Raw genomic sequence first — 243,793 nt, 5'->3', positions numbered from 1 at the left:
GAGCACCGACGATGCCCGGGAGCCCTGCCCTCTCCCCAGCCCCGTGCCGGGGCCAAATGCCCCGCTCCGCTCCCCGCCTGGCGCGGGTCGAGGTCGGCCAAGCCCCCCGCAGGGCCGGCGGCTGCCCGCTCGCGCCTCCGCGGTGGGCGGCCCCGCTTCCCCGCCCGTCACCCCCGGCGGGGCGGGTCTTGCCGGGGGCGGGCCGTCGGGCTTGAGGCTGTGCCGCGGCGTGGGAAAGCGGTTCAGAGAGGGTTTGCTCTGCTGGCGGTGTGGAGGTTTGCTGTGTCCTGCCGCACCGGAGCCCCCCCGGATTTATTTATCACTGCCCCCACCCCGGTTATAAACTGTGCCGCATCCTGTGCCCACGATGAAGCGACCGTGCGAGGAAACTACCTCAGACAGTGACATGGACGAGACTATAGATGTGGGGAGCGAGAACAACTACTCAGGGTAAGTGGAACGCACACACACCGTACCTCCGGGGCCGCCGTCTCCGCCTGGACCGGGGTAGAGCGTAGGGGAAACCTGGCCGCCCCGGCGGGGAAGCGAAAGGGGGGGGGGGGGGGGCGGTAGTGTCTTCCTTCAGGTCAACCAACAGTTTATTGATAAGATTCTTGATAACCAGGAGTTTGCCCCGCGATATAGCTGCCCGAGCCTCGAAATAATCCGGAGCACTCAAGTAGCTTGAGAGCCATCAGGCTGCAGTTCATTAGCTCCGCTTAACTTGCCGTTTTCAATCAGATCTTTTCCAAAATAGCTCTCCTGAGCAGGCCGTACAACCTAAGGGAATGTGCGCCAGTGGGCAGTGAGGTCTGGAAAGTAATCAGGGAGCCACGGCAGCTGAATGGTAACTTCAGCAAGCCGAGGGTGAGCCGTGGTATTCGCGAAAGGGGGATGGCTGAGAGCTCGGCGAGACCCTGCTGGCCTTCACAGCTGGTCATGCCAACTTAGGGGCACATGCTCTGGAGCCTTGCCTCGTCCAGATCAGTATTAAAAGCTACCGGATTTTTTTTGCTTACACATGATGAAATAAAAGCCTTGTCGTGCTCGTGGGTTGTGTAGGTTTAAAAGTGGATTTTGAATTCTGCTCCTGATGTGGGACAATGCAGCATATTGAGGTGAGCAACTGACTTGAGCATCTACTGACTCGAGTAGCCATGAGCAGGACGCCAAAACCTAGCAGGTCAGGTAGAGGTTGTGGTGTCGGGTACCTGTACTTACCACCACCGTTAGCGTATAGAAGTGGTTCACGTGGGTTTGCACTTGATTCTTCAGCCTGTGTTTAGTAGGCAGGTATGCAATGAAAACGAAATCTGCTGCGCAGGAGAGTGACCTGTCTCCAGAAAGGGACTTTATTACTGACAGGGTGTTCTGTCCATTCAAAATATATGCTGGGGCTGTCAAAAATTAAATGCCTTTCTTTAAAAGTACTGTGCAGTGCAAAGCACATCTTCTAAGCGCTGAAAACGGCAGGTGAAGGACTATGCGTAACTAATACAGTGACCTAAGGTGTCTTCAAAGATCAGTGCCAAGTTGTGCAACACCTGACATACTTTTATTGTTTCACAGGCAAAGTAATAGTTCTGTCATTCGATCAAATTCCCCAACAACAACATCTCAGATTATGGCCAGAAAGAAAAGAAGAGGGGTACGTTGTGTTTAATTATTTTCCCTTGTGACAATTTGCATGTGTGCTTTGATTTTGCTCTTTGACATTTTTTCTACACTTAACATGTTTTGGTTTTCTTTGGGAATAGATTATAGAGAAAAGGCGCCGTGATCGTATAAATAACAGTTTATCAGAGCTGAGGCGGCTTGTGCCAACTGCTTTTGAAAAACAAGTAAGCCCTTTTTTTTCCTGTTTTTAAATTCTGTATCTCATCTGGCAATGTTAGTTCTCTTGTAAAAGTCATTAAAATAATACTGTATGTGTCCTGATCTGGCACAAAGCAGGCATTTCAATAAAATGCTTTGTTGTGGCGAAACTATTAGAAACATAATTCATTATAAGGCTGAAAAACATTTCCATTCTTTGGCTTGTTTTTCCCTTAAGGGTAACTGTGTTTGTGTTGCCTCTGTTCTTTCGACGAATTCCAGTAGTGGTTTGTTAAAAATGTGCTTTATTCCATATTAAAAAAAAAACCAAAACCCAACAAACAAAAAACCAACAAACCCAACACAATTCCCCCAAACCTGAGTGTCAGTTTGCCTTCTGTCTAAACCTTTAAATATAATCTGCTTCACACGTACTTTAAGAATCCTTTATTTTTTAAGCTATCATTTCAGTTGCAAACTAATCAACCCGGTTTCCTGAAAAGGGAGCAAGCAACCTGCATTACTCATGTTTTAGAGTGACTGTAGAAACAGCGCATTAGGAAGGGGAATAGGACCATGAAGTCAGTGATACGTTCAAAGACATTCTATCAGAAAGTATTCAGTGCAAAGGCTGTAAGGATCCAGCTAGCTTTGGTTCAGCTCCTTGGTCAGGCTGAAAGCTTAGAATACAATTTGTCCTTTAAAAAAAGAGCATTTTGTTTCTGCCATTCAAATTTGTTTGTTTACTTTCCCACACCTTGATTTTTATTTGTTTTAGGGTTTTGGTTCAATATGTAGTTTTATTCCTGTTTTGTCGGATGTATCTGAAGATTTATGGATATGTGCAGTTGACACTACATTGCAATAAAAAAAACCCAACTGAAAATAAAGAACCTGACTTCCTTGTAATTGTAAAATAAAACAACAGAAAGTAGAATTTGAGAGCAGGATTGTGAGGCGCTGAATGTCAAGTGGTAATTATGTGGCAAGTAACTGCACCATATTAGGCCTATTACATCCTTGGTCTGAATGAAACCTGGTTATAGAGAAATTTGAAGTATTGTAATTGAATGACAGCATCACCTGCAATACGTTTTTGTAACTAGTAGTTGTAACCATGCCCTGGTGGAGGTTCTGGCAAAACAGTGACAGAGGTATCTTCAGCTGGATAAACAGGGTCAAGAGACAACGGTTGTTTGTCCCATTTTATTGTTTACTTCTTGAAAACCACAAACATTATAAAGCAAGTCCTACAGAGCCTTTGGAAATTACCCAGCACCATGCAGTTTTTAGCTATTAGTCACTCTTACTGAGACAGCTTGTACTGTGTCTATGGAAAAGATGAAGTCTGAGAAAACTACGGGATGTAGCTGCATGTAAAATGGGGAATTCTGACCAAAAATTCACACTCACACCAACCTTTGCATGAGGAAAGCGCCAAAAGCAATAAGCCGATCGAAAAGAATTTATCAGTGTAAAAATGAGTGCATGCTGTATTTTGCTCAGAAAGCCCCACCATTTTTCTGCAATATGCCAAGGGCAAAGTCATCAGCCCTTTTCCAGCTCCTTGACATTCAGCTCACTGGAGTTTCCAAGTTGGAGGTTTAGTTTCGCTTCTGCCTCGCTCTCTCCCTCCCTCCTTCCCCAAATCAAATCACAGCTCTGCACTCCAGAATCCCTTTTGGAGATTAGAAAGCCTTGATGAAGTGGGGTTGCAGAGAGGGAGGGTATAAGCCTTACCTAACCTGCACGTGTGAGACTGCAGGGTAGATAAATAAGAGAAAAATTTGGCTTGTGGGATGTGATCCGCTGGTGACTGCAGCTTTTGCAGCTCTGGTGTTGGCTGATGCCAAGGGACAGTCTCTTGCACTGCAATAACGTTTGCATGGTAAACTCGGTCATCTGGGTGTTCTCCAGATACTGAAGGGAATGCTACCATTCAAAATGGTTTTATTTATAGATTAATATGTTAATACTGCCTTTCAAGTTGTATTTGATAATTTTCCAGCACCTATTGTAGCTCCGTGAGCCACCCTCACTAACAGAAAAGATTTTTACTGGCAGAGGAGCTGAACTCTTTCTTTTTCACAGTATTTAGCTTCATGTCACAGAAAACTAGGCCTTTCACTAACTTAAAATACTGTGGGGTTGTTTTTTCGGTCGAGAATGAGTATAGAATAGTCAGCAGCCAAATGACATGTCGAAAATTAACAAGCAATTAAGGAAGAGGGATACTTTTGGGTGTATGTGTCCACAGGGACACCTACTGGTAAAAGCACAAAAAAGTATATTGCTCTAGGGTCTTCATCTATAACTGTGCAGACCTGTCCTGCCAGCCCTCCGTTTCTGTCTGTTGTTAAAGAGAAAGCCCAGGAAGTTATCTATTTATCTCATTTCATGAAGATGTCATCTCTACACTATCTTCAAGGCCAGAGCTACCCTGAGCTATAGCCTTAATAAAGCAAAATCGTGCTGCTGCTTGTATAGCTAAAGAGGAGACAGCATTAGTCCTTAGACAAGATCTGGGAGGCAGATGCTCACGAAAGAATTAAGCTGAGAATGTCCTAATGATAAGGGAAATTGAAACCATAAGGCTGAGCTCAGTGGAAAGTATATCAAATTAAAGTTTCTAGTACTTGTAAGCCTTTATTTATACGAGTCTCTTTATCTCAAAGGGATCTGCCAAATTAGAAAAAGCGGAAATACTGCAAATGACAGTGGATCATCTGAAGATGCTGCAGGCGACTGGAGGTAAAGGTAAGGAGCCCTTGGTTTCTTTTCTAATATTCAGGGAAATCTCAGCAAAAAAAGTGCTTTGATGAGCTGCATTTCCAGATTAAAGGAGTGGAAATCAATGCTAATGGCAGGATTGAACTCGTGGGAAAGAACTACTGGGACAAAAGAAGCACTTGACCCTGGGCTTGTGTTTGCTTTCATAACACTGTGGGAGTAAAGGCTTCATTCACAGGCAGCCCAGTCAGAGATTTGTTTGGGGTTTCCAAAGAGCACTGAAATCTGCACAGAGAGACAAAACAAATACACAAACACCAAACATAAACAGGAGGTTTGTGGCAACAATTGTGTAGCACAAAACCAATGCTAAACCTCATTATCCAGCAGCTATACCGGAGGAAGTGGATGGAGAGGAACTTTCGTTATTCATGTATTTTCTTTGTTCTGGAAAGACTTTTAAATGCCAGGTTAGACTGTCTTGTTCCCCAGAACAAAACCCAGACTTGGTCTCTGCAGCTCCAGGTATCTGATAAAGCAGACTGAGCTCACATTTGTATGGTGCATTTGTGTGTCAGAGGTCTGGGCAGCTCCCTGGGCGCTGGCATGACGCAGGGGCTGCACTGGCTGACCCGCTGGATCAGCCGACTGCTGGGAGCCGAGCGCACCTCGCTTGTGCAAGCTGACAGTCCTGAGGCTGGAGGCCAAGTGATTTCAGCCACCCACGAGGTATTCTGTGTAGTCATGGGTTTGGAACTTATTTGGACTGAAAAACTTGCCGGCCTCCTGTAAGCACAGTCCCATGTCCTGTGCCATCGACTGTGATTATGGTTCAAATTGCTGTAATGGAAACCAGCCGATTTTTCATGAACCCACTGTCTATATAGGTAAAGGCTAGAAAAGAAGCTGCTCTTGCTCTCTCTCTTCCTTTTCTGATTAAAGTTTTTAGTCCGTGATTGAATTACTGCTCCTCTCTGTACCTTGCAGTGATTATAGAACTCAAGATCAGCGCATGCTTAGCAACAGATGGTTATGGGAAAGCATGTTGAAGGCTGGTATTCTGTTGTTTGTGAAAATTGACACCAGGCTGACATACCTATTTCCTAGGTGTTAAGAGGCTTTTGTTGGGAGTCCATTTAAGCTTAAAATTCATAGGTAACTTGTTCTATAAGCTGTGAAAGGAAGTTTCTTGCCTTTCATATAACAGACATGTCTCTTGACTCCTCAGAAATGTGCAAAATTAAAAGAAGTTCATATTTATATCTTAAAAGTGTCTTTTAAAAAGCACTATTTAGTAGGTAAAGCTACACTCTTAAAAGTTATGCAACACTGGAATTGATTGTGCTTGTGCAATTTGAATTCAGATCCTCTCTGTGTGTGTGCGCCATCTTCAATTACATGCTGGCTTTCCACAAGCTATGTCACCTGGTGCACAGAGTGAACAGTATTCGGCTGCTGGGGGAACCGGTGGTTGTTCTGCTTTGTCCTCCCCATGCAATGTGCAGCTCAGCTAACTCACCCAACCTGACCCTGCTTTGCGCTCCTCCGAAAAGCTGAAGCAGCTCCCACCCCTCCAATGTCTGCGCTGACAGTGGGAGGCCAGGAGGTGAACCCGATCAGGGGCTTAATTTAGTATGAACCCCTCTTTACCTGCCTCCCTACCCCCCAAAAACTTGTAGGGGATTATTTTATAATTGAGTCAGGTTAGGTGGCCCAGCCAGTGGGGCAGGGAATAAAGTGCCTGGGATGGGAGCTGCTGGGTGGAAAGTGGTGTGAGCAGAGCCCCGGCATCCGACTGCGGCAGGACAAGCTGGATTTTGTGAGCAGTCCCAGGTCAATGAGGTCTCTTACTTGGTCTGCCACCACAGCCATGCCTCTCCCTGCCCTGGCTAACACCAGCGTGCCTGTGGCTACTGGAGGCCAGAGTGGGGAAGGATGACGCATTGAGGTGCTGGGAGAGGTGATTCTGGCTTATACCCAGAGCTGCCTTCCATCCATCCCATGGTCCATAGTGGGTGGCACATCCATATAACACTCAGTCACTTCACAAATACTACAGCTTTATCTTCTCCTTCTGACCCAGAGATAAGAGTAATCTCTCACTGCGTGGATTTGGAAACTTTAAGAAAAAGAGGTTTGCCAGTTAGCACTGAACAAAGTTTAAGCCTGCATTTCCTGCTTGCTTAATGTTTTACTTTGCAGCCTAAGTAACAGCTTTAAATATAATTTCTTAGGGTGTTTTTAAGGCAGAAGTTTGTTTTATTTGCAAGTGTAGTTATTTCTACTTTGTAACTCATCTTCTGAGCCAGAAACATTTTTGGATCAGGAAAAAAATGAGTTCCAGTAGTTTTCCTATGGACAAAAGCTGTTACTGGAGCCGGGGGAAATGTGTCCTGATGCCCTCATGGTCCCTTGCATTGAGGAACTGGGGAAAGCTCTTCCTCCTCATTCAGAAATGGAGGACACCCACGATGGGGAATGCCTGGGGCTAGGCAAGCTGGGCTGACTGAGTCAGCCATTGCTCAGCACGCTGAGCCTGAGGTGGGCTTGGCAGAAGAAAACCCAACGTGGCTCCTGTCCCTGCTCTGCTTTGCAGAGCTCTCCAGGCAGGCATGCTGCTGCCTTTGAGGTCCTGCATGGATCCATGTTTCTGCTGCCTTAATGCAGGTGTGGGCAATGGTCTCCTGCTCATGTTGAGTTATGTTTTGGCCTGGGGCCAGGGATTTTCGCTGACCCTGCAAGCAAGTGCAGGGGAGGAGTAATTTGTCAACAGTGAGTTGCTTGCCTGGGACCTTGGTGTGGTTTTATTGCAGCTTCACTGCAAATTTAGTTTGGGTGACTGACACCTGAGTCAGCAACGTGGGTTAATATAGCTGGAACGACTCAGCCTGTGTCCTGTGTGCAGAGCAGGTAGGTTACCAGGATAGCGCAAGTAAAGCTGGCGTACCCCGTTCACTACATAATGCTGGCATGTCAACGTTGTGGGTGGTGGTGGAGGATGTTCTTGGATTTTGGAAACAAACAAGAAAAAATATTTTTCAGTCTCTCCGAGAAGAGGGAAGCCAGCAAAGGGGAAACCTGGAAAAGATAACCATCAAAATCAAAACATAATGGAGCCTGGGAGTCCCAGCTCTCATCTGCCCTCTGTTTTCATGTCTCAGCCACCATCGGAGACTGAGAGGAAGCCAGGATCACCAGGGCTTTGGGGCGGCTCGTCACAGAGCCAGCAGCTCAGACTCCAGAGAAGCTGGTGGCAACCACATCCCCCACGTCTCCTCCGGTCTGGAGGGAGGCTGGGAAGCCCCGGCTTGAGCCACGGCTCTCAGGACTCCCAGGCTGGCTGACTTGTGGCCAGAGCTGGGGAGGCGGGTTTGGCTGCATGTCAGCCCCTCTGAAGCTGCCGGAGGTCCTGGAGCTTCCTGCATGGAGTCAGTCCCCACACCAGGCTGGCTGGCACCCGAGCAGGTACCCTGCTAGCTTGCCACCGCTGCCCTGCCTGGCGTTTGTTTCTCAGGAGTGCACTCAGCCATGGTGTTGCCACAGATCCCTTGGTCACAGTGGACTTAGCAGGAAAAAAGCTGGGAGGAATCGGTGCTTGCTGACACAAGACCTCAGGCCCTCATGCTCACTGATCACCGATCTGGTGGCCAAGCTGGTGCTTCTCCTAGGTTTCGTACAGCCTGAGCTGAGCAAGGTGGATGGCAGCGAAAGTGCTGCCGAAAATTGCCAAGAAGGGGTGTACAGTGAGCAGGGAATTTGGAGGGACATCTATAAATGTGTCCAGGTTAATTCTATAATGCAGGCGTGCAGTGACGGAAACGCTCCTTTCTAGCTTGAAAGTTGATACCAGTGGGAAAAAAAAACATCTAGGGTGCTAGCATTTTTCAGAAAGAGAGATGATTCATGCCAGAGAGTACAAAGCCTAATGCAGGTATTGCTGCCACTTTACTCCGTAGTAAGGGCACTCAATCTTCATATTCTAGCACACATCATAGTCATGCATACCTAAAAATTTTCACTGACAGAAAGAGCGGAAAAAAACCCATGCCAGCTTGGGAATGGAATGGACATTATTTCCCCAAGGAGAGTACTTTTAAACTGAAGTAGGAAAATTCCGAGAACTGGAATAGGTTTTTGTGGTTGAAGAGCTGCAGCTTGCAGACTAGATTTGATGCTAGACCCTTTTAGAAAGAGAATATCTTTTCATGTGCATTTAATAAGGCTTTTTTTTTTTTTTTTTTTTTTTTCCAAAAGCTTTTTTGTCCCAAGCCCATGGAGCTCCAGTTGCTGTTAGTTGGAATACCTCATGGGCCATATGACTGTCAGTCTTCCATCTCCAAATTAGCAATGGCATTACATAAAACGTTTTCTCAGTAAAGCTTTTTATTGTGTGTGTGCAGAGTCATGACAAGATGTTTTTAGTTTGCAGTTAAGTAACACCGTATGTCATATTGTCTTAATGACTCTGTGAAGTAGATGGGACCTCAGCAGCAGTTACAACAACTATCTCACCATGTCGAGAAATAGTTTGAGAGCGTTAGGATGAATGCCAGCGTAGGGAAGAAAAGGCAGGGTAGTACATGCAGGCTCTCTGATCCTCAGCCTGTTTCTTTGTGTGAATAAACGTCTCTTTCACGCACATGTGCAGAATCAATATAGCACCGCAGCAGCTTGCTGAGGAATTTCAGGAGAGGCATCATGTATCTTTTTAAGTATCATGAGTACTCATGGACTTAATTCTTTTCATTTGTATATTGTTTGCAAAAACAACTGCAACCTATTGCATTACAGGGATGGCCACACAAATCATTTACAGATCAGAGAACAAACTTTTTGTGTTGCAAATCTTAACCCGTAAGTGGGAGACCCGGCAGCTGCGCAAGGACCAGGTTAGCCATGTCACCCAGTGTCAGCCAGGAAGCTGCCTCAACATTCAATGCATCTTTTGCCCTCCTCCTCTCACAGGTTATTTTGACGCCCATTCCCTTGCCATGGATTTCATGAGCATTGGCTTCCGGGAGTGCTTGACAGAAGTCGCGAGGTACCTGAGTTCGGTGGAAGGCCTCGACACGTCCGACCCACTGCGTGTTCGACTTGTGTCTCACCTGAGCACCTGTGCCTCTCAGAGGGAAGCCGCAGCCATGACCTCCTCCATGGCCCACCACCACCACCCCTTGCACCCTCACCACTGGGCAGCCGCCTTCCACCACCTCCCTGCCGCTTTGCTGCAGCCCAACGGACTCCACGCCTCCGACGCCGCCCCATGCAGACTCTCTTCGGACGTGCCCCCCCATGGCTCTGCCCTGCTCACGGCCACCTTTGCCCACGCCGACGCTGCACTCCGAGTCCCCTCCGCTGCCAGCATTGCGCCCTGCGTCCCTCCTCTCTCTACCTCCCTCTTATCCCTCTCGGCCACCGTTCATGCTGCAGCAGCGGCAGCTACAGCTGCTGCCCAGAGCTTCCCCCTCTCCTTCACCGGCACCTTCCCCATGCTCCCCCCCAGCGCAGCTGCCGCCGCTGTGGCTGCAGCAACAGCCATCACCCCCCCGTTGGCTGTATCAGCCACCACCAGCCCTCAGCAGGCTGGCAGCGGAGGCAACACCAAACCGTACCGACCCTGGGGGACTGAAGTTGGAGCCTTTTAAGTGCCCCGTCTCCCTTCACAGTCCAGCTCCCTCCTCTCCATCAGCACACGTGCACACACAGCCCCATGTGCCCACACGCTCCCAGATGCGAGCCTTCAGGACTCAGCGTGTCCTTCCTGCTCACCCAAAGGGCCTGGGAGGTGCTGGTGAGCCTGCCAAGGAATGGCACAGCTATCCTCATTTCAGGCACCGGAGAGGACACGGAGTGATACCACCTTCTTCTCATTCTGGTTTGCTGGAGCCATCTTGAGGGAGCAGCAGAGGCTTTCATAACAGTGTGAGCATGTTGGCTTGTAGAGGTTTCCTGGGAAATACATAGAAATATGTAGACATTAGAACTAATAATTCTCCAGCTATGCATCCTTCTTTGGCAGAGCGGTGAGGGATTGCACCTACCAGGCTTCCCCAGGCTAGAAAAAGAGTTTGACTTTAATAAGTGCCTCACGTTGAAAAAAATAATAAATAAAAATATATATATATATGTGTGTTCTGCTAAAACAAGTAACGTTGCACAGATATGGAAATGGTATGGGAGAGAGGTGAAATTCTGCATTCGGCTTCAGAACTGGGACACCTTTCAAGGGAAGAGCGTGCTTTTGGAGGGGAGAGGGGTTTTTAGCCAAAAGATTACTGAGGAAGAATGTTCAATTTGACAGGCCTAGTTCTCACTTCCTTAGTTCACTTTCTTTGTACAGACTTGCCAGATTGTGACATCTAGCATAGCACTGGTAAAGGCAATTATCTTATCAGTGCTGGGATTAATGAACGTTTCAGCACTGCCTGTGAGCCTTGAGGCACCCTTTTTTATGGCTTAAATATGGTGCTAGCTCCTATCTGCACAGTGAATTTGTCATGCACCCAGAAGTAAACACCTATTTAAATTGTGCACACTTGGATACAGTTGATTCATGCCAATACAAGAGGCTCGGTGTTTTAAGAGTTCAAATTCACTTACTTAGCTGTATTTGGGCATTTAGCTGATTCTGTGCAAGATTCCTCTTCACTATCAACTTCTGGGAGAACGATCGCTCTGGGTATGAATGAAGTTATGGTAGGGACAGTTTTAAAATTGGCTATTAACACGCCAACATTGTAACATGGGTTTGATTCCAAACCAAAATGAATGTATTAAGGGGGGTGTGAGTAAATTATTTTGTCAATACCCAGACAACTAGTGCTGCATAAAATGGTTTGCTTTCATTTTTTATTACAGTGACTTAAAATAACCTAAGTATTTTAATACATCCAGTCAAGAACTAGAGATTTTATGTAAAAAAATTAAAAAATAATAAAAATAAAACACAGCATGTATTATTATGCACTTGATTTCTCTGCTGTGTGGAGAAAGCAATAAGCATTGAGAATGTTAAACATTATGCAAAATATACTTTAAAATATTTGTTTTAAAAATACTGTACCTAGTTGGTCTTTTATGCATTACTTTGTTAACCTTTTTCTATGCAAAAGCCTTTACATATCACTAATTAAACGAAGTCCTTTTTGACTGCGTTTTATGGATGATTTGTTGCAGTTTTTGTTTGCTCTTGAGGAATACTCGTGCACTCAGAGTTAGTTTCTGGCACTGGTAACAAGCTTGTCGGCTGCTTGGTCCTCTGCTGCTCCCCCTGCTCAGGCATGAAGCCTGTCTTATACAGTGTGCTCTGAAATAGGCAGAAAAAAAGCAGTTGGTGAAGCAACGTTGGTTTTCAGGCTTGTAAACTGGTTCTGCATTGACAATATGCTTAATGATGCAAACCCATCTGCACATCCTGAGGAGCCCCAAAAATGGTAGGAGTTTCTAGGTTCAGCTTTCTTTCAGATCCTGACTGTGAGCCTGTGTTTAGAAGGGGAAGAGTGTAAGCCAATGACATCATTAAATATCTGGATTGAGAGAGGGTAGTTTTTACTTCCAGTTCTGGTCTTCTACTTTACCGGTTCTCACTGAGGCAAGGGTTTGTTATTGTTGCATCTGAATCTGCAAAGCCCATCTGTAGAAGGCCTATAAAGCTCTGTTCTTGAGGATAAGCACAAAGTCTTACATGCCCCGAAGACAGTAAAAGATTGTTATGCCCAAGGAGCAGCTGACAAGACTGAGCCGCAGAAACAGGGTGATCATCCTACAGCCAGCCAGAGACTTCATCTGTCATCAATATGCAGCCTCAGCTCAGTGGCTCACACCCCATCATTCTTTTCTCCCGAATGTTAAACATGTAATCCATCCCCACCTGCACCAACTGGTCTCCAGCACCCAGGTGAGGAGGGATAGTGATTTGCTTGAACAGTAGGCGGTCCCATGGAGAAAATGGACGAAGGAGGGGGAAGAAGGCTTGCTAGCTATGCACTGTAAATCATCATTGATATTCTTTGAAGTTTTGTTGTTTGAGGAGAATTTGATGTTTTCTGACTCAGGACACAAATGCTGTTTTGCTGTCCAGGCGTGTTTAGCAGCATTCAGTTCAGGTGCCATTCACTTTCCGCAGTTTCAAGAATAAAAAATGACGTTAGTGAACTTGCAAGTAGATAAAAAGTGGGCTTTATTTACATGAAAAAGAGCAGGATGCAGCCCTACTTGACTTTAGGCTGTTAACTATTAACCTGCCCTCTAAAAGCCTGGTAGGAGGTTTCACAGGCATCTCACTGTGTTAAAAATGGGCAGTCACTAACTTGGTTTCACCTAAGGGATTCACTGTAATTGATGTGCCCCCAAACATAACCATTTGTTGCTGCAAATGCAACATTTTGCCTTGTTCTAAAAATAAAAGGTTTAAAAAAAGAGAGACCTCTCAGAGTTTCTGAGAGACCAATTAGACAAAAGTATAGTTATTTTAGTATCCTGGAACAATACCATGGATGGATTTGTGCATCCAGTGTGTTTGGGCTTATCCCATTTTCACTGTCATAAAAATAGGCCATATTCATGGACACTGGTTTGCAGATGTCTCCCTTATTTCTTGTTTTTTTGTCTTTTGGATTGTTTTGTCTTTTAATCTGAGTCACCTAAAGGGACCAGGAGATGAGATGGGAGTTCAGTCTTTATGCCTCTTTATCCCTAGCTTCTGTTGGGAATGTTACCTCCCTAGAGTGGATGAAGATTTCCTAAGGGAGAAACTAGTAGAGAAGCAGCCTATTTCACATGTACTGTTGGAAAGATATCAGAGAGTAATAGCCTCTAATGGCTTTGGCCATAGCTATAGGAGTCTATGCAATGTTTAGAACAGAGCAAGGGTAAGCTATTTCCTTGGCATAAGCAAGATCCAAAAGGCAGGACTTGCGGCTGTGCACAGGCAACCTTTCTTCAGCCCTTTTCTACCTTTATTCTGCATTCAATGATGAATGGACCTGGAGGAAGAAGAAAGTCTGTGATTTATATAATTTAGGAGTAGATCATAGCACATAGCACAAGAAGACAAACCAGGCTGCTTGCTGCATAGTAAGCAGTTGGCTTTAACTAACTTTTCAATGGGTGGGTTTGCAACCTTAAATTCCAGTTATCAAGAGGATCAAAGAAGGTTATGCAATTTCCTAGAATGTTTTTCTTAAAAGGAAAAACCTAAAAATCAATTCTGTCACTCAGCATTAGCAGGCTCGAAACCTTAGCCCTCAGCAGTGCAAATAAGAAGCACTTAGGCTGCTGAGAGAAGATTATTACCCTAGAGAGGAGATGGGCAACTGGAGGAAATCCGGCACTAGGTATTGCCCCAGAAGAAAAACCAGCTACTGCGGCTGAGGGCTGAATGCATATATTCAAAACAGAATAGTCTGGCAGTTGTTCAGGCGGATGTAGTCACAGCCCGAAGGTGCCAGTTCATGCTGCTGCCTCCCTACTGTGAGCCTTTAAAATGTTTGTTTGCAGCCATTCTGAAAAATTATACTTCAATCAGGATGCCATGAGATAGGTAAAGGACATTTACGGAGGCCTGGGACGTGAATATTAGCAAGTTCTTAGAGCTATTGTAAAGGAGTTGTTTGTTCTTAATAGGAAAGGTCACAAGCGCCTTTTCATCAGGAGATACGACTTCAAAAAATACTACTGAAGAGTGAAGTGGACTGTTAGCGGCTCTTTAGTCACCAGCCTCATTAGTCATCTGCTTTTATAGGCACAGATAGCCTTGAGATCACACAAATGAGGACCTGAGTCATTTAATAGTCATGGATAGTTTTATTCGATTTCGAAAAAAGATAAAGGAATTGGCATGGCTTTGTTTGCAAGCTTCGTGTGCTCAGCCTCATTTGTGTGAAGCTATTGCCTGAAACTGAATATTATTTTACTCAACCCTGGAATTTTTATTTGTGCTCTGTTCCTCTGCTTCAGCATTTTGCACAGCACAGACTTGTGTTTTGGAAGCTGGTGCATAAAGGTCTCAAATAGATGACCACAAGCAATACATCTGACCATGACCAGAAATTATAAGCAAGGAAGCATCAGGCAGGTGGTAGAAATGCTGGGATCTCAACTTGAGGGTGAACCTGATCTTTCCTGATTTGCAAATAGAACAAAACTTTGACAGATAATTATCTGCAAAAAGATGGTTTGGTTTTGGTGGGGTTTCTTTTGATTCGTTGGTTGCTCAAGCTCCAGTAATTGCTACTGCTGGAAGATGTAAAATGCTATTAATAAGTAAGTACAATCACTTAATCAGTATTCAGATGCCTAAATATTTGCAATGTCCTAAGCTGGGCTCCAACTATCACTCTGGAAGGTGCAGGTCTCCCTTTGCGTCCTGTGTCACCTCTGCCAACTCTATGCAAACGCCTGGGAAACTCAAGGTTGCTTAAGTGGCACTTAAATGTATATGGTCAGGCAACTGAATTTCTCCTTCTCCATCCTGGATAGGATTTGAAGCTTAATAATATTTTCATACTTGATCTAATATTTTCAAAGAATCAGCTTCCTTCTCACCTGAAAAAACAACAGAACAGCATCAAAATTATTTGATGATAATGTGTTGTTATAATCTCTCAAGCTTGTAAAACTACGACCGGTCAACACCTCATTCAACACTAACTTCAGAGTTTCTTTTAATGGTCTGGCTGCAGCAGTGGCAGTGATTATAAGATGATGTCAATATAATTTCTTTTTAAAGGGATGTTTTTCTGCATTCATGGTGCTAGTGCAAGCTGAGACGTGTGAATTAGTGTTATACCCTAGAAATTAAAAACTCAGAAGCAAAAGTAAATGAATGTGGGAAGTAAAAGGAAGTGTGTGGTCCAGAGAGGCAAACTCCTTTTTTACTACAGCTACAACTGCTGATACTGAATTCAAGCAAAGGTAAATGTTTTAGACAATGTTTATCTGAACGGTGCTATTACTTGTTCTACAGGAAAGTCCTGAGGTGTTGACTTAATTTTGCTTTTTGCACAGTCCATATTCAGCATTTTTCCCTTCTACAAACGAAAGTCTTCAGGATGAAAAAAAAATTACCTTGACGTAACAATGAAGTTGTGATTGCAGTCGCCTAGCAGCTGGCAAACTTCTAACTTTGCCCACATCTTCATAGAAGTTATGCTTCAAGACCTCCTTCTATGGAATCAACTCACCGCTCCAGAAAACAGTGTCTTACTGAAAGATGTAAAGAAAAGTGGTTTACCTGTAAAGAATATGCATGGATAGTATTCTGTATTATTGTGTGCTAGAAGAAAATCTAATTGAATGACTAAAAGGCTATCCATAAATCTAAGCAGACAAAATTACGATTACCTAAAGGCCTACACTTGTTTTTCCGCCCTCTTAGTTTTGATTTAACTCTGAGTGCTGCATTTATTTATTTATTTTTCATATATGAGAGAGACAAGTAACTTTATTTTTCTTTAGGAGAAGGACTCTCCCTCAAGGAGTTTAAAACAAAATATTAATGCATTCAAGGTACACTTTTGCACTTAGTTTAACAAGATGAGGTCTGCTGTGTGTGGATAGCACAAATACATTATAATGACATTTCCCAGCACAAACCTTAGCTTTAATATGCAAGCTTTAAGATAATGTTGTTTCTCCCCCCACCCCTTCTCCCTCTGTTGCTTTCTAAATGTATTTTGGTGGAGGAAAAGGGAGTTTATTTTGCTTGGGTTTTCTTCGGTTTGTTTTTCTGGAGAGGACTGAGGTAGCAATGAGGAGCCTTGGCAGGGTACGCTGACTCCTTCGGTGCAAGGAGCATCTCCTTCCCTCTGGGTAGGCAAAGCCATTTTCTTGCCTTTTCCCTCCCCTGCCCTCTTTTTGGGCAGCCATCACAGCAGGCAATCCTCTCACTCCTTCCCTGAGAGAAAGGGGATGCAACCATAGCAAAAGGTCCCTGCCAGGCAGCTGCCTCAGCAGGGGCTGGTGGCAAGGACCAGCTGCCAGCCTGTGGTTTCATCAGACTGTCACGGTCTCTCTCAACGCACTCTTTATTTCATTGATCATAAAGGCCAAAGTGTGTGGGTTTTGATCTCAGATCTTCAGCAACAATCTGCCAATCAGTGCTGTCTGCTTCCTTTCCTTCTTATGTCATCATCATGAGTCAAATACCTGCCCAGCTACAATGACTTTGCCCCTTCAATTTATTTTTGCAGTTAGTGGATAAAAATCCTACAAACAAGATCCTCAAAACAAATAAAAACGTTTCTTGATACTGCTGAAAACTGACCTTCATGTGCCGCTCTGTCTTCCTCCAAGGCCTGCTAAACCCACAAGAAAGATTCCCATTAGTAAATCACTATTGGATCATTAAACCTTTGTAAGGCAGTATGTGCCTCACCAAGAGAATGAGGATTACGACACAGCAGTGGCTGCTGCCCACTGACAATCATGGGAACCGACCTCAGTAATAAATCCATTAATTATCTGGCTCACTTTGACCGGTTCTCACGCCAGAGCAGCTCCTTTGATGTGACCGTCAAAACCCAAGGATTCCCAGTAGTAGTAGCCACCAACAAAACAATAGACAAGTAATAATTCAGTATAAATATGTAAAATCTGCCTGCCTATATGCCCAGCTTTTGCAGTGGGGCATTTCTGTGCCTGTGGTGGAAATTTGAGACAAAAAGGGAAATAAAGCCTTTTTTTTCTTGTATATAACTTTTTGGGAGGAGAAAAGTGTTGGAGAGATATTCTTCAGCTATCATTGATGTGCATGACATTTTTAGCTAAGGGGGGATTCCCTGTTGCTTTTCAAAATCAATCCAACAGTTCACCACCAACATGCACTTAAGGACTTATCCTTCAGAGTGACTAAAGAAGTCTCTCTGAGGGACACAGAGGAACTATTCTTCCTCAGTGGGACTATTAATATAAATAGTTACTAATGGTTTTAAGCCCCTACAGGACCAAAACTTTGGAGGATTGATTCTTACTTATCTGTTTTGTAAAAATATGTAGATGTCAAGCTCTTTTTGAGTGTTTAAATACATCAGAAATACAACTGTTAGTCTGCTTCTTGGCTGTCCACCTGTAAAGTGGGAATACTGCTACTAAGTTCTTGTCCTTGATCTTGTCTAGTTAGACCTCAAACTCCAGGAAAGAGATTGTCTCCAAACTAATGATCATCTTGTGAGCACCCTTAACTAGAGTTTCTGGCACTTACCATAAGCCTCCAGTTAATAGAAGATAGTAACTGTCCTGGAATCCAATTGATAGTGAGGCAAATTTCTGATGGCATAAGGGATCACATCTGGCAGAGGGAAGGGAAAAATCCCCTTTAAATTGTACGATCAAAGGAGAAGCAGAATTTATTCAATTACATTTAACTATTCATTTTTTTACTCTTAAAGCAGGATCAGCAAACAGTAATAAACGCTAGGTACAAAAGAACTTAAGATACCCAGTTTTCAAAAGCACTGAAGCACCTGCAAGTATAGCAACATGATGGGGATGAATAAGCAGAGGATACTACTTCTGGGTATTCCTGTGCTGAGCTGTCATGGCGGAATTGCCCCCATGCTTAGGTGAGGTGAATCAGGCCTGCCTGCTCCTGCTGCCCTGAGTTGACCACTCCAAACTGCCCAGCAATGATGGGGGGTGATGGGCACCCCTTCTAAACTTCTGTATTCTTGAAGAAACATGGCAGCACGGCATGCGGCAGTGAGCTGTTGCATATTGCCTGCATTTACAGGCAGGGCCACCGGCAACTCACATCACTCCTTTCTCCCCAGACATGGACCTGGGGAGGTCATGATGGGCAGCCCAAAGGTGAGCACTGTAGAATGGGGTTTGGCATGCATACAAGGCATCTTTGTGAGCCTCACAGCCGGTAGGGAAGTCACAGTGATAGGAGCTCACTTGCTTTTCACACTCAGCTTCAGACTTCTTTCTTAAGGTGAGATGGGTACAGCATGGTTGGAGGGATGAAAGCCACCCAGCAAGCTACAGCAAGATGCTCCATTTTGATTAACCCATGGCCACAGTCCAAACAGATCTGAAGTTGAAACTTTGTACCCAGCTTGGGGTAGAGAATGAACAAACTAAAGATTATACACTGCAAAACTTCATCCTGATAGGATTATACAGGCAGTCTCTTATCTGAACAGAGGGAAAGATCATTCCTGTTTCTTTCATTCATTCTGCTGGATCTCTTGTGCAGAACTGCAGCTTACACAATACCAATTAAGCCATTTAAGGAATACAGAGGTGTCATTTATGCCAAAAAATCCCTTGCAAAGGATGCAGGGTCAGTTTGGGTACATAGCTGCTTGGCGGCAGAGCAGCAGAAGGCACCCTGCTGTGGCCACACGCTATCAGCCACCTCGGCCTTGCCTGGGTCACTGCTATTCTCTGTTACACACAGCAGGCAGCAACACCAGCCAGAGCATGTGTTGTAATATCAATTTATAGTCAGTTATTATTTTCCCTGCTTCTGGGGGAAACTGGCACCTCCCAGCTCCTTTTTCCTGACAGCAAGACAAAGATTAGGCACAGCATAATAACATTGTCAATATAGTTTACTAAAATGTGATTAATCAAAAGAGCACATGGGAAACAAAGCATGGAAAAGCAGAAGGTAATGATTGACTGTAGCCACAAGACAGTAATGAAAGGGGTCTAGAAAGAAGATTTTAAGCGTGTAAGTGAAAAGGTTCAGGCTTTTAAAAGGATCAGAGCTTTCATAATTTCATGATCAGAGCACTTCTTAATAGGATACGACAACTGCTCCTGTAAAAGGACTTTCTGGAAAATGGTCCTCGGATAGTATTACCTAGCAATATGTGTGGTAATTAATTCTGCATTGGACTTTCATTACCATCACCTTAAATAAAATGCCTTGGTTTGAATAAAATAGTATGTCTTAAAGCATGATTCAGAGTACATTTTCCAACTGTAGTTCTGAAGGGACAGTCCTGGCAGGATTTGAAATGAGACTGTTATATTTTTTCAGTTTATCTTACCGTCCAGGAGGTGTTCCATATTGGATCTCTACTTAGGAAAGAGATTTATAGTTATGTTTTAAGATAGCAATATTTTACAGTAACAATTTTGGGGAGAGATAATAGGAGGCAGGGGGAAAAAATACCTGGAGAAGGGATTGTGTGTCTGAAAGAATCTTCATTTATTTATTTATTTTATTTCCATCTCCACCAATTTAATAAACACTTTGCCATGTTTGTGCCCTTTGTGTCCTATGACACTAACACCATAACACAGACTGTTCCCATGGTTCACCAGCCTTGTGCATGTACGTGCAGGAGGCAACATAATCACACTCATCTTGTCTCCTTGGGCAGCTGAATCCCTTGGATCCTGACCCAAGATGCAGAAATTCTGGTTCCCTCCTTTGCCTTAGCACAGACTTTCTGCATGCTCTTCAACATTTACACATGAAAAGCAGAGATGCTGCTGGCCAGTGACAGGCCACTGATGGCCATGTGATGGTTCATCTATCTGGTAATAGCATATGTCATCAATATATAAATGCCACAGACAGACTGAGGTGTTAAAGAATCCGTTGTAACTTATCTTTTTTAAATGCTACGTTAAGACTGTTTAAAAGATTGTAAAGCTTACATGTACAGCTTTAGACTCAAGGAAACACGTTGCACATAATTTGGCTTAATAGCAGCTTAATACAAAGCGTTCATTACTCTATAGGTCACGGGAATTAAATGGGTGCAATATTAACCTATGGAATTAAGTCTGAAATCGTCAGAGCAATTACCATTCTGGGAGGCGAGGGTGAGTGGCCGCAGATACGGGACCGGGGTGCCATCTCGTGGCATGTTCAAATGATGCTTATATTAGTAAGAAGAGGCTCGTCCTATAAAAGATGGGATGAAATTGTATACAATGTCCTGGGAACAGAATAAATCCAATAACTGCATGCCTGTATGTGCTCCAGATAGAAGTGAAATAAGAGGGCATGTAGAAAATATCCCTGTAAGGAAAAAAAAAAAACAAAACCAAAACCAAAAGGAGCTTTCATTTTCGTTTTCTAAAAAGTCCACTGGTGGTGAAAATAATGCAAAATTTTATGTTCACTCCCAAGCAAGGTATTTCATGTAAGACTGTAAACAACTTAAGTGGAATTAGTGTATAACTTAAAGGAGGCAACCAGAAATAAAAGTAAATGCCAGAAATAAAAGATCAAGATGGGATATGAGAGCTTCTGTTCACAAATTTTTCAATAAAGTATAAAAAGAGCTAACAGTTAAGAGCTAACAGAAACTCAGTTGCTGGTATAAATTGATCTGTAGTTAAGGTATTGTCTTCCTTACCTTCCTTATTCCTACCGCAGTGCATTCCCACCAGCTGTTGCTGTGAGATGGAAGGGAACTGGTCAAGCTCTTGAGAAAGAGCAGAAATTAATGTAAAAATATTTGTGATACAGTATCTCAGAATATACCACAGTTAGAAGCAAATTCAGCTACATTTTGAGAATGTGGTGGTGATGATGATGATGGTGATAATAGAAACATATTGATCTTATATTTGATTGAAGTACCTCTGTTCTAACCTGTGCAGCCATGTGCCGTGTCATTTTTGTAATGTGCTTTTGACTGTACTGTCAGTCCTCTGAAAAATAGCCTGTTTTTTTTCTGGGGCTTCAGCATGGCAGTGTCACAAGTTATGTATTATTTTAAACAAAAATATCAACAAAGACTTTAGGAAAGAGGCTTCTTCCACCTGTTAAAAAACAAACACATACACCGTTCTTTCCCTCCATCACACTAAACTTAAGGCCCAGGAAACAGGGAGTCAGAAAGTGCCATAACTGTTCAAGCTGTGCTGAAGGTGAGGACTGATCCTGGCATCTTTTCACCCCAAACCAGGACACTTTTAATCACAGCGCGACCTGAAGAGGACAAATTCCCTCTCTTTGCGGGGTGGATATTTGTTCTCTGTGCGAGGGTCAGTTTCAGGTCTGGCATCAGACTGAAAAGGGATTGGGAAGGCCATTAGGTACTCTCTTCAGGGACTATGATTCCATTCCCAGCAAAATACTGGAAACTGTGCTCTTCCTTTGTGTGCACGAGCTATTATGGTGATATTTTTCCCCAGGTTTCTAAAATCTTACATATGATTACCCTTTCTTAAATGACTCTAATGCTGGACTCATGGTGCTAACAGCATCTGAACATACTACTATTTAAAAACAAAAACAAACAAAACCCAAAGGAAATGCTTCTTTTGTCCCTATTCTGTAAAACCATATCTATACCTTTCCTGAGAAACACCTGAAATTCACTTTGGCTGCTTCTAAACTGACCTATCATTTTCTGAGGTAGAAAAGCAGCAACTACTTCCACCAAGTTGGTAATGCATTTCACCATAAATACACTGCAAAGAGCCAGTCTGTCTGTTCCTCGGGTGAGTAAACACCATGGAGAATTGCAGCCCTGCTCCTGCCAGAACAGAGATGCTGGGAGCAAATCCTTCCCATCTTCTCTGAGAGAAACAGCACTCAGCCAGAGGGACACACGTGTACCATGACAGCTAAGGGGGTCCCCCCTCCCATTGCTCAAGGACTCATGACAGCACCAAGTGACCATTCATTTGTGGGGCAGAAGGTGTGGCAACACCCTTACCTATCAGAGCAGCCAAAAATAAAGGATGATGTGGTATTTCTAAGTGTTACCTGTGCCTCTCTAGGCAGACACTGATCAGCAGCCCTAGAAACCCTTTGGATGGGCATGGAGTTCTGTGAAGGTAACAATTCCAGGCAGACGCTGCATCTGGATGGGCTTCTCCTGCCTGCACCTGCATGGGGCTCTAAGACTTTGCGTACTCCCTTCATGCACGAGTCCTCCAAGCTGCCAAATGTGTCCTAAAGCTTGCTGCTGGGCAGCAACGCAGACATCTCGGGCTTGCACAGCAGCCGGCCGGATGCTCCGTAAAACACAACAGCAGGAGAAGGTCGAAAACAATCTTGAAAAGTGAAAGAATTGGGACAACCGTGGAGTAAGAAAACAGCTTCCCTGACCGGGAATCGAACCCGGGCCGCGGCGGTGAGAGCGCCGAATCCTAACCACTAGACCACCAGGGATCCTTAGTGAGGCTTTCTACAAGCCTTCTCAAGAATTAATTCACATACCCGCCCCCTCCCCCCCAAAAAAACCCTCGTGATTTCTCCTCTTTGTGCTCCCCTCTTTTGGGCAGTACCAAGTTCCGGAGGCAGCTGTACGTAGTGAGGGACGTTCCATTCCATCCCACGGAAGTGGGGTGAGGAGAGAGGGAGCATCCCAGTCGGGGCGAGATATGGGATGGCGGTGGGAGGCCGGCTGCGACATAGCCCAGGCCCTGAGGTCAGCCTGGCGCTGCAGGAGAGGGGGCAGCTATGCCCCGCACAATGCGGTGGCCAGCGCTGCGCAGCTGGCGCAGAGGGCGGGTGGGTTGGAGGAAGGAGCCGAGCGCGGCCCGGAGCGAGTCCTCCTCCTCCCACCGCCCTCTCTGTTACCGCGCGGGGCTCTGGGCGGTCCCTGCCTGGAGCAGCGCTGTACGGAGTGGCTGCTCCTCGTTTCGTGTTGCCTGTTCGCGCCGTCCCTCACAAGACAATCTCACTAGAGGATGCTGCTGCAGCTGCTTGTGCGCTGCGAATCCCGGCCGGCGGCTCCCGGGAGCGGGAAGCGAGCATGCCGGTGGGGCTGTCCTCTGCTCGCCTGGCTTGCTCTGCAGGCGGCTGTGGAGACAAAAGCCCACAGCTTCACCGGTTTTCGGTGTTTGCTCTGCAGGGGAGAGCCGATCAAAGGCCTGCCTCAAGCGGAAGCCCGTGTCTCCACAGGGGAAACGAGACTAGTGGGGTTCGCCTGCCTTGCGCTGCCAGGGCCCTCTTACACAACTGATGTGAATCTGTGACTTCGAGTTTTATTGGTAAGGTTTCTAAGAGAGGAGTGAAAGCTCTGCCATCAATGCAAGTGTCATCTGCGTTAAGTGCTTTTTCCTCTGGTGTGTTGATTTCATGAGCAAAGCGGATCTGAGAGCTGTACTAGCAGAAGTGATCTTTTCCTATTATAAGTAGTGGCCATAATGTAAGAGGGTTTACTCTACACAAGCAAATTTCTCTAGTTCTTGCATACACCACCCACACCTCACCCCACCCCGCCTCTGAAATGCACTATAAAAGTAACCTTTTTCATATGAAGATAGATAAACTTCAGCCTATATATTTGTGGACTCTGCAAATAAGCATTAGCTTATCTTTAAAAGCTTTAGAGTCTGAAAACAAACTTAGGGAGACCACTTTCCTCAGGGATGTACTCGAGAGGTCTGGGTGTTTGGTTTCCCTCTCACTTGAGTCCCTGTTCAGCCAAAGGTTCATTTCATCCCAAAGCCTTCATAGGAGCAGGCTTGAGCAAAATGTCTTGATTGCAATGGATCTTTCTTTTGTCCAAACTGAGCAAAATTACTGTGCAGTGAAGTAGATAACTTACAGAATGTGAGGTTACAATCAGGCCCAATTAGACACACATAGTCTTACATACTGCAGGAACTGCATTTCATGTGTCTATCTACAGCTCCTGCTTTGTTAAGGTCTTAGAGGAGACAAGGCTGTGGAGCCCTGAAGGCAGAGCACAGCTCAGATTGAGGCGCCACCGCAGCCTAAGGCCACTGCAGAAAGGGGGATGTGGTTAGGTGAAAGAGGTTGCCTGGTCCCAGCAGGTAATCTATGCCCTGTCTTGAGAAGAAAGGCAAAGTTTCTGGTTTCCTACAAACTCAGAAGAAAGGCAAAGGGATCTGGTTTCCTGCAACTCAGAACCTGCAAGGGACACTAACCAAATATTACGGTGGTGCTATACCGCAGAAACTGAGCTAGCTTTAAAGGAGTTTGTATACTCCTCACCACAGAGTCGTGGTTAAAAGCACATGTTTCCCTGCCCTGGGTGCTTCTCAGGTGGGTTTTGGAAGGTACCGATTTCTATGCTTCCATGGCTGTGATGCTAGCAGCATTTGAGACAGCCGGGTTAAAAGTAGGGTAGGTCCATATCAGCTGCATTGAAGATGTGTTAGAGAAGGGTCGTTGCCACTGCTTGTTCTTAAGAGCACCTCTGTTGTGCAACACCTCAGAGGAAGGCAGGAGTGACCCCCGTCCCCCGACTTTTAAGTTGCCTGTGTGACAGAGGCAAAATAATACCCTGCCAATTTCAGAAAAGTAGCTTAGCCTATGAAAGGTGGGATCTCATGCCTAATGGCAGGGCAGGAGAATGTGTTTTGTGTATGCCTTAGGAAACTGTTAAGATGTAGAAACAAATACTTCTCACTCTCTTATGCTTGACAATTAACAAGTTATTTTCGAGATGTGCAATATATCATACTGAATTTCTCTTGAGCAGTGAAAGGGTTGTTGGTTACGCCTGTAAGAGTGGTGAAAACTCTGTATGTATGTACTAGAGAAAATTTACTGAAATAAGAATTCTCCCCCAGGCTGTGGGAGGCAGGAGTCTGACCACTAGACCACCAGAGAAGTAGCACTCAGAATAATATGTGCTCTAGTTATTATTAGAAGTAGCTTTATTTTCTGTACAAGTCATGTGCACTGACAAAAAATTACACCTCTTCTCTGATTTCCTATACCGGATAGAGAAATGCATCAGTGAAACTGTCAGCAATTCAGCCTCCTGCCAGCACAGAAGCAGCCAGTGCCTGTGCCTGCCTCCCTGTGATGCTAGCTGGAGAAGAACGATCTTCCCAAAAGCACCAGGGAAGGAATGTTGGAGGCCAGTGTTTCTTCCCACTTAACAGAACAGTGGTGTGTTGGTAAACCAAGAGAGTAATACCCAGTGTTCGAGGTACTGTATCCCAGCTCTCAGAGTTCGGTGTGCAAAGCTTAAATAAATTTGCAATCTGATAAATAAGAGCAATTACTTTAAATGCAAGCTGTAAAGCAGTGTGCAATTAACTTGGCTGTTCCATATGAATATATTGTATATTATTATTATTACTTTAATTTGCCATGTGCGTTATGTGTGACAGTAGGCTTACTATATAAACATAAGTAAGAATAGCATCAAAGTAAGAATAGCATCAAAGTAAGAATAGCATCAAAATAAAAACATCAAATCGCTAATTTACTGCGAGTATATTATTTGAGTACGCTTCCGCTATATAATCACAAAATCAGAGAATCATTAGGGTTGGAAGGGACCTCTGGAGATCCTCTAGTCCACGCCACTGCCAAGGCAGGGCCATGTAATGTTAAGTGCAAATTGTCTTGAGTACCTGGAGTACATGCTTTATCAGCAATGAAAATCCTTATTCGTACAAAAGCTGTATATGGTAGTTACAACTATATGTAATGTGTGTATTTATCGCTCCTCTCTTTCCTCAAGTGAACATTTGATATGGAAAGTCTTGACATCAGTTTTTCTTCTTTAAGTTAGCCTGATTTAAAATGTACATCATCCCAGTTTTAGGGAAGCAAAGTTAAAAATTATGCCCACTTTTTTGCGGTTTTATGTTTAATTTCCACATGTGGTCAGAATGGTTACTTAACTATTAGATTATAATGATTTTCTGGGTGAAAATACTATTGTAGTTTACATTCGTGATATCTGTTTTATCCATAATTGCATTTTATGTAAATAATCTAAGGAAAATCTCAAAAGGCGTTGTCCAAATATTACAGCGGTTCTGGTACTCCTAGCTCCAAGAATCATCTTCCAAGCTGTACCGTGACTTGCTGTAGCTTCTTGTAGTTTAACTAAACTAAGGCTAGGGGGCAGCATGTGAGAATTTGCAGTGTCATGTCTTAACGCTCTGCAGACTGGTCACCGAGTAGTTACAGCAAATATTTTAAAGATCCTGAAGAAAAAATGGTGGAGTAACTCACCAACAATATTTTTATAAATACTTTTACAAGTTCTTGTATTGTTTTCCTTGATCTTTCGTTCTTCCCCTGACACTAGATTTGATCCAGGAAAACCTGTGTCAGCTTTTTTCCTCTTACCCTGTGGTAAAATGCACATGATTCTGGGGTTCAAGGATAACTATGGCAAAGGGGTGCTTCATCCAGTGTCACTGAGGTCAACAAAATACCTCAGTTGGAACAAATATGATTTTTTTAAATCATCATCTCACATATCTCAGCAAATTCCTTTTCTTTTACAGTCTTTTGTCTGCAGAACATTTTGGAAGCAACTTCTGTTTTGCCCTGCTAAACAGCAGAAATGGATGCACAGAGGAGAACTTCTGATTAAGTTTCAAGTTTTGGCCTCTTTCTCTTTCATTTTTGTGAAACTTGCAGAAATTTTCAATACCTCTGTCAAATAGAGTTACATCTAGACAGTCAATTCGAAGTTACAGGGTTAGTTGGGGACAGTCAGAAAATTCATCATTACATAAACCAAAGAAACCAGGATAAAAATAGCCATGTATTGTTACAGAAGTCAACCCCCAGTGCATGGTAGGATCAAGCAGAGCCTCAATTATGTATGCATAAGAGTCTGCCTGTATGAGACCTATTTTGTGACTACTTCATGGTGAGCAATTGTCAGAATAATCGAGAAACCCAGGATGACTGCTAAGGGGGGAAAAACTGGTGTCACCTTTATTTTTATTCCTTTTGGAAACTTCCTTTTGAAAACAGTAGGACTGTTGCAGTGTTCAAGCTCAGCAGTGTAATTCTTTATGGCAGGTTGTCTTCATTAAATAAACAAGCTTTAACCTAACAGTTGCAGATGTTAAAAAAAATAAATTACATGAATCACACCTTATAAAAATAGTACAATGAGTGAAAAACAAGTTTGCCAAATCCTGAAATGAATGAGTGACATGAATTTAAGATTCTAAGCATTGATGCCACAAAGACAATGAATTAAAATGATGTTAGGTAATTTGTACTCAAATAAATCGCAATGGAACATATTGCCTGGGTAAAGAGCGAACCATTCAGACCATCTTCTACCCTCTGTGCTGAATAGAGACCCAAACTAAATTACAGTGCTGTAATCAGGACTTGTACAATGATTCTGTTCTAGTCCCAGCCTGCTTACTCTGCTAGTCTGACAGGAGTTTGAGTGATTTCTTCACCATGCCAGTAGGCTAGAATATGTATGTGAAATGCTTGGGGCAGTGTAAATACCAGAGTAACTTAGTTTCTTTGCCTGCTATATGGACTCTATGCACTGTCCTCATAGAGCTTTCTACACAGTACAGCAGGGCTGACCGTGCTTAGAATGATGATGGGCAGTGAACTGGTACATAAGAACAGAGACAACTTTTCTTAGAGCTAAAATAAGGTCTTGGTCACTGTCCTTGTTGTGCAAGTTCAGCTGAGAGGTAAGTAGGGTTTCCACCACTGTGATGGATAGGGCTGCATACCTTCTGCAACTTGGCAAGAGAAGTCGGGTAAATGGTATTGGTTTCGGTCTGCAGTTTTCTGCCTTTTTTTCCCCAATTCTGTAATCTAAGTGGTGCTGGAGGAGTAACTGAGAGCAGGGCCCCATTCTTTTGTGCTGTACTAGAGAATCCTTGTGCCAGTGAGGTCGGAGATTTTAACCAATGTAACTTTGGATTTGCCTAACTTTTGCCTGGGTAGTAATATAGATAAAAGATGTTGTAACTGCAGTATGCTATCAAAACATAACCTCTAAGCAGGAAGACTGTGTTTTAAAGGAATCTATGTCTTGCAAAATAAACTGTTTTGGGGATAAAAAAGAGTAGATGTAAACTTCAATTTTAGCTGGAAGTACAGCAGCAAATTTAGTGGAGGAATTGAGACAGTTACTGTCCCAGTACTGACACTGAATGGTAGAAAGCACATGCTATGAGTAGGGTGATGGTAGTGCTGGTAGGAGGTGGCTGCGTGTCCATACTGGAGTTGTATTTGGCCCTGAAAACAATATGTATGGTTTTGAAGAAGTAGACCCTTTAAGCAGCCATTAGATTGAAAACCAGGCCTCTGACAAATACCTCTCTTACTTAAAATTAAAAATTGTTGGATTTATAACTACTAAAAAATTCTTACCTTGAGACGCTGCTGGCACACTATCTTAGACTCTGTATGCATATACATACAATTTGTGCTACTTTTTTATTTATGCAAGTTTCTGCCTATCTTTATGGTTTTGTCTTGCAGAATTTGAGATTTAATGATGCTACAAAACATTTGTAAGCCTTTCCTTAGGCTTTCCAGTCTTTCAGAGCTGGTTACTGGCCAAAGGACGAAAAAGAAATTTAGACATTGTTCAGGCTAGCTGCCAACACCCAGAACAACCTGGAGTTGTCTGGGATAAGGGAATGGAGTTTTTGGTAACTGTATCAGGTTTTGGTTTTGGGGTTGGGTGAAGCCTGCACGCTGACAGCGTGGGAACAGCAGATAAAGTTTGCAGGCTTTTCAGTTTCCCATGGATCTAAAGTCTTTGGTTAACCTCAATTCCCCAGATCTGTTGTTTTGTTTTAGTACTGCCCTTGAGAAAACTCCTCTCCAGAGGCATAGCCCGGCGCTTGGCCTGTGTGAAGCAATACGCCACGCTCGGATTACTCTAGCCACAAAGACAGATAAACCCCTTGCCCCAGAACGGGGTTCGCCGGCGGCGGGCGGGACTGGGGCCTGGGGCGGCTTGGGGTAAAGCGCGCTCATGTCCTCCAGCCCTCCGCTCCGCGGCGGGCCGCTCCCGCAGCGACAAGCCCATCCAGAACCCGCTGAGCCCCGGCCCCCCGGGGGCCGGGCGGGGCTGGGAGGGAGGCGGGATCGGCAGGGCGGAGCGGATCGGAGCGCAGCGGCGGGGTTGGAGCTGGCGCTGCCCTGGCCGAGCGGGGAGGGCAGTAGCTGCCGCTCTCGCAGCGATTTTTCGCCGCCGCCCGGCAGGGGGGCCCGTGCGCCGCGGGGCCGCCATGCCGCTCGCCCCCCGCCCTGCAGGTGCGCCCCGCGGGCAGGCCGCGTCCTTTTCCTGTTTACTCCGTGCCGGGGAGTGAGGGGGGGGCAGGCAAGGGGCGGGCGGGACTGGCCGGACACTGCCTGGGGGTCGGCGGGGCTGGGCCGGGCGCGGAGCCCCGGTGGGCGGCGGGCTGAGGCTAGCGCCGTCGGTACTGCGGTGCGGGAGGGGCAGCTTGCCTGCCCATTTGTTTACCGAGTCGGCCCGGCGGGGCATCGCGGGAGGTGAGGGGCGGCGGTGACGGGGGGGGGTTGCAGTGACCGGGGGGGTTGCGACGACCAGCCCGGTCGTGGTGCCTGCGGTGCAGCTCCGGGTTTCGCCTTTGCTGCCGCCTTTAACCAGCCGGTACAGCCGAGGGGGTTGCTTTGTTGGCTTTCACGGCTCCAAACCTTATTTATTTCCTCCCTCCCCAGATCTTGGATGATTCACTGGAATGTTCCAGGCTCGCTATATCTTAATTTATAGTCTCAGGTTGTCATGATTAAGAAGTGCTGCCGGGTGCCAAAGGTGTGTTGGTAACTGATCTTTTATTTTTGTCTTTTTAATCTGTGCAACTGACTTTGTGTACCTCATCGTACCCTGCTTCGGAGTTGTTTTTTGGCTGGAGTGGCTTACCTGTGTGGTGTTGATATGCGTGCAATGTGATGGTGCTAAAGGATGCAGTAACTGCTTGTCCTCTAGGTGATGAAATAAGGTGATGAACACTTGGACTCAGTAACAGGCTTTTACCATCTGTTTACTTTATGTGCCACAATTATTGTTCTCCCACTAAGTAGTCATGCATTTCTTGTATTAATGCATACTGATGGACTTCTAAGATGGGTAGGTGCCCATTAGTCGATTATGGTTTGCGTCAAATGCTGTGACCCAGAATAAGGGCCTGTGTTTGGATGATACTTAAAATGCATATTGATGAACTCTCCTAGCATATTGTATCAGCAAGTGTTTATATACCACGGAAGTCACATTTTGCTTGTAGTGGTCTTCTGGATATGTATATATGCACATGCAGACTTCAGAAAATTGATGGAGTAGTTGATAGAAAATGCTAAGAGAAGTATACATGTGTACTTTCTGAATGAAAATTACTTTATCAGGAATATAGGTCTTTATATGTAACTCATGGTTAAAAAATTATAAGGCCTGGTGCATTTTGTGCTGCTTTCTATTTTACGCTTTTACCTGAAAATGTTCATAAACATACATGAAATATCTTAAGGCTCTAAACAGGCAAGTAATGCTGGTTCTGAGAAGAGTTGTATTGAAACTGATAGGTCTGCATGTAGACAAAATCCTGTCTGATGGCTTTCCGTGGTTTTTTCCTTTGGTTTTTTTTTTTTTCATAATGGATCAAGATCTTGGGTCTCGAAGGGAATTCTGTGCTTCAGTTAAATTCAATAGAATTTTTTCTTGTTGCGGGTTATGCTTTGAAGAAAGAAATGCTTCTAGAAAACCTGATTCAGACAAAATCAGTTTTGAGGCCCAGTCTCTGCATCTTGATACTCACATTTGCCCAGTGTCCTTTTCTCACGACACGGGTGGCCACACTCCCATTTGGTCACATGGCAAAATGATAAGTGATTCCGTTTGGAGTTGAGGTGACTTAGAATTGATTGGAACAGGCCTTGTCTGGTTGTGTAAGAATATGGCTTTGTTGCTTTGTGTATCCATGGTTCTGGAAGAAAAGATTAAAATCAGCTGGGGGTTGGCATTAGTAAATACATGACTAGCTTATGGTCCTGATTTAAGTGGGCAACTCGCAAATCTCTTGCAGGGTTAGGAAATAAGTCCCTCTATTCAAATAGAGGTGAATTCATTGGAATGTGGTTTGGGTTGGAGAACACCGTTTCTTCAGGAAGGTTGTTAATGAAACTGTGAGAGTCCTATGGATGGATACTGCAGCCAGAGTGGCTCCCTGCAGTACCCCAGCTGGGTGCATGTTTCAGAGGTGGAAAGTTTGTGTCAGATTATGCTGCAGAAGCTTGCACAAGAAGTTGCTCCTCTAGGCAGCTGGCGATGTTCACAAATTATAATTATGATGGAAATGAGGGACAAAGGGACTTAATTTCCCTTTGCTTTCCAGTAGGCATTGAAAAAAAGCTGTAACATAACCAATGTTGAGAAAAATTCCTGTCTGGCACTTGGCTTGTGCCCTCTTGTGTCTCAGCAGGTGCCCTATACAGCACCACAGTTGTAGTCTTCAGCTCTGCTGGTGGGGTGAATCTAGTGTTATCACCCAAGAACCAGCAGATTGACAAATCTCTTCCTCCTCAGTAAGTGATCAATAAACCAAAAAGGTCTAAAGCTTTATGGGAGCAGCTCTTGTTTTAGTGAGGTGTCTGCTCGGTAGTGTAGATATTGACAGTGAGGATGGCCACCTGCCATGGAGTTGGTGGTTTCTTACTCCCTGCTGTGAAGGAGCTGGACCTTGAGATTTGTGCCCTTGTGGAGGAAAATGGCCAAGTCACGCTGCTGCTGTGAGTTTGTCCTGCAGGTTAAGATTGCTTTCCCAAAAAGAGGAAACACAATGCTGCAGTTGAGGAGGGAAGTCAGCATTAAAAGCACTTGCTTTGATCAGGAAGAAAAGCAGCGTAGGAGATACAAGTTTTCAGATTTATTTTTTTATTTATTTTAAATGTGTTTGGTGTTCTTATTACCATGTTATTTTTCCCTTGCTGGCGTGCTGGACTCATGAAACAGGGAGGTAGTGACAAAATTCACAGCAAGATAGAGGGATTATATTCCCATCACAAACAGTGTTTCTAATTGCTACATTAAACACATATACAGGAGTATTTTTCTTCTTCCTTTTCTTTGCAAACCCTTTTGATTGTAGGTGGAAAGCTGTCCTTTGTTCCTGATCAAAATGTCAGGTGGGTGTGAGTGGTTCTGCTGCTGCTTGAAGGTGTTTGGTATGAGCTGTTTGTTCAGTTTTGGGGTAGGCAGCATGTTGCAGCAGGGCAGGGGACTGTGGTTCTCTTCTCTGCTTGCCTACAAGGACAGGGTGCAGGCAGGCTTTGTGGGGTCTGCTGGTATTTCCCAGTGGGTAGCAATGCAGGAGGGTGAGTTACTCCAGGTGCATCTGTGCTGCTCCCAGACAATCTTGGAGAAATAGTACCAGTATTTCAGCTTGGTACCCTATCACATCTTAATGACTTACTGTACTTACTTGAGACTTAGTGACTTGTCATGGTATCACCGTTTATCCTTTAGGGAGACTTCTGACTTGGATGTGAAGGTCTCAATGGATAGAGTACTCATCATAATCTTAACAAGCCTTTCTCATTGTTGTTCATCTTGTTTTCAAAATGCGAGCTGTGCTTTTAGTTGCACGGCTCAAATGCCATGTGTAATGTGGCCTTGTCAGCTAGAGGAATCTCTTCCCTGCTTACTTGGTCCCCTGTAGAACTCATTTGTTATAATTAAGCAGTAGGCCTCCTCTTTGGTATGCTACCTGTAGATCCCACTGAAGTGTCACTTTTTTCCTTTGTTGCGTTTGTTGTGGTTACTCTGTATGTTTTACAGGTTTGGGTTTTTTTCAACATCCTTTTTGAAATGCAGGTTCTATGACTACCCTTCATATTTAAGTAATGGTGATATCAACCTGGATTACAGAAACAGAAAGCATCCAAGCTGAGCAGGGAAGTTATACCTGCTTATACAGGCAAGATCTGCATTTACTTTTTTGTTACAGTGTCAAATTAAGATTGTTTGTTTCAGTCTGTGTTTAGTTAGCAGCATTTAAAAGCCTTTTATTAATAGCTACCAATTTCTAGAAAGGAAATTTTCTTACAGGAGTCTGACCCATTAGTGGCTGATTTTGGGGTATTCTCATAGTTCTTCTGTAGATATGAGAGCTATTTTCTCAAAACCTAAGACTCCCCGGGCAGACAAAAAGTTGTCCCATTGCACCAGTTAGAGGAAATCACAGCTTTTGTTTTACACAAGTCACCGTGAGAGCTACTGCTTTCTTGAACTCATTCCCTGACTCATTTTCCAAGTAAATTTAACCTTTTCTAACAGTGATCTCTCTTATCTGCTGCTACTCCTGTCTTTGTTTTTCTGCTTTCTGTCCCACATGCCACCTGTCTTACTTTCTGTCTTTTTTCTTTTTAAATACTCTAAGCTAATAGAGCACATAGAAAAGAAGTATGAATGTTTATGAAATGTCACTGCCACCTTTCATTCTAAGAGGAAGAGGTGTGGATGACTTCCTGCCAGGTCAGGTGATGCTGTGATTGCAGAAACTAATTGGGATCTGCTTAGATTGCTGCTTCGAGGGGATGCTAAAAGGAACAACTCAGTATCACCAGTGGCTCAGCAGTGCTTGCATACTGTGTCAGTAGTCACTGTGCACAAATAACACAATAGTAGGTAGCAGTACTCTGTTGCTGTAGTTAACTGTCCTGTGATTGGGTAATGCCCCATTCTGGTGACAAGGGCTTTATTTTACTGTCAGCTTAAGAAATAGTATTTCTAGCATGCTTTTTAAGTAGCTGTAATGATGTCAAAGACCAGGGCATTTCTGATAAAGCTGGATATAAGACTCTATGCAGGTTCTGTTAGCTGTAACAAGCTCAGCAAAGCTATGTAGGCCAGAGAATGGTTTGAGTTTTTCCTTCATACTTTCTCACAAAGGTTCAAATAATTCAGAGAAGCATTAAAGAGTATAATAATTTTGCACATCGAGATTATTTATATGATATTTAGAATAAGTATTAAACCCAAAATTTTCACTTGTAATATATAAGCAGCGCTTGACTTCTGTACTCCTTTTTTTTTTTTCTTTGTTTTTTTTTTCCCCATCCTGGTTGTCTATCACACGTTTTGCAGTGAAGTTACTGAAGACTGATGGCTAAAGGTCAGAGGTGCGATAGCCCATGACATAAAATGCAGTTAGTTACATCTGTCCCAAAAGCTTCTGAAATACGGGTGTTGTCCAGTAGATGAGTGGTACAAGAGATGACATCCTGGTGACAATGAGTGGAGAACCAAGGAGATAAAACTTTGACTCTTGCTTGCTTAGGGCACAGTATGCTGAAACGTCCAGGTATGTGGTGGAAGATTGACTTTGGCTGCTGTAAGCTAGTCGCTCCTGCAGATATGGCCAAAATGATTAACAGCTATGTGACAGCTGTTGAGTATGATAGTTCTCTTGCCACCCAGATATGTGGGGTCAAGTAGCAAGCAGTCCAAGTAGTCATCAGAGCAGTTAGGACATGAAATGAGAACTACAAAGGAATGACAGGGGTGGCTTTCAGCCAGTGTGGTGAGTTGTTCTCCAGTCCTCATGCTTAAGTATCAGCTGAGGAAACTTAATTTGATTTTCAACTAATTTGTTTCATGGTTTGGGGTTGTTCTGTAGTTTGTGTTTGGTTTGGTTTTTTTTTTTCAGTGTGTGCTGCTGAGCTGTGTTGGGTAGGTATGCCTTGTTAGTTGTGAGTAGATGGTGGGAGATGGCTGGCAACAGCACATCACTGGACAGAGGCTAGGCAGACGCTTGTCATGACAACAACTATATCTGTGTCCTGCTACAGTCATTCTTACAGGATGGCAGGTAAAATCTCCTGTGTTGGGCTAGTGCCATGTGGTTACTCACTAGTGCAGACTGGTTTTCTTATATATGGGAATTCTGAATTTCTTAAAATTGAGCCCTGCTGCTAACTGATCACTCAGTGGATACATTTTTAGGTGGGTTATTTGTTTTGAAAATTGGATTTCCCTTTGTAATGCGTAATTTCTGTTAGTACAAGTAACACGCTGGTTGTCATGAAAAGAGATTAAGGAGCTGGAGATTAGTTTTTCTTTTCTCCTCCTCTGTTGACACTGTACACTTGATCCTATTGTGTGAGTAGTAAATTTCAGTGTTTTGTCAACTTGTTGTGTCCTTTTCTGAGCCCTGCTCTGGTAGTTCCCAGTCCCAGGCTGAGCCTGGCAGGTAACAGGCTGGTTTTATGGTACTAGAGACTGATCTTGAGACCAAAATGGTACAGCAAGTATGAGAAGTCTAGAATCTTCTAAAGGAAGGGTAGGAAGGGCAACTAACGTGAACTCCAGGAAACAGCCAGACCTTATGCAGTGTTGTGTGTTGGAGAACCTGGACTCTACGGATGGCAAGCTGTGGAAAAAACACTGCACCCAGAAGAGTGGTTCCCAACCCTTCTGGTCAAATGAATGTGCTTCATATTAAGCTTGTGAGAAAAGCAAGGAAGGTGCGTTCCCTGCCTTGTTTTCCTTCTGGGAAGGAAATGCAGACTCAGGCCTGGTAGAGCATGGGCACACTGTTCCTTTTGGAATGGGGCCCCACTCTGCTAGGAGTGGGCCATGACTGAAGAATGCCATGGGCAGGCTGTGCAGATGCGAGCAGAAAGCTGAGGAGGTTTGCAAAAGAAGAGCTGAAGAGGCCACTCCAAACCTATTTTAGGTGCTTTTAAAGAAATGTGCATTTCTTTGTACTTGGTAACTCTAATGTGTTCATTTTGCCAGATGGGCCAGTGTAGGATTTGGGATGTAGGGGCTTCAAGTTATAAAATGTATTTCTTGGGCAAAATTATTGTCATCTCTCAGGAACTGATAACAGGTCTTTAAAAGCCTCTCTTTTGGCTGTATTTTTTGTTTGGTTGGTTGTTTTGTTCTTTTAGTATCTAGAAACTTCATAAGCAATCAAACTTCTGTGAACGTCACTGAAATCAGGACTTCAGTACTGAGTACAGTTTTAAACTCTTAACTGCTTTCCTGTCAGCGTTATATTGCCTTTAAAATAAAAGTTTTACCTTGTACTGTGTTTTGTAACTGTTTTAAGTTTTGATTTCTTCTTCATACCGCATACTGTTTCTTGTGAATTCTGTGACGAAAAAGCTGTGGATGATTATTTTCTCACTGAAAGGCTCTAGGATGACAGCGTACTCTGTTATAAACTGGTCTTTACTTTATCTGGCCTTGGAACATATCTTTCTTCCTGCTTCTCTTCCCTTTTTATATTTTTTTTCTCTACCAAGTCCATCAAGCAGATAGCTCAGAAAAGCACCTTTGACCTGTGGAAGCTAGCGCCAGGTATTGCCTGTTAAATTAGGTTAGCCCAGCCACGTGTTTGAGATTGAAAGTGTGTATTTTAACCTACATCTTGTAATATGCTTTCCACAGGTAATGCATCAGTCCTTTTAAACTACAAATCACTAATGCACCCAGATGGGGTAGGTGTAAACTGCTTTTCCTGTTTCCTTAAAGCTGTAGGTCTCTACTCAGTTTGGACAGATTTTCAGGGCAACTGTGAAGAGGTCTGAATTGCTTTCTGCCAAATTTTAACACCAAAACTGGAAGCACTACAGCCCCTCAAAAAAAAAAAAAAGGAAACTTTAACATGGACTAGAAAAAAACCCAAAACTTGGCTGGCTTCAAGTTGAGGAAGCGCAAAGCAATTACTGTGATGTAGCTGTAAACAAGTGAAGACATGGTTTTGTTTGAAACATGTTGGGTGATCTGAAAATGCTTGCCATTACCAGTGATGACAGGCGTAACTTGTGGTGAATGGAGAGTTAGCAGCTTTCATCTTTGGACCCCAGTTCTGCCAATGTGTGCTTAGGTGTTACAAGCATAACAAGTGTAAGTGCATCGTCCCTCTGAATGTACTTGGTACATGAGTAGAGAGCTCAGTGATGTTGTAGTACCTGGCGATGTGGCTGGGATGGCTTCCATTGAGAATGCAGCACTGGAGGAATATAAGCTATTTGTAAAATTAGGTCAACTTTTGTGAGGGTTTTTTTGTTGTTGTTGTGTTTTTTGCTGTTTTTTGCTTGTTTCTTGGGGTTGCTCCCTTCCTCCCTCCCCCCCGGAAAAAAGAAGAATCTACCTTCGGAAATGCTGAGTTACTGTGTCAGTACTGTCAAGTGTAAGACGTCTGAATTTCAGCTTCAAGATCTGCCTATTTTGTTCAACAAGAGTGCTTCGGTTCAGTAATAATGTTTAAAATACTTGTGTAATCTGAAAATAAAATATACACTGCTCTTGTTTTACCAGAAAATTTCTACACTTTTTTTTTATGCAACAGCACTGACCCTTAATTCAAGCATCTATATTTATTTTTGTTCTTTTTTTTTTTGAAACCAAGTTAAGAAAATGAAGTTCAGATCAAATATGCTGCAAAAAGGAGAGCATATAGCTGTTTTGTATGAATCATTCCGTCATTCTGTCTTTTCTGCATACACAGAAATAGATTGCTGACTTTATTTACCTGAAATAACTTGGAGCAGACACTTAGCTGTGCGCAAATGGTTAGAACACAGAAAATTAGAGAAAACTTATTTTTCTGTTTCTGGAAAGAAGCAAGCAGCTATTCAGAGAGACTAATTAGGTAGGTAAATGTGACTGTGATATGGTATATAGCAAAGGGAATTCTGTTTGAGAGGGGAGGTTTTGATTTGTATATAGTGCAAGGTAACTCAGTACAAGGGCACAAACTTCATGTACAGCAATCTGGAGATGGAGGAAGAGAAAACAGTAAGATAATAAAGATTTTGGTGATGTTTTAGGGAGCAAGTGAACTAAATCATTCTCAGTTACCCAATACCTAAAGGAATTTTGCAAGGAAGAAGGAAATAATTAGAAACATTGCTTCTCTTGCATAGTCTGAAGCCTGTTTAGTGGGTAGAGGGTACAACTTACTTTCAGTCGTTGTAATTTTAATGCCACAAATGCTGCCAGCATCTGAGCACCTTTGAAGCTGCCTGTGCTGGTATAATACAAGGTGACACTTAACAGACTGTAATGCAATAAATGTTGCAGGTTAAGGAATTGAAAAACAAACAGTGGACGTTTCCAGCATTGATTTTGTACATTACAAACTTACAGTATTTTCTGTTACAATTAAACTGTTCGGTATGTTACCTAATGTACAGTGTATGCAATGTGACACAGTGACGGTTGCTATGGTAACCTGGCATTTTGGGTCTGTTAACAGTATTACAGCTAGGAAAACATTTGCATTGCATTACTGTGAGACTCCTTTCTACCCAAAGTCCTTGGCTGCTTTGCTTCTCAGTTCGGAAGTAGGTGACGGAGAAAATGGCCTGGAATTTGCATGAGTCAGAGTCGATCGAAAAGGGGATGTTGAGCTGAAACTCAAAAATTATAATTTTACCTTCAAGAAGCTCTTGAGTTGCTTTGTGAAGTGAGGAAGTATTTAAATGTTAATGTTTCACAGTGTAGTGCCAGTGAGTTGTTAATTTGAGGGGCTCTTTGAAAAAAACTAAGAACGATGGGTACATGCTACAGAAAAATTTCCAGTAATTTTCACAGCATGGTTATGAATATTGTTGGAAATGTCCTTGACCTAAAAACCAGTGACCAGTTCTAGAACTTCCTATTAGATTTATGGTATTATTTATATTTTATCACTTTCTTGTTGCCTAGCCTTATTCTGTAAAGCATTGAGAACATGTTAACCAAGTCTCACTAAGTACAGTGGGGATGTTTACAAATATAAACCTAACTTTATGATGAAACATTTTGAGACCTAAACTAATTGTAAGTAGAAGGTGATTTACGATACCTGTGATTTATGGTACAGGTATTTTTGCCAAGCATTCAAGCTGTGTCTTTGTGATTTAAGTGACTTCAAATATCTAACTCTTTCTGCTCTACCTCTGTTTACCATTGGTATTAATGCCTTTATTGGGTTGGTGAGAAAAGAGCTGAGAAGTGAGAGAGCAAGTTTGCTGGGAAGCTGAGAACATGCATTTGTGTTTTGTGGTCTGTTTCTCATCTCATGAACAGTGGCTGTAGGTCTCAGCAGTGCTCATGTTTCAAAGTGTGTGGTTGCTGAGGCCCACTGAATGAAGTTGCTGCTCAAGGAGTTGAATCAGTGGTTGTCTGCCCAAGCCTTCTGCTGCAGGTCTGCCTTCGGGGGTGGAGTAAGGTGTGCTTGAAGTTTAGCTGTGTGCAGCAAAGCCTGCTGGAAGTGGATTTGAGCTGGCGTGGCAGCATATAAACTGAACCACAGATACAGAACAGTTTCTGCTGACTCTCATGCAGGTAATTTGTGTCGTAATTTTGGGTTCAGGAGTGGTAGCAAACTGCTGAAGCAGGTGAAAGGGAGAAAGGCAAAAGGCAGCTTACAACTGGCAGCTGCTTGTTGCAGGGACTTACTTTAACAGCCTGAGATTGGTGAGCAAAAGCCCAGTTTCTTTGGCTTTGCACTTTGGCTGGCCAAAGGATGTTTGATCACCAAAGGACATTGCTGTGCATCTGTCTGAAGTGGTGCTGCTGTTTCACCAGTGCACATCCTGCTTGAGCCCTGTGTAAGCTAATTCATAGAAGTAACTCTGATGCATAGCCAGGCCTGGGATATGTGACACTGGATCCAATGGCCCATAACATCATGTTGCATATAGAACATAGGACAGTTCTTCTGGTTGCTCACCTGGCATGGAGGTGGCATGAGGCAATAAGCTAATTTTGTTGGTTACCTGACTTGCGCTTATAATCCATTGCTGTGTAGGAGTGGTGAGGATAGAGTGACCTTTAATTCAATGCTTCTGTCCCTTTGATTGGTTCAGTAGAGGGGAACCCAAGGAGGTCTTGGTCATGTCCTTTAGAAACCTGGGAGAGAGCCTGTATCTCATTGGCTCTGGGAGTGATGTGTTTATCTGTATGCATATGTTTTGACCTTGTCAAAACAGATGTGCAGGCTTTCTTTGAAATGTTTCTAAACAGGTCATGAAACTAGCAGTTAATGAGCAAGAGACATGCTGGTGCTAACTGCCAAATCATCAAGGTAGTGCAAAGGGGATTGTCTAAATGCTAGTTGATGTGTTGAATGTTCATCAGTTTTTATTTTTAGAAAAACGGCATGTATTTGGTGTTTTAGTTGAACACTGTTAAGCACCTATACAAAAGTCCTTTGTGTATGTGCCTGCGTGCTCCAGTGAGAGGTAAGAGAACAGTGACATCTATCTTATCCTTTTTGGATATGGTAAGGTGCATCCTTGTCTTGTTCTGTGGTGGTGGAACTGTGGTGCTGTACATTAATTTAGGATCTGGCTCAGAAATGCAACGTAAACTGTGATAGAAATGCCTTAGTATGTGGTGTAAGCACAGACTTGATTTTATTCACCAGGTGTCCCAGGAAAGAAAGACACAAAGGGTAAGCCATTTACCTTGCAGTTGCAAGATCTGTGGTATTGTGATAACTTTGCAAAATGACCACAAGGTCCTTCTGGATCTGAGTCTCTCACCTGTAAGATGAAAACAATGCACTTGATGGGGAATATTTGAAAGGCTTAGTTTTTTTAAATAAAAGTAGCTAAAATTTACTGGAATCATATAATCATAAAATAGTTAGAGTTGGAAAAGACCTTAAGATCATCTAGTTCCAACGCCCCTGCCATGGGCAGAGACACCTCACACTAGACCATGTTGCCCAAGGATCTGTCCAGCCTGGCCTTGAACACTGCCAAGAATGCAGCATTTACCACTTTTTTGTGCAACCCATTCCAGTGCCTTACCACCCTCACAGTAAAGAACTTCTTCCTTATACCTAGCCTGAACTACACCTGTTGAAGTTTGAACCCATTACCCCTTGTCCTGTCACTACAGTCCCTGATGAAGAGTCCCTCCCCAGCATCCTTGTAGGCCCCCTTCAGATACTGGAAGGCTGCTATGGGGTCTTCACGCAGCCTTCTCTTCCCCAGGCTGAACAGCCCCAACTTTATCAGCCTGTCTTCATATGGGAAGTGCTCCAGCCCCATTGTCATCCTCTTGGCCCTCTCTGGACTTGCTTCAACAGCTCCATGCCCTTTTCATGTTGAGGACACCAGAACTGCACACAGTATTTCAAGTGGGATCTCACGAAAATACCAAGGAACTGGAAGCAGTACCCTGCAAATTCTTAGGTGTTCCTCTTATTTACATGTATGAGGTTTTCATATTTCAGTGGCTACAAAATAATTCTGTTTATCTAAATGCTGATGTTTTTCTGCTATCTTGTACCTAGTGTTACAGTATTTGGTAGGCAAAGGCCAGTGTTTCCTGTCAGGAGTCCATGAAGGTGCAGGGTTTGGTATTCAAACTCTTCATGTTATGCACAATGTGAGCATTGAAAGTCTGTGGGGTTTGGAAGTCTTGGGCTTGAAGCTTAGTTGAACTAGGGTGCATTGAAGCAGGGATACAAGAAAATTAAGGTATTAATCGCTTTAAAGCTTATGCAGCAGTGTTCTCATTGACTTAAAAAATAAAATCTTCCCGAGTGGCCTGATTTCAAACAGCACTGCACTTTTACATTTGGTGTGGCATAGCTCCCTGTTAATATGCACACTGTGTTCTGAAACCAGTGTCTGTCTAGCAACTGCAGCTGAGTTACACAGTAAAATACATTGTTCCTTATGGAAAAAGCATCTGGTGACGTTTAGCTGCCAGTGAGGGAAGTTTAAATCTGGATGTTTTTTCTCTCGACAACCCCCACTGGTGGGGTGGGATTTCTGGTAACTTTGTTGCTTCCAATTAGGCTGTGTGAAACATGGCAGCCTGTGTTAGTGGGTAAAAGTCTTCTCCAAAGAAAGGTAGAAATAGTTTGGGGAGTCCACTGGAGTTGAATCAAGTTTTGTTATTGTTGTTCTGTTTCGGAATCGGGAATGTTTCTGTTACATTGATACCCATTTATTTTATTTAAACTTTGTTCTTGTTAACAGGCTGTTGCAGATGCAGTTGGTGAGTGGAAGGTGATCTAAGATTGGCCTGTTCTTACTGTATTAGCGGGGAACAAAAATGCTTGGACCATTAGCTTACTTCACCTCTGCAGTGGCAATGATAACCTAAAGATTGTATCCACTTCCTCAAGAGCAGGGGTGTTTGTTTCCTTTGCCTATCTTACCTCTAGATCTTATCTTCACTGCCCTTGAGAGTCCACAGGGTGCAGTAGCCACATCGAATGTCTCCTTTCCATTTGGAGATAGAGAAATTGTGATACTGTTCTGTGCTTAATCTGAACAAATACAAATTTATTTTCAGTCTCTTAATTCTTGCATTTAATTAATTGGGGATTTTAAGAGTGTGTCCTTGTTACAGGAAACACAACAGGCTTAATACTTTAAAGGTCAGTGGACTTGTGTGCATAAATAAGGGGTCATTTACCTAAGCAAGGCTTGAGTCATCAGCCTCAACTTCACCAAGACGGAGAAGCTCTCCTAGGTTAGTTTGGCACCCGTCAGTTATGTATAATGGACTGGAACTTTTTTATAGAGCTTCTTAGAGTTTTAGTATTAACATTACACTTTATATGCTCATTGTAACGTAATTATGTGATTGTATAAAAATAATTCCATACTTGTCTGAAGATAGCTTTAGAATAAACAGGTTTTTTGTCCATTCTAATTAATCTAACAATGTAAGTAGTCTATGCTGTGTTTTATTGGCTTGTGCTAGTGCTTTCCTGAAAGCTTCCAGTGTCACTTTCAGCTAGGTCACTCTGTCTGAAGAAAAGACTAAAACTGTTGTAACTTAATCTCCTCTTTGCTGGATGTGCATTTCTGTTGCCTTTCATCTTGAGATGCTGTAGTGTTTATTCTGAAACTTATCTTTACTATTACACTGTATGGAATATACTAACAATATAAAATCCGTAAAACTCAGCCTAGTGAGTGCCTCAGTCAGTGAGGCACTAATGAAATGCCACAAAGTTTAGCATTTCTCCTGAGGTGTTTATGTGCTTTGCTCTTCCTGTTTTTAAAAATGGTGTGTCTGTTGAAATGAATGCTAGAGTTGATATTAGTGTTTTGGCTTGTGAAGCTTAATCATATGCATTTGTATGCCCCAGTAGCAAATTATAACACGTCTCCTCTTACGTGTTAACCTGTTTCTCTTGCCTTGTGCTTAAAGCCGTTGTGTGTGACCTCATGCTGCAACTTATTATCTACTTGCATCTCTACGGTGCCCTGGAAACTGCTTTGGGCTCACCAGAGGCACAGACAGCAACCCTCAAGGGTTCAGTTTCAGATCTAATACACTGAAAATGCTTCCCCTCTATCTGTGATTTATTCTACAATTTTATTCTGCCAGCTTGACATTTTTAGTATTGCTTGTGAAGTACTACGTACATATATTTCATTTTTTGGTCCTAATATTGACTTGGTGTAATCCTTGTCATCTCTCATTGTGCATTCTTTTTAGGGTTCAGAATTGGCACATATACCCAGAAGGCTTTTTATTTATAGGAAAACACTGTTGCAGAGTTGCAGATTTAAGTAGAATCATTAGTAATGCTTCATGTCTGAAAATGACCAGTAGCAACATTTAAATGTTCCTATTACAGCAGGTGATAGTAAGGAAGCATGCAGTACTATGATGCATGCAGCGTTTGACTGTAATCTCCAGGGCAGAGGTAAAAGAGAGAGGCAAAAATAAAAATCCTAATGTATGTGATACTGCACCAGAGAGCAAGAGAGCTACGTGGTGTGTCTGAGCAGCATCCTGTTCCCTCAGCGCAGTAGGGTGTCCCTGTTACATCCTTAGCGTGACCGTGTCCGCTTGGTTGTCTCACTGGGAGTCTTCTGCCTTAATCTGCTCTGTCTTCCTAACTGTGGAAGATTTGTGCTTAGGCCTCTCTTGCCTTCCTTAACTGTTTTTTGCAGTGTGATTGGTGCCACCTTTGCTTTCCTTGTAGGTCCCCTGCTAAGGTACAGGATGCTTACTCTTGACTTGGTTTGCCTAAAGTCAGTTCATTGCTTTTTTATGTACTTGCTGAAGGAGTTGAGAGAGCCATTTAAACCTAGACCCTCAGAGGAGTTAGGCTTTTTATTACCTTTTGTGGCTCTGAGCTTTAATTTTTATGCATATGCCTGCAAAGCCAGACAGAGGTGAGATTGTGGTCCCGAAAGTTTCAGTTTGAATTTTACACAGAAAACAGTCAAAAGTTTCTTCTTTTGTTCTCATTGCTGCTGAGATTAAAGCTAGTGGGAGGACACTTTCACATGTTGCTCGTCTGCTCTCATTTGAGTGTGTGGGGATACCTCATATAGTTCAGTTGCAGGGTGTTACAGCATTTTCCTACCTCATGAAAGGTTGAGAGATACTGACTCTACAGGACTGTGAAAATACATTAGAGAATTGCATGATCTTGGTTTTTTGGGTTTTCTTATTTCTGTGTATCTTTTCAGGACTTTCAGTGGGCACAGATGGCCAGAGACAAGCTATCGAGTCCACTGAATGTTCTAAAAATAATCAGATACTTCATTGGCTTCTGTGTTGCTGGTGCTGTTGTTCATGTGCACGGTTTTGGAAAGTAATGCTCACAATTGGAGGATTGATAGTTGATGCTTTATTTTGCTGGGTGCTTAGCCCTAAGCGTGGCAAGCAGGTCCTTTTGTTGTCTCCTGAAAATGTAAATTGCCTTGTTGCTTGCAGTTAAAGTATATTATTCTTCATGCCTGAGAAGGGAGGAAAAAGAGAGAAAGTATAATAAAAAAAATACGATAAGTTTATCAAAGTCTTCAGAGGACTTAGATTGTTCTGTTCACATATTTATTTTTAATGTTGCCCTTAAAGTACAGTTCCCTTCCCCTTTGTTTATGCTCACACTTAGAGCATCTTCCTCTTCTGCTGCTTTGAATGTACCATGACAGGAGGCTGCTGTCCTGCAGTGTTGGCTGAAAGCAGCATTTCTGGAGGTCTTGGGAGGGTGGTGGGACTTGCAGTGCACTTGCCATAGTAAGGAGTTCAGTCTGTTCCTTTTTTTCCTTGTTCATTACAAATTCCCAGTAACATCCCCAAAACTCCCTGGCAGCTAAACCTAACCAGACAAAGCAGGTATCCAAAAATATGCTAGTATAAATGAAAAAATCCAGAGCAGGAGGACTAACAACAAAAAGCACACTGTATTTTTATGTATTTTGTTCTTCATAAAATTTTGGGTGCCGACATAGGCTAAATTTGGAGAGTGGCAAATATTTAACAGGATCCTTAAATGCCTGGTTTGTCTATCAGGAATATCTTTCCTCTTGAAATTGCTGAATAAAAGAATTAGCACTCCTGTTGACACATATTTTAAACTTTTCACTGTCTGTTTCTGTTTTGGGGTAGAAAGGGTAAAACTGAGCCTGAAAATCAGCTTTGTCTAAACCATGACATCATCATTTGAGTTTGGACTATACTCATATGAGTAAGATGTCTGTCTCTCAGCATATAAATATCCCCCAAATATGTGCATTTTAATAGTCTGTCTGATTCAGTCTTTGTCTCTACCAGAAAGGATCTACCAGGAAACCAAGATTCATTTTAAGAAGTTAATAAAGGACACCTGTGATTTCTTTCTTGGGAGATATCAAAGAACAGGTGGGGGGAAGCTGTGGAGTAGGTTTGATTTTTTTTGATGTAACTTTAAAACATCAGTCACAACCTGTAAAGTAAATGTGGGGTTTGTACTGCTACTTGTTACAGGTTAAAAGAACTAAAAATTGACAGCGACCTTTTGGAAACACTAGGTTTCGGTAGCAGTTGCTGCATGTTATGCTGTGATCCTCCTAGCTCTCAGGCTTTATTTTTGGTTTTCCTCCTCAAAGCCAACTAGTACATGAAAAATGCCCAACAACAGAAGTGAGCTCAGAGGTTATAAAGTCAGCACTCCTAATCAGTTTGCTTTTTCTAGTACTGTATTTTCAAAGTATGATTTTCAGACTTAAATAAGGCTTCCAAGAGTGCCGCCTTTGTTTCTTCTATGAAGGGGAGCTAAATAAGTTTTAAGTCAGCAGAGCGGGACCTGATGTTAAATTATTTTATTATGAAAATTTTCATTAATCGGTGACTGGCTATGAGATCCCTGTGCTTTTTTTATGAGCAAAAGTTAAAAAAAACAAACCACCTGAATGTCTTCGTTACTCCTGATCCATGGATACCATTCCAATTTTCTGAATGCCCATCTGTTCTGAATATAATTTTTTTCTTTTCTTTAGAGTTCTTGATTTATTCCCTCTCACCATGTGAAAGGACTTGGAATGACATTTAGTTGGTGTAGGAAGAGCAGGCTCCATACCCCACATTGTCATTGCTAGCTTTGTTTATTGCTGATGAAAGCAAACAGAAAACCAGAGTAGTGCCCTCCTGGTTTGGTGCTGGCACCTCCTGCAGCATCTGTGGTTGGGTCTAGGGTTAAGCCCTGTCTCCTCTCTCTTCATGCCCCTCTTTGCAGAACCAGGGAGCAGCTGCTCTGGCACTGGGCAAGACAGGGCTATGGGCAGGCATGTTTTTGTCCTCCTGGCTCCCTGCTAATAGTACTCTCTTTATCTGCCCCCTCCATGCTGGAGCAGTGGAGCAGGGATGTTATTTCCCTGGGTGGGATTGATAGATCATGGGAGAGGAAGAGTATGAATGGAAGAACTATTCTGCTGACTCTTGCATGGGGTGAGGCCTTGAGGACAGATCTCACTTCCCTCCATCCTAGCTAGCTGATTGCGTTTCAGTGAAGTGAGAGGGGCTCTCCCCACTTCCCTCTTCTTGTTCCCATAGGTCCTGCTGTTCTGGTGATCATGGGTTTAATACTATCTTGATGCTCTGTGGTTATTTAATAGTTCTTAGAGTCAATGTGAGGCGCAACTCTGGCCTGTTCGTGCCTGTGTACACACACCAGCAAGTGGCATGAAGGCAAAGGGGAAAGACTGGTTCCTCTTTTACTGAACCTTTTGTACTTTGCTGTAGAAGTTTTAGTTGTCTGCTTTGAAGGATTTCTTGTAATTCTAAATCCAGTGCTCACAAAGCCACTAGTTTTGATTCTCTGAAGATCTAAGGACATGCCCCAGCAGGGAAGATAAGAATGCACTGAAATTGTCAGGAAATATGCGATATCTTCATGCAGACCAGCCATCTGGGCAGGACAGTTCATTTTGATGTTGCTTTTATGCTGCCGTTACGTAAGTTTTTGTGTCCGGCTGAGGACTGCCACATGCGTTAGCTTGAAGAGATAAAACAGTGTTCCCTTTATAAAGCCAAAGATGTCATAGGCAAATTTGCCATTTAAAGTGACCATTACGATGAGACTCTACCTGATGCCTAAAGATCAGAGAGATTAGATTCTTTTTGATGTGCTGGATCTATTAAAAATTAATGAGTTATAAAAAGTGTATTTTGAAGCAATGGACTTTAAGTGCTGTGGACCAGTGCTTTGTAAGTATGGAGAGAAAATTATGGCAGGTATTTCTTATAGAATCTTGGTAATTGTATTCTTGGGCTTTTCAAATAGAGAAGTCTGATTTTGCTACGTTATCTCTTTTGTTGACATCTAGCAGTTTGTAGCTTACAGTCTTTTAATGCGAGGGAAAATAATGGGAACTGATTAGGTCCCAGAGGAATTTTTCTTTTTTTGCTATGAATCATAATTTATGTGGCTTCTATTTCTTTGTTATACAGCCCATTAAGCTGAAATGTTTAGTAGTAACTTTGATTTGATCTTTAATCTGAAATACTGATAAAGAATTCCTAAGAAGTTAACTTATTTTGTGCATGTGCACAAGCTGTCAGGGTAGCTTGAATGTGTGTTGGAGAAGGGGAAAAGGATAAAACAGCTTGGCAGGAATTTCGGACAGCAGCTGATGTGACATATCATTAATTGCTGTAATTACCAAGCAGTTGTGAAATTCCCAACTCTTGGTTTCTAGGTGCCTGGGTATGGCATTCTGCAAAGAGGTGGTGATTTCCATGTGAAAAGCCAGTGGTATCAGTCTCCTTTTTAATTTTTTATTAAAAAAAAACCCCACAACCTTCTCAGAAGACCTTCCCTAGTTGTGCTTATCTCAAGGTGACTGCAGTTCATATTGAGAGCAGGAGGTCCATGGTGTTTCTCCCTGTATACTTGTTTATATGTTCACAACATACAAACTTGTGTATATGTTCACAACAATCCAACCTGTGTAAAGAACGTAAATTACTCTTTTTTTGTCTACGTTGTTTTAAAACTTCCTTCTTCCTCACATTTTTACAGAATTTTTGTAAAGTGAACATTATGTGTCTTTCTGGTTATACTGTTTGTACTGGATATTTCCAAAGCTTCTCTTCATCTTCCTGTTTCTAAAACATATGACAGTAGGAAGATGTTTTGGTATAAACTACTTAACAGCTTGCAAAATACTTTAATCTTCCCAGGCAGCTTGCTGCTGCCTTTTGGGTTACCTGCTTTGCTGTCTCTCTCTTCCTCTGTTGGAGAAACTGGCCTAAGTGAATTTATTGGGGTTTATCTCTTTGTATACTAAGTGGATATCACGTGGCAAGCACTGACTGGTTAAAGTTTTACTTTGCTTTGTCACCGTGTCAGTTGCATTTCTACAACCCTGTTGTTTTTTGTAGGTGGTGTTGACATGTTGATTTATGAACTTCCTGTTTTTGAATGTTATATGTAGAGGACTCTGCCTGGATATGAGGTACTGAGAGGAAAAAGAGCATCACGCTTGGCTGCTCACCTTGCCCATTTGACTGTACATAATGGAGACCAAGGAAGAGAAGAAGGAACGAAGACAAGGCTATTTTGCTCGGTAAGGTTACAGGGTTTATTTCAGTCTTGTTTAAAATATGGAACTCCTCATTCTGCCTTTTTCAGAAGGCTTTATAATTTTTTAAGTATGTAAAAAATTAAACACATGCTTCATTATGTATCCAGAAAGTTCTTTCCTTGCTCCTTCCTTATTTGGAGTGTTTTTTTTTTTGTTTTTTTTTTTTTTTTTCCCTTTTGGGTAGTGGAGATAAACTCGAATTTTTTGTTGTTAGTTGTAACACGAAACTGTTCTTGGGTACATAACTGCAGATAACACTGCATTTGAGCTTACTGCAGTTCTGAAGACTGTTTATAAAAACAAGCACATCTAAAACATAAATATGTCTAAACCTAAAGTTTGTCTGATTTCAAATAAACTGCATGCTAAATAATATCATCTCATAGGATAAGATCAGCTAAAAAAGGGTAAGCTCCCTGAATCTATCATCTTTATAAATAAAAGCAATGAAAGCAATGTTTTTCAGTCAATCATTTTTATCATTTGGAATACATGATTAGTGTATTTTTAAGAAATAAGTGATGTTGATTTCCTAATAACTTGTCTTTGTTAATTTATCAAATCTGTAATCATCTCTGAGCTCTGATGAAGAACCAAAGCTTGCTTACTCTCAGAAGGGTAGGAGGGGGAGGAAATCAGTGTAAAAAAGCATCTTTTGACTCAAAGATACATTCTGCATCATTGAGGAGGAAAAGCATATGCTCTCTCCACTCTGTACTAAGTAACTATTACTGAAACTGCACTGAAACACTAGCCTTAGGGCATTACAAACATACCTGTTGCAGCACCAAAGTGTGAGGAAAAGTTGCAGCACTTCTTTATTTTTGCTCAGGTGGTATGTAGTGGTGGCTAAAGACCTGAGGAAGTTTCTTGGTGAAGGACACCTGTTAGCCAGGTAACTTGCTTTCTTTTTGGAGAAATGCAAGTATGTTGATGATGACAGAAAAGGAATGTTGCAGTTTTGGATTTTGAGAAGGAAGTAAAAACGATGGCACCTATAGCAGAGAAGGCATCAAGAAGAAGAAAGCAGAAGTAGCTAAAGAGATTGTGCTAAGGAACAAGTAATTTCTTGTTAAAGAAGACTGAGGCTTTGTGAGACATACCCGTGTAAGATGCTTCAGTTTTGAAAACTGCTTTGAGTCCTTTCTAAATGCTGTCTGCTAAACAGATAGCCTCAAGAGGCTTTCAGCAAAGTCCTTGATGTTCATTTAATTTGTTTTGCAGCTTTTCTTGTCCCCTATGGCTGTTCCCTTTCAAAAATTCACAGGGGCAGTGTGTGGTAGTGTATGGGTGTAGGAAAAAGGCAAGGGTCAGAACGACCTGAAATAAATTCTTAGTTCCAGCACTGTGTAACTTTGGGGAAGACATCTATCTCTTTCCCTGCTGGCTTGCAGCTTTTTTCTTCAGGTAGGTTGCAGGCCCTTAAATGAAATTCCCACTCTAAGCAAACCCATATGATTTCCACAAGAATGTTCTCGCAGATCCTCAAGGCATGTTTTAATAGAAGCTAAAATAGGTCAGAAGGTGATATACGCCCAGCTTACCTTCCTGTACATTGGCTTCGTGTACAGTCAGGGACAGAAGCAGAACTGAATAGACATGCCCTTGATTTTAGTCTAACAGCTGAAGTCCATCATGCTTCCTCTAGCAAACATGTGTCCCAGCACCTTGCAGATGAATAGTGAGAATGCTTTACATGATGACCCATGTAAATGTCATATGAGTACCTGGGAATAATAGGTTGCTTATATGCTGCCTTTAGTATTAAAGCAGTTCTAACAATTTAGCTTTAGGCTGGAGTTCCCAGCTTAGGTGCCTGATACTGAGACAGAGATATAATTTCATCCGGTGCTTGTTTTGCTGTTGCTGACAGTTTTGTTGTTTTGTATCTTATAATCTGTGGGCACCTCTTCTACCTTTGAATTAAAACACCAAAGTTTAATAAGTTTTTGCCTTCATACTGTTTTGTGTGCTATTTCAGACACCCTGCATTTCCTGATAGCTTGGGCTCATACTTACTAAGCTAGGAGCAACCTCACCTGGTTCCCCAGCACTTTTACTTCCATTACGGTTTTTTCTTTCCCTTCTTTTTGCTGCTATGTTTTGTGAGCCTAAGATAATAATATTTATGAAATCTGAATTTATGTATAATAAACATTCTCATGAGATAAGTACTCTCCCCCTTACCCTGTTGCCTGAACGTTGTTATTTTTGTCTATGATCAGATGTTTATGGGAGAAGACTATTGCTCATCTAGGAAGAGAATGGGAAATGGGGTAGACATCTTGCCAGCAGGAGGGAAAACTGCTCCATGTCAGGAGGGTGGGGGAAGGGGGTCTGCTTTCCCCTCTCCCTATGACAAGTTAAGCCAAAAGTATGTAAGTAAACCCTCACCATTCTTTTTTTGCTTCCTACCAAATGCTGCTTTACGCACTGTGTTTTGTGGTGAAGGGCGTATTTTTTCCTTGGTTGGCAAGAAATGAAGCAAGTAACTTTTCTAACAAAATAGAAATCTCTACATAACTTTTAAAAGACTGATTTAGATTCCTTATGCAGCTAAGATGTTACAGCTTGTGGGAGTTTAACAGGCAAGAAGTAAAAGTAGGAGAGTAACATGCAAGCATAAATTTCTCTTATGCAATAAGTCCTTATTTAAGACTGCTACTCCTACTTAAAGACTATTCTGTGTAGTTAAGTTTTTCTTACCTAATTCTTCAAACCTTGTTTTTAGGCTCTTCTGCTGACTTCTGTGTCATTAGCTCCAAAACAGACCAATATTATCCCAGCTCTTGCAAAGAACTGTCTCCTCTGGCTGTGAAGTCTGTCCTGGTATCCAAGAAGTTCAAAAATAAATGTGCAGTATAGTATAGATGTACAGTGACACAACCGTGTGTACTGGGTCCCTGACTTCACTGTGATATTTGGTGCTTTTTACTATGATGATGTGCCCTTGAACTCTGGTACAATTTGGCATTTCCCTATGCCTGTTTTTTCATCTTCCCTCTCTCACTACAGAATGGAGAACCTCTTGGTTTTCCCCTGCCCATTGAGCAGGGACAAGTTCAGAGGTATTAAACCTTGTGAAATGAACACCTATTAAGATTATAACTTAATTTAAAAAGAAATTACCAAAATGTGTGACATATGTCACATGGAAAGAATTGCCTTGGATATAAATTGATAGTCTGGAACACTAAATGTAGAGCTTGAAACTCGAATTGCTTTGTGTGTGCTATTGTTTGATACTGGATATATTTAGACAAGAAGTTCTAGGAGATGAGAACTTGTAAGAGAAGAGTTTGAACAGCTTTCTGAAAGAATGAAAAAAGGGGCTTTCAGTTTCAAGTTTTCTGTGTCTCTTGGCTTTCCTCAGTTGCTCAGCATTCCCTGTGCTTATATGATCTATCTATGATCTATGTCAAGTAGCTCTCTGCTACTTTCTTAGCAGAGAACTTAGCAGTGCTTTAGCTGAAAAACTGTTAGTTTTCAGCAAGTCAACCAAGACGCTTACATTAATTTTATCAATAGTTAAGTCTTCAGCTTGTGGTGACCTTAACCTCAAGAATACTGTACACAGATGAACTGCAAAACTGGTACTTACATTGAATGATTTTTTTTTTTTTTTTAATAAATTCCAGGGGAATTATGAGTTTTAGTTATTTTAGTTCTCCGTCTCTTTTATATACATATATAATTTTTTTATTTTTTTTCCCAGTCATCTCTGAGCCAGATTTCTGAGGTCAAACATGAAGTGCTTCTACAAGGGAAAATATTCTCACTGGGATTTGGGTGCTTTTGTGTTTGTTGAATTTGCATTGGTCTTGTTACTATCGTTCTTTTGAAAAACTATATAAATGCCTGGGACATGCTCCAAAGCCTGTATGAGTAGGCAGAGGCTCCCCCTTAGCTTCAGTTTGCTACTACTTTGTCAGAACCTGAAGCCAGTTGTTCAGCCTGGCATTCACCTTGTGTTGCCATATGATGTGAATATTTAAGGGAAGTAAATGAATCTACAGCATGTTCTTTTTTAGTTTAGATTCTTGGCTGAGATACTTAAATTTACATTCATGCAGATTAAGGTTTGTACATTAAACCCAAGATTTACAAAGATACATGTAAGTGTTTAGTACCGTTACCATTTGCTTGTTACCAGGTTCTAATTTACAGCTTTTTTTCGTCTAATTATTTTTTAATACCTAAAAATAAGTAAACCAGACCATACAACAAATGGTATACAGCATTCCAATCACATTAGTTGTTTGCGACCTAACCTTATTTTTCCTTTGAAACATTCACAACCCACAAAGATAGGCTTCATTAATACGTAGCTGCAGAACTGTAAACAGCTGGAGTCTGGAAAACTTAGCTGTAGAAGGAGTCTCATACGTAGTTGTCATATCGTTATGGTCTTTCCCTGGTCCTTGCTCTTGGCTGGTATTTGAGGCAGGATGCACAGACCCTTGGTCTGATGCACTGTGGTAACTCCTTTGGTCAGTCTTCTACATATTACAAACTAATAGCTTTATAAACATCTAATTTGGAATTTTCCTGGCTTTGCTCTGGTTTATTCCCATATTCAGTGTTTGTATGCTTCATATTTTTTATTCCTGTAGGTATTAAGACATAGAAAGATGGTGAAATAAGAAAAATGCAGCAAGCATGGAGGGAATGTATTGAGAGAGAGAGTATTGATGATGGTTAGGAATGAGGGAAACCGAGATAAGGAATATATGCACAAACATACTTTTCTGAGGGCATCTCCTGTACGTGTGACTTTGTTATAGGTTTTTCTGTTAGGTACTTTCCTTGCTGGCCAGTCTTACTGTATCCATGTAACAGGCTTTTTGCTGCATGCTCCTCAGATCACTGTCTCTCTAGCAATAATCTCCTTGCAGTTGCTCTTGCTCTGCTGAGCCAAAGTGTTGATGTTTATTCAGATTTCCTGTAGCACCCATAATTTATTTCTTGCTTTTAGAAGGAAAAGTTTCCACACATTGTTTTTAAAACAAGCCATTGTGGAGTTTATCTTGGGTGTGAAGAATAGTCAAGCCAAGATCCTGGAGATGCTTAATTTTTGTTTAAATGACTCTAGGAAATAATACATCATTTCAGCTCATCTGTGTAATGGAAATTTCTTAGCTCTGCTTCCAGACATATAAACATTACTTCACAATTGTGTTATTAAAACTGAAACACAGTATTGTGTTTTATTCACATTGTTTTGGCCAATAACATGTATACCTGATGCATTTTATTTTCTAAGAAAAGGCTACAGATACCACTATTTCAGATTTATGGGGTGCAATTGATATTATTTGCTCTGTTATTTAGGGGGGTGTGTGCGCAGGATAACTGATTTGCTATGTTGAATGCTGAGAGAACCCATTAAATACTTTCTGAAACATACAATATTGTGATTTGCCTTACAGTTACTTAAAATTGAGAGGTTTCGATGTTTTTAGCAGACTTGCAGCCTGCTGCTGTGTAGGTTAGCGTTTCAGCTGTCCTTTGCAATCACTGTAGTTTTCAGACATGGAAGAATGTTTAGAATTTCACAGACAGCACTATGAGGAGCTTTTGAGTAGAGCTTTGGGAGGTTGGTTAGGGCCTTCAGAAGCTTGAGACACACTTGCTGTTCATTGCTCACAAACTTACTGGTGTGTGTATATATAAAAAAGAAATTCTTCTTTTTATGATGTGTGTAAATCTGGAGAATGAGAGTTGGGGGGGAAGTTAACCTCCTTTCTCTGACGCGTACTGCAGTGCAGGGGAAAAGTTATGTTGAACAGCTGCTTGTCTTGGGAGCTGTGTCCTCATCTCACATTCCTGTAGCTCTCTGGACTGTGAGGTTTTGAGATGAGTGGTCTTGTAATTCTGTGGTACAGGATGAGAGTCAGCAGAAGAGCATGAATTACTGTCCTCTACTTAGCCTGTGAATCACGGAATTATTCTCAATGTGAGTGCTTCCTCTGGGAAGCGTAAACCAGGCAGTGGTTTCTGCAGCCTCGGTTCTTTCCAGTGCTTTTATCCTGAAGAGTATGGAGTCATTTAGGATTGAAGAAGAATTTTGTTACTGGATAACAGAGTTAGTGGAAGTATTTAATGGGGCCCTGAGGCTTTCTTCAGGGTTTTACAAAATTTTCCAGTACCAGAAATGCTATTTATGGAGATAGAAAGCTTGCATAAGACGGGAAGCATGGTTAATCTCCTCACCCATTCACTTCCCTCTGCATGTGAAGTGAGACTGGGTAACAGTGTGGGCTCTGTATAAAGAGGCTTTTTTTTAGGAATGAGAAGAAAGGCAGAGTTTTATGATGTTCTTGATTTCTTTGAGGACTACCTCACAGAATATACAGAGAAAAAAGTTTCTGTTTATTTACTCTTCAAACATGCAGTGTCACACCAGCAATTACAGAATTTCCACTGATGACCTTGCAAGATTGTATAAGCTGACTTGTTAGGCAGCAAGCATACAGTGACCTTATATTTGCTTGTCCCAAAGGGATATTTGGGTGTCTCTTATCAGCCTTTATAAAGAAACTGCAAAAAAAGGAACTTACTTAGCCTCCATTTAGAACATAAATAGTTACATGATAGGCCTTTTGATGTAGGAGTCTGTGCAGTTTTGATAAGAGTTGCTGTTACCATAGTTGTAATGTATTTTGTCTTCTTCCCCATGGCTTGCAGCTGTGTATGCCAGGCATGAGGGGTGTGCTGGAGGCTCCTGGTGGGCCATGCCATCTACCTTTTTGCTCTTGGAAAGATTTAAAGATGTTGTATCCTAAAGGCTATAAAATTTGGGGCCTTCATAAGATGGTTTTCTAGATAGGTGAGATACAGACTTTTTACTGTTGTCTGTAGGAAACCAATATAATTAACTTTATAAATTAGGCTGTGTTTCTGTAGTGTGTGGTGTTCTCCCTTCAGCCTCCCAAATGTATCTTCTCTTCTGCTCTTAGGACCTACTCTATAAAATTCTCCTTAATCCCAGTGAACTGTTTAAAAATTAAGCCTAGCTTAAACACTGATGGAACTTCAGCATTAATAATTGGTGGTGGATGTGTGGTTCCACAGTCAGTTTTAAAGCGATGCTGTAAAAGATGCTACTGAAAGAGGTGGTCCCACTCAGTCTTCTGGTTTTGCTACATCTCTTATAGATGGCAGAGCTGACATGAAGGAGCTGCTGTGGCATGAAGGCCCATTCCAGAAGCAGCCAGAGTTTTGTTTAAGTGACAGGGAGGTATACACCTGAAGAGATGCCTTATGGTATTGACTTCTTGGTGGTGCTGTTAATTCTCTCTTGCTTGTGCTCTGAGAAATCCAGCTGTTTTACCACCTTGTGGCAGCAGTCCTGGTCAGCTTTCCGGAGCTTTGTACCATATGATATTAGGGCATGTGGTGTAGGGCATGTGGTGTACAGTATGTGGTGTACAGAGAAGAATCAGCATTGTGCGATATGTCAGAGTTTGCTGGACTGAAGAAAGCCCAGGTTGATAAGAAGCTAGATAAGCCCCTTCAGGGAAGGTTGCTGGTGTTTCTAGCCCACAGCCAAAGTTGCTTGCCTTGTGTCTGCTGCTGTGATTCCACACTTTTGCCCTTTTGTTTCCGCATGTGCCATGCTACATTGGGTTGTTGGTTTGGCTGGTGGGATGGTCTATTTCTGGGTAACAGTGCTGCATGTTTAAAGGGAAAGATATGAATTATACCTGCAGGAATGTGCTTTTTGGAAAGAGGCAGCTTTTTCCCCCTCTGTCCAAGGGATTGGAAAGCCTCATATAGCTAACTAAGGGAATTCTGTTGGTAAAAGGAGAAGTGCTGTGGATCCTGCATGGGTACGCTTCATGCCTGTGCTGAATTTGAGCTGTTAGTTGCATGTTCTGCAGTTTCTGCTGTGTGCCTGTGGACAGTGGGCTCCCCACTCCTGTCTCCCCCAGGAAATGAAGCTTTTCCCATCTTCCCTAGGGCCTTGGGCAGGATAAGAGGCTGCGTGGATACTCCCAATGGCATTAGGTTGCCGGGCTGGTAAACTTTCATGTCCTCAGCATTAATCCAGCTTCCAGGCTGGGTTTTGGCAGGATTTCTCCAAACCCTGCCCCTGCCAATCTGATCATGGAGAAGTGTGTTCTGAGTGTAGGTTTGCAGTGGGTTTTTTTGGTCCTATTCTGTAGTCTGGGCAGGGAGTGTTGCCTAGGATCATCTGAAATTTAAGCATCTATGTTAGCTAAACTCTTAAGTCTCCCGTGCTATGCCATTGAGGTCCGTGGGATTTGTCTTGTTGATTTATGTGAGAGAAAATCCCAAGGAGAGCAGAGAACTGGTTAGGAATTTGGGGAGGAGGGAAAGGATTGTCCTTGTGCTGGAAAACCTTTGTAATGTAAATGAGCCATAAATCAGCTCTTTGGTTGTCTAAATGCACTACTTTCCTGTCAGACAGCAGTCTGGCACAGAAAACTTGTATAGCAGTTAATATACTGATAATAACTCTCTACCCCTATTTCTTTTGAGTGGCTGTTTTTATTTCAGTAGGTGTAAACTTAAATTCACCTGTGATTGGCTAGATGTTAAATTGTATTTTATGGTTTTGACATTAACAGTGCATTTCTGTCAGCTGCTGGTCTTTTGCTTTCAGTAATGCTTCTATAAATACGTGGCTTCAAGGTGTTAATGACATGTTTCAGTCAGCCTTTAAAAATCACATCTCCTTAAGCAGAAGATCTAGCTGTATGTTCAGTATCTGTGGTAAAAAGATGGTTCTCCTCTATCCACCTGGAGCACAGCAGGTGCTGCATGTAGCAGTTCTGATTGCCTGAGGCTGAGAAGGGTTTTTTGGCATTATAGAAGTATTTTGTGTTACGAATGCTGCCACCACCACCTCTCTCCCTTTCCCCCCCGTTGGGTTTTTTTGCCTTGCAATCTCAGAGTCCATTAAAACTACAGCATATGACTTTGGTCCCGTGAACAATTTGAGCGTTTCAGCAATTTGATTCGTATGAGGAATCATACTGTTAGGTTCAACAGCAGTGAAAGCTGCTTATGGGAATAGAGCTGTAGCAACGGTGGGAGCAGCTCCAGGGTGCTGCTGCTGCAGGTGGAACGCCAGGGCATTGGGAGAGGAAGGGAGGCCAACAGCTCCCCACCCACCTGCCGCAGCAGCAGCAGGACCCAGCGTGCCAGGAAGCTTTCCTTCCCAGCCCCGAAGGGAACGGACACGGTGGGGTAGTGGACGCAGCAGGACGGCGTGTCGCACAGCAGCCGCCTTATCTGGCTCCAGCCGGCCGCATCTGCTAGGAGGCCGTTGTCCTTGAGCGCAGCAGGGGGCTGACGATAGCTGGCCTGCGTGCTCCTGCCGCCCTCCTGCTCCGCAGCTTCGAGGGAGGAGGAGGCACTCAGCCCTGCCGCAGCCTCGGTGCATGTGGTTGCTGCTGGGGGTGAGGACGCTCGGTGTTAAGCAGAGGGGTCGCCTTAAAAGATCAGATCCCAACTTTTTGTTTTCCTCAGCTGTTTATTCTAATTCAGCTTCTGCCTGAAGTGTGGTGGGACCTTCTGGGCTTATAGAGTCCAGAGAACGTAGAGATGGAGCAGAACCTCCTGTGTTCTTCTCTTGCCCCTTCCTTCTTCTGTCGTGTTGGTGAAGGCAAGGTTTACTTTTTGCCTTTTGGTTTTCCCCTGCAGTAATTGCTTCTTCCTCTTCCAACCATATGCATTTTGATCACATGTTTGAAGTTTTGGCTGAAGAGTAAATGAAAAAATCCAGATATTTTTTTTGGTCAAAAATAAAAGCATAAATATTACAATATTTGATGTAAAAAACGGAGAAATTTTAAGACATTGTAATTATCAAGTGTAAATATAATTGGAGGACCTACTACACTGTTATAATGCTTTGGCTACAGAAAAATATCAGACCATGCAAATACTCATTTTAGTATAAGGTATATGCGTATCAGAAGTTTTCTTGGTACATGCCTGCCATGTGGCTGACCCATGTGGGCAAGCCCTACCTTGTCATGTCATCTTGATACTTATCGTTAATGGCCTTTTGACCTTGGTATTAAAAAGGTGGTGCCATATTATTTTGTATAGAAGCATTGATGCAAACACCTCCTCTAGGTGGAGGGGGATTATCTTTCCCATTTATGAAATGTCCATTGTATGAGACAATATCAATCATTATTCCAGATACTGGAGCTACAGATTCCTCTTTTTCCCACCTGTTAGCAGCATTGCTGGGTGTTTCTTAGAACTATAACCCATGTAACAGAATCTTTAGCACACTTGGGCATTTCCTCTCCTGTGAGCATCAGTTAACGGGAACTCCATTCAAAAAGCCCATTAAACTGCTCAACGTGCAAACTAGTTTATGAGTTTTTTGGGGACAGTGAATTCAAACATATAGAACTGAGACACACAGTGAGTTGGTTTTGTTTTTAACTATTACTGTGAAATACTTGAAATGCAACCTCTTCCACTTGTGTCAATATGCTTCTTGCTGTAAATTTGTTCCTGAACAGATGAGTTTGCAACCTTTTTATAAGCACAGCGTCTCTCATGCTATAAGCTCCAGCTGTGATTAACAGAATTCCTGAGAAATATGTGGTGATATTTGGATGTATCTGGCATGATTATGAAAGTTAGCATTTAAAAACATAAGTTTGACTTTCTTTTTAGTGCTGCTTCTCCCCCCTACCTGTTTTCTCTATTAATAATAAGAAAAGAAATGGTATGGTTTTTTCTGTGTGTTTTTCCTTTTTAAACTACTTTTGTTTATAGAGTGGTGCAATGATGCAGAGAGCCTTGACATTTAAGTGTTAGTTTTTAAGGTAACTTCTCAAGTGAAAGCAGAAGCTAATTCAGAGAGACAGGTGCTTTAAATCTCAGTCACCCTCTTTTAACCCATAAATAGTCATTTAAATAAAGAAATAACTGCATTTTTTACTTCAATTTGATAACTGACTTCTTGACCGTTGTTACTTCTGGATTCCCTCAACCTTGCCAGTCAGCAGTCATACAGATGACTTCACTTACAGAGTCAACTTATTTAACATTAAGATCCTTTTTATGAAGAAAGCAACAATTTCTTCCCTTCCCTGTTGCTGTTGGAGAGACAGCCACTGTTTCCTTGTGCTTTGCAGCAGGGGAAGCTGCTCTTCTTCCAGCCCTCGCAGTGCAAACCTTTTTCTCACCACTTCAGCCAGCTGATGTCAAGGGGAGTAGTGGCTTGGGGGAGCTGGCTCTGAGCGTGGGACAGCAGCTGGGGGGAGCCCAGCACTGGCTGGAGGTGATGGAGCAAGGCCATTCCTCCCTCGCCAGGGCTTCGGTGCAGGGAGAGCATCTTGCTAAGCTGCTTTATGAAGAATCCGTTGCACGTGTAGGAGTGGTTTGGAGTGATTAATGGACACCACAGTAGGAGAAAGTATCTGGCATTGTTAGCAGAGAAAAGGAGAAGCAAGATGGGAGTGTGGTAAGAGTCAAGTTGGTATTATTGACAAGCTAGAGAGATGTGATGCAGATTTTAATTGAGCAAGCCTATTAACTGAACATCAGGCACACTTAAAGGAGTTGGCCAAAGGGAAGGATTTCATCATTTTGCCTTCTGCCTAAAGCTGTTTTGTGAGAGCCTGCAGTAAAGTGAGGTTATAAGAGAAGGAATTGAATAAAACAGCTTTCCAAAATCTTTTCCCTAGGGAAAAGATTTTATTAAATTTTTTTTATGGTAATGGCATGCTGAATACATCATAACCTCTTTTGCTAAGTAAACAGAAAATACGGGGATACTTTTTGCCTTTGAAAATAGCAAGTTAAGCTGTATGTGAGCATTATATTCCTAAATTTAAGAAAGTAAACACTTTCTGACAGCTCAAAACTCTCCTGAATTTTATCCTGGGAAATTGCTATTATTTCTGCCCTCCCCCCTAATATATATAACAGAGCTTAAGTGGGTATTTAAAATTTCCTGATATCAATCAGAAAACTGGGAGGAAAATTATCATACTTTTTCCTGTCAGAAGGTACAATGTCTTACTTTTCCAGAACAGCTTTACCAGAAATACTTCCCTCAACATTACAGATGATGAAACAGAGGTAGAGTGACTTTTTTTTGTAAGCTAAGGGCAGTATCAGGAAGAAGATGGACATAACCCTGATTGTCAGTACAGCACTTTACTCTTTGGAGCATGCCAACTTTCTTGATCGTTGCTGATGACTGACCATGTGTGAAACCTGGTGCTGACATTTGTTATAAATTAGTAACAGGAATTCTGGTAAAAGTTGAAATTTCACGTTTTGACCTGTGCTGCTGTGACATTAATCAGAGCTTTATTTAGTTGCTATATATCATTTGGAATGATGATCAGATTATGAATTGTTTAGTGTCTGAAACCACTTTGTTGTCCTTGATAACTGTTTCAGAGTTACTTCTATTGTAATCTTTTTTCCCCTCTGCAGGTAACTGTTTAAATCTCTCATAAAAAATGTGTTCCATCCCTTATTTTTGCCTTGATAGTCTGTTTTAATAGTAAACATATAGCCTTGTGGCTTGCTCATTTCCAAAACAGGATGCATACCAGCCTGAAGTGGCTGGTGTTTTATGGAGCATGTCTTCTTGCAGGGTTGAAGCTCTTTAGTTTTAGGAGGATTTCTCACTGAGGAGGAACAGCTTTGTGTTCCTTCCTGTTGAGAAGTGAAAGTAGCCACACTGAGGAAGTCCAGAGCTAAATGTTACAGTCTGGCAAGCAGTCTGACTTATTTTGGCTTTGCAAACAGTAATGATTTATTTTGTCTGAGGTTGCGTATTCATGAGGTTGCATTAGATGGGATGAGAGCACAGCAGTGCCCGGAGTTGACTGGGTTGTGCTGGCACCAAGCTGGTGAAAGGGAGATGGATGATCTGTGTGGGCTGAAATATAGCTGACTAGGATCTGACCAGTGGGTGCCTAATGGGAGTTTTTACTGTAAGGTTTCTGTATATAATTTTTTTTAATGTCACGAGTTTGATTTATTTAGCTGTTCTGAATGGGTGAAGAGACGCATGTAGGGTACAAAGGAATTATTACATAGTGAGTGCAGAGGTTTGAATTAAGGTGAAAATGTTTAATTCTGAATAAAATAATTGGGGTGTATGTAATTTTGTATACAAAGTAAATGAACAGGAATCTTGCTAGGAACAAACCAGATTAAGATGCTTGAAGTATTTTAAAGCTCTTTTTTACAAATTTGGTTAATCTGACTTCATAAATGCATAAGTGGATTTAAAAAAACCCCAGCATTTGCAGAACATGATCTGTTTGTGCTGTGCAGGATGTCAAGCTGATTGTATGCCAGATATCAAGGCATGTTGTAGAGGATGCACATTGTGGAAAATTCCCAAAAGGAAAACTCTGTCAGCTTCAAGATAAAATGAAGGTTTCTTCTTCCTTCCCTCTTTTTCTGTTTTTTATTATTATTTTTGGAGGGCCATTTTGTTTGATGCTTTTGTTTTTAAGGCAAGAGTTGTCTGTGGTGTATGTTTGTTTGTTTTTTTTTTTCTTAATACACCATAAAAATTGTGCTTTAGGAGTTATTTTAGAATATTCTGCATAGTGCTCTTTGTCTAATTATTATATATCAACTGAGGTCCTATTCAGTTGTTTGTTAGGCATCTCTGCTGAATACTGCTAACCAAAGCCAAATTCAATTTCTAGGAAAAACGAAATATTGTCAGATTTCCATTCCTCTATTGTGTCAGTGTCAGAAGTTGCAGAGATTTACTGGTTGCTTGTAATCTTCTAATGAAAGTTGTGCAGATGAGATAACACCTCGTTTCTCTCGTCAGTTTTCTTTTTACACCAACCACATATGTTCTTAGTGTAATGGGCAGTTCAGGCTCTTTTATTTTAAAAATGTATTTGCCTTTTGTAGGCAGTCAGACAGACTTGGGTCTGGAAGATGAAGCAGGCTGTTTCTTGATATCTTCCCTAGCTCTTTTCCTGTAAGTCAGTGCCTGAGCTATTAAGCAGTCAGTTGCAAATTGATTTAAGTGAGTGCTGCTAACCTTGTATTTTTACCTGCCTACTGTGAGATTATGTCCATTTCAGTTCGTTAGTCTTTATTAAATGGCATGGGGATGTTCTTTGTGTTCTAGAAAGCTTCTGCACCCTGTTCCTTCTGTAAAGTAGGTATCTGAAAGATTTTTGCAGCCATCTCACAGTGCCCATTAAAAACCTGTTCTTCTGATTCTCATGGAATTTGATGGAAAAGCCTCCATGCCATCCGCTGTATACAGTAATAGACTGAAAACTTTCACTGGGAAACTCTGGACAGACTTAGGAAACAGCTTATTGGTTGTTGCTCAGAAAATACTTTGAGGAGCTGTGGAGGAGCTGCCTCTATATAAATTCAAAAGAAATGTTTTGCCTGTCAGAACCAATTAGCTTGAGAAATGTTATCTGGTGTCTAAATGAAATTACAGATGTGTAAGACTCTTCAGAAACCAGAGTGGTTTTGCAGATAAGCTGTTTGCTTCTCCCACCCTCCCTTTTTCTCTCTCCCTCTTCCTTCCTCTAGCAACTTTCCTGGTAAAACACAACATACTCACTGACTTTGATACTGAAAAACAAACATCTTCTGCAATAACACCTTATCTGTTCACTGGAAAAGATGCATATTGTTTTGTCCGGAAGGCTGATTTAACTACAAAACCTGACACTGAGGGGTTTTATTTATTTATTTATTTGGCCTTCATCTCCCCTTTGCTCTCATAACTATTGGGCTGAATGTTGGTTTTGTTCAGAGAAATCACTTTCAAAACTGAACAAAACCATTTGAAATCTTCTAAAGTATTTGAAAAAGGAAGTAATTTGACAAATGGTGTTCTTGAATCAGTGTTCCATGGCAGCTTTTGCCGTGAAGGTGGGTGATACCCGAGAGCTGGGAGAAGAGCAAGAGCAGATGAAGCCTTCAGCCTCCAACTTCTTCAGGAGGTGGTGGGTTTGAAATCTCAGCAGCAGAGGGGCTGTCAATGTTTGTGGGTGCCCAACCTGCCTTGCTGGGATGTGCAGGTCAGTGTGAGAGAAGGACAAGTGGAGGCTGTAGGGGATACCTCAAGGGGATGGAGTTTTGTTTAAGCAGTAAGCCCTCCACATGTGCTCTTCACAGCCCAAACTGCTGCACCATACCTGTGTGTGTTAGTGATTAATTGCCTTGTGTATGGAGGACTTTGTATTTGCTTTACTAAGAGGGTGCATATAATGTCAAAATGCATAGTAAATTTCAGGCTGCTGTTACGGCTTAAAATGCTATTGAAAGCTTGTTTTGGTTCCTTGGTGTATTACAGTTGAGTAAGTCAAGTGGAGGGTTTGGGGTAATTTTGACCAGGCTTTACAAGACCCCTAAAAGCAGCATCTTCCTAGCAGAGTTCATAACCGTAGGCAGAGTTGCAGTAAGTCTGAGTCCTGTGAGGAATGTTGTGGATACTTGGTCCTCATCTAGTATTTTTTCTAGTGCCAAGGTTGCTGCTTTGAGAGTTGCATGGTCATTCCCTTAAGCAGAGCAGTGGGCAGGAGGAGTAGGCTTGGCAACATCTCAAAATCTGATGCCTGCCTTGAGAATGGAATAGGAATAATGGAGTGCCCAGATTCTTGATCAGTTTTACCTGAAAAGTGTCTGTGGCAGTCCCCATTCTCAGCAGCAACTGGTTGCTGGGGATGCTATAGGTTGTGTAGTGAGCTCTCTGTGGGCTGTAGTATATGGGAATTGGGCAAGGTTAAACACTACGGGGCAAAGCATTGGTCAGGTATGTTGCAGTGAGTCACTTCAGGGAGTCATTTCTGCTTTCCTTTTTTTTTATCACTAGTGGACCGGTTCTGTTTCAGCTCTTTATTCTCAAAGTTGCCTGGGGCAACTTTGAAAACTCTAGTTCAAATGAGTATGCTTTAAGGAGAGTACCGACGGAAGCTGTTAGTATTGTCATGAGGACTGTTGACCTCTAAGAGAGGTTTTTCCTCTTTATCCTTCCTTTCCCTCAAAAAAAAAAAAAAGGTTCAGTGTTTCCATTAGCAGCTTTTTTTGTTGTTTTGACATATGACATTTATACTATGGAAAGCTCACTTAACAGAGTTTGTGATCAAAACAAATAGACTATGAATCTGGGGACAGAAGTCTTTGGTGCAGTGTGAGTACAAACGGCTGCTAGTGGGTGCTTGCTAGTTGGCATCTGCTGGGGCAAATGATTTGGGTACTCTGTAATAGGCACACATACAGGAAGGTTGCTGAGTCACTAGAGTAAAAAGTCAGGGATGTGTTTAATTTACAAGTCTAGAATCAAGTACAACCATGGTAAGGACTTGCCATTTCAGCACAGAGGGCTGCTTTGCAAAGATTTCTGCCAGGCTAAATATAGATATTGTGTATGCAATGTGACTGTAATGTTTTGCGGTTGCCACAGCAGCCTTTGTTCAGGACTGTGGCGTGTTAGTCAAAAATAAGCTTCCTCTGCGTACACAAATTTTCATTAGTCTAAACAAAACACTTCATTTGTTATATAGATGTATTCACTTTTATCTTTCATAAATCCCTGTAGGTTGTTTTCCCATGTAGTCAGAACTTGATGTGTAAAGTTTCACACACAATAAATCTCTTTTTCTGTGCAAAGCCTGAACTACTACTACTACTGCTACTAGTCTCACAAATCAGTGGGTCTGAATGAATGGGGAACCACAGCATCTTTACTCAGTTGGCTACAGAATGTGAATCTTCTCCTGTTGTATTTTGGGAAGCATTTAAGAAACACTTGTACATATGTGTGTGATAGACACAGCTTTTGAAATGTTTCACTGGAATGTGTTGGTCACATGTGGTCTGATAAATTGACCCTTCTCAGAGGTCTCAAGCTGGGTATATAAGTTTGGGAATCGGTTTTATTTAAAACAAGAAAGGTGTGTAGCCTGAAATGTCGTACTGTAATTTTCAGATGCTCTGTGCATTTATTTATATGTTGTAGCTTGTAAAAAATATATGAAGAGCATATAAATATGAAAGGTTAGCTGGAAGAATTTCTGAAATTCCTGCATTATGTTAGTAACTGAAGATAATAGCTTTTTCCTATGTAAACTACTGCTGTCAGATCATGTAACCTTTTACCATTTGTGGTGACCCATTGTGTTTTCTATGCATAAATCTTCCTGTGCTTGTAACAGGTTTTACCATCAACAGCATAAATATGCTACTCCCTCTCTTAGGTACCTTGTAACTTAGAAGCTAAGGTACTAGAGAGAAGGTCCATTAGATAGATTAGTTTTTCATTTTGTGTGGTACGTGTCAGAGATTCTTAACTGAGGACTGTGTTATTGATGCTGACTCTCTAAGTCAGCCTTTGCTCTCGCTAAGCAGAGTCAGTGCTAAAGATGGTGATTTAGCAGAAAATTCTGTGTTAGGAATCCTGAGGCATCTTTCTCACTTGAGCTGTGCTTTAAGGAGTCGTCTGAGAAGAAAACACTCTTGTTGCTATAGTGATAATTTGGAAGATTTATTGGGAGCTTGTTAAGAGTTCTCTGAGAAGAGCTAAAGCAGCTGGAAAATGTTCCTGCACAAGCAGTTTGCAGCCACGTTGGTCACGTTGCCAAAGGGGTTGCTGAGTGACACTTGGAGTACAAGTTGGCATGGGTTGTGCAAGAACAGATGTGGAGAAGCATGGGTGGTGGCTGGGAGATGATAACCTTGGACAAAATGGAAAGAAATAACAAGTTTATATCAAAACAAATAGCTTTATAAAGCAGGAGCAGTTGGCTGAGAAATTGTTATGTTAGCTGTTGCATTATAATACATTATAATCTGAGGTTTTGTTTTATCGTAACCTCAATCTTGAAAACATGACTCCAGGTATCTTGTTTCTGTGTTTGGATGTATGGTGGTTTAAAACAAAACAACTTCTCAATGTTGTTTCTTTTTCCCTGTCCCTCTTCCTCAGTAAACAATATTAAAAACTTTATTACCTTTTTTGTTACTCTTGAGAAGATAGCCTTGAGATGATGATATGATTGTAGAGCATGCTGTTGGGTAGTCTTAGTTTCCAAGTTACTGATGCAAAACGTGTGGGTTTTACCGAATTCTGAGAAATCCTGATATTAAATTAATTTAAAAAAACTCAAGTTAGCAAGTGACTTAACTTGTCTGTAGAGGTTGGCATCATGTTAATGTTGTGGGTTTTTTCTTTATGCATAGTTTGAAAAAGAAAAGGCAAGCCAAACAAAACACTGAGACTGTCTCTGCCAGTTCCCCTGGATCTCCTGTTTCCAAAACACCTGAGAAAGATGATGAAAGTAAAGTTATTTTGGAGCAAATCAGTTCCTCTGAAGACAACTGTAAAGTTGCTGGGGAAAAGGAAACTGCTCCAGACAAAGAAAAGAAAAAGAAAAAGTACAACCAACTAAAAGACATCAGACGCACAGAACTTAAAAGATACTATAGTACTGGTGAGTTGTATTTCAAAATACTGTAGCATTATCATGTTTGTTTTGATAGCTTGTAATGTGCTTTTCACATATTATGTGGCTTTCTTTAAAAAAATAATTGACTTTGGATATCCTTCCTGTAAAACCAAACAAAATTATGTAGCTTTGAATATCATCTGCTTCTAACTTTAACCTTGCAGTTCTCAAAAAAATATGTATTTCTTGTTTCTCAGATCTAAGCCTCAGTTGTTTTAGGCAACAATTAAGTTTATTACTGTATTTATATTTTTTTTTTAAGAATTGTCTTCAATATTTTATGGCATTTTGGTTCAGGTTGTTGTGGGTTTTTTTTTGTGGGGTTTCGTAAATTGATGTATACTGTTTAAGATTTCAGTCTTAATTCATATTCATTCTGTCTGTTGAAGTGTGAGCAGGTAAGTGAATTAACTGTATATTTTTAAATAAGATGTGAAAGGCTTATGTGCTTTAAAACTTGTTTCCCTTTCACCCCCCTAACTGTATCAATACCTCTGATTATTAGTTAATCATAAACACCTTCTTTAGATTTATTCTTGCAATTAATTCCAGAAAAAAAATTAGTTTGTGCATAAATATGTGAGATGAGTCACGCATCTGTTTGCAGTTCTGGATTGTAAATTTTTAGATACTCTAAGTAATTTTAGATACAATTTATGAACTACTTAGACTTTTCTCTTGGTATGTTGTAGGAATGAACTCTTAGGTTAAAGGAACCCTGGTTCTGTTGTGTAAGGAATCCTGTGAAGAGAAGGAAAGGAACAGAAAATTGTAGCTATCTCAAAAGCAGACTTCTTTTGTGCTCACACAATGTGTGCATGAATGGCCAGCTCCTGAGTAGGAGAAAGAAATGAGTCCACAGTAAAAATGTTGTTATGCATTGAATAGCGTGTGCAGACTACTTGACACCTAGAGATTGTCTTCTGTGAGGCACCACAGGCCTTACCAAAAAAAGAAGATAAAGCTTGGTGTGGTGTTTCCTGACTAGCTCAAGAGTTTACAGTGATTTATTGATTAGTCCGGAGTTTTTGGCAGGTTTGAATGTAATGAGATCAGTAGTTTGGAAGCTAAAAGAAAATGGGCTTGTCTGTCTGAAGTCTTGACTGCACTGTTGTTGAAATGAAATCTGTGGAGGAAAACTGGAGAATTGTTAATGAATGAACCTGTGAACGCTTTCTGTTTTGGCAGAATGGTAATTTTAAAAAAAGGCAAATACACCAAAATACAAACTTCCGTTGCATTTCTATTAAAGTGCTTCTGCTAGAAGACTGATTTATTGTTGGCTTGTACCTAGGGGAATTTAGGGTTTTGTGAGGTAGCTGAATTCTGTTTCTCTAGTGTTTCAGTAGGTTTGTATACAAAGCTCTGACAGTTGGTAGTTGCGGTAGAGAAAAGGAGGACGGTGGCATCCCTTTTTTCACAGAAGAGTGCAGCAGGGCTGGTGAGGGAGAATGTAAAGCTCTCCAGGTTGTCTTTGGCTTGTAATCCAGCAGTCAATACAAACTCAGGTTGTACTAATGTTTGTTTTCTAAGTGTTCTCATGTTTTGTGTGCACTGACATTGTTGCTTGGGTAGCTTGACATGCTGCTGGCCATCATGCCATGGTTCTGCAAAGCCTCTGGGTTCTGCAGAATTACAGAATTTCTGTTTAGAACTACAGTAATTTAATGCTGCTATTGGGCTGAGCACAGACCCAACTGACAAAAGCTGGAGAGAGAGAGAGAGAGAGAGACTCCCTTGGTTTTTAAATGCCTGCTTTTCATAGAATCATAGAATAGTTAGGGTTGGAAAGGACCTTAAGATCATCTAGTTCCAACCCCCCTGCCATGGGCAGGGACACCTCACACTAAACCATGCCACTCAAGGCCTCATCCAACCTGTCCTTGAACACCGCCAAGGATGGAGCATTCACAACCTCCCTGGGCAACCCATTCCAGTGCCTCACCACCCTCTCAGTAAAGAATTTCTTCCTTAGATCCAATCTAAACTTCCCCTGTTTCAGTTTGAACCCGTTACCCCTTGTCCTGTCACTACAGTCCCTGATGAATAGTCCCTCCCCAGCATCCTTGTAGGCCCCCTTCAGATACTGGAAGGCTGCTATGAGGTCTCCACGCAGCCTTCTCTTCTCCAGGCTGAACAGCCCCAACTTTCTCAGCCTGTCTCCATACGGGAGGTGCTCCAGTCCCCTGATCATCCTCGTGGCCCTCCTCTGGACTTGTTCCAACAGTTCCATGTCCTTTTTATGTTGAGGACAGCAGAACTGCACACAATACTCCAAGTGAGGTCTCACAAGAGCAGAGTAGAGGGGCAGGATCACCTCCTTTGACCTGCTGGTCACGCTCCTTTTGATGCAGCCCAGGATACGGTTGGCTTTCTGGGCTGTGAGCGCACACTGCTGGCTCATGTTCATTTTTTCATCGACCAACACCCCCAAGTCCTTCTCTGCAGGGCTGCTCTGAATCTCTTCTCTGCCCAACCTGTAGCTGTGCCTGGGATTGCTCCGACCCAGGTATAGGACCTTGCACTTGGCATGGTTAAACTTCATAAGGTTGGCATCAGCCCACCTCACAAGCGGGTCGAGGTCCCTCTGGATGGCATCCCTTCCCTCCGGCGTATCAACCGAACCACACAGCTTGGTGTCATCGGCAAACTTGCTGAGGGCGCACTCAATCCCACTGTCCATGTCACTGACAAAGATGTTGAACAAGACAGGTCCCAACACTGATCCCTGAGGGGACACCACTCATTACCGGTCTCCAGCCAGACATCGAGCCATTGACCACAACTCTTTTGGCTGTTCCTAAGTAAAGGCTTTAACCCAGCGAGAACATCGGAATTGTGGAAGTGAAAGTTTAAAGAGAAACGGAAAGAAGTTGGTTGTGAAACAAGTGCAATAGCTCCATGTTCCCTATGCAGCTCTCAAATGAAGTCATTTCAGTGGAATCCTTAGTTGCCATGGTATTTATTAGTCTGCATGTCTTACAGCAACTCTGTCCACTGCAGCTGTACCTGGTGGTGGTTACCTGCTTAGCTGTTTGTTAGTACCGCTCTCCTGAAAGCTGTTACCTTTGTGAGCATCTCGGGCAGTTTCTGAGAGAGCTCTCCCTATGCCCCTAGCAGCCTGAAAGACCTGGACTTGTTTAAATACTTCGCCTTTACCTGCATGTGGCAGAGGACAAAACCATCTGTCTCACAGAGCCGAGTTCTGCCAGGAGGTGCGCAATCAGCAGTTCCCTGCTGGAAGCTGTGTTAGCTGAAGTGGTGGGAAGGTACTGACGCCACTGTAAAGACTTTATTTTCTTAATTGCTGATCTGCTTTCACACACATTGGCTGGGAGGGATTGTCTGTGTGTATACAGCTGTCTTCATATCTAACATTATGGATGCATCTCCTGCAGGTTTTTTTCTTCCACGTGACTTTCTGAGTTGTCCCTTTATTGATGTTTGTGAAGTGCTCTGACTAAAATAGTCCCTCTCTCTTTCTTATGGTTAATCATTTTTCTAGGTGTGTTTGCACAAGGGCTTGGGGTTTTGTTTGATGGTTGTTTCTTCCCAATCACCCAGCTTTGACTTAGTGTCTAGAACATTTAGAAAATGTGATGCAGGAATTACTAATTCTTTTTCTAAATGCTTTCTGCTTCTCTAGTTTTCCTAGTCACAGGAAGAATACATTAGATGTAGAAACAGTCTTGGATATTGTCACGTGTATTGATAGGATGATTGCATACATACTTTATTTTGTGGCTTAATGGAGGTCTTGTCATAAGATGCTTTGAGCCTACAAGGGTTGTGTCTGTCACGCTAACAGAATGAAGACCCCTGTCCTCTGAATAATCTCCTTTTCATATTTCACAGGACTATAAATCCTTCTTTATTTATTGTTCTATGAGATTGGGTAGGAACTTCACATCTCACTATAATTTGTTCCTTGCACACCATGTCCCTTTATTAAAAGTTTGTGAATGTGTTTGCTGTATGAATTTGTAAATGCTGTGACATCCTTGCTCTCATTTTGAATGTCATGCATTTTAATGGACTGCTGCAAGGGCTGATACTGTGTCAGAAAGATGTTGTTGGCTCGGTAGATCCCTCGTCTCCGGTGGAAAGACTATAAGGCAGTTTCTAAAAGCTGCAGAGAACTGGAGGTGGCAGTGCTCCCTGTCACACTTTCCAGAAAAGAGAGTGCTTAAAAGACTTCTGTGATGTGGAGAAGATGGAAGCGCAGTGGTGGAGCCAGGAGCTCCGCGCCTGATCTCCCGGGGCCGTGCTGCGTTGATGCCTGCAGCCGGCGGGGGGCACCGCCGAGCCGAGGAGGAGTTGCTGTAAAGGGATCCTCCAGCGTCCTTCTTCTCAGCCATCACTGTGCTGTACAGCGTATCTGCTAGCACTGTGGTGACACTGTTAGAAATAACCTAATGGTATGAGGTACTGAGCATTTCTTTTGCTAAATGGCAGAACAGGTCCTGCTGCCAGAAGGTTTCTCCAGTATAGCCTCATATTTTCTTCTCTCTTAGCGCTAATATTGTTCTTCAGTGGCTCTCTAGTTCTGGAATAATTTTTATCATTCAGTCTCCAGATCTCAGCCTATAAGACATTGCTTTGCAGGTGTAGCCCTTGTTTTCTTGCCTTAAAACAAGAGGGGCGCTGATGCGGCTTGTTCTTTCCTGAGGACTAGTGGAAATAACATTCCTTTCTCCTTGTTTTTGTTTCATCTCTTGGCTTATGTGATAGTTGGCTTCTCAGCTTTGTCTTACCCTTTCTGCTGTTGTTACTGTAGTAATCTGCTGTCAAACTTGAAAGGATGTCTAGCACTGTGCAGTGGTTGCATAGGCGCCGTGCCTGCTATATGCAGTGCCCAGGGTGCTCTCCCCTTCTTGGGGTAACCTAATTGATCTAATTCTGCAGCTTGGCTGCTTGATTCAGACACACTTTCTGTGGGAAGCCTATTTTTGTTGGAAGATGCTGATTTGCTAAGCTTTGAATTTATTTTTCTTTTCTTCTCTCTTTTTTTTTCTTCTCATTGTTTTGGGGTTTTTTTCCCCCCATGTGTCACAGGCTCTAAAACACTTCCACAAACATGAGGTGAGTTGTGGGAACCCAGCAGTGGAATTGTAACAGCTTGGAAGCACCAGTTTATTTGCTCTAGGGCAGGATGCACATCTCTGGGATAGACCTGTTAAATGGACTCCTGAGAGATTAGGAAACCAGGATTCCTGTCAGGAATTGCTAAGATGAACAAAGGTGATTGTGGTTTGCCACTAAAGGCACTAAGACAGGAAAAAAATGTGACCTCCTGAAAGCTTACAGTGTAACAATGGTGTAAATTAGGGTTGAGCACAACACTGAATTTCATCCGTATATTTATTCCAGCGTGATATAATGCATCTTTCTACCAGATGTACAGAATATTCCTAGATTCCACTGATTCTGCTTGCAGACACAAGCTGTTGGCACTATTTGAGGGAATTGGTCTTCATTAAAGAATGCATCATAAATAAAAGTTTGGTTTAGGTGACTTGTGCCACATTACATGCTACTTTTGTCTTACCAGCAAAACAAAATCCAGTTGGTTCTTGTCTCTAATCATAAAGCCATCCTGTCTCATTCATTGTGTGGTGGTCAATTTCTGCAGCGAGTGGGAGGTGAGACTAACAAAACTTCTTATTGTAGCTCTGATTTCTGTCCAAAACAAATGAGAGTCGTACACACCATGAGAGAGAAAACGGTGTGTGTCCATTTAATGAGGTAGAATATTGCATGTTGAACAGGAGGAGCTAGAGTATCTCCCCAGAATCTAGAGGCAGAAGACTGATCCGTTTTTGATTTGTCCTTCCTGACACCACTTGGGCAGGGGGTCATAGAGGAGTAGTGCTGCATGCGTGCAGTTACCAAACCTCTGAATGTTCTGAGTATCTGGCCAAGAACAAATATTAATAAATAAAACAGAGAGGGCACAGCAATTTTCATCACTAATAATGTGGTGAGGTTTGTCCTAACTGACACAGAACCAGCAAAGGCCGCTCCCATGATGCCAGCAGTGCTTCCTCTGTTTCAAGGTTGAAAGTTGCTTGCAATGCAGGAAATTTATAGATAATTTAAATTTAACAAAAAGGCGGGGCACCTACTAAATCCACATTGCATAATAGTTTCTAATAAGTAGGTCATTTGCTAGATAGGCTTAATCTGAAGTGGACTTTTCAGTATATATTGAGTTGAAAAATTGAGACTTCCTTCTACTAACGAGTCCTAGTTTTGTCTTTTGTACTACCTGGTGTGGTTGTTCAGCGGTAGGACGCAGCTGAGAACTTAAGGTGCTAGTCATAAAAAGGTAGAGTGCATTTAAAAAGGAAGAAGAAAATTCATGTAAATTCTCACTGATAATTAGCTAACTGTAATCAGCCCTAATCTCTAGGGACTTGATTTTGAAACCCTATTCCTGTAGCAAAGTATTTTGTATTCTGAAGTATTCCAAGTGACTTACAAACTGGGCTTCTCAGTGCTGTGTTAAGTTGCTTAATAAAACAGTAAGAGGAGCAGGATCTGAATTTTCCCAAGTTCTGAGACCTTGCTGGGGCTTTTTTGTGTTTCAGGTCAGCTTCAGACAGCAAAAATGAGATACAAGGAGTAGTGAAAAGGCAAATAATTTGTTTCTTCCAGAATAAAGATCTCAAAATTATATCAGCATAGGGAGGAGTTTTGGTTGTAATTGCCTGTGTAGAATAACAAGGGGTTTGGAATAATTTACATATGAATGTAAACTGATTGTAGTAGGCAGCAGCTGGTTGGGAAGCTTCAGGCAGTTAGTGTATTGGCATTGGTTGCTGAAGCCAATGTGGAAAGAATGAGGTGGAGAAATGACTGAAAAGCATCTGTTTTCAGATCACTTTGTTCTGGAATAAGAGCTAATGATCTCAAATCCTGGTGGATCAGGGTTAAGGCCACCAGGTTATATTCAAGCTGAGTTGTTAATTGGTGTTTCCTAGGAACTGTGTCAAACAGAAGGGATGCCTTGTCCATAGGCAGGAGAATTTGATCTGAGCAGTAAGTACCAGAAGTAATGTTGTTAGCACTTCTGAACATTTGGATGGAAATGTCTTAACGTTGCTTGTGGAATCCTCTTCTAATTCTTGTCATGATGGATAAGCTCCTGTTTGTTGTGAAACTAAGTAAAAGATAAGTTAAACTAGGTGTTTTGTATGTAATCCATAGGTATTGCCTATCAACACACAAGTTGCCTCAAAACCTATAGTTAAGACAGAAGACTGAGCTGTTTTGAAGTCTCATGTTGGATGGAAGTGAAGCTATATGGGTACATAAAACCAAATTGTAGACTGGCCATTGATAGTAAACTAATGTATGTTTTCAGCTGGAAAGATAGAAGTCAAACAGTCAGTACCTGTTCACCACCTCCAGGCCTCCTGAGGTTCTTTCTTTTTCTTTTTTTTTTTTTGTTTTTATATTCCTCTTTCTATAAAATACCCCTCTTCCATCATTTCCAGGCTGAGGAGCATTGGCATTCCTCACATGTAAGCTGTTGCATTACTTTGCTTGTCACTGTTATCCTTCTCTGAACCTCCAGAACCCAGGGTGCTGGGACGGGGGATGTTTCTGCTCTTGACTCAGATTCTCTGACTTGATTTACTGTGAGCTCTGTTCAGCACAGCTTGGGGAGGAAGCAAAATTTGGGGGACTAGGGAAAGTTGTGAGAGACTCCTTCAGTTATAACTATTGTTGGGGAAAAAAAGACCTAGAGCTTTATCCTAAATTACTTGTGTAAGTAATTAAAATGTCGTAGCAAAGAGTTTTAGCAGAGTGAGCTGCGCAGGCTTAGGAGAAACAGAGAAACAAGTGGAGATTAGAAATCAGGGACACCTTTTTAACAGTAGCAGTAATTATTGAGGCAGAAAACTAGAAAGTGGAATTTCTGTCACTGGGGAAAAAATACTGGGGTTCAGTGTTTTTTAAAAGTTATATTCTACTATAGCAGTTACTAAAGTAAAATTTAAGATAGTGACGTCCTGTGACCTATTCTGCTGAGGTCAGATTAGGGTGATGACATGACTGGTGTTTGATAAGCTAAAACTGATTTCGCTGCTGAAAGAACCAGATGCATTTCCAAGGGCTGTCTCTTTTCCCAGAGCCTGAATCTTCAGGAAGAGTGATCATTTATGTTCTTAATTATATATAAATGCAGGTGCACTTAACATCTCTGAAAAGTGGCCCTCGAGGGGAGGGAGGAAAGCTGTGGAGCTGTTGGTCACATAGCACACTGCCAGGCTGTGGCAGGTGTGTGTGTGCAGGAGGGGAAAGGGAAGCATGTCAAGAGAATTAATGAAGAGAATTGTCATATTTCTGCCGGGGTAATGAAGACAAACATGTCTGTGCGGTTAGCGAGTGCTTCACTTCCAGGATCCCCTGGCTCAGCATGTTTGGGGTTTGGGGTAGTCTGAACTTTCCCAGCTGCCTGTTGGGTCTTGGGCTCTTACTCTGGGTACCTGCAGGGGGTGTGCAGCTCCTTGGAGGTGATTTTGGTAGTGTGTCTTGTCCTGGGGGAAAGGGTTGGACTCACACAGCCTTTTCTCTTCAGCATTTCCCAGGAGGGCTGTTGACCAGGCAGACTGGATCCTTTGCCTCTTCCCTCACCCAGGTCTCCAGGACCCATGCCTTGGGTACCTGTGAAGCAGTTCTTTGCAGCACCCTGGTACGTCAGTGCTGAAGTCTCTCTCTCTGCCTAAGTGACTCCCTGTAGCTCTCTGGAGGATCTCTGCCCACAGAGAAGAGGCAGAATATTGTCTTTGTAGTTGCAGAATGAGGGTTACATTTGTAAGATTTCTGTCTATTTAAGGCAGGAATATTCTTAAGTCAAGTACATAAGGAGCATGAGATAGTGCATTTGAAGTCATGTTGCAGATCTTCTGGTCTCCAAGCAGAGGCACGAGGGAGTCATTCTCAGGGAGTCTGTGTAACTCAAGCCTGGTATCCTCAAGGCAGGCTTTTAATTTCTCTTGTTCAACAAATTCCCATATTGTGCGTGAAATACACTGTTAGAAGTTCACCCAAATGTTCTGAAAAGCAGAACTCCTTTCACATGCATTTAAATAATAATGCGAAATTAAGTCACATCTTTTTCATTTTGTAACACTCGCTCCTAGCTTTCCACACTGACTTTTCCTCACGTCTCATCAGTCTGTCACAATGTCTGTGATGCAGCTCAGCAAGTCACACTTGGGATCAGTAGCATGTATAAGCTGAATTGCTCTTTTCTGTGGCAGCTGAGGAGCATGCTGTGGCAGCATGATGAAGTGCTGGTGATCAGCAACACATCAGATGCTGATGTCGTCTCTGCACACAAAAATAGGGCATGTCCCATATCTCTAGAGTCTTTGTGATTTTCATCTATATTTTTAAGCTATGACTTTGTAATCATCAGCTGATAGACAAGCAGTACATGCAGCATGTGATTTGAGGAGATGTCCTGCTTGACTTGCATGGCAGAGCCTTCCCAGGCAAGGTGCTGTGTGTTCAAGCAGCAAAATGAATGAAAGAAAACAGCATGTGTAGTGTTAACAGTTTTCTGAAACGTGCATGTGTTCTGTGATGCCCAAGTGTTCCTTCTCTCAGCCTTGCTTTGTTGGCAGACTGGTTTTCCTCACTCTGTACTGTGTTTGAGTCTCTGATACAGTGGACAGTGAGAAATTTTATGGTGGTGCTTTTGTGATAGATGAATTTAGGTACTGACTCTTACCTGAGCAAGGTTCACAGGTAATGTCATCTGCCACACCACTGAAAATAGGATATAGAGTTTGCACAAGAATTGGGCTCTTGACCACACAGGTAGATACCAAAAGCCTAAACTGCTCATCTGGGCAAGTGACAGCAAATAAGAACAACCTTGTCTCTCTGATCTGGGGATATGTGTGCCTTGCTTCTTGCAGTTCCCAGTAACACAGCATATTTCTGTAGAGTGTTCAAAGATTGACATACTTCAGCTGTGCTGAGTTTGATCTCGATTGTGAGTTGATTGCACAAACACCTGCATGGAGTATACATCTGCAGGTGATGTACACTGCACTCTACTGAATAATGGTGTGAAAAGTTATTCAAGGGAGCACTTATCAGGTACTTTATTACTGTTTTTATTAAACTGAACATTTCTCTCTGATTTTTAAAGAAGTCCAGGGAAAGTAGTTTATTCATGTAATTCGTCTTCCTAACTTTTGGGGTGTATACGACTTCTCTTTTAAGTCCGTGGTCTCTGTTGTGAGATGGTAAGGCAGCTAAGGCCCCACTGGATGATAAATCTGGTGAAGCACAAAATTCATTTTGTCTTGCAGCTCCACCTGGCTTTATCAGTGCACCCAAGAGGACCTTTTTTCCTACACAAATACACAAGGATAGGATATTTTGCAGGTGGACTGTCAAACACAGGGACCTTGGGGTTGATTGAATGGTTCTGAACTAGAAACTGGAAGAAGTGACAGTAGATGGTATGAATCTTTGCATTTCTTTTATGTGAGTAAAGCTGAACTCTGGATGGGGAGGAGGTTTCTGGATTCTGAGTCTGTGAATTGTCTTATGCAAGTTGGTATTTCTGTGGAAGGTTGACTTAATTGTGTACTTCTGTAGCACTAATCATGCTAGTGGGGAGCTAGATCATACTGTTGCCAGGCAGTCTGGAGGATATAATATACTTCTGGGGTTCTTGTTGTACGCATACCCCACACACCAGTAGCAGCCCATGCTGAAGTTCCTATTGCTGCATCTTTGCTTTGGCTTCTAAGGTTGAAAACAGCATGTGTACCCACATGCTGTGTAATAAGATCCCTAATAGCTGTAGAACTCATGGCTGGTAGCTGTTTAAGCTGCCTTTAAGTAGCAGACATCCATTGCTGCAGGCCATCTTTTGTGTGGGGAGAGACAATTATTAGTGATAAATGAAAAGTAGATCAGGAGGAGTCCACAGTTTTCATGATACCGTGATGTAGTTATCCAGAGCGTGTGAGAACAAGCTTATGTCACAGAAATGGCCATCACTTCCTATTGTTACAGGCATGTCAGAGTTTCACTGTGACTATCCAGGGCCAGAATAAATACATGGTTACCAGTACTTCCACAGTAAGTATAGTTAGATTGTATATGCAAAATGCAGGAGAGCACTTGCAGATATTTTCCCATTTGAAATTTTCTGTGGATTTCCTTTTGAATTTTATGCTTAAAGCTTTGTATAACAAGATCTCCTTTTGTTTCACCACTGCTTTGTCTATACGAAGCAGTGCGCTGAAGGATACCTGGCTGTGGAACGCAAGTTAAAATTACCACGTCTCTGTATCCAGGCAGCATCAGTAGGAACTAAAGGCAGCCTTCAGAAAAAGAATTGTGCTAACATATAACAGACATGGGACTGATCATGAGAAGAGAAAACAGTTAATTGTCCCTTTTCTAAAGGGCGGAATAGAGTTAGGACCCAGATCTACCAGCCCACTGCTTCAGCTGTGATGGGGCTGGTTATTTCAGTCACTCCTACCCTTCTTTATTTTCATCCCCTTTTTCTCTGCCAGCCTCATCCCCCCCTTTCCTCTCTTTTCCTCAGTGCTGGCACCAAGCTTGGTTAAGTGCCTCCTCATTCTGGGAGGATTAGGCAGGTTAGGATGGGGTGGGAATTTATACATTTAGGCAGGATGTGCAGAAACAAAAGCTGTGAAACTGTCTACTGCTTTAAAGCATAATCCAAAAACTTAAACTCCCCAGAAGTGAGGAACTGAAAACTTGTTTTTATACCGTAATATGAATAAATCCAAATTGTACACTGTTGCATTTTGAAATAGTGTTGGTCAGGCTAAAACCTTACATATAATTTGATAAATGGTGAATAGCACTCTAGAAAATGTATGAAATGGTAATAGAAGCAAGATTAACTCTGCTGTTAGGATGTATAACTTGTAATTCCATGGTGCTTATATTACCAATTTATTCCTGGTACTAGAGGAGCTGCTTGTATCTTGGATCTTGTTCTTTGCTGTAGTAACAGTTGTGTAATTCCCTAGAGATAGTAATTGTGTAATTCCTTACAAATACTAAACTGATCAAGCTCTATTTCAAAACTGATGGGTGCTTTCTTCCCTCTTACATCTGTTAATCCTCCTTACTGTTGTCTTGTCAACCAACTTATTTGTTGCTAAAACCTATTGATTTTATGCATCTGAATCTTTCTGATTGTCCCTCACAAGTCAAAAATAGGTTTCATATGCCTAAAAAGGTTTTCTTTTAAAAAATTACTCCTTATAGTGGCCCAGGCTAGATTTAGGCTATGTCCATATGTCTGGTGACTGTAGTTTTCTTAGGCAATAGTTTCAGGCTACCGCTGAGTGCCACAAAGAGCTTGATGGTCCCCAGTGTGAACGATTAGGTCTCTTGCTTCCTCCCTCTGCTAGAAACTACATTGTTTCTCTCCCTCTGAACTGACACTGGCATTTGTCTGACCACAAGTTAAAATGAGTCAATTCACTGGACCAGCAAAGAAAAAAGTTGAGATAATTATTTTAACCAGTTGTGTAATCTCTCTGTAGGACAGGTGAGAGCCAGAGTCCAAAGTAGAAAGAGATGTGAGAACAGCTGCTCTCCTTTTAGGAGCTATTCATTTGGCTTATGAAACCATACCCTTGTGCCTGCCCTGAAGTAGAATTTGGTGTCACTGTCACTGCTGAATAATAAGGAATACAGAGCACAAAAGCTGTATACTTACTTCCTTATGGTCTAACTTTTTAAATCTTCTGAAACTTCAGTCCTGGGTTCTGCCTTAAGTAAGCTATGCTTAAAAGTAAGCTATGTTTAAAAGCTACCAAACTGATCTTCTAGGCCACTGCACCTCTGCTGAAGTCAAGTCAGCAGCTGTGTGGGTTTTCTTCTTATTGCATCACTTACACCGAAATCAAATGACTCTTGACATGTGATTCTTTAGTTTTCTTTCAAGTATTTGCATATGGAGGAGTTTGGTTCATCCTATAAATGCTTTCCTCTACATAAGCAGTACTGATTTTGCTTTTGAGCTCAAGGTCTTGTACGGTTACTTTCAGTTATTTAGTATGCTCTAAATACCCTCTAATTTAAGAGCTGTTCACATTTTTTTCCCCTATTCTCCAAAGTATTCTCCTTTTGTGTTTTAATTCCTGTACCAATTACATTTCTTTCATTTGTATAGCTGCCTTGAACAAATATAAATTGGGAATTATGTATTTTGTACAAGTTGAAAAACACAAACCTGATTTATAATGTAAAGTTAGACTGCCTCTGCAGTGAATTGTCTTGCCCAGCTCCAGTTGTACAGTCTTGGCCAAGTCACAGAAGTCTACAGATGTACAGGTTGTGTTCAATTTTAGGCATGTGAGCAGCCCCTATAGAGCTGATGCTACCCTTTACCTGCATTTGGTGATTAAACAAACATCTTCTAGTGTTATGGCATGTCAGTGTGAATTGTCAATTCCAATAAACTAAGGAGTAAAAATTTCAGATTGCTCTAGCGTAAAATCTTCATGAATGGTGCAGTTACTTCAGACCCCTACATTGCTCTTGGAAAACCTGACCCAAGCACTTTTGCAAATCCTACCCAAAATGAAGGAGCAATTGGTATCTCAGCATCAGTTACATCTCCTCCAGAAGCAAAGCCACACACGGTTTAATAATACAATTAACAATTATTAGGTTTTTGCTTAGTCTTAGTGTGTGTTTCACCCTTGTGTAAGGAGGTGTTCAGTTGTGTCTGCAAGAACTTTGCTTACAGAAGTATTCCAGGTGCATCATGGGGACTTGATTTAAAAATCGTATCAACTGTTCCCCAACAATGTGACTAACAGAAATGAGTTTGCTTTCTCTTACCTGTTTTCCTTTCACATCTTGAAACACGAACCACTCTCTCCTTTGGAGAGATGCTCAAGATAATTACATTTCTGTGCATTACATACCCTAGGGACGTACAAAATTATTTACTGAAATCTTACCAGCTGTTTAAAAACAGTCTCGGTGTGTGTTACAATTCTGCCTGAAACTCAAAAGAGAATGTGATCTTTGTTTTGATCCACAGGCAGCTGAAGATGATGTTTACTCATGCACCCAGTCTGTCCCAGAGAGGCTTAGGACACAAAGCATCTGCTCCATGTAGGACGTTTTCCCCAGCACAAAAGAAAACCACGTGTAACCAGTTTACTTAAGGGTAAAGAAAGACAGATACGATAATTCCAATGGGGAGCTATTCTCCTGTCCAACTGATACATATCTTAACTTGTTCCTAATGTGTATTTAGCAGCAAAGCCTGATCTTTGTCAAACCTGAAGAGTATATTTGGGGTCCTGAAGAATTCTCTTGATTTTCTTTTTTTTTTTCCCACCTATACTCACTGCTCTATGAGAAAACTGTTTACCTCTCACAATAGCCCTGTCTTGCCTGTTTTTGCCTACAAGGGCCCTTCAGCCCTGTCTTTGTGTTCTCTCCTTCCTTCTTTCCCATGACTCCAAATTTCATATTGAAGATACGCTGCTTTGCACCTGGACAGAGGTGGGATAGAGCTCTCTGGAAGCCACTCATCTCTTTTTTCCCAGGATAAGTTTCAGCGGAGCTGGAGCAGAGGCAGTCTCCATCAACAAGGCATGTGCCTCTCACAGAATGACTTTCCCTACAGGCTTGCTGTGCTTTGGCAAACGTCACCATGACCTGTTTCTTAAGTACTGGTCTTTACCTGGACAAGTATGTCTGTTTTCTGTCTGACACAAGGTTATTGGTTGACCTGAATCCTTCTTGTGTCTTCAGACAGCACCTAGAGCAAATGCCAGGAACCTTCTGGCTTCACTGGCTATCCTCTGCATGCCCTCCCTCCTCACAGCACTGTGCATCCTCTCCTTAAAACTTCCCTTCTGACCCTAATATTCAGTATAAAGAGTCATCTGATCACCCTTCTTCAGTGCTGCATTCTCGGTGCCTAGTGACACAGCTTCAACAATACTCTAGTTTCACTGTATTTCAACTTCTGTCATAGTGTTTTCCAGCTCAGATTTAGAGCTAAAGCCCTGGGCTGTTGACTGCATCTCACTGTTTCTTTACAGTAATATGTCCATTTTTCCTCTTGACAGTTGGAGGGCATGAACTACATCCCTCTGAAATTGAGTGGTGGGGGTTTTATGGCATTTGCATTTTTTCATGTCGAGGCTGCAGTATATGAATATTACATGAATATCAGTAGCCAATTTTTATTTAAATGTGCCTTGAGATACCTGACCTATGTATAGCAGAAGGTACTACCTTTTTTTGTATCGGTTCCTTGAACTCCTTGTCATTTTAGTTTGGGCCCTGTATTTTCTGATGATCTCTTTATTCTAGTGGAGAATCACAATCAATTTTTATTGAGAACAGGGAAAAGCTGTTTAAGGCATAGATACTTAAGAATCATGTCTCAAAACAGGGGTTTGGCCCTTGTGGTGGTGGTGAGCTGAGAGAAAGACTTCCTATTCAAAAGTAATAATTTTAGTGTGTATGCTGTTCAGTTCACTTAAGGGGCCATGAGAAGAGCCAGAAAGGTGCTTGTGGAGACACAATTACATATCATCCCCTGTACAACCCTGTACGTAACAGCATTGCTTAAAGTTATGAAAATGTCAGTTTCAAAAGCAGAAATGGAAAAAAGTTGCTCATATAAGCTGATTTGTATTCCTTCTCTACCAGCCCAAGCAGAACTTTCTTTCATATTCTTTAGGTCTCTGTGTCTCTCTGGAATGACTTAAGTGATACTTATTCTGCTCCTTCTCTGTCAAGATTGTTGGTATCAGGACCCATTTACTGATAAGGTAACTACCCCAGGAGGCCTTGTTTGCTTAATTTATCAGTACTCTGATTAGGTTACTCCAAGTGATAGCCGTTCTGCCCTGAATTTATTGCATTTCAGATTCTTGTAAGCTACCTTCATGTTTTCACTCCTAGACCCTGGTGCTTTGCTAGATTGTGGTAATATAATTCTATTTTGTCTTAACAAATCTGTCATAGAGATGTAGGACTGGAATGTCCTAAAACATCAGTGATGTACTTAGCAGCATTGAAAAATATGACTAATATCTTACAGTTTTAAGGAAATTCTCACTATGTCATTACACAAATGAATGGGTTTTTTGCATTTTAAAATCTGCATTTGGTTTTCCTTCATCTCAGAAAAGATGGGGTAGGAGAAGAAAAGCTAACTAGAAGGACAGCCTGTGTGATGAGAGAAATAGGAAAGTCTAAAGTATGCTAGTATTAGTCAACCTGAAAAAGTGAAATAGAGAAAATGCTGGAGATCTGTGACACTGTGAGTGGCATGCAGAATGTGAATAAGGACTGTCTACTTATTCACCCTGAAAATAACATCAATTAGGATGCTTGGTGAAAGTAATCAAGTACAAAGTACAAGAAAGTAAGCACTGCTTATGCAGTGTGGTTGCAATGCTACTGTGGGGTTCCTTGGCATAGGACCAGTGTGGAGGTATTGAAGGGACTGCGCAGTTTAGTGTCCTGTTGCTCCTCTGCTGTGGGGAAGCCATGATTTTTAGAAGACAAGGGAGCTAGTGCGGGAAAAAAAAATTTGTATTTACATGATGCTGAAGTCTTTGGTAAGACAGAGATTAATGAGTAAAATGAACTTCAGGTCCCAGTATGCCATTGCCTCTGTTCTCTTGGGCTAGTGACTTTGTTTACCTGGTATGCGAAGTGGTCAGTCCTTTGGCCCCTTGTTTACTTCAGCATTCCTGTTAGCATTGCCAGACATCAGCCTACCTGATAGCTCAGACACTGTCAGGCAGGTTCAGGGTGTCCCTGCCAGCACTGCAAAACCTCACACTGATGTTGGCCAGCAAGAGCTTAGTCTGTAGCGGTGGTGGTGATGGTACTGTCTTGCGGTGGCGTTGCACGTCACTGTGGGCAGGCTGGGGTTGTGTTGATGCTTCTTGACCTATTCTATCTACTTACACAGCTATCTACATAGTTGAAGAGGTGTAATTCTCCTATCGTGTGTCAAGGTCTTTTGGATAACTGATTGACCTCTTTGTTGTAATCCTTCAATAGTTGCTTTCCAAATTATTCCTAGATAATTCTTTTCTTTTTTTTCCCTAAGGTTTCCCATAGCATTGCAAAATGAAATATGAGCAGTCTGCTAGGAAACTGAGTTAAGTGTAAATATATCAATAATAAGGGCAGAAAAAAATCCTGTTCTAGACTTAAGTATTTTCAATAGGCCTCAAATTTCCTGCCTGTTCTCTCTTGGCTTTGTTCTTCTCATTGCTCATTGATTTTACTGCTTATGCAGAATTCTGATTTTACATATTTCCTGAAGTCACGAAGAGGTTCAGTAAACCCATCCTGCCCCTTCCCTGAAAAATGCAGTGTGACCAAATTTGCATTAGCACCTAGTCAGTTCTCACGGTTGTGCAATCCCATCTTCAGTATATATGTAGGGAAACTTGGGAGGCAGAACCATGAGTCACTTCACCACTATATGCCCAAGTTCAAAAAGTAGCCAGTGGCATTTATTTTAAAGCCTGTGGAGATGTGGATCTCTTAATTAAAGTTATACCTGAAAGAAATGTGGTTACTGAGAACTCCACATGCTCTGAGTGCCTTTGGGACTACTACTAGAGCTAGCTGCCTTCACATCATGTCAGAAAACATTTGGCTTCCTGAAGGAGAACTGAGAGAGCATAAGGGAACTGGAGAAATAGTATATTGTGGTGTTTTGCTTGCTTAGCCAGGCTTCCCACCCTTCTGATGTGTCCACTCACGTAGAACATAATTTGTGACCTTGTCCTCTATATATACAGTAAGTGGGCTTATAAAATCTGTCCCCCCATCTCCATCTCTCTAGGCTACTTTATCCCCCACCTCAAGGTCTTACTGATGCCTGTCTAGTTAGTATGAAATAATTGCTCTTCACTGTTTCCTGCCTTGTGTGCTCTTTCAGAGCTAAACAAGCATTAACATATCTGAAAACTTGTCTACTTTTTGCAGCTAGACTAAATAGTTTACTAGAAGATGAAGTCTACCTGTAAACCTTTCTTGTCAGTCTCCAGTGACAGGTCACAGCCAGCTTGGGTAGTTTGCCTGCATGGGTGTGATACATAGTTCTCCTTAACCTGGAGTAACTGAAATGGTATCTCTTGTGTAGCACAAAATAGCGTGAATGCGCACATTGGTAGATGGGGGAGTTTGTTCAGGCTGAATTGTGTCCATATTGCCGGTTGTATGTAAAAATTTGCTGTATCTTTGTTATGTTAGCATTGTGTTTCTGGTGGCTTGATACTGTGCCCTGCTGATGTTGTCATTAATGTTGTCATTACCCGTTTTTCCATCCTTCACTATAGACTGCTTTGACTTTGATCAGATTAGAATGGTTTGACAGTGTTGGAAATACAAATGGTCAGAAAAAGGCAGCAAGAATGCTAATTTTAAAAGCTTTTCTGTGGGTCTCCATTCTCAGAGGTGAAATGTTTGAGATCATTGAGTGATGCTCTGTTCCAAAATGCTATCAAGGAAAGGCAAGCCAGCATCATCCTCATCTCCCTCTTCCTACCTCTGTCCTTCACGCGATGTGTACTATCCACATGTACTTAAATTGTGTGTGTTTAGTCCCTACATGCTTTATGCCTCCTTACATTGTGGGAAAAGCATCTTTGCTGTCTCTTGTGTTGCTAACCGTGGTGCTTCTTGTGCCCACATCCCTGGCAGGTAGTATATGTGTGGGATGTACACCTGCAGTAATGCTTTGATGTGTGTTCAGGGCTCTTGTGAGTCTCTGTTGACTGAAGGAGGCCACCCCTGACCACATAGCCTCTGGAAGACGCTGAGGCAGCCCCCAGCATTAACTTTGCTGTGGAAATGGGCCGGCAGAAGGGTCAGGTGCAGCTCAGTTCCAGGCCCCTCCTTTCTTCTTGTGTACATTACAGTGCGCCAGGCGAGTCCTCGCCCTTCTCTTTACTATCTGCCTCTTGCTCTCTGGAAATAGCAAAGGTTGCAGCAAAGCCTGAATGCGAGCCAGAAGCCCTGTGCTGCCATTCCCCATCCTTTCCTCCCTGATCTCCTCCTGGAGCTGCCAGCTTGGAGTGTGGGAACAATCTCCCCAGGAGCACACCGCCTCTCTGCTCCTGGCCCCAGGTGCTGGTGTTGGCGGGCCCAGCCCTGCCTTGCCTTGTCTCTTCTCCTTGTCTTGGCTGGGCTGTAGCCCCGTGCCAGAGGCAGCAGGACCTTTCCGAGGGGCCAGGAGCAAGCAAGCTGGACAAGCAGGGTGGCCATGCACAGCCTCACCGCACCCCAGCCCCACTCCTGGAGCTGGGGCTGTGTGCCACCCTCACCACCCCCAGGTATGTGGGTTTGGGCTCTGGGTGCGCAGGGGGAGCCTCGTGGGGCTGGGGCTGGCTGGGCAGCAGGCATCCACCCTCATCCTCGGCTTTGCTCGTCCTCTGCTCCAGTAAAAACTGAAAATAGCTGCCCTGCTCACACTGCTGAGAGCTCATGGGTGCCGTTTGGGTCTTGCAAGTGCAGGGAGTTTTGTGTGTTGCAGCTGATGGAATATGTCTTCTGAATAAGCTTTATAGGTTCTGATGCTTGACTCTATACTGCATGCAAGCCTGTTTTGCAGGACTCTTGGCATACTTTTACCTTCAGAGTTTTTAAGAGTACCTAAATATGATGTACTGGTGGTGAAGTGGTGATGAACCAGGATTTGTTGTGATCGTACCGATGCAGTGTCTGTGCATACATTCATCTGGTGGTTTCTACCTCAGCCTTCATAGCAGCTTATCACACAAAGTACCTGTATCTAACAGGTGAATCGTGTAAGAATCATGGAGAAAAACATGGGAGCATGTATCATGTACACATTATTCTTGCATAGATCCTGAATGATTACTAAGCCTGCTGTACTTGATGAAATTTTGCTTGCCTTGCAGTGCAATTTTAAGGTCTAATAGATATTTTCTGTGTGTCCTCTTGTTCCTGTTCACAGCTGAAATTTGAAAATTCTGTAGATTTTTTTCAGAACTCGTTGACAGGCAAACACCTTGAAAGTCAGTTACTTGAATACTTGAATCTTTCTTTTTCCCTCTTTAGATGACAATCGAAACAAAACCAATGAAAAGAAAGAGAAAAAAATGGTTTCTCAGAAACCCCATGGTACCATAGAATACACTGTAAGTATCGGTGTGTGGTTTGTTCATGTCTGCGTTCTGAAAATGGAGTTGTTGAGATCAAGAAGGAGCCAATAGCACAAAACTAAAAGCACTAAGTGGATACTGGCTACAGCTTGTACCTATCTCAGTAGGGATTGCTCCAAATATCGTTACATGGGAAGGGCTAGACTCATCCTGAACTACTGTTCAACCAAGGTTCTCCGCCTCTTCTTGCAACTGCCAATCCTATTTTTATTCCTGCACCGTGGCTCTTTACTAGAGAAATTGATTTGTTATTCTGAAAAATACTTCCATTCCACAGTGCTGCTTGGGTCATCAGCTGTCTGGTCTGTGCTTTGCCCTGAGGCAACGTGAGACCTCTTTCTCTAAGCTGAAGCAGGGTGGCAGCAGGCTGTGGCGGCGGCTCAGAAGGCTAGCTCTGCCCAGAAGGTCTCTGTGTGAGTGGCCAGATTCCTGAATGGGAGCTGCAGCTCACTCTCCATCATGCAGAGCATCTGTCCCAGCATAGAACAGCACAAATGCCCAATACACTGCGATTGCTGAAGGTGTAATGAACTTTGCAGTGTTTGTCCTTTTCCCACTTGCCAAACCAGTTCTAACTAAGGTGGTTCTGCCTTAAAGTTTTATGAGAAAGGAGAGGGACGTCTGTAACACTTCTCCATTATATCTGCTGTATAGTTCAGCATATTTTTTTTCTTTTTATTGATGCTCGCTTATCATGTAACCTGCTAAACAGAGGTTGTGTTAAGATCATCAAACTACTGCAACCAGTTTGTTATATGCTTTTAGTTCACCTGCTGTGCTGAATGTGTTCAGTATGGTATATTAAGCTTCAACTCTTTCTTCAGGCTGGGAATCAGGACACCATAAACAGCATAGCATTAAAGTTTAACATCACACCAAACAAGCTTGTGGAGCTCAATAAACTTTTCACACAGACAATTGTGCCAGGCCAGGTAAATCTTTTATGTTGTTTTGTTGGTTTGTTTTTTTAAAGTACCCGAAACCTGATTATTTGCTGCATATTTAAAAGCTTTTTACTACTTTCACCTATCTTTTAAGTAGTTGGATGCCAGCATAATGGACAGTAATTTAAACCCCTCAAAGGGGAAGGCAGGAGATCATTACCTGGAGTTGGGGGGGAGCTTTGTAGTTGCCATGTCTGACTTCTGTTATTTATTTGCTGTCACTAAAGCTTACAAAGGACTCTGAAGTTCAAGAGGGTAATGTAGCTGTTGCAAGAGAGTTGAATTCTTGGGAAGCTTAGATAAATGCTATGTATAACACATTAAAGAATTAGAGAGTTAGATACAGTAATTGAAATGTCTCTTTGCCGTTATGTTGGGGATGAGTCATGCTCCTGTGAGATGAGAAATAAATGGAGATAGACTGTTTTGGGGAGAATTAGGTGATGAAAAAAGAAATGTGAAGGCTAACACCTGGTTCAAGAAGAGCAGATCTTTACTTCTGCTTCACAGATACGAAGAAATTGGAGTGTCCCAGTTTACAGATGGTAAAACTGAGGCACGAAGAGATAGCATGACTTGCCTAAGAACACCCAGCAGACAAAAACTGGCATAAGGAAAATGGGTCTATTTTTCTGAACGGTTTTTGTCTAAAACTGTGAACATTTTTTTTTTTTTAATTTTAGAAGTATCTTTCTTTACTTTGACACTTGCAGTGTATGACTGTGGTTTTATTTGGGGTGGAGGTCCAAAGCTGTACTGCAGTTTTAGTACTGCTGTACTAAAAATCTGGGATGTTCACTGTGAGGGAATGTGAAAATTAAACCAAAGCATTATATTTTTATATACAGTTATATAATAAGGTTTGTTTTATTTATTTGGTTTTTATTTTAAATGTAGTACATGATGCTAAAATGTTGGTTTATATAAAGAATATTTTCTTACATTTAGAAATGCAAATATGTTTTCAGAAAAAAACAACCTATAGTGAGGTGTTACAAACTTCTAGCACTAAAAGTCCCCCATTTTCAGCAATGGCCTTTTCTTTGGACCAGAGTTTGCTGTTACAAATTAATGACTAGTAATAGTAATTTTACAGTTACTTGTTTTGTAGTTGCAATAGTTGCAAAACAACCAGAGACTGTATATTTGACAGGGAAAAGGAACTTTTCAGTCTGTGGAAAATGTTTTATTTTCTTGCCTGTACTGCTAAACAAAGTGTAGAGCTAGATCTTGTAATTAATTAGTTCTGCATGTGCTCCACCATCACCACCTATGAAGAGGGACTCTAGAATAAGAAGTGCATTGCAATTGTGAATGATCAGTACTGGGCTGCCTTCCTAGTAGACTGTAGTATTTATAGTAAATAACTTTTTAAAGCTTGTGTCTTACTGTTTTGACATGTGTGTTTGTATTTAGATTCTCTTTGTGCCAGAAACAAGCGCTGTGAGGCTCTCTTTCAATACTGGTGCTCCTGTTTCTCCTTCATCATCAGATGCTGAATATGATAAACTCCCTGTAAGTCAAACATTGCTTCACTGGTCTTCAACTCAGAAATTAATTTCTGATTCTGAAGCTGAGATTCAAGGCTGTGTAAATAGCAAATATTTGAGGTTGCAGTTCACACCTTGTGTGTAAGTGTATTCAGTAACATTAATTTTAATTTGCTGTGCAAAAAAACTTACAATCTCTTTAAAATATTCCAAATTAAGGGAATTATAAGCGTAGAGACCCAGCACAAATTCAGTTGAGCCCAGAGCCTGTCAAAGCAATTGAAAATAGTGTAGTGTATAGTTTTTAAAGAATAGAAAATTAAATATGAAAAATCATTTGTTGTTTCACCCTGGAGATTTTTATGCTGCTCTGCAGTCCAGAGCCTTTATCCTGCACTGAGATCCTTGAACTCAGAGGCTGTTAGTTTAGTCTGAGCAGTCAGGTTTTTTCTAGTTAAGCAAGGCTGAGGGAGCTGGGTCTCTATAGTTTGGAGAAGAGGAGACTGCGGGGGGACCTTATTAGTGTATATAAATATATAAAGGGGGAGTGTCACGAGGATGGAGCCAGGCTCTTCTCAGTGGCAAACAATGATAGGACAAGGGGTAATGGGTACAAACTGGAACACAAGAGGTTCCACTTAAACTTGAGAAGAAACTTCTTCTCAGTGAGGGTGACGGAACACTGGAACAGGCTGCCCAGGGGGGTTGTGGAGTCTCCTTCTCTGGAGACATTCAAAACCCGCCTGGACACATTCCTGTGTAACCTCATCTAGGTGTTCCTGCTCTGGCAGGGGGATTGGACTAGATGATCTTTTGAGGTCCCTTCCAATCTCTAACATACTGTGATACTGTGATATTATGGTGGTACTTATATATAGAATTTAATCTTTGTGAAAGTCTTCGTGTAGCTGATCATTCATTTTCCTTAGAAGTGTGATTGGCCATGATTACTTCAGATAGTTGTTTTAGGGAGTTTAGCTGTCCACCTGATGATGTTAAAGCAGGACATTTCAAATCCATAAGTAATGAAAAGGGAAGTGGAGGGAAATCTAGGGTGCATAACTGTGTTTTACATTAGTCTTGCAGTGTGTGTCCTGCATGGGGAATCCCACCAGTGCACTCACAGTGTGCAGAGGTCTTCAGTGTAGATAAGGTGTCAGGACTGGCCCTCTGTTAAAATGAGAGTGCCTCACTGAATTTTGGTGAGCTGACTTGCTGTGGCATTTTGTAATTTCTCACCTGTTACTTGTATGGAAGTTTTTTGCAATGTTACGGTTTTTTTTCTTCCACACAAGATATTGTGGGGAGTGTGCATATGTGCATATTTGGGGGTTGGAACTAGATGATCTTAAGGTCCTTTCCAACTGTAACTATTCTATGATTCTATATGTGACCACCATTTTGCTTCCTTAAGCAAAAGGAAAATAGTTGGTTGAACCTGGCCTTTTGTTGCCCAGAACCTAAAAATATACAATTCTGGTCCTGCTGCTCTGCACTGAACCTTTTATTTTTTTTGAGGATGCTGATTTGGCCAGAAAGGCCTTCAAACCAGTTGAGAGAGTCCTGTCCTCTACTTCAGAAGAGGATGAGCCCGTGGTGGTCAAATTTTTAAAGATGAACTGTCGTTACTTCACAGATGGTAAGGTAGGTGGAACCAGGCTTTTGGGCATTGTTTGGGAGTCTTTAAAAGCGAAATCTGTTTGGTTAAGTGAGAGATGGATACTGGGGGAGTCAAACATGCTCCACTTTGTAAAGAGTGTAAATGTTACGGTAGCTTTATCTATCACTGCTGTGTTCATTGGTACTGTGGCAATATGCTGTATCATTTTGTTCTTTCAGTTGCTTAATCTGTGATAACTGCTTTATGAAAGGATGTCTCTTCTATACGTCTTCATTCCCTTACCATACCTTACCAGAATTATCTGTGTGTTGCTAGATACACAGAGAAGCTGCACTTTAGAGCTATGTCATGTCAGGATTAGTTGTCCAGTTCCATCACATTGAGCAACAGCTTTAGAAAACAAGCACATACCTATCTATTTCATTTATGACTTTAAGCTAAAGTTTAACTGTTTCCAGAGCAGTATTTCCAAATACATCTATGTTGCACTCAGTAATGAATGTCGTGCAAATCCTAATAAAAAGATAAATATTGCATGGTACAACCTTTTTTTTTCTTACAAGCTTTCTTGTAACATGTGTGTTCCCACTGGGACTGCAACCCTAAATTTTACAGCAGCTGTTTTAGAAACAGTGGCACAAAGCTTGGTCAGTATTTTTACCCTCTTTTCAAGGCTGCAAGACACTGTCTTCTTGAACTGTCTGCTTTGATATATCTACTCTTGTTGACTCTGATTTCAGTAGACATCTGGATTTTCAGATTCTCTGGAATTTGTAACACTAGAGATGCTAACCATTGTAGTTTAAACATACTTTTCCCTTAGTCCTGACTATTGTAAGATAGATGTGTTTACACCTGCAGTTTCTGGCTTCTTTTCACATCGAGTGGATATAGACTGTATTAAACCACTTTGCAATTTTTCAATCTGCTGTTTTGTAGAAAGTAACAGAGGCCTACTTGATGCCTTGCATGTAAATTAGGGCAGTACTTTTGCTTTGTTATGTGATGCTTGCTAGGTGCAGAGGATACAGCTTGCCAATTTTATGGCTGCAGGACTGAAAAGTAATTTGCAGTCAGAACAATCTGATGGCTCTTTTGCCAATGTAGCTAAAATCCCTTGTTCCCTTGCTTCCTGCAGTGGCTGGGTAGGAGGTACAGCCTGCTAATTTATTGTTCTTCTGGCTAATACAGACCTGTGGGAGAAACCTCTGCACTTGATTTTGATTCTTTCATCCAAACACAAGCTAGGCATGTGTATGTGAGTCATACAGGAGAAGCAAATGGGAAATACATACAAACTTTGCTTTACGAAGGAGCAGGCATGCATGTATCCACTTGCCAGTGCCAAGCCATCAGCTTGACACAGTTAAAAAAAAACCAAACCAACAAACCAAGCTTGTGGTCCTTTACCTGCCTATTTGTTAATCTTCCTTGACTTGCCTTGTGGATGACTTTGTATAATTAATAGTATCTACAGTAGGTCGCTCTTATTGCTCTGCAGCTCCTATTTGTTAGACATCATGATTTACATAGAGCTTCTGAGTTGGTCTGGTGAATTCTGTCTGGATGACAGGGTGCAGAAGCAAGACATTGCTCTATCCTCTGTAAACCTTGAAAAATGGTCAGTTGTCATGGGTTGGAGGCTGAATAATGGCTGATGTAGCCTCTTATCAAATCCATGGCCAGTGTATGTTTTGAGGAATTGTCTTCTACAGCTATGCAAAATATGCTTGAATCAGTGGCAGAAGCTGCTTCTACATCAGTGAGAAACTGTTTCCTGTCAGGTCCTTACATATAGAAGTGTTTTTTCATGTAGGGAGAACACATCAAGCAGACCTATAAAATAGCTTAGCATAGGAAATAGTAACCTCGACATTTCCGTGAGTAAAACTGCCTTCAAGTGTGCTGATTGCATCTAAATTCGTGTATCAAATGAAGGTGGCTATATCTAGAATAAAATGGTACTTTTTTATTATTAATATTCTATTTTATTTTCTTTAATCCACTAATCTGTTTTGTCTGAGATTGATTACAGTCTGCAGTTTTAGCCTGTAGAAGGCAGCACTGGAAGTTGAATAGTTCAGATGTTCTTTCTTATCAGCCAGGAACTTGGGTGTTACTAAGCAATTATTTCTTTGCTCTCCATACAATGTCTAGTTTGATATGTTTTGTTAGCAAATGTTGCATGATGGGATATAAAGAGGTGGGAGAGAGGTTTTTCTTTTTAGGATAGTAATGTAACATCCAAATGATAAGTGAAGTACATGTAGTGTGCTAACTCTTCCTTTTTCTATTTTAGGGTGTAGTTGGAGGAGTCATGATAGTAACTCCAAACAATATCATGTTTGACCCACATAAGTCTGATCCTCTGGTAATTGAGAATGGGTGTGAAGAATATGGGCTCATCTGCCCCATGGAGGAGGTTGTCTCAATCGCTCTCTACAACGACATCTCTCACATGAAGATTAAAGATGCATTGCCATCGTAAGGAGTGTTCTTCCCTGAACTTAAGTTTACAGATTTTCAGTAAGGGTCATGCATAAAGAGGGGGTATGGGGAGGTAACAGAGGGAAAGTGTTTTAATGCAGCAGAATAAAATAAATCAGGGGAGGAAAGTGCCAGCAAAGGAATGATTCACTTGTGTTGTTCTTACACTTGCTTTTTAGAACACTTCAGTGGCATTAAAGAAAAGTGGTTTGTGAATATGACAACCAGTGTGCAAAGGAGATGAGTAAAATGCAGTAATTAGAAGCATTGGTGGCTTGCCATCATTGGGCTCTTGTGCCATCTCAGTTTGGACCATTTGTTGTGTTACCAGGGCTGTTCTGAGGGGAATATTTAAAACTTTTGAAGATAATAGCACCTTAACTGCCATCTTCGGGACTTAGAGAAATACCAGTCTGTGGAGTATTTCCACTTCAGAACCAGAAATGCATTGTTACCATTTATAATGCATAATAGACTTTCTGGGGTGGACTGCTTTTATTTATGCATAATCTAGGCACTGCTTATGTATTTGTTGTAAGCAAGGTTTTATCACTGTAGGCAACACCTGTGTGATCAGTGAAATTCATCTACTTCTGTCCATTTTCTCATTTCAAGAAAAACGTTCCAGATATTTGTTACACCCATTACTAGAGTGTTTAGTACTCTCTTAGTAACCTTTAAGTGATGGGAATCTTGTATTCTCATTCACCTCTGACTTCTTAGCTGCAATGAAGAGTTCAAGTTATATGCTGTAAAGTTTTTAAGAATTTTCCATTCTGAAATGTTTTATGGTTGTCCTGTTTTAAAAACAGGTCTTTGGGGGAGTCTGCATTCAAACTGCATTTAAGTGCTAGAGAAAAAATAAAAGGAAGAAACTCCAACTCCTTTGCCTGTTACTCTTTTGCAGTAAACATGTTCAAACGGTATACAGCTTATCTGTGATTTGATTTCTTCTAAAAAATACATTTGTGCTGACTAGGGAAGCATGGGTGGTGTGGGAAATAACTGTATTAATATTGTTACGAGTTAAATCCCAGCAGCTGAATACATGTCATGTGGTTTTTTGGTTACCAAACTTCTGATGACTTGCACATTGTTATTACGTGTGTACCATTTCTTCACCCATGTGGCATATTCTGCCGAGTGGTTTACTCCTTTTATTTTTGTATTATCCTTTTTGCATTTTTCTCCATTTTCTTTCAAGTCACGTATTTTCACTGATGTATGTTTATTTTGGAGAAAGTAATTTTTTATTGCGTTTCAGAGCTTAAGTTAAGTTGTTGTATTATTTAGTTTTTCTTTTCCAATTTTTTTTATGTTTCCATTTTGCTTTTAACATCATATGTGCATCCGTCATTTTCCCTGACAGTGACATACCAAAGGATCTTTGTCCTCTGTACAGGCCAGGAGAATGGGAAGACCTATCCTCTGAGAAAGACATCAATCCTTTCAGCAAATTCAAATCCCTTAGCAAGGAAAAGAGGCAACAGAATGGGGATCCATGCATTGCTCTGGGTGCCAAACAGATAAAGCCTTCAGATAAGGAGAAGTCTGCTGATTTTGAAGTTCTTCAGTCATCTGAGAGTACAGGCTCAATCAAGTCGAAGTCGCTGGAGTTTCCCAACAGCATCACTGCCACTGAACATTTGGAAAGGTTTGCTTTGGATTCATGTGCAAAGGAACCTTCTGGGGAAAAAAATGCTTCAGATATCAAAACCAAAGAAAAATCCCTTTTGGGAGAAGGAGAGGATGACTTCATTGAGCTGGAAAAGACACCATCTCATGTGGATAGAGGGTTGGACAGGAAAGTCTCAGTAATGGAAGGCTTGCTGGCTGACCCCAGGGAGTTGGGGAGAACTAAGCAGCAGGTAACCAAACACACTACAGAAGTCCAGGAGCGATTGACAGTTGATTCCTTGGAAAAAAAGGACAGTGTTGAACCTAAACCTGACTTAGACATAGAGCTGTGTGAAAAGCAAGATGTAATGCCAGAAGTAAACAAATGTGTCAGTTCCCCAACAGGTAAGGTGGAGACTGCACTGGACACTAAGAAAGAGCTAGAGAAAGATAAACTTATTGAATTTTACCTCAATAAAGATGGGAATGGGTCTCAGTCATCTGAAGACTTACACAAGGCTGAAATCCAGAAAGGTGAAAACAATAAAGCAGTTGGCATAGACCTTACACTTAGCTATTCAAAGTCCCAAGCTAATGACGTCCATACAGTTAAAAGTATGGAGCTTGATTCCTGCTGTGTTGAAAGGAAAGCACCTTCATTAGAAAGCAGCTCAGCAGCAGCAGAGCAAAAGGATCTGAAAGAGTCTGTGGACTCTTCATTAGTACCAGCTATAGACAAGACCTGTCAAGAAACACAGTTAGACAATCAATCAGAAATCAGACTGTGGCTGCTGCAGAAAATTCAAGTGCCAATTGAAGGTAGGTCTCTGGTTATTATTGTTTCCTCTGAGACTTGGACAGCATTGTGACGGTAACTTTTGAATTGATAGGCTTCTGCTCTGAAGTTCCTGTTTCTATAATACCTGCTTCTTTTTTCTTTGACTCTTGCATATTTTATTTTTAATTATCTGCTATTTAGAGGGAAAACAACACTTTCAAATACCCTGAGGTTCTAGTTTGATAAGTAGCTTGTGAGTATTTTCCATATTCAGTGATCCGTGTTTATATAATCTTTACCTCTGTTTACTGGCTTTAAGGAGGAAATGTCATTCAGTTATGTTACTGACAGGGACATTTCATAGCCTAGGAATTGTCACTCTGTATTGGTAAGTCTTATTGCTTCAGTGGATTCTGTCAGTTAATATCTGATGGTATCTGAAGTAGCAATGTGTTGCTGTAAAGGGGGGTACCAAAGTATTCTTGACACTAATTGCATCTGTGTAGTGTCTTCCATGCTGTGGAAACCCTTAAAGAAGTGATAATAGGAATATATGTAGAGTCTTACTGCCTGATCGTTTTGTCCTAATTAGTTTTTGGATTATAACAAATAAAATTCAGGCTGTTACTGGAAAGCATAAACAAAACAAGATCTTGGTTTAGGTAATGTGTACACATACTGCTATTTCTACTGCACCCTGGTGCTTCTAAGCGCTAGTCCATCCTGGAGCACTGATGCTCCTCTCCTGGTAGTTTAATGAACCAGTGGACATAATCCTTGATTCATATCAGCTGGTGTGGGATAATCAGAATGGAAGTCTTAATTTTAAAATCAGTTGTTCTTAAAATTACTTTCCTGTTTTTTGGAGGAGTGTATATCTTGGTAAGCTGTGTTTGGTGATAGCTGTCTGGGGGGGGAAAAAAAAGAAAAAAGGCTGTATGTGTAGACCTAAAATGAAGGAAGCAACTTCAGTGTAATTGAGTCTATTGTTTAAGAAGCAATTGTTTGTTGCACTAGCAGTCTAAATTCCTTAGACTCTTTTGCTTGACCGCGCGTTGTGCAGGCAAAAAGTGTTAGTGTGGCTGGCTGACCGTCAAGAGTTAAGGAGCTGATCGGGCTTTGTGTGTATCTGTGCAGGGTTACCCTTCAAGTGAAAGGGTTTCCTGAGCCCAGTCAAACACTGTCCCCTTTACTTGCCTGCTTTGTGTGCCGTTTGCACTCAGCCTGGTCATTTTACTGTTATGCTTTATCATATGCTATTCTGTACATAGCTGCACAGCTGAGAAGAATACAGGCTGTGAAGAAATTGGGATGGACACAGTTTAGGATGAACAAGGATTTATTAAACCAGTTTTGCTACTGAATGACGTATCAGGTGTAATTCTGTGTATGGTGTCTCTGAGTATTCCTTTTCACAAGATTATTAATCTTTGTGATAATGTTTTATCATCTGCAGTATTTATACTTGCCTGTAAACAGCCCATTTCTTCTGTCTCTTATTTAGATATGCTTCCTTCAAAAGAGGAGAAGAGCAAGACTCCTCCAATGTTTCTGTGCATTAAAGTAGGCAAGCCTATGAGAAAGTCCTTTGCATCTCAGAGCACCACCATGTCTCAACAGTACAGCAAAAAGATAAAGCAACCAGAGTACTGGTTTGCTGTTCCTCGGGAAAGGTAAGCTGGAGTGCCTAGCACAAGAATGTGTTTGTCTCTTAGTTTTGTTTTTTTTGTGGTTTTTTTTTTTTTTGTTTTGTTTTTTTAAATGTGTAGTGTTTTCTAGAGTTGAATCTGACTTTTCCTACATGGTCCAAGGTATGAAATGCAGCAAGGATGCTGAGATGAGGGGAGGGGTACCCTCATTTCATTGTATATCAGCGATAAAGCAGTATTTGTTGCTGGTCTAATATGGCTCCCAGTGGGGAGGAAGAAAGGATCAGGTGCCCCTTGGAAGACGAAAAGAGGGGTATATTTGGAGCTAGCATACAGTAAAAGCACTGAGGGGTAACCTGGGTTTCGGCTGTAGTCTGAGAAGGGAGGGAAAGGGAAAAAGGGGAGTAGTGGCAAGAGAGGCAAGGAATCCATTAGGGTGCCAGTCCTAAAACAATTGTTATTTCGTATGAGCAAAGGGCATCATGTGGAAAAGGGAAACACTCCCAGCTGAAGGGGTGTGGCTGTATCTGCCTTCAGGCCCATAAAAAAAAAAAGGTCCCTTCTTTCACAATAAAATCCATTAAAGTTTTATGTGCCTGTAGGTGTTTATGAATGCCTAAATAGTACTATAGCAACAACAAAGAGATTTATGTGATTTTACACATAAATCACATGAGAATTTTCACTGGCTGTGAGGAATCAAATCCTTGGTCCCTCTGCTGCTAAAAGGCAGCTAAAGCAATTTTCTAGTGTTGATGAACCAAAATAGGGAAATCAGTGATCCACACTTCTGGTAAATTAGATTCCAGGAAGGAAGAATGTGAACTGGAGATCCAGCTCAGAGGTGTCTCGTTTAAGATTCAGTAATTTTTTTTCTTTAATAGTTTTCCAGAATATTTAATTTTATTTTCAAATTTGTAGTATGTGTGTTGATTTAAGTGTTTATTTCCTGTATTTTAGAAATGAGTGTTTTGAACAGACCAGCGGGGAGGAGGACCCAGGGAGGAGGAGGAGAAATTTAATCCAGCTGGAATGTGGCCATTGGGAATGTAGCTGAAGATAGCTTTTGTTTTGCTTGCTATCTGCTGAACAAGTCCTTGGCTCCTTGGGGATTGCAAAAGGGCAGGTTCAGAAAATTCTAGGTTGAAGTGTGAGTAAATACTTCAGGGAGTTGGAGTGATGCTGTAATATAACACAAGGTCAGTTTATTGCTTTGGGATAGTGTATCTAATGTTGAATAAAGCTGCTGAGCTGAAGAGAGGTTGTCTCTGATCATTGCTCTGATCTGTTAAGCTTCTTACCACAAACTTGAAACAAAGGTTTCTCAGCTTGTTTTTTTTATGGGCAGAAATTTTCTGAATAGCAAGGGGACCCAACCCATATATAAACTGCGATATTGACTGGTTTTCAGGTTTTAGAATGAGGAAAAAGTAATTCCTGCAGTGGGCTGTTTCAGCAGTGCTTGGCCATGCTGACTGACAGGCCAGATCTTTGATGTCCTGGCTGCTGTTCAGATCTTCATCAAAATTAGTGGTGAATGTAGCATGGGGTTGGGTTATTTTGGTGCTATTCATGCACAGCTGTCTTAACACCACAGAGATGCATAAAAAGCATGTAGAACTTGGGACAGAAATTAAAAGCGAGACTCACTCCTTCATATTAATGCAAGACATGTCTTTGCTTAACAAGTCATTGTCTTCACCAAACACTCTGACGCCTTCCCAGATCAAAATGCATTGTTTCCTACCTGCCCGTGATGTTCTTGCACCAGTATTGAATAGTACATAATTATCAGTGTTGCATCTTGACTGTGCCATAGACAGTAGGGCATTTGGGATTGCTTTGCAATGTATTTTTGATACAATTTATCAGATAATTTACTAAGTTTAAAAAAATCTGTAATGCAATTTATATTCATGTATGAAAATAGCAAGATTACTATTCTTGTCTCATTGCCTGTAAAGCAGCATAAATGAAACACTTTTTGTCCAGTGCAGTCATGGTAGCTTGTGAAGCATCTTAACCTTTCATTGTAATTAGAAGAAACCCCTAAACCACACACAAACAAATCCCCAAAAAACAAAACCCCAAACCAACCAATAAAACAAAACCAGACCTGGACTGCGATTGTGAAGAAATTGGTGTGCATGTCTGTAACCACTGTGTAAGTTAAATCTTTTTAGATTTATATTTTTATAATCTGTTTTGCATTTAATTACAATTACATTTTTCCATGATCTCTTAGTGTTTCTGTCATCAGTTGTGAAAATGGCTCTATTTTGAGCTTGGGCTCCATAGCCCACTGCTCCCAGCAGAGCTGTTCTTGCAGACTGTTGCTGCTTTCCTGGCCTTGGCAGGCTGCAGGACAGCTGCACTGGGGAGGAGATGTACTTACGTGGAAGCCTCTGGAAACATTATTAATACTGAGATTAGGGTGATAATCTATAAAAGCTGTCAGTAAGTCTCATCTGCCTTCTGTGGCTGTTGTAGGTCTTCTCTCTTCCTAGATGCCTTCCCGGGTGCCGAGTGTCCAGGCATGCATTGCCCCATGACCCGCACAGCACGGCTGAGTTAATCAGTGACTAACGGGCTGCTTTGCACTGCCTGCTTGATCACAGTGGTGCTCACCTTAGCACGTAATGGGGGTGGTGGGCATCTGGAGCCACGTTATATACAGATTACTGTGTGTAGGGCAGCTTCATGTCAGGTTCAGCTGAGCAGAGAGGACACTAATAGCCTGATTCTTTTGCTGAGAAGTTTTGCAATGGGAATAGCTTATAGTATTAGAAGGTAAGTCTGTGCGTGCTCTTACTATGTGGATTTACGTTTAAATGGTCTGTAGATTTTCCACCCTAGTGGATTTTGAGTAGTAGTAGATCAGAAATTATGTCACAGATGTGTCCTCAAGGTCTTCCAGAAGTAAATGCCTTATGCTAGGGACAGAGATAATAATGTAGAATTTCTTTGTTTATAAATGTATGTCCTAACAAATAATTTGCTCATTTTAGCATTGGCTAGTTCTCAGTCAAGAAGTAAATCTCGTTGATTATCTAATACAAATCTGGCAGATGGGTTTGGTTTATGAATATTTAATTTGCATCAATGTTGATATAAAAGATACTGTGCCAAGTTCATGCTGCTGAGAGGGCATCTGCTTTTTAGGAAGTTTCTTTTTTGAGAGAAGGCAGATTTTCAAGGAGGAAAAGTAACAGGGGTTGCTTCTCTTTTTCGGTCTTCGCTTCCTGCCCCAGTGATGCTTTGGGGGTTTTGGTTTGTTGGTTGGTTTGGGGCATTGGGTGAGTTTTGGTTTGCTTTTTGTTACTGTTCCTGTGGGGTTTCCTTTTGTAGAGCAAGATGTTGCTTGGTTGTGAATCCTGTTAGTATCTAGTGCATAACACCCTGTAGTTAATAGGGTTGAAGCTGAGATCTGGAACAACTTGCAGCTCAGCTAGCTGGAGTGAATAGCTATGTGATGCTTCTATGCACTTACATAGGGCTTTGCATAAAGGGACAATAATTAGGATTGTCCTGGTGCAGAAGCATCAGTCTTCCATGCTTCTGTTAATGGAATGGAATAGGTAGCATAAAGCTTAGACTCCTTTTGAATTAGCCTCCTACAAATAGAGTAGCTCGTGGAATCCTGATAAATAAGGTACCTAACTATACAGATGAAACCTATGAAAACCCATTTGTATCTATAGCTTAATATGTTACAGTGAGGGCTCCTACAACTTTGGTTAAGCTCATATAAGCATATGAGGGCTTATGATACCTTAACCTTCTTAAGATTCATGAATGATTATCATCTAGTCAGCCATGTTTGCAACAAAGTTGTAGGACTCCTGACTTAATTCCTGTTTCTAGGCCAGGAACTGGGTTTGGACTTTGAGCCTTTGTATATTTATCACAGGATGCACACAACCCCATCCCCCCGACACAAATGTGAAGTAGCCCTCCTCCCAGCCTGTGACTGACCTGGAGACATCAATTTTGGAAAACTGGTTTGCCTCTGCCCTCAAAGAAGGCAGATATTGTTCCTTATCAACAGAAATGGTTGTGGTGATGATGTCAGTTTGGGACCTCCTAAATTGAAGTCTGTCTTTTAGAAGAAAAAGAATTTACAGTTTCCCCTCAAGAATCAACTGTAACTTGACAAAAGTTGTCTGGTGTATTTTATCAATAATTGTTTTTGCTCTTTTCAATGCACTATATACCTACTTTAATTTTCCTGGCTTCCAGTCCCTGGTTTTGGTTGTATTATTTCCTCTTACTGTAGGCTATTACAGGGTATTGCTCCTGTAAGCTAAACAACTCCTTTTGCCTCTTGCTGTATGCCAGTTGGGTTTGCATCTCTAAGCTAAAACACTTGAAATGACTTGGGAATGGTGCACCAGAGATGGACCAGAGTGTTCCAGCAGTGGTCACCAAAGTGTCAACCACCAAACTAAACACAATCTCATTCCTTCCCCTGAATATTACCTTCTTGGTACCTTCAGGAATTGCATCAAGTATTGTCATCAGCATGCTGGTGCAGAGCTCCTGCTCCAACATTCAGAACTGTTATCCCACGTCTTGAGGGTCTTCCTGCCAAGGGTAGAGTCCCATCCTGCATGCACAGCCTCTTCTCAGTGTTCTTCAGTGTGTGCTCCTCTGTTTGGATACATTCACACACACTACTGATTGTGTTCAGTTTACTAGGCAATGCAGTGGAATAAATACTCCTCAAAATCAGTGTTACACTGATTTTATCACTTTGTTGTCATGATATTTATGTCATGTTTATTACTCTCCAAAATTAGTTTTCTACTGAATGTATACCATTCACTATAAACATTTTTTTTTCTCTATATTTGTTTTGTGGCATCTATGTGTGTGTTAACTGTGAACGTTTTTGTGAGCATATTCACTTCTCTTTTAATTTGGCTACAGCTGGAGGGGTAGATCTCTCTTGAGTCAGTGTTCCATCTTCCGATTTGTATCTCCTAGGTTGTTTTTTTGTGTTTTTATTTTAAAAAGTTTTCTGTTACCATCTTTTCATCTTGACTGCTTTATTTCTGGAGTGATTAACTGTAGGTTTCTGAAGTTGTTACTTTCCAAGTACTTTCTGTTTTACTGATGTTTCTCTGTTAGTGCACGACACACTAATAAATGTGATCACCAAAACAGCTATTGAGTTCTAGGATAAATTTCCTCACAGCTGTAAGTTGACTGTCAGAGGATTCCTCAAGCAGTGGGCTGTCAATTGAAAAATTGTCTCTGATTTTTTCCATTTCGTAGCTTGAAAACACCACCATAGCATAATGTTACAATCTTATTAATAGAGCAGGGATGCTCTGCATCCCCTTTGAGAATGACCTCACTTCTACAGTCACCTATTTCTCATTTTATGCTGCTTCTTTGTAAATCTGGAGGGTCTGGATTTATTTAGCATCTGTCCGTTGTAGAGGAAAACTTAGTTATGGACTACTTAAACTGAGCATATGCAGGTCAGTGAGACCTGACAGGAAATATTCTGAGTGTACAGAGGAAGTTGGTTGATGTTATTGCAAGGCTGCTTTCTATCATCTTTTGAAAGGTTATGATCACTGGGAAATGTCCTTAAGACATTGGAGAGACAAATGCTGCAACCATCTTCATAAAAATTGAGGAGGATCTGGGAGCACAGGGCAGTCAGCTTCGCCTCAGTCCTTGGAGAATTATGAAGCAAGTCCTTTTCCAAGCACATGGAGGGCAAGAAGTGGTCAGGAACAGCTAGAGAAGATTTGCCAAAGGAAAATAATTTTTCTGTGAGCTAGATAAGTTTTATGTTTAGGATGGCCAGTTCTGTGAACAAGGAAGGAGCAAAGGATTGGTGTTTTACTATGACCTTAGTAAGGCTTTCAACACAATTGCCCATAATATCCTTAGAGCCAAATGGGGAAGATGTGACTTAGGTAGACTGCCAGGTGGATGAAAAAGTGACTGGACCATTGGGCTCAAAGGGTTGATAGCTAGTCTGAGTGGCAGCCAGGTGCAAGTGGTATTCCTTGGGGACTGATTCTTTTTAATGCCTTCATCGGTGACATGGACATTGTGACAAGACTGCACCGTTGTCATTTTTGGGGATGACACCAAATATGGGGAGTGTTCATACGCTGGAGGGCAGGGCTGCTGTTCTGGGCGACATCAACAAGGTGGAATGGGCTGACAGAAGCATCAGGAAGTTCAGAAAAGGCAAATGCCAGTTTGTGCACCTGGAGTGGAGCAAAGTATCTGGTGAATAACTGGAGAAAGATCCAGTGTCACACATATTTACTGTCTTTCTATCTGCCCTCTTTAATTAGGGTTTGATTTTTTTGCTGGCATTTTAACTTCTTGTGCAGCAGATCTACCATTGTATTCGTATTTGAAATTGTATGTGTTCTTTTTAATTTTAATATACTACATAAATTCCTTCTACAGAAATTGTTTCACTGTTTGTAATGGATGCTGTCAAAGAACATCTCATGAAAGACAATTATAGAGAGCTGACTACATTTATGGAAGTGCATGCACTGCTGGTACTATATCATTAGCAAAGCTGTCAGTAACTGCTCTTTTTCATAATGCTAACAGGATGAAGAATTGTTCTGTGGTTAGTCTCTCTGACTTTTAGAAATGTGGTGTGGGCTACTGGTGATACGGCTTGTTTTATGCAGGAGGTCAAACTAAATAAGTGAAGTGAGTTTTTATGGACTTGGCTTTTGTGAGTATGACCTAATAACAATCAGTTTGACTTCTTAACACAAATTGTATGGGACTGGACAAGCCACCTGGTTTTACCATGATGCTTTGGCTGTGTGCATAGCAAAGGGAGAAGAAAAATACATTGTGGGGAGTGAAAGCAGAGAAACCTTGAAGTGCTTCAGGCTGCCAGGTGGAGGGAGCTGTTGCATTTTGTGGTATGTGAGGGTGGAAGTCCACAGGTACCCCGTTTGTACAGTTGTCCCTTCTTTTGTCATTGGGCAAAACTTCTGTACTACACGATAGTGCTGTGTTCATGGACCACTGAACAACAGTTGTCTCCTCTTTTCTTTATAGGGTGGATCACCTGTACACATTTTTTGTTCAGTGGTCACCAGAAATATATGGGAAAGATGCCAAAGAGCAAGGTTTTGTTGTGGTAGAAAAGGAGGAGCTTGACATGATAGACAATTTCTTCAGTGAACCCACTACTAAAAGCTGGGAGGTGAGTGCTTTCTGCCTTTACATGAAGCATGTGCATATCAAGTGTGCATCCTCTGTTAAGAATCTAGGCAATTGTTCTTTTGATGATGCTTATGGCATTTATAATGCTTGCTGCTTCATATAGAAGTCTCCTCAACACTTCTGTCTCACAAATGTACTTGTATTCCTTCAGGCTTCCTTTCTTCTCTCCCTAGAAATAGCAGGCAAATAACTGGGAGCTCTCTGGGATCAAACCAGCTGAAACTGTGTAAATGTTTTGGTTGTGTGATGTTAGCCTTCTGCAAAACTATACAGGTGTTATGTTGTCAGTGTTGCTGAATTCATGTATATGTATGTATATGTATAATGTATATGTATATGTATAATGTATATGTACACATTAACACCAACACAGATATCTATGTGCTGGTTGGAATGGGTTGGTATGTGGTGATGTGCCAGACCCTTGCTTCTCAGGTGCACGCAGCAATACCATTTGAATGTTGGTTGTAAGATGGATAAATTTTATCCTTGGACTTTGGCTTTTTCGTATGGGGCTTTTGCAGTCTGTTTTAACTAGTTGGCATGCCTATGTTTATCTGTCTGTCTCTTGAGCATACAAAGCCTAGATTCTAGGGCAAATAAGCTTGCACACATTTTTTTAATGACACTTCTGAATGCTGAAGCACTAGCTGTGCTAAGGATTATGGGATAAATTAAAAAGAGAAAAGGTAAATCCTGAAGTGGGGAATATCTTGATGATGAATTAAAAAAAGGTCATAAACTTGTTTTTAAGGTTTTACTACTGTTTTTTTTGTTTGTTTGTTTGTTTTGTTTTGTTGTTGGGTTTTTGGGTTTTTTTTTTTTTTTTTTTAGAATTTCTATCTTCAAGGTGTGTTGTCCCATTCAAAAACAGAGCTTGGGAGTGGGGCTTGTCATTTAAAATGTAGCAGCATCACCTTTAATCCTAAATAGCTGTTATTTTACAGTTCTATAGTTTCTTAATGTTGGTGTTTTGTGAACTGCAAGATGGAAAAAAAGAGTCTTCCTTGTTGGGCACAGAGCGGTGTGTAGTCATATACTGCACTTCCTTGTTTTGCTCAGAGCTGCATGCAGTCACATACTGCACTAGATGTCACTGTTCTGGTTTTAATTTCATGCCATTTTCTTAAAGCCAAAATAAAAGCTAGTGTTCAAAAGAACAGAGTTGGGAGAAGTCTGGGCACACTGGGAGCTTGTCTCTCATTGTTTTATTCAAATATGTACTGGGAGAAGTATTTTCTGAAAACTGCTTCTAAAGGTGTGTCTCTTTTATTTGTGAGATATTCAGGCTTTACAAATTCAAAGTAGGTCTGCCAGGAAATCCTTATCAAAGTCCAAATTTGGGCATACTTACTGTGGAAGTTTCATTCTTCCTTGTGGGGAAACAGAAAGTGAGATTGTAGAGAAGCATATAAGCAATTTTATCACAGCGTGCCATGGGCAGTAGCCATCTGTCGTGCTTGTGGGCAAGAGCTCTTACCATTAGAGCAGGGAAGCGTAGTGACTGCAAAATAAACTGTTAGATAATGAAATGGAAACAAATGCCTTTGAATATTCAAATTTTTTACTATGCCAGACCTGACCAGGAGGAACCTTTTGTGGAGGTATGTTGAACTGTGTCCCTGTTTGAACAGCCTGGATCTGATATAGCACTTCTGTCGTAGTAAAAAGTGTGTTTTGTACTGAGATGAATTTTGACAGGGTATTCCCACTCCAGGTAGCTTGCTTTCTCAGTCCCATAAAATCTTTAAAGGATTTTGTAGATCCAGTTTCTGTAGTAGTTGATTTTTTTTTTTCATCTGTCTCTGATTTTGTGTGGTCTGTAAATACTTGATCTTGCAGTACCTTTTTTACAGTTTTTGACTATGAACTTCATTCAAATGTGTTCTTCAGTTACGGGCTGAGCAGGTACCCATGCAGTGAAGAGGGGGACTTGTCTGTCTTTGGAGTCAATTTCTATTCACAGCTCCGTTAATACATTTTCTGTGGTTGCCTGTGTCTGTAAGTTTGGTTGTATTTTGCTACAGATACCTATTGCTGGTTCCTTTACTGTAATACTTCACCACTACCACCATTCCCCCTGGGGTAAATTGTTCCTAGAAAATAAACTTCGAACGATGGATACTTTTAATTTAAGATGAAAAAAGGTGATCATTAACTGGGAAAAAAAAAAAAAGTAAAATAAAATAATGGCCTGGGAGATGAGGAGGGAAGGCAAGCTGTTTAGGAGGCAGAAAAAGAACAAGGATAAAAGCAGAAAGACCATTTTCCTTTAACAGTTTGTTGCTTTTTAAAAAGAAAAATAATAAATTATTTTTGCAGTGTAAACCTTGCTGAAATTGGCCATGGGAAGATTTTCCAGCACAGGATTCTCTGCAGTCCTCAGAAGACCCAGGACTAGATCCTGCTGAGGCTGGGCTGGAGGGGCAGAATGCAGCTATACAGCTCTTGCAGTATCACTGGCAGGAATACCTGTCCTGCCTTGGGTGTACGGAGCACCTAACAACATTGGGGCACCTAACAACATCGCTTTTGCAGGCTGGATTTTGGCCTGTGGTCCTGCCCTCTTCTCTTTTCCTAGCCTCACTGTGTGTGTTGGGGTGCCAGTGCGTGGGTCCTGCTTGAGGCGGCTGACCTGGGCCCAGCTCCAGGCCTTGGCAGCCACGTCTTGAGGTTCCTGCTCCAAGATAAGACCTCTGTGGTGGTGTGCTCATGGAAGGATGGCAGTTTAAGGTTTCCTGTTTGGTTTGTATTTAGGCTTCCTTGTTCTGCCTTTTCTTTCTCCTCAGCCCCATCTCTGAGCTCTTGCTGTTGCTTCTTGCTCACTATGGTGACACCAAGCCCAAGGTAAAGGCCTGTTGTTGGGCACAGTCGGCCTCATTTCACCTCCCACTGCTGTGCAGAGCTGAGGCTCCTATCACTCACTAGCGCCCCGAGCTGCTGCACTGGAGGGTTAGCAGCTTTCCAGCTGTATGCCAGGTGATTTCCTCTGCCAGCCAGGAGGCTGAGCACCCCAGCAGCAGCTTGTTTGAAGCCATGACACCCAGACCACTGCCATTGAGGGGTGAAGCAGCTCCTTCCCCTCTGCAGTCAGCTCTGGGCATCGTGGATGCTTCCAGCCTGGGAGCTCCTGCCCCATGCCGTGTTTGGGCTCCTGTATGCTGCCTGTGCCACGTGTGGTTCAGAGTTTGAGCCCTGTCTCTCTCAGCACCTTATAGGCTGTCGAGTCCTTTTATAGGCAAGCATTAAATGTACGGACTCACATCATCATTTTGTACACAGCTTTATGGGAAAAGATAGTGTGGCTTACCTGTAGTTGCTGGGGAGAAGGCTGTGCTTTGTTTTAAAGTATTAAATGCAAACCTGATGTTGGAAATATTTGTATGGACTCACCTTTTAAAATACTACAGTGTGCTCTCTTTACGAAGCCTTAGGCAAAGGAATAAACAGAAGTTTCCTGAGAGCTGTTTGATCATTTTCAACTAAGAATGTATTTTATAAAGACCTTGACTCTCAGAATGAGTATTTTCAAGAACTTATGTAAAGTGGATGCTCAAAATCATCTTACTTAGTACATTTCCTACAAGAAACAACTCAAAATACCTGTTTGAGTTGATTTACATTTTTACTTCTTTGCTATATTCATTTTGTTTAAATTTGTAAACACAAAGCCATGTCTAAGTCAGTAAAGAAAACCAGGAAAAGCTGCTGTTTAAATAAAAAAGTGAAATTTTAAACCTTCTTATATTCCTTGTGCATTAGCACCTGAGAAGATAATTGATGTACTTAAGTAGCTGCATGAGAGAAAACAAAGAAGCTTGTGTGTCCTCCTCATTTAGACTTCCATAAGACATCTAGTTCAGATGTGTGTATTGTGTCTCAGAAGAAGTAGGTGCACTTTATAGCCTTCTGACTGGGACCAAGTGTGTCTGAGGCCAAACACATGATGTCACCTTGTTACTTCAATGTTTATTAAACCCGAAGAACTCTACAGCTCTGGGAGGTCACTAGGGTGTGAAGAAATTCTGTCCATGCTGTCTCGAAGACACCTTGCCAATTAAGATTTTCCCCATTTGGTTAACAGTGCCTGTGCTTGATATAATCATCCCATACAGTGGGTTTGCTCCACACAGTGTGACAGCTGAGGAGTATGTTTAAAATTAATTTGCTTCAACAGAGGATTGGCAGTGTAAGAGCTATACTTTAGGTTGGACACTTGTTCTTTTGCTTCAGATCATTACTGTAGAAGAAGCCAAACGACGAAAAAGCATTTGCAGTAACTATGAAGAAGAAGAAGATGATACTTTGCCTGTCTTAAAGCATCACAGCGCTCTTCTGGAGAATATGCATATAGAGCAGGTATGGCTAGAAACACTTCAAGTGTCCTTGCTAGCTATGGTGCTGTCTCTGCTGAGTGTGGGACATTCTGCCTCCTGGAGGCAATACCAGTGCTTTTTAAGAGTTTGTAAAGTGCTTAGTATGTTGGAGTGCCATTGTGCAAGATCCTGTTTGCTGCAGCACTGGCTTACCTGGAAAGCTTAGTTTTATGTTTTGCAGCTCTGGAGTTTGATTTGTGTTATTGAGAACTGGCAAGTCTTTCAGTGCTCAGAGAGGGAGTGCTAGTTTTCAAGGCTTTCAAATGCTATGTGAATGCAGGCAGCTGGGCTCAGAGTGCAAGGCTGCATACATGTGGTGATGTGAAGCTGCTGGCATCAGCTGTTCCCTTGACAGCTGTATTTTGGCTCAGAGCCCCTGCAGAAAGGAATCAGTTTGGAGCACCTCCTGTGACCCAGCCTCTTGAATATGTAACTGTTTCCCCCCATTCATTGGTCCAGCTTGCCCGGAGCTTGCCCGCACGAGTGCAGGGATATCCGTGGCGGCTTGTGTACAGTACACTGGAACATGGGACTAGCCTGAAGACTCTGTACCGTAAATCATCATCTCTTGATAGTCCAGTTCTCCTTGTCATCAAGGATATGGACAACCAGGTAAGGAGTGCTTGTTCTAAGGGATTTGGGCTGAAATGGCAACATTATGAAAAGTGATCAATATGAAGTGCTAGTCATACTGTGAAATGACGTCATACCAAAATAAGGCATTGGTGTTTTCTTTTGTGTTTTCTACTGCTTAAACTAAACTTACAGGCAGGAAAGTGTATCAATACAGTAATAGACATACACATCCCACCAGCTTCATAATTGCTGTGAGTGCTTATTTTAATAGTGTGTATGGCAGTATCTTCTTTAGGTATCTCAGGTAACAAGCTGTAACAAATAATGCATCTGTGGAGGTCTAGTACTTCAGTAGCTCCTAGAGTTGGCATTCCTGTTGCCATTGTTGTCATCTGGCTTTTAACTTGCAGGATACAAAAGATTGCTCATCTGATGTACTTTACTAGTTGGTTCTCCTAACATGAAACACCAGCTCAGTTGTTCTTTAGAAAGTAGTTTGAAATGTTTGGCGATTTTTCTCTTGAATTTTGCACTGTCATCAAAAGCAGTTTAACCATTTTATTCTGACAGATATTTGGAGCATACGCAACACAACCCTTCAGGTTTAGTGACCATTACTATGGTACTGGTGAAACATTCCTCTACACATTCAGTCCACATTTCAAGGTAAGTGGGTGTTCACTTTCTTGAGGAAGATTTTTGAGATCCAGTTCTGAAACATTTATGAGATTTTTATGAAGACAGCATATTTGAGTTTAAAAGATGGTGCCAGCTGTTAATGGCTGCGGTTGATGACTCATTGCTTCAATGCAGCGCTTTATGCAGAAGCAGCTGTAATTATCTGAAATGCCAAGAGGACAGTCTGGATGGAAGGGTGAGGAGAGGATTTTAAGTGGATTGAAGGGGGAAGCAGGGAGGAGTAAAGAGTGGACTGTCAAAGGTTCACCTTATAGAATCATAGAGCTGGTTGGGTTGGAAGGGACCTTCAAAAGTCATCTACTTCAACCCCCCGGCAATGAGCAGGGGCGTCTTCAATTAGATCAGGTTGCCCAGAATCACATCCAGCCTGGCCTTGGAAGGCAGTGATATCAAGTATAGGGTATAATTTCACACATGCTTAAGATCACAGTGATGAGAAAACAAGAGATCAGAGTGCTGCTGAAATACCTGTTAATTTTTCAAAAATTAAGAGATTATTGAATGGCTTATGCATTTTTCAATATTGAACACATTGTTCCTTTTTAACAGAATACATGTTGATTTAGAGATGCAAGCAGAATTTCAAAAAAGATTAGGGTGCCTTGTTCATAGTTTTAAATATGTATGGCAAGGGGGGTTGGAACTAGATGATCTTAAGGTCCCTTCCAACCCTAACTATTCTATAATTCTATGATTGTTCCTTTACTTTCTACCTGCTACCTCTTCCTCCTCCTTAAAGTACAAATAAAATAAAATATGACTACACCAAAAAAATACATGTTGAGAGTCAGTCCACAAGAGTTTTAGAGTACAAGAACCCTCACACTCCAAACATACATTTATTCCCCTTTTCTCTCCCCCGCCTTAGGTATTCAAATGGAGTGGAGAGAACACCTACTTCATCAATGGAGATACCAGCTCTCTGGAGCTTGGAGGTGGAGGGTGAGTGAATGTTTTTCCAATTCTGCACCTAACTTTTTTAATGAGAATAGAGACAATGGTAGTTGCAAGAAAAACTGATCAGTAAAATGGTTGAACTTACTTTTAGTACACTGTTTAGAGCAGATATCTCACCAGTCTGATTTCTGTTACAAAACCAAAGGAATTTCCATTGCTTAAAGAAAGTGACTGATGTTAGTGAGTAGGGTTTGTTGTGTTTTGGGGTTTTGTTAGAAAAAAACCCGCATGTTTTAGTAAGATATATGTCTCATTGCTGAAGAGGTTTGCCACTGGAAGATAATCTTTAATAGCAGTTTTGCCATCAGCATTTAAGGTTTCTTACGTGTTCCTTATTAAGTTGTTGTTATTCTGTTGATACACAAAGCGAGGATACAGACAGTGCTTAATGATGTCCTGAGTTTCAAAGGTCAGTGGGTATGAAACGAAGGGTTGACTGCAGCTTCACCACAGGACATCTAGGCATGGTTTGCATCGGGAGTGTATAAACACCCCTCCTCCTTCTCCTAAAGTAGATGGGGCTGAAGATCTGGGGAAGGGACCCTTGTGTCCACATCCCAGTCTTGGCCATAGCCAGAACTGGTGGATTTGAACAGCTGAATGGGACAAGGGGCTGTAGGCACACACCCAGTCCTGCCCTCTGCTCTGCTTGTTGGTGCAAACAAGTGAGGGGGCTGCTCCCTGAGCTTCTTGGCAAGTGTTTTGCTAAGATTCAGGTCTTCACATTCGGTCCAAGAGCTCTTCAGAATTACCTAGATTTCTCCGTATCGCTTCTCTGGTGGTTTCTGCAGTTTCTGGTATTTTTACTATCATATATAACCCCAAAATTACTGTGTATTTCCTTTTTAGTGGCCGGTTTGGCTTATGGTTAGATGCAGATTTGTATCATGGGCGAAGCAACTCCTGCAGCACCTTCAATAATGACATCTTATCCAAGAAAGAAGATTTCATAATACAAGACATCGAAGTATGGACATTTGAGTGAAATATTGACTGCCTTAAGGACTGGATCCGTTAGGCACTTAAAAGCTAACTAGAAGGTGCAGGCTGCCTCACAACGTTACACGCTTTTTCCTCAAGTTTGTACCAGAGCATGACTACGCAAAAAAACCCCAACCAACCCAAGAACAAACAGAGCTGGTTTGAGAGGCAGTAAGAGGCAGAACAATAAGACATCATTCTGAAGTGTTTTTTACTTCCTCCTCCAATACTTCTCCATCGAAGATATGATGCTTATGAAAACATTCATGGTGTATAAGTTGAAAACTTTTTCTGTAACTGTGAAGAAGATCCTGTGGGAAAACTATAACTATCTAGTACATTCCATGTGTATTTATGGTCAGTGTACAAATGCTAACCAAAAATAAAAGGTTACTTTACCAAAATCTACAGCATACTGTTTGCCATGGAAAAGAATCAAATAGGTGTACACAGCACTTAAGGGAACATGTTTTTAAAGCCTTTTTATTTATTGTTATTGTATAGCAGATTTTTTTTTTTTTTTTTTTTGGTGAATGTATTAGCTATGAGTTTTTTCTTTTAATGTTCCAAATCTCCATTTGATAAATACTATCCAGGTAGGTTTCTTATGCATTGGCATTTATTCTGAATCAATTTATTTGATTTCTGAAGTTGATTTTTATATTTTTATTTTGTAAATGAGATTGCATTTTCATTTTACCCTAATCAGAGGGTTTGCTTTCTGGCAGAAACACTTGAGTGCATAATTCTGTTCCTTTTTTTTTTCCTGAGATGAGAGAGAAAGGGCTTCCTAGTAACTCGGCTGCCACATTCATGTTAATAGATGATTATTTTGGCAATTTATGGAGACACTGGGCAGACTGCCACCTGGTGTAGACCGTATCAGCTCTGTTGCAGTCAGCAGGATTGGGACAGCATGCTCTGGGCATCTGCCCTAGTATTATTTGACTGTTTATGAAGAACATTTTGAAGAGGATTGTTTCTTTATATCACCACCAAATGATTCAAAATAAGCTACCCACTGTGCTTTTATGAGCATTTATCTGCAAATTGAAGAATTCATTAAGGAGAAAATACAACTGAGATTTAGAGAGGAATGCTGTTTTCCTAACAGGCCAGGACATGTCAGGGTAATACTTGTTTTCTTAGTAATTTTATATATGATTTCTTTCCCAAAAAAGACTTAAAGCAACAGGCTGGTTTAAGGTTTGTCAGGCAACTGAATACTGTTCTTTGCTTTTCATGAACTAATCTGATACTTCTCCCTCTTCCCCCCCAACACTGAAGAGAAAAGACTCCCATGTTAGAAAATGAAAATTTTGGTTAATAGGGAGAGTGTGACAGAGGACTGGCTATCTTCACTGTTTGCTAAGGAATTCTGCTTTCCCATTAAGAGGTGGCTCTGCTTACACAATCCAGGCCTGACCAGCATTAGGATGCTGTCCTGCCTTAGGCTCAAACGTGTCACTATCCTGAGAAAAACAGGTTTTAGAAATGGTAGTGTGCTTCCACGCATTAAAGCAGTACAGTCTAATTTTGGAGTATTATTAACTGACTAATACAGCTCAGTTTAAGTTACTGCTCTTCCCTTTTTGAAGAGATTAAAAAAAAACCCAGCAAGTGGTTTTCTTTCAAAAGCGTTACTAAATCGTAATCCTGCACAGAAATTTCAAAGTCTAAAAGCCAATGCTATCTTACAGTCAGCCTGTAGCACGCTGCACGTGAGCTTTTCACACTTCCTTCTGCGTGGTCTACTACAGCCATAAATAAAGTTTTTATTGGTAACGCTGTAAAATAGTTTGGAAGTCACTTACAGCGTAATGCTTTGAAGATACCAGGAATACCTAATACTGTTTGCTCTTTTAAATGGTGGCAGACCACTTAATAGTTAAAAAAAAACCCAACCCAACCTGACCAAGTTCAGCATTTTACATACATTTCACTAGTGCTGCCTACAACTTACTCCATTATATTATCCTTGTCAGAGCATATCTATATATTCCAGTGTTGTTCAATTAAAATTCTGTGACCCTTGAAACTATGAATATTGAATATATGTAATGCAGTGCTATCACAATATTTTCAATAAAGGAATTTATGCATTCAGAAAGTCGTTACAGTTTTTTTTACTCAAAAAGTTTAGTAAATGTTAAAGATGAAAGGATACAGCTTAAATTCCAAGTTATGCTGACAAATACCTGTGCCTCCCCTTGAAAAGAGAATTCCAGAAACACAGGTAAAAGAGATGGGAGGTTTTGGGTTTTTTTGTTTGGGTTTTTCACGTGTGGTATAACATCTCCTAAAAGAGAGCTGTGGTTTGGGTTTACTCAAAGACAGGCTGTTACAAAGTAGTTCTTGTTTCTCTTATCTGTAGTGAATTTCCTGTGTTGCCTCATCTTTTTTGACCAACATTTCCCAGAAGTCAAAAGTCCATGTACATAATTTTTGTATGCACCTTTTTTATGTTGCTTAAGTGTCTGTGTATTTTTATTTCTGCCCAAGCTCAACAAAGGCATACATATCTTAGAACTACTTTGTTCTTGGGTTTTATTGGTTTTATGATATACAGAGGTGGCATTAAGAAAAAACAAACTACAGTTACACGTGAAATGGAACAAGTGTGCTGTCTGTGAACCTGGCTTTGAAGTGGCAGTAAGAATTTTCTTAAAGTAGGAGGAAAATTATGATCATTAGAAAAACCACTGATTTTTTTTTCTCTCTGAGGGAGAGCAAAAGCTTGTTCTTGCAATATGAAGCACATGTACTTCAGTGGTACTTGGATAAAGTTTTTTGACTCAGGGCAGTGATAAAATGCTCATTCACAATAAGGCTTTTAAGTACCCAGACTATCACGGCTGTTTGATTTGGTGCTGGTAACAGTGCAGGTTTTGCACTGGGCGTTTTGTACAACACTGGCTTTGGAGCAGAATAAAACGTAGTTACTTTCAGAATGATCCTTGTGTGTTTCTCTTGCCTGTTCATAGCAGAGAAAATGAGCAGGTTAGCTCATTGCAGAGGGATTGCCTCATGCTCTGCAGGTCAGTCAATACTGGCAAATGAGCTGCTTCAGGTAGAATAGCTAACCATGTTCTATTCATACAAGCACAGCTTGTGCTCTGGAAGAAATGTGGTTTTGAAAAATCTCATTCCCAATTTTGCAACTCATTACCTTTTTAAATACTGTGGCCTATTGTATGTGGGATAACTACTTTGTGCCACTCGAGCTCTGTGATGAACATAAACTTTGAAATTCCATGGTGAGGGATGCTGCAGCTCTACAACTCTGGTCTAATGAGCAGTGCAAGTGATTTAAAACATAAAGTATTAAGAAAACATATTTTGAAACTGAAGGCTAGCTACCACTTAGAAACACTCTGTTAGCCTCAGAAGTAGCTGGTGTGGTGAGGCACTGGAACAGGTTGCCGGAGAAGCTGCGGCTGCTACGTCCCTGGCAGTGTTCAAGGCTAGATGTGGCTTGGAGCAATCTGGTCTAGTGGAAGGTGTCCCTGCCCAAGGCAGGGGGTTGGAACTAGGTGATCTTTAGGGTCCCTTCCAACCCAGACCAGTCTGTGATTCTGTGATGTGAATGCATTCACTTATTCCCAGTTTCTACCATTTTTATTGAAAACTGAGGGTGAGCAGACTTCATGTGCTTGTACTGGTGCTTCGGAGGTGTAACTCAGTGTGTGCCTGGCTGTGGCAATCCAAGGGAACTCTTGTTTTACCTGCTCAGGAGAGGCTGCTCTGCGGAGGTGAGTCTGAGCACTGGCGGCTCCTGGTTCAGCTGTGGAAGGCTTCACTAAGGTAACAGGGGCATATACTGGGGTTCGCTTACCGGGTGGCTGTAAACAAGCCGGGAGGAGGTGGAGAGGGCGCTCTCCCGCTGCTCGAGCGCGCCCCCCGGCGGTGCAGGAGGCGGGCAGGGCTCTGACGCAGCAGCCCGACGCCCCGCCTTTAGCCCTCTGCCAGTGCGTGAGAACACCGCCCCGCCTCCGCCGCCAGGGGTCGCATCTGTGGGGCGGTGGCAATGGCGGGCGGGGAGGGCGTTGGGGCTGCTGCTGCTGCTGCCGCCGCTGCTGCTGAGGGGAGCGAAGCCGGGAAGGGCGGCAACTACGACGGCAAGTGCGTGTTCTGCAGGATCGCCCGCCGCGAGGAGCCGGGCACGGCGCTGCTCTCCTCCGAGGTGGGTCACAGGCGTCCGGCGGGCGGAGCTCCGGGAGCCACCGCCCCCGTCCTCTGCCATGGGTGCCGGTCCCCCGCTGGCAGCTGTGGGGCTCTTGTTGGCCTGTGCGGGGGGCGGTTGTTCGTTGCCGGTTCTTACCTGAGAGCCGAGGGCTGGCTGCCGCCATGTTGGTGCGGGGACAGCCCCCGCGTCGATCGCAGTGCTGCTCGGCACCGCGGCCCACGGGGAGGGTGGTGCTCCGAGGAGCGGGCAAGGGCTGAGGGAGCAGTTTGAGAACGGGAGGTCGAATCCTGGGGTTGGATTTTGAGGCGGCGGCCGCCTGGTACCTGCCCTCCCTCCCTTTCACCCTCTCGGCCCGCGCCGCCAGGTCGGGAAGGGCCTGGCTTCGGAAGGTTTGGAGGGTCTGGGGTAGTGCTGAGGGATCTCGGCTGTTCTGTGGAGATCGGAGTGAAATGTCGGTCAGAAGGAAAACACTTTGCCATCCTTAAAGGTCGGCACAACAGCTAGAAACCTGACACGGAGGTATCCTGGCTGCAGGTCAGCTGAGGACACAAATTCCCCTTACAGGTTTTTCTGGAGGCTGGCTCCAAAAATGTGAAGGTTTTTACTAGCTACTTCAAATATTAAGTATAGTATTGATGTGGGGAATGTGGATTTTGCTGTCTACTCTTTGCTGATACCCTCGTCCTAATCAATTTGTTTGCATCTTTTTTTTAGTATGAAGACCTTACTTGCTTTAGAGATTGCAGACCTGGAGCTCCCCACCACTATCTGGTGGTGCCGGTGGAACACATGGGAAACTGCAAAACACTGGAGAAAGAACACATACCTTTAGGTAAGAGTGCAAGTGTCTGTTCAAAGGAAAATAATTTCACACAGCCTTAAGTAGTGTGTTGTCACGTAAATTATGCCTCTGAGCATCATTTGGTTGAGGATGTAAACACGGAAATAGATGGTACGAGTCAGTGCAGGCAGAGACTTGCCCTTGCTGGGAGCTTCATGTACTATTCTAGAGTAGCATATTTTTTGTGCCATGTTTTTTTCTTGTTTCACAAGAAATGCCTATCTAAGTTTGTTGAGTAACAGGAAAAACTACAGCCCATATGTGCACGAAGAGATTCCACCTCAGGGAAACCTACAGGTGGTGCAAGAAAAAAAGAGTTACAGTTGCGTGTTGCAAATCTTGCATTACTGTATTTTCCTTTTAACCATAGGGTAGCTTTCTCCAGAAAAGAACTTACATGTGCATTTGGCTTCAAGACAATTCCTTAGACTTGCCTTAATGTTGCTTCTTTTCTCAGTGATACAGTGATGAAATGTTGGACTAGTAATAAATAGTACTGACAGTTTTGTTTTAGTTTAAATTCATGTACCATCTCTGAAACTTCCCAACTTACGCCAGGCTGCCCAGGATCAAAGTCCTGTAGCTGTGTAGAGATATAACACTGGAATTAGTGTAAATATCATAATTCTGACCAATCAATATTTGTTATTTTTTTTCATGAGGGTGTGGTGATAGCATGGCTTTGGACAAAGTTCTTAGGATAATATCACACTTAAGAGCATCAGTAGTGTGGGAATTGGTTACAGTGGCAATTTTCATGTCAATCATTGCACATTGCACAACACCGTCTTGGCAGTCTTTGATTGTGAGTAGCTGCCATATTTGTATCTTGAAAAAAACATCCATGATCTTAGTGTAATCAGTTTGGTGAAGTTAATATTGTGAAGAGTAGCATTTTAAAAAATCATTTGACATATGATGTGTAAAATACTACTTAAACATTAATTGCAATTTATTTGTGTTTAATAGTGAAGAGAATGATGGAAGTTGGAAAAGCTGTCCTTCAGAGAAATAATTTTAGTGACTTGAATGATGTAAGGTATGTAATGGAAGCCTTCTGTGTTTATTGAGTATGGCTTTTTTACTTTTCAGAATGTTATTTTAGAGGTGGTAGCAACAAGTACAGTTGATTTATTGAAGAAATCTGGTCTGCATTCACTTATTGCATGGATTCTCAAGTAGAATATGTTGGTATTCAATTTTTTTTTTTTTTCTGATTAATTTCCAGCTCAGATTAGGTTCCAACTCAGATCCTTTCCTGACCACATCTTGGGATAGGGTGGGCACTTCAAACAACTTACCTAAAAGGCTGCTCTTTAAGTACAAGCTGAAAATATGCTCTAAGTCCTAGATTCCATAAGAGAAGTAAACTTTGTCCTGTTCAAGCAGGGCACTTTGTTGTGTTTCAGTCGTATCTGCATTCATTTGATTTCAGTGCTGCACCCTTTAGTTTAAACTGAATAGTATAGGGGGCTGGGCCTTCATGATTAAAATAGGTAGAAACTACATTAATCTAGTGACACTTGGCTTTCCAGCTGAAAACTAGATATAATACATTTAAGATACATTTTATTTTTAAACCCTCCTTTCATCAAAATGTGTCTTAAATACAGAGATTTGAAGGAGGAGGTCAGTGGGCTCTTGAAAAGGTTCCCTAAGAGCATAATGAAAGGTATATTATTGTTTCTACCATTATGTACAAGGAAAGTGCCATGAGTTGTTAATCTAGTTGCTCATGTTAAAAAACTTGCAATGTTCCACTTCTTCCTGAATTAACATTACCAGTATTTCTTTACTTGTTTTCCTTTTCTGAAGAATGGGTTTTCACTGGCCTCCATTCTGCTCAATCTCGCACTTGCATCTTCACGTCCTGGCCCCAGCCAGCCAGCTAGGATTCTTATCCAGACTCTTTTACAGAATCAATTCCTACTGGTTTATCACGGTAAGTGTAATGCAGGTGAGCTTTTCGATAGGTTTTCAATTGCAAGCTGAAAATACAATGTCTTTCTAACATTTTAACTACATCCAGAGTTACTTAGAAGTTTTTTGCATTACTGTAATTGTTATGTATATTTTGCAGTAACTATTTGAAAAAATCTAATGGTAAAACCCTTAGTGTTTATGCTTGTTAAGGGGAATGGAGTGCCTGTACCATTAGCAGCAAGCAGTACAGTAGTTCTGGATCTGATATATAGCTGAGGTTAATGTGATGTGCTTCTGAGAACATTTTGTAAATATTTGCTCTTTAATTTAAAAGGATATGTACAAATGTGATGGACTGTTGTGCATACACCCTGGTTCATCCAATTTAGGTGAAAACATCCACCTAACGATTGCTTTTATCAGGTCACATAGGTTTTGTCCTGTTGACACCTTTAGATTAAACCAAGTGCCTGCTTTACAAAAGCATGGTTTGTAGTGATTTTTGTCAGTACAGAAAAGCAATAGGACTGAACTGGCACTAACTACATCACTTTGAAAATATCTCTCTCAAGGACTAAAGCCTACTTTCACTGCTTTGATACAGCAAAGAACTTGTCCTTGCGGTGTAGCTACAGCATCACTGTGTATTGTAAAATTCAGTTTTACTTGTTTTTGAAATGTGTTCTGCTTTCCCTTTAGTCAAAGCATAAAGGTGTAGTTACTGAACAGATCCAGCTCTTAAAAACATAAAGCATTATGCAGCCATGGGAACTCTCTGGAGTGTCACTCATCCTCACTCAGCACTGTGAATTGTCTGGCATTGTGAACTTCGACACTTCAGGATAGGTTTTCCAGAACAGTCAGATGCTTTATGCCAAATAAGATTTATAGTTTATTTGTCCTTGCACAGCAAGGTAGAAAATGCAGCTTTTGAGGATACCTGGAGAATCGGCGTTGCTTTCTGTCCTCACATTTCATTCTCTCAGGGAGCAGTTACAGTAGCTTCCCTTTTTAAGAGATGTAACTTGCAAAATTCTGTTGCAAGTAGGGTAATGCTTTTGCTTCTTGCCATGGAAGGTCTGATCTAGTGATGCGGTGGAGAACTAGGTGGCCAGGGCTATTGGAACTACATGATCTTAAGGTCCCTTCCAATCCAAACCATTCTATGATTCTTGGGCATGGAAGGTCATTGCACAGCCCCAAAACAAAGATGCTGAAAAAGGTCATCTGAAGAATATAGATAGCCTCTTAATGAGAAAAAACTTGGCTTCTTCACAGTGGTACCTTGCTGGAGATCTCACCTAGCATGAAAAAAGCAGACGTCTCTGCTGTACTGTGGAGCATCACACAGATGTTTGCCATCAAATAAGTATAGCTGTGTAGTTTTATTGCTTACTATCTTGGATTAGATCAGTACCAAGTTTGGTTATCCAATATGGATATACAACAGGTATTTTTCCCTGTTCTCAAGTTGGAAAACGTTCTTAAGTTGTTTTGGGGTTTGTTTTCTGGTTGGTTTTGTTTGTTTTTTTAAATTACAGTGGCTTGAATGTGATACTTCACAATGCAAAACAAGATCCAGATAACTTTGTTTTCAGTTGCTCCATGCTTTGTCTAGCTTTATTTGCAAATAAAATGCAAGAGCTACTTAAATTAAACAGAGTCCTGTTAAATTGTTCTTACCCTAAGTAACGGATTTTGTTTTTACTCTGTGTATCTAAAACATGCCAAACTTAAGCTTTTAACATGGTTCCTTTGGAGATCTTAAAAAAATCTCAAGCACAAGTTAAAATTAAAAGATTAATTCGGTAGGACTGGCAAAAAAAAAGAGGCTGACAGTGAATTGATTTGTTTCAGAAGTGCCCATGTTAAGTTTCCATGTGCCCTGTTTGGCCTGCTAGAACTACACTGGCAGGCCAGTATTGTCTTTCTGCGCCAAGCCTTTCTGAGGGCTCTGTGGGCTGTTGCTGTTAAATATACAAGATACAGCTGTGCCAGTTATGTGTTACATGCATAAATAACTACATGGTGAGAAAAGTATGTGTGAGCATAGTTACATAACCAGAGAATGGATGTGTATCTCGTGACATGAACCACATATGTGAATGCACTCCATCCCTCGGCAACATATGTGGCTAGTGTACAGCTTGTTGGGTGATGAGAGGCCACAACACCCTGTCTCCCAAAGAATTCCAGTTCTCAGAGCTTGGTTGTTCTGAGCGCTGCTGTCTTCTGAGGTCTTTAAAACCACACAGCTTTATACGTTAGTTATTTGCTTAAGCATCCTCTGACTTTTGAAGGTTCTGTTTTCTCTTCTGTTGGCCTAATGGGAGTTTGATGGAAACTGAAAAAGAGTCTGCTGTTTAAAGCAGTCATTGTATTCTGCTTGTTTTATGCTTTGTCTGCAAAAATGAAAAGTAAATGCTCTGTCAGTGTCACTATTTTTAAACTTGAATTTTCAGTAAACTGAAGGTCCACGGTGTAGTTAATGGATTGCTTTCTCTGTTTCATAGGCTGAACAACTGATTGAGCGACTGCAAACTGAAAATGCTACCAGCTGAAAGCACTCTTTGCCTTGTGTCGCTAGCCAGTTTGTTCTTCGGCTTTGGCCTCTGCTTTGAGGTTGCACAGTTTGATGTTGCCCATAATAAACCAGGATAAAAAAAAAGAGCTTTAGTTCCTTATGAGGAAATACACAAAGAATGTGTAGCTGCCAACCTAAGTTTCCCATTTGGATACTTAGTTTATGTACTTCTCTGACAATAAGGCGATATATTTTAATTATAATTTTATATTTGTGTATATGCATACATACATAATACATACACACACAGAGGCACACATGCAGAGAACGTTCCCCAGTAAAAGGCAAGTATAGCAACAGAATGTATTGCAACTAAGGCACAAGTTAACTACTAACAGCATGTACATGATAACAAAGGGAATATTTGTTGCAGAATCAAGCTTTTATTTTGAAGCGTCGTTGTTCCAGGATTGCAGTTAACATTCAAGTTTCCATCTGTATTTGTATAATATGCTAGTTATGCCTAGTGATTAGCAAGTACATGCTGAAAGAACAGTACTAATTTTCTGATGCTAAACCACTTTAATATATTACCTGTCTTGCATGACAGTGGCAATGTTAGTACAATAGGTGCCCAAGATGCCATAACGCTGTATAACATAGAACATAGTTTAAGTGTCTGTGTAAGTGGTTGTATGTTGAACTTAAAGGTTGTTTCCCTCTTACTTACACAATATTTGAAATTGTTTGCAAAAAATGTGAAGAGTTCAAGAGGAGTTGATTTAATATACTGTTCTTCTGTGTGATAATAGAAAAAATAATCCAAATTTTTAGATGGTTCTGATATTGTTCCTATTGGAAGTTCCTTGGAGATTACTCATGCCTTGGCTAAGTTTGCATTCTAAATGAAGTCCTAAGAGAAATGTGTCTTGAGTGGAGTGAGTATGTGGGAGGCTTGCAAACAGCAATGTGATTTGAATTTGGGATAGCAGGGACTGAGCCCAAAATTAGAACAAGTTGGGTTGCTTAAGGAATCTGCTGAACATTTTGCCTTTGCTGTATGACTCTAATGAGTAACACTAGTGCCCTGCTTTTCAATACCATATTAAGGCAGACTGGAAAGTCAGACCTCCAGAATACATGGGGTGGATTTTCCTTCACAGAGCGTATCTCTCAGTGCCCAGTTAGTCAAGTGCCCTTGGCTGATGCATTTAGATGCAGTTGAGGTGTTGGTGGTCTGTTGCACCTGCAAGCTTCCCTGAACGGTATCTGCTCAGTGTTTTTCACTGATCCAGCTACCTGTTGCCTTAGTTGTACAATGTATTGTCATATTCTTATGGTGAACTATATGTAATACTTGAGAAAGTTCATATCCTTCTGAATATCAACATTTCCTACTCGGAAGAGTTTACACCTGTTTTCTGTAAGAACTTCTTCCTAATGTCTTGTTATTCTTGCTGGTGGGCACTCATAAAACCCTTTAGGGTTTAAATTTGTAACATCAGGTAGGAAGTGTGAATTAAAGCCACTGAACTTTGACTACTTCTGTGCAAGAGATGAGAAGGTTTGAGCTGGCTCCTAGCTTTGTGAAACATCTGAACATTAAGATCTTTCAAGAGTTATGTGTATGTGCTCTGATCTGTAATTGATTTATGTGACTGTACTTAACTGTGACTTGATATTTAAAGTACCAACATGAACATGTCAAAAAGGATTAATAAACAAAATACATGCTAATCTTGAAATGATCTTCCAGTGCAGTGGAAGACTTGACTGTGGGATTGGCCCGGGATAGCCCTTTGCTTACTCTTCACACCCAGTGTGTCTCCCAGAATAGGAAAAGCAGAAGTGAAAAAACTCATGGGTTGAGATAAAGACAGTTTAATAAGTGAAGGAAAGAAGAATGAAAAAAACAAGCTATATGATGCAAAGGTAATCCCTCATGACCTCCCACAATCAGGTCAGTAGCAATGGCTGCCTCCATCCCGAAAAAGGCCTCTCTCTTGTATGGTATGGAATATCCCTGCTGGTCAGTTTGTGTCAGGTGTGAAGGCTTTTTGCCCACTGGAGGGGCAGAGTGGGAAAAACAGAAGGCCTTGACACTGTGAGCACTGCTCAGTAATAACCACGCTGGTGTGTTAAGCAACACTGTTTCTGTCACCAACCCAAAATATAGTGCCTTACAGGCTGCTCTGAAGAAAACTATTTCCATCCCAGACAGACCCAGTATGTTCTCAAATGTGCACACAAGCACAAAGGTCAACTTCTATGTCTGCATTTGAGAAGAGTCCCAGTAATGACAGTAAGACTGAAAAAGTACAAATCGGGATACAATCTAGCTTCCAAACTTTTACTGATGAGCAAGATAGGGAATTCAGCTTGCCTCTGACAGCAGCAGACAGTCCTCAAATCGGCTCAAACAACAAAGCATTAAACAGAGACACATCAATTAACTGAGATGGATATTCAGTATCTCATCAGTGTTTTTCAGCATAGAACTCTGTTTCATTTTCTTTCTATACTGACAACCATTCTTGCACTCAGCAGGTAATTTGTTTAATTAGGCAAAGAAATACTTTATGAAAAGCCTAAAGCTTTGAATATCACTCAGAATTCCTGGCTAGCCCCTGGAAGAGGTGGTGGGCAGACCCCATTAACTCACTCTCTTCTACAGCACCATTATTAACATCATTTTAAAACTTCCAAAATCATCTGTAGCACGAAGAGTAATAAAACTCTCTTGGAGAGTGAACTTGGCAGCTCTTACTCTTCAGGAGCCTGGAGAAGCAAAGTGAAGTTGTTTAGCCACTGCTGCTGGCTCTGTTGTTCTTTGATCCAGTATTAGCTGTCCTGAGAAAAGCTGCTTTTTGACTACAAGTTTAGGAAAGACAAAGGTTTATTTGTGCTTTTTTGTTCAATTGTTTTGCATAAATTCCCAACCTAATTCAAACCCAGAGAATAAAGCTTTTACACTGAAGTGCTAACTGCCCCTCTGAAAGGACAAAACGGATACACAACACTGTTAAATGCAGAATAAGAAACAAGTTTGTGTTTTGACTAAGGACAGCATTTACCATGTGATTAAACTGGTAACTAGTCCTCAAGGTAATCTTAAGTCATCTTAAGTGTGAGTGGTAAACAAAAGCATAAAAATGGGAGCAAACCAGTGAAAACTGCCTTTTAAATCTGACAAACTTGGAAACATAAAAATTCATTTGCTGTCATTGCAGTCTGATGTGCAACATTTATTGAAGTGCTGAAAGTGCCTTCAGTGCTTGACAAAATACAGATAATCCCCATACAGTGTACAGTCTAAACCAGCTGCAGAATTCACAGGCTTCAAGTGGCAGAAGAGGAAAAGACCACTGAGGGAGCTTGCCACAAAGAAATTTAGGAGAGATTTGAAGAGCTGAAAGTTAGTCGGTAGAGCAAGAATACCTTTTAGAAGGTCAGAGTTTACTTACTACTCCAGATAAGCTGTAATACTGGAAAACTTCTAATACTAGAAATAATTTACTAAATTCTGTTCCACTTACTCTAATGGGAGCCCATTAACAAAAAAAGTTGCCAGTTGAAAAGTCTGAATTCCTATTTCATCTGTAGATGCTTGTCTGATCTCCATATCACAGATGAGGAAGAAGAATTGTGTTAAACTTGTGAACTGGTAGCTAAATTGAATCATGTGCATTCGATATGATGCATTTGTGACTAAAGCCATCAGGAGTAGTTTCTTATTCTGGAGTGTACTAGTGGGCAAGCTGACCAATTGTATTATCTACCTTCTAGACTTCTTTTGAAATATTGGCTATTGCTGGAAGCAGGAGATTAGACTTGTCAACCTGCACACTGCCCCAATCTGCCAGCTTGGTGTTCATAAGCATTGCATGGGCACACAGAAAGATCTCAGTCACTCTATAGAGAATATTCATCTAAAGCTGGCAGGAAATGTGGCCCTATAATTCTTAAAAAAAAACCCCATTCCTCTATAAATAATGTTTTTTTATAACAAGCCTTGGTTTTATTCAAAATACCATGATAGGGCAAGCTTTTTTTAGTCGCTTATGAAGTGGGTAAGACCACTTCATTAGAGCTTACTCTGCTTGTTTGTTTTGATCAGAGATGTGCTTAAAGCTCTAGCTCTACTCAAGTGATATTTAAACCAATCAGCAGCAGGAGAGTGCAGCAGAGGCCATGTAAAAATCGAACGCTAACTACTTACATGGCGCTGGAAGCCTAGATTCCTGACATTTAACCATTTGAGCCAGCCTTAATTAAGAACTAGTGAGTATACATGAGCTGGACTTCCATCTTATGGTGCTCAGGCTACACACTGCCTGCCTCAAGTGTGTGTTTTTAAATGTATCATTTGTACAGTGTCTAGTAATGTATTGTTTTTCCTGCTACTGCCATCCTGTTAGTGAGCTGGTGTCATCTGAACCACCTGATACTGCTTCCTGAAACCTATGAGCTAATGCTATGGCAGAACTGACTGGATTCCAAAACTGTTAGTATTAAACGACCTGCATTCCATAGTTGTATTGTAAAAAGTTTGATTCATTTTGAAATAAAAATATATGTATAGGCCTTATCTAATGGGAGCCGAAATCCACTGAGGTGCACTCGTGTCATTTGGGCAAGAAATGCTGTTCCAGCAACAATGCATTTTAAATGTGTTAAGTTCACAAATTCTATGCCTCGTTTTCAGCTGCAAGACAAAGATTTGTTCAGGAAGGAGTGGATTGGAAAACTAAGGGAACACACGCCACTAATGCCTAGTGCAGTACATATTCCCCAGTTTCCAACATGGTAAAATTATGTGGTGTTTCAGACCCATCCTTTGTTTCCCCATGCATGCTCTACCTGCATCTGATTCCCCTGTCCACTTATTTCAGCACATTAATTTCTTCCTTTTTTTCTACTTTCATTGTCTTTTCACTAGGAGAAGGAGGCAGAGGGATAATAAAATCTGTATTTGCTTAGTCAAAAGGCTTATTTTGATACAAATCCCCATTGGATGAAAATGTCAATACAAAAAAAACCACTCTTCTAGGTTTTTTGCAAGAAAATTATTCTTTTGTATAAATAGCATCAAATCTACCATTTTTATCAAGTTCATAATTTATATTAAATTTCAATATCCTTTTGAGGCAAGAGAATATCTTACTGTAAAGATCCATCAAGTAGTGTAGTTAACACCACATAAAAGCTTTTATTTACCCTGGTAAAAATATGTATTTTATATATATGTTTTATATTTGTATTTCTAATGATACAGTTTTCTTGGTGTGAACTATTGTATATACAGCTCCTGATTATTTTTAATAGCATTATTACAACTATCGTACATAACCAATCTTTTGGTTTTGTTTTTAGCATAGAAAAAGTTCCCCCAAAAGAGCCCTGAATGAATCATTATCAGTCACCTTTCAGTCTCAGCTTTAACTAGCTGATAATTTTTTCTCCCGGTTTGTAAAACTCACAACTGTGCTCTGAAAGCACAGCTCCACCACAGGTAAGTAAGGTATGAGACTGCACCACTAAACTTCTATTTATGCATTTGGCACTACAGGGTCTCTACTCTCCTTCTGTTGCAAACAACAGTGCTAGATTTTTGGGTTTTCCTCATAAACACACAAGTGCCCTACTATACTATAAACAACAGTTTCTGTTGTCTTTCACATCACATGTTTTTTGTGGCACTCTACCTTCAACGAAGAGGTATAGCTGAATCCACCAAAAAAGGCTGCAGAACTTTCTGATTTTCTACAGTCTGGCAAAGCATTAGAAGAATGGAATAGGTAAAAAAGGTGTGAGATACAGAGGAAAAAGGAGACACGGAAGGTTTGGAGAAGATATGATGATAAAAACAGACTATTAAATACCAGGAGCAGTGCATGTCTCCAAAACACATGCAAGACGCAACTCATTTAGGAACCATCAAATACCCTTGCTGTGATATTTCTAAAAATTTGGGAATTTTCATATACTCCATGAAAAGCACTTCCATATTCAGTATCACCATGTGAAAATAACTTAAATCTTGCTATGTGCCAGGCTGTTTTTTTGAAGTATATGAGCTCCCATGAACGTTTCCAACTCCATGTTTTACAAATCAAAGTCCCACACACAGTATTTCCCAGCCCACAAGAATCAGTGTTGTATGGTAGCAAGTTAGTAATTTATACTTTCTGTAACCTAAAGCAGTAAGCCAGCGGAGTTATGTGAAGAACCATGGTATATTTGGTAGCAGGTGATAATAATGAAAGGACAATCCAATGGCAGTGTGATGGGTTAGTTCATCATTTATGGTTTCTGCCCAAATCTCTACCATTTTTACAAAGATATCTTTATCTTTCTCACCCACTTTCTCTCCTGCTCATGTCCCAGTAAGTAGCTGAGCTTGAATTCTGTTAATTGAAACCTTTTTAAAGATGTTATCTAGATACATTTTTACAATGGAACCATGCAGCAGAATTCATTAGATGACAAAGCCTTACTCTAGTAAAGTGATGCTCACACCATCATCTTTTCCTTGCCAAAGCATTTCACCTTCAAAATGAACCAGACCGTGTTTTCTGGCTCTTAACAAGATTCCTACTACTTTATTGGAAATAGTCACATATGTCTCAAACAGCTGCCCGAATGTCACACTCACATGTCCATCTTCTCCCACCTCTCCAATGCTTTTGATGATCAAGCACAGCTCTTCCACTTCCTTACCCACGTGTGACTGAGCATCTTTACCTCTCTGCTCTGTCCGAGACCCTTCAGGGGGTCTCCCGTAGGTAGGATCTCCTCTGTGAGTATGCACAGGTTTAGATGCAAGCCTGTCCTCACTGCTGAATGGGTTCTTTCTCTGATACTCAATGTGATCCTCTGCCCAGGTCTGCCAACTTTTCCTCAAGTCACCCACCACACTGGTAGCTTTAGCGCTCTGCCCTTTGTCTTCTTCCATTTCTTGAAAATGTTTTATGGCGCTCAAGCAGGAAAAAAATCAATGGCTGCTTGTAACTGTGGTTCCTGGGTGCACTGTCAGCTGTGAAGCAAAAACAACATATCAGCCTGATAATTTTTGGAAGAGTTTTGCCCAAATGAGAGGCAAAGCTGGTGAAAAACTTATTAAACATCTGAAGATTTTGTTAAGTCCACCCGTAATTTTACAGCAATGAAGAAAGTAGAAGTGATTCAGCTGAAATTCAGAGTAATTTTGTAATACAGGGCAGTAAGTTACAGGTTATAGGGTGTACCACCAGTCCCACACCCCCATGCAACACAAATGTAGTGCAGTACTTACTCTTCATGCAATGATGCCTTTTAAAGAATTTTATCCTTACCCCTGGCAGCCCTGCAGACTTCTAAAACAACCTGACACTGTGCTGGCTGTCCTGTTCAGCACAGGCTTACTGACAGGCGAGAGAGCAAACCATTCTGCAAGAGGCACCAACCCATAGGCAGCACTGGGCAGCTTTTCTCCTGCCTGCACCCTGATTAAAGGTGGACAAACCCACACTGTGCTGATGAGGTTCCCACACGATGGAAGTTATTATCCGCATAAAACAATATCTGGAGCTATAATGCTAGTATGTGGTGGGAGCAGGGGGATTTTCCTCATCAGGCATTGAAGAGAGAAGTAAAAATCCAGTTAGTGAGCTTGGCACCATCTGCAATGTCCTACTTAGTGAAGAAAACCAAATCAGAATAGATAGTTCTCCCTTAAAAGGCTGTGCTGCACAGCCATGTCTGATTACTAAAACCTCCAGGCAGGCTGCTAGCAAGGGAGCTGCTAGGTATGGAATTATGAGTACTTCAACTATCTGTGCAGTATGTAATTATTCTGATGAATTAGGGACAGACTTTCATATGTACCTATAGAGATCCAAATGTGTTATAATCATGTATTTGCTGGATTATATCCTTCACCTGTTGGAATAGACACATTAGAGTTCCCATGCAGCATATTAGTAGAGCTGCTACTTTTCTTACAGATATTCAGAAATAAAATAGAGGATTAGTGCTGGCTTTTCTATGGGGAAATAGATATACAATTTCTGAACAATTTAATAACTGAATTATAGATTAGGTATGTCTATTTTAAAAGCATTGTGGGTTTTTTTTTTTGTAAGGTTTCTTATTTACCTATATACATATGTAGCTGCTTTTGCATGTGAACCCCATGAGCACCGACAGAGCTCTCCCAGAGTTCTCCAGCAGAACATGCAAGTTTCAGTCAAACAACACTCATGTTGCCTTTGAGTCTAGAAAAGTGCATGGGGTGAGCTGGAGATGGCAACACAATGGCTGCTAAAGACAACAAAGAACAACAAGCAGCAGCACACATGAAATAACAGCTTTTCATTCATAGTCCTCCCCTTTTAAATTGAAACTCATGACTACCATAGGATCCTGTTGTTATATTTTTTTGTGAGAGGAGGGTGGTTAATTCTAGCTTCCTGGATAAATCTGAATTTGAGTAATTACATTTTGCATGCTTAAAATTCCCCTGAAAGCTAAAAAGAGTAATTTTTTTCTTCCTCTCCCTCCCTAAAACAGCTATGTAATGTTGTCAACATGACTCCCCAAACCCACACTAACAAACTACATGATTCTCCTCAGTGGCAGTACAGGTCTGTATGTTACATTTACAAACACAGCATCTAAAAAGCACTTTCTTATTAACATACATACACTTTCAAATTGCCCTGAGTAGCACATAAAGACTGCCAGCAATTTTGCATGGATCCTGAAGACAAAGGCAGGAAAAAAACAGGACTTCACTTAAATTCTCTGGAAAAAAGTATCACTGGAAAACTGAGGCATTCACCTCCTGAGGGCAGACAGCAGTGTTCTCTAGATAAAGTAAGCAAGTCTCAAAGAGATTCAGCTTAAACAGTACCAATAATACTCCCTTCTAAGGGGTTTCTAAAATGGGAGCTATACAGCTAAGACATTTAAAGGGAGACAGATTGGAAAAATAAAAGCAGACTTCTTCCACTACATGTCTTTCAGCAATCCCAAGGTTTTGGAAGCAACCTCAGACACATGGGATTTGTCAGCAGTTCAGTGTTTATTGCTGGGTCTCCACACTCAACTGCTGAGGTGAACAATTCTGATCCATATCTTCCTATTTCTCTTCTAGGAAAGTTCACATTTAGATTATTTTCTTGTCAGTGGTCAGAGCTAAAGCTTCACAGCAAGCCCGAGTTTCGGTTACTGCAGAAAAACGGAACAGGAGAAGCTGCAAGACAAGATTATGGAGGGCCATATAGAACACTGTCCATGCACGGCTCACAGGTCATGAGAAAATCTTAGCCATAGAAAAAAAAAGGCTGTCCAAAAATCAGCGCAGAAAATACAGAACATGAATTCAGCACTGAGCTGGCCTCGTCCTAATAAAAAGCTTAGCGAAATCTGGATAAGCCAAACTTTTCAGGTCAACTTAACAGGGAGAGCAGTGAGTATGGGATTATAGCTAGCAAGTCTAACTGTTAATAAAACAATAGATGCAGTATAAAAACCTGTTTGGTTATTTTGAGCCCTTGTTGGACCGTCACATCTCTCTCTGCCCTTTTACCGGGAATCTGTTTCTACCTGCTCTTACCCCCACGCCGCCAGCGCTGACCTTCTTCCCCTGGAAAAAAGGACGGGGACCCCTTTGGCGCCTGTTAATTCTTGGTGTTATTAACGACCTGCTCCACCGAGGGAAGGCTCTGCCCGGGGCAGGCGAGGCCGCAATTGCGCGGACAGGGGTGCACGGTCCAAAACGGCAGCCTTCCGCCATGACTAGCACACATGTATTTACTTCTTTATATACCGGTACCGCTGCACTGACACATGACATAAGTATAAAAAAAGGAGAAGGAGGTGAAATAAGCCGTAATTAATTAAGACCGAGAGCCGTACTTTATCCTGTCCCCCGCTCCGCTGCTCTAGTCTCCTAGGCCAACAGAGCCGCACAGCACAGTCTGTTCGTCCCACACCCCTTACCGGTGGCTGTGGTGGAGTTGGTAACGCCACCTCCCCTCCGAGGCGGGCAGACTCCTCCCGCAGCTCCAGCAGCTCCCGCCCCTCCGGCTCCCGCCGCGGCGCTGGGCCCGCCCGGCAGCGCTTGCGGCGCAGGGAGGCGGGGAATGGCTGGACATGGCGCTGCGGGCTGTAGCGCTGCAGCGGTACCTGCTGCTGCTGGCGCAGGAGCACCTCGAGTTCCGCCTGCCGGTGAGCACCTCGCGGGGTCGGGGCTGGGGCCTGGGCCCGGCGGGGTCGGCCCGCTGTGGTGGAGCCGTCGGGAGCAGCTCCGGGCGTGCCCGGGAAGTGGCCGGTGCTGGTGGGGCCTCGCCTCCTGCCCGCCCCGCTTGGCTTGGGAGCGCGTGCGGCTGCCGGGCGAAGGGCGCCCGGGGCCCTTCGCTCTCCGCGTCCTGTGTCAGGCGGTCCTGGGCGCGGGGCTACCCCTCCTGCCTTCGGCCTTAGCGGAAGGTAGCTTCCTCCTCCTGCTTCAGCCTCCATGGAGAGCCTCTTCATGATGCCTTTAAGGCAGGACTTTCTTTGCCGCTTTTAAGAGCCTTTGGAGCTAGGAGAGGTTGCCAGCAGAGTACCACGGGCTTCAGATCAGAAATGGAAGCTGGGAGGGAAAACTTCGTTTACAGAAATGTTTTTAAGTTCTAGTGGTGACTTTTTTTGCTTGTTTAAACTATGTAGCTGCTCCCACTAGCATAGTGTGGGTACATAAATGGTTGGTGCAGCCTTGGCAACAGGTGAGATTCTCTCTGACCCAGTCACTGATGGAGCTGTGTGGGGCAGGAGGGTCTAGATGTCTTTATTGGGGTGCAGCTAGGATGGGGCTTCACTGAAATCTCTGATTCGCAGGCCGGGAGCTTATGGAGGTCTCCAGTGCCTTGGCTGGAGTCCTGGTCACAAGCCACCCTCCTCAGAGTTGTACTGGCAGCACCGAGGACTGCTCGCTTCTGGCTTTCGAGCCTGAGTGTTGGACTCCGTGTGGTCAGAAGGGTTTGTGCCACTCTGGCTGACACAGGACCACTGAGCAGACCCTGTGTGGTAGGATAGCAGTACACAGGGTGCGGGAGCCAGCAGGTCCTGCTGCCTCGAGGACTGCGGTCTGCCTGACATGGACATGTTTATGCCTCTTGGCTGCAAATTTTGGGGTGCAGAGTTTATTCGCTGTCATTAAATTGGTTTCGTCTTACTGAGTGGTATTCATAGAAATCAAGTAAAACAAAGAAAAGTAACATCTGAAGCTCCCTGCTGTTCTTTGTGAGGCCTGCTGTTTCTTCTGCGCCCTTGGTGAATGTCTAGTTTAACATAACACTCAAGTTATGGATTTATAAGAAAACCCTCTTATTTGTAAATTTAGCTTATGATTTATTTTTTTTCCAGGATGACTTACAGTGTTACTACACAAAGAAATTTTGTTACCCTAAGTGCTCCACTAGGCACCATCTTGAAGAGCTAGTAATAACATATCCAGGGTAGTTTGCTGTTGTTTAAAGTAGTGCTGAAATGCAGCGTTATTCTGTTAGAATTGGTAGGTCATCCTTGCACGTTTTTAAATATTTAATGTGCATTGCATAATTTGTTTTCATTATTTTTCATGATTTTTTGCATACTTTTTTTTTTTACCGTCTGCTTTGTGGGACTGGAGCATGAGTTTGTTTATGATCAAACCAATTTTTCTTTAGGCAAAGTCTTTAAGTAAAAAAAAAAAGATGATCCATATGGAACATAGCATGTTTTTCTTTTTTTCATGAAGGCTGTAGTTGTGTTTGGTTGTTCCAGGAGCTCCATTTCCCTTTTCTTGTACTCTGGTGACTGCTTAGCCACGTGTTTGGCTTTGTGATGAGCAGCATTAGGAACCTGGTTTGTCTGAAACTTAATGAAACAAGCAAGGACAGACTTTCTTAGCAAGATCCAGCTGCCTGATCTCCAGCTCTTGCACACCTGCATATGGGATACAAGAGGCCTGCTTTTCTTCTGGTCGTGGTGCTGGATCACAACAGCACAAGGTGTTTGTTGAAGCTGACATTTGTGGTTAAGTGTCTGTAGGATGAAGTTCCATGTTTCTTATTTCTTATTTGATAGGAAACTGTGCTCCATAGTCAGGGGTTTCTCTTTGGTTAGGTCAGATACTGAGGGCTGACATCGGGCATCCTGATTCCTTTTCCAGCACACAGTGTCTCTGATGGGCATGTGGATGCATGTCAGATGTTCACTTATCAGTATTTTCTGGCAAATCTGTTCCAGTGCCTCACTGTCTTTACTTTTGTGAGGATCTTCACAACCTCTCATCCACAGCACTTCTGTCATCTGAAGCCAGTGCTCTCATCTCCTCTTAGTAAATGTCAAAAATATTACCTTCCTTTATCAGCAACCTTTATGTGTGTAGAGGTCATGTTTGCATTTCTTTCCAAGCCTTTTCTCACAGGCCGTGTTTTTTATGCTTCTCTTTCTTGTCACTTTCCTGTAGCTAATATTACCAGTAGTGTGTGGAGATGCCACCGATTCATGTGTAAAATCTCAGGTGCTTTTGCTATCCCAGTACCATACAATGAAATAGCTGTGCATAAACTTCTATTCTCTTGGAGCAGACCTCCTTCCAGTGTTTTCTTATGTCCTTTCTATGCAAATGGAAACAAATAAGGCAATGTCAGTTGCATTTGCAAATTTACAAATGCTCAATTTCGTTTACTTTGGAAAAGTAATGGTTTAATTTACTTGGGGAAAGACACCTATGAAAGAAAACTGTTGAGTTACCCATAAAGCCAAGAGGTAACAGAAAAGGAATTGATGCTTAGTGCTGGGCCTGGCCCTGGGTCAGTGTTACTGGTGAGACATGGCTTTTACATGAAAGTCCAAAACATATTTGCAGAATAGAATAATTTTGTAAGAGAAGTGTTGTGAGAGACTGTTTTTCCAGGCGAGTCTAATTTTTTTCAGTTCATGAACAGTACATACGAGCTGAATTTAATTGTGAATGTCTGCTCTGTCCACACATCTATGTTGAGTGTTTCACTGTCCGTTCCCACAGTTAGTTGGTAATAAACACTGTTCATTCTTCTGTTGCTGTCTCTAATGTTTTGCTTATAATCCCTATGGAGATACCATCTGCATTAGAATTTATGGCATGCTGGTTTTTTTCCCTTTTCCTTTCTTTGAAACATTTATTAATGCTTCTAAAACCCGACCTTTATATTTTCACTTTAGGAAATAAAATCTTTGCTCTCACTTCACGATGGACAGTTCAGCGGTGAGCAGGAAATCCGTGTAGATGTAAGTGAGAACTTAATATTTTACTTGAGTGCAGGTATGGTGTGCAAGTATGGTTTTTGTAGTATTTTTATTAAATGTGGGTAGCTGAATAAATTTGGAATTTTCTGAGGGAAATAAGGAATCTTCCAAAACCAAGCAATTCTCAAATTCAGTAAAGACTCGAGACTGAGTAAAAGATGCATGAAATGCACCTCAGGATGGCTTAATTTCACAGTGCGAAAAGAAGCAGTGCCACCTTCTGGGAGGTTCTCCTGCCTTCTCGGAGTGTCCGAGCCACAAAATCGTTCAGCAGCGGTTTGAATTTAGTGTTTGACTGAATCAGTGAGGCAGTGTTTCTGGAAGAGTGAAGCTGGAAGCTGTATGATTCTGGTCTTGATGCTTATTCAGAGAACATTACTGAGTTTTACTTACTGCTTGTGTGTAATGAGGTATTTTGAGTCTTTAGAGGATGAATAATCTAGAGAAGCATAAATAATAATATTTTACCAAGTCAAAGATGTGGTGGGAAAATTTCTCAGACAGTGAAGCCAAGTATACAGGTTTGTCTCAAATTAAAAGTTTTATTCTTATGTTCTCTGCACAGTTTCTCTGTTTATCTATTTTTTAAATCTTCAACATGCATGTTCTGTTTTTATAGAACAGAATCGTGCACTTATGTAATTCATGTAACATCCTCCAGCTCGGTATTTGCATCAGTTATCTTCTCTTTATTTCAGTCTCCATTTTGGATTCTCAATATTCCTTCAGAAGAGATGGCAAAGGGACTGATGAAACGGACAGTATGTGCAAAGTAAGAGGTGAAAAATCTTGTAAATGGTAATGTAGGTGGTGGAAAATTGTTCATATATGTATGTATGTAAAATTAGTACTTATTTTGTATACAGTCTTAAACAGTCTCTGATTACTTCTAGAACTGAGGAGGCATTACTGGAGCCTATAGGATTGATTATGTAGCATGCCCATTCTCTTTACTTAGTGTACAATCAATGCAGGGTCTTGAAACAGTGTTCTTCACTGCAGAGCCAGTACTTGACCTGTAGTGTCAGTGTTTTAGTTGCTTTGAGTGCTGTTTAGTTACTGGCTTGTTTTAAACTATGTCTGGAATTAAAAGATAAAACTAGTGATATGTAAAAAAAATGAAAATTGTGTTTGGAAGGGAAAGGTTGTGGACCTCCCTAGTGCTAGTACCTGAGCCCTCAGCCCAGACTGCTGCAGCAGAGGTCTTTCTAGAAAATTCAAGAGCACAGGAATATGCTGCAGTGTGATTGCTCCAGCTGCTTTTGGTCCTTTTTAGAGGTGTCTGAATAACATGCTTTCTGTTGAGGCTTGAGAGATGCCTCGGAGTTATGGTTCAGAATGAGAAGCAACGTGATTGTGGTATGGCTCTGTAACCATACTAAGTCTATGCTGTCTTATTCAGAGTTAGTTTGGGTGCCTCTGCACAGTGTCGCATGGTTCCTGTTGAGTGCTGTTTGTGTCAGGTGTTCAGTTTTACCTACAATGACTTGGGCTGTCCACTCTTGCCTAAAGAAACCCCATGTATACAAAATTGTCTTTATGACAGTATGTTTCCAATGGAGAAAAACTGTAGTGTACTTCAAAAAGCAACCATAGATGTCTAAAGAAGTTTGCAGATGCTCCATATGCCATGCTCTCTCAGCTAATGTATGCTTATCTGATGTAGAAAGCATAACTGGTCCAGATTTTTCTTACTGACCTATTACTGGCTGTGGGGAGATATGTTCATTTTAGAGTAAGATTGCTGAAGCATCTCCATTGCATTGCTAATAAAAATTAGAAGTTCTGAAGCATACATTTATCTAAGTAAAATCTTCCCAACGTTTTGTGTTGGCTTTTTTTTTCCCAAATGCACATGTAAGTGTAGAAGTAAGAAGCAGGCCTCGTAGAAGAGTTTCTCCAACAGCTGAATAAAATTAAAAGATTTAGTTCTCTGATAGCCTATGCTGTCAGCATTTTCATTGCTTTGTCTATAAATATAGCTTAAATTCTCACAGTAGATGAATCAGATGCTTTAATTAAAAAAATAGACACTGCAAGAAAGTACTCTCTGTCGTGGTTTAAACCAGTCGGCAAGTCAGCCACGCAGTTTCTACTCCCCCCGCTCCCCCCAGAGGGACGGGGAGGAGAATCGAAAGAATGTAACTCCCTCGGGTTAAGATAAAAACAGTCCAGTAACTAAGGTATAACACAAATCACTACTACTACCGCCAATAATAATAATGATAAGAGAAATAACAAGGGCAGAGAACACGATACTGCCCGCCGGAAATGAGCCCGACCGAGAAGAGAATGTGCCCTTCCGGGTAACATCCAGTTACATCCCCCGGCATGACGTGCTGTGGTATGGAATATGTCTTTGGCTAGTTTGGGTCAGGTGTCCTGTCTCTGCTTCCTCCCGGCTTCTCCTCCTCCCTGACAGAGCATGAGACTCACAAAGTCCTTGGTCAGAGTAAACATTCTGACCAGCAACTGAAAACATCGGCTTTATCAGTATTATTCCCAGGCCGAAAGTCAAAACCACAGCGCTGCACCAGCTACTAAGAAGGGGAAAAACTGACTGCTGCTGCTGAACCCAGGACAGAGTAGGGTGCAGGTTAGAAATATGTCCTTAATTTATTCAGGAAAGGACTACTTTAACAAAATTATCACTGGGCTTTGGTATCTGTTGTTGTCACTTAGTAAAATATAGTTCTGTTGGTTTTGTTTAAGTGAGCTAAATCTTTGAGCATTCTTTGAAAAGGTGCTCCATAGCATTCTAGTCCTTAAAGACTGTGCTTATAGCGTGTTGCAAATGCGCATATGAGTGTCTAACAACAAATGCAGTGACATTAGGATTCCTGCACTAAAAGGTGGGATTTTTTTTTCTTTGATATGGAAAGGCCACTTGGTTGGGATATTTGAATGCTGAGGGAAAGGTCTGTGATGTGGTGTTAGCCTTCATTACAGTAGCATCAGTTCTCTCATCTTCAAGGCAATACTTAAAGCTGACAATAAGAAAACAGACAAAATAAGATGACAGTATTTCAACATCTCAAAATGTCAAACATCATAACCATATCTTAAAATGGGACAGAACCTCTGAGATGTGAAACTACGTTTTGCATATAATGACCATTTGTGTTACTCCAGGGTAGCGTAACACTCTGTTAAGTCTGCTCTTGACCTTTACTTACTCCATCAAATTGGTAGGTACAAATGAATTTTGTCTCATTTGCTGATATCACTGTGTGCTAGAAAAAGGTCTGGTGATAGCCAAGGGTACTAAGACTGAAATTTACCTTTTAGTACATGTTACCAAACAAAAAAGCATAATTGAAATACCACCGTGGAAATAAAATTATGTCCCTGTTAAGAACAAAACCTAAGCATGTGCTAAGAGTTAAATACTGAATTTCAGCAGTTCATGAAGCAAAGCCTAAATACATTGTCCAAGAAGGGTAAAAAGAAGAAATATCTGTAAGGTATTTCTGTCCCTCCACATTACTGCACTGTCAAACTTTGTAATTTCAGATCTATATTTGAACTGTGGGGTCATGGAAGATCTGCAGGAGAGCTCTATGCATCTTTGAAAAACTATCCAGTGGACAAGATGGTATGCTTATAAAGCATGTGGGTAAAATGCTTCCTTACTCATAGCATGTTTTGGGTTGGAAGGGACCTCAAAGATCATCTAGTTCTATCCCCCTGCCACAGGCAGGGACACCTTCCACTAGACCAGGTTGCTCAAAGCCCTGTCCAACCTGGTCTTGAGCACTTCCAGGGGTGAGGCAGCCATAACTTCTCTGGGCAACCTCTGCCAGTGCCTCAGCACCCTCACAGAAATGAAAGAATTTCTTCCTAATATCTAAATCAATCCTCTGTCAGTTTAAAGCCGTTCCCCCTTGCCCTGTCACTACATGCCCTTGTAAAAAGTCACTTTCCAGCTCTCCTATTGGCCTGCTTTGAGCACTGGAAGCTGCTCTGAGGCCTCCCTCGAGCCTTCTCCAGGCTAAACAAGGCCAGCTGTCTCAGCCTGTCTTCGTAGGAGAGGTGCTCCAGCTCTCTGATCATCTTCTTGGACCCCTCTGTACTTGTTCCAACAGGTTCATCTCCTTATGTTGGGGGACCCCAGAGCTGAACCCTGAGGTGGAGTCTCACGAGAGCAGAGGGGCAGAATCACTGCCCTTGACCTGCTGGCCACACTCTTTTTGATGCAGCCCAGGATATGATTGATTACCGGGCTGTGAGCGGGCACTGAAGCTGGCTCATGCAGAGTTTCTCATCAACCAACACTCCCAAGCCCTTCTCCTCAGCTGTTCTCAATCTGTTCTCTGCCCAGCCTGTAACTGTGCCTAGAGTTGTCCTGACTCAGGTGCAGGACTTTGCACTTGGCCTTATTGAGCTTCATGAGGTTGGCAATGGCCCATCTCTCAAGCATGTCAAGGTCCCTCTGAATGGCATCCCTACCCTCCAGGATATCAGCCAAACCACACAGCTTAGTGTCGTTGGCAAACTTGCTGAGGGAGCACTCAATCCCACTGTACATGTCACCAACAAAGATGCTGAACAGCACCGGTCTCAATACTGACCACTGAGGAACACCACTCATCACCGTTCTCCACTTGGACTTTGAACTGTTGACCACAACTCTTTGAGTGTGGCCTTCCAGCCAGTTCCTTGTCCACCATGTGTCCACCCGTTAAATCCATGCCTCTCCAGTTTAAAAACAAGGACGTTGTGCAGGACAGTGTCAAACACTTTGCACTTGTCCAGGTAGATGACATCAGTTGCTCTGTTCCTATCCACCAATGCTATAGCTCCATCATAGGCCACCAGATTTGTCAGCAGAAATGTGGTAATAGCGCTGAAGCTGTACAAATGAAAGTGTCTTTGCTTCTTTTTCAGCTTCCGTATCTGCAGTCAGACTCTACTTACAAAATACAGATTCATACATTTAACAAAACACTGACCCAAGCACAGAAAATAAAAAAGATAGATGTAAGTAGATGTTTTAAGAAATCTTTGACATTTAATTTCATCTGTTCATGTTGTTCTTAACTCCATGCTATTCTATTTATTTAATTTTTGTTTTCCTGAAGGTCTTAACACAGTTTACGGCTTATGTCTCATAAGCTCTAAATGAGATCTTTGTGTCTGAATTAACATTCCCTCAAAATTCATTACTTTGTTTTGTTGTTTGTTTTTTTTTTTCTCTGAGCAGACCACGTAAGGCATACGTAAAGACAAATATCACTGCTGATTTCAGCCCAGTGTCCTGGGAAACTAAAGCTTATTGCCCAGAGCTATAGGATTCAAGTGGCTAGTGTTAGGTGCTAGGTGTTTAGAAAATCTGTTACTTGATCTCCTTCTTAGGTGTTTATTGTTGTACCAGGTGGAACAAGTGACTTAAGTTGCAAGCTGTGGGCTGTGTGCTGATTTTCTGTTCTGTCCTTGTACACCTGTCTACACTTGTGCTCTCCTAACTACATCAGTATTTTAATTAGACTGTTTTTCTAAATTACTGTTAGGTTTTGCTCTTCCATGTTTTATTTTAACACCTATTTAGTCTATATAATTAATTTACTGAGACTGAAATTATCTGTATTCATAGTAGCTACCCTTTCCTGTTCATTTTTTGTGTACATGAAGTAATGCTGACTGTGTAAATTGGTGTAGCTGCACATTACTGAAATTTTAAATTCCATTCTTCATCACCAGTGCAACTTGAAAATTGTATAATATGTACAGCTGATTTATTCTAAAGTTGGATTCTGTTCAGTTAATAAAAAACATAGTTCCTGATATCTAATCCTTAATCATTTGACCTATCTTTAGTTACAAGAGAAGGGATTTTGTAAATCTAGAGAAAATTGAGAATGTATCATATTCACAACTGTGGTTTATCTTTTTCACTTTTATTTTTTTTGGGGGGTACATCTTTAAAAGGTTTGACCCTGTTACTTTTTATTCTGTTTTATTTTGTTGTACAGGCCCTTGAATTTCTGCCGTTCAAAGGAAAAGTAAATTTAAAGAAACCAGAACACATCTTTTGGATTTTAGAAGATTATGGAATGGACCCTAATAATGTTCCAGAAGAGCCTTTTGACCTGTATTTTGGTAGATGGGTGCGTGAGTATGCTTGCTTCAGTTCTTGTAAGCTGTTAGATGTCTGCTTATATATGTATCTAAGACCTGATAGTGCTTTTTAAATGCTCCAACAGATTGCAGATGGCCAAAGAGAACTTATTGAGTCCTACAGTGTAAAAAAGAGACACTTCATTGGAAACACGAGCATGGATGCCTGCCTGTCTTTCATTATGGCAAACCACGGGAGAGTAAAACCCAATGATGTTGTATATGATCCATTTGTGGGAACAGGTATATATTTGGGTTTTTTTCTACTGGTGGGAGAAACTGGGAGATTGTGTTACTCTTTGCACCACACTTTTCCTGGTGCAGTGGCTTCTGGTGCTCGACTAGTAATTGAGATGATACCAAAAGCAAAATGGTGATTCTAAAATTAATGTTTTGTTAACTTGAAAGGGATTTTGGGGGAAGGAGACCAACTTCAGAAAATATAAGCAGTTTATTTTACACTTCTGTCTTCACTGTGTTACTTTATGTAACATGTTTTAAAAACCAGTTCGTGGTTGTCATGGGCTGTTTAAGTCAACCAAGTGACCAAGAACTGATATTTGGCTAGAGCACTCCCTGCAGCTGCTTTCAGAATGTTACAAGGAGCAGCATTTGTGGAGGTGGCTTTTTAGAGGAGTGCTGAGGGCACTCTGAGCATATAACACAGTATGGCAATAGTTAGGTCATAGCATTCAAGATAGCGATCACTTCCTTGTACCGTCATGTCTGCTCTTCAGGATCATATTGCTCACACAAGGTATTCGCCCCCAGCTGAACTTTTCCTAGTTGAGCCAGGAGGGGGAGCTCTTATTCCACATGTTACTCTGTGTGTGGCATAGAGGCGCTTTTTGCCTAAGGGAAACTCAGCTGTTTGTAGGTGAAATAGAAGATCTGTTGTGTCAGCTCCTGCCGTTTAATCATAAAAGTGTATATTGTGTTAAGCTACTGATAGTACTGTCTTCAAAAGTATAACAAAGGCTGTGTTTCTCACCTGGATTTGCTAAACTTTGATCAAGAAGATGACATGTGAGACACATACAATTAAAAATACTTACATTAATGGAAATCACTGCAGAGAAGTTCCAGATGCGGTCTCACCAGGGCAGAGTAGAGGGGAAGGAGGACCCCTCTCGACCTACTAACCACCCCCCTTCTAATACACCCCAGGATGCCATTGGTCTTCTTGGCTACAAGGGCACAGTGTTGGCTCATGGTCATCCTGCCATCCACTAGGACCCCCAGGTCCCTCTCCCTTACACTGCTCTCTAACAGGTCGTTCCCCAACCTATACTGGAACCTGGGGTTGTTCCTGCCCAGATGCAGGACTCTACACTTTCCCTTGTTATATTTCATCAAGTTTCTCCCTGCCCAACTCTCCAGCCTGTCCAGGTCGCGCTGGATGGCAGCACAGCCTTCTGGCGTGTCAACCACTCCTCCCAGCTTAGTGTCATCAGCAAACTTGCTGACAGTACACTCAATTCCCTCATCTAAATCATTGATGAATATATTAAATAATACTGGTCCCAATACTGACCCTTGAGGCACTCCACTAGATACAGGCCTCCAACTAGACTCTGCCCCATAGACTACAACTCTCTGGCTTCTCTTCTTCAGCCAGTTCACAGTCCAACTGTGCAACTTAGGGCAACTAAGATGATTAAGGGAGTGGAGCATCTCCCTTATGAGGAAAGACTGAGGGAGCTGGGTCTCTATAGTTTGGAGAAGAGGAGACTGAGGGGTGCCCTTATTAGTGTATATAAATATATAAAGGGGGAGTGTCACGAGGATGGAGCTAGGCTCTTCTCAGTGGCAAACAATGATAGGACAAGGGGTAATGGGTACAAACTGGAACACAAGAGGTTCCACTTAAACTTGAGAAGAAACTTCTTCTCAGTGAGGGTGACGGAACACTGGAACAGGCTGCCCAGGGGGGTTGTGGAGTCTCCTTCTCTGGAGACATTCAAAACCCGCCTGGACACATTCCTGTGTAACCTCATCTAGGTGTTCCTGCTCCGGCAGGGGGGTTGGACTAGATGATCTTTTGAGGTCCCTTCCAATCTCTAGCATACTGTGATACTGTGAAGTTAGGGGGAGAGAAGACAACACTACAATGTCACTAGTATGACAAATTCATTTAGTATGTGTCTTCTTTGTACCTTAGAAAACAGACCAGGGATATAATATTTTCAGAAACATGAGGCTTCTGTGAACTGTATGTTTTTGTCTTAAATTCTTGTTCATTTATGACCTGTGTTTTTGCGTGCACCATAATGTCTTACAAAATTTCCTCCTCTTTGTTTTTGTGTTCCTTGCAGATGGGTAGTACTCTTTGAAAGGTTGAGGAAAGTCCTCTGCTTCTTTTCTAAGCAGCTTGTTTCATTTTGGTGTCTATGGTTTATAAACGTCTTTTTACAAAAATCTGCTAAACTTAAACCACAAAATTCTCTGAGAGCATTTATTCCCTTGGAAGTGAAAATTGAGGAAAAGAAAGGAAAGGTAAATCACACAGAAGTAGTGAAGCTATAGAAATGCAAGATAAGTGTTAATAAATACAAGATAAATGTTAAGAGGTGTTTCAGTTCAGAACATAGCATATGCAGAATTCTCCTCAGATTGCCTAATGATTTCAGTTGCAGTTTTTGTGGGTTTATTGCACGAGACATCTGGACTATATTGGCTTGATATTTAAGTGTACTTTGGGAAGTTGGAGATACTGGTTAGTACACCATTTGTCAGTAAAGTATTTATAACTAAAGAAGTAAACAGTGGCCTTTGCCACCTGCTTTTGGTGAGTAAACCCCAGGAATTTCAATTGTCTCTTGAGGTCCTTTAGAGGATTTTCCAGATTGTCAGTGCAACAGTGCCGTGCCACTGGAATTCTGTGAGGTGGTTCATTGTTGAGAGCAATGCAGTGAATTTGAGCTGATGGGTTTGGAAAGAACATATATTCAGGATTTGAGGAGCATTTTGAAGATTTCTTTATTGGTGCAACTTTTAATACCTGGCTTGGCTTCTGCCTGTTTTTTATGCTGAAAAGGTAAATAGTGCCAAATTAGAACGGCCTTGCAAGATGGTGCTTGTTTGTTGGAAATAAACTGTTTTTGCTGGCTGAGCCAAATCACAAGTCTTCCACATTGGTGTAAGAGTGGGCAATTGGAATTTGTCCGTGGAATAAAAGGTGCTTTTGACCAGGCTGGTTTAGGAGACTTGAGTCCCTTTTTTTGTAAAGCAGAATTGGACTGGCTAGGAATGGTTTTGAGTTGTAAAACAGAATTTCTATAAACTGTTTAGATATCCTTTCCTCAGTGTTGGGCAGAAGAAAACCTGGAGGTTTCTGGAAGAATAAATGAAGTCTTTTACCTGAATGCTTTGTACTTTCTCCTAGACAATCTGTTCAGGTTATCTCAGCAAGCTTGTTGTTTATACCTTTGAAAGATATTTGTCCCTACTTTGCTTCTTTGTGATACTGCATAATTGCAAATGACAGAAATGTTTTCTTTGACGTCCTGGAGGATAGTGGTACGACCAGGCCCCCACCTGTTCTGAAGAGATGGGGGAAATAGAGTAGGATAGAAAGGCTGAAGTTCTGTGCCATCATTGTTCTGCTGATAATCACTGGGGACACAGTGATTCACTGATTAACCCTTTGATTACATTTCTTTTGTCCATAGTAGGGTAAAGGGCTAGCCGTGTTAGAGTTTTTAAGTATTCATGCACCTTCTGTATGAACACAATTGAGCTAGTACCACCTGAAATTTATTAAAAGCTGTAAGTTCATGTTTTCTTAACTAAAACCCTTTTTTCCTCTGTGATTAAAAACATTCTTAGATGGGCAAAGTACTTTCTTCTTACTTTTTTTATAGGACTGGGTGGTATGCCATACTTGGGGTCAGGGCTAGCTAAATTTGTCTTGACCCTCTGGAGGTACTGCCCATCTGTTCTGAGGGATTGCAGCCAAGAAGGGAAATGGGTGACTCCTCTGGGGTGAGTAACCTTGCTTTTCCCTGATCCATTTCACAACAAAAAGCAGAGGAATTCTTTTTAGTTTTCTCCCTCACCTTCAGTTTTGGTAGAGTTCATTAGCACACTGTGTAGGAATTTTCTAGTGCCCAAGACAGGGATTTTAGCCTGTGCATGCAGGGCATGTTAGGGATTTGTCAGTGCTCAATGGGTGGCATGGAGCAATGCTGCCACTTGAGATGCCACTCCACGCTGCAGTGAAAGGGAGTCACCTGCACAGCAAGCTTGCTTGCTCAACCCTTCGTCCTGTAGCAATCATCCCCTTTATTTTAGCAGGATTGTTTGTATCCATAAGCAGCTGACATCGGTAGTGTGGGGTTCACAGACTTGTTCTCATTAATTCATCATGTGAGCTGCATACCTCCTTATTAACAACTTGACAGCACAGCTCTTTAATAATCTCCTGCTGTCCATCCATTTTTTCATTTGAAAGCTGTTAAAGAGATAAAATAATCTGTTCTTTTCTGTGGGCTGTTCAATCACTACCAAATTTCAAGGGGAAATCAGACATACTTTTCTGGCTTGTTTTGTTTTGTTTTTAGTTAGGAAAGCAGATCACAATAGTAATGTTTAATAAAATAGTTTAGTTCCAGGATGAGCATGCTGATAAATGCACTGACAAAATAGGCAGCATACTCACAGAAAAATGCATCTCTATATAGCTTTCACACAGCAAAACAATTATAGAAAACTTTTTGATGTTGCTGTTTACGCTGGAAATATTTAGAAGGTTTTTGACCATTGCTTCTTGCTCAGGGAGTGGCCAGAATCAGCAACAGATTTGATTTTAAACAGAATTAAGGAGATTGACTTTGAGAACAGATGTGGTAGAATTGCCATTTGTTTTGTAATGATTTTTCCAACAATTTGAATCTTCCAACAATTTGAAATTCTGCTCCTTGCCAAGTAGAATTAAAAGTTTCAGTTCATGTAACGATTAAAGGATCTTACTGCCTTGAAATACAGAAAACCATAAGCAGGCTCCTAAGAACAGTCTCCAGAAATAAGGAGTGACATAGGGCATAGCAAGATAAGGAAGATAGGTACAGCAGACAAGGGACTTAGTGTTATTAAGTGCTATTAGCGCTGGTTATAGTTGCATCATGATTCTAAGTGGTTGGTAGTTTTAGTTTGGTTTTTTTTTTTTTCCCTTTTTTTTTTCTTGGGTCTAGCCTTGGGTGTAGTGTGCTGCTACTGGTGTAAACTCCTGAAGTTCCCGAGAAAAAAGTCCTAGCACAGGTAAGATTTATGGCAGCAGTTTATATTTTTCCCTTTTTCTGCTCTTTATAGGTGGCCTTCTAATCTCCTCAGCACACTTTGGAGCATATGTTTGTGGTACTGATATAGATTACAATACAATCCATGGATTAGGTATGTTACATATTTCTAAGCCACAGAAATCTTACTCTCTGGAATTTAAGAATACTGATGGTAGAGGATAATACTTAGTGGATTTTAAAGCAACATCAATTTCACAGGATTTATTTGGTCATGGTTATTTTTATTAACTAATCTACATGTGTCCTAGCTAAGCTGTTCTCTTATTTAATCAGGAAATATTTAATAAAAGGAATAATAAAAACCAAAACAAGGTTCCAAATAGTAGTTACAACAGCTGTGTGCTTTTTTAGTCTGTGATGGGGGAAGCTTCTCATAACCTAAGCCAGGAAGACTAATCCTATTCTTACTTCTGTGAAAGACTCCAGTGCAAATTATATCTGACTCATTGGACACAATTATGACTGATGTATAGTGAGAACATCATACAAACTAGCATTATTATAAATGCATTTTTAGATACCCTGTGCAGATGGTGCAGTAGAATTTGTCATGTATTTTCATATTCCTTGTTACTTGTGAAGTTTATCACAAGTGTTTGTGACAGTGAGTAGAATAAAGCAGGAGATAAACCCCGGTTTTGAATGTTACAGTTACTTTCCTTTAAATTGAATGACAGAATTTCCGAAAGCTTTTCCTATAAAATAGTTTGTAGTTGAGTATGGGTTTTTTTCTGTTCCATGTGCTTCTCCCCTCAGGCAAAGCAACCAGAAAGAACCAGAAATGGAGAGGGCCAGATGAAAATATCAGAGCTAATCTCCGACAGTACGGTTTAGAAAAATATTACCTTGATGCACTAGTTTCTGATTCTTCAAGACCAATATGGCGAAAAGGGATGCTGTTCGATGCAATCATTACAGATCGTAAGCTTGTACTGCTTTTTGTTGCCTGATAACAATGACTAAAAGATTATTGCCTGTGTACATTGGTTTAATGTGTTGGTGAGTGCTCAGGCCTGCAGTTTTCATGTTATGGAAGTTGGCTGTTGGGAGGAGCACTGTGGAGATCTGCATTTGACATCTCTGCAGTTATTTTAAGAATAGTTACAGATGTGTAACAAAGTTCGCTATAATACTTTCTTTCATGGACAGCATATTATATTTGCCACTAGAAATCAGTATGGCTGAAAATCATCCTTCGAGGAAGTCTCATTCAGTAAAGGCATAACTTTACTGATGCACAGAGACTTGTTATCAGAATGATCCATGTTGCTGTTAAGATTTGAACTGCAGCACACTGGAATTGGCCATGCAGCTCTGATGGACTTCTGGAGACCTAAGTGCTTATTGGAATGTTTCCAAGAAGAAATCTTAATGCATTTCTGATACACTTAACTACTAGGCACACTAGCAGTTTGAAAGGATCCTTCACTCTTTTAGAAATCTTATGTACTTAACTCCATTTATGTGTCAGAGGGAGTAGAGGCTAAGAGAATATATAAAAGACCTTGATACAGCAATTTCTGGTCTCTGGTGCTGGCTGTTATGATGACACGTTCATATTAATGAGGAATAGAGGGAGTGCAGTTTTTTGGGTTGCCTGCTAATTTTTATTTGGCCTGTTCGGCAATAAGACAATGTAGAATATTAATATGACTTAGAACTAAGTTTGTGAATTGTGTCATAACTTCTTCATTTACAAAATGGTTATATCGGTGCTTCCATGATGCTGACAAAAAACTCACACAACCAGATGTGTTGAACATGAAGTATGTTATGCTATTGGAAATGTGTAAAAATGCAAAAGAAAAGGCCATCTCTGGCTTTTGTTACCTGTCTTACCATTTCTGTAATGTGTTGGCAAGAAATTCCAATATATATAATTTCATTTTGAAAAATGTATAGCTAAGTCATATAGGGGAGATGTTTGTGTCTGTCAAACAAAAGATGAGATTGCTTGTCACATATTGGAAAAGTAAGGGATATCTTTTAATGAACGAAACAGAAAAGCATTGTTCTGTGTTGTGCAGTAAACACCTGGGCTGCTAGAAGTGGCTTACAGCTGAAGGGCTTTCTTTGAAACAGTTTTAAAGCAACCTTTTTGAGCAAGGAACTTCTAATAGATCTTGACGAAATTACCCTGTCCGACTTCTACTTTGTAAGAGCTCTTGTATAAGCCACAGTTTGTGCACCGTTGTGTATGCCTAATATAACTTTATGTTATTTGAACAAAGAGTGAGGTTCTCACCTCTGCGTTGTGCATTTGCTTTGTATAGCACCATATGGTATCAGAGAAGCTACTCGCAGAACGGGTTCACAAAAGGAAACAGTTAAGACAGCTGAAAGAAGGTAGGTGAGCTGTCTTGTCTGTTGTAGAATATAAATGTCTTCGTGGAAAGCCAGTCACAGTTTTAGAATCTTTATTATTTCTTGCTTGCCCGTCAGCAGTTAAAAAAAAAAAAGGCAGTAATAATAAATAAAGAACAAAAGCTCTTTCTGCTCTGTTTGCAAAATTAGCATGTCACTTCCTGAAATCCTCTTGGTTTTGTTCTCCCTGCTTATCATTTGCTTGTGTTCAGATTCCAAATCCTATTTCCCTGTGAGCCATAATTGCCTTGTGTTTCCCATTCTTAAAGTTCTCTCCAGTCTCTGCACAATGCAAAATCAGGCTAAAACAGAATAACTCCTTTTTTTTTTTTTTTTTTTTTAATTTTACCTTAGCCTTCTTTCTTGAATTTCCACTGCTCCTTTCTCTTCAGAGTTAACATATGGCTTCTCCACTGCCTGGCCTTCCTTGTCTTCTGTCTTTTACTCTAAATTGCCCTTAAGAAAGATGCTGTGCAAAATAACTGTTCCCAGTGTGCTTGTGAGTCTTTGATTTCCACAAGCACTAAGGGTGATAGTCTAAAGACCCAGTAGGAAATTTGGGAAGTCATATTGCTTATATTAGAAGTTGTATAAAAGTTGTACTCCTGTAGTTTTGCAAATCACAGTGCTATTCTGTGTAGGTTTGTTGGTTTGGGTTGGGTTTTTTTTTTTTTTTTTTATTAAAAATGTAGGTTTTACCTGAGCTTTTATGTTTACGCTTGTAAAATTTTTTTGTTTAGCACAGAAAATCACATCTTCGTTTCATCCAGTTATCATCTGAGTGACATCTTTTTTGACCTATTGAAGTTTGCGGCAGAGTATTTGGTGATGGGAGGAAGATTAGTTTACTGGCTGCCGATATACAGGCCTGAGTATGTATTCTTATTTCTGGTATGTAGAATCATGGAATGGTTTCGGTTGGAAGAGATCTTAAAGCTCATCTAGTTACAATGCCCCTGCCATGGGCAGGGACACCTTCCTCTAGACCAGGTTGCTCCAAGCCCCATCCAGCCTGGCCTTGAACACTGCCAGGGATGAAGCAGCCACAGCTTCTCTGGGCAGTCTGTGCCAGTATCTAGCTGCCTTCACAGTGAAGAATTTCTTCCTAATACCAAATCTAAATCTCTCCTCTTTCAGTTTAAAGCCGTTGCCCCTTGTCCTATCATCACATGACCTTGTAAAAAGCCTCTTTCCAGCTTTCTTGTTAGGCCCCTTTAGGTCTTCTCACTGTGCTTTCTTTTGGGGCATAGTACAGCTGGAACTTCCACAGTACTAGCACTTAAAAGTAGTGCTCAGACTTCATATTTTGCAGTTTCCTATAAGGGAAAGCAGATTTTTAAATAAGGTTTTTAGATGGAGATAATTCCTAACTATTACCAAAAAGAAAAGCCTTCACCTGTCCTTGCACATGCATGTCTAATGGTTTGAGATTTAAACTTAGAAAATTAGTTTCAAGGTGCAGATAGGCTTCTAAGATAGTAGCAAGACTGTTATTAATATGTGTTTGTAGTAGAGTAGTTGATAGAGATTCATGACAAGGTCCTGTAAGAGAACATTCTTGGCTCTGGGGCTTGTCAGTAATAATTTATCTTTCTTCTGAGAAATCAAAAGCCAAGTGACCAAGAGATGGCAGTGAGAGGCAAGAAGCATAGGGTAGCAGCCCTGTTAAGGATGAGAGAGGCCAGCAGATGCTGTCTGCTCAGTAGTGCAGCCCAAGATTAAAACTGGTTTTAAAAGGAGACACATCTGTTTGCATACCTTACTTCAGCATCTGTTATCTAAGGTTTTGATGGAGTTGGGGGTGTGGTGGGGTTGTGGGTTTATTTTTTCCAAAAACTGTTTCACAGTAAAGTGAGAAGTTGATGTACAGTAGCTGTTTCTAAGTATCTTCAAGGTGTAGATGTGCTCTGAAGGTAGCTTATGTGATGTCATGTGTTTTTATGCGCAGTCAAGCTATACTTACAAAGTGGTTGTTGTCCCTGGTTTAACCATGGAAATGTCTTGTGACAGCCCTACATGTAATTATCACATACAGTTTTGGAAATTTGGAAGTCAAAAATAGCCATTTCTGTTATATGCTTCCCTAACAGAAGAATGCACTTAGTAGCTTGCATTTTTTTTAGTGATAGAATTGGTATCATAAGCTTTTTATCTTCTAAGAATATTCACAAAGCAATGAATGCCATTAACACTGTTATAGCTAATCGTTCCAAATGTCTGGCTGTATGTGCTTAACTCTGAACATGTGTAGTTGTGGGTTCTTAGATTGCCATGTCAATAACCTCTGTTTGGAATTACTGAGTTTATTCTCAAAATAGCAGAGTTTGTCAAAATACCAGAGCTTTTTGTCTGCTCATTGAACATGGGTAAGAGCATGATTCCTCAGTACAGCAGTATAAAGGTTTAACTTTAGAAAACTATGAACTGCATGTTCTGGTTCTACTTTAGTTACTATTTTGGGGAGGTCAGCTCTCTGAAGCTCTAGTTGGGTTGCTTCTTAAAAAGTGAATTTGTACATGCAACTGAAATACTGAAATCCCTATATTTGCACAGAATGTTAGTATAGTCACTTTAATTTCAGCTGTCATGATAAACACAGGAACAAACATCAGGTATGTGGGGGAAGGCAAAATACTGTCTACTAACATGTAGTGTTATCAGATATTATTTGGCAACACCTGCCATCAAATTCATGTGTTATTTGAGATCCTTGTATATTACCTTAAATTAAAAACAAAGCTACTGTATTTCTTACTTGATAATGTTCTGAGTTTTACCTGAAAGAATGTAGAAATATATGCATTGATGCTAACAGACAAGGCTTTTTAATGAAGTGATAATGATCTCTCCCTCTGTAAGATAGCATCTCACTCCAAAGTTTATTCTTTCAATCTGACATTGAAATCATTGTTGAGTCTAAATTCTTTAAATTCCTTTGCAGTCAGGCTTTTATGTGGTCATGAAGAGAAACTTTTTAAGATGTTGTGGCAGATGCCTGCCTTTGTAAGAGAAAGAGGCAGTTTGGTGATAATAGATGCATCAAAAGTCTTGTCTAACAGAAAAAAACAGTTGAGAATTAATTTGATTCTCCTTTGTCAAAAGCATGTTCTGACTTCACCTAGCAGAAGTGGTGACTTGATTACACACATGAGAAGTAACTGAAAGGTTGTTTTGTGATACGCAAATTTGAGAATAATGCAAAGAAGTAGTAGCTTGGGGTTTTTCCTAATTTCAGGTCTGTATTTGGTATTGTCTCTCTTGTTTGACACCTCACCGTTATCCTTAAGAAATGCCAGAAATGTAGAAAATGTAGGGGGGATTCTCTTTACTGTGAGGTTTTAATTTATTCTACACATTTTGTCACAAGATTATTGTGATTTATGATGTAAAAACTCTCGATCACCAATACCTGAGTTTCTTTAATCAGATTAAAATGTATATCAACTTTCTAGTGTAAGCCATTTTGTGAAGAATCTGTATGAATTTTGTTTCAGATGCAAGACTTCCAACTCATGAGCTTACAGCTCTGTGAATGTTTTTTTCTTCCAGATACACAGAAGAGATCATTCCCCGCCACCCGTGCCTGAAACTTATTAGCAACTGTGAGCAGATGCTTTCCAGCCACACATCAAGGCGCCTGATAACCATGGAAAAGGTGAAAGAATTCAAGGTAAGTTTGAATTCTTGATTATATTGTGTAAAATAGGAGCTATTCCATTCAGGAAAAGTTTGTGCTGTTCAGCATTTGATCTTTATTTCTATCACACTTGAGTGTTTTATGATGAGAGTTAGAGCTTTTATAAAATTGCCACACATTTCTTGAGTAGTGATTTAAGGGACTGCTTTAGTTTTGGTCTTTTTGTTTTTCTCCTCAGTTTTTTATAAACTTTTCATCCTGAGCAGGCTGCTTAATAATACAAAAGAAATTTCCAAACTTAGTTACTTGTGAAAGTTGCATATGCTTTGCTTGGAAAACTGAGGTCTGTGAACCTCATTCACAGAGTGACATAAGTACAGAAATACATTGGCTTTTTTTGTTTGGCTGTTTTGGGACACACTAAGTACCTCTTCTAAGGCACTTATTCCTTGAGGACCAGAGAATATTTCATTCAGGTCTTCTTCCATTCTTGCTGCTTCTATTGCCTCATACTGTTAACAGAGATACTAAACAAAGGTGAAGCAAATTCTTAATGAAAACACATGCTTTGTCAGTTGTGTCAACACATCCTTGTCAGTTGGAAGAGCTATTTTTAATGACAGAAAATGGTCAGACTGCTGTTTCTGCATGGTGCTTGCACTAGTAACACAGCAGGGTTTCAGTACTGCATTCGTATTGTTAATGGTGACTGAGATTCTCAAGCAGCACCTGTTTTTTTTTAAAGGCTGTGTGGAGTTGAGGGCCAGAGCTGCCAACTTCACCAGTAGCAAACTGAGAGGCTAAATTATGAAAGTTTTTGACATGTGTGTCTCAGGGTGTTCGTAGGAATTTTCTGCAGGAGTTTTATTACTGCCAGGGCTGTAGGATAACATGTTCTGATTTAAAAAATATATCCATCCTTCTATGAATAGACTTTCATCATTTGTTATTCTTGTTTTGTGCATCACCTGTTCTCCAGTACATGCTTTGACAGGTTTATGTCTGGAAGTGCTTAGCTCTGAACACCTGAGTCTTGTTGGCAGGCTTACTGCTTAGATAAAGCTGTGCAGGTGCTTACACTCAGGACTCCAGATGTCTTTTAAATAATTTAAAGATACCAGGACCCATGTGCAGTTTCTGATGATGCAAAACTTGTCTAAATAACAATATATATATAGACTCCTTAGCTAGCGCAGATTGGTTTAGGGTCTTCTTGTTTAACTATCAAGGATTTCCCCACTGAGAGTCCCTTATCTGGGATGTTTTTTCCTGTCTTAATATCCTGAGCAATCTTTGAATTGGATGCTTCTGGCTCCCCAGATATGACTGTAAAATTCAGTATTTGGGTCTTTATTTGTTTTTCTTTGTCTCCCAATCAAAAAGTGAATATTTATGAATATACAAGCATTTGCATTTTCAGACAGTTCATGTCTGCTTTACTAGAGTGGTTTTTAACAGGCACTCGCAAATGCCTCTTAATTCAGCTTAATGTAGTACTTGCAAGTGGCTAAGAAGTTTTACGAATTGTGTAGTCTCATTATGCAGTCCTTTGGTTTCCCCAGTGATGCCACCAATAATGAATTGCAGATTTCACAGCAAATTCAATTCCACTGTTAACACCCTAAACTCTTAACTAGAAATGAATTCAATTAGTTACTAAATGTGAAATTGGTGGTGCAATTTGCTTGTGCTTGCAATATAAAGGAGACCAGAGTGAATATAAAAACTGAGTATGTCTAGTTGAAGTATTGATCTATCATAATTCATCATAAGCATGAAGATCATAGAAGTTGGATTAAAAACCTTGCAAAAGGTGGTATTATAAGTCACTGTCTTATGAGCATCCAATCTGTTTTCCTTAAGTTTACGATGAAATCGCACTAACTGGAAGAGATTTTGTACTGAACACACTGTTGATATGAATAGACTTTTTCAACGTGGACAGTCTGAGCAGAAGAGTTGTTTGGTTTTTAACATTTAAGGCTCTTCTTTGGATAGTCATGGTGGTCATTAGTAACTCCCCTCCTCCCCAATCTTAGATTATAGTCATACTAATAAAAGTGAATGCAGTAGATAGCTAGTGACTTTTAGAATTCTAAAACTCAGAAGGCAGAAGAATTAGAGAAGTGAAGACCTGGAGTGTGGAGCAGGAGAGAAACAAAACGGAAGTGATATGAGGTGAGAACTTACTAGCCTAATGTATTACTTCTTTCTATGGACATTATTGTCCTTTCTGGTATTAAATGGGTATGGCTCTCCCAGTATTCCTCTAAACCTGAAATTAAACTTTCTAATTGATATTACAGCTGGCAAGACTGTGTGTGAGGTTGCCCTCATTGAACTGTGAAGGGAGGCTTTTTTTAAGCAGTAAAAACACCCGTTCAGCTCTCGAAAGACTGTAGGCATTCCTATGTAAGAACTGAAATACAGTGGTAGTGGAAGATTGAGAAGCTGTTGGCTGAGTAGATATTGCTTCAAGTCAGAGGAGGTTTGAACCAGTCCTTCCAGGCTGAATCAAATAAAAGCATACCTTCCATTGTGCCAGTTTATTTTTCGAAAGCCTTAAAAATACAGTTGCATAAGGCTGAAAGGTTTCAGTCTATGCCACCTAGATCTGAACTGTCATAATTATTTTTTATTTAAATGTCAAATAACTGGTAAATGGTTTATCAGTAGGAAAACTGGACTATAGAAACCTACAGCGCTACTTACCACAGGGGCTCTTGGGAATCTGTCAGACAACTGTTTTCAGAAGGGGTGAACTTATTAACAGTGTTTACCTGTAGGGTTGTTTGGTGTTTCCTTTCTTTCCAACAGTATGTCTGCCTTTGTTTTCTGAGGCTTGTTGATTTCCCCATGTTGAATTATTACAGCTATTGCTGAATTATTTGTTTAATTCGTCTGCTGGCTGTCTTACAGAAATATATGGAGTCTATGTGGCTGGTAAATGCTACCTGGTTCTGAAGTTTCTAATCTGGACTTCTAAAAAGAAAATAAATAAATAAAAACAATGCGGGAGAGGTCTGTAATTGACAAGCACTAAGAGGGACACCTAGAAATTATACATCAAGATGAAACAGAGAATTTGACTGAGGGACAAGCTCTGAGCATATGAAAGCCTATGAAAGGACTCTGGAGCATCAGGCGTAGAAATCCACCATACTGAATGGGTCCAACATTTTCCTATCACATGATCACTCATTACTGGTGTAGAACCTTTCCTACTGAATTTAGCAGTGTCTGTTCCTGGATGTGACCCTGTTGTCCCTGATTTGGAAAGTGCTCTGTACTGTTTATGGCTGTATAACATTAGTACAAGTGGTTTCTATGGCTACTGTCCAGCACCAGATGTAGGGTGGTAGGAAGCTGTGATAAAGCTAAGAAAATTTCTAGGTTTTTTAAAACAAAACCTGAATGTGGGTAATTGCCCTGTGGCTGAACTGTGTCATGCTAGATTCATATAAACCTTTACAGTATCACTTAATATCTGCCAAGATTTAAGGAAGAATAAAGTTTGCTTGTTATCTTTAATCTTCCTCTTCTTTCTTCCAACTCCTTCATTATTTATTGGAGATATGTCACACCTTTTTGGTGTTGCCATTAGAGCAAGTAAGTGTTGAATTGAAAACTCAAATTAGCTAGAAGCAGTTTGGTAGCATGCACTTTGACAAGAGCCTTGTTGGTTTTCAGTTGTCACAGAAGTCGTCATAAAACATTTCAGAGCAAAAGTTTAACGTGATAACTGTTGTTAGCAATTAGCCTGCTGTTTTGAGAACTTAGAAGTTATTCAAAGTGGGAACCAAAGATGACGACAAAGAATCACCAGCAATTAACAAATTACTTCAGTTCTGACTTTTGCAAAGAAAGGAAGAAGTCTTTGTCATCTTGGTAGTGCTGTCAGACTAGGAAAAGAGCTGGCCTAGTGCCAAGTAGGCTGTTCATTGCTGATCAGACTTGGGAATGATTTCTTGGGAAGTTTCACTGTTTTGTGTTGAATAACCAATTGCAAACTTCATGCTTTGAAAACTATGTACAGTTGTTTCAAAGGAAATAAGTGGGAAAAAATGCTACCCATCTCTACATTCAGCTGTGTATCACAAGCAGTACTGACACTGCCACACTCCATAAGAGATCTTCTCTTACTGTAAAACATTCCTGTCAGATATTTAGAGTGCATATTCTACCAACTTATGCTATGCAAACTAAAGATGTTTGACTGGCTTCCCTATTGAAATGAGATGGTGCCTGATGGCCAGGCATATTACAGTGTAAATAGTCAAAACAAATTGTTTCATGAGGTTTATTTTTTGACAAGTTCTTATCTATGTAGAGTTAAATCCATCCTATCCCTGGTGTTCAAATTGTAACCATTCAGCTTCCTGTGTAGGTATCAAATACCCTAAGTTAGATTTTGGTCCAAAATTGTTAGTCTATGAAATCCAAGAATTCCTTTTACTTTGATCAGTTCTCTATGGGCAATGAACATTGCCCGTAAGACTGTTTTGACTAGTAAATGTCAACAGTGAGTGGCATCTCCACGTAGGGTAGTTTGGGATTTCTTTGTTTTCTCTTTTTTTTGAGAAGTAATTCCCCATCTGTTATTTTTCTTTAAAGCAATGCCATCTTTTTATTGGCCAGTCAAGCCTGTACAGGGGAGAAGTAGGGGAAAGAAGCTCCCACAGTGGAATTACTGTGATGTGGGCCAGGAGCTTCCTTCGTAAGCTCTTCCATGAAGTCCATGCCTGACTGCAGATCTCATCTAGTGAACGATGATTTGCGTGGCTTTGATGAGGCCTGGATTTACAAAATGGATTCTGCTGTGTAGTGATGCACCAAACCTGCTTCCATTTGATGAATGCAGATGCTCCTCTTACAGCTGTGTTTAGCTTAAGGTTTGTTCTCTCACATACTATATCCTCTTTTTGCCCTAACCAGCTTGGGGGCAGAGGGGATGATTCCTTTCTTCCTTACTCCCTTCACCTTGAATCAGCATTTTGTTACTTAAGGAATCAAGATGAATGGTGTACAGATGTGTGACCTCTTGGAGGTTGTGGGGGTTAATTTTTACATTAAATACTGTTGATCTATACATATATCATTATCCTTCACAGTGAAATATCCCATCCATTTCTCAAAACAAGCAAATTATGTAGAATTATTGTTAAAAGACATCCCAAAGGTATAAAATTATATGTTTAGGTCAAAGAAGGATTTCTGACCTGCAAATTTAAGGGAATAAGAAGCGTTCTTTTCCTCAGAGTGCTCATGTGTAAGAGACCTGGAGAAGTGGGTGCTGGCTGTGAAAGGAGCGTGTCTTAAATCCTCCTTGTTTCCTGTCTGTAGCATTCCTCCTCCCAGGCTCTCCATGGACACGTTAAAAGTATGTTGATAATCAGTCTTGGAGATGGCAGTCTCTCAGAGGTGACTAAAAGACCAAAAGATAGTGCTGTGTCTGCAGTGGGTTTAATGAGGTAATTTTCCAACAGTGCAGTATTTAAATAGAACTAATTTGCTGCTACTGGTGTACATGCTTTACATGCTACGTATCCAATGGCATTTAACATTTAGCAGTTAATTGAAGCCAGTGGCATGCTTAAATTATCTGCTAGGGTGGTAGATGAGAACTGCTTCAGAGAAATATCTCATTGTGTCCAGAAGAGGGCACTTTTGTACATGCACACAGATACCTTGCTGTGTTGAAAAACCTTTTGTTTCACTCCTTTAGAATGTGAATTAGTATATCCAAAGCAAGATGAGATGTTGATCTTGCTAGGTGGAAGACTGGAAAGGCTACAAAAGAGCTAAAGGGGAAGATTGTCCACTGGGATTTAGTTCATCCTTGCATAGTAATACTTTTGTAGTATGAAAATACTGACTTAAATATACTACCATGTTCCTACTACTTATGCTAAAGCATTCCGCAGTAACCTTGTTTTCAGATACAAACAAATAACTCTGAACTGACAGCTTAAGTACTGAATCAATCTGTATGTTGCTGCATTGCTTAAGAAACAACGAGGATGCATTGAGAAGAAACATTTAGTGGAATGGAGGTTTAATTTTCTCATATGCTTGTTTTATTTTCTCTTTGCACAGCTAAGTTGTCCTGTGTGAGGCTGCTTATCTCAGTTCCATCTTGCTATTGAACATAATAAACTGACATCAACAATAAGTGTAAAACTGTTTTTCAAAGTTGCCATTGGTTTTTATTAGCACTCAGATTAAAGTATGATGTGTTGTTTATCTTACAGTATCGGTAACATTAGTTGACAAGTATCTTAATTGTATAAAGCCACTACATGATGAACTAGACTTTTGTATATATAATATTCCTGGCTGATGTTAAATAGGTATTATGGGTATTATGTGTATGGATTTAGTGTGTCAACTTTAACTTTCCAAAGTACATGAATACTGAACAAGAAAAAAATCTTCTGGTTGTGCTTCAGTAACTGTAGGAACTCCTTTTAGTCACCTGTGTTCTGCTTGTTTCTGCCTTCCACAAACCTTTGAGTGATTGAATTATCCAGATAGTATGTTTTTCTGGAAACTTATCCCTATATTTTTCTTCATAAAAAGTCTGCATGGCAGAGTACCTGTGCTCTCATTCATTCATGCAATGAGTAGGTCCTGGTGATGTCAGCTGAGGTATTTCCCGTGATGCAGCGCTGTTAAAACTTCAGCTGCTTGGTACAGACCACTTGCATCATTTTGCTGTATGGGGTAGAGTAATGAAAATTTGAATGAGTACATAGAATCTCAAAATAACCAGTAAAAAACCCCATTATCTAATTACAGCTTGTGTTTGATCAGTGTCAAATGAGTGTCCATTGCATACGGATTTTCATTTCTGTTACATTTTAAGACTTTGCAGGAGGATGTATATGTTCTTGTTAATCCTAGTAGAAGCCTTAGCATTGTAATATTTTTAATCAATCTAGTGACTTAAACGTTTGCCATTGAATTGTTAAAAAAAACCCCAAAAACCCAAACCAAAACAAATGAAAAAAACAACCAAAACCCAGCTTTGTTCTTGGTTGTATTTGGTTGAAAAAGACTGGAGGAAAACCAATGGCAATACATGCTGAACTTACTACCTTAAAATCTAATGCTTGTGTTTTGATACCATGCAGGATCAAGATCAGAATTCTCACTTGTTGGATGGACAATATATGCCATACAGGGGACACAATTCTTTCCGTGAGAAGTATTTCAGTGGTGTGACAAAGAGGATTGCCAAGGAAGAAAAAGACAATCAGAAGTAAAATATAATATAAACAGATTAAAAAATGAGGAAAGAATGAAGGTCGTGTTTCTTGGTAAGGACATCTGGATACGAACATTCATTTGGATACTTCAGAAAAATAAACATTTTAAAACAAGATGAAACCCACAACACAGGTTGAGAGCAGTTCTTTTTAATTAGCTTTGTTTATAGCAGATTTTATTGTACAAGTTTTTTGAGTCCTATTTAATTTATATTTGTACTTTCAAGTACTAATGATGATTGACTAAAACCATTATTACTGTTCTTTCACCATTTAACGTTTACAAAAAAGTAGTAGTATTATTTGGCTTCTTAAACTGTAAACATCTGGCTATTTCAGCCACACGTGGTGGTGATTAATGATTGCTTATTAAGATGATAATTTTCATTTGTTTTGCTTTTTTGTACATGGTATACAATAAACCAAAAGATTGTTGTGAGTTTTTCTTAGTTGTTGCATGCAGTGACTGCTCGTATGAATTCCAGTTGCCCTGGCTGAGGCCAGAAGTGTTTAAAACAAACAAAAACCACAAAGAAACAAATGTGTGTGCATGTGCACACACACCTCCCTCCCCCCAAAAAAAAGCCTCTGTGACCTGACAAACTTTGGAGAGCCTGTTAAACCCTGTGAAGCTTGTCCACATCTGAAGCTCATCTGTACCTTGGATTTGCTTTTGCATTCCTAAACCTTGACTCTTGGTCAAGCCAACTGTCTGCAATTTTTGGTTCAGAAATTGATAGTTAAAGCAGTAACAACAACAGCATAAAATCAGTAATGCTTCCCTAATGGTATTAAGCCCAATCAAAGCTTTGAAATTGTAACTGTATTTGTTAAAGGGCAAACTTTACTGAATCCACACCATGTCCATCATGAAAATACCTCATTTGAAAATCACTAAGCCCATTAATTCAGGATGTTAATGGCTCTTCTTATTTTGGTGGTCAGGTATAGTCAAATATCTTCAGCAAGGCGTTGGTGAATGTATCTGCATGCTCCAGCCAGAGGAAGCCTTACTTCTCAACTTGCTGCAAGTCACTAACTATGGTCATGTTACATTGACTGGTGCTTGAGAGGCACTTAAAGATTACATTGTGTGTATCTGATGGAGTTCATTAGCTCAATTTGCTCTTCTGTGGGTTGTCCTCAGCTGCAGCAGGGAGAACTCACATGCTCAATGACAACTTTGTCTGACCTTCTGGATCTAATATGTGGTGTGTTGGGAAGTTCTGAAATAGTGATTTATTTTCTGTGTTTCCATTATAAATCACTTTGCTTTGAGACTTTTAATGTCAGCTGTATAATAGTTATTCTGGGCTAAAGTTGGAGCAGGATCAAAGCTCAGAACGTTTTTCAAAAGCAGAATTTGAATTGATCACTTTCAAATATTACACCAAAAAAATTACTGCTTCTGAAAACCTGTCTTCGTTCAACTTGTGACTTCAATTTTAGCATTACAATTTGGCATTCAGTTTTTATTACTTTACAAATTAAAATTACATTCTGTTCGTCATAGGTAAGGAATTTTTCTAGATGGATTTATGCATTTATAACTTCATTTTTATAAAAGCTACCCTACATAGACATGGTCTAAATGGTTATACAAGATGTAGGGTAGTGGCAAATCTGGCTCGGTCTATTCAAAGAAGAATGATTTAGTTTATTTCTCCTCTGCCTTGTCCAACTTTCAGTCCATTCAGCAGCAGTGGTGTGGCCTCTGTTTAGCAGTTTATACATAAACAGCTCTATTATTACTGAAGGACACCATTTTGAACTGTAAGTGCATTTGAGGTACTGCGTCAGCATCCGCTAATCAGAAATAGTTTAGAATTGAAATTGGACATTCAAGCCCTGCTGATCCCCACCTTTAAAGCTGTAAGTTGGAAATATTTCTGATCTTTAAATTTCTCCTAACTTCATATGTGTGCTCCAGCCTATTGTACGTGCAGACTTGCAAGGCGGAGGCGTTTATGGCTGTAGAGCCGTGACACAATTGTTGTGCTTGCTGTAGCAAAGCACTGACAGGCAGGTGAGTTATCCTTTCGGCAGGATTTGGCCATCGATGGCCGTGGTTTCTGGCGCTTTGTTCGATCTGGTTCCATTCAGTCTCTTTCTGTGAGGTTCCAGTTTCCTGTCCCTGGCAGGGAAGGTCCGTTCACGAGCCCGTGCTGAACTCATGCCGTTGTCATTCTCTCCTGTGGGGCGGTTTGTGCCATTTTCCAGTTTTGAAAAATAAATGTTATTTTTGGAGTGCTTTGTTGCGTTGAAACAAATTAGATGAAGAGAAGAAGGAGCTGGAAACGGCTGCGAGGTCATATGGGCAGAGGCTGTCTCTTGCTGAGGGGAGTGATTTGTGGAGGCAAGAAAGGGAAAGAGCCCCCTCTTTTCACTGAATCCCTTTGCTTCGTGGTGGTGGCATTCATGGCTGCCAATCCTCTCACGTATCTATGGGAAGAAGAAGTGGGAAAGTAGCAGTAATAGATTTTTCTCTGCATTAATTGTGTGCTCTTGCTCTAATACTTTCTGTAATTAGTGGCCAATTTGAACAAATTTGACAGAAGGTCAAGGTTTGATGAGGTCTTACAGATAACAGGGAGCGACAAATTCTGTTGAAATAGGCAAAGGTGTTGAAGAAAAAGACCTAGTTAATGTCTTTGAAGGAAAAGGTTGTAATATGAGTTCAGCTCTTGTTAAATTTAGTATCAGAGAACCCACATGGAAGCAAGACCTGGAGACAAAAAACTCATAACCAATGTTTTCTGTTGCTGCTGTGACAACTAGTGCTGGTTGCATTGATGCTTGATATCTTTAAAACAAAAAGACCCAAATAAAAACATACAGAGAGCATGAGAGAAGGGTGCCACAACGATGATGACCCTGTGACTTCACACTGTCCTCTGGCCACAGGTTTTCCAGAGACAGAAATGTCCAGTTGACATGGGCAGGACTGGAGCAGATAACACACAGTTGTGATGGGTTTTCCTGTTGGACAGCAGGCAGTTCTGGAGTTAGCTGGCAGGAGAATGTTGAAGCCTCCAAAAGGCAAAGGTTGTTCTCTGCTGGCACAGCTCCCATACCACCATGTTTCTCTTTCCTGACTCCTTTTCACCCCTTCACAGAACCTGGGAATAAAAATCTAATGTGTTCTTTCTTTGCTGCTTAGCTTCATCTGCTGTTTAAACTGAGGTCCAGAGTTAAACAAGGCTGGCTTTTCAGTCTGGAAACTTCTTCCCTGCCCCTGAAAAGAGTTGTGGGTGCCCAGGAGAATGAAGAGGCTGGTATCACTCTCTGCCTTTTTCTTCTGCTTGCTACTTGGAAAAAATGTGGGGTTTTTAACCTTCTTCTCTTACATTGTTGACTTTGGTGATCACATAACTTAAACCAGAACGATATATCTTAGCTGTCTCTATGCTACCCTTTTAAATGTATTTCTCTGATGTCCTCTCATTGGCTTATTAGACTGTAAAAATCTCTGTTTATGTATGTATCCTGGCAACTGTTCTCATTGCAGTATTTTGTCGTGGCTGCTGTTATTTTGTACAGTGCCTCTAGCCAGTTACAGCTTTTCTGAGCCTATGAGTGGGGAGGACACCACTTTAAAGAGGCATCAGCTCTCTGGTAGCTTCAAGGCTTCATCAGCCCTGAGGTCCCAGAGAAAGGATGGTCTGTCTGGCTACTGTTAAGGGCACTGGACCTCAAAGCAGGTTTTCGAAGGAAGTACTTTAATTCTTGTAGGTTGCTAAAATGAGGTGGACAGCTAAAAGGTAGAATCCATTGGTAGGAAGAAGATCTTAGCATCTTTTCTGCCACTGTTACAATCTTGTGTATCTATACATTCAGTAAGGTGCCCAGGAGATGGATTATAGATTGCTGGCAACCCGCAGGAGACATTAGCACGGGAAGCTGCGACCCTGCTTAATTTGCTTAATTTAAAATTCCCCCCAAGTTAATTTAGATTCCATTTTTGGGTGCTGAAAAGAGACTGTTTTGTATAAAGATACAATGATTGTTAATGGTCATCTGAGATTCTAATCCAGAATTTCTGTTGCTTTACATAAAAATGGTTTAAATTAAAAAAAATCTGACCTTCTAAAGCTGTCAAGCCAGCACTGTTATTATGGAGGCCACAGTATTAATTTAGCGAAAATGCCACTTCCTGTATAAAATTCTAATTTAAACCTTTTTCTTCACAGATTCTTTTAAACAATTTTTCACTAATAAAGTGCAAAATAACAGTTCATGTTACTCTACATGATGGGATAAGTAATTAACTCTAATCAAATACATAAATCCTAACTGAACAATCTTTTTTTCCGTAAGGAGATACCACTGGCAAAATAGTCACATAGCAGTTAATGATAATACTTCCTTCTATAAGAGTCTGTCCCAAGAGATGAGATGCCTCTGAGTGGTGACCAAGGATGGATGTTCAGTGCCATGGCTGGACAGCCCAGAGTGTCTTTGCTTTGTCCTCAGACTGGTAGCAGAGATTTCCACTGAACACTGGGAATTATGCTGGTGACTGCATTTTGGAGGCAAGACTAAACCTTCAACTATCTTTTTCTCTACTGAATGCAGCAGGAGAAATGCAAGTGGGTAATTTCAGTAACAGGACAAGTTTAGCTATGAAAGTTCTTAATGAGTAATAGGGAAGGTTCATAGAATACTATGATTATTGGCTAAAGATGAAGCGCAGGTTTGTGGAGAAAATCCTGTGAGTAATTAGATCTGTTCAGTTAGAGGGATAGGTCCTTACACACAGGCAGTCTTCTCCACTGAGTTGTGGTCCTGTTCTTTGTGTGAATGCATGTGATGGATGCAATGATGCCTCTCTGTCCACAGTTCATGCCTTTATAAATTGTTCTGCTCTATGGCAGCTGTGTGCATAAAGCCATGATACCCTGAGATTAGAAGTGCTAGGCAAGTGCAGTGTGTTTATTGCAGTGCCAGTTGTGGCAAAGACTAGGATAACCAGAATCTGAGCAGCACCCTAGGACACATGCTTCTGTCTTGGAGAGAACCTTGTGTCTCACTAATAAACATCCCCTTACCAATTTAGGAATGTTTTGGGAAGTTTTTGCTCTCTTCGAAATGAGTATGTGACAGAGAACACTTGTATACCTTTGCTTGTACCTCATTCCTTAACACAACACTCCCTGAAAAAAGGTAATGAAATTACATGAGAAAAGGGGTTGGTTTGCTATAATCAGTAATTATTAGTCAAAGTTGGCCTTTGTGAAATGTCATATTTTAATCTCTATGGCTTGCACAGGAGCTGTCACAGAGATGACATGCTGTGTTCTTTGATAGTGGTTACTGGAAAGCAGCTTCTTCAGCAGCATGATGCCTCTGCTCAGTCCTGGCAGTGCAAAGCAGTGGGGGGGGACAGTGGTGAATATGCTTGTGTATACTGGGGAAAGGTGCACAAGTGCCCAAGTACTGCCTGCATTTGTTCTGCCTCCCTGTCCTGCTTTTGTCTGGAGTGACCTGACAAACTGTAAGGCTGAACTCGATAAAGTACTGCTGTTTGCTAGGGGAATGACTGACCAAAAACCCACACAGGGACCCCCCTCCCCTCTCACCCCCAGCCACCTTGCCTCTTTATAAAGCAAAGATGTCTACCTCAGTAACGAATTAGTATTATAATAACCACAGAATAGCATTTTCAGTCTTATGTAAAAATGTCAAAGAAGAAAAAGATACAGGCTATTTTTTAATTAAATATAAATTTTCTTTTGTTTTTTGTTTTTTTTTTTTGTTTTTACTCTAAAAGCAAACCAAAACATGTTTGTGCCAAAGAACTGTTATATCCCACCCCTCTTCTTTTTTGTTAATTGTATTTTTATATGCCTGGCAGAATTAATGGTGGAAATCTCCTCAGCTGTGACTTTGCCAGAATCCTTTTCTGAAGCTCCTACTAATTTGGATTAAAACTGGATGGATGAAAGCCTCAAACAGCAAGTCCTGGCAGTAGATCTGCTGAGGCCCCACAGCATATACTTCTCCAACTGTTCTTATCTTCTGAGGCAAAAAAAAAAAAGGAAAAATAAGCAAACATAATTGTGTAATGACACAGTTGTCAGTGCTCTCCCTGCCCTTCCCCTGCCTGGGCTGGGGTAGCAGGCTCCTGCATGCAGGGCATGGAGCAGGCAAATGGTGCTTAGTTGCCTGTGGGGGCTCTCCTTTGCAGGACAGACCCCTGGATTTTGTGGGGTGAGGTTTTGACAGCGGGAGGGGTGGGGTGGGTGTTAAGTCCTATCTCATACCAGCTACTCTACATGTAAATAGCCAGCATGGATTTTAGAGCAAGTTGCCATGCTGGGGAATAGCTGTTCACAATGACAAAGCTGCGTGTGCGAGCCTGTCATTGCGGGGACATGAAGCCACTGCGCTTCTCTAGTCCCAGCTGCTGGGTGCTCACCTCTCTTGCTTAATTCTAGCAGTGTTGGCGCTGTGTTTCCTTGCTGTCCAGGCTTCCTGGAGCCAGCAGCTGCAAGCTCTCCCACTGCCACAAACAATTACATTAATTTCTTTAAATTGGACGGATCGATCTCTGGCAAGTGGCCGATGTTCCTTCCCCTCCTCCCTCGCGCCAGGAGAGCCTTCTGGAAGCTTGTGAGCTTGCTAAGACCTTGCTAGGTTCATTCCTCTCTTCACAACCACGCTGAGGCAGCTGAGAGTTTCAGATAGCAGGCTTTCAGGAATCGCTACAAGTTTGAGGAAGCTGCTCCCCAGGTGCCTGTTCTGAGTGGTATTGGTATTGACTGTTTTAATTTCCTTTCTGGTTTCTTTCATTGATTGGGTATCGTATCAAGATTGGTACAGCAGACCAAGTTGGCAGGCCAGTACTTTGTCTTTTGCAAAACTGGCACAACATTCTCTTTATTCCAGATATCTTCTGTTTCTGCAACACACCGACAATCAAAATCTAGGCTGAGGTTTGACTTGCCTAATCTTTCCTGTCAAGATTTGTATCTAAAGCAGTCATGTTAGTCTCCTTCTAGGAAATGGAGAGGAGTAAGTCTAGAGTGCTTGTCAGTCTGCTCTTCTAGAGCTCTTGGATGTGCACCATTCAGACTTGTTCATTTAAGACTTACTTTGGTTGGTGATGTCTACTGTTATACTGAAACTCTTTGTTTACAGTGAGGCCAGTTAATTCACAATCATTTCATATATGCGTATCAGCTGCTGCTTCTATAATGCTGGATAAAAATATTTATGAAATAGTTCTGCATCTTCGTTTTTACCTATTTTGTCCATCCAAAAGTGAAGCAATTTGCTTTTGATATACAGCAACACCCAAGAATTCAACAAACACACGGGACGGCAAACACCCAAACATCAAGTCTCATCAAATCTTAGTGTCTTTTGGTGGTCACAGAATTTATTTCCTTTTGACTGCTTTATCAGTTTTCTGGCTTATGAGTTCTGAGAGTTGCTCCCTACTTGTACGTTTTTCATGGGTTATGTAAATATTTGTACAGCTAATTTTACTCCCTCTTTCACTAGATTGTTACTTTATATGTATGGTGCTTTGGGGAGCTGATGGGCGAGATACGAATCCTGCTTGGGAGTACCAGATTAATTCTCTTGAAAGGTTCTGCAGATGAGTAATTGCTCTGCAGCAAGTCCTAAGCTTGCGGTTTCACAAGCAGGGAAGCTAATGTGACAATGCAGTGCTGCTGAAAGGAGAGGGCGTTTGTGCCTTTTCCTTTCCCTAAGCCTGGCTTTTCCCACACTGTGCTCTGCAGTTGCCCACTCTTGCACTGACTCTGGTTCTTACTGGAGCCTTCTTGTGCCAGTTCAACTTACTATGCCAGCAGAAACCTATTCTTTTTGCTGAAAAAGAGTACTGCAAGGCAGGGAGTTTTCTTCCATTGGAGGTGAGCTGATGGATCGGCTCACTGTGATCATGAAGCTGTGGTCTCTGTCACATCACTCCTAGACCTCAGGCTGACTGTGGGGACTGCAGCTTCTGAATGAATTGCCCAAGAACCTCCTGGCAGGAGAAAGCAGCAGCTGATGGTCTTTTGTGTCACAGTGGGCATTGTTAAACTGGAATTGTGGAAGGTTGAAGAAGGAAAATAATTAGCTGCCTTTTTCAGCACAGATTGGCCATGTCTTTGAGGAAAGGAAGATAAAGTAAAACTAGAAGTATTGCCTGTGGGGGCTATTTACTCACAACTTACGCTTTATTGTGCTTTTCTTTTAAATTAAGAACTATGTTTTGGCTACTGAAAGCTTTCTTTTCTTGTGATCCAGGGACAGGATGTGTCAAAGTTAACCCAGAGAAACCATGAGGGTCAGGAGTGGAGCTGCAACTGGGCTTTTGGTCCATGTTTGGTACATGGGATTTAGCACCTCCAAGGGGCGTGAAAAAATTTGTTGCCTTGGAGTACTTCCAGCCTCTCTTCAGGTTGGGAAGAGTTTAAGGTATAGAGAAGTCCAGCCATGCTGTCTGTCACAGCAGCAAAGATTTCCTTTCCTGTGTGTGTGTGATTGTAGATCTTTAGGTGTTCAGTGCTCTCTTTTTTAATGCCTCCTAATTATTATGTCTGTTTTCCTTTCAAAAATTCTCTTTCCAAACTGATTGGGGTCATAATAGTTTCCAACCCTGTGAAAACTGGCCCTGTTGGAGCATAATGTGTTTCTGATTTAGGCTTTGCCCTGTTTGGATTTGAATCCCAGTGGTTACTTATTTTTACTGAGCAATTTGTTCTTTCCTCCTAGTCTGTGAACCCTGGGATTCCTTTAATTTGGATACTGAAACTTTCTGAGCCTGGTGTTTCAAACAGCACGCCTGGGTACTGGGTGTGATGATGTGCTGGGTTTTTTATTCTGTGAGTGTGGTTTGGTGAGACAGCCCTTGCCTTTGTGGATAAGGTGTAAGTAGCAGCACATAAATTGGACTCAAGGTGTGAAAACGCTGCCTAGAAAATCTCACCCTGAGTAGTATGTGGGATGAGCAGTGTTCTGTAGCAGGTTAAGTCAGTTACCCAGCAAAGAGCAGCAAACAGAGGAGTTTTGGAAGGTATTTGGAGTGAGGTGCTATGTGGGGGTATTTGTACTTGATATGCTGAGATAATGAAGTGCTACAAGAGTGGCATTGCAGACACAAGATTGTGACTGCAGTGGGTATACCAGATTTATATCCTGCCTGAAGCCTGAAGGCATTTTTTGTATGTGAAATGCAAGTAGGCATTCATCTCTGAGGCTTCCCATCATCTTCCCATGTGGAACATCTACCTTCAGGAATGAAGGGTAAAGATTCCTTTTATATAGTGCTGTGGCCATTCTTTCCATGAATTATCCTGCTAAGCTTCCAGCCTCAGAGCTTGCATAGTTATTTTACATATTTGTGTTGTCAGCTCTGTGTCACCCAACATTAGAGATGGACCTGCTCGAGCGAGTCCAGAGCAGGGCCATGAAAATGATCAGAGGGCTGGAGCACCTCTCCTGTGAAGACAGGCTGAGAGAATTGGGCTTGTTCAGCCTGGAGAAGAGAAAGCTTCGAATACACCTTAGAGGAGCCTTCCAGTGCCTCAAGGGGCCTACAAGAAATCTGGAGAGGAACTTCTTACAAGGGGGACAGGACAAGGAGGAATGGCTTTAAACTGAAGGAGAGGAGATTAAATTAGATAAAAGGAAGAAATTCTTTACTGTGAGAGTGGTGAAGCACTGGCACAGACTGCCCAGAGAAGCTGTGGCTGCCCCATCCCTCGCAGTGTTCAAGGCCAGGTTGAACGGGGCTTTGAGCAACCTGGTCTAGTGGAAGGTGTCCCTGCCCATAGCAGGAGGGTAGAACTAGATGAGTTTTAAGGTCCCTTCCAACCCAAACAATTCTATGATTCTATGATTTGAGTGTATTGTATTCTTGAATGAATTTGCCCTCATAAGATCCTAATGCAACATATGTTAGTCCCATCTTAGACCTCTGACTTGCCCAAGATCATACACGAGTGTCATAGTGGAGCAGGAAAATTAACATCTCCCAAATTTCAGGCTAGCTCCCGAACTACACTACCATCTTTTTTTCCAGGGTTGATCACAACCAGCTCACAATGCTCACAATTTCTGTGCTAGGAGATCGGGTAGGAAAAATGTTCTGGATGTGTAAATCTAAATCTGGATATATCTGTGAAACTACTAATTTTGTAGAGTTCTGTTGTAGCATTTAATATTTTAATGCTTGCGGGCACCATTTATATTAATTTGTTTTCAACTGGAAAGAACCAATGACCCATAGGCGTGCATTGAAAAAGCACTGACAAGCACTGAAAAAGCAGTGAAAGAAAGACTGATTTTAAAATTGGTGGGGAAATCTGTGGTGCACTGTAAAGCAATTGTCCACAATATACTTCTCATTCTCTTGAACAAAATGCAGGTTATGTGAACTGCCTGGTACCATGAGCAATAATGCAGGAGGATTTGTCAATGGTTGTTAATTTTTTCTGGACAATTAATATGATCTTCAATAAAACTTCAAAGGTTGTAATCTGCACAATTGGTTTCATTCGCTGTGATCTGTCATTTTTAAGGAAGATTCTCTTTATTTTATACCACGCTACAGCAAACAGATCAAGATCAGGAAACTGAGAAAATTAATCCTTCATTGTAGCGGTTATCTTCAAAGCTTGTCTGAAAGATTTTTTCCACAGAAGACCCGACTGTGTTAGGGCTTCCAAAGAAAAATGTTTGTGAGTGCTCATGTCAAGAAAGACTAATTTATCTATGAAGCACTGCTGGCCTGTGAGCACCAATGATGCTGGGACTAAAACCTACTTAGAGAATTTCATTAAAAGAAGTAAATAATTGGTGCTTATCGCTCCACATCTAAAATAAGTGCCTGCCTTGTTTAACTCAGTGTTGTGCTGACATACTCAGTATGAGAGACCCAGGAATAACATTTGATTTTTAAGAAAGCTTTATGTTATTAATGGCAGACCTTCACAAGAGTCATATGAGAACAGAGATGTCATTTAAAACTTACTGTTCTTCCACGTCACCTTCAGGCATGTTTTGCCAGATCTGAAATCTAGAGGAGCGCTGACACTATTCTCTCACTCCAGAGAGAATAGACCATTCAGATCCTTCTCCATCACTCAGCAGAGCTGTGACAAGGTGAAGAGAAAAACATCACAAGAATTCAGAGGGTCTGTCTTAGCCTTCTCCGCAGGATGCAACACATCACCACAAAGATAGAGGACAGGGTGGTGAGATGCCTCCAGCACAGGACTAGAAGATTAGTTCCAAAGTTTTTGTTTGTTCTTCTAGAAATGAATTCCCACTCTATGGTGATGGATATTTTCAGTCTTAAAGGCAAAAGGCTAGACTATCCGATTACTGGCTACCAGATATAGACAACTGATCGTGTTGGCTGTTCCAGCAGCCTGGGTTTTAATGTCTATGCTTAACTCTACTTTTCTAAGCCTTCACTGCTACAGATGGATATGGGGCTGCTATTCCTAGATGAAATTAGAATAATAGATGGTAGAGATGGAAAAGTACCTAACGGTCCATTCCCCTATATCTGCCAAATAGACTTGCTAAAAAAGTGCAGGCAAATGTCTTCCATGGCAATCTTTTACCATGAAATATTACATCCTCTTTATAGTCTGGGCAGAAAGCAGGAAACCTAACCACTTCTTGGCTTAAGCTTTTGCCAGTCTGTAAGCTTGGTACTCAAAGACTGTATTTCGGTACCAGTTGCCTTTTGCTTTGTAGATTTGGAGTATCTGGAAGGTTAGATAAGGCAGTTTTTAAAGTGTCCAACTAATCTGTTGTGTTAATACCTAAGTTCTGAAAAAAAGGGGTAAAGAATACCTGTTGAATCACAAGCATTAAGCACCCAGTCCCACAGGTTGCTTTATTTATAACTCGAAGCACAAGTGCTGTAAATTTTCAATAGTCCCTGCTGTACCTGTAGGATGCCTTTGTAGCTACAATGCGTGAACATACTTCACTTTGGCTTATTATCAAAAATACAGCTGTTCTGAGTGGGGCAAAAGGTGCGGCTTTCTTCAAAATGATCCCTCTCTGCTGGCTGTTCTGTTAGATACATAACTTCATTGTTGCTTTTGAGTTCCTCAGAACTGATTTTATAAACCAGGGTTTTCAGCATTCAAAGGCATACGTGTGCGTGTGCCTGGTGGTGTGTGGGGTGTGTGTGTTTTTGTAAATCTGGACTCTGTAGAGGTAACTAAAATGCCTCATTTAGATTACTGAACCTGTAATGGAAAAAAAGCCCTGCAGACACTGTAACGGTTTAATTGATATTCAATTGCTTGTACTTTTTCTGGCTTTTAAAGAGAAATATCAAAGAATGAACTATAAAACCAGATGTATATCTCCAGGGAATTAAATTGTCCAGTTTCCAATGACATGCTTTAATTCTCCTCCCACTTAGTAATTTTACATTGGCGCAAGTCCTTTGGATAAGAAAGGGCAACTGACCCCTCCAAAATCGTTGTTCTTGCATTAAGTTGGAAACAATGGGATCTCACAAAATCTGCAATCTCATTAATTTTTATTGTATATGCATTAATGTCTTGGAGGTGATCCAGAGGAAGACTTCAGGCTTCAGTTTTGCACATGCTTAGGTGCTTAGCCAGTTTCGGAAGTTATTATAGGTAAATTACTGAAGACCAAACTTTTTCCACTCCTTTCCCTGTTCCTCCCCCCTGTTCCTTCCCACATGGTTACTTAGATTTCAGTTAGTTCAGGTGTTCCCTGTTACATAAATGTATGCCTGAAAAAAAACCCCAAAACAACAAAACCCAGCGTCCGGCTCAAAGCACCGAAGCCTGGGGTTGTGCTCTGAAGGTCCCAGGTCTTTCTTTCACCTGGTTCTTGTGAGAAAGGGGGTCTGGCTGTAGCCAGCTTCATAGTTTCAGGTCCCCTCTCAGCACTTGCCTACATGAGTGGTTAGAGAGGAAAGGGATCTGTGCCTGGGTGCCAGAGGCTAAGACAGAAACTCATTCTCCTCTTCTCCTCACCATGGTGGGAAGCCAGCACTGGTGTGCTGAGCTGCTTTATTTTGTGCTGTCAATACTTTTACTGTTGAACACTGTGTCCTGAGGTGTGGGGCTTGGAAGGACCAGGATGTGCCATGTGCTTGGCTACAAACATGTTTGCTTCATGCCAGTAAAAATGCCCACCCCTTTGCAGGTGTAGAGCAGCACATGTTTTGGACTGGGCACTGATGACCTGAGTTCTCCTAGTGATAGCAGTTTGTCTGGGAACTTACTGTGGTAATCTAGTCAGGCAAATGGTTGGGACCTCTACTTATAATGTGCAACAGAACGATAAGGTAGGGTAGGGATTTAAACCCAAAGGAAGTAGCCTCTATATGAATTGGAAAAGTGCTTGAAATCCCAAGGTCTCATCTTGTTCTGTTGGTTTTTGTGGGTTCACCTTCCACTTTCCTTCTCATTACTTATGGCAGAATGACATTTACCAAGACCTTTCATCTTCCTGACTCTTGTCCCAGAAGCAGAAACTCAGGATGAGGTAGGATCTATGCCAGCCTCAGTTTCTTTTCTATTCTCTGTTGGCTGTCATCTGAGTATTAGCTACATCAATACACATAAAATAACATATATATTGGAGAAACAGACACTAAGTATGGTTTCTACTAAAAATGATCACTTTATTTATTATGGAAACCACTGTCTTGCCTGTTATCATTGGTTTAAAATATGAGTAATTGTTTGGACAGACCAGCAGTTTAGTTGGATGGTTGGCTGAATAGTGTAAGTTGTTTAAGAGTGAAGTAGTTGATTTTGATGATAAACTATGCTCAAATATTATTACAGTTGTGTGTTTGCCTCAAAATTGAGGGGAAAACGCTTTTTTTTTTTTTCTTGTTTGGCTGAATTCTTGGTTTTCTTGGCCAAGGAAATTGCTCTGTGTCAATCTGATTTGCAAAGAAATTGTTCAGTGGAGATTCGTAACTGTTTAGTAGAGCAGTTGGGATAATACTGAGATTGGGGACCTTTTGTTAGAAATGGAGGGCAGAAATTGCTTTTGTTAAAAAGTCTGGGGAATAGAATGAGCCGAAACTTATTATGAATTCTACTTGCAAGAGAAGAAATTGGAAAACTGCAATATGAATGGTCACTTTTATTCTACCAGCTAATAGGTCCTGACAACCCATAAGAACCTGTTGTCTGAATGACTGGCTCCTACTGTTTTCTCCAACAGGCAGTGATGCTTCCCAGCAAAGCCCCTTGAAAGCTGTGAGTATGCTTGAAGCAAGGGGTAGTGATTTTAGGAGCCACTTCCTGATGTTATAGAAAACCTTGACGTCAGTGGACCTCAAGATGAGTAACAGAGATGTGAGAGAGCAGAGCTGTGGCTCCTCCTTTTCCTTCTTTTCCCTCTTTTAAAGAATTTCTGCTTTTCAGCTTCAGCTGAACAAAGTAGGGATGCATTAGAGTTGCTTCTTTACCAGGAATTGGGAAGCAGATCCAGTGTTTCCCAAAGGAAGGAAGTAGAGCAGTTCTACAGTGGGAGAACAGTCTCTTTTCCTCTGTTTTGCCTGGTAAGGTGATAGGCTTGAGCCTGGGACAAAAAGGTGGATAATCCTTCTGTGGTTACATCTTGAAGAGTGTGGAAAAGCACTTAGCATGCTGTTGTCCTTAGGCCCTGGTAGCCTAATGGGGCTGGCTGCAGTGTGTATGTTACAAATCAGGAGAAACTGAAGCAATGCAGATTAACTTGTTCTACAAACTGAAGATTTTCAGATTGATTATAATAGAAATCCAAGGGTTTTTTTTCAGCTAACTGCAGCTGAAAAATTATCATGGCCTCTAGCATAAACTCTGGGAAATCAAGAGTTTATAGAGCTGTATTCAGAGGTGATGTGTCAATTATACCATCTTCCACAGACACAGATTTTATCCGGCCTTCAGCTGTCTTGGATGAGATGAACTAGTTTCCGTGACTTTTCCTGTTGTAAAAGGAACTCTTGGTTGTCTCTAATGCTCTGTAGACCTAGAATTAAAATTGGAGCTTTGAATGTGCATTTCTACCTACGTCCTGAATGTGAAGAGATCCAAGTCCTGGCAAGGAAGTGTACTGCTGTCTAAGTGACTTGAGTGGGGTTAAAAAGGAGGCATTACAGTAACCTACTATTTGGAGTCTGGCACTCTGAGTATACTCATCATCTCTTAATCTGTCCCTGGGCCTGGTTATAATTTGCAGCTTGAGCAATCGTATTGCATTCTGCATTTACATTTGTGTTTTCTTTTTCTATTGTTAAACCTGTTTTCATCTTACACATTTTTTTATTCTTCTGTTGCCTGTAGCCAGTGATAGATGACAAGGCTTAAATGTGGAAGGTCAATTAGATCATCCTGTGTCCATCTCTGCCAGCACAGGATTATTGCTTTCATGGTCTCTTTGTTATTGTTTTGTCCAGCCGATTGCTAAATAGGTCCTGTTTATTCGACAAAGTTTTGCCACCAATAATACCCCACATAACCTTAATTATAATAAGGAGTAGTCTGGGGTATTGTTGAGAGGTGGGAGATGGTCTTGTATGGTTAGAAAAATTATCTGGTTTTTGACTCTTCTTTCTCAGATCAGATTTGGTAAGGTTTTCTGATGCATATTTCACTAACTGGTCAAATCAAACATCTACATCAACAACATTGTTTGAGTCCTGCTTATATCAGTCTTTTTAGCCTAGAATATTCTCTTAGCAGAAAACAAGATGGCTATTGGCATGTGCATCATTAACTGAAAGGTTCTTTTGTTTATTGAGAACATGTTTCCTTGGATGGTCATTCTGGGCAAAGAGGTCTGCATTTTGCTTTCCCATGGTTTCAAGCTGCAGTGCTTTATCTAGTAGGGAAGCCTGTCTTACGGAGCTAGATAAGACACGACTGAAAATCACTTGCCTACAGAAGCAAATAGAGTTTCCCTGGGATCCACAGAGACAGAAATACACTGAATCTGAGGCTGGGAGTAATGATGCATTGGAAATGCATTAGTGCACATTTATCTTAAATTTCAAGGATTCTGTAATATGAGTCTAAAGCATATATAATTAAAGCCAATTTCAAAATGATTATCTAAGGTTAGACTTTCAAGAATATTCTAAATTTGGCAATGAGAAGTATATTTTTAATCATTTTAAAGCAGGTTCCTTCAGTGCCCTAAGGTCTGCATGCCAACCAGAATCAGAGGAGAGGTTGCCTGCAAGCAATATGCAAAAATAATATTACATAAATAGATTCTGTTCATGCAGAAGCATTTCACTGTTAGCTGGATAAAATCACATAAATATTCTTTGGGATAGTTGCTTTTGGATGTAGCTCTCACTTGATTTCACATAAATGCTACTCTTGTAAGCTTAACAAAGGAGCACAAGGAGGAGAATTTCTGGCAGAGTTCAACAGATATTGCATCTAATAGAGAAGAAATACACAGCTTGCTTCTCTTCCTCTGGGAGAGCACAGCCGTCGTTATCAAGGTAGCAACCAAGAGAAGATAAGAGTCTGTCCATCAGTTTTCACAGGGGTGAGAAAATGTTGACAAAGAGCTGGCTGTGAAACTCTGCCACATTAAACTGTTGCAAAGTTTATCTGCACCTTTACCTTACTGTGAGTAAGAGGCAGCTGTGGCATTGTTGTGTTAGGATCAGATGTGTAGATTTCTCAGGGCACCTAAATCCTGATTTCTAAGCACAGTTGAGAGGCCATGCTGTCCACCTAAACCTCTGTCTGTTGTCACGCTTACTGCAGCTTCAGCCTTGGTGTGGCCGCTCTTCTCAGAGCCCCACTTACCCCCAAATTCTTGCAGAGCAACTTCTCAAAAGGCGCGTCTTCCCCCATCACAGCTGTAGGTTGGCCTTCACATTTATCATCAGACTGAGTCTTGCTTTTCAAGCAGCAAAAATTAAGCTTGTCAGGATGTATTGGATAGATGTTACCCAGTAGACAGAAGGCTGACCTGGGAAGTGGGGCGTTTTTGCAAACTCATACTCCCTAGCTGGTTTAGAACAAAAATTGGAATGTTGTTGCCTGGCACCCGCTGTCAGTATTCGGCTTACTGCCTCACCTGGTATTTTAAGGTGAGCCTTTCTCAGTTTCTCCTGTTGCAGGCATTTCAGTTTGCATAGTAACTGCAGAGGGAGAGGGTGCAGGTGAACATGATTTAATGTGGGTGGTCGTATGTGAGGTGCAGCAGTCATGACTAAATCCTTGCCACAGATCAGGCAGCATGGAGGTTTGAAGCAGGTTTTCATACTCTGTGGAGAGTGATCTAGCCACTGAGATACTCAGTGCAGTGGGAGGTGAAGAAAACAGAAAAGTATGGTTTTGTGACAAAGTTAACTGGGCTTGAACACCTACCTTCAGGAGGAGATTCAAGGCTGAGCAGAGAGAGAGATTTTTGTTGTCTCTGACTGTGGTCCTGTTCTGTGGTTTCTCCAGGCCAGGGTAAATAACTTCATGCTCAGTGTGCTCGTTACTAGGACTACTAAGGCACCTAATTCTCTCTGGGAATGGTATCTTGACTGTCTAATTCGTGGCTGAGGAGTCTGCTAGGCAACAGGAAATCTGCAAATTAAAACATTGCAACATCCAAGTCCCTGGCTGTACCCCAGCTTTGCTGGAGGACCAGTTTTCGTCTCTTTGCCTATGAAAAATATACTCAGATGTATATCGTTTCTCTTGCATCATTTAAATGATTCCGCATGTTTCCCACTGGCTATTATTTTTATTACCCACATGCAGTCACTTTGCTGCTCATTTTGTTCATTGTAATGCAGCCGGTAGCACTCTTGTTTCTTGATCCCCCAAAATGTGTGGTTTAAGGTCCCACATTAGCAAAAGTTGGTTAAAGTTAAGTGGGCTTAGCCCTCCAGCTTCTGCTATTTTATGGTGGGAGCTGGACTAGCTTATTTACCCACTGCAGAGATGGACTGTCCATCCTGATTCACTGGGCTGGATGGCGTCTCTTCCCCAGCCCTAGTCTTTTGTCCTTCCTTATAAAGAAGTTGCAAGGGACTGTGCTCTGAGTAGCTTGCTGACAGCAATCATTATGACACCAGTCATCTTCACTTCATCTCCCATTTACTGAGGGCTCCAGGGTCCTCTCTTTATGAATCCAAGAAGTATTTCTTCATCTTTCCCCCACAGCATGAGCCCACAGCTCATGACCAGCAATGCTGACCTGGTGTCAAGAGGGAGCTATGCTCCTAGCGGCATCCTCTTTGAGAAGACAGAGTAATCCATGGTCCTATGGCCAAAACACTGAGAAGTACAGAGGTGGAAGTGTTAAGTAATCCGGTAACTCAGTGTGCCTGGTGCTCAGGGAGCCTACAAATTGTTTTTGGAAATCAAGGTAAATCTAGTCAACATTTTTTCTCCACTGAAGAACAAGACAAAATGTTCAAGCAAATTTGTGGCCATCAGTGCTTGGGAGATCCTGAAGCTCTTGGAGACTCCCAGATTTAATTTCCAGGCAGACTGTGTCTATCCCCTTCAAGCCTTTTTTGGGGAAGAAGTTTCTCTTTTTTTATGTCCAGAAGGAGAGGAAGGTGTCTTGCCTGTGAGTATTGCCTCACAATTGCAGTATTTATTTCTAGGGGTATTTTTTAGCATAGCCTGAAGCATGTGCTTCTCCTATTATTCGATTTCTCTGTCCTTTCACAACAGTATGATGCTCAGCACTAAACAAGCTTTTCTTTCAGATGGCATGCCTGAAGAAATATGAGAATGAACCACTAATATTCTCTCTAGATTTCTGATGACACCATAACACACATTGCTCTGGGGAACTTTCATCAGCCTTCTAGACCTGCATTTTTAAAACCAATGAAAATCTTACCAGAAAATCAATGTAAATATTCAGGATTTCTTGGTAATAGACTGTAGAAATCCTGGAGTGGGGAGCAGAGCATCTCTGCCTAATGGTATTCAGTCATCTGCTGCACAGAGACTCAGTATTCAAAGACTGGCTGGCTCACTTCCTACCACTGATGGTAAAATAAGGCAGACCCCTTCTTTGAAACACCAAATCTTTCAGAGGCAGATACCCACTTCTCACCCTTCCAAGAGACTGTCACAAATACTTCAGTTCACATAAACCAGAAGAGCTTGTATGTGAGGGAATGCGCTGCAGAATGGAGGGAAGACCCTGTTTCAGAGAGGTGGGATGTGGGAAGGGGAGGAGAAATAGAACTGAGAGGCTCAGTATCTTGCAAGAGGACAGTGAATCATATCTATTTATGCTAAAAAATGTATGCAATCAGTGCAGTGCTCGGTGTTGCAGTGTTTCAGTTCTACCTGCAAAGCTGGAGCACTGGTCTGTGTAGCTGGGAGACAGATAAATTCTGGGTTTTGAAAGGACTTGTCCTGAGCCACAGGAATAAAAACTTGTTTACAGCACATGAGGTAAGATTTGCTGAGCACTGTCACTATTAATAGTATGAACCTATGTAATGACTTACTCCTTTGTAGCTGACAGTTCCCTGGCCCGCATTGAGAGTCCTGGACTGTTATCAAGGACGTTGTTGCACATAACATACTAACAGCGTTTCTTCAGATGACTTCTGATTACAGCTCTCTATTTGTTCCTTTCCAGTTTCTTTTTCCCAGGTCTGCTCATTCCCACTCTGCTTCTTCCCCATCTCTTCTTGCTGCCAAATTTCTATTCTGTTTGTGTGCTGCACCTGGAGACAGCCAATCATCCCAAAGAAAGGTGAGCATTTGGTCCCACTTGGCTGGCAACACGAAGCATTCCCAAGAGGAACTTGAGGCAGGAGCCGCTGTCTGTCCAGGCCAAGGGATGAGACTCTGACCCTATATTCATATGCCAGAGCTCCTGGGTGTTGGATTCTGCAAGTTAGCATGGAAACAACTAGAGGAGATTTGTAATATACATTAGCTGAGCATCTTCTTCTGAAAATGTGTCAGATTTAAGGGTATGGAAATTCCTTCACCACTGGAATTCCCCAAACTTTAGCAGTCAAAAGATTTCATATGCTAATAATATTTGTGACAACAGGGTGCCTATGTGGGGATTAAAATAAGGCTGGAGGTAGAATTAACCCAAATTCCTGGCTTTTGCCTGTTACAAATAACAATGCACTATGGAAATTTTCACTGTTGGGTTTCTGTGTGTGTGTTTTTTGGGTATTTTTTTTTTAAGGGTCACTGCACTAGAGCCAAAGGTGCTGGAAGCAGTCTTGCATTGCCCTGCGTGGACTAGGAGGTCTAGCTGGATAATTAGATTTAATCTAACCTATTATCCACAGAGTGGTGTGTAAACTGCGTTAGAAGAAATGGATTTATTTCAGATGTCATCTAAAGCAACTGATTTTAATAATTGGACAAGAGCTGAGCCAAAGGCCTAGATTTTCTGTTTATCAGCAACATTTGTTGCTTCATAGGCAAATATGACAATATAATGAGTGTTGGGGCCTAGTTTGTCCTTGAGTGTACGTGCAGAGCTGGCTGACCCCAAGGACAGGAACAGGATACATGCCTCCAAAGGCATAAAGGGGCCTCTTCATTTGCTCTATATAAATCTCAGTCTTTAAGGACTTCAGAGAGAATGCTCAGGTATTTAAATGAACGTTATTCTTGAACACAGAGTTTTAATAGTGTACATTTTTTCATCAACCTGTATAAATTTACAGCAGATGAGAGTCTGCGCAATGCGTTACCTGCTTTGAAGTGAAAGCCTGTTACATGTGATGAGCAATCTACCCTCTGTGCACTAGATCCTGAAGAAATTAACTCCCCAGCCTACATCCTGCTGGGAGAAACTAATGAGCAGCAGAATGGGTAAAAAGATTTCCATTATAACTATCTATATGCATTTCAGAAGCAGCAGATGCAGCTTCCATAGTAATTTTGCTTTTAGTTTTGTGTCAGTATAATGAGGAAAGAGAAGCTAGAGGAATGTTTCTTAATCACAGCATTAATTTTTCAGGCTAGATGTTATTTGCATGTCAAAACTGAAATGTTTGGAGGGGAAAGTGACATATTTACTGGACACATTTGAAAGCCTTAGAATTCAAAACAATACCAAAATGGTTTAAATATGTATTTAGTCAAGTATGCTTTCAATAGCATGAAATGCATAATAGGGCCCCTTCAGTTTTGTTTTCAAACAGCTAGCTTTTGTTTTCTGTCTGAAACCGCACACCGTTGCAGTTGGGTAACTTTCTGCAGGGCAGGATGGAAAGGAACCATGGAAGTGTAAAAACACTCCTTGCAATCTCCTGTGAAACAGCCAATAAAGGAAACCCAACCTCAGAAAATTTTAGGTGGCCAGAGTGACACCTGCGGGGCCAGCCGAGCCTGGGAGCCAGGGTGCATCCTTGGAAGCGCCTGTCTCCGAGTCACTGCAGCAGCTGAGCTGGGGCTAAATTGGAAACAGAAATAAGGATTGTCATGTCACCCGGATGCTCTGCCTCCAGCCAAATGGTAGATGGAAAAAAACCGATACCAGATGTTCTTATGTTATTAATATTGTTATTATTGTTATTATAAATAATACTCTGTATTGGCTGGCTTTCACTCCTGGCACATCTGGAGCACACATGCTTGGGAGGAGAGCCCCAGCAGCCTGTCTCTCCCCTGTTTCCCTGCACACCTGTAAAAGAGGCTGGGCAGACCCTGCTCCCTATGCTGCCCTGCAGTGTGGTGCCCCCCACCCTGCTCCCCTCCTGCTGCTGCTAGTGCTAGCCCGAGGACAGCCAGTGACCCAGCGATGCTGGCCAAGCACAGGCCTTCGTTCCATTTTTCCATCAGGGCAAGATCCTTTCACCCACAGCCCTGTTTTGAAGCTTTGCATCCATATGCAGCCCTAGGTTTATACAATGAGATAATAATAATAATAATAATAATAATAATAATGAGATATTTACTTACTGTACATTTTGCAGTCAAAGATGCTGATGTGATATTCCTGTGGTCTGAAGCACCTCCGGCCAAGAAAGCAGGATGGTAGCTGCTGCTTTGGAGGAAGTTCATTGGCTAAACTTCCCCATCTAATGTTAGACTAGAAATTCTCAAACAGTGTTTCTGTGTAGTTGCTCCCACTCCACGTCACCAAAAAAACTGATCGTTTTTGGAGATGAAAATGGAGAATATGGCATCACTCCAGTGTGGGTCTCACCATAAACTTTGGTAAACTTTGAGTCTTAAAGATGCGCCAGCTACCAGGAACTGTGTAATGTAAGTGCCAAACCATTGTTGGAGTGGAAATTATCCCATTATACCCATTTAGGTTGACTGTCTAGGAATACAGGAACAGGGAAAAGAAATACTGGAGGAAGTGATGACAGTGGTTCATTAAAAATAATAAAATGCTAGGATACTATGAAGCATGTCATACCAATATTTGTATATCTCTAAGCCGAGGAAACACAGTTCCAGTATAAATAGATGGAGCTTTATAAATGGACTTTTGTGGTCACACCAACTGTGCAGAAAGACAGTGTATTTTTAATTATGTTGTGGTGACATACAGAATGGGTAAAGCACTTTCGATGAGCCCAGGAAGATGCTGTGCCTGCTACTAAAAGTTCATAACTGGCAGCAAATTAAGTACAGCTCACTGAAGGTCAGGTTTGCCTGGGATGACTATACACAGCACATCTCCCTTCACATAGCTCCGTGCCAAGGAGAGCACTGCTGCCCAGGCAGTGAAGGGCCTGGTGGGGCTCTCAGTCCCCCACCGTGGGTCATGATTCCCAGCAAGGGGGGCACAGACCCACTTGAGGTCCTAGCAGTCCTGGCTAGAAACAGGAGAGGTGCCCGGTGATGATGCTGAAAAAGGGCAATGCTCAGTGTCTGGAGAGCCTTTTCCCAAAGGCAAACTGGGCAAGGAACACCCTGGCCAAAACAGCCAGCTGCATTCTGAGTGAAATCTGAGCTGTGCTGTGCACAGGAGCTAGCTATCATGACAAATCACAACAAAACCAGCTGCCACATCTGACTTCAGTTGTAGGTCTGTGTTGGAGCAATCTGCTTGCCAATGGTATCTCTTTTTATCTACACTTTAAGCAAGGCTCATCCTATGCAGTGAGACATCCATGCAATCTAGTATTCTAGAGATGTCTCCTTTTCTGGCTGAAAGGGTTGCCCAGGCAGAATAAAAGAGCTTCACACCCTGGCCAGGGGTTTCCAGTCCATGACTATGTGAAGGTGTTTGAGCTTTTGGAGATGCAGAAGCCATAGGGAAAGGGCTTGGGTCATGCACAGCCCCTTCGTGTACACTGTGATCTTCCCAGGTGGATCATGCAGGTGCCAGAAGCCAGAAGCCCTCCTGGGAACAGCAGGGGACCTTGCGGGTCTAGGGCTGCAGACTGAGCCCTCTGTTCCTCTATGGACTAGCTTGGTATTTATTCTTCCTTCCTTTCCCTCTGCTTTTCCTTCGCACCTCTGGCGAACAGAATCAACCAAGCATATATTGGTGGAAGTGGCTTTTTCAGACGTCTCGCATTCCCTCAACATGTTGTTGGAGAACAAAGCTGGTGCTATTATGAAGCCATAAGGAAAGAGTAAGGAAGCTTTTTCTCTATTAAAGCAACAAGGTATTGCCATTGGTGTGAATATGTCACAGACTTCATGCTTGCCACCTAAGAGACATCCATTCATTCTGTGGAAAAGAGAGAAGCAATTAAGCTAAATTGTGGGCAAATGAAGAGATAAGGGTGTTTGTTCCTCTATTGCTTTCCCTGCTATTTTAGAACCCAGTAGTTTTCTGCTCTGAGTGGAAAATAAGGATCATTACTTTATTCAGACTTGTTTTTTGTTAGATGCTTATAAATCTTGCTAATTAGCTGTAGAAATCATAAAAGCTCAGCATCATGTTTTAATCATAAGCTCCTCAGGCCACTGATGTTCACGTTGTTCCCTGGATCCTCATTTCCATGTACAAATTACTGAGCCTGTAACACTTTGGCAGCTCATCTCTCATGCCAGGGATGTTTCCAGCAGAATTGTTATTTCAGTAACTAAGCCACAAGCCTACACCTGCAAAAAATAAAAATAAGAGAATAACACAGCAGTGGAAGGTCCCCCCTCCTTGTACTGGTGGAATATTAAAGCTTCTTCAAAGTAATTAAACACAGGTTTCAAGTATAAAGCCTGGCTGACACATCAGTGAAACCATTTTCTCTTTCCCAAGAAGCTAAAGAAAAGTTCCCCAGTCAGCAGCCGGTGAGGATAGGAAACTGGAAGCACCGCAGTTACACACCAATGCTAACACGCTGGGAATTTCTGGGGCAGAACAACAGGTCCAAGGCATCGTGGACACAGCTGTGAAATCAAACCTCAGCTGAATTCTCATCCAAATCACCAAAAAGGAGGTCAGCATCTGCTAAGACACTGGATAATAATAGCTTGCTTAATTATACATTTTGCCTTTAATTTAGTCCAGACCAGCTTTCATAGTGGCAGTAGAGGAGGGTATTTTCCAGTTCTTTTATGTTCCTGTGATTAGTGGATAATGCCCTTGGTGTATGTGCATGCATCTAATTTTCACTTTCAACTTTAATGCAATTTAATGTTGTCAAAATAAATATTATTCTTCACTTTTCCAAATTTTGTTTCAGTGCTTGTAAAGTAAATATTTTGCTTAGGAATGTGGAAATCCTGTGTCTGCTTACTGACACTGTCTGAGCCGGAGAAGGAGCCTGTCCCTCTATCTCGGAAGCCCAGAATTGCCTGGCAGCTGATGATGCTTCTTTCAGGGAGAAAAGGCCTTCCTAACCTGTGGCAAACGAGCAGGGTGGATGGCCAGGGATACCTGCTTTGGTCATTTCTGTCAAGTTTGCCTTACCTACAGCCCAAATTATAAAGGAGGAGTGGGATAATGGGATGAAAGCTTCTTTATTTGTTGTGTCTCGATGTGAATCGCCATTCTAAGCTCATCTTTGGACTGTCAGACATTGGTCATGTTCATTCATGAGATGGTGTCAGTCATGTTCATTCAAGATGATGGTGTCAGTCAAATTTCTGAGCAGCTCAGAGCTCTTGTGCTGGGCACAGCTGCAAGAACTGCAGAAATTGAGCTGAGCCAAGCTTGACCATTCATATCTCCCCACCTTTGCAGTGGCATGGCTGAGGTGTCAAAGGCCTCTGGTGGTTATTCCTCACGCTCCTAAACCTGGTTACTTGCAGCAGAGATCACCACTGAGAAGAATATCTTGGTTTGCAGCTACAGAAGAAAAACATATAGGACGTGGCCTGCCCTGGCTCTGCATCTTCTCCTGGGAAAGGCTTATGTGAGTGAAGGGAAGTCTCTATAACTGTTCCCTTGGTCAAACAAAAGCACCCCTCAAGATAGGTGAGTTACATTTACAAAAATATTGGATTAAGAAGTCACTGATCATGAGTTTTTGGTAAAGTCTTATTTTCTGAGCTGTTTCAAGCAAAAGTGAAAATTGAAAACTGGCAATCTTACAAGATCAATAGGGTTTACTTAAATGACTCACCAATTAGCATGTCTGTGGCTTTTAGTAACATTGTAGTTTTGCCAATCACACGGGTTTAAATTTTCCCTCATATATAAATTACACACCCAGATTCACATCCCTTTTTCTCTTCTCTCTTCTCTTCTCTTCTCTTCTCTTCTCTTCTCTTCTCTTCTCTTCTCTTCTCTTCTCTTCTCTTCTCTTCTCTTCTTCTCTTCTCTTTTCTCCCCTCCCCTCCCATCCCCCTTCCCTTTCCTCTTCCCCTTCCCCTTCCCCTTCCCCTCTCTCCCTCTCCCTCTCCCTCTCCCTCTCCCTCTCCGTCTCCCTCTCCTTCTCTTCTTTTCTCTCTTCTTTCTTCTTTTCTCTTTCTTCTCCTCCCTCCCCATTGTTTCTTTCTCTCTGCCCTTTTCTCTTTTCAGACAATACAGCTATTGCAGAAGGATGTGGGGACAGATTTGCAGGAGAGAAGCGTGACTTGAGCAAATGCCCCATGGCATCAGTAGCATGAGGACTGAAGCAGAGATTGAGAAGTCGCCAGGCTCCCTATGAAATGTGCAACCAATACTCCTTATTTCAAATTCAAAAGGGGTAGAGCATCTTAATAGAGGATTTTTGTAGAGCACATTTTAGAGGATCAAGTGAGAGCTGTAGTCAGCACTGCTCTTCCCTGTGCAAGTTTGGCCAGCACATTGTGGCTGTTACCCTTTTGGAAGCAGCCATAACTACTGCCACTTATTCCTCGTCCACTTGTGCCTGGATTCCTCTCTATAGGCCTGGAAGGGGAAGGCACCAAGTGCAGCTCCCCTTGCCATGGGGGTGGTGGGGATAGGGCCTGCAGGTGACGGCCTATGGACAGATTTATCTTGCATGGAGCCTCAAATTGAGTATAAATTCCCAGTTTTAGCTAAAACATCTGCAAATAGCTAGGAGCTTGCGTGCTTGAGAGGCCCATCCCTGTTCTTCTCTTTGGTTTGTCTTCACTATGCAGGACAAAGAGCAGTGAGCCCAGTGTCCTTCATCTCATGAAGGACATCTTCATCTTCGTGGAGCTGTCTTTGCTTCATCATCTTCATGAAGCTGTCTTTGCTTTGACACTTGCATGCAACTCACACAGCTCTGTTACCCCAGCTTAGCAAGCAGGGAAGCAGACACTGAACTGCACTGACCTGGCATACGTATCGTCTCAGCCCTCGGGCAAGCAAGGCAGAAGCCCGGGGACAGGAACCTTGGTGAGGCTGGCTGAAGCTGTGCTGTTTCACCTTGCACTCACCATGTGCGAACTGTGCTCATGCAGATGCTCACTGCATGGCAGCTCATTAAGCAAGGGGAACCCGATCTTGTGTCTGAGCCCTTGTTCAGCCTGAAACAGGCCAGATTTGTTGACTTTAAAGGCAAACTGCAAACCACATTATTCCTCATAGGCATTCACAGAGGTTATGAGCCTGGGGAACATGTGGTTAAAAGGGAAGTAGGCCATGTATTTACATGGTTTCATTTTATTCTTTTCCTTTCCCAGTGCAGCACGTTATTTTATTTGCTACGAAAATGCCTACAGCAATTGGACAGGCACCTTTCTGCATGCAAGAAATCTAAAGAAATTAAAAGTCTTTGAGGGGCTTAAACATCATCTTGTGTTTAGCCAAAATGAAACTTAACAACAACCTGTACTAAGATGAGTTTATGCACAGGCGCATAAAGCGCCAGGGTGGTCTTAGCGGGTCTGCTGGATCTGCCCTTCATCTGCAGCGCTCCAGCCATGTTTCCTGAAGTGAGTTTTCACAGGTGTCTGTACAATTTGGCTTCCAGTGTACTCACTGCTTGGGATGAGACACCAGACTGAAAAAAATCACGTTACACCAGCTTAGCCCGAGCTCAATTTGCTGGACTGGCAGGCAGAGGAGAGCCTCTGGTGAACTGTGCATGTCTGACACGAAGAGTGGGGACACTGTCAGGGTCTGCACCCCTCAAAACCATTTTTAGAGATGTGCTTTCCAAGGCTGACCTGCCCTGAGCATGACATAAGGGAGCCCACACAGTGAGTGAGTGCTGGAACTGAGTTCCTGGCGCTCAATCCTCTGCTCACTCTGCTAAACCACACCAAGATTAAACCAACAGAGGCAAAGAGGGAGCTTGGATATGAGGGAATTTAGCAGGGAACCTGCCTTGACTTATTAATGGAAACTTTTGAAAACAGGCAGCAGCAGTAATTTTATTATATTTTTTCCCCATGCTGAAACAATTTGTGTGCAGTAGAGTCATTCCCTGGAAAAACATTTCTTTAATTTATCTTCTTTAATTATCACTCATCTTTAGCAGCATCTGGTTCCGATATTTTATTAGAAAGTTTTGCATGCTTGAACCAGGCCTGGGTGGTATTTCATTTTCTCTTGTTTCCATTTTCTACTGTGATAGTACTTCCGTGGTGGGAAGAGATTGGCTTTGCTTTATTTCACAAGGCATAATAAATCATACGGCTGTTCTACTTTAACATCATTATTACCATGTAAGCATGCTCAAAGACATATCCTGCAGATTACTTTGTGTATTTACTCGAGGTTAGAATGCCAAGCATTACAAACAGCAGACTGGGTTTCTGTTGTGAAGATGTGCATGCTGCTATGGGAAGAGGCACTTTCTATCCAAGATCTTAGCATCTGACTGGTGATACTCATGATGTCCAAAACAAAGCCTGATTTTTGACAGGACTCTTTTAAAATCGGTCCTCTGTAATATTTCTCAAGTTGTGCATCCAAACCGTGAGGTGCTCGGCATCCAGCTCCCTGCTGAGATTTTGAGCTGTAGTTTCTATGAGCAGTTGTGGACAGAAGGGAAAAGATTTCTGCTGTTATGGGCCACTTCTTCCCTTGTTAGCATTGCTTTTCAAGATTAGGGTCCCACTAAGGGACAAGGTGCTCCTCAGGCTATGTAAGGTTGATAAACATTTGTTTTTGCTGCTGATTCTTTCTTCAGACAAATGTTGCTTTCTTTATGATCGTATATGACCTTCCCTAAAGTAGCCCATCAGTGTTGGTCAGAAATCATCTTTCAGATAAGCATTAATTCACTTGTAGCAAGAAAATACCTGATTTTCTGAGCAGGAAGGAAAATGTCTTTCAGAGAATTGCAGATACAGGCTACTACCATTTTACATCTGAAAGAGCGAAAATCAGACCATGAAGCCAGCTATTAAAGGAGACTTTTAGACAGAAATAAAGGAATGCAGATGTCGGTTGAAGGTTTTTAGTACCTACAGTATTGTACTTTCCTTCCAGTGGCATCTGCTTACTCAACATGCAGTACTGATTTTGTGGTGTACACTTAGTTTGTGGTCTGCCTGTTTTCCCTATCATGCAATGTTTTCTTCTCTTCAGACAGAATTATGGTCAGTGTGGTAAGGGTAAATTAAATATGACCTAGCAGTCACTTGTCCTCATACACATAAGCCAGTGAGTGTTTGCTGTTGTTCAGCAAGGGCTATGTCCTTTCTTGGGGATACGCATCTATAATGCCCACAGAAGTCTCAATGAAATTTCATCTAAACGAGCAGTTTGGTTTTGAAAGAGGAGAACTGCTAGTTCTGAAATGCAGCTTGGTAAAGCAACGCTGAGAGGGTATGCTGCAAGGCAGGAGTTGAGCAGGCCTGGTACATACCCCATTGCAAATGTAATGCAAAATCAGTAATAGGCTAACAGATTTAACATCATTTTAAAATGTCTTAAACTAGCCTAGCTTACTTATTTGCAGTAGAGCAAAGGATATTACGTCCTAGCAAGAGACGTTACCCTCCTCAGCTCCAGTAGGCAATGCTTTCTCCAGATGGTATAAGCTTGCTCTGTGCTCTGTTCAGGCACACTCTGTGCCACTCAGACTGACTGCATGACTACCAGCACTTCTGCCTACCAGCACTTCTGCCCCTCTGGTGTTGGGAGTCTGATGAACTGCAAAGCCCGCAAGAGGAGAAGAAAACAGTTGGGCTCAGACATCAGGCACTATCTGATGCACTTCTTGGCGGGAGAGATGTGGAGGAGCCAACTGCCAACGTCAGACCAGGGTGATCCAGGAACACCTGGGCTGTGGGGCTCACAGGGCTGTCTCGATATCCATAGTCCCACCAGAGTTTGCTACTACAAGCAACTGGGTCTTGATCTCATCTTGGGCACTGAGCCTTGGCCAGCCGAGAGAGAATTCAAGAGTTTGGGTCTCATCTCTCCTTGAGTTGCCAGGCGCTGCAGTACAGGGAGGAAAGATTTCACAAAGTGTCCAGCCACGTTTGGATGCCTGTGGACTTTCCCTCAAGGATAGGATGACAAATAATGCCCACAAAATGTCAAAGTCTTTTTCTCAAAACTAAAGTATTGCTTCCTTTTCCAAAAAGCACTTATAAAATGAGCAATTCTTCCCCATCCTCCAAATTATCCAAAGCTCTGCCCCTTTGGCAACTGAGGCAGGGTCTCGCTTCACTCGCAGACACTACAGTGAGTGCCTGAGTCTTGGTCTGGTGCCCCTCAACAGCTCCCCAAGATCTCCCTGGCTCTGAAAAGAGAGTCCTGCTGATGCAGCCAGAGTTAATTTGTGCTTCTTGGTTGTCAGACTTCTGGCTTTGTTTTTCCCAACCAGTTCAGTAGGCTCTGCAGGAAGCTGAACCAGACTCCTGTGAGCCCATGACTTTCCTATTGTCCTGTGTTAACTGCAGGGCTGGCTGAGTTCAAGCCATTTTTCTTCCTTTCTGATTGTTTTCCTTACAGTCTACTATTAAACTTAACCAACATATTTGTGCAATAAACAGTTATTAGACCAATGCACACTGTTAAAATTATTGTGGAGTAACTCTGTGTCCATCACACCATGTACTACACAGCCAAATATCACTAGGTTGCTCTTTTTTCATCACATATATGGATGTCCCTAAGACACCAGCTTGAGAGTCACACAACATAATGAATGTAGAGAGGTGCCTGTCCTGACACTTGTGTTCTTCAGATCAGACTAGGCAACCTACAGGTTTGAGGATGCTTCCGAAAAGGCTTTGATAAGACGATTTGAAATGGGGCTATGTGGCAATGTCAAGGTTTGGTCTTGGATGGTCTTAATCTTGTTTCACTGATTTTGGAACAGCAGTGAAGAGATCACTTGGCTCTGAGATGAAGAACAAGTAGGCAGCAGCTTAGTTCAATCAAGAATAAAACATCAAGATAGTGGAAGGTTGTTATCATTTGTTCAATGGACTGCATTAAACACTGGACATCAAAGTGTCATTACAGAGGTTAGAGACCTTAAGCTTTTAATCCAGGTAGAAGAAAAACACATCTCTAGAGTCCTTGCTGTAATTTAACAGGTAACCTGAAAAGAAAGTAAGCATGGATGCTAATGTTCTCTTTCATCTCTAGTTGAGTCCCATCCTGGCTTCTCTCTAGAACAGAAGTATGTTTTTGGTAGAAGTAATTTTATGGGGAGTGTGAAGGGAGGAAGGCATTGTGGAGAGACTCACACCGAAAACAGCCTGGCCTCCCACATAGAGGGGACAGAAACTGCTCCAAGACACTCCTTCTGTCCAGGCTACCCCATCTTGGGGAGCAACAAGAGACTTCATCTTCCTGGGGTATGAAACAAATCACCTTTTGACCTGACAAAGCCATGGAAATAGAAGGAAACAAAAGCCTCCTGTTGAAAACGGTCATGTAATTAGCAAGCTGGATCTCTTTTTTCTGTGCTGTGTTTTTCAGATGTCATGGATGTAAACTTGGCCTTGTGGTTGAAAAGGCAACAGCTGTAAACTTCAAAGAATAAATTCCTCCACGCTTTTTTAATAAGCGTCTACCCTCATCAGCAGACAATCTGCATGGTTCAGCTGAGTTTCTAATTGTCCAGTACTTTCATGCACGAAGTACAACCTATGGTTTCTCAGTCTTGTTTTAGGACACAGCACTCACCCATTAGAGGGAAATTTTTCCATATTGCTCACTGACAGGATATGGAAGGAGTGAATATTTTGCTGGAAAGACCTGGGGTTATTCCCTAACAAATTGAGTGTGGTATCTGTGGCTTGGCATGAATATCAGCACCAATTTGTCTCACTGTAGCCCAGAAACACCGTGAGATATCTGATGGCCTCAGCAGGCATGTAGGCAAGTTAGTGCACTCCCTCCAGGTATTTTTTCTCTTGCTTTCTATTGATTCACTCAGGGGCATCCTAGAACTGGCACTCGGTAAAGCACACAGTCCCCTCTTGCTCTTTCTTTTTGAGCCATTTTCAACTTTCTTATGCTTGAAATTAACTGGAGAAACGAGTAAGTATACTGAAAGGAGTAAGTACACCATGATATTTAGGCGAGTGGTCCCTGGCTTTTTTATGGCTTATTTAGTAAGCACCTATTTTTACTGTTAGCCTCCCCTGCCCTTCCCTCTCCTACTCTCTCCTCCCCTCCACATATGTGGACTGCTCTTCAACTTATGTTGCTTCTTTTATGCCTACTGTACATCTGTCTTCTAGTTGTTTTTGTCTCTTTCTGGGTGTCTTGTTGTGCATTTCTGTTTCAGGGACCAGCTTCTTATTTGCTTGGTTCCTTTTCTTAGTAGCTTCAAGACCTCTTGTAGTCAGATTATGCTAGCAAGAAAAATTAAAAGCTTTCAGGTGGGGCTCCTTCACTTCCCTGAACATAATCTATTCTGGCGATCCAGCTCTGCCATTTTAGGCACTAAAAATGGGCAGGTTTTTCAAAAATCCTATTTTTATTGTAGCAGATTGTTGAGAACCTGTAGTAATGCAGTGAGGCTTCACAATGCCATGGATAATTACCATGTTTATTGACCTGAATTTCCATATGGGATCATGTAAAAGTCTGGATGGCTGGTTTGGACCTCTTCTATGGATCAAGATAAATAACTAAGGGATGGCTTCCCATACTGCTTTCCCATACCTCCCCCCATCTCTCTTTTTTTTTACCCCAGTTAGTTGGAAGATCCCAGGAAGCAGGCATTTTTTAAAGGCTCTTTCAAGAACAGGTATTCCTAAAGAGAAACAGCTCTTGCCTAGGTCAGCCCGTTGGTGTACTTCAGGGGACGCACTAGGACCCTGCAGCGTCAGTGATGTCTCATTTACTGAAATGTTAGAATTATCTCCAAGATATATAAAAAATAAGTTTCATTTTGTCTCAAATAAAATCTATTCAGCTGACTGATTGGGTCACAGAGCTCTAGTTTTGAATGCCTTTATTTTGTGGGGAGCTGTTGTTTTGTAGAGATGCTTCTACTTATGTTGAATAAATGTTATTGCTATTCGGTACGGAAGCCAGACACCACTGTCTGCATAAGAAAATGCCATATTTTTGGTACACTAGTATGCCAAGTAGATGTGTTAATATATGGCTACATATATACATTCCCTAAAGTCTCTTCTGATATCAATAGTGGAAGAAAAACGTATAGATCTATTTACTGGAATATCTGTAGATAACTAGAACACTTATACCTGCAAAATAAACCCCCCAGGTGTTATTTTGCATTCTTGATCAATCAGAAATACAGTCCTGATACTCAGGGGTAAAAAAACCCCAAACAACAACAGAAAAAACAACTCTAAGAGCAGTGAATTATCAAGCTGTAGTCTATGGGTTTCTTGTTTTGTTGTTTTTTTTTTCTTAGAGGAAAAATGAACGAGGTGTTGATGAATGCCATCTCCTGGTCTGCTTCAGCCACAATGTAAGGGTACGGGGTAAGTTAGCTCCAGGCGCATACTCTGTCCAGATCAGGGGAGTGGCAGGGGCACTTTTCAGTTACCTCCTAGTCCATAAGTTGCGATTTCCACTCCATGGGATGAAGGGGACCAGTCTCTAGCTGGGCCTGCTCCCAACATAGCATTGGATGTAGCTGGCTTGAACTCCTAGGCAGAGGAGCTAGGAAGTGCTCCCAGGTCCTGCCAGACAGACATGGGCAAAATGCCCAGTGCTTGTAAAGTGTTTTGGAGTGGGGATAGATGATAGATAGCAAATCTTGCGTGCTTAATACTTACAAATTACCTTTCCAAAGACACACTTCCTTCCTTTCAGCCAGCTGTTCCGCCTCAACACACTTTGCTGGTAGTCTTCCAGAGCTGCAATGTGAGTTTAAATAAATTCCTTGAAAAATCTTCCTTGCTGCAGTTTTCTTACCCCTCTTTCCTGAAGCTCTGTCAACTTAATCTGCTGTGCTATGTAAGGAAAATTTAGTTGAACCAAGGTTATTTTCAGCAATTCTTGTACTGTTTCATAAAATACTTGATGAGAAAAAGACTGGTCAGTCAAATATCTTCACTGACCTTTTCTGCCCATTGTTTGCTGTCAAAGCAAAATGTTTTTGAGCATTTTCTTTTCATTCATATTACATAGGTTTAGGTGAGGGCTCAATCTAATACTTAACAAAGGCAATAGAGTCCTTTTATCTATCGGCTTGTGTGGGCATCAGATCAGCCCCTAATTGCTTGTGTCTATTTTTTGCTATGGAAGTTGAAATCTTGGAGGCCTAGACTAGAGCTCTTACACAGGAGAAATAACCAAGGAAAATTCAGTGAATAGAAATGGGAAATCTACTTGAACTGCACCTTCACCCTTTTTCTATTTCTCAAAGTCTCAAAGTCTGGAAAATCAGTGACAGATTTTGAGTGTTTGCTGATGACCACAGCGATGTAGGTACTTTCACTGCTCCCGCTTATCCTGGCAGTTATATTTATTCCTGTGTACTAGGGTCATGGGCTGAGTATGGAGAACTAGCATGGTAGAGAGGGAGGACAGTCCTCAATCTCCTCAATCTGACATGTAGTTTCTAAAAGGTGATTGAAGATTTTTTTTCTATTTCATCCCTTTAGCACTCAAAGAGACATTAAGTTATCTCCTGAACTGTCATAATTCATAGCCTGGCGTATTAACTTAAGTCTTGTTCTCGCTTTACCCTAGCACCCTGGTCTGTGACCAGTAACAGATGCGTGCTCTGATTCACAGTTTCTGCTGCCCGGTGACTGATGGCCTGTGGGAACAGGAACCTGTTTGGCCACCATCAGTGGCAAGGATTGTGAATCAGAGCCCTAAAATTAGGAGAAGTGAATCTCTCTGTGCATCTAGCTGTGATTACACGTCACATCTGTGCACAGGCTTCATACACAGCCTCCTCTTCTAGGTTATTTACATGATGTAATCATCCCTGTGTGTTTTGGAAACGTTTAACCTTTCTTTAAAACCAGTCCGATCATTTTATTCTTATTTAAAGACAGTGGCTATGAAATACCAAGAGTGAATTTATTACTAAAAATGTCCTCTCCAACTGTGCAATGCATCTATTTCAAAGCCTAATGCTCTTCCTTTCCTTTCTCACTATGCAATCTTTATTAGGGTCTTCTGTGATTAATGGAAGACGAAAGGGACAGCTCTCCAGAATGGCATTGTCTGCATTCTCTCTCAGATGGATTTTTTTTTTATTTATTTCTTTGTTAAAAGATATTTCATTCAGAGAATCCCTGCTGAGCTTTTTATTGCAGAAAATTAGGGATCATAAATCGTCTCCCAGAAAACTATAAATCCAGTACTATTGAAACATTCCATGGGCAGAGCTTGGCTCTTTGATGAAATCACTCCTTTTTCTTGTATAATTTATGAGCTTTTTTTCAGCATGGGGGGATTTATGCTTTTAAATTGCTCACCAGGGTTTTATTGAATATAATTTGCTAGCAAATTTATATGAGCCAAATATATTGCATTTTATCCACAATTATGAGCAATAAAATTGATGGGGCTTTACTTTTCATTTTCTTCTGGCAAGCAGAGGAAACATGAGTTTATCCTGAACTTGGAGTGAGGTTTCTCAGGAATACATGTGTACAGTTAAAAAAGAAAAGCGTGTAGTCAGCAAGGCTGAGGTGCCATTTTGGAAACTTTATTTGGTGTACAGGAGGAGGCCAGCTAGGTTTCTCTTGCTCTAAAGGGACTGTAAAACACCAAGGAGCTGAGTTAAAGCCACTGAAGCCTATGACACAAATTGACTTCTGCAGGGTTCGAATCACACTGTTGGGAAGGAAGATTTAGATAAGCTGTCTAAGAGCTGCTTGTCTTTCAAGGTCCCCTTTGGTCCCATTTTCCTGTGATATTCTGATTTTCGTTTGGTTCATCCTGGTATATTCAAAGGCAAGTACAAGACCCCCAGTATAACCATACCTTATATGATTTATTCTATTTATTATGTCTAAATTGTCTTCATTTCTGCATGCCTGTTTTCCTTGAGAATTTTTCTGATGACAGAAAATAGGAATAGAATTCTATGTATCATTAATCTCTACAAGGCATAACGAGCCATGAAAGTGCTCCGTCTCCTGATTCCTAGCATGCTGTTATTTCCAAATACTGTTTCTTTAAAATGAGACTTCTAAACCCAAAGTTACCTTCATAACACAGTCAGATGCAAATATTGCAGCTTGCTTCTGAGTCAGTGTGTGATATTTGAGGTGCACCAGACCACTCAGGTGACAGGGTGTGTAATGGGAAGAAAAATTAAGGACTACACCTGGGCAAAACAAGCCGTCTTAAGTCAAGGCTTTACCTTGCCTTGAGCTTTGTGCCGCGGACTCTCACCTGCTTCGGGGAAGCATGTCTGCTGCAGCCCTGCTTGCCTGTTTGTCTGTCTGTCCTTCTCTCTGTTGGCTTCGTACGTTCTGAACCATGCCACTTCATAGGAATACCAAACCCTTACAACATAGGCTTGTATTCTGAGAGAAGAAATGCTTAAGCTGATTTAGCTAAACTGGGACAGGCTGGTTTGTAGACACACATTACAGAGGAGGCTGGAGTAAGGCTAAATTTAACCGCTCTGAAATGGAAATAAGATGATGGGAGTTTCAAAACCAGGAGAGCAACAGCCCCTGCCCTGGACCCTGTGGCTGTCTGTGGGATGGGGCACTGACCCACCTCTGCAACCTTAAACCTTCCCTCTGTGAAGGTTTCCCTTCACAGGAGGGAAGCCACCTTCTGTCCTGAGGGAAGCATTCAGAGGAGACATCCTAAGAAAGGTTGTCATAACTTTTCCCTTCCTTTTTGGCCTTCTCCCTCACGTCTTAGAGCAGAAGGGCTTAATTTGGCACAGAGCAGGTACCTTGAGGTTTTCTTTGCACTGAAGGAAATTAAGGCTGCAAGTTGAAATAGGCAAATCAAAGGAAATTCAAAGTTTAAGACCCACGTACTCTTTCAGCTATTTGTTTCATAACAGCCCAGCCTGTTGGTATGGCCAGTGTGTTAACAGTGAATATCCTGTCTGGCTCATGCCCATTTTTTGCCATAGTTGTATTATTATTTAAGCAATCTATAGGTTTTGTACTTACCGTATACAGAGTGATGATTGCTGGGGCCGTAATAATGAAATATGACTTTCTTAATGAAATTTCAGTCCCAGCTCATTTCACTGCTGACATTGAGTTGACTGCAAATAAACACTGTCCAGAAGAGTCAGTTAAATGGCTGCATAAGCAATTTATCAAATACTATAACATTTAAATAAATAAAAAAAGAAGTATTCAAGTATGGTATATTACTGCCTGTAGCTTTGCTCCAAATAACCTCACTCCTTGTCTGTCTAATAGTTAGATTTCCACTGTCAGAAAACAAATCTCTTTCCAACTTGGAGAGTTTTATCAGATTTATCTGAATGTCAGATCAATGTGTAGGAAACAAATGGAGTCAGCAACATGATTTAAATTAGGAGTCTAACAATTTACAGTCTCCACTGGTTTCTCATAAACCTTATTAACGTTTGGCATTGGGTACCAAGGAACTATAAATAACATTCCAAAAGAACATTTATATCTGCTTAGACTCTCGTTATATGTCTTCAACACAGTTTAAGTAATGTCAGTAATACCTTCATCATGAACAGGAAATGAAAAAGTTACCCCATACATGTTTTGTCTTTTAATCAAATATTATTTTCTCCTTAGAACTGCAGAACTGTTTTGGGGTTTATTTTTTAATATTTATTTTATTTATTCAAAACTTATGGCTACAGTTTCCACTTGTTCTTCTAGATCTTAGCAGGGTATAAACCCCTCCCTCTGGACAGAACTGAATGGTTTCTTCACGTATCTCCCTGCAGTCCTTCTCTCCTATCACTTCACCTTGGCTGCTGTTAGAGGCAAGGCTCTCTCCTCAGGGACATGGGCAAGGGCAACACCATGAGTTGCTTGCAGGAAGAAGCAGCATGAGGAAGCAGGGTACCATCAGGCATTTCTAAAATTTGGGCTGGTTGTAACAGAGCAGGAGGTGAGAATGATTTATAGGCACCCTCCCCAAACTGCCCTCATTAATTTCTTACATTCTTAGCCCTCTTTTTTCCTCTCATTTTAGTCTTTTCTCCTGTCTTTGTGAAAAGATTTCCTTTCTTTCCTTAGAAGAATTCTAAGGAATTCTTTTCCACCCAACACATCCAAGCGGTCTCTCCAAAATTCAGTTATGTTCTGAAATCATCTGTTCCCAATCTGCTCCGTGATCCTTGCTATTTTTATTGCCTCTCTCATCTGGAGGACGATGTATAATTCTACATCCTTCAAGAAGAGATGTAGAATTTCTCTCTGATTCTGAAGCATTGTGCAATTGCTACTTTTGCTCGGTCAGTGAATTCAGAGTGAATGTTTTGTGATGCAACTGGCACCAATCATGTTGCTGGTGTCTAGTAAATGAGCAAGGCAACAGAGAAACAACAGATATTGTGCATCGTACATATAATAAAGGGAAAGAGATTAAAATATGAAAAAGAGTTAGTGGTCTGTAAAGAACAAATAGTAGAAAGAAGCAAAAATCCAACAAATGTTGCCCATGTCAACACTGTAAAAAGAGAATTAGTCCTTACAGATATGCAGAGCACATTCATGTAAATTAACTTTAGGGTCTTACAGAGCTTACTTTCTTCATAGTCAAAGAAAAGAAATGGACATATCAGGAGAGCAATTCATCTGCCCTGTTTAAGATGAATTAGGAAGCCCTAGGAAGAGGTGAACTGCATTTTAGGTGTGTTTGTTTCTCCCCATTACCTATAGAGTGAGTTTAGACAATTAGTCCAGGTGCAGATGCCTATTGGCATTTAATAGTAGGTGAGATGAGCTTTGGTGGCCATGGCAGAAAGGATGCTGTAATGCACACTGTACTGGGCGCGATGTGGCAGCCTTCCACCTTGACTCACCACAGCAAGCAAAGAAATGGGCTGCATACCCAGAGCCTCATGCACATTGGTGAAACCAGTTCCTTGGGACTGATGCCGAGTAGTATGTGATAACTCACACGATGGGAAAGAAACTGTGATAATGTCTGACATAACGCATTTCCCTCCAGCAGCTCCTTGAATGAGATGAAGTCCGGGAAGAGTTGCATTCTTATAACTACCTTTGCTCTTTTTTAAGGCATCCAGAGGTCACCTTCTGTACTAGACTCTTGTCATGCATGGCTTCTTGCCATGGCCACCCCTCTCAGCCCAATAGGGCAAGTGAGACCCTTTCCTAAAGTATTAAGGAAGTCAGCACACAGTGGTGAAGATTCATTTACTTACTTACAGTTTTAATTTGTAGCCTGGCTCCTAAAGGCTCTTTTAGATTCAGAAAAATCTTTGGAGCCAAAAAAAAAAAAAAAAAAAAAGAAAAAAGTGCCAAAGGCAGAAAAGGAAAGAATACAGACAAAAATTAAAAAGCCACAGAAATGTTCAAAGAAACATTTCAAAGAGGTGGCAATTAGATTTAGCTCCACAGAATGATGTGACAGAAATATTTGTCATTCAGTAGCACAAGAACTGGTGGAAAATTAATTCCAAGAACATCTAGCCATGAAGCCAAATGCTTCTCCACCTACAGAAGTCAACTACAAGGAAAACAATACCTTTTGCTTGACCTTCAAACAATTAGTGGTTGATTTATTGATATGCTTTTACAGAAAATGGACAATGCTTATGAAGACATTGAGAAGACGGTATAATAAATTATATTTTCTTTGAGCTTCAAGGGATGTAACCAATTTTCTACTTTAAACAAGCTCTGTCAGGGTGTCCTTCTGTTAGGTCTAAGAACTAAATTCAAACAAAACAACAGCTTTATTGTAACATGTGGTTTAGCAATAGACCTGAGGCTACTAGTCAATGAAAAAGAGGAATGATTACACGCTTTGTTATGGAAGTTACATGATAAGTTCATTAGAAACCTTTCTGAAAGTAAAGCTAAGTACATGGTAATTCAGTTTTCCACTACTAAGTTCTCTCCTCACTGTGACTATTTGAGCACAATTGTTGTGCTGTGCATGGGAGCCAGAAATCATTGTAAGTTATAAGGTCTCATAGTACTGGGAGGGGGGGAAGCTATGTCAGAGTTGCTTTTTATTTTTTATAGCTTTTCTTTTCCCCCAAGTGCTATTATTGGTAGCAGCTATCTCTAAAAGTGCCTCCAAAGCTATGTGGCGCTCACAAAGCTGAGTTTAGGCTGTCAAGATCCAAATGAGATTTGCGTAATTTTTTGAAGCGCCTAAGTTACATTTCTGAAAGGGATTTGAGAACCTAAAAGCCCAGACCAACCACCCAGCTCCTGCAGCATCGCAGGTTACCATGTGTGCACTAAGCTGTAATACCTCTCCGTGTGTCTACTTTCAGTATGTGGCAGCTCTGAATTTACTTCATGATACGAGAGGTTTAAATTAGATCAATTTACATTGCATTTATATGCACACAGACATTTACGGCCATTCAGCTTGCACACAAGCTCTGGTAACTCCTGACCGGACAGGTCTGAGTAACCCGACCATTCGTTTGATCTTTAAGTACCCTCAAAGTCAACAGGATTTAGTAACAAAGGTGCTTCTGAAAATTTTACTCAGAAATTGGCAATTGCTTGCGAAGTACCCATGTTTGACTGATTGATTTAAAGAGATCCTAGCAATTTTTATGAAAACAACAATAGGCAGCCTGCAAGAGGATTAACACTTACTAAAGAAGCTGCTTGTCATCAGATGATCAATCTGGCATTGTTCCTTATGCCACATTATGAAATTGATTGTCCTCATATAGACATATTAAAGCTTAAATTTGCTTTAATAACTTCTCTGTGCTAAATGTATAACAGAGATGGGGAGTGGGGGACACTTCCATTCATCACAGGCCCACCCAAAAGTCACAGTTAAGGAGCCGATCCCAGCACGATGACCTGTAAGGAGACCTCAGTCACAGAGATCTCCCTATATGCCTTGCATTTGGGGCACAGGATGACAATGGAAACCCATCAAAACATTCTTCACCTCAGCACTGACAGGCGAGGACCCAGAGAAGAAGACCTTGGGGAGAGCCTGAAATACCTGAGAATGGCCAATGTTTCCATGGAGCTTGTTGCCTGTGAATTGGGTATTGTTTTTATTTCTGAAATGCTCTCGTTCTGGACACTTAGCACTTTGCTGTAAGGAAGGTGGGCAGCCCTTTCATAGCCCTGCCAATTTCTCCAGACACAGCAGAGCAACAATGGTTGAAAAAAGGTGAATGGCTGTGATTTGTGTGAGTAAAGATCTGAAGCAATCATCAGAATGTGGCTTTATTCAGAGACAGCTTATGCTGGAAGAATTTTGTTTTGCAGATACAATCAGGGGTTATTCTATCCCTTCTGCCTCTATAACATTTTAGCAATTCCCTACTGCCTTCTCACTTTGTTTGGCTAGATGTAGAGCTTCCAGTCTGCTAGCTGCTCAGAAACCCTGTATGAAGGCTATTTGGCATAAATGGCAACAGTCAACCTGCACATTTGCATAAGGAGTCTTGCAGCTGGGACTTGTTGGACTTACAGTAAACACTTCAATCAATTGCCATTAGAACTGGGTTGAAATCAGACCTTTCTGGATTGCCTGTAAAGGAAGGTCTCCTTATGCTGTATAGCACATGTACATCCTGATTCAACCTGATTTGAATTCTGTACCGAAATAAAAGAGACTGAGTATGAACCAATTCAAAGTGAACATCAAAGGTTTGTAAAGATTTTAAATAATTGATTCTTGGCCCATGTTGGCGAAGCATACTAATATTGGTGTACCACATTTAGAAATGGGGAAGCTGATATAGACATATATGTCCAGGAACTTTTAGGTGGTTGTTAGGTGAACACTTCAGGAGAAAAAAACCCCAACCATTTGATTTTTTTATAGGAGTGTAAGCAGAATGCCTACAGTGTCTAGCACTAGCCAGAGACTCAGCAGTCCTGCTCTAAGGGTGTTTTTGAAAATTGCTGTAGCCTAGCACCCCAAGCCACACAGAGAGCCAGTGAGAAGAGCCAGGTGAGAGCTAAGGAGTTTCTAATCACTGCTGTGTCTTCTAACCCAGGCTTCTGGACTAAATATAAAGTGAGTTGTCAAGTAAATCATAGAATTATAGAATCGTTTGGGTTGGAAAAGACCTTTAAGATCATCAAGTCCAACCATTAAATGCACCCACACCATATGTTAGAAACATCACAAAGCTTTGTTGGCCATATGAAAATTGCTGCACATGGGAACAATAACTCTTTCCTGAAATCCAAATAACTATTCTGATCTAAATCAGAAGACAGAAAATCTACCCCTTTCAGGATTCGGTCATTGTGCAAGTGTTAGGAATATAACAGTGATTAAAAAAACCCCCAAACCTACTGTCTGGTACCTGCTCTTCTCAGAGCTATTGCTTTTAAGTGTGAGCTGTAAGACCTCTTATGATAACATTTTAGCTCAGAGGAAATATCCCTGTCAGTGATACAACCCTTACAAGTCAGAGTCCTTAACTGGAAGTTAGCCTTTTGTCAGTCAGGTTTTCCCTTCCACTTTTTCTCCTCCATTCTCCATTTTCAATGTATGATAAAATTGGAATGCAATTCAAGGCAGATAATTTGTAGAAAGCAGGGCAGTCACTGCTTTTTCAGATGTGTAATGCAAAATGTAAAGGTGACTGTATGTCTTCGAGGCAGTTTCTAACTGCGAATCTATTTGGAGGCAGTTGTGTCTGGGTAGACGTAATTTGCTGTTTATGTTTAAGTGGAGCTTTGGAGACTCTTGAGCATGTTATTATTCTACAAAAAACAGCACTGGAAAGGAAGACAGCACAACAGAAAACCTGTGCAGTTCATGGAGAAGTGACAAAGGTATATGTGGGGCAGGAGCTTTCACTTTTATTTTCACACTATCTTGTGTAATGAGCTTAACTAATTTCTGAGCAGGATTCTCAAATTCGACAAACTGAAAACAATACCAAGAGGGAGTGATCTCAGCTTCTTCTGTTTTACCAGGGACAAGGGGTGTACAGGGAAGAGGATGGGCTTTCCCACAGCCCTCTTCTCCATTTGGGTCATTCTGGGACATGTTTGTGAACTGCAGCCGTGTCCTTACTGACACCCCGGATGACCCCAGCCAGGCCACAGCTGCTCCATGCAGAACCAGGATCGACATAGCTCCCTTTAAAATCAACAGTTTCTCCATGGGCTGGAATAAATGACCCTAATTAGCTACGGTTTGTATCCCATGGTGGAGCAGGCACCAGCCCTGACCGAAACCCCTCCTGGGAGCACAGCATCTCTGGGGCCCTGCTCATGTGAGCACTTGTGGAGCTGTGCTAAAGGCACCCTTTGCTTTGGCAGGGCATGATCTTCCTTAAGCAGCCCTGAGGACAACTGGCACACAGGTTCGGCAGTGGCTTCAGTGGAATGGGAGGACAGCAGAGGAACATGCACATGGGTGGAGTGGTTGCAGTGTTTCCAAGGCCAGCAGGCAAACAATCCAGTGTTTATGATTTTCAATATTCAATTGCAAATACAACGATCTATGCGGGAAAATATGAAGGAGAGAAAAGAAGGTTATGGGATGACCGGGAGGAGCACAGAAAAGTTAAAGAGGAGAATTTGCAGCCACCACTGTGGTTACCCTTAAATGTTGTAAACAGAAGCCAAAATAGAATCATATGACAGCAAAATCAAATTTTGAGTAGAGGTTTGGGGTTTGTTTGCTTGTTTGTTTGTTTGTTCATCTAGCATCCCACTGCTTTGTCCTTATCACGCTGCACAAAATCTACTTTGCATATATAGCACATCCTCAACAAAAATCTCACAGTCTGATCAAAGTCAGCTAAGGGAAAAGGTCGAAGCACAGGTTATAATGCACACAGCTCCAGGGAGCTCTGTCACACTTGCGTGTGTGTGTATATAAACAAAATCCTCTCTGCATGATGCACTGACAGTACATAAGATTCATGGAGTGTGCTAGTCAGGAAGCAGCACTGTGCTGACAGAACTGCATGGCAGCTGTGAGATTAGCTGTGCAAAATGACAGGCTGCAGAGCAGAACCTTCCCAGGCAGGCCTGGATACTCATCCCCATGCTGGGACCCAAATCTTGCATCGATTTTTTGCACATATGGAAAAAATACTGGGAACCTTTAAGATTTTCCTAAATAGTAGTATAAAAAGTGATTACAATACAATAGCCCTGCTGCCTGGCTGTTCATGACTTTATTCTCCTTGTGTGGTTCCCACTTGGCTCACCATTAAAGTGCTGGTGGTGTATCTTGCTGGACCTGCGAGAGAGCTGCACTTTCAAATATAAATTCATAATTCAGAGATTCATAAAGTATAAGGTCAGCAGAGACTGTCACGATATTTTGTTCTGACCTTTTCCATCATGTCAGTCATGGATTACCATATATGTACATATATGTAAGAATCACTGAATGCCAGCTCGTGGAGCTTGACTTTGTTTTATATTATTCAAGTATGCTACTTGTCTTACCCTCCTGCTTACAATCTTTGGCTTCAGTGGACTTGTCTTTCTCAGACTTTTCTCTGTATTCCTGTTAGGTCTCTGTATGTAGATTTACCTTCAGACCCAAGGTCTTCTTCCTGCCCACCACCACGCAAGGTGGAGTTTGCTGGGGGAATCTGCTTAAACCTGTTGTATGGCAGAAGCCAGCTAGGCTTGCTCCCTAGTATGAGCACCTATACTGTGCCTGTGTGATACCGCTGAACAGAGCTGCTTGGGGAAATTCCAGGTCGGGGGGTCTGACTCTAGTCTGTCTCTAGCTCTGCTTTGCTGTATCTCTCCTACAAATTCCTTTCCTTTTCCCCCTCCTTCAGACATTTCCCGTGTTCTGCTCCCAGTCACTGGCAATATGTCCTCCTTTGCTGGCTTGACTCAATTTCTTGGATGCATTAGTGCTCAGCTACCTGATTCCTTTTAATTCCTTTCTTTGTTCTATTGATTTTGCCATAACTGAATCCATCTGCTGCATCTGACCGATGGGAAGACGGGAAGGCTGTTTTTCAAATGGCTTCTTTCCTCCCTAAATGGGTGGTGTTTTACAGAACTCAGCATGAGAGTTTTGGTGCTGCCTAGAAATTTCCACAGAACATGTTCTGTATCATTTCATTACTACTCAGCTATTTGCTGGTTATTATTAACAAATTTGATTATGGAGGGTCAAATTGTATGTGAAATATACAGTGTTCTCTTTCCGTTGTTCCTCTAAATAGCTATTTGTGCCAGTCATGTACTGTGCTCTGAGCCAAAGACAGTCTCACAACTGCCAAAAGCACAGGAGTCTCCCATATTTTCATCTTTCCACTTGCTCCTCGGCCAACTCAGCTTGGAGCTCCCTGGCTCCAAGCTCCATCTTCAGCTTCCCTACAAGCTACCAGCTCCCTCATCCCCACAACCTGCCGTGATTCCCTCCCTGTCCGCAGCTCCCTTCCCCAGCAGCAGGCTAGGACAAAGAGGTGCACTGTAAATAGGAGAGACCTTCTCGGTTTGCTTTGCATGTGGTCCTGATTATTATGGCCTGCCTTTTTTAGCTAGTGGGAACTGTTTCTGGAGGAGAGGAGTGAGCCAGATGCTGAGCAGAACCCATCCTGGGAGCAGTGCTGGAGAGAGCAGAAGAGCAAAAGGCAGCAGAGATGTTTCAGGAAGGACGAGCAAAAAATGTGGGAACGTGGGTGAAGGAGAAGCAGGCTTCCTAACAGCTGCCAGTTGTGTGCTCCAGCACCAAGCCTTCCTCCATGACAGGTCAGGACCTGTACACTGTTCACACTCATAACTCCTGCAAGTACCCTGGCGTGACTCAAAGAACTTTGTTGCCTGAACACGTTACGTGGTTGTTCTGCCTCCAGATGGCAGACAGTGATACCAAGACAAGCTTTGCAGTGGTTCTCCTGCTGTGGATGCCAGATGGTGCTTCTTGGAGACATACATAGATAAAGACAACTTTTTCCTGACTCAGCTTGGCTTCCACAAGCTCAGCTACTATCGCAGAGGTGAAACATGGTATCACAATGACTTGCTTACTATATACTATACATTTCACAGAAGGTTTATTACTATTTTTTAAATATAGATGCCCTGAGCAAGACTTCCTGCCTGATGGCCAAACATAACCTTGAGGCCACATGAAATAACCATCAAAGCTCTGTTTCCTCTGTGATTAACTGCCCTGAATGCTGGATTTGTGCATAATAGAGAGGAATTTACCCCATACCCTGCGTGCGGGAAGCTTCTCTGTTACAGTAGCAGAATGATCTAACACCTCAAATCTGCACGTAGGACCAAAGAGTTGGTACACAGCTGATGCCACCTCTGTTTCAGCCTCTCGTGTTCCTGTATCCCAGCAGGTGTGCTACCACCCTTTTATATCCTCCCATGCATGCAACAAATCTGCAGCGATTTTCATCTCACGGCTTATAGTAGTTGACATAACCAAGGACAGCATGAAGGTGTGTGAAGGTGGAGAGGGCTCATGGGTAAAGGTGGTGAAGGTTCAAGGACAATGCAGAGAAGGGAATTTCTCCCAGAAAGTTAGGAGAGTGCCTTAACAGTTGAGTGAAACCTATCCAATGTTACTTCAGCCTTCTGGCTGACATTTTGATACAAGATATACGATGGAAATCAGCGTTTTAATTTCTGCAATAACCACCACAGTACACAAGTATTGTTCAGAAACTTTCTATTACTGTCTGGAGTGTTAGCTTTTATGGTGCCACATACATGTGCAGCATGGACAAGTTACAGTTGCCATGGGAATGTTAGTAATGAAATTCTTGAGTTCTCAGTGCTTAAAAATCTCAAATGAGTTATAAAGGAGACTTGTTTGCATTTCATTTCCTTAGTTATAGGCAGAAAAAATAATTCCCACAACCCTTCGTGACAAAATTTTCCAAACTAACACCCCTTCATCTTAAAGCTTTGACTTTTTTCCCCAACAAATCTCTCTTGTGTCCCTCATTACTGTGATTGGAGCAAAAAGTCTTTTGAACATTTGGTCTGAGGAAATGCAATGCCCTTCCTGGCACTATCATTTTACCACTGGCAGTTTTTCAACATGAGTTACAGAAAGGTGAAATTTTGTTCAGGGTCCTGAGTGAGAGCCCTGAAACCTGGGATTTATTTTCAGTATTGGGCAATCTGCCTGACTTGCGTTTTTCTGATTTTGCTGTCTGTAAAAATAAACTTTTGCTGCTTATCCACGTGGTTTTTTTCTTTTTTAATTTATTTTTTTCTGTGTGTGTGTTGGTTTTTGTTTGGTTTGTTTTTTTTTTCCTTCTGGTTTTACTCCATAGTGAGTCTGGAGTGCTGTTGTAAGTCTGAATGAGGCTGAGGAAGGAAACTGGAAAAATACAGGTTAGTATTCATGATGTGTAAGGCATTTATGCCAGAAATGTAAACATTGGGCCTGTTTTGGGAATTACAAAGGAGCATTTTCCCCCTAGCAGGTATCACCATTTTCCATTTTAAAACACTGGTTGTCTCCATGAGGTATCACTGTTTTCCGTTTTAAAACACTGGTTGTCTCCACGTGATCACCCACTTCCCCATTCCTACTAGCATGCATCATGCATCACCTGGAATTCATCAGCATCCTGTTCTGGTTCAGTGAGGCAGCTCATTCGTACATCCCCAGCATGCACAGGACTAAAAGTTTTTATGCTCTTATCTGTGCCCTGGGGTTGAGCAGTACCTCATGAGAGTTTCTTCCATTCTCTCAACATTAAGTGGGAAAGGAGTTTACAGTTATCGCAACTCAATGTTGGTTTTGTTTATCTGGGAAATCCTCTGTTTGAGAATAATTTTTGGAAAGTGTCCGATACTTTTGATCCCACCTTTCCCCCCAGGTTAAAATGAGCTCTTAACCTCCTTTTGCCAGGAAAGGAATAAGATCTAGGGCCTGAAGATGACAAGCAACCACATACCACCAGGAAAACTGAATTTTTTCCTGATAAGAGAATAGCTGCTAGAGTAGAACCTGATCACAGGACAGCCAGAGCAGCTCTTTTAAGTTAATCTGCTTCCCTCTCTAACCTCATTCCATAACACAGATAAAAAAAGATTTAACAACCTAGAGTAATTTGCTGTCATTATAATACAACAGTGTAATAATAATGGTCATGAGTCCATGTGAAGGCAGTGAGAGGTATTTGACATTAAGGACATAGGTATATGGATGGGAAGAGAGATAAAGGATCTGGGCGAGCGGCAGTAAGAGATGGAGGGAAAAGGCATAGTCTGAAGTTAGTTGAGAAGGTGACAATGAAAAAAAAAAGAAGGTAAAGAAAAGACAAAGCAGACAAACAAGAAAAGAATATGTAACCCCTGCCCATGGCAGGGGGGTTAAACTTGATGATCTTAAGGTCCTTTCCAACCCTGACTATTCTGTGATTTTATGATTCTATGCTAAACAGAGACCCAGGGAAGTCAGAAAATGGATAAGACAATTTATTATAAGATTGGTTAATGTATTACATAGTCATTAACAATGACGAAGAAAGACTAGTAAGACAATGAGCACAGGTGCCTCCAATCCCCTCTGTCTTCCAGAGTGCTCCTTTACAGATCTTGGCATTTCAGAAACCTGGATGCGTTGAGGAGGTTGGAGAGGAAACTGTGGAGGGTAAATGTCTCCACTGGCCCAGCTCTATCACATGGTCTGTGGTAAAGCTTCATCACACATTCATCATCAAGTCCTGGAATTTGGGGAAGAAGCAGTCATCTGGGAAAATTAAGAGGTACAACTTGAGTGTGAAAATAGGGTTTGGATATAGGAAGTATAGGAAGTATAGGAAGAGGGATGTGGCGATCAAATGCTAGCAAGAAGATGACATAAATATTTTACCATTCATTAATATGTTTTCACTCATTTTCTGATACTACTCTACAGACATGTAATTGTTGACTACAGAACTGATCCAAATTGATTTGAGCAAAGGAGGTATCTTTAATGAACCATGTATTGACATTTGTTCTACTCAAAATTAAAAGAATACCTAAATTTAACAGTTAAGTCTGATTCTTAGTAACACTGACAAATATTTATGTTTATTTAAATATATTTTCTTTCAACTGTTTTCATTTGCTGAAAATAGAGGAACAAAAAAGGGGGAGCAAAAATTTTTCTAGAGGGCATAACTACAACTGAATTCTGAAAATATCAGCAACTTCCTTTTTATATGAATTTGCATTTGAGAAAAATCAACACAGAGCCAGAGGAAGAAGGAATAATAAAACATTGCTGAATTAAGCTATGAATAGCATTGTTTAAATGAGTTGTTTTATAACTGATAATCAGATGTTCTTTTTCTAATCATTCCCAACACATATCCTGTACTGGACAGTGTTAACCTTTCAGCTCAGAGAATATGAATTCTCGGTTTCAAATGTCATCTCAGTTTTTAAATCTCTAACATCTTAGTGTTCCAATTACTTCTATCCAAATTGACTAACTTTGTGATTGGGACTTACATGCTTGATTGCAGCAGTGAGATTTAGTTCAGTGGAGCAGATCCTTGGCTATCAAGATTCAGAAGCATAGTGACAGCTCTGCCAGTGAAGGGCCTGACCTGTAAAGTCCCAGTGGCTTAGTCCTGTACAAAATGCCATGTGCCCTCAATGTCTTGTAAAGGTACTGGCAACTGTGTTAGCTCAATACTTTGCAGAATTGCTTAGCATCTTAAAAAACTGAGTCCTAAACTGATTTCATAATCTACTTTTTTTCTTTTTTTGAGGCTCTTTTTTTTTCATTTCTGTCTCCTGAAAAATCACAATAAGGCTGTTACAGCTGGAGATGGGGTATAAATGGAGTCTTTAACCAACCCCATCCTCTCCCCCAAATTTAATGATTCAGATAAAATGGAATGACATTCAAACCGACTCCAAGTTTTTTTGCTTTTGCAAAACCAAAACCTGAGTGATGAGGTTTTGCAAATTTCAAACCCAAACCACTCCAGTTTGTCCATTATAGACATGAAACTGAACTTAAAACCTTTGATCTGGGCCCTCTATCCCCTCTGGACTTCGGTGGTTTGGCTGAAAATGGAGCCTGGATTTAAACCATGCCCGATTTGGGTTGTGCAAATCACAACCTGACTAATGTAGTTCTTCAAAACCAAAACCATAACATGGCCTTCTTGTCCTATCCCTAATTAAATTAAATGCTTTGCGTCCAGAGCATTATGAAGACTGAAATGTACAGAAGAATATTATCAGCATAACACAACCTTCTATTTTATTCATTCCCAAAGGGCCCTAACCCTGAAATCACAAAGACCTCTCGCCTCATCAGACCATCCTTGTGGGCACTTGGTGAGGTACTTCTGCTTTGAAGAGGGCTGCTGCCGCTGTCTTCGAAAATACTGAATTAACTTTCATTTAATTCAAGAGCAATGTACCCTTTCTCACTTGCATTTTCTGGATACTTTGTTATTCCATGTACATGCAGGTTATGAAATTTCTGTTTCAGAAGAGGTTGAAGTAGAGCAGAATTCGCTATGGCCCTGTCATTAGCAAGTTTATTTCCTGAATAAGCCTCTGCCTTCGTACAAGTCTGGTACCAGAAGAAAGAGAGCTCTCTGCACGGCATCTTCTGGCATTTCTGATAGACTCTACCATCTTATCCATCTTCTTATGCCAGTTTCTCTTGGTATAAAAGCAGCTGGTGCAGCTTCTAGGATAATCCTAAACACCTTCCTGGACAGGGGGATAGCAAGTTCTCTAAGAACTTCCTGTGAATTTTTGCCCATTTTGGACTTTCACTTGTGATGGATGCATGCTTTCACAGCTTTTGTTTTAATTTTCCTTCCCTTGCTGCCAAAAGTGAGGGTCTAAAGGCAGTGCTTTAAACCTCTGGACTGTCTTAGAACCACTTTGAAAAGGCCTGTGAATGGTGACTAAGAAAAACAAGCCTATTTGCAGTAGGATTTAAGGCAGTTTAATGTACTCTGCCTCTCCAGCCTAATGTTCCGGGGGGTCTGCAAATAAAGAGATGCCTGAAAACCACCATCGGCATTCACAGAGAGGTCTCCTGGAGATCAGGGAAGGGAGATGAGTGTTGCCGAGAAGCCAGCTCCACCCTGGCTCCCGAAGGAGGTAGAGCATCCCAGCTCCCCCTGCCCAGGACTTGTTGCATTCCCAGGAGGTATGCTAACAGACCAAGAGTCCTTTTTCTAGGTCTGTAGAACTGTTGCAGGCTATACTTAAGCTCATGCTTCACTTTATTTATTTAGCTAGATCGCATTTTCTGATGTTTTGGTTGTTTCTTACAGGTAAATTGTTACTTCTCTCTTAGCATTTTGCTGTTGCCACCATTCTCTGCTGCTTTTTTCTTTTTTACATGCTTGGATTCCAATAGGTCATTTAGAAGGAATAGCGGCAAAGGAGAACTTTTTAAGAGCAGCATATGCAGATTAAAAGCACGCAGCCCTTTAAATACTGAAACCTGTGAACTTAACAGTAATAGTTTTCCTTGTCTACTCTAAGTGTTGAGACTCGTACCCTTTCTATACAGCTACAAGTCACACTGAGGAGAAACAGTCACAGAACCAGAGCAAGCTGGACGTTTAACCAGATAGCTGGAACAATTACAGTTATGCCACAAGTCAGCTTGGACTAATAAGTTGAATGAAACTCAAAGCCCAGTGTCTTTTTTTGCCCTAAGCAATGACTTTTATCCAGTATGTTCTTTTAAAAAGAAACAGGCTAAAAGCTAAGAGCATAAATTCAATCCTCTGTGCCTAAAGTTAAACAAGGAAACCCATGCCAGCAGTGCCTCTTTACCCTGCCTGGGAGCCGCAGCGCGGGGGGATGTTGTGGATTCATTCTCCCTTTTCATCCACAGAGCAGGTCAGGAGGAAGAGGGAGAGTTTTGTTTCATAAGAAGAACAAGAGAGGGATCTTCTTCCTTTCTCCTCTTCAAAGTCAGGAAGGAAGAGGCAATTGAGATGGGGGTAGATGAATGGAGAGAGCTCATGGGAGAGGGTTGTACCTTCTCTTTGGCATCATGGGCTCCCTCCAGGGAATCCTGCAACTTAGTTGTTAAGACAAGTAAAACTTCCTTTCCCTGCCTCGCACCTTCCTGTTGACCCAGAGCATCTCCCTCTTATTTTTTATTTGGTACCACCAGGATATATTGCTCTTCAGCAATCACACCTGTTGGACAGTTTGCAGGGTTGGGGTGGAGCGGTAAATGTGCATACCTTATGTCTGGGTCTCTGTAGTACAGCACATCTGGGTAAGATTAAACAAAGCCAGGGGTGGGGAGTGCCAGCATAACAAATCATATGAGCCATAAGAGCTCAATTTAGGACCTGTGCATGTGTTTTCAATGCTAATTTAAAGCAAACCTTTTCGGACTCATGCTTCAGTGTCCTTTTGCAATGTCTAGAAATGATGTAACTCCAATCTTTTCATCCTTAGGACCATGCTGTTACTTGGCCTATCCAACCCAGGTTTCTAACAGCTATGGTTAGCAATTCAGACATTCTCCTGTCAAAGCAACTGCCCCCACATAGATTTTTTTTGTCAGGCTATCACTAGAAATTTGCTCTGGTGTGAAGCCAGGCCCAGCCTTAGAAGTTTATGAAAGAGTGGAACAGGCAAAACCATTGAGATCCCTTGTATGGGCTCCTCTGGAAGGGCTGGCCAGAGGCAGGTCTGAATGTTTTCCTGCTTAAGGTCTGGACAGGTCCCTGACCTCAGATCCTGATGAGCATGGTGAGGACTGAGCTCCAGCAATAGGTTTAGCAGTGTGCCTGGAAGGCAAAGTTGCTGCAGAGCTGTCTATGTCTTCTGCTATTGCATGGCATCCAGCTACTCTTTGTGAGCTGAGAGTAAGTTTGGTAAATGACAAACCACACAAAAAATAAGGGTGCTTCAAAACTTGTTGCTCAGGAGCAATGGGAATGTAAAAATATTTGGGGTGGGGTAGGGGGAAAGAGGGGTTTTGTAGCTTCACTAAACCTGTAGGTTTGATTTATGAACAGGCTGGATAATATTTTTCCAATCCTGTGTCCCCCATTTTTTAACAAGATCTGGATAAGCTCCAAAGGAGACTTTCTGAATCTGACCCGCAAGCTCAGCTCCATGGTTGCCCCATAGCTCTCCTCATGTCACCTGTAGGTATGATGAGAGAAGCCAGCTGAGGGAAGTGAGGAAGACCACAACCATCCTGATGGATGATGATATGCCAGGCCAAAGAGGAAAAATTCTGGAGTTTGGCTGTTGGGTTTTTCAATGAGAAAGAGAACGAAAAAGAGCTAGAAACAAGATACCTGTGAGAAAATTCCCCTCCAAAGATAGTCATGGTGGAAATATTTTCAACAAGCTCAATCTTCAGACTTTGTTACTGCATTTGATTGAGTTGCACTGTATGGCTCAGTTCTCAAAAGTTATTAAATGTGTTCCTTCTGAGAAGGGCTATCCTTTCTCTCACCCACCTGCCATGAAAAACAGGTTTCCCACCATCAGCTGCAGAACCTTTGGGGCAGAACTGGATTGAACTATTAAGTTAATTGCATGTCCATAAATACATGAATTATCCTCAGACATTTTGGTGGATCTCTTAAAATATTTACTTTTTAGGGGCAAGTTGGGTAATGGGGTTTTCCTCAAATCTTAAAGTTTCAGTGAGCAACAAAGAATGCAGTGTGGAAGCTGCTTACCAGATGTTCCACAGCCTGGAGAGATAAAAGGAGATTGCTTTTACAAGTATGAATGGTGATATAGTAGCCTGCACTGTGTAAAGTACATATTTTTATTAAGTCATTATGCAGTCAAACAAATAATTTTCCATATTTCCCAGTCATAACCTGCCTCATCCATGTTGAATTTTTTGCCAGTTCTGACTGTTTCTTTTTCACTTTACAATGCTGGCAAACTTGTTAGGATTTCTTTGTTTTTAACAACCTCAATTTTATTGCTTTAGTCATTCAGAATTACATCATCTCTTGAAACTCCAGATAAATCTAATAAAGTTAATTTCATTAATAGAGTGCAAAAATATCCTAACAATCCAAAGTGATTAAACAGCTTGGGGAAATTGTTTACTACAAAAGACATACCTTAAGGCAACACAGGATTCAGATCTGCACTCCTGTAAATGAACTTGACTTAGTTAGCAGTGCTACACAAATTTACTAGGTGTTGTCAATCTGGTTCTTAATTTATAAGAGTCAAACAATCAGAATAAATTGGGTGAAAGGCTTTAAAGCAGCAGAACAGGTAAAGGTTTGTTTTCCCATGGGATCTACCATAGTTTTAAATTTTCTGTACTATGCTCATAAAGCGAAAACCGTGAAACCTTGTCTCTGTTTTCAGATCACAGTAAGAAACACAAAGAAGCAAACTGTGCTGTCATCGAAATCACGCGAGAGCTCCCCATTTACTCCTGTCTCAAAGAGGATTCCCCAGAAGCTCGTTTTCTTTTTGGGTCTACAGGCTTTGTTTGGTTGTGTGTGCTTCTCTGTGTGCAGTTAGCCTTCTCCAGGAAAAAAATGCAGAAAAAGAGAAAAATATCTACCTTTTCTCTCACCTCTTTTCTCAGGCCAGATTTCTTTTACAGACTTATATTATCAGGATAGCCAAACTTTTCTCTCTTTGAATGGGTTTTGTCCTACAGATGCTTTTCAAAGTTGCAGGGGAACATAGAAAGCAGGAGGATGTGCAATCTTTGCCTTCATCCTACAGAGGAGGGATGAAAGGAGCCCGAGCGGAGAGAAAGTGATAGGATTTTGCATTGTCACCTTTATCAGTACACATAAAAAACTTTTTTTATCTTCATTAAGCACAGGAGTCAGGTGATACAGTTCATAGACAGATGAACTGGCATAACCAACTCCCCTGTGCTTCTGTCTGCAAAATATAGGTTATTTCCAGCTGAATAAAGCAATGATGCTGAAGCAATTCTAAAATTTCTTTGCTTTTCTGGTTGTGATCAAGTTTGAAAGCACAGGTCCTGCTATTAAAAACCCCAGACTTGATGAAGTCGTACAAAACAGGTGGTAAAGTCCACTGCGAAAAGGTATCTAACCTCATGCTGTGAATTTTGTTGCTCTGGATAGCTTTGAGAATTCATCAAAACTGAATTGAAATTAGAGCTGTCAAAGAGTAAACTGTTGCTGGTGCTAAGAATTAAAGGAATATTATACGTAACAGATCCTTGTAGCCTGTGTGACGTCTAACAGAAATTACCAAAATGCCTTGACCTGAAAAGACTTATTCTGGTTTTAACACTGTACAACCAACATTGTTTTAGGCAAGAGCATTTGACCTACAGTTTATCTTATTTAAAAAAATGAGATAAAATAATACAGTGAACTGCTAGATTGAACCATCTTAAGTGCACTGTAAACCTCATGCATTTGAAAATTAAAGCTCTAGTTCCTGCGTTTGCACCTGTGGGATTATATTGTACAGTTCTGATTACATTCAATTTGTGAGATTTAAAGCACTTTTGTGTTTTCTTTCCTTTTCTTTTTAATCTAAATGAGGAATAAAGCCATGGAAATAAATGGAGCATTATTCTTGGCTTTGGTTCAGTTTCAGATCCAGACTCTGAACCCCAGCTGAAATATACCATGGGTCTTGAATGCTGCTTTCTTGAACTGCCTTTGGTTAACGTATGTGGCATTTCACATAGATCAATGCAATCACTACCTCTGAATTTTATGCTTGAGCAACAGATGGAGTTTTAAAAATCCAAAGCTGTCTCAGTAATTGCCACCTGAGTAAAAAATATCACAATATATTACTTGTGAATATAAACTATACATTTTGAGGTCCTGCTAAGAACGAATGGCCAAAACATGAGGTGAGGAAAGGAATCCTTCCTTTCTCCCAAACAGTTAAAGAATAAGAGGTAATTTAAAGGTTTCAGAAAGACCCAAACAAAAATAAGGAATTGCAGAAGAAAACTGGATTTCTTCCCATGAAAACATGAAAATAGGAGGACAGATTTCATTCAGGAGAAAAAACAATCAATGAAAGTTTCTTATTGAAATGTAAACCCACTTGTATTTTCCACAGATGTTCAAATGGGAGCCAAAGAAATTTTAACAAGCAGTGCAAGATAAAAATAAAAATATTAGAGACATCCTAAAATAACACCCAGACTTGTATCAGTGTTATATTTCAGCTGGGAAAAAGTCTGAGCAACAAAAGGAATTGTATTTGCAGCTTGAGAGATCTGTAAATAGCACTAAAAGAAACCATATCTGCTTTGAAAGTGCGTATTAAATGACCCATGGGTGAGACAGTTTGCTGGTATTTGATTCACTAGAAATATCACATTTTAGATGCTTTTTATTTTTCAGTCTTCAGTTTCCTGGGAGTAGCGTGTCATCAGCTCTGTGCAATGCCTTGGTCACAGGGTCATATGTTTAGCAGTAAGTCCCATTGAAGCAATAGCTGGTATGTGGTGTAAGGTACTTCATCATGTTTATTGAATATTGAATATTTAGTGAAACTCTGTTTCACTTCAGAAACTCCTGTGAAAGATGGATTCACTTCTGCATTAAAAAGTGAGTGAGGGAAGTCACAACATGCAGAACAATTCTCTTTAGTATGTGAGCAATCCCCAATACCTTTAAGTAGCAGTCTTATCTCATTTTGTACACCCTCCTGATGAATACATTTAGTGAGATGGTGTTTGGGCGTAAGTCTAGCCTGAAGCTTCATTGAAGGGATGTCTGGCAGCTCCTGAAAGACTACAAGGGATATGAAATTCCATTAGCAAGATCCTCCTTCAGGAGGGCAGGATTTAGATAACATTTTGTTTAACATGGTGGCTCCATTTCCTGCTCATCCAGCAGATACATCATTGATTTGTGAGGTTTACAGTTACTGAAACACTGAAGTGTTGCTCTTCATATTGCTCATTCACTGAACTCTACCAATAGCCTTCCCAGCAGTTAAGATTTCCAGTGTTTTCTATTGTCTAAGTGCCTCTAAAGGCCCAACCCCAGCTGAAAACATGTAGGCATGGTATTGGTTGCATAGAAATTATGTACGTTATTCTATATGTTGTAAGAAATCTACCTACTTTATTGAACATAGGTAGAACTTAGGCTTTGTGGACTTAAGCTATTGTTATGAATGGTGGTCCAGTGCCACAGCATCTTGCGGTTATTCAGCTGCTCTGTACAAAGAGATGAAGCCATTGCCTACCAAAGACAACAACAAAAGGACAGATAAAACAGCTGTCCAGGCTTCCCTGTCTGTTTCTGTATACCTCAGGTGCTGCTAAAACTGGCCTCCTCTGTGTAAGCATGAAAGGGTAAATTCAATTACTGTGTCTCCTGTTAGAGTGAGGTAACCAGACATCCCAGACTCCCTGCTTGGCCAGAAGACCTGCGATTTTTAATAGCCATTAAAAATATATTTATTTTTTGCTGTTCTTGGCTGATCTTCTCCTTTCATGCTGATTAACAATGCTCTGATCTTTTACTGCTGCCTTTTAGTAACATAACAGCCTTCCAAGATGGAAGAAGGCCATGCTATTCCTCTAACTAGTGTTTATGTACCCTGTAATAATTTTTCTTCCTTGGTTGCTGCTTTTGATAGTTTCTTCAACATCCTATTCCATACATTTTATTTTAAACGTAGGGGCATGTCTCTTAATTTTCCACGAGGCCTTTTATTTCTGTTTAATTTAGAGTTCTGAGCATTGCTTCTTTGTCTGCAATCCTTGCAGACATTCAACTCACTAGCTGCGATTTTATGACATTGCTAATAATTTCTCCGTTTGTTCCAAGCGGAATATTCTCTGATAGGTATTCTTTTGATTAATCTGAGGGGTTTTTTTCTGTTAACAAGGGACAGCATGGCTTAGGGAGCAAGCCATGGGATATGAAAATGTTTGCCACCATCTTGCTACTACATGTCTAGACTGAGACTGGTTTTGTATTAGAAGAGTTTATTTTTTTTTTCATTTAATTGTTTTAATTTGATCCTCAAGAAGTGATTTTAATAGCTGTTAAAAGCATGACATTGCTAATGAAAATGAACAGATTGCTACTTCAATAAAAGCAAGTGTGTGTGGTGATATTATTAGAGGAAAAATTCTTCATGTGTAATTGATATTTTCCTTTCCTATATTCTGTTTGTTTGTAGTGCAACAAAACAATTTACAGCTAAAACAAATACATGTAGCAAGCAGATTGTTTCAAATGCAATCAAGCTTGCTCTTCCAAGTGGCACACTGTCAGACCTGTTGAAGATTTAAGTAGCAGACATATATCTGAATCCTTTTAATGTGCTGCTTCTTTTTTAAATAAAAAACCCTACACGAATGGAAACTTTTAGAAATTAACTACAATCACAGAAATTCTTCATCTCTTGCAGGTGGGAAGAGGAAATTCTACTTCACTGTATAAATCACTTAAAAATGTCTTGGCTTGCAAAGCTCCTGAACTCTACTCCACGCAGTATCAAAAGATTATGTGTGTTATGGAAAGAGAGTGTGGACCCTGGGTATTAAATAAGAAGACTACCAAGGGACACATGGCACAAACATGAAGAAGACCTGGTAGATTTACGAACTGAAGATTTTTAGTCTCCCCTTCATGACTTGATGCTTTCATAAAAGAAAAAACAACAGATATTTCTCTGCCAAAATAGGTTGTTGGTTATTGCTGCAGTGAGTGTTCTATCTCACATTCTCTTGGTTCATCTTTGTATCAGTGGGTTTCACTCAGGTGAAAATTTGGTGTGGCTCTGATGCTTTGGATCTTGCAAAAGGAAGTTATCTTAATACCTCTATAAATTTAGTATGTAGTAATAAGGTCATGCTGCTACATAATATGGATCCTGTGGGAGAAAGAGGCAGAGAGTAGTATTTTATCTCTGAAGAATAATACTTCTGAATATATCTTTGCAGTACTTTTGAGTCAACCCAATTGTCAATGACCCTAGCTACATTTGGAGTCATTTGGTGTTACTTACCTAAAGCTAGAATGCTTCTGAAGCCTTAGGGAAGTTTTACTTCCAGGTCAGTGCTGATTCACAATAAAAATATGTATTCTGGTTTAACTAATTTTACATTTGGTTTGTGTTTACAGAGCATTTTCAGGGGCTGCAGCCTTGCTGCACTGAACATTGCATATGCACAAAGCAAGAAAGTACTCTAAAGGTCTTACAGATCAGAATAGTATGGGAAAAGGCAAATATCTTTGTTTTACAGACAGGGAATTAAGGCACAGATTATCCAAAATTATTCCTGCTTTATGTGCCTAAATATCACTGAGATCAGTGTGAGCCAAACACCGAACTGCCTTGAGCATCTGACATGTCGGTGCTGGGGCTGTCTCAAGACGGCACCACACAGTGCAGTGGAGGTGAGCCAGACAGATCTGATGGGGATGTGGGGTAGCTTGGCTTGTGGAGCGGCGTCCCTGAGCCACAGGAATGCCTCTCCACAGGCTGATCAGACAGGCACACCCTGTCCATGTTCACTTACGCTCAGTCAGTACCCTTTTCCTCTAGCCTTATGTTTTTCAGGCTTGGGTTGGGTCTTTTTTTTTCAGTTTTGAATGTAGTGTTAATGGAATCAGCAGGGTCATCTGTCTACTGACCTGCTCTGGCACTTTCCTAATGACTTGTACTTGGGCATTTAAGAAGGCTGGAGCTGAGCCAAGGCCATCTGAACATCACTCTTTATCCTCTGCCACTGTCCTGTGTCCTTCCTACATTCCTTCAGAAAGTACTGCACACAAAGGTTTTTGCATAACTGCAGTTTGTTCTCAGGATAGCTTTTTTGGTAAATATACTTCAACACATTCAAGTCTACAATGCAGGCATGCACATACAATGGTATGTTTCAAACCAGCTGGGTGCTCATGACACAGAAGCAGTGGAAGGGTACAGGTCTGTTTCCAATCTGAGCAATTAGTCAGCTCCACTGGTATCACTGAAGCTCACAGAAGTACTCCTGAGAGGCTTCCCCATGCCCTGTTCACAAGGATGTGCCATTAGCCAAAGCCCAAGTTAACTGTCAAAATTGAGCTAAGTGAGGACTTGAATGACCCCTGAACAAGAAAACTTTTTCTGCATTGAAATGAGGAATGGTGAATAAATCTCACAGGATCAAACCTGTAGATAGGGAAAAGTAAACAAGATATTATCATCTTGTTTACTTTATTTAACACCAGACAGTTATTAATTACAGAATGGAAGAAAAAAAGGAGTAAGCTCTGCTGAGTATCTTCCTTTAAAAATGATTAATAAAAAATGATTTCCATTTGCTTGAGTTGCTCTTTTCCTATCCCGCTGTCTTCATGTCGCAGCTGCCAAGGGCAAAATGATGTGATTCATAGACTTTTTAATTGGAATTGTACACAGCCAAATAACAGGGCTGCTGCTCCCTGGGAAGTCAGTGGCAAAATTCCCACTGACTTCAACGGAAGTAAGTTTAGTCTATCAACGGATGGGGAAAAATATAACATCAACCTGGGTGATCCAGAAAAAGAGTCCCCTACATTTGTGGGACCATGCCCTGGTTCACGTCCTATGGTACCTTACTGGTTCTTGCACAGCTGCAGATCTTGTGGTTTCATCTGCCTCTTTTGAGTGTCTGCACTTCTGTCCAACTGATTTTATGGTTAACTTTTGATCTTTAGCCTAAATTTGTCATCCCAGTGTGTTAGGCTGTTCCAGCATGTCCTGTATGTTGTCAAACCAGGACTATTTCCCTTTAGTGCATTCTGTGTAAGTAAGATCTCTTAAAACATCTGGTTTGAAGTTTTTCTTTGTTTGCTTGTAGATCACACCAGTGTAACTTTCCCTCTGATCATTTTCCTTCAGATCTTCCATGATTTACCAACTCATCTATGAATATTCATAGATATCTCCTATTCTTATCTATATCCATAGATATCTTTTTCTATATCTATATCCTATATCTACATCATAGGATATATCATATTCTATATCCATATTCTATATCTATATTTTCCTATTCTAAATGCAACTCTCTGTAGATCGCTGGATGTACGACTGCAGTTGCAGTGCCAGATACTGGATGGTGCTGTGTGTCTTGGTTCACTCCAGCAAAGCACTTAAGAACTGCTCAAAAACAAAGCAAGTGAGTAATCCCAGAAGCAGAAGACACTGTCACTCCTTACATGCTTTACTGCTGAGTGGAATTCAATGGATTTGTCAGCCTCCAGCTAATAAATGGGAATGATTGCAGAGTAGCTGGCAGTACCAGGGCTGTCAGCTGTACAGAGACCAGGGGGAACATGCCTGTCGAGCAGAGCCTCTGCAACGTTGACAGGAGGACATTTTTCAAAGAGAGAGATGCTTTAGTTAGATGTATGTTCCAAATCTACAGCTGGAGCTAATTATTTTGTCTCATTTTGAATATTACTCAGAAGCCTGGCTGATCAGTGAGCCTGCTAGACTACTATCAGTGTTCTGTGGGCAGTATAGATGGTTATCAACTCTTCTACCTCTCAGGAAAGATGCTGGATTGATTAGTGCCAGAGACTGAGGCTTTCTAACACAATCTCTTCCAGACTGTGACCCGAAGTCACAAAAAGAGGGAGTTTCAGAATTTCTCTTCTCTGATCCTAATAAAAGAAGGGTGTTTCTTGCACATGTGCAGATATCCCAGCAGACTCATCGCATCCAGTAGACTGATCTATTATTTACTCACCGAACAGACTAAACGTGCAGCACTGCAAACATCATCTCTTTTGCTTCCACTTATAGTGGAGTCCTCCTTGGCTTTGTAAGCCAGAGATCTATAGGTCTGCCTCACTGCATGCTTTTACACCTCCAAGTCTGAAACTGGGCTCTTCAGCTATTTGCTTTCTTCTAGGCTACTCTAAATCTGCTCTTCTCTTTGGAATAGATAGATCATCCTTGCTGATTTGGGGGAAGGAGAGCGAGCTGGTTCATATAAAAAAAACCCACCCAAACCAAAACCCAAAAACCCCCAAACAGCTAACAAATAAAGGATTTTGCAATGTTTATAGGTTGTCTGATCATAAAATTAATTTTATTTTCATGAACAGCTAGCTGCACACTCAAATTTTACATAATAAGAGATCCTTGCAGTGAGGACAGTTATTACCCCTACAGATTTTTTTGGCACTATTGATCAGTTCAGGTGAAAACAATCAAGTCAGTTTTGCCAAGTCCTCCACCCGTGTATTTCTGGTGAGCTAGGCAGCAGTGTGCTACTGCAGAGCAGTGCACTAAACATCCATGCAAGTCTGTAAAAGTAGATGCTATTGCAGAGCAAGAGATTTTCTCAGTAATAAGTGGAAATGGCAAAAAGAACACTTTATCACCTAGGTGAAAAGTTTGTTATAGGTCATAGATATGTTATTTTTCCCCATCTTTTGTTCACTTTATAAGTGCAATTTAGGATATTTTGGTCAGAGACTTCGCCATGCCATGTAGTCTGGTCTTCTGCCTTTTCCCACAGTTTTTGTGTTTGAGGCAATCTTCCTTCACGAAAGAAGGCCGACCACTTTTCCTGTTTGTGAGCCAGACACAGACTGCAGATATCTGGAAGGCAAAGCTGATGCACGGCAGCTAGTTTGGAGGGGAAGAGTTTGCACAGGAAGGGTTCTAGTCTTCCCTGTTCTTCCTTCCATCTCTTTTGAGATGTTTAGAATAGTGGGGATGCCACACAATAATATATAGAGAGCAGACACCCCATCAATGTAAAAGGGTATAGACCTAGGGGGCTATTTGTTCTTGCTGGACTCAGCAACATTGCTGGGGGCATGCTTCCTCCTCCTTGCTGGCTCTTGACTCCCATGGAGTATCTTTGGTTAGACTCTTTGATATGCCTTTGCTATGTGGCAGCAAAGATCAAGTCAGTAAGCTAAAATTTTGAAACTTCCCTTTCATGATCTGCTTCCTCCCAAAACTCACTGTAACATCCACAGTATGACACTTGTGATGGCATAACTCAAGGCACTTTACGCTAGTTGTGAAATTATATAGAGTTGCTCTAGGTGGTGTTGAAATTCCATATTTTTGTTGTGTACTATCTCACACAAGTAGAACGGGACAGATGTTAATCTTTTATCCAGGTACACTCTGAAGTACTTCTCTGAGAAGCTGTTCTTAATGAAGTAAATAAATCACAAGGGAGAGGAGGATGATATTATCCTTCGACTAAAATCCTAAATCAATTTGCAATAAGCAGTACATTAAATTTACATTTGTTTTGCTATGCTGAAGTGTGAGGTTTTTCTCTGGTCTGCTTAAACATATCAATGGATCTGTAGGTGACAGTAGCAAGCCACTGTATCAGATCAAATGAAGGGTAAAAATGTAGTTTTGCCTTGAAAATTTCACAGTCGTTTTCTTTCCCCTCCTCCCTCCAAGTTTTCAAATGATGCTGTGTAGCTGACATTTCCTACTGGACAATAAATAACCTGTTCAGCTGAGGTGAGTCTTATGCGAGAGAATATAGAGCTGTGAGCAAAGATGCCTCTTGTGTTTGTTCCAAAATGATGCTCCAAGGAGTTAAGCAAACTCAGAAATTCAGATCTCGTCAACATCTGTTTTATATCAGGAGAAACCAAAAGCTTATAGCAGTCTGGCTGGATCATTACACTATGTCTGTGCATGTACGTGTCTTAACTTCGCTTGACATTACCTGAGAGATCACTAGACTGGAAGATGCTCATGTTCTTTCAAACACGCACACATATGCACAAACCAGCATCAGGTTCGTCTGCTTAGCCTCCTCATCCCATTCAGTGCCAGTCTTGTGAATAGTGCCACCTGTCATGGTTAGCCAGGTCACCTAAGTTAGGTACCTACTTCTTCCACTAAGAATACAGCAGACCTTTTGGAAATATTATGTGCTAGTCTCTACTAAGCTGCTTTGTCTGCATACTTTCTAAGGATAGGTATCTAATGGAAGAGGGAACCAGAGGGACATTCTTTCCACATAGCAGTGGTCATAGTGCTGTCATGGGCAGCAGGATGCTTTCAGTGCTGGGTCTGCTCAGCTGGATGAGGAACAAACTTCTCTCTTTGTCAAGTAAAAGCAGTAAGCTGCAAGGCCATACTGTACCCCATTTAAGAGTATCTCTTCCTTCTGTCGAACCTGCAGGAAATGGCAGCAAGAGACATGTTGAGTTTAACTGATTAGTTAGTTACTTGACTGTGAAGGGAGGAAGCTGGGAGTTACACTCTACTTCTCAGAGCTGCGTATGCATTTCCCTTCAGATGGTCACTAAACTAGTGTGGGTTAAAGAAAATCCAGAATAGACCAAGGATAACAGGCTAGGCTTTTCAACCCTCACCTTCCTAAAAGAGTGCCTTAATCAGTAGCTTACATATTCTTTGTTGCCTTTTCTCTGGCTGTCTCTGTAGCTCCTCCATGCCCAGCTGCACTGTGGCTCAATTTCAAGAGGGAGAATGAGGAATGCTCTTGTCCAGCATACCCTATGATCTGGTGGTTAGGAGCACTTTTTAGGGAGTGTGTGGGCTTAATCCCTCTCAGGCTGATCAGTCCCTTTTGCTTCCTGCTTTAACCCTGTACCATCAAAAAGCAGGCACCGACTGAAAAAAAAAAGACATCCGACTGTCTTTAACTCTTTGTGCTTCTTCTAGAGACTTGTGTAGTGTTCAGGTGCAGTATTCATACACTGAAATGATTCTGCAGCAGAGCTTTGTGTGCCTGTCACTGCAAAGTAGGCAGTTTTGGACATAAAGTGAATAAAGATGGACATGCCCATGGACCGTTTATACAGGAAGAACAAATAAATCTGGGTTAAATAGTGGAACGAGGATTTGTATAAACCTGCTTATGCCTGCAGGTTAGATTTAAGGAACACAACGCCACCTTGATCATTTGCAGAATTTCATGAACAGTGTTTCATCCTGAAGTGGAATCATCCTGAAGTGCTAACAGTCCTTGGGAGCCTCGGGAACCCATCCAAGAATTCTTCTTGGTTTAAAGAGTCAACACACACCTTGGGGGTCTGTTTATGTATGGCAGCACCTTCACATGACTACATGTGTGATTTCAGATTTCCACTAGTTTGGTTACATTTCTCTGTGTTTGACTATTGGCAGGGCTTTTGTTTGCAACCTTCTTGGTTTTCTTTTCTTGAAAACAAAATTTACAAATGACTCGCAAATCTTAAGTGTTGTATCAATAAAAAAATAGCTAAATCTGCTCCTAAATATTATGATGTCCAATACGCTTCTAAAGTTAATATCTAACCAGTTAGTTAAAAGAAGTGCTAATGCATGGTCCAAAGGTTTTTAACATCTTCTTAGTGCTTACAAAGTTTACACTACAGCTTAGCCAACTAAAACTGTCTTCCTATGCTACAATGTTTTCCATTTTTTCTGTCTTTGCCAAAGTTTTTAGGGAGTAATGAGGTTGTTCTAATTCAGTTACATACTTTTGCACATCTTTTATCCTTTACAGCTAACGGTATTTTGAAGTTGTTTTTAGTCTTTGTTTTATCTTCTTCCCTTTCTCCCTTCCTCCCTTCTTCCCTTCCTTCCTTCCTTTTTCCCTCCCCTCCTCTCTCCCTACCTTCCTCCCTCCCTCCCTCCCTCCCTTCCTTCCTTCCTTCCTTCCTTCCTTCCTTCCTTCCTTCCTTCCTTCCTTCCTTCCTTCCTTCCTTCCTTCCTTCCTTCCTTCCATGTGGAGTATTATTAAGATCCAATGATCTGCTGGTAGTTAGAAAGAGAGACACATGGATGTGCTTCTATGTCCCTGTGTCTTTTTTACCTTTTTTTTTTCTTTATCCCTCTGAAGCTGTTTCTCCCCCTTTCTGCCAGTTGCATTTCAGTTGCATTTCGTCTCATTTTTTTGTCTGCACTTCTTTTCTAATGACAGATAAAATCATAAAATCGTAGAATAGTTTGGGTTAGAAGGAACCTTTAAAGGTCATGTAGTCCACCCCCTCTGCAATGAGCAGAGACATCTTCAACTAGAGCAGATTGCTCAGAGCCCACTCCAACCTGACCTTGAATGTTGCCAGGGATGGGGCATCTACCACCTATCTGGGCAACCTATTCCCATGTAAAGAATGTTCCCTCATTGTCTTCCTTACATCCAGCCTAAATCTACCCTCTTTTAGTTTAAAACCATTCTACCTCGTCCTATTGGAACTCCTGCAATGCAATGCTCTGCTGTTATATTGCAATAAAAATGTGCTGGGTTTGTTGACTTGTAAACTTCTGCATTTTGATTTTTAATATCAAAAATATGTGATCAGTGAAAGCAGAAGAAAAGTTTTCAAAGCTTTTGAGGCCTCTCTGGAGAGCCTCAAAATCAGCGATGGAAAGGAGGAAACACACATTTCCTATCATACATTTTTTCCAATTTCCAAAACATATATAATTATGGCCAATCCTGTTTAAATTATAGTCTGGAAAAAAATATTTAAATAGTAGAAGATTCCACTGCATTAGGCAGACCTTATTAGCTGCATGAGAAAGGATGCTGCGTCTAGCTGCCTAGAAATGTGGTTGAAGTCCAAACTGACCTTGCTGAAAGGATCATAAATCTGTGTCAGAAATCCTTGATAGGAAGTATTTGCATACAGATGATAGGGGACAGCTTTACTGGAGAAGCTAGAGGACGAGAGCAGAGGTAGATCAACAGCAGCTAAGCTAAAACATTTAGGGTGCTGAAGGGAGATACCCAACATCCCTGGAACCTCTGGGATGTTAGGAAGGGCCCCTTTCGTACTTGTTTGACTAGAAAAATACATGGGATTCTTCCAATTCCTGTCTTTCAGAATCTTTTAAGGAAGTTGAATGGAAATCGTGTCTTTCAAATGTTTCTGATTTTTACTTCTTTGTGAACTCTTCTGCCATTTCTCCATCATTCTCTTCTGGAAGGAGAGGAATTTCTCAGAGCTTCATTCCCATAAGTTCAGTGTTAAGAGGCTGAAAGCATTTTTACTAATAGGTTTAGATCAAATAAATGGTTTGAAATAGTCTTACTCTGGTCATATTTAACCAGAAAAATGTAGAAGTTATTATTGCAGCTATTTCCAGACCTACACATTATGTAGAACATAAGAAAGAAATTGTTTTCAAAGACAAACCGGCTGCCTAAGTCTTAACAATAGGTCCCTGTAGGACAGCCACATGTTCAGAGATAAATAGAAATCTCTCTTTACCTTCTGGCACGACCTGAGAGATAAGGCAGGGAAGCTCCTGGAAAGGCTCAAAGCCAGTGCTCAAGAAAAGGTGCACATGTGGGTAAATCTGAGCAAGGGAGTGCTACCAGCAAGCTGTTGAATAGCATCTTGTACTTCTGATTCTCAGTCCTGGAGCCCAAGGCAAGGCCTAACTTTACTGAGGCTTCAGTTTTTCACCTCTTCACATATAAACTATGCCTGGTTGAAGGAAATAATAGAAAGTGGCTGGGAGTGGATGAGAAGTAAGACACAAGGATACTTAAATGCTTTTTGTTATCTCCAGGCAGAGATAGGCAGGCTGAGGAAGCTTGTGTTAACTGATTGCCTCCACCTGTCTCTGTGTTCTTCTTTTCCTAGGCTTATGCAATGTTTGGAGATGTGCAATTTATACACTACACAGGTTGTAACTTTGATCCATGTCTGGCTGGTGATAGTAAGAGATTATGACTTTGATGACATTTGATGACCATGCAGTGTTTGGTGAAGTGACTTGCTCTCAATCTAAAATCTCCTTATTGCATGCTCACAGCAGTGTCTTTGAGAGAGCAAGAGAGTGGGGAGATGAGCTGTATTTTGTGATATAGCTCTGTCCACTGCATGTGAACTGTTCTGGTAGGGTTTTGTGTGCGGAAAACCAGCACTGTTCCTACTGCTCTGGTGCAGAAAGGCTCAGCTGGAAACATTCAGCCTTTGGTGCAGTACCTTTAAGCTCTTGGATAAACCTCATTGATTTTGACTACTTGTATACTTCAGCCTAGCTTTTTGTGCTGTGTTGGACTGGTGCTATAATGAGCACTAAATGATTTGAATTCCTTCCCTTCCTCCTTTTTTTTTTTTTTTTTTTTTTTAAACTGTCAATATTTCATTTTTAGAAGGAGCATGAAGGAACCAATGCCAAGGGGAAAGAGGAAAATGCTCCCAGTGCTAAAACCTTATTTTGAGTTGTGGACATAATGATGAGATGTATTGCCCTTCCTAGTTCTGTAAGTTAGTGATAGATTTACTAAGAAATATGATGTTATTACAAATGTGGGGCTTAATTTGGATTTTGTTGCTTGGGAGTTGCCTGGGTGGGGAAGGAAAGTGGGATCCAGCCCTTTTCTCTTGCTCCTTTTCTCAGCTTTGAGAAGGTACATGTTCAAATAACATTTGTCTCACTCTTTTTGCACGGGCTGCTCGTCACTGCCATTTGCTGAAGCAGACCAAATACTGTTAGCACAGGGGAGCCCAGACTGCATGCTTACTCTGCCCTGTCAGGCAGTAGCTACATTTTAGAAGGAAACCACAGTACAAAAGTGGGATCTCAGGTTCCATGCAGCATATGCAAAGCAGTTTCATTTAAAATGTCACGTTTACCTTGGCAGAGCCACTCTGTAGTAGGGATTAAGGCTGAAAAAAAACACTGAATCATACTCTGTGTTTCCATCTGTGTGCCAGGTCACAAACATTAATTGTAATGTTGGCCCTCGTCCGTCATCACATAAGGCTCTGGCATACTTTTTCATTCCCTGAATATGAGTGGAATGAGAAGGTTACTTGGAAAGTCATCTGTCTGAGAAGCTGTCCTGTTACAATTAGTGGGAAATCTTGAATTTCATCTCTGGAAGGTTATGAAGTGAAGAGGGGTGGGGATGGGATGTGTACGGTAGGTTACCAGAGCTTCTGGTAAGCTAATCTGACCATGACCCAAAAGGCTGAAGTAAAAAAAAGGTGGGGAGAATCAGACAATGCTATTTTTAAAAAAAAAATGTGTAAAGATGACCTCAAACAGCCAAATTTGGATCTAGATACAAGTTTAAATTTCAAGCAATTCTAAACTTCAGGGATATTTAGAGGTGCAAGTTTGGTTTGGCTTGCATCTGATATCAAGGAATCACTTTTCTTTCTACAGGCTTCTCAGACTCCATAATGAAGGACAGGCAGCTCAAGGTGGGTGCAGTAGAATAAGGGAAAATAGCAGACAAATGGATGGGATTTGTAGCTGTGGATTAATCATATAAAGTTAGCAATGATCACCTTTCAAGTTATCTGAAACTATCTTCTTCCTCTGCATCTATTCACATCTGTACTACAAGGCTGTCATCCTCAGCCATGCTTCTGTCACAACACCTGCAAGTTGTGTGCAGTCAGATTTGGATGTAGTTTTTAGAGACGTGCAACAGCCAACCTAAACCACGCTGGTGCTGTAGTAAGGCAAGAAGGACCTTTTTTCATTCCACTTATTTTTCTTTCAAATATGCAAAGGACATTATCCTTTCAACAGCTTTCAAACAGGCTGCAAAAGAAACTGTGTACTTCAAACTTTTGTGATAAATACGTCCTGTTGCTTTTTTTTCTTTTCTTGGTCAGGAAATGTGTTACCATTTTTCCACCAGCTTTGCTGTGGGATATTAGATGTTCTGAAAGGAAAATAAATGCTTAAGGCTTCCTTCCTCTGGCACTTCATTAATGCCAAGAAGGAGGCTGGGCAGTGTTGCTTTAATTAGTAGGCTTTTGTTAAAAGAAGTGGTTGGAACTACCTGATTGCAGTTTTACCCAGCAAAAGAAACAAAAATTACATCCTAGAACAGAACATCGCCTCTAGCAAGAGCATGCTCATAATGTATTTGGCTGTATGTGTCGTACTTCACAATTTTATTCCTGACTCCTGCTGGGGACTGACTTAGGCCTTGAAACATGAGGACTTGTGTGTTTCCTGTGCTAACAAATTTAACTGCTGGTGACTTGGCATCTCTGGTTTTTTTGCCTTCTCTCTAAACCTATGTGTTGTGTAGTCTTTTGTTAGATGGGTTTGTTTAGATATTTTTTGTCAGACTATGAATAATGATACTTTTTACAGTGCTCCTGATTTGTCATTGTTCTCCCAGTTCTACCTGAACTGCTTTCCTCTTGTGTTTGCTATCAGTCTTTGCTCACGTGATTTAATGCTGAAAATCACAGTCTGAGCACTGACAGGATAGTGGTCTGTGCGAATGTCAGGTTTTATCCTGGATAATACCCACAGAATTTTGCAGGTATCCAGTGATGTGTAGAAAAGCATGATTTGACTGCATGAGCAGGAATTTCTTTACCCATAGCCATGGTGGATATTGTCAGCATATGTACAAAGGCATTGCTTCATGTCTTGGGTGTGTGACTCTCTGTAAGGCACTTCTACAGTGTATTGTTCCATGAGAAATTTGCATTCTGAACCCTACAGTGTGTGCCTGGGTTGCTTCCTGATGTGTGAAGCTTTTTATTTGCTCTCTGTTTTTATCTTGCCATCATTATTGCTGGTTTCAGAATTTAGGTAATTCTGGTTTGAGTTCCTGTGAGCTCTTCCCCATCATTGTTCCAGTTTGTTCTGCAAGCACATGTTAGGCAGCAAATTACAAAAGAACTGTTTCTAAATGAGGAGCATTTTGAACAAAAGAAGAAAACTGCAATTATTGAGGATTTGAGCAAACCATCAGAATTAACAATGCTGCTTTTCCAAATGTGCCACAGTTTTGATTAGCATATGTATGATTCTGTGATTCTATGTGTTTATACAATCCCTGATGTAGCAGCGACTGTAACTCATGTCTGTAACCACAGGCAGCAAGCTACTAGAGCCCATCCACATAAAAGTGGCTATTTCAGTTTTCTTCTCATCAAAAGTCTACAGTGCCCAAGTAATGCCAGCTAAGTATTTGTTTCTATGGGACTGTTATGTCTTTCTGCCACTCAAAATAGGGTTTTTTTTTGCAGAACAGTTTAAACTTGATCTATTAATAATGTTTTTAAGAAATGCATTCTTCAACACATTCTTTGGGCAGTGCCAAAAAACAGCCCTTGAAGCAAAGAAAACAACCCTAATTTCGCTGACCACTTGAGGGAGGTGGTGTGTTGTCTGGAGGGCGGAACCGAAACCAGTGTTGTTACTAGCTTGCAACAGAAATATCAAAGTTTTAAGTCTTTTGTAGGCTAAAGAGAATACTGGACTTCAGCAGTGACTGCTTTTCTTCACGAAGCTGTTCCCCAAGCAGTCTGCGATAATTCATTTGTGACTAGCCAGTTTCTGCTTTCTGAAAGGCATACAGTTTAGAAAATAAACAAATACTAAGTCGGACTAAGTAATTGTCTTTGTTCTCATCAGAAATCAATTAGAAAAAGCAAAATCTAAGGAAGGGCTTTAAAAGCCCGTGGAACAAAATATGAGAATTCAATATCTGCACAACATTTTTCAGAATAAGGGTGTTTATTGACCGGCCTGAACTCAAGTAAATTATGGATGTGAAAGTTGAAAGTTCTTCATTTCCCTCAATGAATTACATGCAGTGCTTTGAGACCTGACCTTTTATCCTTTCTTCTGTCTTCCCTTCCATTCCATGTTTGGATGGATGTTTGGCCTGGCGGTGCTGCAGAATGACCGACGTGAAGGCAATACAAATGTGATATGACATTTTCCTATCTAAAGGACTTGGAGGTGAGCCTAGAGTTCGGGAGAAACATTTCAGAACTATTGTCAGATCTGGAGGTTGGGCCCACCTTCTCAAATGGAAATTAAATAAAAAGCAATGCAAAACAAGCAGCCAGTCCCTTGTGTGGGGCACTCTGTACAGGAGAGCCGTGGAGGATGGATAAACCACAGAAGCCCTGTTCATCATCACCAATGGCAGCTGGCTCCACATCCTCTGAAGAAGGTATTGCACAGCCTGGAGTAACGAGCACCCTAGGAAATAAAGCTAGAGTGAATTGAGAAGTGGAGACACCAAAACCGACTAAAGCAGAACAGCATGTTTTTTCTCTGAATAGAACAGAAGCTGCTGCATGCCTTTTCCCCTGTTTATAAGTCCTAGCTTAGCATTTGGCCTGTCCAGAGCAGGATGACATAGCTGATTTATACTCTGGCAACAGTGCTTTGTAAACCCAGGATCCTCTTCCATCCTTGTCCACCTAACCAGTTGTTCCCCATCCTGCATCTGAAAAGCTGATTCCTTCTGGCTAGGCGTGGTACTTTGCTTTCTTCCTTGTTGAATACATGTTGATTTTTTTCCGTGTAATTTCAGTTTTAAGTATCATTCTGAGCTCTTTGGCATGTCTGAAGCTCCACCCTTCCTATTGTCTGCACATTTAATATGCACTTTCTGTTTTCCATCACCTAGAATGTTCATGAAAATATGCTCACTGAAGAAGATTTCCCCCAAACCCTGGTTTACAGAGATTGGCTTAAATCTGAACCACATTTAATCGTTCTCCTAAAGCTTTATAACTATCTTCTGTAACTCAGGATATTCTGTATTTAATGTAAGCATTTTAATTAGCTGAACTTTCTGAAACAAATAGTGTAATCTCTTCAAGGAACAGGGTACTTCAAAAGTGGGTAGACTTTTCCAAATAAGACTGTCTAATTGTTCATCCTGTTTTTTTATAGATCATCAGGCTTCTTACCTAAAATACTCTAAGTTTAGGACTCTGCACTCAGTAGTTTGAGCTCTGGGAAGGGTTTCTGTCTCCTTCTGTTTATCATAGAGAGTTTGAACCCCAAAGTAAAAATAACAGCGTGAGTTTGCAGATTACTAAGAAACTGAAGTTTGCTGGGAAGTGAGGGCTCCAAGTGACAATTTTGACACAAATAATGCTCAGCCTCCGCATTAATAGGAACATGCTGACGAAGTGTCAGAAACAATATCCTGTAGTTAAATAAGTTACAACAGTCTTCTTTTCCTCACCAACAAAATAAATTTTATCCTACACACTTACATCATGTTGGCTGCTAATTTTGACAAGGCCTCTGCTGTCCTAGATTTAGCTGGCAATATTTTAAGAAGCCACAAATCCTCTCATTTACTATCCCCTTTAACATTTTTCCCTGCATCCTCTCTACTCACTGATATTTTCTTCCATGAGGACTCTTCTGTCAGGGACTTGTAGAACCCCCTTTTGCAAATTAACAGCTATGACTGTTTTGAGTTCTTAAGATTCACCTCTGAAACGACCTAGAAGTGCTTGTTATTCCCATGTGAAGGAGACAGTAGTAAATTAGATGATTAAAAATGAAAAAAAACCCAACCCAACCAAAAAACCAAACAAACCCAAAAAAACCTCCAAAACCCCCAAATGTTTGATAAGCTCCATATGAAAAAACAGGGCAGTTAATATGACTGGTTTAAGATATGCATAGTGTATATTGCTTTTTGAATCTTAACCAAGACTTACAAAAAATTTTTAGTGATAAAAATAATTAGAACCCATTTTGTAGCTAAATTGTTCCTTATTACATTAAAAAGAGGCAACAGCAGAAAATTGCACCAGTGGATGGAAAGGTAGTTTACATGGTAATTAAAAATAACACAAGCAAAAGCAATTTAGTCAAAGAATTCTGTTGTAAATATGGCTGGGAGTAGCTATGTATTTTACTATCCCCTTTTCTAACTAGCTTGTTACTTTATACGTCACTGCTGGTAATTAAAACCAAAATTATATTCACATTTACTCCAGCTAGTAGAGTGAAAATAGATATGACTTCCACTGTAAGCTGTGGTATGGTGAGATTTGTTACACCGAATGGAGAAACACAAGCTATCATAATGCACTGCAGAGTGCACTCTGTTTCAGGACTGATTGATGACATTTCCATATATAGTTAGGAGTAAGACATTGCTTTTGAAAATAAAATTAAAACTTTCCCTTTTTAGGAGCAAGCGCCACTTTGGCAACACAACCAGCCCCAACTATGTTCGCTCTTTTGGTCAAAACATTAACAGGGTACTTTGTTAACAAAATGTTCAGGTCATGATGAGGTCAAAGCGTGAACTCTAAAACTTTTTATGAGCTAAATGTTTCCAAATAGCACTCCAAGTTGAAAGTGCTGAAATTAAAGCTTTTATCCTGTAAACAGGGTGTTGCTGAGTTGAGTATATGTTGTTTTTCTCAATTACTCAGCATAAGGTGATGGGACTGTGTCTGCTGAGCAAAGACAGATGTCTAGAAACATCTGGATGATAGAAACACATCAAGGAAAAGATAATAAAGACATACTTGTGTGGCCACTTTCTGCCTTGCTTTCCAGCTTGGCAACTATTTGCCTGTTTTCCAAAATCACAACTTTGTGCAACAACAAATTGTCTCAACTGTAGACATGAATCTGGTATCTGATCTAGTTAGCAAACAGTAACTTTACCCCTTTGTATTCATACTTCTGGAATCAGGTCTAGATTTGTAAATGCATGTGGACATTCATTCCCAGCAGGATGGATTATCGGTAGGTGGGAGCTCACCAGCACTGACTACCCCATGACATTCCCCCAAAGAGTAAGACATGATTTTGGATACTGTTTTAACATAGAAATTATTTTACTTTGATACTATATTTTTAGTGACAAATTTTGTACTATGGAGAAGGTAGATCATAGTCAACATTTACATATTACCTACAGAAGTATGAGGTAGTTCTTATATAACTAAATCCAATCCTTACTCTTCATAAGAACATGAATTAGCAGTAACAGTGTAAGGTAGTAATGTGAGATAATTTTGAAAATAAAGGACATGGCTAAAAGCATCTGAATTTTGAATAGAGAGAAACAGAAACAAATGCAGCTTCCTAAACTCTGCAAGCCATGTTATCCTGTAATCCAGACATTTCCAAAATTGCGCATGGGTCTGTGTAAATTTCAGCTACCTCAAAACATTCTGGGTTTTGTTTTGGTATAAGAAAAGACTCAAAACACGGGGAATGCTTACCCAAATATTTTTTGCACATTTTTCTGTTCCCTTGGATGAACAGTGACATTGCTAATGCTGAAAACCCCAGACCTGCTGCTTGCATTCAGAAATGCAGTATTTTCATCTAAGCTATCTATTTTGTTTTGTTTTGTACACAGGAAAAAAGTAGACATAATACTGTTGAAATAAATGACATTGAACTAGAACTGAGCTGTCTGCTTTGCCTGTCAAGCCATCAGTGTCTACATGGTAGAAATTACAACAGACTGCAGCATCATGGTCTCAATAGATAGGATCACAGTTTTGAAGACTGCCCTGGGTTTTGTTGTGGAAGAAATGAAGTTCAAGAAAGCATGTCTTGGCATATAATTTATGCAAGACAATGTTCTGAAGAATGTAATATGACGTTGCAATGATGAGAGGAGAGTTTTGGTTTCTGATTCTTGTTTGTGGGTTGTTTTTTTTTTTTTGTTACATACACTTTATGATAGAAAGTTTTGTACTTAGCATTTATTCTGCATTTAGGCTTTTATGTTCTAAGAGTATAATGTGGGTAATAAAAAAATCTCTTCTAGTGACTCAGAAGCAACAACATTGCAAAATGAACTGAAAGAAAATATTTTCCATTGCAGATTTCTCATCTCCTGAATTAAAAGTGGTGTTCTGACTAGTCTACAAAACAAAAAACTGCATCAAATGTAGTGTCAAATATAAATTTCAGTTTCTTTCCTTACTGTTGCAAAATTGTCACAGTGGTTCAAACAACCTAAAACAACATCTACCTTTAATAAAAGCATAATTCCATCTTGCTCCTCATTCCTATGTGCAAAATTGTCTTTCGTCGTAGGTCTTGCTTAATTTGAAGAAAGCTTATTCCTTATTGGCGTACTTATTTAAAACAAACAAACAAACAAACAAGCCTAGAAAAAAAAGCCCTAGGAAGGGCAGGATCTGAGGAATCACTGCCAGAGCCGTGCACAGTGAAAGCACCACCACAGATGGGAGGCTGTTCTTTGGGGCCCTCTATTTTTAAATTTTATCTCTGACTTCTATTATTTCCATACAATATTTTGAGAAATTGGAAAAGGCAAAAGCGAAGAACTACATTTGGAATTTATCCCTAACTATGGCACTGGTGCAGAGCTGCAGTTTCAAACTGGCACAGCTGCTCTTACTAGATATATAGCTCTTACAGCCAAGCTACTCACGGATGTGTTAGCTGGATGTGTGTGTCATGGCCACCCAACATGCAAATCCTGAGGAGAATTTCCTGGATTGGGAAAAGCTATAGTAGCTAGACACCGGTGTCTCCCCTACCACTCAGCATTGTGTGGGAAGTGTGGGTGGTTGTCAACCTGTGGCAATATGGCAATGTGTCAATACGGTGAAGAGAAATAAAGTGATACAGATATGACAGACCACTCTTTATACAGTGTGAATGCTGAATGTGGTTTCGGGAGTCTCAGGGATTCATATCTGCTTGTCAAGTTCTGGTTGAAAATACTCATATTGCAGTTTGCAGTCACAGATATAGCTACTTCATATCATGCTAACTAGAGAGAGATTGTGGAACCTGCGCTCACAAATCGTGTCCTGCAAACCTCAGTCCAATATTATAAGTGAAGAGAAATAATGAAGTGAGATAACCTTAGGAATTACTACTGAAAAAGATGTGTGAACTGAATACACAATGTACTGGAGTAGTTGAGCCAAAATAAGTTTCTACTGCAATTCAAACGGCATGTTAGAATCCTGTGTTGTAATCAAGAATACATGCCTCCAAATTAATGGATCATAACAAAATTTGCAAGGTACAGTCAGGCTTAAACTAATGAATTATACATGATTTTGTGTCCTGTTTTCCCAGTTGCTTCAAAGGAGCACAGGAAGATGCAGCTGGAGTCTTTTCTCTCTTGCGTATCAGTCACAGAACACACATTTGTCCTGATGGAGTCTCACCACATCATTTTCACAGTAACTTGTGTAGGAAAATGCATTTTCACTGGAAAGGAGAGATTTGTAAAAACCAACTTTTCTTGAGGACTGAAAAACTGACCAAGACTAAAAATGAAGAGAATTTAGTTAATATTTGATACTTGGCTTCTCAAGAGCTGCAAAGACTTAAGGTGAAGAAACTAAAGAGCCCAGAACAGAGCAGCTTTGCAGAAATTCATGCACCAAGATCATGAGAGGCTGAGGAACAGAAATCCAGCCCTCTTGGATGCTGCAGTCCTTGTTCCACACACTCAGCAACTGAGCTATGCACTAAAGTAAAAAGAAAAATAAAAATCCAACTATTTCTTCCTTAGTTCTCTAACAGCAGTCATCACCGAACAGTCCCAATGCTCTGCAGGCCCACTCCAGCTCTGTGCCAGCATTTGCAAAGGCGGTGTATTTTCCCTTCGAAACCTTTTCCTGCAAGGCACAGAGCGTGACTGTCAGCATCTCTGTCTATGGCATATCGAGTACAAGTTTTCAGCACATAAGGACTTCATTATATGTCACAGGCTTTGGTTTTCCTCTCCCTCCACCCTCTCCTTCCTCAGCGGTAGCAAAGGTTCAGACCAGATCTGTCAGTGACAGGATCACCTGAACAGGAAAAGCGCAGGCAGGATTTCAATACACTCCCTCCCTTGTTCACCAGCTCTCCACACCTGCTCCCCACCGGTGGGATGGGGCTTCGCCACCCACAGCAACACTGCAGCTCCCTCCTCCAGCTCCATCAAGGTTATGGCCAGTGAGAGTCAAGAGGAAACAAAACAAAGAGAAGGCACCCTCCTTTGCCGAAAGACTCTCTCACAATGAACAGATCCTGTTTCAGAGCAGGTGAGACAAAAATAAGAGGAGCTCCTTTATCAGTCAGCTCAGCCTGGAGAGATGGATAATGAAAGCCTTTGAAACAACCCATAAGGCAGGAGGTAGAGCTCGTGGGAATGCTTGCAGCACAGCTTGCAGCACAGCTGGCATCCTCCTCCTCACTGTGACATTGCTTGGAGGTGCCCTGAGGTACCCAAAGCTAGATGGTCTCTACCTGACCACAGCTTTGGCTGTCAGAAGCAGTGGGCAGGGCTGTGATGAGCTCTTGGGAGACAGGCACAGCTCACCCTGCATTGCCTTGCTGGGCTGTACCTCTGATTTCAAGGTCATCTTAAGTGTGGAGCTCAGTCTCCTGGATCTCACAGGTCTGTACCTGAAGAGCTGACCACCTATTTCTACTCCTTTTCCCCATTCCCTGTGCATATAAGTTTCTGTCAAAAGTGAAGCAAGTCTTCCTGACAGAAATATCCAAACCTGCCTCCAAGCATTGGACTGGAAGGCTGTATTCCTCTATCTGCTGGGATTTTCGTTTTCTTTCCATGAGCTAACACTGTAAATCCCACAGAAGGCACGAATAAACAAAAACTAGCAAGGATTAGGATGTACTATTTAGCAAATCATGACTAGCACAGCTCCATCTTGCTTCCTCTGAAAGCATGCCACAAAAGTTCAACAAATATTATTGTGAAATGAACCACAAAGTCTTTACACACTTCAGAAATGGCATCTTCACCCATTTTCCCTGGCAACAAACAAATGGATTTAGTTTCTAGTTGATGGGAAAATCTCTAAATTTAAAACACTTGATAATTGACACAAGACTGGAGTTTTTCAATTCTTTCCCTCCCTCCTACACCCTTCCTGTATGGCAAATATAATTTAGCAGAAGATTCCAAAAGTCAGAGGGTTTGAATCAAGATGAGAGGCTACTTGCTTTGCTTTTTCTGTAAGAAAACACTCAACAATGACTCTTTCTGTGAAGTGAAAGGTTTAGGAATATTACTGGGACACCCGCCTCCTGTGCGCATAATTACTATAGATGGCAGGGGGAATGGAGCATATATGGGAGGTGTTTTCTGGTGCAGAAGAATGGGGAAAGAATAAATACCTTCTTGTTGTAATGTGACCTCTGGTGTTATGAGTGCTTGTGTGCTTATAGAGTCATAGAATCATAGAATAGTTAGGGTTGGAAAGGACCTTAAGATCATCAAGTTCCAGCCCCCCTGCCATGGGCAGAGACACCTCACACTAAACCATGTCACCCAAGGCCTTATCCAATCTGGCCTTGAACACAGCCAGGGATGGAGCATTCACAACCTCCCTGGGCAACCCATTCCAGTGCTTCACCACCCTCACAGTAAAGAATTTCTTCCTTATATCCAATCTAAACTTCCCCTGTTTAAGTTTGAACCCGTTACCCCTTGTCCTGTCACTACAGTCCCTGATGAATAGTCCATCCCCAGCATCCCTATAGCCCCCCTTCAGATACTGGAAGGCTGCTATGAGGTCTTCACACAGCCTTCTCTTCTCCAGGCTGAACGGCCCCAACTTTCTCAGCCTGTCTTCATACAGGAGGTGCTCCAGTCCCCTGATCATCCTTGTGGCCCTCCTCTGGACTTGTTCCAACAGTTCCATGTCCTTTTTATGTTGAGGACACCAGAACTGCACACAATACTCCAAGTGAGGTCTCACGAGAGCAGAGTAGAGGGGCAGGATCACCTGCTGGTCACGCTCCTTTTGATGCAGCCCAGGATGCTTGTAAGTATATGATGTTCTTCTTAGATATAGACACATCTATGATTTTGTGACACTGGCCATAAGCAAGTTCTTTCTGCAGCATTCAACATGGATTCATGCAGTCGCTTAACAGAGTCTTTGTTTTCCCCTCTATTTGTTGCTCCTGAAACACAGACTGGGCACTTCTGGACAGCTGTCTGTGTGGTCACTAATTACTGTTAAGAAATATTTAATATTTGAGCTGTTACTTCCGTCCAGAAAAGCAGTTTTGACTCTTCCTTGCTAAATCAAATCTTTCCACGTGGCCAGTAATTCTATATTTTATTATAGTTTCCATACTTTCCTCTACATAGAAGTGAGATTTACTGACCTATAGTTCCCCAAATCTTCCCTGATGGCTTAAAAATGATGTCACATTTGTTCCTTTATGTTCCTCTAGGAATGACATGGATTTTAAATGACAGATAACACATGACGTTTTCACATTCGTATGTGTGCTCCTTCAGAAAGGCCGTCTGAACACCATCTAAGGTCCTTCTGATTTCCTACTTCTCGTTTTATGAATTTTATTCAAAAATCTCTTCTGACACTGCAATTTGAAACAGCCCCTCAGACAGCCCTCCATAAAGAAAGGCTGTGGTGGAAACCTCCATCACCAAGTAAAGATTTAATTTAATTTTTCTTTAATGGTCTTTATCTTTCTGTAAAGCTTCTTTTACAGCTGAAACTGTTGACTCCACAGACTCTTTGCCATGCTTACTGCTTCTGATGCATTTGAAACCTTGTTGATATTTTTCAGTCCTGCCTCCGCTTCATAAGAATTCATGTTTTGAATGCTCCCATGAAACTGTAGAACTTACGCTAAATATGCAGTGAAACATTGCACTTATGACTAAGAAAAGCCAAAAAAAAGGACACAACTTAAAAAAAGCATGTGCTAATGCATTCTCTTTAAACCAGTGGACTAACTTGATAGCTTTATTAAAAATCAGTGTTAATAAAGTACATGGTATAATATTTCTACAGAGAAACTTCCAAAAAAATGTTGATTCTTCACAAACAAAAATATCACAAGATTTGTTTTTCTCTTGGCTAACAAAACCAAAGGATTACAGATATTACTGTTTCATGCTCCATAAATGAAACTATTCCTTTCCATATGCATTGCACATTACATTAGTGTTGCAATTCATAGATGAACTTTCTTGTTTGGCATTAGATCACATATACACTCAGACACGCAGGCAGAAAGCTAGAATCCAAATACACAGCTTTGCCTCATTCCAAGTGCAAATGCTTGAGGCTTTTTCAGCATCCCTTGCAGTCAGCTCCAAGGTTCATGAAGCTCAGTTCTTGAAGTTCATGAAGCTCAGTTTGTCATGAAATAAAATACTGGAGACTGTCATGGGTGACTGCTGTTATGGGAAGCTAATCTGACATGGACAGGAGAGAAAGTGCGTATTAGGTTTTGGTGAGAGGAAAGAAAGAAAACATACAGCTTCTGTTATTCCACTGCGAGGTCCTCCCCATTAAATCTGCTTTATCGCAGATGTACCTCTAGATGAGAAAGATGAACTGCCAGGAACTCTATTTGGAAACCATATGCAGAGTCCCAGAAAGAGCTAGATCATGGCAGCTATACACACACACACAGATTTATGAGCGTCCACCTCTGGTTTTACTGATGTAGTAGGTTTAGTGCCACTCTGACAACATAACTGGTTGGAGTTCACGTTTCCATTTAACCTTGTTGGCTATAACCAGGCCTAGACTTACTGACAAAAGAGATAGCAGACATAAGATTAACTGGTAAACATCAATTTAATATCAGTCACTCATTGTAGAATGGCTCCCAGAACATTTTTTGATCAATAAGAAAAGTAGATAAAAGCATAGATATGGAGCTGCATATTTGCTTCCTACCTTTCCTCTGATCATGAAGCTACAAACAAACAACCATGTTATACTTCTGTGTCCTGCAATGTGGTTCCACTCACAGCAAGGCTGGGTGTTTGTTAGACACGCTTTCTGCTATGTCAGCTGAGGACACCTGGATTTAGTCTTTTTCGTTGCATAACTAACCTGCTCACATAATACATACAGAAAACAAAAGGCTGGTTACTTGAGGTTTTCCATCATGCTTTTATTGCAAAATAGCTTATAGATTTAATATCTGCCAATGTGTAAATTATAGAATCTAAATATTCTATCAGTACTATCTCCAGGTACCACTATGAAGTGAGCGTTCCTATGAAATAGGTTTATTAACAGCTTTTGACAGAGAACCGATTGTTCTCCTGTTACTATAAGGACTGACATGAGTAGACTCAGGAAATGTCAAGTACAATAAAATGTCTCAGCCATAGTGTTTGCATATTTAATTTCAGTTTTCCAAAGGCAGCAATGATGCTTTATGTGTGAGATGCTTACATCTCACCATTCCCACTCCCTCTGACCCTGCCATCATTCCGTATTTCCTTGTCTCCTTCCAAACAGCAATAAACGAAATAATCCTTTCCTGGTTCAACACAAACCTTTTTTCTGCCCTGGCCTTTCACATCTTAGGTACCTAATCCCCTTCTGAGACAGATGTTTGAACAGGGCTTTCCTCCACAAACATTCCCTAGACAGGAGTTAGAACTCCAAAGAAAATCAAGAGCTAAAACCAAATTTTGTGTATTATTGTTTATCTCTGGAAAGAAGTATTTTTGCATGATAATGGTTCAGCATTGCTTCTACTTTCTGAGACTAATCAATTTGTGGAGAAAAAATGTCAGGATTATTAGTTGTAAAAGTTAAAAGAAAGTTGAAAACAAACACAAAAGAAGATAGTTAATATTCAACCAGTTATCTATCATAACATCCATTTTTAGAGGACTTCTGGTTGAAGATAAAGTGATTCCCCGGAAAGAAGTGCTATGTTTTCCCCAAGTTTTCATTTATCTATGCTGAACAATATAACACTGATGTGAATCCTATCAACAAAATGGTTCAGGCCTTTTTCAAAAGTTTTGTCTTTCTAATATTTATATGTATTCCCAATATTTATACGCATTGCCAGTATCTGTGTTGAGATTGTATAAATAATGATTTAAGGTTTTCTCCTGACTCATTGATCAAAACTGTTTACATTACAGGGCCATGAACTGATTTCTGTGGCCAGGGATGGCTTTTGCTCTTTCACTGCAGCAAATGAAATAAATTTTTATGTCCACTTCTGTGTATTCACAGGAATTCAGACCTGGGGAAATCAATTGTTTTACCTATGCTGTAATACAGTAATGAAGCTGTAAATCAATTAAAATGTCACTGTCATATTTGGAATTGATGTAAGAAGAACAATCCTTTCAATGTTAATGACATGATAATAATTTCATGCACTATAGGTAGAAGAGGCTTAGGGAGAGGCAGTCTAGTATAAGCAGCCACACCAAGCACTTGGAAGTCACGACTGAAACTCAGAAGCCTCATTTCTACATTTATTTTAACGGATAACAATCACACCTCATCCTTCAAAACGAAGTCCCTTGACTGCTAGCAACTATTTAAGGACAATGTATTCTGCAAAGATGAAACCCACAGTGTTTTACACTGTCAGAGAGATAACAACACATAAATGCTGATCAATTATGTAGTATTTCCTTTTCTTTTCTGTAGTGGTAGTAGTAGTCTGTGCCTGTGACATACCAGCTTTCCCTGAGAGACCTCTGGACCCTTATCTCCACTGCATCGCTTCCTGTTTCAAAATATCACTCGAGGGTCAATTGTCCAGTAATTACGGCATTTAGCTTGGCCTGTATGTTTCGTTTGCTGTACTGTCTTAATCAAAATGTTCCACAATACTAAATAAAGTGTCCCACAATGGAACTTATATTAACCCTTTTACCTTTATCAAAGATACCCATAGCCTTATTTAAAAAAGCAGCTTGACAGAGGCTCATGGGAAAAGGCTATGTAAATAAGAATTCATTATACATCACCTTCTTTCAGTAAAATCTAGTATTGGTCACATCATTTTGCTTAGGACTGAAGGTAGCTTGCCAGGCCTGCAGATTGTCACCTTGTTTACCCTTTTGAGTAAGCCCGTCAGATGGCACTGTTGCACATAGTCTTGTAAATTCTCTCAGCCCGTTTGAGCAAATGTTTAGTCTTGGAATAAAAGGGGTTT

At 41.3% G+C, this 243,793-nt stretch overlaps 4 protein-coding genes across 23 annotated transcripts; all 4 read left to right on the top strand.

The window, feature by feature from the left end:
• Positions 1–367: 367 nt before the first annotated feature.
• Positions 368–10,190, top strand: HEY2 (hes related family bHLH transcription factor with YRPW motif 2; the record flags this gene model as incomplete). The annotated part of the gene is made up of 5 exons (XM_080616538.1): positions 368–450; positions 1,570–1,648; positions 1,758–1,841; positions 4,491–4,572; positions 9,511–10,190. The coding sequence occupies 5 exons, from the start codon at positions 368–370 to the stop codon at positions 10,188–10,190; spliced, it is 1,008 nt and encodes a 335-aa protein (XP_080472664.1).
• Positions 10,191–29,304: 19,114 nt separating this feature from the next.
• On the top strand, positions 29,305–115,259 carry NCOA7 (nuclear receptor coactivator 7). 14 transcript variants are annotated; one of them, XM_080615180.1, is made up of 19 exons: positions 29,305–29,446; positions 29,876–29,969; positions 48,836–48,967; positions 51,211–51,359; positions 67,181–67,431; positions 87,559–87,638; positions 88,487–88,594; positions 90,023–90,121; positions 91,615–91,740; positions 94,017–94,201; positions 95,017–95,127; positions 95,607–96,640; positions 98,104–98,272; positions 105,308–105,455; positions 109,709–109,834; positions 110,311–110,463; positions 110,998–111,093; positions 111,995–112,068; positions 112,933–115,258. In XM_080615180.1, the coding sequence occupies exons 2-19, from the start codon at positions 29,940–29,942 to the stop codon at positions 113,066–113,068; spliced, it is 3,207 nt and encodes a 1,068-aa protein (XP_080471306.1). In that variant the 5' UTR covers positions 29,305–29,446; positions 29,876–29,939; the 3' UTR covers positions 113,069–115,258. The 14 variants fall into 14 exon arrangements, with proteins under 14 accessions (XP_080471306.1, XP_080471299.1, XP_080471302.1 ...); XM_080615173.1 differs by having other exon boundaries at positions 95,574–96,640; XM_080615176.1 differs by having other exon boundaries at positions 95,574–96,226; positions 112,933–115,256.
• A 1,819-nt stretch (positions 115,260–117,078) lies between these two features.
• HINT3 (histidine triad nucleotide binding protein 3) lies at positions 117,079–127,073 on the top strand. The gene is made up of 5 exons (XM_080616122.1): positions 117,079–117,247; positions 117,965–118,082; positions 119,061–119,130; positions 119,907–120,033; positions 122,528–127,073. Exons 1-5 carry the CDS (start codon positions 117,092–117,094, stop codon positions 122,573–122,575), a joined length of 519 nt encoding a protein of 172 aa, XP_080472248.1. The 5' UTR covers positions 117,079–117,091; the 3' UTR covers positions 122,576–127,073.
• A 5,592-nt stretch (positions 127,074–132,665) lies between these two features.
• TRMT11 (tRNA methyltransferase 11 homolog) lies at positions 132,666–160,766 on the top strand. Of its 7 annotated transcripts, XR_013956609.1 has the most exons (14): positions 132,666–132,750; positions 135,751–135,816; positions 136,533–136,606; positions 139,348–139,429; positions 140,722–140,814; positions 141,807–141,941; positions 142,038–142,194; positions 147,262–147,342; positions 148,008–148,172; positions 149,525–149,597; positions 150,356–150,487; positions 153,165–153,285; positions 157,867–158,144; positions 160,386–160,505. XR_013956609.1 is itself a non-coding variant. In XM_080615598.1 (13 exons), the coding sequence occupies exons 1-13, from the start codon at positions 132,676–132,678 to the stop codon at positions 160,515–160,517; spliced, it is 1,386 nt and encodes a 461-aa protein (XP_080471724.1). In that variant the 5' UTR covers positions 132,666–132,675; the 3' UTR covers positions 160,518–160,766. The 7 variants fall into 7 exon arrangements, 4 of the variants coding, with proteins under 4 accessions (XP_080471724.1, XP_080471725.1, XP_080471726.1 ...); XR_013956608.1 differs by lacking the exon at positions 157,867–158,144 and having other exon boundaries at positions 150,356–150,506; positions 160,386–160,511; XR_013956610.1 differs by lacking the exon at positions 160,386–160,505 and having other exon boundaries at positions 150,356–150,506; positions 157,867–158,004.
• The last annotated feature ends 83,027 nt before the right edge of the window (positions 160,767–243,793 follow it).

Source organism: Psittacula echo (assembly GCF_963264785.1).
Source record: "Psittacula echo genome assembly, chromosome: 4".
Lineage (NCBI taxonomy): Eukaryota > Metazoa > Chordata > Aves > Psittaciformes > Psittacidae > Psittacula > Psittacula echo.
The sequence above is the reverse complement of the archived record's forward strand: the minus strand, read 5'-3'. Positions and strand labels throughout refer to the sequence as shown.

Coding starts and splice junctions, on each gene's coding strand:
- NCOA7 (XM_080615173.1), top strand. CDS start 29,940: ATGATTAAGAAGTGCTGCCGGGTGCCAAAG. Junction 91,741..94,016: donor GTTACTTCACAGATGGTAAG/GTAGGTGGAACC, acceptor TTTCTATTTTAG/GGTGTAGTTGGAGGAGTCAT. Junction 112,069..112,932: donor CTGGAGCTTGGAGGTGGAGG/GTGAGTGAATGT, acceptor TTTCCTTTTTAG/TGGCCGGTTTGGCTTATGGT.
- HINT3 (XM_080616122.1), top strand. CDS start 117,092: ATGGCGGGCGGGGAGGGCGTTGGGGCTGCTGCTGCTGCTGCCGCCGCT. Junction 117,248..117,964: donor CGGCGCTGCTCTCCTCCGAG/GTGGGTCACAGG, acceptor TCTTTTTTTTAG/TATGAAGACCTTACTTGCTT. Junction 118,083..119,060: donor GAAAGAACACATACCTTTAG/GTAAGAGTGCAA, acceptor TGTGTTTAATAG/TGAAGAGAATGATGGAAGTT.
- TRMT11 (XM_080615598.1), top strand. CDS start 132,676: ATGGCGCTGCGGGCTGTAGCGCTGCAGCGGTACCTGCTGCTGCTGGCG. Junction 139,430..140,721: donor ACTATCCAGTGGACAAGATG/GTATGCTTATAA, acceptor CTTCTTTTTCAG/CTTCCGTATCTGCAGTCAGA. Junction 149,598..150,355: donor GTTAAGACAGCTGAAAGAAG/GTAGGTGAGCTG, acceptor TTTTTTGTTTAG/CACAGAAAATCACATCTTCG.